The 288,358-nt window shown below is 47.9% G+C and overlaps 5 protein-coding genes and 2 non-coding genes across 20 annotated transcripts; 4 read left to right on the forward strand and 3 right to left on the reverse strand.

Annotated features, from left to right (window-relative positions):
* Positions 1-11,161: 11,161 nt before the first annotated feature.
* On the reverse strand, positions 11,162-64,044 carry LOC149341896 (heterogeneous nuclear ribonucleoprotein K-like). 3 transcript variants are annotated; one of them, XM_089544197.1, is made up of 13 exons: positions 63,828-64,044; positions 37,924-37,982; positions 33,597-33,721; positions 33,050-33,106; positions 30,517-30,560; positions 28,326-28,398; positions 28,074-28,193; positions 25,869-25,997; positions 24,117-24,268; positions 23,731-23,907; positions 17,040-17,107; positions 15,813-15,876; positions 11,162-11,579 (listed from the first exon to the last, which is right to left on the reverse strand). In XM_089544197.1, exons 2-12 carry the CDS (start codon positions 37,940-37,942, stop codon positions 15,869-15,871), a joined length of 972 nt encoding a protein of 323 aa, XP_089400323.1. In that variant the 5' UTR covers positions 37,943-37,982; positions 63,828-64,044; the 3' UTR covers positions 11,162-11,579; positions 15,813-15,868. The 3 variants fall into 3 exon arrangements, with proteins under 3 accessions (XP_089400323.1, XP_089400322.1, XP_089400324.1); XM_089544196.1 differs by having other exon boundaries at positions 23,731-23,910; positions 63,828-64,042; XM_089544198.1 differs by lacking the exon at positions 23,731-23,907.
* A 2,188-nt stretch (positions 64,045-66,232) lies between these two features.
* fry (microtubule binding protein furry) lies at positions 66,233-106,392 on the reverse strand. 2 transcript variants are annotated; one of them, XM_089544182.1, is made up of 10 exons: positions 102,125-106,392; positions 100,676-100,866; positions 99,098-99,209; positions 97,826-98,122; positions 94,434-94,604; positions 88,573-88,760; positions 84,634-87,850; positions 82,181-82,399; positions 79,118-79,371; positions 66,233-67,358 (listed from the first exon to the last, which is right to left on the reverse strand). In XM_089544182.1, exons 1-10 carry the CDS (start codon positions 106,082-106,084, stop codon positions 67,082-67,084), a joined length of 8,886 nt encoding a protein of 2,961 aa, XP_089400308.1. In that variant the 5' UTR covers positions 106,085-106,392; the 3' UTR covers positions 66,233-67,081. The 2 variants fall into 2 exon arrangements, with proteins under 2 accessions (XP_089400308.1, XP_089400307.1); XM_089544181.1 differs by having other exon boundaries at positions 88,573-88,763.
* Positions 106,329-122,641, forward strand: abo (de-etiolated protein 1 abo). Its single transcript, XM_089544183.1, has 5 exons — positions 106,329-107,871; positions 109,447-109,623; positions 110,393-110,748; positions 119,316-119,507; positions 121,218-122,641. Exons 1-5 carry the CDS (start codon positions 107,014-107,016, stop codon positions 121,408-121,410), a joined length of 1,776 nt encoding a protein of 591 aa, XP_089400309.1. The 5' UTR covers positions 106,329-107,013; the 3' UTR covers positions 121,411-122,641.
* An 8,056-nt stretch (positions 122,642-130,697) lies between these two features.
* EndoA (SH3 domain containing GRB2 like, endophilin-A) lies at positions 130,698-222,516 on the reverse strand. 11 transcript variants are annotated; one of them, XM_089544185.1, is made up of 15 exons: positions 222,380-222,495; positions 198,830-198,887; positions 180,365-180,422; positions 165,021-165,135; positions 161,411-161,479; positions 161,235-161,307; positions 160,652-160,786; positions 159,694-159,827; positions 158,641-158,707; positions 158,282-158,382; positions 157,524-157,627; positions 156,662-156,834; positions 146,939-147,061; positions 138,981-139,251; positions 130,698-134,089 (listed from the first exon to the last, which is right to left on the reverse strand). In XM_089544185.1, exons 4-14 carry the CDS (start codon positions 165,063-165,065, stop codon positions 139,022-139,024), a joined length of 1,254 nt encoding a protein of 417 aa, XP_089400311.1. In that variant the 5' UTR covers positions 165,066-165,135; positions 180,365-180,422; positions 198,830-198,887; positions 222,380-222,495; the 3' UTR covers positions 130,698-134,089; positions 138,981-139,021. The 11 variants fall into 11 exon arrangements, with proteins under 11 accessions (XP_089400311.1, XP_089400316.1, XP_089400315.1 ...); XM_089544190.1 differs by lacking the exon at positions 198,830-198,887 and having other exon boundaries at positions 156,728-156,834; positions 222,380-222,516; XM_089544189.1 differs by lacking the exon at positions 198,830-198,887 and having other exon boundaries at positions 138,981-139,218; positions 222,380-222,516.
* Positions 222,517-235,981: 13,465 nt separating this feature from the next.
* On the forward strand, positions 235,982-255,709 carry LOC149341900 (uncharacterized). The gene is made up of 7 exons (XM_089542034.1): positions 235,982-236,134; positions 239,809-239,889; positions 242,044-242,259; positions 245,037-245,379; positions 248,541-248,805; positions 251,423-251,749; positions 254,885-255,709. Exons 1-7 carry the CDS (start codon positions 235,982-235,984, stop codon positions 255,114-255,116), a joined length of 1,617 nt encoding a protein of 538 aa, XP_089398160.1. The 3' UTR covers positions 255,117-255,709.
* Positions 255,710-271,177: 15,468 nt separating this feature from the next.
* On the forward strand, positions 271,178-271,249 carry TRNAP-UGG (transfer RNA proline (anticodon UGG)). The gene has a single exon. It is a non-coding gene; the product is annotated as a tRNA-Pro (tRNA).
* Positions 271,250-280,369: 9,120 nt separating this feature from the next.
* Positions 280,370-280,441, forward strand: TRNAP-UGG (transfer RNA proline (anticodon UGG)). Its single transcript has one exon. It is a non-coding gene; the product is annotated as a tRNA-Pro (tRNA).
* The last annotated feature ends 7,917 nt before the right edge of the window (positions 280,442-288,358 follow it).

Raw genomic sequence — 288,358 nt, forward strand, 5'->3', positions numbered from 1 at the left:
TTTTCCTTCCGTGTAGGCGCCGCCATGTTGTTATATATCTGTCTATAGGGCTTGTGGACCGAAATGAACGCCGGTGCTCACAATGAATATTCGGCTAGATACAAATATTCGCGTCGGGTCGAATATTCGAAACAACACGAATACTTGGATTTCGAATCGAATTCGAATACTAAGAATATAATATTCGAATATATTCGACAATTTCGAATATTCGCACACCCCTACTTCTTAGCATCATTTCTAAGCATTGAAAAGTGGCTTTTAATTCATTGCATAGTCCCTTTAAGGCACTAACCTGCGCAGCACTGTACGCGACTGCACAGAAAGCCGCAAAGCTTCCGTTGCGAACCACTGCGAACTGCACGTGCTCCCTATGGTCTGCCTTTCGCGCGTTGGCACTCTTTATGTAAGAACAGTGAACCTAGCGATGCCTTAAAAATTAACAAGATGCGAAAATACTGCGTCCCGCAACTCCGCGCGAGTTGAGGGCTCCCGCAGCTGTGTGATGTAGGCTCCCGAAAGTGTGAGAACAGCACACACTTGTGGAAGCCATCTCCTCGCGCTTACTGCTCTCACTGTCCTGTGAAAGAATGTTATATGATCATGCTGCATTGTCCTAAAAGCAAGTTCCAAGAAGTGTACTGCATACCTTCGTAGGCAATCACATGTGCACTGACTTCTTTAAACCAAGGTTGACACAGTACGGCATTCCGGTGTTCCAGAAGTGCTTCAGGCGCTTCCCGTATCTTTCGAATTGCTTAAGTTACATACTACTTTCATCCACAAACCGAACAAAGCCACGCGTTATAATAACAGAGCTATAAAGCAGCACAACACTACGCATACCGTTGCTAGTCTTCCAGCTGCGACGCTGCCCCTCCCCGGACGCCTGCGTGCGGACCCGGAGGGGCACGGGTCTTCTTCTGGCGGAAATAAAGTTTCTTCACTCACTCACGCATCAAGTCAACCACCACGTCCCTCACGGAGCCGTACTGATGGATTGGATTGGACTGACCCCAAACTAACGTCTATGATGATGATGACGACAGCAGAATACGCGGGAGTTTTGAATTTACGAATGGTTTCAATGGCAAGTTTAGCTAACAAAACGGTGGACATATCGCACAACTCCACTAATTTGTAGAAGTTTTCTAAATATAAAACTAGTAATTGAGTTGCTGCAAAATTCTGCAAGAACTGCTTCTCCCCTTAAATTAATTTACCTCGTTGGCGGCTCTTGCACTCAAGGTAGGAGGGGAATAGCACCATTTAGAAACGTCGTCGCATCAAACCCTCCAACTGATGCAAATAATTTCTTGAAAGCAGGTTTGCGGAATAAGCCTTTCGCGGTTAAAAAAAGCAAACTGCATAGTATAGACAGTATACATGCTCGAAAGGAGCGAATTTTTTGTGGGGAAAAAACCTCTATACTCATGGCCTGGGAAAATACTCTTCCTTACATCCAAAGGATGTACTATCGCGCTCAATATGAGTTGCAACGCGCGGCCATCGACCGGGGCTCGTTTCGTGGTGTTCCTCCTCGAAACACTCGCTCGGAATTCTGGGAGAAACTGCTGTTCCAGGAAACAACAGCACCCCCGCTCAGGAAAAAATTTCTCGCAGAATTCCGAGCGACTGTTTGGAGGAGGCACACCACGGAACGAGACCCGGTCGATGACCGCGCGTTGCAACTCATATTGAGCGCGATAGTACACCTCGTCTCTCATATGGATATACAAAAGTGGACACAGTCCGTACCTTACGGACGTACGGCAAAGGATATCCAAAGCCGAATTGCGTTCGCATGTCCGACGGACGTCCGATCTCGGCGCAGGACGTTAGGATCTGGCTCGGACGTACGACGGATATCTGTGGTTGCTTGGGCTCAATGCGGTCACTATTGAGTTTCCTGGTTAGAATAGAGCTGACACCTCTCCGCAGGACAAATTCTACCGTTTGTACAGTAGACTGCAGTGAACAGCAGAGCTTGAAAGGTCTCATCAGTGAAAGCGCTTTTTCCTAATGCCTTGGAAGTCTCTTGTATGCCTTCCATATAGGAGGTGAACTCACTGGCTGGCCACAGCAGCCGAGAGTCATCTGCTTTTGTAATCGGCCTTTCTTTACCGCTTCCGGTGTATGGTTTGTCACGAATATCAAACCATTGTTTGACTGTCTCCATGAAATGGACTGTAGAGCTAGCTTTTCTGAAAATGTAAAGGGCAGGGCCACCTTCTGCGTCATCTTGGAGGTGCTCTATTGCTGCTATCACCTGCGGCGAGAATATTTGCACAGCCTGCAGCACATTCATCTTTTCTAGGTTCGTCGAGTAGACATGCTTGCTGGTTAGGTTGCGTGCCAACTTGACTGTCATTCCCTCCTGGTGCTCGTAAAGGTTTTAGGCAAACGCCCCGCAAATACCTGAACCGTCTGTCAGCTCGCGTTCAAGAAACTGGCTCCGGATGTTTATTTAGAATGTTTTTCGTGACGCGAGGTTTATGGGCCCAGGTATGATGGATGATGCTGTGCCCCAGACGCACGTAGGTTTCTGGCAGGGCGTCGCTGATGCTGTTGACTGGATCTAATGCCGCCTGTATGAATCTGCCGCGATGGCTCAGTGGTTAAAATGCTGAGCTATGAGCCAGACGACGCGGGTTCATACCGGGCCGCGGAGGACGCGTTTTGATACTAACGTCCGAATTTTGCTATAAAAGCTCATTTTATGTGTGAACTTCTTGGCTGACATGCAGATAAAGCATTTGCTTTCTGTTTCCTTTCGTTTCGGTGAATCGTACACCGAGAAGCAGCGGAAAACAGCACGAAACCAGGCGATAACCGGCCGCCGCCGCAGAAGCAGGCAAGGAGAGAGCGGTCGCGAGCATAGAGATACCAACTGTCGCGAGCGGTGCGGTCGTCGCGCCCCTGGCGGCGGCGGACGGCGTAACCTTCGGAGAAAAAAATGGCTGTGGCTTAGCTAAGGTTAAGCCCGGAGAAGCGAAAAGCTCTCGCTGCTTTTCAGCAAACTCTCAAGCTACCACTTCCGGATCGGTGTTTCTGCGCCGTCCGACTGTTGCTTCTTCTTCTCCTTCCATGGCGAGTGAGTGCGCCTGTGTGCACTGCGCACGGCTGCAGCGAAAGGTCAAACGGTGGCGAGTATGGCCGCCTCTTCTATGCCCGCCGCCGCTGCTCACGCGTTCTCGCAGCGCCTTGCGAAAGAACCTTGCGGCCACCTGCGCTCCGCGTGACGTCGCTCGGTTTCGCGCATGCGCAGCTGTGGCCAAAATTGATCACTGCGCACGCCAGACCCGGTGTTGACGAGCTTAGTGAAGCTTTTCGCTTCAAAACTCGCATTGCTTTACTAGTCACCATAACTGCTTCCGCGGCGAATGCGTAGGCCGTAGGAAACAGCGCGCGCCCTCCTCGAGACCGGCCGTGAGCGGCATAGAGTTTCTTACTATTACCTAGAGGGAAAGCTGGCAGCCCGTCTACGGGAGTTTGCATGGCGACCCCTCGAGACCACTTCAGCCACCATGGGCGCTCAAAGCATCATGGGGCGGTGAGCTACTTGTTGCGGAACTGCAACTTCTGGCCAAAAAATAATAAAAAAATAAAGCTGTTTGATAACTACAAACGTCCTAGCATTCAATATCTGGTCTAATGATTGCAACAAACGAGCAGAAAAGCATTTAAGTGCAAAGTTTGCCCAAAATAAGAGACGACTCGCTCTCCTATTGGCCGAGTATTGAACACTATAAAAACTAATATTTCGTGATTAACAGGCGCACTTTTAAAAGTAAATATGTTTTCAAAAAATTTTGTTGCTTAAACACTATAAAAGGGTTTTTAATGGCATTTCGGAAAAGTGAAACCTTTTATTGGCGTCGTGTGTCGTCGCGTTTTCACTACTATGGGTTTTGCCCACTGCGTTCGCGCGAAAGTCGTCTGCGCACACACGAACAGCGTTTTCGGAATGAAACGTCTTAGCAGTGCCACTCCATGTTCCCAAAAAATTACGACTGTGCCGCAACAAGTAGCTCACCGCCCCATGATGCTTTGGGCGTCCATGTTGGCTGAAGTGCAGCGCCGCCAGCTTTCCCTCTAGGTAATAGTAAGAAACTCTATGGTGAGCGGAGAGAAAAGTTATCGGGAGATGGCGCCAGGAGCGCGCGCAACTAAAGCCCCTCTATAATTTGAAAGTAGCGACACTCTCCTCCACTCCGGCGTTTTCCTCCTCGAATATCCTCGCCCGCCGGCTGCGCGCGCTGCACACGGCACGCTTTTTTGGCCATCGCTCGCTCGCCGTCCGGGCAGTTGGCTGGCACATGCGCGCGCTCTTAAGTTCGCGCTTTTTCCACGCTCTGTTATTGAATAAAAACACGAGAAAGACATGCGACACGCGTGTCTACCACGAGCCACATAAATTAGCGTGCCATACGCGCAATGAAAGTGCCAATACGAGCGCCTCCGGCATGGACAAAACCACTTGCTGCATACATCTCACATCCTTTTTTTTTTACTTTTCAATGCCGTCTGTCTCAACACGGCATAGTATATGAAGCATAATATTTACAATATATTTGAACATTCCTGAATATTTTCAGCATACCAATGTTTAGTTAAATGTAGATTCACTTCGAACTAATTATCGCGGAAGTACAGTTTATGAAGTTGTTCACGAGTGGAGTTTCAGAAGTGGGATGGTTGCTGGGAACAAGCTGGGGCATTTGCTTCGATGGCCGTCCTGAAATTTTTCATTAAGGTTCAGTCTGAGTTTGGCACCGCGCAGTGCACATGCAACGGCTGAATTGTTTTTGTAGTAGAATTTTCGCGGTGGCTTAAGAACGAATATGATCTTTTTTCTACTAAGCATGAAACGACTTCAGCTCCCGCTGTCGGCGACCTTGAGGTGATGTCGAGCCGAAGCCGAGAGCCAAAGAACCGCGCACCGATTTTCCATCATCCAAGGAAAGTGTCCGCACCCCAAAATTTGGCCCTCTCAACCACCGAAATTTGACCTTGTCCGAGTTTCATCAAAATTGGTGTCACGCCTAATTTTAATATGACCAATTAAATGGTGGGCTCCAAAATTAGGTGGGCTATCCCCAAAATTTGTCTCTCCGGAACCCATAAATTTGACGTAGTCCATATTTGACCAACATTGGGGTCCAACCTAATTTGACTATGGGAAATGTTGGCTTCCAAATTTAGGTAGACCACCTCCAAAGTTTGGCACACTTGGGCATTTTCCGCCCACATTCTATTCCTTTTTAAATCCGCTTAAAGAGATGTTACGTTAGGAAAGAAAAAACTGATAGCAACGACCGTGACAAAACCCAAGCGAAATTTATAGGGTCGTGCCTGACTAATATAAGTCGTGAGTATAAATACAGTCACAATATGACACACAGTTTTTCAGATGCAATGTTTATTACAGATGAGTCGTGTTGATTTACGCCAAAATATACCTAAAAACCTCGAATAAGCCAGCTGTGGACATCTGTCACCCGTTGGGTGCAGTCCTCAAAACAAAACACAGAAAACAAAAACATACTTAGGGAAATGAAACAGCTCAGATGTAGGCCTATAGTTTTTGAGCGGATGATGTATTCAACAAAAGGCTACGCGACCATGCTCAACTAAAGCAAATGATCACAAACTGTAGCAATGAATATACAAAAATGGCATGCATTGGATATTTACAATACTTGAGTATATTCAGGCAACAATCGAAAGCACTGAAGTTATTAAAAAATGAATTATTTATGTGAATGCAATATGAGGTCTTTTCCGAGAATGTGGCATTAATAATCTCACCTGGTAGAAGCGTAACGGTTCAGCAAAACAACAAATAAGCGTAGATCGTTAGACAAGTTGCATTCATTAAAAAAAAAAAACTAGGTTAGATCTCGCTCGGGACATGCGCCGCATTACTGCGATGTGCACCATTACCAGAGGTTCGAAAAATTTACCGCACCGCGGATACCACTGCACGCATACCAACGCTTTTGCTTATTATAACACGTTGAGCGGAACCATGAAGTGACAACAATAACACGCATAACGACGCAAAATGATCAGTGAACTAAGTGAGGTTGTTGGCTTTGTGATGCGCATGCATGCAGTTCCAGTATACACAGTCGCTTGGAAGAAATGTACAGTTGCTCGCAGAGGTGGGCAGCCTTCGTCGGGGTAAAGTACTTGCGGCCGATGTTGTGCAGCCGCTTTTTTCTTCTAATGCTGTCTTTCTTGCCGCTCGGAATCGCGGAAAGAACAAAGGCTTTTTCACGCCAGCTTGTGCACTGAAATGCGCAGCAACTCGGCATAGCGCTGCACTAAAAGAGCGCGAATAACGCGAAGTGCAAGCGCGCAATGCCAGAGAGCTCGGTCGTAGCAGCGGCGGCTGGCCAAAAAATGGCGCCGACGAAAAATGAAAAGGCGAACTTTCCGCGCGCTTTCCCCCGGAGACCGCCCGCGGAGCCAATCACCGTTGAGAAAAGCGCCGATGGGAGAGGTGAGAGAGGAGAATCGGCGAGGGTGCGCGGCGCGGCGGCATAGTTCACAGAAAGACGCTACTTTCAAATTATCGAGGGGCTTTACGCGCAACTAGAGCAGCGCGCTACCCCGGCTGCGGAGCTGGTTACGAAGTGCAACGGAGACGCCGCGAAATGCAGGAACGGAAAGCGATTGGAACATGGAGGAAGGAAAGAACCATGGAGGAAGGAAAACTAAGGAGAGGCCCTTCGTATTCCCAATGCATTGACAAGAATGTGGCGGAAGTGACGTCAAAATTTAGGCTTAAAAAGTCGGGCCACTAGCAACGTTGTCGTTGTTGCTAAGAAAACTCGGGCCACTAGCAACGGCGTACGGCGTCGTTAGCGTCGTTGTTGCTAGGGGCCCGAGTGTTTCTCGGTGGCGGTGGACGGGCTTTCGGCACGGTGTGTTCGGCCTTGCGTGTTAAAGTCTACATGCCTGGCGTCGTGACGTTACGCACGCATCTAGGATTGCTTTAAATAACCGCTCATTTGATATTTTGTTCGTCAAACTTGGTGTCGTTACGCGGAGCGATCGATGCATTGAAATGAATCTCGCGAAAAGGTGGCACTCCGGAACCGCGCTTCGACACGCGAAGAAGCGTTGATTGTTTTGATCAGCGAACTTTCGCACCTCACCAAACAGCACAGAAACATGAAGCCGCTCTCGGCGATGCTGAGCTGCGTTTCGAAGGCCACACGGCGGGTGTACGGTAGCCCGAGGAGGATGGTGAGCTGAGCTGTAAGCGGCGCGCAATGTCGTCTTTCTTCGCCAAAGGTTCACCGCACCTGTGCGCCGGTCTGTGTCTAGGTGCGTGTTTGCGGGGAGGGAGGTGTAGGAGTGTAGCGGCAAGCGGCGCGGTTTTTTTTTATACCTTTCTTTTACGAAGTGCTTGCGAGCCGGGCGCGAAACCCGCCCCGTAGCTCGGTGGAGAAGGAAGATAGTGAGGAAAGCCGAGCCAACTTCCGGTTGCGGGGCAGCTTCACAAAATGTGACGTCAGGGCCTCTCCTTTCTTTCCTTCCTCCATGGAAAGAACTAAGGAGAGGCCCTGACGTCACTTTTTGTGAAGCCGCCCCGCAACCGGAAGTTGGCTCGGCTTTCCTCACTATCTTCCTTCTCCACCAAGCTACGGGGCGGGTACCGCGCGCGGCTCGCAAGCGCTTCGTAAAAGAAAGGTATAAAAAAAACCGCGCCGCTCGCCGCTACACTCCTACACCTCCCTCCCCGCAAACATGCACCTAGACACAGACCGGCGCACAGGTGCGGTGAACCTTTTCCGACGCCAGGCGAAGAAGACGACATTGCGCGCCGCTTATAGCTCAGCTCACCATCCTCCTCGGGCTACCCGTACACCCGCCGTGTGGCCTTCGAAACGCAGCTCAGCATCGCCGAGAGCGGCTTCATTAGCTTCATGTTTCTGTGCTGTTTGGTGAGGTGCGAAAGTTCGCTGATCAAAACAATCAACGCTTCTTCGCGTGTCGAAGCGCGGTTCCAGAGTGCCACCTTTTCGCGAGATTCATTTCAATGCATCGATCGCTCCACGTAACGACACCAAGTTTGGCGAACAAAATATCAAATGAGCGGTTATTTGACGCATTTAAAAGCAATCCTGGATGCGTGCGTAACGTCACGACGCCAGGCATGTAGACTTTAACACGCAAGGCCGAACACACCGTGCCGAAAGCCCGTCCACCGCCACCGAGAAAAACTCGGGCCCCTAGCAACAACGACGCTAACGACGCCGTACGCCGTTGCTAGTGGCCCGAGTTTTCTTAGCAACAACGACAACGTTGCTAGTGGCCCGACTTTTTAAGCCTAAATTTTGACGTCACTTCCGCCACATTCTTGCCAATGCATTGGGAATACGAAGGGCCTCTCCTTTCCATGGATTGGAAGATTGGTGGCTCAAAAGCAGAGATGGGTCATGAGGTTAGCAGTGTACGAAACGGTACCGAAAGAAAATGGCGGATTTTAATGAAAATTTACAACACAGTTAAACAAAAAAAAAAAAGCCGAGCACGGTGGCAACTGCCACCACCCTGTTCAAAGCGGACGCTCGTATGTTCCATCCATCCATCCATCCAGCCTCCTTTCCTCCTCTCCGCAACGCGACGACGGCTCGCAGTTCTGTTATGGTCATGGAGGAAGGAAAGAACTCCATGCATCCGGTATTCATTTGCAGTAAAAGCTGACCTTATCACAGTTCATATTGCAAAGATGCAGATAACGACAATGGGCACAAATTCCTCTATTCCAGCCATTGCAAAGCAGCAAGAAATCGGTGGAGGAGCTACTTGGGAGCATTGAGAACAGCTGTGTTGACCTCAATCGAAGTCCTAAATCCAATCCGCAAACGAAGACATCTGGAAGCAGATTCTTCTGCGTGCTATGTTGTAATTACGTGGAGTGCAAAATTGTATACATTTGTCTTGAGAGCGAAATTATTCATGTCAAGCATAATCTGGATTATAATAAATACAAATGTCCACAATAAAACTGCACACAACTTTCATTACAGCTATGCCCCATAAAATTGTAGGTACAAAAATAAGGAAGGAAAATATTTCAAACATAGGTAAATTTATTGAAAGTAATGCATAAAGAGAAATGTTTGCTGAGAAAGCGAAACGCAATGATTGGTTTATGGGGTTTTAACGTCCCAAAGCGACAAAGGCTATGAGAGACGCTGTAGTGGAGGGCTCCGGAAATTTCGACCACCTGGGGTTCTTTAACGTGCACTGACATCGCACAGTACACGGGCCTCTAGAATTTCTCCTCCAAAGAAATTCAGCCGCCGCGGCCGGGATCGAACCCGCGTCTTTCTGGCCAGCAGCCGAGCACCATAACCGCTCAGCCACCGCGGCGGGGCGAAACGCAATGAGTTGCCAACCTACATATTCAAAGCTGGTTTGTAGCTACTGCCTCTAAATAAATGCCTCGTGAAGTGCCTGCTGTTTGTTCCGACGTTTTAACTGAAGAAAAAATGTGGATTGATCAATGGAAGCTTATATATCTGCTAGGTTATCCCAGCCACGATTCCTTCTACTCCTCCATAAGTGGTGGCATGGCGACTGTGGGCCTTTTCGTGATGTCCTGGGAGGAGTACTCAGGCGCAGAGAGGAGGAAAAAGGTAGCACATCTGCTGGGATGCTCAACGCCGCAGAGACAGAAGTACAGTAGGAAGCCTTCTAGACTAGACAAACATAACCAGTGTTGTGCTTACTCTAAGCAGAGCGATGCACATTGGAGTTCACTGTGTATGCCCAAGTAAAAGTGTAATATATCTCTCCACCCATGTCATGTCCCCCACAGTTCACGCTGCCCCAATCGCTGAAAGACAAAATGGCAGTTGTAGTACAATAAAACTCCCAGTTATCTCTGGAGCATGGCATGAACACGCATGTCACGATATTTCACTGCGATGGGCACTGGAGAGAGATTGTTTCGGGGACAATGTGCCGACTGCTCTTTAGCGTACACCACACTGGATCACTGGTGAGCGAACAGTGCGAATGCCCTTCAGTGATGGGAGGGGGGGGGACCACTTTTTACTCCCCCCATGGAGTAAAAAAGAAAAAAGGTAACAAAATCACAATCTGCTCTATAAATCACCTGTCCCGCAAAAACCCATTTCCTCCTCTGTACTTTCTAGAGCTTGATACACCGCTTCCAATTTCATTTCTTGCGCCTCTTCATTAACCTATGCGATGTTATCGCAGCAATGGTAGTTCAGGTATATGTGTACATACCGTATTTTCCGGTGTATAAGATGCACATGCCATATATGCAGGCTGTCATTGAAAAAGTTGGTATATAAGACGCACCCCAATTTAGCCAGTTAGGCTGGTGAGGCTTAATTAAACACGCTTGCGTGGCCATCACGAAATTCACCGCACCAGTGAGAAATTCTTAAGCAACGCTAAGTGATCGAAAAAGGCAACACTCACGCCATACCCGCCCACGTTTTAGAAAAAAAAAGAAAGAAAGAGCTCTCCTATATGTCCATAACATTTTATTTCTACTTAAAACCTTCGAAGTCTTCATCTTCGAATGTGCTATCAATTCGAATGTGCTTTTAAAAAGTTCGCCCATTTCTGGAGGCAACGCGGCTGACACATTCTCTTCTCACTACATACATGGAGCAAAGAAAGTTGCAAAGGGTGGCTAAAAAAGAACGCCGGCTTGTCTTGGCTTGACAATGGCGAGAAGAGTGTTTGTTGCCATCTTTTTGCATTTCACATTACTTTTGCTTGGGGCCTCCGAAACGGTGCGTGTTTGTGATCCAGGAAGTAGTCATCCCAGTCGTTTCATGATAAAGTTCACTTAAAAAAATGGCGCATGGCGGTCCACGAATTGAAGTATTAACCGTGCTATAACCGCGTCATTGGTAGTGATATTTTTTTCGATGAAAAAAACTTGAACAAGAGCCTGAGTAATTCCTGAACTTGCAAAAAAAGCAAAAATTAGCGTGAGACGCACCCTTGTATAGGACGCATCAGTAAGATTTTTGAAAAAAAGCCGCGTCTTAGACACCGGAAAATACGGTACTCCTTTTAGTGGCCAGCAGCCTTACAACCCAACAATAACCATATGTTGTGCTTATGGAGAAGGAAAATTCAGCAGTGTCCAAAACATATTTAAAGAGCCTTTATTCTCTTTGTCTTTTTGTACAGAGCATCAAATATAACTGCAGCACCTTTGAAACAACTAAAACATTCTGGTAAAATAAAGAAAAAATTCATTTGCACTGAAAAGGTGCCACGCTGCAACAAGTGGGCGGATGAAGTTTGAAGACGGCTTCAATTCACTCTGAATGGTGTGAAGAATCTGCTGATTAACTTGTCAATTCAAACAACTCCATTCCTCATCTTTCTGTACTTATGGGGTGTGCAATGAAGAAGACAGAAGAAGAAAAAAAAAGTCAATGATGAACCCTCCAGCTGCCAGCCAATACCCCTTATGTAAGTCAGCTCCTTTAAGTGAATGACACAGCGAAACAACGGGTCGGCGGGCAGGCATCTTGAGGTGGAAATATTCTCAGTGCCGAAACCTGCAAGAAAGAAAGAAAAACAAAAAAAAGGGACTGTAGCTCACCATTCAGGTTGCAGTGAGAAAGTAATGCACATATTAAACATATTGATCTAAACATTGTAGCACAAACTGAGGGACTTCATTTCATCCGACAACCATCATTAATGCACAGGCCTCACTCAATGACCTGTCATTCCAGCAATTTTTGAAGCTTGTCACGTCCCCTAGCTCTTAAATACTTCTTCCTTCACTGAAACTGAAGAATTTGCTCTCTCTACGAATTGAATAACTACTTAGTTTTTCAAGTTAAGTGGTCAAACATCATATGCAACACAACAGGCCTGCGAGCAGGGAACAGGGAGTGGAAAAGGACAGTAGTGCGTCTGGGGTAGTCAGCATGGCGGCCACAACAACAGTTCACCCCTTGCTGTCCAAGCTAAGCTGGTCTGTGGATCAGCTTACACAGCTGGTGAATACGCACTGATCTCGGCATGAAGGCATCCTTGGGAATGAGAAAGTTGCATTCGGGAGCCGGTCTCTTCAACCTACAATTATGCGCTCACACCCGAAATGAACTCCTCGACTATCGGACAGCCATACAGCATTACAGGCAAAGCTGCATCCTCCTCCTCCTCACAAGAATCACTCACCCATCCCAACCTCCTGGGTCACTGCCCTTTTGGCCACACGAACCAGGCTGAAGGGGAAGGTTAGGGGGCTCCTGGACCAAGGAGCACTCATGGGAAGAAGGTATCTAACTTTGCTTTCAAATGAGGTTTATTCTCCGTCTTACCCTGAACGCTGCACGGCATTTAAGTAATGTGAATTGTATGGATGGAGTGGCAGATTATCAGAATGCAAGGCAGTAAGGTGTCAAGTGAGAACATGCGCTTTAGCAAGGAAAAGCAGTAGAAAGTAGCATAGATGCTGTAGATGCAAAGGCTTCAAAGCTGCATTTCAGCACAAAAAAGTGCTTCCGATTTTCAGAAGTGAACACAGCTAGGGTTGCGATAATCCTCCCTTTAGGCTAAGTGCAGATACTGTCAGAGGAGAGAGCGTGAGAAACAAACAAAAAAACAGCCAGGATGATTATGCTTCCCATTAATGTTTTTTTACAGTGCAGCTGCTATCTGCCTCAGCAATTTATGACTTTGCAAATTTGCAATTTTGTGCTTGTGAATGTGATTTCTACTAGATGTCTTTGAAGGCTTGCTTGCTCGTGTTTACGTCATGGTGTAAGGTCTTGTGACCAGTCTTGTGAACTACGCCAATGCCGATGGATACAATGGGAATGATCATGCAGCTGTGCTGTGCAATTGTAGAATGAAATACAACGGGTACTTGCCGAGAAAACCATTTTATCTCCCAACTAAGTTGTGGTTTTGGTGAACGTACATCCTTGAAAGATGATTAGGGGCCATATTACAGTAAAAGCTCGTTAATTCGAACTTCACGGGACCGGGAAAAAAGTTCGAATTATCCGATGTTCGAATTATCGAATGGCCGCGAAAAAACTGACAAGAACCATTTGCATTACGGTATATGTAGGGTATTTACTTGCGTAACGAACCCACTCACATAATGACCCCCCCCCCCCCCCCCCCCCCCCCCGATTTTTGCCTAAGAATCTGAAAAAAAAAAAAAAGCGTCAGTCGTTAACGCTTCCCTCCGTTTGGCACCGTCACGGCCCACAACGCTTTTGGCGGCGCGCCAAGATTCTGCGCAGCGATAAGTGATGTTATCGCTGCGCAGCATCTTGGCCGCCAAGAAATGCGTTGTGGGCCGTGACGGTGCCAAACGGAGGGAAGCGTTAACGACTGACGCTTTTTTTTTTTTTTTTCAGATTCTTAGGACGGGGGGGGGGGGGGGGGGGGGGGGGGTAGCTCCAGCAAGGGGGAAGCGAACTTTGGCAAAGTGCCAGCGCTTGTTCGGTTGCGCAAGCCTAGTTCAAAAGCGGGCGTCTTGTTCGCGGCTGAGCGCGTGCTTCCGTCGCGTCCGACCGATGGGTGGAAGCATGGACGACACTCGCAAAGAAAAAAAAAGTTTTTCGCTCGTAATTTGTAGCGCCGGTCCCAAGTCATAGCCTTCATGGGCGTTGGCTAGGACCGCGCTGACAGTGCTTATCCGTATTTTCGAATTAACAGGGCTCGAATTAACGAGTATTTAGATGCGAGTTCCGGAGGTTGTGCGGAAAAGAGGGTAGGCAGCCGCCAGTGCGGTCGCCAAACCCTACCCTCCGGTGCCGCCGGCCACCGCGCCGGTGATGGTGCCATTTAAGCTTTACCCACTTTTCCAAGGTTTTATCTAGTTCCATTTTCTGTGCCCGTTTAGGACGTACGCAGCTAACTATGCGGAGGAGGTGCTTTTTTTTTTTTTGGCCACATGCTGTGTGCCAAGCCGCCCAGACGCGGTGGCGCGTAGTTCGAATTATCCGTAACGGAACCGACTCGCTTTCGAATTAACGGGCTTTTTTATACACAGATCTCTATGGAGCTTGGCCGGACCAAGTAGTGTAGTTCGAATTATCCGAAAATTCGAATTATCGAGTTTTGAATTAACGAGCTTTCACTGTATTCGGTTTTCACTTTTGAAAATTTGGCCAATTTTTTTGGTGCTTATTTCAGAAAGCTGTGTTCGGCTTTTACTATTATTGATGGATGAATAATTGTTTTTTTTTTTTTTTCCCCGGTGAAATATTAGCTGCAGTCGATTCAGCTGTGGTTCACTGCACCGTTCATGGTGAGCTCACCAAAGATCACAGCGCCCTCTGCACCGTAACTTGGGTGCAGCTGCGGTGCAAGGAACCATGGCACCAGCTGCCAAGGAGGAGGTTGTGCATGTGCAGACGGTTTTCAGAAGACAACGCAACATGCTCGTAAACAGTGAAGGTGAATTGAGTGAGCTCTTCGCTGTCGTCGATGGGTCTGATGTCACTTTGTGAGAATGGCGCTGAAATATCTACGCAACAGCAGGTACCAGTTTTTTCCTTTTTTGAGGAAACCTCAAAACGCACCGCACTTCTTATTTCAACGGTACTACTGTCCCACCGCACCCATTTTTAACTTCTAGCTAGTTATAGTGTGCATACAGTCGCTGACCAATATTTCGGACTAGGCAGGACCCAGAAAATGGTTTGAATAATCGAACAGTCCGAAAAATCCGTGAACTTCAAGAAAATCTTTCTCTTAAAACCGGGTTTAAAAGTTGCGAACTTCGATGCTCTCCATGTTACGCCTCTGAGCGATAACATTAGACTGTATCTGAGCCACATATGCTTTCACCATGTCGGCACCACGACACAACCGCAGGTCACGCAGAGAAGGACTGCATGCGCCGCGCGAAGCAAGAACAGTCAGTTTCCATGGACGATGACATTCGCAAAGACAAAGAGGCAACCCACGGAAAGATGCGAGAGGAAGTGAGTGCCTCCACATGCATGACCCCCTCCACCGCGGGTGAATGCTGCAGCTATCCAGTTTTCAACGCAATCTTTCGTAGGCCATCTCGATCGCAACCCAGTGTGTGACAGTGGCAACGATGAAGAACAAGCAGCCAAGCCAATCCAAGCTAGCACGTTCCATTGACTCCGTCTAAAACCAAGCTGCCTTTCACAATGGAAGAGAATCGGCTGGCTGTGGCAGCAATGTCCACTAGAGTCTATTCTAGGCGAAAGATCAAACTACACAGATCCCGAAATATCAGCCATGAAAATGTAAACATTCCAATAAGGTGCACGAAGTTCTTTGGCGAAGTCCGCAATACCGTGCAAGTATGGAGGATCACTGGAGCCCAAAATATCGGTCAGCTACTGCATCATGGATACTAACCTCTTTTGGCTAAAATCAAATGTCTAACGTGTACAGATAATTCATCAAAGTAGGCAGCCTTCACATGAGGTGCAAGGTCCCTTCTAAAGCAGGCAAGCAATGTTTGCATGCAGAGTGACTGCATATCACCCACAATGAACATGCCAGCTGCACAGCATTACCATCAGAGAGGCCTGTTGCTGGGGCTGCCCACCGTCCGAAGATAGTGATTTCTTGTTTCCCACATGACAGAACAACAAAATCACTAGTCTTCCAGACAGGAGGCGCCAGAGAAGAGGATGTAGCCAGAGCTGTTGCGATGACAGAAACCTGGGCATGCCTCTTTCATGCAACAGATTATGGTATGGCAAATGCCACAACATGAGCACACCACGAAAAGAGCCACGTGAATGACATATCTACGTCAGTTTGGCCGCACTTCTCACCTTAGCATACCAACAACACCAGCCCCCATTCGCCCAGTTCCTGCTACTGGCAGCCTTTATCTCCCTGCGAAAATAACACAAAATGCAGAAAAAGTTAGCATTAACAAAATTTTGAACTCCAGAAGAAAAAAAAAGAAAGTTAGCGAACGAGTGCCAAAAGCTCAGCGGCCCTGAAACACACAGCCACAGTTGGTCAATACAAGTTTCTTTGTTGTCGGAGGCAGGATAGGCTCTACAGCATCCACTTTCACAGTACCACCGAAATAAAGGTTTCTGTAAGAAGTCTTTTAATAATGCCTCTACCAAGAAGCAAGCTTGAAGAATGCTCAAAATTTAAAATGGGGGAAGGAATTAACCCCACTGCCATGTGAAGCAGACAGCTTATTTGCCAGGAGCAAAAAGATATGACCCTAAAGAAAGCTTTTTCACTAAGGTCTCAAAGTTCATAACTTAAGAGATGAATTTTTGGCTTCCTTGAGCCAATCTTCCACTGTAGTCTTGCTTATTATGGGCTACTTTGATGGTACTGCCTTTGCATCTGCCTCTGGGAGATGTGCGGCATAGGTGGGCACAAAAATGTGAAAGTAACCTCAATCAGAGTAAACGTACACTCCCCGACAGCAGAGTCAATCTGAACAGTATTCTCGGCTATGTCAACATAGGTTCAATAGTTGTGACACTGGAGTGCAGTATTTCCTCCATGACACCATTAACATGCTTTAAGACAGTGCTACAGGGACAGCTTATCTATTTGAACTTCAAGGGACCGGAAAAAATGTTAGAATTATCGAATGATCATTGCAGCAAATTTATTTTGCTGCAAGACTGGGCAATGGGTGCCTGATTTTGAGATGAGAACAGTGTGGCAATGACTTTCCACTTTTCGATCAATGCTTTATATCATGCATAGTGTCATTAGCATCAAAGCAGAACTGCTCCTCCAGAATTGTAAGGGACTCCCCGCATCCTTCACATTCAAGCTGACTGCAAATATGTTGCCCCAACCCCCTCCCCTTCTTCACAGACGTGAACAGTATGCCTTCCCATAGGCAGGCCTCCCGGCCGATAACAGTGATCAGAAGACTAGGCTGCCAACTGGTGACTGGTCATTTCAATGGAGGTCGCATAAACAATTTCCATGCGCTAAAACCTAGAGAGCACATTAATCAATCATGAGTATGAGCATATTATTTAATCATGTGCTCCCTGTTATGTTTTGCAGCTTACCGTTGTAGCTTCCCCTGCCATAGTTGCCTCGTGCCATGCCTCCTCCCCGGTACGGGCGCGGCAGGTCCCTGAAAGCATAAAAGCATACATCAAATTGTATCCTTTGGCAATGGGGCATGCAAGCATACAGCTCAATCCTTGGCACACAAAAAATTCTTCAAAGGCCCATTTTTCTATGCCTACCCAGAGAAGATCTCCAAGTTGGCAAAACAATGACAGCAACTTAAAAAAAAAAAAAAAAAACGGGGGGGGCAACAGTCGGAACAGCACAGAAGAAGACCCGCTTGCAGTAGTAGCAGTTGTGCAGACAGAGACATGCTGTGACACCACTCCCAGCAGCACATGCACAGCTCAAAGAACGCTCACTTTTGCTTTTCAGGGACACGTGCTAGCAAATGTGTGTTCAGGAGCCCCCAGCACTGTGAGTTTGCCATGTGCAATCCTGTATGCAGGTAAAGGCTGCATGCTCTCTAAGCCACACAGTGCATGCCTGCAGCTGCGCTCCACTATTCCAGCTGCCTCAATCTTTCTTTGAGAGGGCGGAAGGAAGCCGTAAGATGCAATACTGCACAAACTCTTACCAGTGCTTTTTGTAACTTGACAAAAGCAAACACGTGCAAGCTCTTTTGCCATGCAGCCCAGGAAGCGGACCTGGCGCAAGCACTGGGTTTATACAGTAAAATCCCGTTACAAGAGACATGGTTACAAGAGACACTTGGTTATAAGAGACATTTGCAAGTGGTTTGGTTGGTTTTCCTATGTTCGCCATGTTAACAACATCGCATACAAGGGACACTGTTACAAGAGACACTTGATTACTAAGGGCAACTTTACTAGGACCCCAGAAAAGAAGAGAGACAACCCAGATACGCTCACGTAATGTGGCCGACATTGTACAACCTCGTATGTGCTGCACTTTTCATTCCCTTGCCTCGATTCCGTTCCGCTCCGCAGCTGGATGTCACGCATTGCATAGTTGCAATTACTGTCTTGCTGCATCGAAATTGCTATCACAGATTGCGTGTCCTCATGGAGAGATCGTGAACTTCCTCAGTTACTTCACAGTTACAGTCACGACGATGTATTCAACGTGGACGAGGGCGGTTTGTTCCACAAAATAAGGCCAGGAAAGACACTGCCGTTCAAGCGCCATGCATGCAATGGCAGGAAGCGGTCGAAGGAGCACATCAGCATCCTTTATTGCAGCAATATGTCAGAAACTGAGAAGGAGTGTCTCCTTGTGATTGGGAAGTCGAAACGACCCCGTTGTTTCAGACACTGCAGGGGTGGAAGCAGGCTCCAGCCTTTTGGAGCAGGCACGGGAGCAGCAAACATCTTATTTTGGAGCAGCTGTGGAGCAGCAAAAGTCTTATTTCGGCGCAGCTTTGGAGCAGCAAAAGTCCCATTTTGGAGCAGGTTAGGTGCAATTTGCAGGTTATTTCGCAGCACTTTTGGAGCAGACTGGCGGCATTTAAATGTGACTGAGAGCAATTTTATTTGCAACTAATCCAAAAACTGCATACTGATCACGGATCCCACAGGCGAGAATTAATTAAAAGGACTGCAATTGTTCTAAATATATTTGCTAGAGTTCATAAAAAAATAGACATGTGGTAGCTACTACAAACATTAGTTGCAGTACATTAGCGGTTACTAATTTCAGTTCAGAAAAAAAAGAAAGCAACAACATAATGGGGACAGTTCGTCAAAACCGTCAAAAGAGTGCAGCTGAATCTCGAATATACTATGTCAGGACCGGGGAAAAAAAAAGAATCAACGCCCGCCAACCGATGGATTTTAAAGTTTGGAAAATTGCCACAGCCAAACCAACAAGGAGGGAGCTAACTTACCCTATTTACTCGCATAATTTGCACCCTCGTGTAAATGCGCACCCAGAATTTATTACCCAAGCATATATATATAAAAAAATGCACCAGCATGCACGCAAGGCATGCTGTGGAAGATCGGCGCGAATGCGTTGCTGTGTACGGCTGTGAAAGGTGCGAGTAGCGAGGGGACGCCGGCCACGCCGCTGTGAAGATTAACTGTCCAGGCCAGGCCAAAGCAATGTCAACTGGGTGCGAGGTGCGAGCACGACGGGTAGTAAGCCCGGTGCCCATTCCCTGGCAGCTCCACGTGTAACAAGTTTGTAATTTGTTTGTTAAATTAGCTCCGATAAAGAAAATTATATTCGCGCGCCGTTTGCCCGGCCCACTCGCGCTGGCAGTTGCTTTCCAGGACAAGGTGTCCGAAATCCTAAAAAACCGAACCGCTGGCGGTTCGGTTTGCCGCTAGTCAGCCGGGCCCATCCTAAGGACGCCGTTTCAGCGCCGTTTACCTCCACTGGCTCCTGACTGCTGGCTCCGCGATTGTATCGTTGCGTGTTTATTGCTTAGAGCTGAGCACGCGGTGTCACACCATCCCGCGGGGACGGGGCTCATAGAGAAACATACTTACGTATGTTTGTCTATGCGGGGCTTCCGTCGACAGCGACGGGTGCAAGTGGGGGGTCGCGGTATGTGAAACAATGAAGGAAATATATGGGCGTTGTGACCTTTATGAAGTTTTTTTAGGACGTGTTTCGCGAAACCTGCGCATCTCTTTTTGGAACCCTAAATTACTGAAAAAAATTACGCGAGTGAACCTGGTATCTCGTCCACACAATAATTACAGCTTGCTATGTGAGGTAAGTTCACAATACCGGTCGGTGCTCAAGTTATATTACCAGATAATAGTTAACAGCACTTTTACTTATGCTTGTACAAGCCTTTCGTGACAGCCGCGCCCCGACCACCACAAGCTTGGTTATTAACTCTATGCCACGAGCGAACACAACTGCCGATGCGAATGCGGTTGCGTCCGTTGGATGGATGGATGATAATGGCTGTACCCTTTGTACCTAGCTTTCGCCACCTAGCCTATACTTCCCCCACTGTTAATTTATTTTTCTTTTCCTTTCGCTCTTACAATGTCTAGTCTGGCTATCCTTTTCCCCTCCACATTCACCCCTCCCTTGATTTCCGCCACCAATCCTCCAACCTCCCCTTCGTCAATGTCACGCATTTCCCATCCACTCGCCCGTCCTCCCCAGTAAATCCCAGCGCTATCTCTATGGCTGTTGCTGCCCCCTCTGGGAGGGCTGGGCGGAGTTCTGCGAACCTCAAAACCAAGTGCCCTATGGTCTCCGTTTCCGTATTACAAGCAGAGCACAAAATATCCACTTCTTCAAAGTTGCGAGCGCCCAGTGTTGCCCAGCCGACAATAACACTGCGCTAAATTTGGCTCTGTATACTTGCAATGGGCGTAAATTGCCGTTTGAGCGCAGCTTGGCGCAGGAGATCAAATTGGCACAGCATGGCGCAATTGGCGCAGCACTTCCACCCCTGGACACTGGCATCACATTCCCGTCACGTACGAAGCAAACCAGAATGCACGGATGACATCCAGCATTTGAACTCCTGGCTGCTAAAATTTGATCAGATGATGAAAGCTCAGAATCGTGATGTGCTCCTCTTTGTGGACTATGCTTCTTGCCACACTAAAGTCCCCGTGCTCAAAGCTACTAAAGTTATTATTTGTTTTTCCTCAAACTCTACATCCCACCTTCAACCAATAGACCCGAGGGATTGTGCACTTTGTCAAGTTGCAGTACAGAACAAGGTTGGTCCAACGTCTGTTGTTCGACATGCAGCAAGACCGTGCAACAGTAATTGACATGTTAGGCATATTCAACCGTCTCGAATGGCCTGAGAAGCGAAGCTGTGCGAAACTGTTTCAGAAAAGCAGGCTTTAAATATGATGACATGATGGAAGAGGGGCTTTACATGGATCCCAAGGAAAAAGTTTGGACGGGCATCCAAGAGTGCAGAGGTACCAGAATCTTTTGAGGAGTTCGTATCTGCAGATGTGGACCTCGTGTGCTCTGAAGAGCTTACAGACCATGTAATCCTTGCGCAAGTAAATGGCATGTGTGCCATAGAGGGTGAACCAGAGGAGGAGGAGGATGATGTCGAGGACACTGCAGGGGAAAAACTGTCAGCATTTGAAGCCGACGAGCATCTAATAGCCGACAAGGTATTGCGAGCAACAGGAAGGCCTGCAAAGTGAAGTGCTTTACCTCCAGAAGTTGGGAAGGAAGCTAATACACTGCACTCACAAAAAGACAAACTACTATGAAGGACTTCTTTAAGCCAACCTGAACAATTTCCTGTTAATGTGAGTGAATGTGTTTAAACGCACGCATATGCTGATGTGCGGTAAACTTATCTAGTCCAACTCCTCAGTGTTTTTAGAATTTTGGTTACAAGAGACCTTGGTCATAAGAGACATCTTTCTTGGGTCCCTTGAGTGTCTCTTGTAACAAGGTTTTACTGTACTTCAAGCAGTGGTTCCCAATCGCAAATGTAATTTACATTTTAGTAGGGACCACTGCTTTGAATTATAAACCCAATGGTTGTTTCTGCTTCAAAGCAGTGGTTCTCAGACATACAGTCGCCGACCGATTTTTCGGACTCGGTGGGACCCGAAAAATGGTCCGAATAATCGAACAGTCCGAAAAATCTGTGAACTTAAAAAAAAAAAAACTTTTCAGCGTAAAACCGGCTTTCAAAATCGCGAAAATTGCCGCTCCCCATGTTCCGCCTACAAGCGATAATATTAGACTATATCTGAGTCATAACCGTGCTTTCTTCATGTCCGCAGCCTATCTCATCATGATACCAGATAGTGGGGCGCAAATTTCCGGAGCCCTTCACTACCACTACGGTGTCCCTCATAGCCTTAGTTGCTTTGGGACGTAAAACCCCAATAAACCAAAACCAAGATAGTGCGGCGCAAAGGGCGCGCGATCGCATTGATAACGGTACAGCGTCCGTCGCGGCTTGGACAACGCACCCCACTTAAAAAAAAAATTTTTTTTGCGTAAACCGGCTTTCAAAATCGCGAAAATCGCCGCTTCCCATGTTCCGCCTACAAGCGATAACATTACACTCTATCTGAGTCATAGCCGTGCTTTCTTCATGCCCGCATCCTATCACATCATGATACCAGATAGTGTGACGCGGCCGCGGTCATGCTGCGAATGAATGCACTCGCTGCGCGAAGCAAGAACAGTCGGTTTGCATGGGACAATAACGTTCGCAAAGACCGAGAGGTAACCCATGGGTAACCTGCGGGAAAATGCGAGCGGGAGCGAGCGCCTCCGATTGCACTCCCACCCTCGCCCCCGTCTACCGCGTTTGCTGTCCCGCTGTACCGTTTTCAATGCAATCGCGTGGCCTTTGTAGGCCATCTCGATGGCAATGGAGAGCATCTCGTATCTCGACGATAGAGAACAAATAGCCAAACCTATCCAAGCCAGTCCGACTGCGCCCGCCGAGCCGATTCCGTTTAAATCCAAGATGGCACCTTTCGCGGTGGCGGCAAACGGTTTGGTAGTGACAGCGATGCCCGTTCGCGTCTACATTAGGCCGAAATAACAAATTTTCGGTTCAAAAACGGTCACTGCAATATTGTTGGCGTCTATTTTAGTCTGAAAATTCGAACATTTAGACTCCGCAAAGTCCGAAATATCGGTTGTGAAAATGTACACGTTCCTATGAGGTGCGCGACGGTTCCTCAGCGAAGTCCGAAATATCGCGCTAGTCCGAATTATTGGAGTCCGAAATATCAGTCGACTACTGTACATGAATGGCAGTGGTGGGTTATGAAGAAAATAATTCTTAAAGAAGTGCTTCATGCACTTTGCTCATTCATACAGGGTGTTCCGTATTTATGTGTCCAGGTTGTAAAATGTTCTCCTGCGCAAACTACTGGCCTATTTGGGCTCAAGCACTGACCACAGGGCAGCCTATGATAGTGTGTTTTTTGACCAGTAATTTAACATTGGAACTTGCCCGGATTGTCCGGAATCAGCAAATAACTGCAGTCTGCATGCAGAATTTTTGTCGAGGCTAGCGGAATAACCAATCTGATAGGCTGCGCTATCTGGCTAACTGCGAGGCAACCAATGTCCCCAAGGTCCCACAGTACCCCAGATGACGCAGCCTGTCAAATCTGCTGTTCTGCGCGCAGACAACTGCAGTTATTCGCTGATTCTGGACAGTCCAGGCAAGTTCGGATGTTAAATTACTTATAAAAAAGCACAGACTATCATAAGCTACCTTGTGGTCTGCGATTAAGGCACAAGGAGAACTTTTTACAACCCGCACAGATAAATACAGAACAACACATGGTAGATGCACTGCGCCTGTACATCCCACCACCGATTCCTTTTCAACCGACTGCCCTCAAGTACACCCAGTCTCTAAAAAAGTAGGAGACCCGTGCCGAACCATGCCGCAATGCGCGCGGGTGCCGCCAGACGAAGCACTTCTGGCATCGAGACTAGCATATTACTTTTGACCACGATACTACTTGATGAGAATAAGCACACATGGCTGTATAATGCCTTGCCATTTAAGCAAGAAATGTAGGAAGCTTCTTTGAACAGGAGCATCGGGGACACCAGAACTGCAAATGGCCAAACTCATCCCCCCCCCCGTTGCTTAATGTAGGTGTGGTTTTCAAGACCAAGCATTCCACTGCCATGCATCCATCCCAGGCGTTGCAAGCAGGAGAAGGGTCGAGCCAGGGCGGCTAGTGCAGTTTGGCTGTGCCTGTCCTCTGCGAAAGGGAGGGCGTAACAGCATACCTGTGCATGCCACCAGCGCTAAGCGGCGGTGAGTGCCAGGGGCGCGGAGCCGGTTCGTCCGCAAACGGATGAGGCGGAACATGGGCCTCTCCCCAAGGTCCACGTTTGGGTGCTCGACCCCGGGTAAAGGCATCCAAAGGCTCATCTCGCCAGAAGGCCACATTGCTGCCACCACTCCTTCTGGTAGTGGCAGAGGCATTGTTGGAGAAAGGAGGGTGTGGAACAAAAGGAAAAAAATATTTTTTTTTGAAACCACCCTGCCCTGTATGGGAAGGGCCCCACTCTTCTCTGTTAAGGTAATGCCCGACAAATTTTCCGATGGTGCATTTGCAAGCCTAAACAAAGTGCAAGAACTGTCATCCCACCAAAGAAGAAAATGCTCTTACCCACGGATCTGTCCCATAGCCATCCCGGCAAGTGACCCACTGCTACCCGAACCACCACCTGCGGCACCTTCGGCAAAGCCGCCATACTCCTGGGCAAACTCTGGGTCAAAGTTGTGCGGGTCATAAGGCTTGTTCAGGCCTTTGATGGGTGCCTGCAGACAAAATTGTCATCCAACCTTGGTCAGAGGCAAAGAAATGCGCAGGATGGCCAACTTCTGCACCAAGTTTCCAAGCCACACCACCAATGGCACCCAAAGCACACCCCCTCCACAGCTGCCAGGGGAGCAGGAGCTACAAGTGTAAAGCGATGACTTTTAAAACTGTGCCACGTGCTGGCAGCCGCACAAGTCAAGTCGCTTTATTCCCCGAGGTTACTCTTTGAGTCCCAAGAAGAAGTGTACACATGCGTCAAAAGGCTTAGTTGGGCTAAGCGAAAGACTTCTTACCGTTACCCGTGCTTGACACACCATCGTCAGCAGACCCAAGCCCACTGTACGACAAGGGCTTCTCCCGGAGAGCTATCATACACGCCTTGTGCCAAAATGCAAATCTTACTTCTCAATCGATTTTGAGTTGCCCCCTAACAAGCTACCATTTCCTTGTAAATGTAAATGTTGCAACTGGTTAATACAAACTGAATAACAACATGACAAAAAAAGTGCCTTCGAATATCTGTAAAGTAGTAAAACAAATTTCTGAAAGAGAGGCAAACATTCCTGCCTCTTTTTTTCTCTGCAGACAGCTTATGGTTTCTGCGACTGAAATGAAACTGATTCCGCACAGAAATGCAAACTGCCTGATTACCGTACAAACGCGTGTAAGGGCCGCACCCGTGTATAGGCCGCACCCCGTTTTCCCTAAGGAAATGTTTATAAAAAAAATCCGTGTAAGGGCCGCACCCGAACTTTCCATGACCAAGGCGGGTATAGCCTTCTAAATGCACGTGCCATGGCTTCCGCGATCGGCTCCGGCTGCGAATAACGGCGCGCTCGATCGCGGTGCGCTTGATCGTAGAGGCCAAGCACGCGCACAAGAGCTTCCAAAAACCGTCCATGGATGGCGCGCGAGGCCGCAGCCATCATCATCATCGTCAATTTTTTTTCTCCACATCTTTTTGCTATCTACATCAGCATCAGTATCGCCAGCTCCAGCCTTTTATGGCGTGTTAGCGCGTTCTCCGTACATGTGGCTTTCGCGTGCTGCCGCCAAGTAATGTAGTTTTAGCACGATGGGCAAGCACGTTATCAGCTACATGGCTGGGAGTTAGCTCTCGAACGCGGCAAGCGTGCGGCGGACAGGGAATTCGACGTGGCCGAGAAGTGCATCCGATGATCGTGCTATCAAAAGGGTGCATTGAGAAAAACAAGCTTCAAAAAGCGCACTTTCCGAGGCGAGCCGTGCGAGTTTCCCCGAACTGTAAGAGAAGATGCTCTGCTACGTGATGGAATTTCGGAACAATGGATACACGTTGACAGCGGACATGCTGCGCGGCTTCTTTGGGATGGCGTGCACCAGAGCACAGCACCAGCTCAGAGTCGAAATACTCTGCGAGTGACGACTGAACGTAGAATAAATAATGCCGCTCATTCCCTGATTGGTGTGTTTTTGCTTAAAAAAATTTTTTTTTTCGTACGTCGCGTGTATGGGCCGCACCCCGAAAATTGGCCCCCGAATCTCGGAAAAAAAAGTGTGGCCCTTACACGCGTTTATACGGTAAACAGCATATAACTCGTGCCAAGAATGCTCACTCACCACTCCAATGATGTCACAAATCTGCTTGATGCAGTCCACCACGACAGCAGGTGAGCCAGTGACCTTGACTATGCGCTCGGTGGATCCTGGGCAGCAGCTGCCATGAACTTTGATGTTGGCACCTGTGGACTGCACCAACACAGCATTACGACACAACATAAACAATCTAGAATCACAATAATGCAGTCGTGGTGGATACGAATTGGTAAAGCTCCCTGGCCGGGGTGCACAAAATTTCAGATGATCCGTAACAATCTCCAATGGCACTAAGGGTGATATGGACACAGGAGTGATCACTGCACCCTGAAGCACCAAGCACTGCCCGTACATGGCTGACGCGTAGTCACCATCGTGTGGTATGTGCAACCGAGCAGCGAGCAGTGATACACGGCCATAAATCCACCATTAACAGAACTGAATGAATGCATTTCCAATGCCTTTGCATGTGGGTTTACTTTGTTTCGGATTATATAAATTTCGGATGATATGAACATTTTTTTGTGGCCCCGTGAATCATATTGTTAAGATTCTACTGTAAAATGTTAAGAATGCAGCAGATGGAGAAAATAAAAGGATTTGGTTCTCTGATAACCTCCGGAGAATGGTTGTCCACATCCTGATCTGTGCATGTGCCTTCACTCTTTCAAAGAAATGCCACCTTCCAATGAGTAGCCATGATTCATATATTAGCAAAAGGTGACAAGTGACAGCAGCTGTCAAGCTTGCCACCTCGCAGGCACAGTTTGCACCTCACAGAGCTGGATTGCACCTGCATCACCCATGTATGTTTGTTTTCAACCATTTTTTGAGCACTCCCCAGAGGGCACCACATCTTCTGAAAATGGCAGATTCCGCCACAAGCATCAGTGCTAACGTAACTGGCAATGTCCACACCACAGCAACATGCATAAATCTGAGGAAACAAAGCACAAATTTCCACACACTACAGATATGCTGACTGTGGCTTTGTACTCTAACCAGTTAACCAACGCAACACTTCAAGGCTGTGGGGTGCATCAACCACTAAAACATTCCGTATCATGGCTCCAGGCAAAATATAGATGCGAGAGAGCATCGCTGTCACAACCAACTGACCCCTATGCCGCCATGAAAGGCATCAACTCCGATTTAAACGGAGGCAATCAGACAGATTCAGTGTGTTCTGTTTTATGGCACATAAGTACTATGCGCCAAGCACAAGGTATATAGGAAAAGTTTTTTTGCTGAATTTTATAGAAATCTTAAAAATCATCGGGAGGTAGAGGGCCTAAAATGTTAGTACTACTACCTAATGATCACATAGAAAAGAAATTTTAGATATGGCTACTAGCAAAATCTTTAAAGAGGGTTGGGTAACCTGAGCAGCTGTCCTTGGCTAGGCAAGGACCTCAGCCTTCTTCTCACTAATGAGGTTTCGTTTGGTTTATGGGGTTTAACGTCTAAAAGCGACCAAGGCTATGAGAGACGCCGTAGTGGAGGGCTCCGGAAATTTCGACCACCTGGGGTTCTTTAACATGCACTGACATCGCACAGTACACGGGTCTCTAGAATTTCTCCTCCAAAGAAATTCAACCGCCGCGGCCGGATTCGAATCTGCGTCTTTCGGGTCAGCAGCCGAGCACCATAACCACTGAGCCACCGCGGCGGCTCTTCTCAGGAATGAGAAAGTGGCTAAGGTCTACCAAAAAAAAAAAGAAAGCCAGCGAAGCAGCTGGTCAGAATTGAGTTTCTCGAGAAATCCCGCTTCTCTTAAAAAGCTAAATATGCAAGACATGTCAACGACTGTATTATCTCCTAAAAGCAGTTTTGCAGAATACATATAAACATAGCATAAAGGTAGCTCATTACCCGATTGGTGTTTTTACTTATTCTTTTTTTTTTTTCACACATCGTGTCTATGGGCTGCACCCCAAAAATTGGTCCTCGAATCCGGGAAAAAAAGTGCGGCCCTTACACGCGTTTATACGGCAAAGCTGTTGTATCTCTTGTTCGCATTAGTAAACCAAAGGCCAATGAAAGTGCTTCACATCTACACTTTCTTGATACACAAGAACCCAGCCACCCCTTGAACTCTATTTTGCCGGATTAAACTAGGCAAACACTTAAGACGACACTGACGTCAAGTAAGCCAGGCGGTTTGATCACCCAGTCAACGCAGAACGCCCATGCCCCTCCATTTGTTCAGCCCGTTGAGAGAGTACAAACCTCGCGGAGCTCCTTGATGCGGCAGCCGGCACGTCCAATAATGCAGCCGGCATGGCTCTGGTGCATGAGCAGGCGCATTTCGCTCTCTGAGCCTCCATTCTGGCCAGTGTGCTGAGCAAACTGCAAGGAACATGAATGCAGGTTTTCGACAGAGGCTCCTCTGATACGTCTCTTCAGGTACAACATTCATCTGACAAGATCTACCGTCCCAGTATTTGGCCACCAAGGTATGGAGTAGTCAGAGGCACTCACATCGTCCAACTTGGGAATGATGTTGAGCAGGATATCTCCGAGTGTGTCCAGGTCAGCCACGATGGAGAGGATCCTGGGGTCGGGAGGGGCCGCACCCAGAGGAAGAGGGCACAAGACACACAAAGGGATGCAAGGACGAGGGCACAGAGGCAAAGAAAAAAAAACAGCACAAAGAACGCCAAGAAACGCCACCGGGCCGCTTGCTCTAGTCTTTAAAGCAATCAACAGTTCACTCCAAAGGAGAATGCCTTTTGTCAAATTTCTGCTAAGGTTTTTTTAAAAAACTTTCCATGCAATATCACAGACGAGTTTTCTGACGAGACAGTGCTGTTTCCTACTCAACCCGATCTCCTGTATCGAGGCAACAATGACACCCTATTCTAGAAACAACACTGAAGGTGCTCTAGAGAGAGTTCTCGAAAACTCCGTGCTCGGTTTTATTTTGTTTTTTGGGTTTCCATGAATAAACAGTTTAAGTTGCAGACAACTTAGCCGCAAATTAGGCCCATGGAAATAAAAACACCCGAGGACTCTTTGCTTTCACAAGACTGCTGCCGCAGGGTGATGTGCCCCACCGGTTGCTCCGGCAGAAGTGCACACTTCGGGCATTTTTAAGGCGAAAGCCTTTCATGGCTCATGAGTGGCATGGAGAGGATGTGTCACGCTTTTGCCAATCCACAATCCAATCCATAGCCATTCAACAAGCTAATCCATAATTAAAATAAGCACAAACTGCCAATGAAGAAAAATAAAATTTGGGTCAAGGCGGGGATTGAACCCTAGCTTGTGGCATGCGAGATGGGGATGATTCCACTGTGCCATGTCGGTTCGACGTTTGCAGCTGAATAAAGGTGCGTCTAGTGAATGCAGAGTTGACTTAGAAGCGCATATGAGTAACTATGAGCATATAAATTACAGACGCTGCTGCAATTTACAGATTAAAAAAATAGTATGTTTCTGGTAAATTTACTTCTTGCTTGGTGTGTCATAGCGCCATCAAGTGGCACCCACTGAAAACCCCCCCTCGCAATTCACGACGCTGGCCCACCAGATGGCGCCATAATGCAAACACAAATGCTTCTGCATTACTGAACATAAGTTGTCTTAAGTGGCTCCACGAATTTTTATTTCCGTGAGCTTACTTTGTGGCTACGTTGTCTGCGACAAACTAATCATGGAAACCCAAAAAACAAAATGAAAGCGAAAACAGTTTTCCACAATGATCTTTAGTGCACCTTTAAGCTTGCAATGTTTCCGGCTGGGAGTAAACTTCTACAGAGAACTTCTTTATACGACATTCACACTTCAGTATATAGTGTGCACAGTTGGGGCCTGCATTGTTAAGCTTATTGGCCTAGCTATTCCTACCGTAAATTACACTGCAGAACAATTTATTCTGGATCAATCAACAGCCAATGAGATAATTGGTCAAGCTATTGATGTACACATTTAAGCTTCATGACTCAGTAAAAGTTCTCCTGAAGCTTGACAATGAACGCTATCATGTTAGAACTTTCTCGCATATGCACGTGTATTGTTGCACAAAAAATACGTTTGAAAATAACAAAATGCAAAAGCACATTATTGTTGATTAATGCAACCTTATAAAGTCCCAATACGCTACAGGAGCGAGTCCCCATTCTCTGCCCTGTTTTGTTAGTAGCTCGGGGAACATGGAAAAAGGATAAAAAGGATAACAAAAACACCCAATGCAGTTTAAGTGGTTAGTCTTTATCACCCCTTCCCTAACAATTATACAAAAAATGGCAAGCACTGGTGCATAATTTCTAGCTAAAACTAAGGTAGTGAACTGCAATGAAAATGTCTGGTTTTGTAGTCAACACATATCTAGGTGCTTAAAAGGATAAGAAAAAGGCCATCCTTAATTAAAGGTGAATTCTAGTTTAATTCAAACAGGAGCCACTGCTAAACTGCTCTAGCTATTTGCATGTCCACAGGAGAGAATGCAAGTGGCCTCTTTCCCTTACACTGCACTCAACACAACTGACAACTGTGGCACTTTGGCAAAACCCAAATGCTCTGCTAACCTCAGCAGCTGACCTACAGCCTCATCCTTCTCAGAGGGGGCACTGCGCACTGTGTGTGCGTGCACGGTCACCAGCTCCCTCTCACAGACAGAGGAGCCAGCGGTGGGATAGCGACGCAAGAAGGGAAACGGATGAGTTCCTACCGTTCTGGGCCGGGGCAGTCTGGCACGGAAATGCTTGCTTTGAACTGCCCCCCGAGGGCAGGGGAGGACAGAGGACAGATCGGCACAGGGGCACGTTCGGCGTGTTTGATTTGCGGGGTCAGAGGGGCGCAACCGAGAGGGGGTGGTCCGCCATGGAGAAACGGGGAGGGAGAGAACACAACACGTTGCAGGGGAAACGGGGGACTCGGCACCTGCTCTTTGGTCTCAACGCGTGCGCTACATCTCACTCTCCTCCTCCTCACCTAAAACACGAGTGCTCAACCCTCCCTCTCTTCCCCTGGAGAGCCTTCACCACCACCACCACCACAACACACCTGGCACCAACACCACGGAGCTGTCATCTAGCCAAGCCTTAAGCTTGTGAGCGACCGGCCTAGGCTATCACAATGTACACACGGACCCAACTGGAAAGTCCAGATCCACATACAAGGAAGTGGCACACGGGTTGTTCATTTAAGGTGCTCCACAATGGGCCAAGCAACATGGCAGATGACATCTCTGTGGGAGTGCCCAGCTATACATGTGACTGAAATCCCTCGCAGTGTGTGTATACAAATCCCTGCACAAAGTATGCATGCAACTCTGGGCAAGGACTGGCAACAGCCACAACACACCACGGTTAATGGCACAAGACAAGGCTAGTCATGTTACTTGAGTGGAGTGTCCAAGCAGGGTGCTAAGACGCCAGCTGCAGACACTTGTGATGCCTTGGCTAGTATTAGGCGCGTTATTATTATATTATACCGAGCAGCCTAGTACTATGTGGAGCATGGAGGACAAGTGCAGAAAAAAAATGCATCACAACAGCCAGTGACAGGCTTGCAACATGAAGGCGTGCTGTTAGGTGCTAGGTTAATTTCCTAGCAGCTTCCAAATTCTGAGCTGCCAAAAGCCTCACAATCAAAATTTTGAAACCTGTATTCAGGTAAAGGATGAAATCTTTCTATTAAATCTCATACAAGCTTTTTAGCATGCACGTTAAACTTTTGCACAATGATGCAGCAAGAACAATTCACACAGCCAAGGACCTCAACGTTATTCGCTACAGTGACATTCAAAGCGCTTAAAATTACAACACAGTGCACTAATTTTCCTACACCACTGGCTGCTATCTAGTTGTTCTTGTAAGTAATGTTTACAGCTGTAGACTCATGAATGAAACTTGTTCATAGCACAAGTCAATCTGTGAAATTGCGCAGGCACTGCAAACTTCGAAAGTTGTTCTGCAGCCTTGTCAAGCATGCTACTGCCTATTACTGACGTCCGTCAGAAATGTCATGCACGCAACAGAAGCATACAAAAACATGCAAACCCAGAAGTGAGCACAATACACAAATGTGCCCGAGGCAAGCCCCCTTTCACTGACTTTTCCGACTTTCACGATGCGTTACTTCAAATTGAAACGATTGCTTTTGTGAAATATTAGCTTTAAGAAGCACAGCCATGGAATTAAATGTCTGCTATGTAAAGTGCTGCACTGACAGACACTAGACACTTTTAGATGGCCGTATGGAACAGGCTTACGTACGCAGGAGCGTTGTGGGTCGCGAGTGTGCAGGAGTAGAACGTTCCGTACCACTGGCCCACTTGCATACGCACGCACGCATCGTGTCGTTGTGCGCGCTATACGGGCACGTTACAGGATGCGTTGACAAGATGGCAGCGCCCTGCTTGCCCGCTTCGGAATAAATACATGTCATCGCTGGATTCTTCAACGTGATAGCCCGCTCAAATGGTAGCGGTTCACTTTTATTTAGCACACTCTCGCCCACGCGTAGAGGTATAACCGATAACTAGCACCTGTTTTTCAGATAATCTGGCGATTTTCAAGCTTTCAGGCCTAACTAAAATGCCCTGTGTTTACCTCGCAAGAACGACACCTGGCGAAGCAGTTGTCTAGCTTTTAGTCACTTGTTACATTTTCTTCTATTTGAGTAGTTTTTCTTCTTGGAACGATAAAAGGCTCCCAATCTGCCCACCTCAGTTATCAGTAATTACGGATGAAAATTTCCTCAACACAGCGTTGATGTGCTTCGGCATCTTGTCACTAGATGGCGCTACCATTTACGTGTGCCCCTGAGGGACACTACGGCACGGCCAGCTAAAAGTGTCGTGTTTACACTATTTACAGCATACGCAACGCAATAAGCGATGCATGCGCAAGCTTACTTCATACGCCTAGCTAAAAGTGTCTTTAATGCAACCACATTTAGATAGCAGAAGAATTAGTTATCCTACCCAATACATTCCCTTAGCAGCAACCAGAAAGGATGCACGAAGGCATTCAAAAAATTGATCAGCCAGTTCGTAGCAGGCACCAGAAGTTCTGCTCGTGTCTTGTGCTCACCGAGATGCCATGAGCAGTAACACAACAAACCCTCAGCTACAGACTTGAGTGAAGGTTACATATTAGTGCAGTGTCCAAAAAAGGCCATGCAACACAGGCAGCCAAGATGCAGGTCAACAGGTGAGCTACCAAAATGAACAATGGGTCACAGCAGAGGACACTCACCTCTTTCCTCAGGCTATTAATGTTGGCGCCACCTTTGCCAATGATGGCACCTGCATTCTGCAGAGAAGTCATACAGGAGAATCATCAGGGCACCTACTAGTAATGCCTGCATCACACCCATGTTCAAAAGCATTCACACTAAGAAAATAGAACACTTTACTCCAGGGATGCTAATTCAATGACCAAAACACATCCTAGCCGACTTAGCTTAGAACTGGTTTTTACAGGATGTATACAAGCAGCGATGATGAATGAGTTTAAGCAGCCTAACCAAGCTTCATAGCTCTTAACAAATCACACATAATCAGGCACAAACAATACAATACCATGCACTATCACATTCAGCATTAAGGAACAAGGCATATTCCAAAAAAGCTCACACGTGCACCCAACTACTCACCCAGGAACCACTACCGCAACTCATACTTGAGGAGTTCTAGGCTACGGCATGCACACGCGAGATTATTAAATAAAGGTCCACTCTTTGGTTAACTGACAAAGGAGGACACCTGATAGTGCAACAACAGTGGCGGTTAACGAGCATTACCCTGCTCTGGAGCAGAAAGCGGACATCAACAGCACGGCCTCCACCACTGTTCCGGGGCCGCTTGTTGGGAGCCTCATTGTCGGCCCGGCCGTCATCACTTGGCTCCCGCTTGATTCCCCCAGTTCCTGTGTTCCAACATGGAGATCAATTCCAGGTCACTCCACAGGCAAGGCACAAAGCCAAAAAGGTGCTCTGCAAAAGGTCTTTCCTTGTGGCTTTCGGAAACAGACAAAAACAGATGTGTAGCCTTTATGTCGGCATTGCTGTGCAATTAATGTGTTCAGAAGTTGGGGCCAATGGTTGTTTCCATCACAGGTAGTGCTTAAGGTCTGGCTCCATCAAAGGAGTCTTGAGTGATCCGAAGAAAGAGAGAGAGAAAGCAGCTTGTGGCCTCATTTACACATGGTTTTTACAAAGAGGAGAAATTTTTAAAGGCCGTTGTTTGCTCAATTTATGTAAGAAACCCGAATCAAACGACCTCTATGCTTTACTAGCGTGTTGATTGCTGTTTTGTAGCCTTGGAGCTGAGAAGCCAGCTAAGAACTGACTCATGGTGTGAGGGCACGGGTTCCCCCTTTTCATTCTGCCTTGTGTAGTGCTGCCACTGTATTTTTCTTAGTCTCTGGTTTTATTGTTAATGATTCTTGCTAAAAGCCACAGCAGAATTTTCAAAATGATAGAGAAGAAATGCTAAGATCACCACTAACAAGAAGCATAAAAAACGGTTTCTTGCTTCGGATTCATGCAGTCTACATTCTCTGCAGATCCCTTTTCAATATTGGTAAAAGGGCAAAGACCCTAACAGATCCCCCTAACTTGAAGCACAGATCACAGTGTGCTGTGTTTGCCTGCAGCGGCTGAGCGTAGTGGTGGTTCTTCGTGACCATCTGTGGATCTTCATAGCTCGATCGGCTGCGATTCTTTGGAGGTGCTTCTCCATAGGATATTTTCATGAACAACAACGCTAGAGCACTGGAGTCTTCCAACGCTCTCCTTATAGAAGCATAGTTTTCAACACCCGTAGACAATAAGCCCATTTCTTTCCGCACTTGCCCAAAAAATGGCACATAGTGGGCTGAAAATGCCACTTTTATATTTTTGGTATCAAGGCACCACTGTTCGTGTTTGTGGACGCGCCACTCTGAATGTCTACCGCTGAACATTGTCTATTACAATGAAAATTGGTGCACTGTTTCTAAATTAACCCACTGACAACATTCAGGAAGGTAAATTGCATCATTCACAAAGATTTGAAAAGATAGCATGCAAACATAAAAGCTATTTACTCGTCCCGCCAAAAAAACGTGACGCCCATCTTTTGTTATTTACAAACACATTTCACTGTAACTGCAAGAGATGGCATCGCATACTTAATATGGACGGTCGAAATGGAAAGAGTGTGAAATACGAAGGTTAAAATTCACCCTGTAAACGAAAATATTAGCAGGCTTGGGTCACATCCACATATGTGGACACAGCACCTGAAGTGGTTTGGTTTGGTTTTATGGGGTTTAACGTCCCAAAGTGACTAAGGCTATAAGAGACGCCGTAGTGGAGGGCTGAAGTGGATATACTGCAGATACACAAGATTTAATATAGCATAAACAGTTCTGCCCTGTGACAAAATTAGTAGTTATGGTTATGTCTTGTAAAGGGGTGCACAGACGCAAATTTTTTAGTTGTCAGTTTTTTTTGCCTTGAAAAAGGCCTGCATGTCTAGTAATCATGAAAATGAGCTCAAAACACCAGTGCGCAGCATGAATAATTAATTACGAACGATTTTGTACCAGCAGTTGTGGCCTTGATCGGCACCAGTTCTGAAGTGCACCAGACATCATGGCTGATCAGTTAACCAGGACTAAAACTTTCCTGATGACGCTGATGTCACAAGAACATGTTGATGTCACTTGATGCAAGCGGAAATGCCGAGCGGCTCTTCGGGCAGCATTCAAAATCGTATTATGTTCCGTTCAACACCTGTGACCAAAACTTGCTAGAAAGCGTCTCATTATGCTCATGAATCAAACTGTATTGTTTCTCTGAATTCGATATTTTGTGCTTGTACACCTTTCACTGATTGAAGCCAAAACAAAATTCCAAAGGATGAATGATTTCATGAAAAACTCTATACAAGCTGGCATAATGGTTCTCATAGTAACGCAGTAAGGTATGATTTCAAGTCGAAGATGGTCGAGCACAAAGTCTTGATCAGTTGGCATGGAATGACCAATTTCGAAGATGCCCAAGAGGCACGATATCTTGAAAAAAAAAAAAAAGAAATATAGTAGCAGTGGAAAAATCTCAGCAAGAAAATGATGAAAGAGTTGCCGCCAAGCTTACTGTCTTGTGAACTATTTTTTGCTGCGCTTGCTAGTTGGCATAAAAAAGCATCTTATTTGTGAAGGGAAGGGTGCTAAATTTGCCTGAAGCGGAGAAATCAGTGCTAGGTAGAGCACACTGAGAAAAAGCTACAGCTGCAATGTACACAGTTGCGTACAAAGCATCTCGACTCTTTCCTTACCGCAAAAAAAACAGGTAGTATCATTCAGGGTGGTGTGTGCAAATAATTTATTCACCGGTAAATTTAAAAGTTTTGCTTTATTGCAGCACATCATAATATAGCTAAGAGAGCCCTCTCTTTAATGACAAAGAAAACATGGTATGCATTGTTTATGAAGAAAAATCTGAAATTTTGAAGCTCACAAAAAAAGATATACTGCCAGAAAATAACAAAAAAAATCAAGAATATAAGATTTAGTTTGATTTATGGAGTTTAACGTCCCAAAGCGACTACGGCTATGAGAGACGCCGTAGTGGAGGGCTCCGGAAATTTCGACCACCTGGGGTTCTTTAATGTGCACTGACATCGCACAGTACACGGGCCTCTAGAATTTCGCCTTCAAGATGAATTTGTGTGTTACTATGTCAGAAATGAGCACTCATAGTTTCAAAACTTTTTATGGTAAACTTTCTGAGCAGTAAAAAATTCAGGGGCACTTTGGCTCTCTAACGTGCTGCAAGGCGAAAGCGTTTCCTGGCGCACTATCTGTTTTTTTTTCTTATTTTTATTTTTTATTCATTTTATCTATGAAACCTATGCATTCACTAGATGCGCCTTTATTCACGGTCAAATCCTGAGCCTTCGTGGCAGAGTGGTAGCGCCTCCACTTCAGATGCCAAAGGCCCTGGTTCGATTCACAGCCTCGACACAGTTTTTCTTTTTTCTTTAAGTAGTGACGCCGAAATGCGAACACACTAGCTAACATTCCTTGGCCACGACAGTAAGAGGCATTAAAGGCTTTTGCCTTAAAAAATATTGATTGCTTGCTCAAAGCTCTTTGGACTACTCTGCAGGCCAGTGCCCAAGTCGATCCACAGGGCTGTGTTCATGAGAACTCCACTACACTCTTAGCAACACAGAATCGCTCAGAACATGCCTGGCACCTTGAGAAAGGCTCGGGTAGCAGCGCACCTCCTTCGCAACAGCGAAAGCGAAAGTTACTGACAGGCACCTGCCAACAGCTCCGGCTGGGCGATGCAATCATCTCGGTCGAAACTTATATCAGGCGAATGGACATCACCTTTTCAACAAAGCTGTTGCTTGCATCTACGAAGTGCCAATGCTGCAGAATCGTATGAATATAGCTAATGCTGAGCAGCGCCTGCACGAGGAGAGGACGCCACGTTGAGCGTAATGCTCGTTTTGCCTGAAATTTAAAACCACTCCCTTGTACGGCTGACAAAGACTATATCTGAAACTGAAGTACAGTAGTTCTTTTGCAACATCCTGGATCGAGTTACTTGTTGTTCAGAAGTGGCCCGGATCATGCAGAATGGGTCATTTTGTGACACTGTTCTAACTGAACTATTTGAATAGGAGCGGTAAGGAATGAGTTAAAACGGTGAGCATGAGTATATCATGAAAATTCCAGGAAAGACAGCTGCCAAGCCACCAAAGCTATGTAGAACACTTAAAGCAGGCAGCAGCAATAGCTTGTGACTAATACATTTCATTACCAATGTCAGTTAATTATACTGGGTCTATTCGTGCATCAGTAACTACGACCATGATGTGCCAAACATAAGGTCGTGCACAATTAAACACCCATGTCCCAAGAGAAGAGCCAGAAAATGAATGATGTAAGGTTGAGTGAAATGGTCAGACTGCTCTTAGTGGCAGCATGCACACCACTAGGGCTTCATTGCACTAATCTCTATGGGCTTTTGAGCTGAGTGTGCAGACCAAGAAGGAAACTTGTGCTGAAAAATCAGTTCACTTCCAAGGTGTTAGAGCTCTTGTGGCGACCACGGGTGTGTCTGCACTCACCATCTCCAGTGCTCTCCATGACTCGCTACAGGCCGTTCGAAGACTCACACGACGACCTCCTGCGCACGAACACAAAAAGAACCGGCCAAGGCCCCATCAGGGTGCGACGAGCAGCACGTAAATACGGCAGCGTACAAGCACGCGCAGGGTCACATTAACGCCCGGGGCTCGGGAAGCATAGGCCCGGGACCCAAGAAACGAACGCACGAGAGGCAGCCGACTCGCGCTCCAGCGACCGACCACCTGTTGTGCAGCCGGCCGGGCGTCAAAAGGGCCGAGAGCCGTTGCCCCGGGCGATGGCGGCCAAAACAAAAAGGGCGCCCCGCGTTGCCCAGGGATGGCCGCTCAATAAGCAACAGTGCCACAATCGATGTTAGGCCCGCTGCTGCGGCCCCGGCGGCGTGGGGGGGGGGGGGGGGGGGGGACCCGCTCCTGGTACGAGCAGCGGCCTGGCAGCAGCGGCGCTGCTCATTGGTCTCCCAGGTACCAACCGCTGCCCCACGGCGTGACCAATAGAGACCAACCCAAGTGGTACCACGAGCAATCTGCGCGGCCAATGGCCAAGCACGAACAAGAGCCGGCACCATTTTACACCGTTAAAAAAACAATTCCAAGCTCTAGAAAAGGGGGCGGGCATATTTGCGCGAAGCGACGAGGAAAAACAAACGAAAAAAAAAAAGCCCCGACAAACCGCGAAGACTTGAGACTGGCACGCGCTTGGCGTCGAGACGAGGAGCCTTTCCCCAGCACGAGACAGACCACTGTCATGACAACCGGGCGCAATCCATAGCTTTGCATTCTGAAGGAAGACCTCCCGCGAAGTCACTTCGCCCTGCACGGATCGAACGGTGCAGGCGCTCCTCTGCCCGGCCCCCTCGCACCACCACTCACCGAAGGCTCCGTCGAGATCAGAAACTGGCGTGACGGCGAATCCGCCACGCGCTGTACACAGCGAACACATTTTGTGCCGCTGGGATGACGACGAGACCGCCGTACACCGAGACTGCTCAGAGAAGGGCGAGAGAATCGATCCCGAGACGCGACGGAATACGGTGTCATCGGCTAGATTACACGCGATAATTTTGGCGTCTGTACGCTCAAGGAGGCACGAAAGAGAGACGGCCTCTCAGGTCTCCTCAGAGAAACGGTTAATTCTCGCGCGCTGAGCGTACGAGGAAAGCGAAACGAAGGAAAAACGCGCGATAACGACCCGTTCGCCGCCGGCTGAGCCGCTCAAGGAGGAGGCCGCTGGACACGGCAGAACTACACAGCCCCGCGGCACGCCGCTTCTTACGCAGCGATACAACAAGTATCCGGGAAACGGTCTTCTCGTAACGCACAACACCCCGTGACTCCCCCTTAAAAGAGGGGGGGGGGGGGGGGCGCCTCTTCTCTCGGGGGAAAAAAACCGCCTCGCATCTATTTTGTTTTATTTGGCAAGAGACCCAAGAAATGCCTTGCCCGAAATAGGCGGCCCTGCAGAACCTGTACAATTATCCTTACAAAACTGCGAGGACACTTTGGCAACTAACGTGTTGAGAGGCGAAAGCCGAGGACACAATGCCGTGACGACATCCGATGGATGTGACGTCACGCACTTCCCGTGGCTATATCGCTATTTCGACACAATTTCGCCATTTTTGCCTATAATTATCTAATTACTCTACAGTCATCAAACTTGGCTTCTGGGTTCATATTTTCCTCCTATATCAGAAGCAACCATTGGTTTTCTTCTATCTTTTTTAGTTCCCGAGTTAAACGCGTGTGACATGCTTTTGTTAGCGGACGGATGGACGACAGTATGAGCCATTAAAGGCTAAATAATGATGATAGCGGACCCCTTGCAAACCGCATCCTCCAAAAGCTGCCCACCGTGACAGAAACATGCCCGCGAACATCCACGCCGATGGGAAGGACAAGAGGCACAGGCGGTCCCAATCGACGCCACGTTCGTTTTCACCGCACCCTCGACGCTGCTGGATGCAGCGGTCAGATCGGAGAAACGCTCAAGACAAGTCCATACAATTTTCGGATCTTTCCGGCAGCAAAGGACGCATTAACACCGACTGCGTGATCACCGTTTCCTTGGTAACCGATGGCGACACCTTTTCCAGCCTGGCTCTGTTTCAAGTGAAAGTGGTCGTCAGAGCCCGGCAATCATCGATACAGGCCAACTTGAGTTTGTCCTCACACGCAGGCAAGCACGCGAACGGGATGCGTGCCAGCGACCTTAGTTAACCTCGTTTGCGGCGTGTTTGCAAGGTGAGACAGAGTCGGCTATATCTCCTTTTCAGGCGCAGAAACAGCACAAGTCAAAAACGTTCTCCCCTAACACCAACGTTACCAGAACTGCTGGTTCTAGTAGTGCTGCCTAAAACTGCAGCCTGCAAGCTGAGCGTGGATCGATACATCTTGAAACCTTTCCTTGATCCCAAACTGAATTGCGCTGGAGTGACGCTACAACGGGTACCACATTAATTAAGGGCTAAGGTAATGACTAAACCCTAGCGCAGAGACGTAAGGGACGACATGTCCTGCCCTGAATGCGCTCCATGAGCATTGCCGACGCAAGGCCAAACAAAGCGACGGACGTCTATCACATGGCGCCGCAACTTACCCCCCACTGCACCCAACCACGACGTCAGCCCAGAGCACGGAGGCGGGGATAGAGCTCAAGAAGGCGCGCAAAACAATGAATCTGCTGAAACCAGCAGCACTACTGCTAGAGTGTTTTGTATTATCTGAAGGGAAAGTACGCCAACCACGTGGGTTTCTATCGTGAAAGACACGACGCTGTGTATGTCTTTTCGTCTTTACTTTCTTGCACTTCTGTTTTTTCGGCAGTTACAACGAACTAGATTCGCCAAACTAGCACATCTCCACCGACAGGATGCAATACGCAGCCAATGGTAAGGTCCGGTTTCCAGCCAGACGCCTGAAAGCCGCGGGGGGGGGGGGGGGGGGGGGGGGGGGGTGACCACTGACAAGAGGACCGAATGGACGCGAAAGGGGCAATGGCAAAAGGTCAGGCCGCTTTCTGTTGTGGTTCAAGTTCAGACAGAAAGAAGGAACTGAACTGCGGAGCTAAGCTATTTTTATTTGGCCGAGTCAAACATTTCAGATTTTGTGAACTACAATGTCACTCAACTATACTACACAATTATGGTGATTAGACAAGATTTAACATTATTTACACGATATTGTACTACAACCAGAATATACCTAGCTCAGCTCCAGATGGCAGGTTTTTGGCTACAGCCTTATGCCAATCTAAACCAAAAGATAGTCTTAACGGCCAATAAAATTTAGTTAGGCTTCAGTTATTTTCCACTATGGGAAATAATTGAGGCATACGGAAAATTATATTCCTGAAAACAAGAAAAAACACATATACACACTATATCTGTAATAATAAGAATGTTCAAGACCCGCGTCTCCCCTTAAACGATCAGACCGTCATTTCATCCGTTCCAGTCGAGAGGTACTGGACACGGAGGCCATGAAGCTGAATTTGCAATAGCTCCCACAAGAGTTTAAGCAGCAAAAACAAAAATGGCCTGGCTTAGCTTATGGTTAAGCCTAGGATGCGAAGCATACCGCCGGCGGAGGCTGCGCGTCCGCAAGCGAGCCCACGAGTTGAGCCCCAGCTTTCACAGCTGTTGTGACGTCATATCACGTGGTGCGCCGATGTAGGTCAAGTGGTAGCTACGCGGCAGCGCGCGGCGCAGCAAGGAAGAGCTCGGTTGTGCGGCTAGTATGCTTTGCATAAAATTGCTAATCCATTCTATGCATGGATTAGCTTACACTGCTTTAAGCAGAGGCGACGCATGTTCAGCGAAAGGAGGAGAGAGACGAAGGACATCACTAGTTACTCCGTTCTCTCTGCTGCGCCATGAATCACACACTTCAATGGCACGATGCCATCAAGAGTATGCAACAAGTGAAAGCAGGGCGAAAGGTTCCTGCGGAGGCTTCAAGAAAGGCTTAGCGGCAGAACGATCGGCAGCTAAGGCGCCAGTGATACACGCAACTTCCTTTGCATGCCAGCTCAGTGCAGCAATGTTAGTTAACTACTTGGGGCTAGATAATTTTTTTAAACACTGTGGCTTCCGGAAAGAAACGCCGGTTGGAAAGTCTAGATCTTGAAAAACCGGTTACGTAGCTTTATTAATGCCAAAACATTATATGGACCCCCACGTGGCCTCATGGTAGTGCCTACGTCATCAGGAAAGAAAGAAATAAAATTTCTTCCGGTTTTGAACCCAGGCCGGCGCGAACAGACCAGCTTCGCTGGCCACTTCGTTGCCGTAGCCCCCGCGCGCTCAACTGCCAGCGCTAGGCGTGGGTCGAGTCGCCTTTATCAGCTTCCACTCGGGCGGCGGATAGCTTCGTTGGTCCCTGTATTAGAGCAATACGCCATCGCCGCAGCCGAACACGCCGCGTGCATGCTTTCACATTCACAGCAGCCTCTGTATGTTTTAACCTGCCCCAAAAGAAATTCAGAATATGCCACCTCACAATGGTGCATCTTGACGCTGTCTCTGACAGGGCTTAGTGCTTGCGTTGGGAAAATATGAGTTAAGCGCATTTTTCCATCTGGGATCACCCAGTGGCACCGCTGCGAAGTGGCAGGTTTTGATTTTCGTGCGCTTCCTTTCGTTGCACGCCGGCTATTTTCCAAGATGATCGACAGCATTCAAACTGACACTTTTTTCTCGAAGCCAGCGTTTAGTCCAGGCTACCTTGAAGAAAGAAAAAAGAATACTGCAAATTAGGCCACACGACTCTCAACTTGGTTACATTTAGCCGAGACACCCGGCATATATAAACCGCGTATTTCTTATTTTTTTCAGTTGCGGCAGTAGCGTAGTGGATAGGATCCCAACCGAAGTCCTCTCACTTCAGCTGCTCCTCTTATTGGACGCGGTTTTTGTTACAGGGAGAAACAACTAACCCCTCAGCGATTACCAACCTATGCCTATCCTCTCGCCCACGTGACCGGACTCACGGGGGCTCAGTTCAGTAATGAGGCTTAGATCAATGTCTGTTTTCGCAACGACGGCGCGCGCTCAGTTTACTGCCGCGACGAAGGACGCTTGAGGGCGAGGCAGCATGACGTCGGCGGGAGAAGAGGATTCCGCGGGTGTCCGTCACGCGTCTCGTGTGGGGCGTGCCAGTAGGGCGCTTCAGCGAGCCAACGTGTGTCGAAACGAGTGAGAGAGTCCAGATGAGTCGTGAGTTGAGATGATTGGTTTGGTTTATGGGGCTTAACGTCCCAAAGCGACTAAGGCTATGAGAGACGCCGTAGTGGAGGGCTCCGGAAATTTCGACCACCTGGGGTTCTAACGTGCACTGACATCGCACAGTACACGGGCCTCTAGAATTTCTCCTCCAAAGAAATTCTAGCCGCCGCGGCCGGGATCGAACACGCGTCTTTCGGGTCAGCAGCCGAGCACCATAACCACTGAGCCACCGCGGCGGCAAATTGAGATGAGTCAGTGAGCACAAATAAGCCACAGGTTGGCCAAACTTCCGTGAGTGAGCCCTCGTGATTTTGGCGAGGAATGTTACTTGATCTCTTCAAAATCCCTTTGAAACACACTGTCGGTCTACGTGTGCGGAGACAGAAAAGGCGCCACGTAGACTGCCTGATGCATTATAAATCTATAGGGTTGGACAAATGGAGGAGGGAACAGCCCAATCTTCAGCCGCTGAAGTTCAATGGGGCACACAACCAAGGCTTAACAGACGCACGGGTAGCCACTGTGTGCAGCTGGTTTTCGCTACGTTATAACTCGCGTCTTGTTCGAGTGCGCTAAAGCTACGGCAGAGGTGAAGTCTGCGCCGCAAAGGGTTGCGCGACTAAAAGCACCCAGAGAGCGACGACCGCAGCGAGCAGAAACGGCAGCCCGGGGCTGTTGCTTCGCGATATTGACAAAACTGTCCGGAGCAAGAAGTAAATAAGGCAGGAGCCTCCGACGAAAAACAGCGGCGTTGCCCCGGGAGACGCGCCGAGCTTCAGCCGTGGCGCGCACGCTTTGAAAAGGAGGGAGGGACTCAGGACGACGGATTCACTCGACTGAACTCCTCCCGGTGCAGCGGTGCCCTGCGACGGCGGGTGCTCCCAGCGGTGGGCCTGCCCCGGTTGCTCTTCCTGAGCCATTCACCCGCCGCGGTGGCCAGTTTGCTCGCTATCCGGAGGGCAGACTGCTGTCGCTGCAAGGTCACGTGACCTAGGTGGTGGCCCACCAGCCAGAGTCACGCTCGTGATTTACTCGCTCAACAACGCAGACACCGGATTTTCGGAACAACGGGGCATTTGACATAGCTTGGCAGTTTAAAAGTGAACCAATGAGCTCGTCTTTTTACCGCGGGAACTCGATCTACACGCTCCAGGTATTCTTGGAAACTTCCAATCCTGTGCGCCCGATTTCCCTGTTAAATCGAATTAAACGCCCCGGCTCCCGCCTTTTCCTTAAACTCACCTCCGAAAGTTTTGATTTCAACCAACGCGTGGAGTTGCCTGTTCGCCAGTCAGATGGCAGCTTCGCTGGCGCTTTTATTTTGTTTTTTAGGCTTCCGTGAATAGTTTCAGTCGCAGACAACACAGTCACAAATTAGGCCAACGGAAATAAAAATACGGCGGATTTTTGCATTACGTATCACTCCGCCGATGGCAAGCCGCCACGCGACTGGCCGAAAGCCCTCCACGTGTTGGTTGACTCCTCCTGCTCGAATAAACAGGGAAATGGGCCGCACATGACAATGTTTCCAAGAATACCTGGAGCGTGTGGATCGAGTAAAAGTTTAGTTTATTGAGGTTTAACGTCCGAAAGCAACTAAGGCTATGAGGGACGCCGTAGTGAAGGCCTCCGGAAATTTCGACCACCTGGGGTTCTTTAACGTGCACTGACATCGCACAGGATCGAGTAAAAAGACGAGCTCAGAATCCTCTCTAGCGCACCTTTGTCCAGGGACGATAGCTGTCCGTTCACCAGCTGAAGCTTCGAGGGGTCGGCCAGCAGCGCCTCCCATTCCTCCTCCGGTTTTCATCAATATCTGCACGCAGAGGCTGCGTGGCAGAGACTGCTCCGCATTGCGGCCATAACCTATCGCATTCTTCAGACCAAACTGCACAGTACCGTGCTAACATTTCGCTGTAAAGAGTCGCGTAAGCAGACGCACAGTGACACGCTCTGAAGAGCAATCACGTAGCACGGTCGGTGACCGTGCTTCGGTGTCGCATATTTGGGGCGGCGGTGAGGGACTGGAAAACACGTGAGATCTTGCCGTCGGTGGAGACGGCCTCGGGCTCTTCCTGTACTTGTGCACTTGAGCAGCGAAGCGGTATTGATGGGGGATCTGCCGGACAGTCCAAATGCACTGTAGCGCAGCAAAAGACGAGGACACAAGAGAAGAACACTACGAGCGCTCGTGGTGTTCGTCTCTTGTGTCCTCGTCTTTTGCTGCGCTACAGTGCATTGGAACTATGTACTAACAAGCCCAAAAAGACACGCTACAGTACCAGAAGGTGTGGTCTACGGTGGCTTTGCCGCCGCATTTGCTGCACTCCGGCTTAAACCTACCCTGGCACACATGGCTTAGGACAGCAGGGTTAGGGAGAGTTTAGTTTGGAGTTGTCTGTTCTTTGGTTAGGTTTTTATGCGGGGGTAGCAAGATGCACCTCGACCGCGACGAAAGGTAGGAAAATGAGAGAAGAAAGAGGCGCCGCAGTGGAAGGCTCCGGAATAATTTCGACCACCTGGGAATCCTTCACGCGCACTGACAACGCACAGCACACGGGCACCTTTAGCGTTTCGCCTCCACCGAAGAGCGCCCGCCGCGGCTGGGATCGACCCCAACCCGAAAGCCAACGCGACAGCCTCAGAGAGAGAAAAAAAAAAAAAATGCTGGCGGTTTAGCATTGCTCAGGATGAAATATTGTTCTCGTGAAAGGCGCACAACTGCCTCAATTGTCCACTGACCCAGTGACACTTGCTACTCAGAAGCGCACTAAAAAAGAAGGGAAATTCTCAAAGAGGCGAGAATGCCCTCTCCACGCATTTCGCCACACAGCTGGCGACCCAACAGCTGTGCTAGCGTTTCCGCCGGACGCCCTCCTCCAGCGCTCCACATCGCCTGCTGCAACAAGCAATACTATGCACCCGTGGCGCCCAAAAGCGCCGCATTTAGCTGCCATGCACCATATTGTACGGCAGGTGAGCACGAGTACTGTACGCAGCAGGTGCCAGTTTAATGCTTGGCGCCACCTGCACATGCGCAGACTGGTTCCAGCGAAACATTTCCATTCCTGTTCACAGCGATCGCGCTCAATCCTGGCCCACCCAAAGCCACTCTCTGAAGAATGGCTGGTTTTAATGCGGAAACACTACATGGCTCATAAGCAGCGAAACCACCAAAAAGTGGCGTCCCAAAGCCTCATGACGACATGAGGGTACCAAATGACCTCAGCAGTGTAGCACAAGATAGTAATGGGTGATCATATACAGGGTGTCTCAGCTAACTTGGACCAAGATTTATAAAAAAAACTGAGCGTTCTTCAGAACTGAAATTGCGTGGATGTTGTTGAGGTTTATCTAAAGCTACAGTACCATTTTTTTCGCTCCTCCTATTTGAATAATTAGTCGAGATAAATAAATTAACTTTTTAAATATAGCTTGAAACGTCGAGGCGTCAAAAGGAAAGTTGTGGAGCTCCACAAATATCGTCCAACCCAGGCACTTCCAGCGAGATAGACCTAGCGTGGCCAATTTTATTCGGGAAAAACAAAAGCCTGCGGAGTTTAAAAAATACCACGTGACAGCGCGCTCCGTGCGCCCGGATGCGCCGTGATTACAGCGCTCTCAGCCGTGCTTCGTAAGAAACATCACCCGCTTCGGGCCTTTCCTGCTGCCCAAGACAGGGCTTCGCGATGTGCTTGGTTTCAAGATAAGCGCCAGTGGGTACGGGCGGCAATGGAAAGAAAGCGCGGCTCCTTTTTTCAGCGTAATTAACACGACGTTATCAGGCTTGTTACATGCGTCTTTATTGGTATCCTGCTCCCAAATTCGAACTCATGAGATTGTCATCGTTCCTCCGCATGCATTCTGCTAACGTGAGTGTGCAGTTATTGCCGCAGAAACGGGAGCCGCGCTTTCTTTCAACTCCCGCCCGAACCCACTGGCGCTTATCTTGGAACCAAGCACATCGCGAAGCCCTGTCTTGGGCAGCACGAAAGGCCCGAAGCGGGTGATGTTTCTTACGAAGCACGGCTGAGAGCGCTGTAATCGCGGCGCATCCGGGAGCACGGAGCGCGCTGTCACGTGGTATTTTTTTAAAACTCTGCGGGATTTTGTTTTTCCCGAATAAAAATGGCCACGCTAGGTCTATCTCGCTGGAAGTGCCTGGGTTGGACGATATTTGTGGAGCTCCACAACTTTCCTATTGACGCCTGAACGTTTCAAGCTATATTTAAAAAGTTAATTTATTTATCTCGACTAATTATTCAAATAGGAGAAGCGAAAAATGGTACTGTAACTTTAGATAAACCTCAACAACATCCACGAGATTTCAATTCTGAAGAACGCTTAGTTATTTTATAAACCTTGGTCCAAGTTAGCTGGGACACCCTGTATACTATTAAGCAGATATTAGATGAGACAGCAGTAGTTAGTGACAGCGCTGGAATCATAAGGGACGTTACATAATAATGGTTTGGTTTATTTAGTTTATTGGGGTTTAACGTCCCAAAGCGACTCGGGATATGAGGGACGCCGTAGAGCAGGGCTCCAGAAATTTCGGCCACCAAGGGTTCTTTAACTGCACTATCATCAGCGGAAGGAAAGCCCGCGCGGCAAATATACACAATAAACTTAAAGACGACGGGTCATCGCGGTATGTTGACGCTGCCGAGTACAGGCACAAAGAGGCATATGTTGTGGCTATAGCTGACCACAAAGGAGAATGCATAGCAGCTGCGACCATACCAGCGAAAAGTCCGTAAGAAGCAGAAGAAGCATCTTTAGCATACGCCATGTACATAGAAGTTTCGCAGGAAAAGACCATAATAAGCGACTCAAATACTGCGATAACTTCATAAAAGGCATGGTACATCCCCCGGCCGCAAAACTAATTAGCAAATACCGCCCAGAAACTCGAATCAAAACAACATGAACCCCCGCACACTCAGGCCTCCCAGGAAACGAAAAGGTCAACAACACAGCCCAAGAACTAACTATCCGGGCAGGACCAGACGCGTTCCCAAACCACGGGGCCAGCTCAGCGAGGGACCATCAACTCACTTTTAGTGAAATCACGACTTTCTATCAAAGGAGCAGATTGGAATATCCACCGCCCAACCCCACGCTCACGCAAGAGCAAGCAAACACTCTCAGGCAGCTCCGAACGCACACATTCCCATGCGCCGCAATACTAGCCAAAATTCATACATATACCTATATACTCTGCAGAACGCAAAAGCTGCGGAGAGTATGCCAACCTCAACCACATCATGTGGGCCTGCAGTAAGAACCCTTTCAGCGGAATAACGAGAGAGGAGCAGTGGAAGACCGCGCAGCGCAGCTCGGACCTGTGGCAACAACAGTTGCTCACATAGAGAGCTGACCAGGTCGCCGAGATCCAAGAGACCAATACCACCAAGCGACAGTAGCCCGGCTGCGCCAGAAGAGAGCCTTCCTCTTCAAATACTCTATAAATAGTTTATTCTCTTCTTCTGACATTGTACAGTACACGGGCCCACTTCTCGGTGGACACCTCAATCGCGCCGTGAGGGAGAGATGCCTCCGCATTAACTTCACTCGCCGCGGTGTCTCAGCGGCGGGTGCGAACTCGCTTCGAAGGAGGCCTCGAAAGGTGAGAGCACGTCAACCAGATGGTCGAAATTATTCCGCAGCGCTCCACGACGGCACCCCTTTCACTCCCACCTTCTTCCTTTCCCTCATGGCGTGTCCGCTTTCCTCAAAATCATTTTTTTTTTTGCCGGAATAATTTCAATCACCTGGGGACGTGCACTGACACCGCACAGCACACGGGTGCGCGATTCGCCTCCATGGAAACGCGGCTGCCGGGTACTATCGAGATTTTTGACCCCAGCCACTAAATATGAACAGAAAGGTTTGGTTTGGTTTTGTGGGGTTTAACGTCCCAAAGCGACTAAGGCTATGAGAGACGCCGTAGTGGAGGGCTCCGGAAATTTCGACCACCTGGGGTTCTTTAACGTGCACTGACATCGCACAGTACACGGGCCTCTAGAATTTTTCCTCCAAAGAAATTCCAGCCGCCGCGGCCGGGATCGAACCCGCGTCTTTTGGGTCAGCAGCCGAGCACCATAACCACTGAGCCACCGCAGCGGCTGAACAGAAAGAGGTATTCTGTAGAAGGTACTATTTCATTCAGTGCGGCTTGATTAACCACGTGACCTGCCTTCGCAGAACAGAGCAGCCACGTGCACGGACTGGTCCAACCTGATACGGCCCGACCACTGACGCGCAACGCAGCAACTATATTTGGTATGGAAGAATCCACTAGCGTTTTCCAGTGCGCACACGTCAAAACACACGTCAATTGCAACGCTGCGAACAGGCACAGGCCATTCTGCGCAGCAAAGCGCCAACCTGTGGCCGACATCGATACATGTTCATTACTCCCTCCTCCTCCTTACACGAGAGGGGTGCAGTCAACCACGCACCACGCTTTTCTCTTTTCGCGCCGCGTCCAAGCACATCACATGAATCTCAGGGGGCAAATGAGGCCGCAAGCGCAGAGTAACGAAATTCCGCACTCTGGCCCAAAACTTGCCGGGGGATAAACCGCTAAGCGCTGCTAAGATCGACGAACTGCGCTGAGGTTGAGGCGCCGCGGTCCTCTTCATGCGTAGTTTGAAACCTGTGCCACACGGACAGATTTAATGCCAATAAGTGCTTACTGCCTTAAGTTTTAATGGCATTCGTGCGGTGCCACACGCATAAATTTAATGGCATTAGCCTTACTGCCATTCGCGACCTACTGAGTTCGCCACAACTCATTCGCCCGTGCAATGCGTACTCTCGTTCCCATTCCACACGCAGAAAAGCATGCAGCTTTGTGAGTAACAACTTCCTAACAAGTAGGAAATGGTTAATTCTTAACTTTCAGTCAGATGATACATCTATACTGCATTTTCGATGCGAAGAGCGCCATTTTAACCAGCCTTATTGACAGGTACTCTCGACTTGGGTGCTGACATGCGAGTTCATGGCTACTTTTTAGACTTGTAAAGCGGGAACAGCCGTATCTTCTGAAAAATCGTTTTTATATTACATTTGAACATTTCCCATATATTGTGCTCATTAGCAATGGTTATATTCAGATGATACTTTTGACTACCTTGCAAGCGTAGTCACTTTCGTAGTCACCGTCACTTTCGATAATGGCAATAAATGTGGACGTGTAGCACCAACTCCGAAAATAATGGCATTAACAAACTTAAGGCATTAAGCATTTACTGCCATTTCTAGTGAGCGTGTGGCACGGGTATAATAGCCGTGCTACGCGGGCGTTTCAAATGCCATAGAATCGAACCTATGACATTCGACTCAACTGCCGGCCTTGTGCTGTTTTGCTGCGACAGCACTAATAGGCTCATTTCTCCAAATCGCAGAGGCGGCCGATAGCAAGGCAATGCAATATACACGGCAAGATTATACTTTCCTAGAAATCAAGAAAAATTAAATTACATTACAAATTACTTTTCAATTTTAACGCACAAAAAGATGCATTAGAAATTACATAACTTTCACAGCCTGAAAGTGGGCGTCGGAGATCCTCTTTGAAGAAAGGTGGACCCACTGAACGGCCGCTTCGCTGAGGTCAACTTAATGGCGAAACAATGCGAAATATGGTCCCATCCTCTTGGATTTCGTCGTGCATCGACTGCCTGTTCACGCCCATCGTCCCGGAAATGCAGCACGGTGAACTTCAACGGAAGCGGCCTCCCAGATAATGGTCAGCGCCAACAAACGATCCTCACTTCGGAAATAGAGACCACATGCTACGCCTCCCCTGAAGCTCTTTCAAAGCCTCCCGGTGCCTCCTCAGCACGGATGTGCCGCCCATCAGCTTCCTACTTCGCGAGGTGCTCAAAAAATCAAGCTTCGTCAGGGAAATTACACGTAAGGACAGATAACGGTGTTCATATAGCATTTCAATGTGCTCCAACGACTGGCGATACGACACCATGATTCGGACCTTTCAAATGTAGACCATTAGAAAACGCAAAGCAGCCAAACGTGGCAACCCTGCACAGCGTATCGCCGGCCATGCACCGTATCGTTCATCTAATGCGGACGCCGACGGTTTTGGGTGGCTGTGATGAGTCGAACCCCATCCGCCTGCCTTGCAAGCTCACAGAAACAACGCACGAAATTCCACAGGCCGGAAACACGTAGACTTTCGGACTTTGCTCCTTTCGAGAAATTGGCCCTCATAGGATCCGCATGCTGCTCGCAAAAGCTCTGGAACACCCGAAACGTCCGAGGACCGCCGTTCGTGGAGTCAAACCCGGCGTCTCCTGCCCATTCCTCGTTTGCTCCCCCGACGAACCCTTTTGTTAGCTTTTGGCAAAGAGTGCGCGGTTCCGTGTTCTTCAAGCGCCTGCTCGCATCGACGCATCACTCGTGGCACCACTCTAACTGAAGCGGGTCACCAACCAAGTTTCAGCTTCAGCTGCAGCACCAGGCATAACTGCGACAGCTGCTGCTTCATTTCCAGCTCTTGGGACACGAGAGTTGGAACAAACTGCCATTACACTGCAGTTTCTTCGTGCCTGGCATAATCTCGAACCCATCTGCGACGTCCCTTCTACCTATACAGGCTGCTGAAAGCGAACGTTACAATTCAATTATTACACCCATTCCCCGAGGGGATCCGTGAAGAAAGAACACAAAAAGTTCCTGGCTTCACCTATTTCTTCGAGGCTCGCTTTGGTGAACAAATATCACTCAATGGAAAGCGCCCCGCGATACGGAGCACACTGCGTTGCGACCGCGTCCAGCATGAAATTTTCGAAACGATAAGGAAGAAATGGTCCGACCACCACTGACAAGAATAGATTCATGCAGTCCCTACATTTCAGAGAGGAGGGCGGGGGCTCAGAGCCATTGCCAATACTGGCAATGGCTCTGAGCCATTCTGGCAAAAAAAAAAAAACCCTGACTTTCAAGCACTGGATAGTTGCATACGACGTCACGAGTATGACATCACGGGAAGCGTACAAAAGCTGCAATCTAACCGCTGTTTTGTCGCTTTAATTTATTCGAACTATTACGCTAAACTGCTCAAGAAGCCGGAATGGCAGAAAGTGGACAAAGGCATTATACTGTAGTTTTTGAATGCCTCACGTGATCTAGTGCTTACTTGTGACGTCGCGACCGTCTTTCACTGAAACTCCACAGAAGAATAAATTCAATTATATGCTAGGTACTCAACTGAGCATAGGAGAATTTCACGTGGTGATTCATGCTTGCCAATGTTGTTCGAGAGCAAAAATACAGTACGAAAAAATGGCTGAGGCTTAGCTTAGGTTAAGCCTAGTCAGATGCGAAGCATATTGTCGCCGAGTTGCATATCGAGCACGCCGCTTGGCTAGACGTTCTTCACGCTCTTCATCAGTCTCTGTAGCACGCCGCAACTTTTGCTTCTCATTCCAACGAGCAGCCCTGTCTCCAGGAGGCATCTCTATCCCGTGTACGCCTAGCAGAGGCAGGCGCACCCCCTTGTATAACGCCGCTCCAGCATCACGTGTTCACTACAGCGCACCTAGCGGCAGAAGCAGGAAACACATAGGTCGCGACGCCTCGCGCGACGGCGCGAGCTGGGGCCCCGTTTCTCCTATGTCGTTACGTCACGCACCACGTGGTCATCCTTGGTCACGACGCCTCGCGCGACGGCGCGAGTTGGGCCCCCGTTTTTCATCTGCTGTGACGTCACGCATCACGTGGTATGACATGGAGGTCACGAAAGGTCAATGGTAACGACACCGCCGCGCTCGAGGAGCTGGGTTGGGCTATTTTAGTATGCTTCGCATAAAAAAATTCAGGGGGCACTTTGTCTAAAGTGCGTAGAGGCGAAAGCGTTTTCCGCACTACTCTGACTGCCTCTGTGGCACTGGTGACGTTACCACCGGATGATGTCACACCAGATTACTGACCAATTACTACGTAATGACTAATTACTAATTAATGACGCTTAAGCTTCGCCTTTAGGAGTGGAACGCGCCAGCGTGTTGCAAATTTGCCAGGGAGTCCACGGGACGCCTCGCCCGTTCGGCGCGATGCCTTGCCCGTTGGAAACACCTTTGAACGATACGCATTTGAGGAAAGGAAATGGTGGACATCGGAACAGAACCCGTAGAGGAAGGGAGGATGTGGGGGTGAAAGAACAAAGAGGAAGAGGTGCCGTAATGAAGAAAATGAAAATTGTATTTGACGAAAGGAAATGGCGCAGTAACTATCTCACATATCTCGGTGGACACACCGTCACCTTTTGGCATCTGCGCTCGTCGAAGAGAGACCCCAGGCGATGGACGCAACGCCGGACGGACGGGAGAATGAGCCATTAAAGTCTTTGTTTGGCCTTAATATCAGCGTCTCCACCCCTTAACGCTACTGCGATGAATGAGGACGATAACGGACTCTCGATGGGGATCGCCTGAATGTCGTGGGTGCTGCCTGCGCATGTTGGAACAGGTGGGATAAATAAGAGATATTCCAGCCGAATCACAACACGGGTTGCTCACATTACAACCAGATTCAGCGTTGTGGGCCTCTCGGATAATTTACTCGGCTTTTTTTTTTTTCACTTTTAATACAACAAAAATTGCGCTCGCAGGTTATCTTTTCCGAAATGCTTCTTCCAGTGTTCGAAGTGCATTCACGCAGACGTGACTTGGCCCAATGGGACACCGCACTTCGGCGACAACTCTCGTACCGTGGGCACATGCGTGACACCTTGGCCACAGCGTCCCGTGATCTGTGTGAGATAACGCAACGTGATGCGCCACGCGGGCCCAACTCGCCGCTCGGACAGATTCACTGTCTAAGCAGAGAGGGACTCGCGAGGCGCATATGCATCGAGCTTCAAGGACACAAGGCGCGATTCCGGCAGGGAACAAGTATTGCCAATGGCCCTGCAACGGGCGGACGGGCTCATCTCGGCCAGACTGTCGTATTGCGCAACGAGAGATGGCGTCACGGCGCTCACTCTCCCGGAAGCTAACTTTCTTTTATTGCGGGAAACCGTATTCGGGGGTATTCATTACCAAGGCCGGGGCCATCGCGCCTTTACCTACCACGTGCTGCTGCTGCTGCGGTTCATGCGTAAGCGAGCGTCGCTGGCACCAATAAAAGAAAAGCACCGGCTCAGTACGCGATCACGTCCCGTGACAGCGAGTCAGGCGCAGCGCCAAGCCGACAAATACAAGCGCGACTGCAGCGCAATCTCATCCGTGGAGAGTGTGCTCGCTAAGACTCGTTCTACCGCACTGTCTTAACGCACACAGTTCTGGTCGAGAGGCACAGTTCACTGCCGGCGAAGCTGTATAAGGGACTCATCGCCTGGGCATTGCACAAGCATCGCCACTCCAGAGGCGTGCATTCATACACTATGCCTTAAGGTTATGACACGCACAATTGGCCACACACTGCTTTGCACTCATAGATCCCTGGGAGTACTCATACCTCTCCTGGCGCAGTGGTGTAGCGGTTAAGCGATGGATGGCAGGTGATCCCACCGGTCGGCCATGTGCGACCCAGGCTGCTCTTCCCGAGCGACAATCATTAATTCAACTGCCACGGTGGGCAGGTTGTGATGAGGCCGCAAGGTCACGTGACCTAGGCCGGACCACATTGAATGACATCCACGCGAGAGAGAAAGGGGGAGCACACGCAACACGAAACAGGACTAGGAAGCGGCAGATGGAGGCCCTCCAGCCGACGGCGATTTTCATGATACCGTGGTTGTTTCCCACTCATCTGCCTCACCCCACGCGATTTCACGCTAGGGGGGCTCCTTTGAGGGGCATTTCCCGCAGTGTATCCCACTGTAGCTGCAAACCGCTTGATCGAGAGTCTTTTGCGGTCCTGTATTACACGCCCAGCTTATTTCAATACTGCCTAGCCGGCGCTGGTAAACGCCGAAAACATACCACCAGCCCGCTCCTCTAGTTATACCGAATTCTGCCCACCTGACAGCACAAGGATGTGGAACTAATGCGGTGTCGTCGACGAATGCTTTAGAGGTCCCGCAACTTTCACCGCCAGTATCTGGATGCAGGGAGGACGCGGCGGCACAACAAGGGAGGCTTTTTATTTCAATTTTTAACTGGAACCTACCCTTTCCTGTTGGTCAACTATAGCGCACAGCAGCAAGGATTTTCCCAGATGGACGACAGTGCACCGAGAGAAGAGGCCGCATTCGCAGCTCCTGTCCAGCTGCCAACTGAGGGCCAAGACAGCTAGCTGTTCGCATCCCTCAGGCATTGCAAGCATACGAAGGATTTCGGGCCCTAAATAAAGCGCTCAGAGAAACAATCCCAAGGTGGCACCACCGGCGTGTGGTGACATGGAGCTCTTTGCTATCACATAATGCGGCGCCCAAATATTTGAATTCGTTGGTAGATTTTTAAGGGGCGCGAAGATGGAGCTTTTACATGCTAGGAAAGGAAAGCATATAAAGGTGGATAAAGTGAGAAATACGGAAGGGGGCCTTTGTCCTACAGCGGAGGCTGACGACGATGATAAAGGTAGCGTCACCACTGGTGCTATCGCAAGCTGCCTGGTTCCAAGGCGGAAGAAGCTCCAATATGAAAAGGGAACCATTTTGCACAAAAGGCCAAATTATGTGCTTATTTTTGCAGTGATGCTCAATGTAACTTTTGGATCCTATACATCAAGAGAAAACTAAGACTGCAACAGTAAGATGCTTATCCTTCCTACACAGCACCATTTGCTTGGCATACTAAGCGCCTCCACATGCTGAAAGTGTGCATGTATTCCTGTTGACCTTATCAAGTGCTCGCCTTACTCATAGGTCCCGAGAGAACCTGTCAAACTTTCAGGGGCAAACAAAAAGGATTCAGAACTACTAGACTGGGGATGTGTGTTCGACTTACTGGAGGACCAAGCGCTGTACATATGCCTACTAGGGCCACATTTTTTTATTTATTACAGAGTCCTACAGCACCCGAAGGCATTAATAGCAGGGGGGGAAATGACAAATGAAATTTGCTGGTAAGACCAGAAGGAGGACGATAAGAAATACCATGACACAAGTGGTAATGGAAAACATGCACCTAAAGAGGACAACTGCATGTCACAAATGCAACAATAAAAATTCTGAAACACACAGGAACAGGACGACTGCACAGCCTGTCACATATCTGATAACAAGTGTGGGGACGCGCTTTACTCGTCTCCTGTGGGTTCGCTTCCCCGCAATGTACCCTCCCTAGCCGTGTTAGTTACTTTAACTAACAAGGGAGGGCACCGGTATCACAGCGCCACAAGCGCCACGGATGGCGTGTTTGCTGCGCGTGAGGGAGACGGCGCTCTTTAGCGCGGGATTTTGCCGCGTTCGAACGTGTCGCCAGCGGCGCTCCGCTCTCCGCCAGCGGGGTAGGCCTCGCGATGGGGACTCTCTCCCGCCAGCTCATCCCGACTGGCCTCGGAGTTTCCCTCTTGCCCCAGCGTGAGCGAACATTCGCTCGTGACCGTCCTGGTGAGTCGGACGACCTCGATTCCTCAGCGTATTTTGTTGCTAGCTGGTGTTGTTGTTGTGACAATAAATGCCTGTTTGTGTCAGCCGGTGTGTTGTTCCTTGGTTCCCTCAGAGCAAGGCCCGCCGTGGTCGGCGTGCGCTCGATAGCGTACTGCGTCAGCCGCGGTTTAACGGGGGAAGTGTATTCACCCCCCCCCCCCCCCCCCTCCCCCCAATTAAAACCTCACACAAGGCACAGAAACGGCCATGCAGGACTCAGTGACACCAGGTCAGGCAGCAGCCTTTTCCAATCGTCAGTGGAAAAAATGTGTTTTTATACAAGCTTAAAATTTAAAATAATGGCTGCGAGATCTGAAAAGTGCCAGGTTACTGTTCCCTCCCGTGTCACAATTTTAGCAGGTACCCTCAAACCTGCACTGCTTGAAGGAGATTGGTTATGGACATCTGCAATTAATAAACAGGCCACCACCAGTCACAGCATGGGTGACAGCGATCATTCCGGGAAAGGGACGGGCACTTTACTTTGGTGGCATAACGATGCTGCGGAGGAGTGCTCATGCTATGCCAGCAACCATAGCCACCCTAACCAGGCCATACAGCACAGATGACTGCCTACACTCCAATATGGCTGTGCCTCTTGTGATGAAGCATTTTGTCACACATGCATAGCATTTGACTCAAAGAACAGTGCTGTTTTCCTCCGCTCATGGTCTCGGATTTGCAGTAATGTACGACGTGCATCACTATTTTCCATAACATTTAATTAAAGAGACACTGTGGACTGAGAAGTTGGTCAGTATCGACCTTGTTCTAATGACAAAGGCTTTCACTGAGAACCGAGTTCTTATGAGCTAGAAATTGGGCTGTCTTTACTTAAGTCACGTTTTAAGAAATTAAGCATTCTGCAAGCTTTGGATGTAATGTATTCAACTTGCTTCGTCCAAGTAAGGTTAGATGTGAAATAAATGCAGATACTTATATTCCTATACTTTTTGCAGGGGGACGTTATTTACTGAGTACGGTTTGGAATCAAGGAACGCTTTTGACTGAACAAGTCAAATTGGCTTGCGTTTAAATATATTTGACATTTCCACAACATGGTATATGCCACGGTTGTCAGCATAGAGCCCTTTGCGGGTAAGACCTAAAGGTCCCACAACAAACCCCTGGGGTACACCTGAGGAGATATTTACATAACGGAGTAGCAACAATTAAAATCAGCTGCATCGGGCCCTGAGGAAACAAATGAAGCTAGCCAATAACAATGGGGTGCACACCGAGACAACATAACTTCAGACTAACATTTAGAAATCGCCGTACGAGGTTGGAAAGCTAGGCTAAAACGCCGAACTACTTGACAAAGCAGACCACTAACCAAAACAGCCTGAAAGAAACGAATAGAGTTGCGATGGATCAACAGACAGTGAACGCGCTCAAATGACCTCACATTGTGTTACCAGGCTGGGTGCTTTGGGGGCACAGCTTCCTGCTGCCATGAGGAGCACGTCACGCCCAGTGTATGCCACCACACCCGAGTGAAGCGCTGACGCAAGTGAAGCACTTGAGCCTTCCCCAGTTCAGTGAGGCGGCTCGACCTCTTCTTGGCCGCCAACATCACCCGAGGCGTGGCGGCGGCCGGGCAACGCAGCGCGGGTGGCGAAAGGCCGATAAGGCATTCACACGAAGTGGAGAGGGAAGCACGCCCTTTCCACTATCACCCGACACGGCTCGGCGCGCGCGAAGCGCTTGTACTGCCCTTCGTGAAAAGCGCACAGCATCAGGTCCAGAGAGAAGCCCCTACGGCGACCGTTCGTGAATGGGCCAATAATTGGCCAGCGCTGCGTCGTTGACCGTCAAGTGCGAGGGCCCTTCACGCCAAGACTGTACATTTGGACGCAAACTGATAGGGAACACATGATTAGCACTCCTACACTGATTACAGCTAAGGTCTCGCACCAAATCGTGCAAGGCTAGGTTTTCTTCTGAACAGATGCAAAAATAAAAAAAAAACTGTACAAATACCTCACCAGCAGTAATGGCCCGAATAAAAATAAGGCGTTCCCCCTAAGCGAGGACCATGCTGTACGTCGAGCGGCTTTTGCGATCTCGGTCACTGCCAAGGACCGAGCTTGCAAACCTGCGTCGCCTCTCGCGAATGCTTGGCGCCAACCAATCAGGTGCCGGCGTTCCGTAGGTAGATTTCCCGACTCTGCACGCTTTTAAGGAGGCGGAGAGCACATGACGCCAGGGCCACAGCCAGGGCTCACGCGCTTCTGTTGCCCCGGACGACGACCGGACAACAAGTCGCCGCTGTCGCCACCGCAGAGGGAGGAGGGCAGCGTCATTGCATGCGTGCGAGTCGCATCGAACGACGCCAGTTCACACACGCATACGCCAGCCGCCTCCTCCTCTCAACTTTAGCGGGGCGGCACTGGCGCAACCGTGGCGTCGAAGGCAAAGCGGCTATTTCTGCCCCAACGTGAAGGGGGCGAACTGCGGATTAATTTAGGTGGCACCTAAGAGCAGGAGGTGCCGGCAGATGGGCACCCGCTTTCATATTTTCGCTCGGCACCGATGCGACCGCGGTCGTCGTGCCCAGAAAAGCCACAGGGGAGAGAAAAAGCGCAGGGGCGTTTAGTGGGAAGCGCAACTAAACTAACAGGTCAGGACGGTATATGCGCTTTAAAGGGTGTACCCAGTTCCCCAACGGCGTGGAAATTGCGTAACTAATGCCGCGAATAAGTGTAACGTAAACGGCAAGAACTCGTGGTCGTCCGGCGCTCACTTTCAACCATCTTACGTGCCTTCAAAAACCCTGGCACGGCTGCGGCGGAACTGCGTCCTGGGGCGCGATTACGAGTCGTTCAAAATCGTCTCAATCGGAAAGTGTCTCAAAAAGTGTATCATTTGCCCCGTTCCTATTGGTCGGCTGTGACCACGGTGGCTGTGACCAACGGCCATATTGATTTTTTTGCGTCACCGGCCGACGCCATGAACGCGCAGAAGTGTTGACGTTGCTTACCTAATTATGCGAGCCGATTGAGACGATTTTTTGCGACTGGAACGATTGGTTTATTGGGGCTTAACGTTCCGAAGCAACTCAGGCTATGAGGGACGCCGTAGTGAAGGGCTCCGGAAATTTCGACCACCTGGGGTTCTTTAACGTGCACTGACATCGCACAGTGCACGGGCCTCTAGAATTTCGCCTTCATCGAAATTCAGCCGCCGCGGCCGGGATCGAACCCGCGTCTTTCGGGACAGCAGCCGAGCGCCGTAACCACTGAGCCACCGCGGCGGGGCGCGACTGGAACGAGTGGTCTCAAACCGTGTGAGACAGAAATAAGATGGCGGTCGTTTACATTGCCGGTGGCCGCGCGAGCAACGGTGTAGGAGGGTGCGTGAAGACGGTTTTGACGTGCGGGACGAGTTGTTTCGACGTTTTGACACAGGAACGAGACCGCACAATGGCTGTGCGACGAACTCGCCGTTAAACTTCGAGGTATGCGGGTGATTGCGGTGTCAGTGGAGCGGCAAGTGCCTGTGCGCGCCTTCGCCGCCGGTGGGTTTCAAGGCACCGTAGGAAATGAAGTAAACGTCGGCGTAGCCCAACCGACAGTGAGCAAGTGTTTGCGGTGGGTTGCGGAGACCATTGTAAAAATTAAGTCGCAGAAGGTGCGCGCTTTCCGGCGAGACCCCAAAGACAAGGCGGCGGCGAAGGAGGGCTTCCTTCGCATAAACTTTCGCCACCGCAGTATTTCCGACGGCGTCATCCGAGCATCATCCGAACGGAACGGCAACACCAACACGAATATCAAGTGCTTAATCCGAAGCGGGCGGCATGAGTTGGTTACGAGGCGGAAGAGCGATTGTTGCCGCGGCAGTGACCGGACGTGCCGGCTCTTATTTCCCGCAGTGAGATTGCAAGCACCCAGCAGCTGCAGTGTGGTGATTCATGGTCGCCTGGTATTTAAATAGAACCACGCATCCCCTTTAGAGCACATTTGCCATCGATAGCAGGCTAGGTGAGTTCACAATGGCGAGTCGCGGAGGTCGCGCGACAGGCTTAAATCGATTTGTTAAGCTCCCTCCCCGCTTTACACGTTCTTCGGAAACCTTAACTAATTGACCGAAATCGGTCGCGCGACGTTTGCGACTCGCCAGTGTGAACTTGCCTTCGCCGGTTTTCGAGCCAAGCACTCGTTGCAAATTGATCTCGGTAGAACAGGTAAATAGATTTTTCCGCGCACTTAAGACGTCCGCACAGTACCTTGATTCCAGGTAATGTGTAAAAAAAAAAAAAGGACAGCCGTCAAATCAGCTGCTTTTTTTTCTGTACGATGGCTGAATATGTGGGTGGAGGGATAAGGCTGAATCCTTTGAATCGGGCGGCAGCTCACGCCACCTAGCCGACGCTTTTCCAGCGTCAGCGCACCCTCGCGGCAGCAAAAGTGACTGAAGAGCAAACTTGTTCATTTTATTAACGGCGTGTTTAGAGCAAAACGTTAGCATACGGTCCCTTACTGTACAACTAAATGCTTCCTGGGTGGAGCCCTGCTACTAGCCACCGCAACCTCACTGCTAATTGGTTGATTCCGCAGTCAGCGTCTCGCGGTGTCACTTTGACGTCTCAAAATTGAGACAAAAATTGAAAGCGACCCGTGATCGCACCCCTGGCCGCGTATCCAAAAAGCAAGGGGAGGGGAATGAGACGCAGTCTTCCCCATCCGCCTATCCAGCACTTCCGGGAGGGCGACTGATAGTGTTAAATGCAGGCAGTCAAGGCAGGCGGCGTGACATTAAATCCTGGCGTCGGTAACCTGTGCAGAGAACACACCCGAAAGCAAGTGTGCGACCAACACCCTCATCGGCTAGGAGGTTACTCCGTGACGTTCAGACTGCAAAATAGTGACTGACGGCAACGTCCTCTGTCGTATTATGTAAATTCTAAAGACATGCATCTGAAGGTCTAGCAAGTCTGTCGAGCCCTCTCGCCTCGAGACAATTCACTTCGAGCAACGGTGCGACCGGAAGGCAGTCGCTCAGGCTCAGAACGTGGAAGAAACGGGGCTCATGCTCTTAAGACGGCGGGGGAGGGCACACAGATCACGTGTGCACTATGAAAATAAACACATAAAAAGCAGGCAGGAGATGGCCGCCACATCATCTAATTAGCCCGCACGATGAATAAAAACTCAATTGTCGCGTGTCAACAGGCGTCGCGGCTTCCGGAGGCGGCGAGGACCCGCGGTGCTGCTACTCTTGCTCTCTCGTGAGGATGGATACTAACCAAGCACGCTGGGTTAACAAAAAAGAAAAAGCAACGGAGCTTCCGCGTGCCGCAAAGAAAGACATTAGTATCGACCGCCGACAATAAAGGAAAAAGAAATATAAGACGGAACGGGCAGCAAGCACAGCTAGTCACGGACAAGATTAAAGGCGGATACTGGCTGCACGTATCTTTCTTTTCTGTACTGCCACCGTTGGCGTGCACGGCAGCGACGAGCCACAGGCGTCGGCAGCGCGATTTTAATCAGCCCGAGCGCGCGCCCTGGCACCGCCGGGGTTTTCGCTCGTCGGTCCGAACGCACACGCGCTGCCGCCGCGACGAGCACTGCCGGCTGGTAGGTATATCTATCGACCGACGTGGCGGCGGCAGACGCGGAAAGAGAAAAAAAAAGGTGGGGGGAGACAAAAGAACGAACAGGCGAAGCGCGGGGCCAGCAGTGCGTTCGGCATAAAACTTCCCCGCTAGTTGCACCCTTTCTCACACAGCGCGAGCTCGTGTTTCCGCGCTTGGCACGCACGCCGCGAGCCGAGTGAAAATGTCAGCGCATCGATTAATTTCTTCTCTCCCATTCTTTTGCAGCAGTTTCGAGCTTATTTTTCCCTCGCTTTGTCTCCTATGCGCCCCACTTTTCGAGTATGCTTTTTTTGTTTCTATTAGGGGGAGCAGTCAGATCGCGTGCACACCGCGACTCATTGGCAGGGGCGGCTTTCCCGCACGGCGTGCTTCGCTCAAGGAGAAAGCGCAGTCTCAGATTTCGCTGGGCCACTGAAAAGCCCCCAGTTCTTTACTCGCTTCGATTTGTAGACAAAATCGGAAAAACGGTTGGCTGCCAGCGGTCTGTGCGGTCGTTGGCTCTGCGAATAAGCACGTCGCTGCACATGGGGATGGCTGGTTAACAGGCTGGCAGTGAATGGAAGCAACCCGCTTGTATATAATTTTCCACATGAACGAAAACATGAACACCCGAACAACAGCCTCGATCATGAACTCGAGGTCCCAGAAGTGGTCTCGATTCGTAAAAACGGCAGCCCACTACGAGTCGGTTGACATAGGGGCTTGGGTTTCGTTCCACTACGACACCGCCAGATGATCCCCTCCAAGAGAAATTTCGGCGACCCCCGTGGGACAACCTGTTGCAAGCGGCCCTACCCGCCCTAATGTGCTTCTCTATCATGAAATGGGAGTGCCGGGTTGCGCCCTTTCGCCGCCTCCTTTTTCCAAGTGCCGCACCTCACCCGATGCGCGAGCCACCTCGACGGAACATCATCTCCGCTAAAAGCACCCGGCGCGCTCGGCTAGGCCACGCGCAGAGCCTACACGGCAGCTGCAAAATACACGAACATATGTAATATGCAAGAGAATGCCGTGAGCGCACGCCCGCCTCGCGCCGGCAGCTAGTCGAGAGCGCTGGCGAAATTGCCCGCTCGAGGCACATCGGGCTACGAAGCCGCCTCGCGAGCAGCCGCGAAGATTGCCCCCCGAGCGCAACGCGTAGAGAACTTCCTTGTTTCTCTTCACTGACGCGTGCAGCAGCGATAGGCGCGAATCTCGATAGATCGCGGAGTGTGCGGGATGGAACGATCCCAAAAGCAGGACCAGCGGCCACACTCCGGCCGATGATCGCCGCTATGAGAAGAAATAGAAACGATGCGATCGGTGCGCGGAACTTGCACGTTATATGTCCTGCTCACTGAAAGCGTGCACTCTGCGCTCACTAAGCGCCCTGTAAATCGGCCCAGGCAGCAAACCGTTGAGGAACGCGAAGAGAAAACAAGCAGCGATGCCGACGGGCCCATCACCACCGCCGTGCTAGGCCTAACTGGTAGATCGGGGCGAAAAAACTCACCTAAAGGACGATGTTTTCGGTGCGGCTGTAGGGCTTGCGAGGAAAGTCTCGGTGGGCACTTACAGGTTGAACTCAGCGGTAGCTAACACAGCGGCGAAGAAAATATAGGCCACATAAACGGCGGCGGAAGCACGGCAGAACCAGATGCAAAATGCAGAACGTACAGTCGAGCGAGAGCAAAGCTATCCCAGCATGCACAGCGGCGGTACGCGTGGCGACATCTGTGGCCTGCGGGCGAAACACCGTTCGATGGCTGCCTGTGGCCAATATGCGCGCGTGCCGGCGCGATCGGTGGGCGTGTTATCAACGTGCGAAGCCGGCGGCTGTGCGGCGACGTGGCACTCCGTGGTTTGCCTCGCGCATTGCGCCTTCCCTCTTTGACATTTAGCGCAGCTGTCGTAGTCTCCTGGGCCGACGATACGGCGCGAACTGTGGGGCGCATAGTCACTGCATCGGACACAGTGCATGAATTTGCCGCGAAATTCTTTGTGGGTCAGTACCTAAACCACAGCTGTGGCTTTCTTGTTCATGGTTCTCGTGACATGTACGGAAAGATAAAAGATCATTGCCGTGCTGCTTAAGTTGGGGACAGAGAAAAAAAATAGGCAGGGGGTCCGCTGATAATGGAATCTCAGTGGCATCGAACCCCATTTCCCCGGCAGTCCAAAAGGATATCATTTCAACCCCTTGACAACTTCACTACTAGTAAATCTCTGAAATCGCTTAACTTTTGGCAAGAGCCCGTTAATACCAGCCAATTATCTTGTAATTTGTTTATGTACTCTCATATGCATGGGTACACAGATTACACTGAAATCTATGTTGTTTGTACCGTGAAATCGTAAGAATGTGACCTAAAGCTGGCTGTGCAACGTAGTACAGTGAGAATACAAGAAATTCGGCACTTTCTAGTGAGTCGGTTCACACTTGAGCACTGTGAAGCTCCGCGGGAATGCAAGACCGACCGCAGGGCGCACACATACGCAGCCATTTCCTCAACATTTGGAATTTCGGACGACAAGCACTATATCAACATTGATGCAATAAAACGTGCAAAAAGAAAGTTCCAACACGTTTTAATTCTTGCATTTCGGTTGACTTTTATTAAAAAACTGGCTTTTAGTGTTGCATATTCACGCGAACAATATTGAAATGCAGCAGGTGCCTGGAAATTTGCTTTCAAACATAACAAATGCTGATCATTAGTATACTTCATAATTCGTCTATTTAAAATATGCTGCTGCAGAAATCGAACTGTAAAGCAGAAATTTTATGCCTCAAATCCAGCAATGGAATGCTTGACCCTAGCCAACATCATCCAGGATAAATGCCTTTGCAATGAAAGTATTGCAGGCTGTTGCTTTGAAGATTATAGTTTTCAATCAAACTATTCAACTGCTTTATGATGTCCTTGTAATGTACACATCATTTACTGTCATTAATCTGGCACACAACACTGCCCAGTTCCAATTATTGTTTGGCATGATGTGAAGAGCTTCCATCTTTGTCAGGCAGGCATATTAGGCACGACCAAGGCATCTTTACTTTGACCAAGGTCATATAGTAAATAGAGAATGCATATGTGGTGTCATAAAATGAGCTTGGATAATCGCGATGAGGTTTAACAGTACAAGGGCCAAGCTTGGTCACGGAGCACCAGAGACGAGTGTGTTGAGAGTGGAAATAAACAATAATACCCGTGCCACACGGACAGATTTAATGCCGTTAAGTGCTTACTACCTTAAGTTTTAATGGCATTCGTGCAGTGCCACATGCATAAATTTAATGGCATTAGCCTTATTGCCATTCGCGACCCACTGAGTTCACCACAACTCATTCACCTGTGCAATGCGTACTTTCGTTCCCATTCCACACGCAGAAAAGCATGCAGCTTTGTTAGTAACAACTTCCTAACCAGTAGGAAATGGTTAATTGTTAACTTTCAGTCAGATGAGAAAGCTATACTGCATTTTTGATGCGAACAGTGCCATTTTAACCAGCCTTTTTGACGGGTACTCTCGACTTGTGTGCTGACATGCGAGTTTATGGCTACTTTTTTGACTTGTAAAGCAGGAACAGCCGTATTTTCTGGAAAATTGTTTTCACATTACATTTGAACAACATTCCCGATATATTGTGCTCATTAGCACTGTGTATAATCAGATGAAACTTTTGACTGCCTTGCAAGCGTTATCGTTCATCGTCACTTTTGACAATAACATTAAATGTGGACGTGTAGCACCAACTCCGGAAATAATGGCATTAACAAATTCGAGGCCTTAAGCATGTACTGCCATTTGTTGTGCGCGTGTGGCACGAGTATAAGAGGTCAAGCATTCCTGCACTTTCATGTTCGGTACACTAGTACTGCGTTTGTAGCATAGAAGAAAAATGCTAGGCCAAAATGTGTTTTGCACACCATACATTTTAATTCGAAAACACGATACAGACACACATGTTGCTATGCAAAAAGTTACATGTGAAAACATTTAATTTGATCACTCCCACACTCATTCTGACATACCAGTGGCATCCATTCTTAGAATGAAAGGCAAAGCATTTTCTCTCCTACTCGGGTCACAGGTAATTTCCCCAAGTATCATTTTCAGTTTTTCAGAAGATATGATAGTATGTGCACCTGTCCTTTGCCAAAATAATACGCCTCAAATTCAGGAACCAAAGTATAATGACTGACATTCAGCAAGTGCTCTGGCAGCCCAGGAAGATGGGGTAGTAAAGGTTCAAAAACTGGGATGAAATGACTACGTGCCAGTTGCACGTAAGGGCATCCTGCTATGGTTTCACAGAAAAAAAGATTGCAGTGTCAGCGCCCCAGCAGAGGCTTTTACTTTGCATATGCAACAGCCTTCAATGGTTTCCAAGTGTGTACCAGCTTTTCATAAACACTGTAGTGTGATCTACAGGTTGCTATACTTCACAACATTGTTCCATATGGACTGCAACAAAGAAGTTTTGAGAACTATGACTTGAATTACTAATTTCCATGGACACATCACCCCATAAAAGAAACTTAAAATATCATTTTTTGAACTGCATTTGCATCACGTGTGATAACAGTGTTGAAGGAATGAGCCAACACAGCAAAAACAGCAATGTTAGTTTGAGTGTAAATGCAGTCCAACATGCATGGTGGGACCTGTTACTTTTATTGTCACGGTGAACTGACATTACAGTCTTTTTTTCTGTGATCGAACTGTGGCAGCATCCCAATCAACACGCCAGGGCTCAAAAGCTCAGCAGTCCGACTTCCTGAACAGTGACGAGTCCAAGACACATGCATGGTCTGGTGATGTGACCATGCTGCCTGATGAGGGCCCAATGTCCAGGGCATGCAGTGCGGAAGACAACTGTAGACTGAGCTCCCGTAGCCTCTGACCAACCACAGCCAGGTCTGGATCGGGATGGGTCATGGCGAAGAAGGGTGGCATACCCACTCGCTGCTGGCTGAGGTGCTGGCAGTAGGCAGCCAAGACAGCCTCGAGGTCTTCATCTTCGCCAGGACTATGGTGCCTGTGCAGAGTAACAGTGTGCTCTTGACTTAGTCGCTTGGGGGACAATGCTACCATCGTCACCTCCACTGTCGTTTATTTTTCTTGAGAGAGGTGCTGTACAGTGATGGTACAGATTAACAGATTAATTAAATAAATAAATAGAGCTAATGTACCAACTAAAGACTATGATGTATAAACACACTTCAAGCTGACTCCTTAAAGGTGCACTGAAGAGGAATCTGAACTTGTCTTTTTGCTGCGGGAACTCGATGTACACGTTCCTAGCATTCTTAGAAACTGCGGCTTATTGCCCTGTGTGGCCGATTTCCCTAATTAAATCGAATTAACACCCGGCTCCCGCCTTTTTTTTAATTCTCCCTCGTACGGTGGGCAGAGTCGACCAACGCGGGAAGTGCCTTTCAGCCAGCTCCGTGGAGGCTTTGCTTTCGCTTCATTTTGTTTTTTAGGTTTCTGCGAATGAATAGTTTCATTTGCAGATAATATAACCGCAAAATAAGCCCGCAGAAATAAAAATACGCGCGGACTATTTGCTTCTACGGACTACTACGTGTTACTCCGCCGATGGCAGAACGGCAAGCCGCCACGAGACTGGGTGAAAGGCACTCCCCGCGTTGGTCGACTTCGCCCACTGTACAAGGGAGAATTAAAAAAGAAAGGCGGGAGCCGGGCGTTAATCCGATTTAATTAGGGAAATCGGCCACACAGGGTAATAAATCGAAGTTTCTAAGAATGCTCGGAACGTGTAGATTGAGTTCCCGCGGCAAAAAGACGAGTTCAGATTCCTCTTCAGTGCACCTTTAAGTGTGACAAATAATAAAAAGGTAGCACCAAAAATTCAAACATCATGCAACGTTTTGACAAGTTTTTGTTTTGCTAATAATACTCTTCTTAACCAGGCTGTCATATTCTCAAACTTCTTGGAGCTAATAACAAAAACACATAATTAATATAGAGTTCGAATATACTCTCCTGGGCGACGTAAATGTCACACAAACAAACATGCATTTCTAGATTACACTGTCATGCTGTGCTAAACATTAATTTCCTCTGCGTGGTTTATACAACAAACATCTGAATCATAGATTTTAGGCTCAAAGTGGCCATCAGAGCACAGTGCACGTGCAAGAGGAGTAGGTGACTCAAAATTTCCTATGACACTGTGCATCAATGATCGAAAGCAAGCTATCATATGTCACAGGGCACAGTAGGATTGCTCAGATGATGCCGACGACACGGGGATTGTGAGAACAAGAAGCATTACTTAAACAAGGGAATTGCGCTAAAAAAGACACAGACGAGAAGAGGACATGGACGGGCGTAACCTCACGAGTTCGCGCCCGTCCATGTCCTTTTCTCGTCTGTGTCTTTTTTAGCGCAATTCCCTTGTTTAAGTATGTACGACCGACTCGCACAACAACGTGCTCTCTCAAGAAGTATTAGTTTGAAAACATCACCAAAAATGTCTTGAGGTTCACCCTTATCAACAATACATGGATGGTGCCATACTTGCTGCTTCCAAGTGACTACAGCGTTAGCAATTGTGCAACAAGCCAGAAGACGCCAAAATCTGAGGTGTGGACATCGAGCACCAGTTCCTCCTCCAGGACTTCCTTTGACCGCATCAGTCATGATTCCTTCTAGACAAACAAGCTTGTCGAGCCGAGGCTGCACGAATCTCCTGTGGATTTCTACTTTCAGAGTATCGACCAGCTCAAAGAAATCCTTCCTCAGCACATCTATCAAGCCTAATGATGATACGGCTAGTAGATTCCAGTCTCCCTTCTTTTTTTTCAAAGGGAATCCGAGATGAAGTTTTTCTATTTTGGCTGATGCAAGAAAAAAAATCTCCGAAGACATCATCACTCCGCAGATTTCTGAGCGTCAACTCGAGCAAATCGGCTGACTTGCTTGATGCTGCAGCGGCAGAGCAACTGGAGCTCTGGATTGCATGGACAAGATCCTTGCGAGGACCGAAGTTCTTGATCAATGCGATTAAATAAAACATGTCTCAAACCGTAGCAGGCATTCCTGGAATGCAGTGCGGAGGTCGTCTGGAATAGAAGGCTTCTTTCTCTTTATTTATTATCTCCGTGAGAGTGACTTACACCAGACCATACTTATCCAAGAACCTCGACATGGATATACAGAATAGCCCAACAGCACGCAGGGACAAGAAAGAACACACATGAGCAATGCTGTGTTGTGCTGTTGCACTATTTTGTATGTCATGAGCTACCAACAGGGCAAAACCGCCACCTGATCAGATTCGACATGGAGTTCATGCGTATGGACCAAGGGCAACAGCTGCTTTGCTGGCACGTCCCTCTCGCATTCTGTTTTCGGCACGGAGCTCACAAAATGACAGAATTCAGAATTGCATTAGACACGTTTTTCACAATCGCTACTGTGGTACAAATGATTTCAGAACTGTGAGCCGCCTCCTGAAGCGCAAGGTCGAGGGAGCGATTACAGCAGTGAATGTAAGTTGATTTCGGTTGCTCATCCTTGTCGAGACGCGACTCGTCCCCTGTGGTTTGCTTCCCCGCAGTGCACCCTCAACTAGTCCCCGGTGGTTTGCTTCCCCTCAATGCACCCTCCTTAGTTGTGTTACTTTAACTAACAGGGGAGGGCACTCGTGTCGCAGCGACATGAGTGCCACGGACGGCGCGTTTGTTGCGCGTGCGCGGGGGAGAGACGGTCCTCTTCTGCTTGGGGCCGGGAAAACGCGTGGACGTGTCGTGTGCCGCTTCGCTCTTCGTCGGCGGGCGCCTCCTGGTTGGAACATGCTCCCATCAGCCTATCCCGTCCGGCCTCGGAGTTTTCCCTTGCCCTAGCGTGGGCGAACATTCGCTCGTAACCGTGCTTTTGAGTCCGACGTCCTCGATTCCTCAGCGTATTTTGTTGCTAGCTGGCATTATTGTTGTTGTAACAATAAATGCCTTGTTGGTGTCAGCCAGTGTGTCGTTCTTTTGTTCCCTCAGAGCAAGGCCTGCCGTGGTCGGCGTGCGCTCGGTAGCATAAGTGACCACGGGGTGGGGTCCGGCGGTTTTGAACTGGGTCAGCCACGGTTAAACGGGGAAAATGTATTTATATCTCCCCAATTAAACCCCACATCCCTGATTAGCTTTTGTACACCAGTAATCTATCCAAATATGCCGGCAGCACCACCAAAACAATATCCCCAGGGCGTCTTCAATCGCTGAAAATAATGTTGTTGCTTTGGTGTCAGGTGATTTGTACTACATGCCCAAGAAAGCTTCATGCACATCACGAGTGTCAGAAGAAATGCACCTTCTACCCAAGGAAGATTGCTCTTGACTTGGTGTGTAAATCGCGGAGTCTGCCATGATGGCATAGGAAGGCGACTGTGTGATTTTGTCGACAAGCATTTACTGGACACTGTGCACCATAATTTCAAGTGTTTCATTTTGCATGTCGCCGCTAAGCCATCTGTCTCGTTTGTTCAGCCAGGCTCTTAGCGCAGGGACCTTTCCTAGCGCAGGGATATACGTAATCGAACGCTTCTGAAAGATCCAGGCAGTTTACAGCTATACGAGCCCACTAGTCCAGTGAAAGCGCAAAATCATGTAAGGTTTCCATCGGCTGCATGACAGTTGACAAAGTTTCCTATGAAATCCACCGTAAAAAATATTATTGCTAATCAGGCAATCATCAGCCCGATACACAGAGCATAGCCAATACCGTCCATCTTTTCATCGATGTGCTGATGTGCGATGTAATGAGAAGTGAGCTCAACAGATGCTTCCTACGAAAGAGATTTTCCAATAACACATCTGCTGAAGATGGGGAATGTCGAAATTGCTTTCTTTCAAAGAGGGGGGCATGCAAAAAGGTGGCGAATGTCGTTTTTAGTGATCTGCACCCTATTACTGGAAGCAAATATCATGCCAGGAAACCCGAGTTTCCTGGAATAATCTCAGGCTCAAAAGAAGTTTACAGGTGCCCTGTGACTAGGGGGTGTGTGTGCTACCTCATCTGTAAATGAGGCTGAGCTGTTGCCCCCCCCCCCGTGCCCTATGTTCCGGCACTTCTGTCTCTTGTGCCCATCATGGTGGCCTAGTGGCTTTGGTATTCAGCTGTTGCGCACAAAGTCACAGATTCAACTGCCAATCTGAGGTGAAATTCAAAAGTGCTTGTTGCATTGCAGTGCACATGGAAAACATGAGGCGGCTGAAATTAATGCAGTTCTCTGCTATAGCTTGCCTCATAGCCTAATGTCAGCACAAAAAAAAAAAGAATATAAATATATGTTTATATATATATCTATTTATATTGGGTATATATGCAAATAGTGAATTTTCAGTTCAAAGCAAATACGAAGCAAACAGTTATTTTGTTCCAATATTTTCGAATCGAAGCGAATAGTTTGCGATTTGAAACGTAGTAGTAAAAAAAAAAAGTCGATTCATTACAGCTTAAAAGCATATGCCAAAAGACATGGTTCACAAAATTCACTAAGGCAACTAAAATAAAAAGAATGAAACAAAATAAAAATAAAAGCTTTCAAACTTGCATTAGGCAATGTTGAAACAGCAGCAAGCCAAAGTGCACTAAGCATCATAGCCTCAAACCCTTATCACGCGATTCTCTAAATTCAAATATAAATTTAAGTTGCTCACAGGTTTAACGGATGCTGAAATTTCATTGGATTCATTGGATCTGATGCTGCTATTTCTCACAACTCATTCACGCGGCATAAGGTCGCGTGACCACGCATTCGTACCGCTGCCAGAGGAGGCTGTGGCCTCAGTTGTCTGCATGGTTACGCTAAAGTCAAAAGAACTCAGCGAGGGCACTGTCTGCATGCCGCCGTAGACAGGACACGATACTTGTGAGTTCTGTGATGGGTCCTAATGTAGACCAACCATGCAGTGTAGCACGTAGTGCTGCTTCGGACAGAGGCACCCCATCGGCACTGACGAGCACAAAGCGCATGGAGAAGCGAGGATGCCCTGCCAGATATGCTGCTGCATAAAGGTGCAGGGTGGGCCTACCTTTGCTAAGATGGTTTAAATGAAATCTTTCTGAGGCAAGTCATCATCATCATCAGCCTGACTACACCCACTGCAGGGCAAAGGCCTCTCCCATGTCTCTCCAATTAACCCTGTCCTTTGTCAGTTGCCGCCACTGTATCCCCGCGAACTTCTTAATCTCATCCGCCCACCTAACTTTCTGCCGTCCCCTGACACGTTTGCTTTCTCTTGGAATCCACTCCGTTACCCTTATGGACCAGCGGTTATCTTGCCTTCGCATTACATGTCCTGCCCAAGCCCATTTCTTCCTCTTGATTTCAACTAAGATATCATTAACCCGCATTTGTTTCCTCACCCACTCCGCCCTCTTCCGATCTGTTAACGTTACACCTATCATTTTCCTTTCCATAGCTTGCTGCGTTGTTCTTAACTTAAGTTGAACCCTCTTTGTTAGCCTCCACGTTTCTGCCCCATAGGTGACTACCGGTAGGATACAGCTGTTGTATACTTTTCTCTTCAGGGATATTGGTAAGCTACCATGCTACCATATGCGCTCCACCCCATTCTTATTCTTCTAGTTATTTCCCTCTCATGATCCAGATCTGCTGAGGCAAGTACATTCGTCTAAACACACGAAAAGGTACTAGAGAAGTGCAGGGGTGGCGTACTCCTAATACAAGATCATGAGCTCAAGAAAATGGTGATGCTGTATGAAGCAAACATTGATCAAAGTACTTCCGGTGCCCGCCTTCCCGGTGCCCGCCTTCTCATTGCAGTATTCAAATAACTGGCAGTTCACCTCATCTAATTTCAACCGTTGAAGGGTGTGCACAATAAGGCACCACCGGCGTCGAAGTTGGCATCCTGCGACACGCAACACCGCAAATAAAAAAGCTTACGCTGACGGAGCGCTTGCCTAGGTCATGCTGTCCATTCTGCATTCTCATCTTTTCACCACCTTCGTCTTCTGGGCCTTTCGTGTGCCAGCACAATGCAGTTCCTGCCGCGGTGTGCTTACTTTCGCATCTGGGCTGCTTTTATCCCGTCCAGTGCTTAACCCTTTCACTGCCACTCCCGAGATAACTTGGGCAACCACATATGCACACCCTCTGCCTCTCCCGAATAAACTCGTTTTGGATTTTTAACTCACTCCCTGCCGCTCCCGATAATACTCGTGTAAAAAAAATAGGCTGTGGCTTAGCTAAGGTTAAGCCTGGATGAGCGAAAAGCTCTCGCTCCTTTTCAGCCAACTCCCAAGCTACCATTTATGGATCGGTGTTTCTGCGCCTGTTCTATGGGCAAGCGCGCCTTATATACCCCTCCTTTCAGATGTGCACTACGCACGGCTGCGGCGAATGGTCAAACGGTGGCGAGGATGGCCGCCTCTTCTATGGACGCCGCTGCCGCTCACGCGTTCTGTTAACGCCTTGCGGAAGAACCTTTTCCTCTTGGGACGGCGACGGCAACCGCGCGGCAGCGGCAAAGGGTAAAACGGTGACGAGGAGGAGAAGCGGCTACGTTCAGACGACGGAGTCAGTGCGCGGCGGCGACGACGGCTGCGGCAGCAGCGGGCACCTGTGCTCCGCGTGACGTCACTCGGTTTCGCGCATGCGCAGCTGTGGCTAAAACTGATCACGGCGCACGCCAGACCCGGTGTTGATGAGCCTAGTGAAGCTTTTCGCTTAAAAAAAAAAAAACAATGCAAACATGTCGTGCCATCTATGGAGAGGCCCCATAAATTCATAGAACTTGTAGGGTAAATTTTACACAACAGATGGCGTGCATATTTCCACATCCGAGCCGCTTCGTTTCGGTCTGAGCACAGCAGCCATGTGGGGCAGTGTGCCACATGTGTCTGCGCTTTGATGGACATAGAAATTTAAGAATTGCTTATGAATGTGGAGTCCAATGATAGTGACAACGTGGACGCAGCCCATCTAAGTACCTTGTCGAGTGATTACAGCGATGAAGAGCCCCTGCCACTGAAAAATCCACATTAGAGGAAATCTGACGGGCCAGATTTCTGCTGGAAGGTTTGAGTCAATACAACTAATATGTCCTGCAGAGCATTTCAGTGAGTTACTAGCAAAAAAATTCCCAGGAAACTATCACGCAAAAAAAACCTGGCAGGGTGTGTGCAGCTCTGAGTAAAAAAACATGGCAGTGAAAGGGTTAAAACGGTTAAAAGTCTGGCTCCATCAAAGAGGGGTCTCCAAGTGATTCGACCATGTGCGGAAAGGAAAATATATATAGAGAGAAAGCGGCTGGTGGCCTGTTTTACACATTGTTTTAAGTAAAGGGGAGGAATACTTTTTAATGGTCGTAGTTTGATCAGTTTATAACAAAGACCAGAAACAAGCGATCATCATGCTCTGCCAGTGAGCTCATTGTGTGTTGTTAGCCTTGGAGCTGAATGGCGAGCTCTGGATTGACTCGTGGTGTGAGGGCGGGGGTTTTAAATTTTACTTCCAGCCTTTAAGTGCTGCCGTCTTTTGATTTTCACCATCTAGGGTTTTACAAAACCAGTTAATGATCCTTACCAAAAATCTCGGTGAAATTTTCCATACGACTGAGCAGAAATGTTCAGACTACCCCTGGCAATAAGAATAAAAAATGGTTGCCTGCTTCAGATTCATTCAGTCCCTACATTATAGCGCAGGGGGGGGGGGGTCTCAGATCCCTTGTCCATACTGGCTGGGGGCGTGGGACCCCCCCCACCCAAGACTTCCCTGGACTTTAAGCACTGGTCCCGTAACGCGCGCTTATTGGCAACATGCCGAACCATGCAGCCGTTGAAGGCCGAATTTCTGGATGTGGCCACTGCATCATATGTACGATGCGTGCAGACATTCAGAGTGGTGCGACTGCACGAGAGCATCAGAATGCTGCATCCAGCAGCTTATGTTCCTCAATTCTAGAACTTTGAAAATATTCATGGTTCTCGAATACTGCTACTATTTGCTTTGAAGCCTGAATCGAATACCGCATTATTCGCTTCGATATTCAAAACGTTCGAATATTCGCACAACCCTAATATAGGTACTATATGGTTGTGTTCAGATAAGAACGATAATCAAGGTCCCACTATTTTTTTGTTTTTCATTAAATTTTTATATTTGATGGGCAAATGTGTTGACACAAGGGAACCATGCTTCATTTTGCAAGAAATGCTGTAGTTTTCTTGGGAAAAAAATCCTATATCACGCTAAGTGCAAAAGGTTTTGTGATTTCGCAAAATCGCTAGATTGAATTCCTGCATAAAGTAAAATGAAATTTTATGGAACTTCACTATTTTTTCAGCAACTATATGTACACTTTCCTGTTGTAAGGAATGCAACAATATATTTTGGCTCCTGTAATTTTGCAGCGAAGAAATCGCAAACGTTGCTGAAAGAGTCGGGCATCCTAATAAGGGCAGTTTTTAGGACAATAATGGGACAAGGAGGAGTAAGAACCTGAGGCTGATATTTTTTTCTCAGTGTTAATCCATTCCTTTTACTAACACCAGACAAAATTTGTACTTCTAGAATACGCAGATAATTTTTAATTATGTGTTGAAATCATCTAGAATTTGAATATTTCAAAAAAAGGCTAACTTTGATCGAGGTTTAAAAGAAAAACAACCTCTCCAACTTTTATTAAAATTTCTCTGCAACACCTTCAGTACCTGGTAATTATAGAACCTGAAAAAAGTGTTGCATTATATTGCTTTAAACTATAAAATTAAAGGCTTAACACAGACCATACTTCATTCAGTTACCATTACTGGATATTGCGTGTTAAAGAGAGCAACAGTCATGAATTCGACTTCAAACTGAGCATATGTGGTTGCGTTTTAGTTAGCACAATGGGAGAGTCTCAGAAAATACCCTGGTGGTGATTTTTTGCTTGTAAGTGTGTTTTAATATTTCAAAATAAGAATACGTTCGGTGCTTCCCTTGGCTCCTATGCATCTGGCTAATGGGGTTCAGAATTTTGCCCCATTTAAAAAGTTTCGCATGGTAATTTGGCTTGGAATCAGATTTATGAAATACTTACCTCATTGTGTTTAGATCAACAAGAGCTTGTTTAACTAAATTTAAACTAAAGGTGCGCAAAACAAATTAGTTGTGCTTTTGGTACTCCAAAATGAGCCAGGGAAACCCCTTTATCTCAGAAACAAGAAGATCCTGTGCATATGTCGGCAAGCTACTGCAGCCTGCGCCTTCGGTGAGGACATGCGTTGCTGAAAAAAGGTAACTTTCGCTCCATGAAAAAAATGAATTTTGTAGTGAGCACGAAAACCAAACGGCAACTTCGCAGTCAAATTAAATGTTCAAATAGCTGAGACTTCTTTATTGCTATTAAAATAACTTTTAAGGAAGGCCACCGAATTACTTCCCACTAATGCACAAAATTTATTCCAAGAGGATTTACGAATGAAGGAAGGCAGAGCTACAAGTAGGAAATACAGTTTTGTGTTTCCGCTTCGTCTAGTAATAAACAGTTGGGTTTCCAAATGCAGTCAAAGTGTACCACTGCTGACAAAAAAAAAAGGTCAGTTACTATTCTTCCTTGCATTTTGAGCCCAGAAAACTGGACACGGAGATTTGCCACTACTTCCGGCGAACTGCCTGATGAACTGACACATGCATGGTTGACTCCGTCGAAACCAAGGCACAACATGCATCAACATTGCGTGTCTATTTATATGTTACTCCCACTTGCTGTCGGAGCAAGTATTGGCAGTTTCATGAACTCTCGCACACAAGGAACGTAAAGTAACAAAGCTAATGTTTCCGGCCACAGATCACAACAGAAGTGTGTGTAACAGTGATGGTGGGCTAGTTAACAAACGCTACACACCTTGATCTCGATTGGAAATAAAAGTTCAGAGAGAGCCAGAGGCTTCGTAGGTGCACTGAGAGAAAGGCTAAATGATATCAGCATTCAGGATGTTCGGCATGATCAGCTACTGAGCTTTAGGACAGGAGGGAAGGGAAGCACACGATAACCACTTGTACAGAATGTAATAATGTTCAGTCGAATTTGGTCAATACTTGGGTGGTCTTCATCACTGTTTCGGAGTGTAATCAGTTCTGTACTAACTGACCGTCCAGTGTTGGGCCAGTCCTTGTGGAGGTAGCGACATGAACAGTTGCCCTTTACTTGGTAATGCAGTTTACGGAAACGGAGTCATGCGCCTGAAAAAGTTGTTTATTTGGAGAAGTTCGCACGTCGTCTAAGATGCTCAAATTGAAGGAACTGAGTGCACAATACGTTTGTCAACAGACTTTGGTGTGTAGGACCATCATAACCCTGAAGCGCTGCGTACACAAGAGACAAGAGCGTTGTTGGGCTAATGCACGCTGTCAGTGTCCAGTGTAATGAAAGTCTATGGAGTAATTGAACCCGCTCCAGCTTGTACCTCACCGGTCAGTTAAGAGATCCTTTTCAGATGAAGGTACTTTTTTTAAACCTCCATCAAAGTTAGCCTTTTTTTGAAATATTCGAATTCTAGATGATTTCAGCATCTAATTAAAAATTATCTGCCAGCTCTAGAATAAAAGTACAAATTTTGTCCAGCAATAGTAAAAGACACTGGGAACAGTTTTCAGCCTCAGAGTCTAACTTCTCCTTGTCCCATTACTGTCCGAAAAGCTGCACTCACTTGAATGCCTTGCTTTCTCATCAATGTTTGCGATTTTTTTTCTGCAAAATTGCAGGAGCCAAAAAATATTTTTGCATTCCTTACAACAGGAAAGTTTGCATATAACTACCGAAGAAATAGTGAGGCTCCACAAATTTTTTTTTACTTTCTGCAGGAATCCAAACTAGCGATACTGCAAAATCACAAAATCAACCTTTTCCACCTAGCGTGATATAGGATTTTTTTCCAAGAAAACTACAGCGTTTCTTGCAAAACTAAGCACGATTCCCTCGTGTCGACATGTTTGCCCATCGCATATGAAATTGAAAACAAAAAATGTTCATGGCACCTCGAATCACCGTTCTTATCTGAACACACCCATATGCATATATATTTCATCCATTCTGCTTATCAGACTCTCTTAAAAGGACACCAAGACGGAATATTAACAAACATAAGGAGCCACATCAGCTGTCACATTACTCTTTGGGAACACTAGCAGTGATTTTTTCTGTGCGAAACAGCAACTGCATTACTGACAAAATTTCCAATTACTGACAAGGTTTCCAATTCCCTGCCCCATTTATACCCCCAAGTAGCATGGGCAGTGTTTTATCACCTTTATGACGTATCGCCTTGTGAACTTTAGATGATTAAGAGAAAACAAACAAAAACAAAACTGTTTGGCCTGTTGATCACATGGTCCTGTTTTGCAATGTTCACAATTCAAGTCAAGCAGCCGTTACATACAAGCACAGACTGCATGCCAAATCCAATCTTCTCGATTCTGCATAAACACCGGGCTTCACAAGAGTGGCTCAAGATCATGTTGGTATCAGCGCGAAGATGGGATGACAGTGCTTGTGTTGTGTTTTTCTGTTGTCCTGTCTTTGCGCTCTTACAAACACGACCTGGCCTCATATGCACAACGTTCACTTTTGGCACCAAGTCTGAGTAGAAGGCGCAAAGTGCCAAGTGGACGTGCCATGTGGAGGAAAAGAAGACTCAGACAGAGTGGCGAGGCCAGAAAGTTTGGTGAGCCAGGGTGGCCACAGCCAGTGCAAGGTGTAGGTGCAACTGTGAGTGCCCTCGGTTGGGCTTCACCTGACGGCAATGGTAGCAAGCTGTCCCCACCTGTGCAGGTGCCTGGCCACCTCGGCCCACCGGCGCTCATTGAGAAGCGCCGACAGGGTGTCCTCGGGGTCGGCTGATTCGGCACCCTGGGGAGGGGGCGGCGAGAGCCGCTCACTCTCGGTGTCCTCGATCGAGCGCAGCACCTCAGAGCGCACGGCCGTCAGCTCCTGGGAGAGGTCCGCCAGCTGCCACTGGGGTGCCGCCCAGCCCAGTTGCTCCAGCAGGCGCCGATAGCCTTCCAGCAGCAGCAGAACCTGTGCCAATGGGTATTCACAAATCATGCACAGCTTTTCCACTAGTAATCATTTTACTAAGACAAGAACATGCAAGCAAGCTAAACATTATTTCCTGAACACTTGAAAATTGCTGCAGTGCATATGCAGAGATATACAGTCGAAAATCGTCATAGCGAACAGGGATATAACAAATTACTGGCTATATCAAACTGTTGCTAAATATTTTAATAAACAGGTGCATTCAACTCAACTGCTGAAGCTGCCCTACTACACGAGGTTTTTCAGCAGTATTCGGTTGAGCTGGTCGACAGAGCTCTGCGGAGACATTAAACATCCAGGAATGCCTTCGAGGTGCAAGCGCATGTACTCTCAAGCGCAGCATCTTCGTGCCATAGGTTAGAGCACAAGTATTTAAGAGCAAATACATTCGTTAAATGATAAAATTTTAAATATTTTTTACATATAATGCACGGATCTTTGCTGAAAGTTTTGTTAGCAAGCAAACTGACCACATACTACGGAACCCCCTGTAGACATGAAAGGCAGCCATATTGGTCAATTCACTTTGTGGTGTTGCATTTGCTTTTTGTGTTGTACATTTTGTACTTGTGTGCACCTGTCTGTCTGTGCTTGCATGTGCATTTAGTGAGCCCTTTTTTTTTGTTCAACAGTGAAATTTATTGCACTTTTTTGTTTTTATTTTTCATTTTTGCAGTGAAGATGATGCCGTTCAAGAAATGTAGACGTTCTTCAATTACACCGGCCTTGGCTTTTGCTGCTTCTATTTCAGAGTCCAGCTGTGTGATACCAGCCATCCCTAACGCTACCTGAAGGCCTTCATTGTCACTCATGTCCACAAAGTTCCAAAGGTGATAAACACACAACGAAACAGCGACCCGCATACAACAGCAGCACAGCAGCTTAAGACCAATGTAGCCAACAGACCACACACACACACACATACAAAAAAAGCAGGCGTGTGGGCCTGGGCCTTAGTTCAAACACAAAGGCATTTAGTAATGTATAAATACTATGCTCCGTCTCACAAGATGTTTGCAGCACTACGAAAGGTAGAGCTCTCTCATCCAATCAGAATGGCGCGCGCTACGTTAGTGTGTTCCTACGCGCCCGTCGCCCCTCCTAATAGTGACAGGTGGCTCCATCCATGTGAAAGGCATACTATTAGTTAGCTTATTTCTACCTCTAGCAGGTGGCGCTTGATGTCTTTTTATTCTTTCATCTGTTCGTTTTTGGACCAGCGGACGCTGTCCCAAAGGGACTGGCCCCATTTTTTTTTTTGTTGCCACCTGTTCGCATCAGTTCCTCTGTTGTCACATCCCAGTTATTTTCAATGTTCCTGTCATGTGTATATAAATTTATTTATTGCAGGTGGTCACTACTCTATTAAGCTGGGTCGAATGCAGGCCGGGGCAGCCGAATATCAATGCTGGCGAAATGCAAAACAACCCCATTCGCTGCGCGAAAGTCAACGCACAAGCGGTCAAAATTAATCCGGAGCTCTCCACTACAGCATCGTTCTCATTTTCGTTACTCTCACTGCGACAGTAATGAATGGTCTCGACTTTTGCGCGCACGTTAATGAGGCTTATCTCATCGTCCTCATCACAACTCATGCCGCGCCACGAATCACACTTTGATTCACAACTGCCAACAGTGACACAGAAGATACAGCAGCAAGAACAGTTGGCAGCAAGGCGGTCGGCACCCGTCTGCGCCTCTCACACCAGTCAATAGTACCCCAGGACCAACAACATAGTTGGTGGTTGCAGCCTTCCAGTAGCCATCCTCTGCTCACATTGACTGCCAGGGAGCGGAGGTGGTGAAAACGGTGATAGCTTTCATCCTGGCATCCAATTTTTTTACCCGAAACCACTGTAATGCCAGCAAGCCACCTTAGCTAGGTGTCTAACCTAAGCCACTACATTCTGCGCTGCTGTGCGGGGAAGCCAACCTAACTGGCGCTTGGCACAAGGTTTTTTTTTTTTTGCGGCCTCCGCAATCATTGCGAGTGGCTTCGAAACGGTGCTAAAACTGTGGCAAAGGTCTCTCCCAGTTGCCATTCTTTTGTTAACTTAAATTTCACTACTCCTGTGTGAGTGTCTGGCGAAATTTTATATTACAAATTTCGGGTATATCACTCTTTTACATTTTTTTTTCCCTACCAGCTATAACAAGGTTTCACTGTAACACACTACTTAAATGCTGCACATACCATAGCAATATACAACAGCACTGTGATAACTGTCGACTTTTGGATATGAACTTTTCTTGCGTGCTCCGATAGTGACACTGTTGCCTCTCATTACTAGTGAAACGTCATCCAATGCAAGTGATGCCTTTGAGGAAGATGCAGGCAGCCCAGGCCCAAATGTTGCTTAGGCGCTAGACAAGCTTCGCCCGTTGGCCCACAATATAGAGCCTGATAGAGCAGTTGGGATCCAGTTTAAGTGCCTGCGAGGATGCACTAGTAGCTGCCACCTATCTGAATAAAAGCTTCCACATGTGCATGGAATGCCTCAGGCATCATCCTTTGCCTAGTCAGTGGATATATTTAAACTGTTATCAGTTAGGGCATACTGCAACTTCGTGCACAGTTTTTCCACGATCCCGTGAAGTATCCCTTAATTAACAAGGTTTCACTGTATACACCTTTGCTCTTGAGGTTAAAGGAATAAGCCAACAAAACAAGAACAAGAAAACGTGAGGAGAAAATGAGCCAAATGTGGGAGACAGTATTTCACACCTGAGCGAAAGCAACACAGAGAATATAGTCTGTTATGAGAAGAGTGCAAGTGTGTTTGGATACCTGGAAGTGTAGCCGGTACAGAGCGCGGCAGAGATCGAGGCGCTGCTCTAGGAGCAGCTCCTGTGAGAGCGCCTCCCCGAGGGCCTCCAGTTTGGCACCTGACCGCACAGCATCTGCAGCCTCGGCCAGGTGCTCTCGCTTCTCGAGAAACGTTTCCCAGTGCTCCTGCTCCTCCAGCACCAGGCAGCGCAGCCGTTCAGTCACTGCACCTCCGCGACACTGGAAGTAACGGCAGACAACAAATCAAAATTTTTAATGTGAGAACGTTAATACCCCATGTCGGGAAAAACTGTCCGGCGTCGGTGACCGGTTGAAGCCTCGCAGCTGGAGCGGCCGAAGAAGCAACGTAGGTGGGCCACCTAGGTCACGTGACCCTGTGGCGTCATCACAACCTGCCCATTGGATTGTGAGCAACTGTGGCAGTTAAATTTACTATTGGTAACTACGATAGGTTGCTTGGGAAGAGTAACCTGGGTCGCACAAGCGCCACCCGTGGCAGCAACTGCTACTGGCACATTGTTTAACCACTGCAGTACTGTGACAGGAGTGGTTTGAGGACTTCCAGGGATCTATGCATGTAAAGCCGAGAAAGGCCAACTCCACATATATGGGCATTAACCCAGTAATGCTATCGCGCCATATCCTAGGGGCGAAACTTAGGAATGTCACTGCATAAAGGAATGTCATTGCATAAAGGATTTATCAAGGAACACAATGCAACAAACCGCAAAAAAATTCATGAATCCATTGTCACGCTATCCACTGCAAAGCAGGCAGTCAAATCAAAAATACTTGTGAGAAAACTGGCATCTTCATGGAGATCCCGTTGTTTCTTGCTACCTACAGTCACAAAAAAAAAACAATTTTAAAGTCACTTCTACGCTGTTTTAAAAAAAAAAACCTTTCCGGATATAACAAGAAAGATCCTGTCTAAACGAGAAGGACCCTGTAGACACAAAATTTGGTGTTTTCTTCATGCAAGATCCTTGCGATTCTGCCGATTCTGTGGCAGGCTGCTCACCTGCCCATCGGGTAACGCAGTGCTTCCAGAAGTGTAACATTGGGGTAGGCAACACTGCATGCAGAACCAAAAGCCAGTTTGGGAATGACATTTTAGAGTCATCAGCAGACTAAACTCAGCTTCATCACAACCGAAATAAACAGAAGGAAATGCAGCGCTGCATATGTGAGAAGGCTGAGCAAAAGAGATACCTAAGTACACACATGCGTATACATGTATTTCAGTGAACCTTTTCTCAAGTTGAACAGCAAAAATAACAAGACTCATGCTAAACTACTTTTTTGCAGACTGATGGGTCCTACATTCTGATTCGTGATGAATGATTGTATACAGTATTCTAAATAAAAAAGGTAATAAAAAAATTGGTGGGCACACACGAGCTCCGCCTTAAGGGTATGACACGGTAGCGTAGTGAGTTAATGCCCATATATACAAAACTGGTCATTCCCTACATAACATTCATAGATCCCTGGGAGACCTCACACCACTCCCTGCACAGTACTGCAATGGTTAAACGATGCGCCACTGCCCTGGGGACGGCATGTGCTGCCACCGGTGGGCTTTGTGCGACCCAGGTTGCTCTTCCCAAGCCGACCAATCATTAATTTAACAGACACCTGCCATGGTGGCCAGTTTGCTCACTATCCGGTGGCAGGTTGTGATGACGCCGCAAGGTGACATGACCTACGTAGTTCACCTGCCTCCTAGGTTGCTTCTCACCTTCAGAGGTCACTTCTGACCAGAAATCGATTCTGTGGCTCTTTCTGGCTATGCCGACATTTGTTTGGAAGCGAAATACCTATTTATTGCCCAGAAAATTGGATTAAAAAAATTTTTGCGCCCCTTCATTCAAAATTGTGATGTCCATACTGGAAAGGCTTCCGTGGTCACTGTTGGACTGTGAATGGTGGAGCAGTAGCCTCAAGGATCCCCGCTAAAAAATTTTCAGTCCTGACCCACGGCTGAGGGAGGCAACACTTGTATTTCATCTTTTGAACTCTTCTAGCTTACAAAAGCTCCACTTTCAGAGAAGGTCATTTGAACACAGTAAGCTGCTGATAAAGGCCAACTTCAATTTGTACCCAGAGCCCCTTTAATTTTTCACTTTTCAAAGTTAACAACCTGACTGTGAGCTGCACTGCAGTATGGTTTCTAAGATTAACTTCTACACTGAAGTCTCCTTCAATGTCCAGCAAATTCACAGCATCTTACAGTCATTGCATTTACGCTGAAATTTGGCCACGACAGTCGAAAGCCAGACCAGCCCACTTGACCTCAGCATCACAGTGCTATAGCTGCTAATCCAGTGCAGTACGTAAAAAATCTCGAGTACTACATAGTCATCTGATCATTTACTATTTGATCTGCATTCAAAATATAAATATCAGCACCCTTCTGTTCTTACACATAGGTTATGCTTGGAGCCACTCACAATAGATGTCACTTGTGGGTCCACGTAGACAAAAGGCAGCTCTGCTTGAGTGGCCAGCACGTCAAGCACGTTGAGGAACAGCGCGGTCACCCGGCGGAGGCAGTCAGTGCCAGAGAGCAGCTGGCAAGACTCCCGTGTCATGCGGGAGACCTTGCGAAAAGATTCCCGCAGAAGGCGCCCTAGCGTGTGGTAGATAGAGCTAGTGTCTTCTGGAGTAGCGGCCATGAGGCGGTGTAAGCTGGCTCTCCAGGCATCTTCCGCATCGTCCAGCGGCGGTACAGTTGCTGTCAGGGGTGAGAAGCTCGGTGAAGTGTTGCTAAGGGTGAGGTCGCCATCACTGACAAAGCTCTGCGAAGACCCTGACACAGGGCTCCCAGGTCTGCGGAAGCTTCCTTTAAGAGGCAGTGAAATGGCAGGGAACACTAAGCTGCTGGTGCAGCTGGGCAGCTCCGAGTGGTCATAAAGCGGAGACACACTGCCCGCATCATCATCCGACGATTCTTCCCGCCGTGGTGTGGTGATGCTGCAGCGCACGGTGATGCTGGAGTCTGATCCGGAAGGCTGAACCACACTAGCGCCTTGGGCCTCGAAGTTGGGGGGCGACCTGCGCCGTACTCCCCAGTTGAAGTTGTCCATGCTCTCGCCTTCCTGACTTTCCAGCTCGTATTCGAGGAAATCAAAGTCCTTGAAGATGCCAAACTGCTGGTCACTGTGTGTGCCATCGTCCAGCTTGCTGTCAGCCGAGACGTCATTGTTGGTGGCCGACACCTCCTCTGTACTGCTGCACATGGAGGATTGCCGCTCGGCAACATCGCTGGTCTGGCTGAAGATGACTGAGGGGCTCTTGGGCAGCCCGACGCGTTGTCCGCAGGCTGTCAACAAACTGATGAGGTGCTCACGCGTACGGCCTTGTGAAAGCCACGGGCGCCTCCAGCCACCCAGGGAGCCATTTTCACTGAAAGAGTGGTTGTGCGACAAGCTACGTCTTGGTGAGCTCTTCTCCTCCTTGGTTTCATTTGTGTCTTCTTTGGCATCTGGGTTTAGACCCACGACAGGGGTTACGGAGAGATCAAATGTAAATTCGATCGTGCGACCTGGGAGCTCTCGCTTCGCAGAAAACTCCGATTCAGCAAAAGAAGTGCTGGAGGCAATGCTGATGCAGTCAGCAGTGGTCACACCCGAAAGGGATGCAGGTACTGATGAAGGTGGTGCAGCCAAGCTGGATGACCGAGCCACAACATGCTTCAAGATTTTCAACACGTCTTTCCAATGTGAGCCTTCCACATGGCGAGCAATGGCTCGCAGAAGGTCAGCATTGATCGTCTGTGCCGCACTCTGGATGTCCATGTAGAGAAGGATACAATAAAGGACATTAAGCATGTGCTGCATCAGAGACGGGGGCCCTTTTTCCACCATCTCAACAAGGAAGGAGACAATGCTGATGAATACGTGAGAGTAGGCATCATAGAGATACTTGACCACACACTTGGTCCACTGCAGGTTCTCTTTGCTGAAAGAGTGCTGGCTGTAGAGCGTCATCACTGTGGCGAGATTCTCCAGCTTCTGTGATCGCTCCATGCACACCTGCGCAATGGCCTTAGCAGCACGCACGCACATTGGTGCGGGGTCATCAAAGTTCAAGAGCAGGTATGGCAGCAAAGCCATTACGTGAAACGGGAAAGCCAGTGACTCGGTAGGGTCCACAACTGGCACGTCTAGATGGTGGGTCAGCTGGCAGAGAATGCCAATGGTCTGATCAAACGCAGCAGGGCTGGTGCAGCCCTTGAGCAGCAGAGCATGGAGGCCGGGAAAGCCTGGCCACTTCATCTGGTGCTGGATCTTGTCCACTTTTTCCAAGAAGTCCACATTCTCTAGTGGCTGCTTGCTGAGCACTTTTTCCAACAAGCGTAAAGCAAGCAGGAACTCATGCTCGTAATCTGAGTCAAGGAGCGACACAGCAATCCAAAAGAACTGTGCCAACAGGGTTGTTTTGTCCTCCTGGGTGTACTGCTCGTCAGCCATCTTGAGTGAAAGGGCACTGCGCGACCGTCCCAGGCTGTTGCCTCGTAACCTTGCCTCATCATCAGTGTAAGCACGCGATCTTGGTTCACGACACTCGGATGTCGGACTCTCTGGTAGCTTTTTGCCAGAGTAGGAGACTGAGTATGAAGTGCTGCGCATGTGAGACACAAAGGGCGTGCCGACTGGCGAGTCGAGAGGTGGAGGAGCGCTCCTCCGGTTATCTTTTCCAACAATGTTAGGAGCTGACTGAAAGATCTCCCGCATCAGGTCATCAATCTTGAGGTTTGAGTCTAAGGAATCGACTCCTTCCTCCAGTGTGAGCATCAACTCCGTCACGTAGCCCTGCATGTCCTCTCCCTGTTCAGCGACTGTTTCAACAAGGCGTGACAAAATGTCAACCAGCATGCGTGTTGTGATCGGTACACGCAGTGCGCGGAAGATCTGGAGCGAGCGTCCCGCGTAGTGACGTGACGAGCACGAGAGTGCCAGCTGGAGGGCCACCTGCGCCCAGCGCTGCTCGATGTGAGCCTGTGGAAGCGAGTCCTTGAACACTGTCACCACGTGGTGGACAAACATGCTCAGCTGCTCAGCGCTCTTCACTGACCACACTTTGGCAGTAATGTCCTCGTAAGCCCACAGGGGCGAGTCTTTCTTGGAAGCGAGAAAGTCAACGAGGGCCTTGATTGTCGCTTCAATGGGCCTTGAAGAAATGTCTGGCTCTACGTCGTTGCCGCCCAGCTTGATGCGCACTGTCGTTTCTGTGTTTGGCTGGTTACTGCTGGTGTTGGCCTGGCTTCCTGTGGTTGTTGTCGTCGCTGCTGACGAGGCAGCCGTGTTGCAGTGGCCCGGTGGCTGCTCCTGTGCTGTGACTGCTGGCACGGGTGGAGCATCATTTTGCGCCATCGGCTCTGTGAAGTTGATGGTGGGCGTGATGCGTGGCTGGGTATTAAGGCCATAGCCGAGCTGCTGGACGCGGTTGTCGAGGAGGATGCGTGCGATACCCAGGTGGTCTCGGTGCTGCGCCACCACAACGAGCAGGTTGAGCAGCAGACGAGTGCAGTGTTCATGCACGAGTGGCCGGGCGTGGTCGAGCCCCAGGAACAGCACGTGCAGCAGCATGGGCAGGTGAGGACCCCAATCTATGGGCACGCCACTGACAACCACATCCGTGAGCAGCATAACCGCCAGGTTACACCTAGGTTATGGAAAAGGCACACACATTTATTAGTGATTAGAGGCTCTGCATGCACTACAATCCAGTCACTCAGTTACAAGGCCGTGACAATGTGATGTGTAATTTTAAATAAAAGACTGGTGCACAGCGTTTCTTCACAAAATTTAAGGTCAATAACAAGACAAGTGAAATGGCCTGACATTTAAGGCCTGAAAAACCCTAAGTTTAGGAGTTCCACGTACCTATGACGTGCTGGTTTTCCAAATATTGGAGTGTTACAGGGGTTCTCAAACTCAGCAGAACCCGTGGATTCCTCAGACAGCTTTCTGAGTTCCCTGAACACCTAAATCCATGCACAGCTCAAACCCCATGCTTCAATATCTGCCCAATTTACTATTGGAACTAATCATATTGCAATTGGTTAACTGTTTATTGTACAAAAAGTTATTACCAATTAAATTTGGTCATTTTTCTGAGGAGTTGTGTATCTGTGTGCTCTCCTTTTTACATGACCATAGGCAGAAAGGGACGAAGTCAGGACATCAGGATTCCTCAGTACCTTCCAAACGCAGCTGGAGTTCTCTTAGGCTGAAAAGATTGAGAACCCCTACGGTAATGATAAGCTGGTGTGCCAAATGAGAACAGTTGCTGTATTATAATATGACAACACTGTCAGGTCTTGGTAGTCTCTAGCTTCCTTGTATATTCGGCTGATCCAAAACAGACCAGAGGCAGCCACATACCTGTGAAAGCCAACCACGGGCAGTGAGCTTTCAGGCAGGAACTCAGACAGCGGTGCATAGTAACCGCCATACTCTGGCATCGGCAACGGGTGTGGCTGAGGCGTCTCCGGCTTGGCCTCTGATTCGGCTGCTCGTCGCAGTAAGGCAAAGTTGTCCAGGCCTTCTGGCTCTTCATCGTGCTGAGACTCCTGCTGATTTCCATGAAGAAACAAAACAGGCAAAAGTCATTTTTTTTTTACCTCACATCCAAAGCGGCACAGTACATCCCCACAAGAAAAACCTCTGTTCGTGTTTTTTTGCAAATAAAAAATAAAAGCAAGGCATGACGTCCTCCAACTTCAGGAATAACATAAAAGATGTAAAAATGCTTACTACAGCTCTTTTAGAAGCCCACTCATCACAAAGCTCTTTAATAAGAAATTTCTAGACAATTTACACGAGCTTGTCCTTTTGTACTTAAGGCGCCGAGCTTGTCCGGCATAATACTTAAGGCGCCTAGTTTTCTGTGATTTGGTGATTCCCAAAAAAAGCACAGATTTTAGCATTTTTTGCAAAATTATGTTAGCAGCCATATACTCTTTTTGGATGCTACTGCTGTTACAAATGTACGAACGATAGTATGATGGAAAAAATGACTAATTTATCTTACTGGCACAAATATAATGCTGGGGGGAGTTCGATAAGTCATGACAATTCTAAAAGAAATAATATTACAATTATAGTAGCAAAGCAATCTCAAACTGTCCACGCCAACTAAAGCAGAGAGCTAAAAGATGCTATTGGCACAGTACTAAAATATGGAAGTAGCACATATGCTGATGTTATTTAGGAGGCAATGCTTGAGATGTACAATGTCCCACAATCAAGCGAAGCCAAGTGTTCGGCAATGCACACAGCCTCCCACTCAGCAGCAGCTGCCATCACCACCGTTTCGAGCTGCCCACCCCTGTTGCCTGTTTGTGTTTCTTTCTTTTCCCGATTCCACTCAACTCTTTCTCGCCTTCTTTCGAGATTCGTAGCCACCTGCTCCTTTGCCCTTGCACGCCACACGCTTTGCCCTCGAGGTCATTAAAATGCTGGCTTCTTCAAGCGGCACTCAAGCCTGATAGCGAAGGTAGCTTTAGCTACCTGAAGAGCTCTTGAAAAAAAAAATTATAATTTGCAGTATATTCAGATGCTGGTTTCAAATATAATGCAAGTGCATTCTCAAGCAAAATTAGATCCATCTCACGCAATTTCCTGGATTCTTTGTTCTTTCAAAATTTTCCGCCACAGAAAGTTAGTGACCTCACTTATGTCTGTGTCAAAGCTATCACGAACTGATGCATTTCTAGCACGAAGCTACCATATAAACGCATGTAAGGGCCACACTTTTTTTTCCAGATTCAAGGGCCAATTTCCAGGGTGCGGCCCATACACGTGATGTGCGAAATTTATTTTTTTAAGTAAAAACACACCAATCAGGGAATGAGTGGCATTTATTCTGCGTTCAATCGTCACTCGCGGAGTATTTCGACTCTGAGCTGGTGCTGTGCTCTGGTGCACGCTCATCCCAAAAGAAGCCGCTCAGCATGTCCGCTGTCAACACGAAGCCGTTGTTCCGCACTTCCATCACATAGCAGAGCAGCTCTTCTTCCAGTTCGGGGAACTTTCATGGCTTGCCTCGGAAAGCGCGCTTTTTGCAGCTTGTGTTTCTCAATGCATCCTTTTGGTTGCACCATCATCGGATGCACTCCTCGGCCATGTCATATTTCCTGCTCACCGCACACTTGCCGTGTTCGAGAGCTAACTCTCACCCGTGTAGCTATTAAGGTGCTTGCCCATCGTGCTAAAACTGCAACGCTCGGCAGCAGCACGCGAAAGCCAGAACCACGACAACTACGGCGACTACAGCCAGCGTTGCCAGGTCCTAAATACGGTAAAAAGCCAAAAAATTACAAAAGTAGCCAAAAAATTAGGTGTGGTTTAGCTCTGGCTAAGCCTGGTCAGTTGCGTTAGCTGCGACGCTTTTCGAGTAGTGCAGGCCGTTCTTCTGCTGTCTCTCGAGCGCTTTGTCTCTGTCTAGCTCGGTCCTGTCACCGTTGCTTCTTTAGCGCTCTCCATAACGACAAGATTCCACCGAGGCAAAGCGTGCATATACCCCCGCGAAGCACCACCTCCTCACCCTCTACCTCAGCGGAGAGCACGCATCTGGCAGGAGCGAGCAACTACGTGCGCGGCAGCGACGCAACAGCGACACCACCTGGCAGAGCTCAGCTGAAACGGTTGCTAGGCAACGTCTGTTCAAGGCCATTCGTGCCTACCAGCCACCGGCTACGTGACGAGGTGAAAACCTGGCGTAGTGTTGCCAACGCAACAAAAGTAGCCAACGTGCTGTCGAAGCGTCAAAAGTAGCCAAAAATACCGCCAAGGTTGCAGAAAAGCGTCACCAAAAGCATAAAAGTCGCAAGAAAATTATAATTCCTGGTAGGACGCAGAGTAACAGTGGATGTGAAAAACATTGAAGTATAAAAGCACCGCTGATAAAAGAAAATACATGAACATCATAAGACAGAAGCATGGAAGCGGGCGACGAATTTCTGAAGTGAGAGAAGGTGTGGGAAAAGTAACCAGAACAGTTTTTGTTCTTTTCAGAGGAGAAATAATTGGTGTTCCTAAGCGACAGCCATGAAAATTTTAATATATATAGTATATATATACAGGGTGTCTCAGCTAACTTGGATCAAGATTTATAAAAAAATCTAAGCGTTCTTCAGAACTGAAATCGTGTGGATATTGTTAGGGTTTATCTATAGTTGCAGTGCTATTTTTCGGTCCTCCTATTTGAATAATTAGTCAAGATAAAAAAAATTAACATTTTAAATATAGCTTGAAACTTTCAGGCGTTAGTACGAAACTTGTGGAGCTCCACAAATATTGTCCAACCCAGGCACTTCCAATGAGATAGACTTAGCGTGGCCGTTTTTATTTGGAAAAAACAAAAGCCCGCGGATTTAAAAAATATCACGTGACAGCGCGCTTCGTGCGCCCGAATGCGCCACGGTTACAGCGCTCTCATCTGTGCTTTGTAAAAAACACCACTCGCTTCGCGCCTTTCCTGCTGCCAAAGACAGGGCTTCACGTTGCGCTTGGTTCCAAGATAAGCGTCAGTGGGTTTAGGCGGCAATTGAAAGAAAGCATGGCTCCTGTTCTTCAGCGTAATTCACACGACGTTAACAGGCTTGTTAATGCGTCTTTGCTTGTTGGGATCTTGCTCCCTAATTCAAACTCATGAGATTGTCATCGTTTCTCCGCATGCATTCTGCTAACGTGAGAGCGCAATTATCACCGCAGAAACGGGAGCCGCGCTGTCTTTCAACTGCCGCCCGTACGCAGTGACGCTTATCTTGGAACCAAGCGCAACGCGAAGCCCTGTCTTGGGCAGCACGAACGGTGCGAAGCGAGTGATGGTTTTTACAAAGCACAGATGAGAGCGCTGTAATCGCGACACATTCGGGCGCATGGAGCGCGCTGTCACGTGGTATTTTTTAAACTCCGCGGGCTTTCGTTTTTCCCGAATAAAAACAGCCACGCTAAGTCTATCTCATTGGAAGTGCCTGGGTTGGACAATATTTGTGGAGCTCCACAACTTTCCTATTGATGCCTGAACGTTTCAAGCTATATTTAAAAAGTTCATTTTTTTTTATCTCGACTAATTATTCAAATAGGAGGAGAGAAAAAATGGTACTGTAACTTTAGATACACCCTAACAACATCCACGCAATTTCAGTTCAGAAGAACGCTTAGTTTTTTTTTTAAATCTTGGTCCAAGTTAGCTGGGACATCCTGTATATATGACATGCATGGCACTGTTTTTTGCATGAAATTTCTTCACAGCTCTATAAACAAGGATATGATTTGATGCGCCTACTTCTTTTTCCGTTTCTCTGCTGTGATCTTTTTTCAGCTTCATATTGCAAAAATAGACTGATCGCCTCATGCAGTTCATATGTACTGAGGGCATAGGAATCATAGCCTTGGCAAAATTTTTTCAGGTCACATGGGTTGCTTTTCAGCCGTATACTGGAGGATATCGCTGTACAATACGAAAAGCCTTCGTCATCGCGTTTCAAAACCTTTAGCTCATCCCCATTCCCCATTAATTGGCTAAAAGGAAACCATATTTGCCATGAAAAATATAAACTACGACTCTAATTCTCAGCATCATACAACTGGATGTCGGGCTGGCATGTGCAGCTGATCAACGCTCTTTGAACCTGTAATCAACTGAGGAAACATACTATATCAGCTAAGTAGCAATTCACATCCCTATTTAGCTGAGGCGCATTGAGTGAATGGAGATGGGAAATTTTACATATCAGCAATGCATAGCGGAGGCAGAGTTTCGGAGACTTGCCTGAGTGAATAAGTCCGGTGAGCATTACGTGAACTCAGGAGATGGAAGAAGTTTATGTCTAGGACATGATTACAGGTAAAATTTCAACAAAAGGGCTGGCACCGCAGAATAATGGTGTTCACGTATGGCATTCTGACGCACTCAACCAAAGATGCATGGACCATTGGTGGAAAAAGAGGTCCATTATACAGTCCTAACTCTTCGATTTCAAAAGTAGCCAAGTAGCCAAGTTCAAATTTTTGTTGCTAAGCGGTTCTAAAAGTAGCCGATTTGGCGCAAAGTAGCCAAACCTGGCAGCCCTGACTATGGCGAGCATGCTAACAGGCCACAAAAACAACAAACGGCTGGAGCTAGCGATATTGATGCCGATGTGGATAGCGGGAGGTCGTGGCGGAGGAAAAAGTAGACAATGATAATGACTGCGACCTCGGGCGCCATCCATGGACGGCACTTGGAAGCTCCTGTGTGCGTGCATGGCCTCCGCGATCAAGTGCGCCGTTACTCGCAGCCGGAGCTGATCGCGAAGGCCACGGCGCGTGTATTTAGAAGGCTATTACCACTTGGGTCGTCGAAAGTTCGGGTGCGGCCCTTACACGGATTTATTTGTTTTTAAACATTTCCTTTGGGAAAGCGGGGTGCGGCCCATACACGGGTGCGGCCCTTACACGTGATTATACGGTACTTCGACCAAGGAAAATAAAGAGCGCAATGTGCTAAACAAATGACATAGGTTTGAGCTGTATGTATAAGCCTCAATATCCTCAACAATGTATCATGCATAAGCCTCATAAGTAAAAAGCTATCCAGTTAAAAGTCCTCATTCATTTTATTGCAGTACAGGGCAACCAGACAAAAAATTACTACACTCATGTCATCAAGGGTTCGATAGAATCCTGTCTGGTGAGGGGGAAGCATAGTGGTAAAATAAAATACACTTGCCAAAGATGGTTTTTAAAACATGATGTTTCGGGACCCCAACGGGTTTCTTGTTCCCAATGAAAGATGGATGGAATGGGCAGCTCCTTATATGCACACTTTACAGCGCAGTGAGTGGACGTAGTTATCCGGAAGATTACCCTTCGTCCTGTCAAGTGCACATATAATAAGCGGCCCATTCCGTCCATCTTTCACTGTGAACAAGGGACCCGTAATGTCATGTTTTAAAAACCATCTTTGGTGAAAGTATGTTTTATTTTACTGCTACACTCATGTCGCAGCACCAGACAGTGTGCTGTTAATTATTTGATTGTGTATAGTGGTAGCACAACAGCAACACTTGACTGAAGCTAGAACAGCAAGTCTCTAGGAGGCATTCACTTTCAGGAGGACGAAAGCACACATCAGCTGTGATGATGTTGGGTCTTTCTATATTCTGCGGTGGGAGAGGAAGACAACAGTAGCTATAATAGACTGGCAGCCGGGAGAAAACTAGGATGGTGATACAAGACAACAAAAATCAACTCACAGAGAGGTGCCTTGCCCTTGGCTCATCTGCGGACAGCAGCACTGATCGGTCTGGACGTGATCGCTCACTGGAGTTGCTCCTCAGAGAACCACCTCGGCACTCGTTCGAGCCATCCTCTGTGCTACGTCGCTTGGTGTGTAGTGTACCTCGTTCTTGGGCCACATCCGGAGCCTGGATATAGATGGAACATCAAAAACGCACTTTTAAATTGTCTTTCAGCCTTAGCACTTGTGCTATGAGGGACAACTTGCTTCTTAGACAAGACCTTCACTACATTTTATGTAAATCTTGGTTCAACATTGTCGGATGCAACTAAAGCTTGCTGTCACACCTCTGCAAGCACTGCGGCACAGCCCTATGCATTACATCACAGCCTAATACGTGCCCTCACTTGACCTGAAAAATTACAGACTAATCAGATTACTGCCCATTGCTTACAAGGTAGTATTTACTAAGGTAATTCCTAGTAGAGTCAGGATAAACTTAGACTTCAATCAACCAAATTATCAGGCAGGCATCATAAAGGATACTTGACAAGAGACCATATTCACACTATCAATCAGCTGATAGAGAAATGCACAGAATATAACCAATGCCTATATATAGCCTTCATTGATTGCAAGAGAGCATTTGACTCAGTCGAAACCTCAGCAGTCATGCAGGCATTGTGGAATCAGGGTGTGGAAGAGTCTTACGTGCAAATGCTGGAAGATATCTATAACGACAGCACAGCTACCATATTACTTCATAAAGTCAGCAATAAAATTCCAATAAGGAAGGGTGTCAGGCAGGGAGACACGATCTCACCAATGCAAGTATATTCTATATACAAGTATATTCTGCTGAATAGGCGTTTTTAGATTCTTTTTTTTTTTTAATAACTTGTTGCTAGACTGCTGTGCCTTTTCTGCCCTCTCTATGCACAAGCTCGCCATTTCCATATGCCTTGTACGACAGCATGAATAAACATTTGGTAGTAGTGCTCGTGAATGTCTCATGTGTCCTCCCTTCAATCCTTCGTCTGTTTTTTGCGCTAACTTCTTCACAACTCACTTCAGCCGTCCTGTCAGAGTTTTTCCGTGGTTTCCTGCAGCCCTCCTTTCGGTGTAGCACTACTGAAATTCTGTCTTGAATGGCCTGTTAACGCAAACATCGAGTGGCTGCATCACGCTTGTCAGGCCACCAGGAATTATGGCCAAGTCTGTTCGGCAGTCTCCCAGCCAAGTCTTCATTCAGTCTGTTAGGTGCCCTCTAAAGCTGCCAAGCACAAGAAGGGCTTTGCGGCATAGTAGGCCTCTTGGTTGGTTCTGCCACACTGTTTTCAGCCAGCCTATGACCAATTTGTGGGACATCCAACCTTTTTCTTGCACCCGGACTACGATTCGCTGGGGGAACTTCTTTCTTGGAGGAGTCTTTCTCTTAAAGACAACGTAGAGTGGAAGCTTCCTTCCATCAGCGGTGATGCAGAGCATCACTGTACACCTTTGACGTTCAGTGCGCACGGAGACACTTTTTGCCCCTTCGGCTTCCACCGTGCAATTTTCAGGGGCATCGAACCAGACAGGGGTTTGACCAGCATTGCCTATCTATGAGAGGTCGTACTCATGCTCCCTCTGAAGTGTGTTGACAAAAAGATGAAACCGCACTATTTGGGTCTTGTATTTGGCTGGCAGCTTCTGGCACAACGTCGTTTGACGGCAGACGGAGGGTTGGTGCCGTTTAATAAAACGTTGAAGCCATCCTCGACTGACTTTGAAGTCCTCAGGTCGAATGTTCCTGTGTTGAGCAACAGCGATTGCTTTCATGCGGATCATTTCCATAGACACCGCGAAGCCGTTGCTCCTAGTAGTGCGAACGTACTCGACAAGGTCCTCTAACACTGTTTCCAACGGAAAGCCTTCTGGGTTCGGATAGTCTCGGCGATAGCAGCGAACACGCTTTTCTTCGACGTCAAACTTGTGCCCAGCCTCCCGTTTACCGTGTTCCTCAGAGTATTTTGCCATTCGAAGTTTGAAGCCTGCAGTGTAGGACTGTCTGTGCTTGGCCATTGTTTGCTGTTCACGTTCAAAAGCACGCAGCCTGCCACAATACGGCGCACACAACACAACAGATTCCGTAAGCAATCCACACACTTCCGAACAAAGCACCTGATAACAAAGACCAAACGGTGCGGGCAAGGCACCGTGAAAACCGGAAACAGGAAGCCGTGGAAACATTGTGTTGCGTAACGATGATGATAATGAATATGGTGTGGGAAAACTAACTAGCGCCACCTTGTAGCAATTTGTGGGACTAGGCGTGTTTGTGGCACACTTTAGTATTTTTTTTAATTTTTTCTGGCCGAAAGTGGGGGGGGGGGGGGGGGTACGGGCTATACACGAGGGCGGCTTATACACAAGTATATACGGTATGTAAGCACATTACAATATGTGATACTACTGCTTTGAAAGGTGAAAAATTCAAACAAGGCCTGCCCTGTACGGTACGGCAACCTGACACTTTATTGTTCACCGCATTGCAGATGAGGATGGCACGGCATGAAAACGATTAATGTGTAAGCAAGGATCACATTAAGCAAAGGGCACCGTGCTGGCTCAGTGGTTATGGCACTCGGCTGCTGAGCCGAAAGACGTGTTCGATCCTGGCTGCGGCGGTTGCATTTCAATGGAGGCGAAATCCTAGAGGCCCGTGTACTGTGCGATGTCAGTGCACGTTAAAGAATCCCAGGTGGTCAAAATTTCCGGAGCCCTTCACTACGGAGTCTCTCATAGCCTCAGTCACTTTGGGACGTTAAACCCCCATAAACCCATAAAACATTTAGCAAAGACTCGTGAGCAAGTATATGAAGTATACATAAAACTCAATCAGATACGCACATATGAAACAACAAAATAAAAGAGAAGCTGGGAATGAAAGCCAGTCAGTCATCTGTCTCCTTTACCTTTCTTTCTAAATTAATCTCTCGAACATACAACTTACAAACACCTCTTATTTGAAAGCTTGTTGAGGGAAAAATTGAACTTCTTGAGAGAAATTTACACCGTTGTTTCAGAAAAGAGACCAAGAGGCAGAAGATAGAGCTGCAAGCACCAGTCAGCTCAGCCTAAAGTCACTTCTCTGAAAAACATGAAAGAGAGGGATGCAACAAACAGGCAAACCATGAAGGAAAAAAAGGGGGGGTCAAGCACCTCAGCGGTGTTTGTTTTGGACACTTACGATGCTCCAAGTTATTTTACATAAAAAACGAGGCGAGATTGATTTTAACACAAAAGGACACGATTAAAACAAAAAGCTGAAGAATGCTTAGTTTGGTTGGCTGCTTCGTGACATCAAGTCCATGAATAGCACAATTGTCTTTGCATTGTAAGAGAAGCAAAGCAGTGCAGAGGCACCTGATTGCCGTCATCGGAGTGGCTGCTGCTGCCCTTGCGGGCACTGGTGAGGCGGAAGAAGGGCGGTGTCTCAGTGCGCTCCACCGAGAAGCCCAATGTCTCGGCCAGTTGCATCTCTGCCAGGAGGGCGTCCAGCAGCCGGTCGGGACAGGCGCGGCCCATGTGCAGGGCCACCCGCTTGGCCGATGGCAGCAGCTCCCCAGGGGCCAGCCCTGCCACGATGAGCAGGTAGCGCACCACCACCCGCAGGTTGGAGGCCCCACAGCAACACAGCAGGGCCCAGAGCTCCTCCATCTCCTGTGAGGGCACAAGACACAAATGCTCTCTTGTCTGAGCATATAACGACGTGTTACGACCAATTAACATCATCATCATCAGCCTGACTACGCCCACTGCAGGGCAAAGGCCTCTCCCACGTCTCTCCCATGTCTGTCCTTCGCCAGTTGTAGCCATGGTATTCCCGCAAATTTCTTAATCTCATCCGCCTATCTAGCTTTCTGCCGCCCCCTGCTACGCTTGCCCTGTCTTGGAATCCACTCCGTTACCCTTAAGGACCAGCCTTATCTTGCCTTCGCATTACATGCCCTGCCCAAGCCCACTTCTTCCTCTTGATTTCAACTAGGATATCATTAACGCACGTTTGTTCTCTCACCCACTCCGCCTGCTTCCGATCTCTTAACGTTACACCTATCATTTTTCTTTCCATAGCTCGCTGCGTTGTTCTTAACTTAAGCTGAACCCTCTTTGTTAGCCTCCATGTTTCTGCCCCATAGGTGAGTACCGGTAAGATACACCTGTTGCATACTTTTCTCTTGAGGGATATTGGTAAACTGCCATTCATAAGTTAATACATAATTGCATAAGTTAATGTAATTGAGGATGCAAAAAAAGTTCGATAAGTCAATTACAGTTCAATATGTGGGCACAATACGATGATTACTTCTGAAATTGGGCTCTTTCCTGGTGAAGCGGACCATCCTTAAAGCTAGCATCATATACAATGTTCTGTTTATAGAACTCTTTCCTTTCTTGGATGCTATTTACTGCCATTTCTTGGCATGTCTGCACAAGACAATTTTTCAACTTTTTCGGTCGATATGGAGGCCAGCGTGGTTCTCCTTCGCCGGAATTTACCTGTGGGTGCGGCTCAAGCGCCCACCTGCCACACCTTCCCTTTCTTCATAATGTTTCCCCCGCCCCATTATGCAAAGAAGCTTTTTTTACTCACTGCAATACCTCGCCTATCCACATGTCTGCAAGTGTGTGGCTTACCTTGGGGTGCTGGTCACCAAACTTTGCTGTCAGGTAGAAGAGATTGTTCAGCACCATCTCTGTGGCCTCAGCTGATCCCCAGCCCTCTCGACGTTCGCCTGGCGCTGGAACCCTGCATCAAGATGTGGCACTGAACACGCTGCTTGGCTATTGTTTAGTGAGTGTGTGCGCGCTACACGGCAGTAATGTAAATTGTAGTGGAGGGCTCCGGATTAATTTGGGCCACTTGGAGTTCTTTACTGTGTGATGACATTGCAGCCCACACGGGCGTTTTTGTATTTCGTCTCCACTGAAATATAGATCGAACCCACAACCTTGGGATGCCAAAACCACAGTGACATTGATGTGTAAATAAACTGCAACCATGAAACACACTTTCAGGTTCTTTCAAGAACGCTGTCCACATACCATACTGATTCAAACAATCTCATGCTACAAGTGTCGACCAGTACTAATCATGTACAAATAAGGCTGGCCCATAACTCATGCTAGGGCCCTAAGGGACTGCAGTAAATTGAAAATAAATAACCAAAATCAAGGAGACAAGGGAAGGGAAAAGAGGGGTTCGTCATGACATACATATCGGAAGCCAACAGTCAACGAAACGAAGGAGCATAGGGACAGTTTTTCCTTTTAAATATGTGGTGTTCATTAATGGGAGGTTAATAGCGTAAATATTTGAAGACAATTGATTAGAAAAGCAGAAGAAAAAACAACCACATACCGCTGGCGGAATCCGAGCCTCCGACCTCCTAATTTCATCCAGTGCTCTACCAACTGAGCTACTCTGACGGCTGTCCAATCTTCTGCTTTTGAGGGTATTTATGTGTAGTGAAACCGAACCTTGAGAGTGTTCACCAGCATCTCTCGTCCATAGCAGCGGATGCAATGCGTCCTGCATTACCACGGGTGCCACTCGAAACGGGATCGAACGGTGAGGTGGAAGAAGAAGAAGACTTTATTTCCGCCATGTACAGTGCACACTGTACAGCAGTGCGAGAACCCTCTTACGGTACCTATGGCATAAAGACTGCCGGTTTCTGCTTTTCTTATCAATTATCTTTAAATGTTTACACCATTAATCTCCCATTAATGAGCACCACATATTAAAAAAAAACAGATAACTTCCCCTAAGCTCCTTGGTTTCGTTGACTGTTGTAAAAATCAAGGAAGGTTCATCTGCAGTAGTGACTAAACGCAAACCAGCAGACCAAATGCCCTCACTGAACAGTTTCGGCTTTGAACAGTTCTGGTTTAATCAAAGTGAGCTGCTACGCCTATGTTAATTGCCCACTTTCAGGTTTGTGTGTAAACAAAGTGTAGCTCTCTTGTGCCAACGACCTGGTGATGAGTTTTCATATTCAAATGAAGGTGCTGCCTTTGAGCCTCAACTCTGATTTTCACCTTATACAGGCCTTAAAATAAAAAAAAGTTTGCCAACATCTTGTGTAAACTTATAATCGCATAGATTTCTTGGTCCTGTGAGATTACCTAACAGGCCTCCACTGGTGGCTGACCTCAACTGGAACAAATGCAGTCACGTTATCATCATAGCAGTCACGTGAAGGTGCCACTGACTCGTGCTCCTGTGGGTGACCAGGGGTCAGGTGCGGATCAACAAGGTGCATGTTCCCCAGCCAGGGCAGCAGGCACCGCAGCAGGTTCTGACGCACTTCTGGGCGTGCTGTTTGAAATCGTCCTGTCACCTCCGAGAAGAGCCGCATTGTCAGCTCGGGATGCACCTGGGCCATCTGACGGCACAGCTCTTCCTGTAAATACAGTGCACCACCTCGATTAGACTTGTCTTGTTTCAAGTCAACAACCTCAAAGGCCGCCAGTTCCCATGGCACCACCATATGCATTACATTTGCTCAGTTCCATTCCAGGTTAACACACAGTTTGGTGTGACATATATGAACCATTAAGTTTCAAGCATTCTTTCAAAGCCTTCCTTAGGCAATAAAATTTTTCAGATGAGTTTTGTAAATGATGGCTGATGACTATTTCCTCTTAGCTTACTTTCTTTGGTTCTTAGGAGTCTGTTCATGACTAAGTGTTACATAAGCTTCCTATAAACTACTCAGAGTAAGTATAAGGCTGACCGGGCCGAGTTCTGTACCAGAAAGCATGGGGCAACCGAAAAATAAGAAAATACTATCTCATGAAACAGCAGAACTCATCTCCAGTTGTGGTGTCCAAAAAACAACAATGAAAACTGAGGGTTTATTCTGAAAATGTGACACAACGCAAGGAGCAACACATGGTGTTTAGTAGACATAAATTTACAGAATAAATTTAGTTTGTTGGTCAAATGTTTAGGGGAATCCCCCAAAGTGGAGTAGATTTGGCTGTGCTCGGGTGGATTTCAATGAGTAATTACTCCCTTATTACAAATTTAGTTGGTGCTGTACAAATTAATGCATTCCTTTTATGAAACACTCTTCCTTCTATAAAATCAGGAGAAAATATCCAAAAAACCCGTGAATGTTGGAGTTTATGTTACTGAAATCAGCAGCCTAACAAAGATAATGTCACACTGTGACAGCAAATATGATTTCACAAACTTTCACTTTTATCAAGTGAGTAGCTAGACAAGAATACATTTAACCTCAGGTCAATGCTTTATAGATAAGGGTTTTGGCTAGGCCTCAAGCACGTTTTGACAGGAAAATGAAACCATTGTTTTTGTCTTTGCCCAACACAACGGTATCAGTCAGAGGGCTGACACTGGTTGACACCAGCTTTGTTTTCGTTGGCTTTTTTTTTTTTTTTACGTCAGGAGCCTCCCTATAAGTGCTCGACATGCCATCACAGTGAACACACTGGATCAATTTGTTTTACGAGACTATGGCACTCTCAATACCATAAGAGAGAGAGAAAAAACAACCTCCTGAAATTTCTCCAGCTCTGTTTTTAAGAAGCCTCTCTTGTGGCACGCAACTGGTACAAGCCTTATGCTAGGGCAGTTCGCTGCTTCTGTGCTCCCCCCTCGGATGGAGTGTGGGACACATCAGTGTCTGTACACACCTGGGAGCAAGGGTAGCCAGCAATGATGAGGCCGTCGCCAGCAAGGGAGCTGTGGCGCAGTTGAATGCTGTCCTGCTGATCCTCTTCTATGGTGAGGGCCGACTTTGAGTGAAAAAAGCGGTGGTCCAGGATATGCAGCAGCTGCAAGGCCATTTCCTGAATGTGCGCTCTCGGACAGCCGGCATTCAGCAGCGTCACACAGATGATCGACATGTAATGGTCGCACGGGTATTCACGCACACTGAACACTGTTGCGAGTGCTGTGAAGCAGCCATCTGCAAGCTGAGGTGTCCCGGTGTAGCAGCGGTCCACAAGCCAGTCCAACAGCATCCCTGCATCCTGGTTGAAGTCGAGAAGGAGGACAACGGTCTCTTGTGCCAAGTGGTACAGCCTCTCGTCCTTGGAGCTGAGTAGGCTGTCCAGCCAGTGGTAAATGACGCTTTCTTCATTCAGACCAGGTGGGTCCATACAGGGCCCACAACAAAGAACTGAAGACATTGCCTGCAATGCTGAAAATTCCAGTTCCGTCAGGGTCTCATCGGCCGAGTTTCGCTTCTCGACACCGCCAAAAGGCACACCAAGGTTTCCGCTCCATGTAGCGAAAAGATAAAAGAGGTTGCGCCTTAGGTCATGGCCCAAGAGGTGAGTGTGATTTTCAAGCGAGAAGCTCTTGATGAGCTTGTGAACAAAGTTGCAGAAATGAAGCTTTATCTCTTGCACTATCTCGGGCACGTCCTTGTCATTCTCACTTTCAAGAAAGAGCCGTGCCCCGTCGATGTACTCCACAAATGATGTGTTGAGTGTGCCAGCATCACGGTCCAAAATGCAGGAACTTACTCCAAAAGTGCCATGCTCTGCTACTGACTCCATCAATCGTGTAAGCTGGAGACGAAGTATGTCACGTCGTCTTCTGCGCCTTACATTTTCTTGCTTTCTGTCAATGGCTTCTCTAATGTAGCCAACAAGTTCTTCCATCAGGTCTTTAAGTGCGAGGCTGTTGACATGAGACAATCCAAGGACAACAGCACCCCTTAGGTCCATCTGCTCACTTCTCAAGAGGGGCACAATTTGTTTGAACAATGTTGAAGCACTGATTCCACTGTTGCTGATGCCTGTGAACCTGTGTTCGGCCTTGTCGGAAGACACATTCTCTGGGGAGGAGCTGAAACTCAAATCCGGCGAGAGGTAGCGAACCGTGATGTTGCTGTTCGAAGGTGCAACACGGCAAGCATAGAGAAGATAGTTCCTCCACAAGCTGAGATACATGTCTCTTTCTGTAGGTGCCTTCTTGACAGTTGCTGTACGAAGAAGCGAAGCTCGGTTGTCGTTCACTGGGTTGAGCTCAATGTTGGTGAAGAGGCAAGTGATTCGTGATGTCACAATAGGCCACGATTGAGTCACAGCTGTAGGACAATGCTTTAGAACGTAGTCTTGATGGATGAAACTCATAAGACAGGCACACCAGGCGTCCATCTGTGACAAGTCCAAAACATCAAGTGGACTTCTGTTGGAGCCCTCTGCACTGCCTTCAGGGCTGCCAGTGGTCCATGCTGAGCTGGACCGCTCAGCAAGCCACTGCAGGTCCACAACTGGAGCCGACAACAGAGCTGACTTCTCTGAAGCTGGTAGGTAGGGGAGACATTTTTCAATGGCAGCTGGGCAAGCTCGGTCAATGACGTCCACAACAGGTTCCTCCATACGTGGCGGCAGCTGCAGCTTCATTACCACCTTGGTCTCCTTGAGGATGTGAGCCGCCAGACGCCTTGTAGACAACCGGCAGTTGCACAGCATTACCAAGGCCACACCCTCAACAAGATGCAAGGCACTAGTCATCTGCTCAATACGTATCTCGGGTACCTCTTTCTTAACACCAGTTCCATTCAGAGCATTCTTCCATGTGGTCAAAAACTGCAGCAGCACACGCAGTGCATTGTCCAGCAGCTGTGGAAATGTATCATTTACTTCTTGGAGTATAAACTGAATGAACCCTTGGATGACATCTTCTCTCCAATCAGGGAAGTCCAGCACCATGTTCTGAAGGGCTTGAAATGCCAAGCCACGCAGTTCCTCATCCATATGAACAGTCAACCTTGATAGCATCTCTACCAACTCTTGCCTTCTCATTCCATCGGGGATCAGTCGTGGCACCGCAGCCACACAAGTGCGGAAAAGATCGATCTTGGGCTTTCGTTCACCAGTGATCATATCATCGGGTTCCTTGTTGGCATTTTGCATTGTGGTCATCATTAAAGGTCGACCAAACTGAACATCAAGTGCCTTGAGGATATCATCAAAGGCCTTTCGAACATAGTAGTAATACTGAGACATACCAATACTCTTGGCAGTGTCTTCAGTGAGCACCTTGTTAATGAAAGTTTTTTTCACTCTGAGAGTGTTCCCAGATGGAAGGACGCCGACAGTTCGAGGCATTGGCGGACACCCCTCTTTCTGCTGCAGACTGTCAGCTACAACCAGGAAAGCTCGCAAGCCAATGCTCATTCTTTCTGGAGTGAGAATGATCTTGATGGGCCTGCCAACAGAAATAAGATCAAAGACAATTTCCTTCATGGCAAAGTCAAGTCGCTCCTGAGCAATAAACTGAATGATTTTAACAAAGATGTTCAGTGGAGTGTCCCGTGGCACAACGGCTTTGGAACCCTTGGGAAAAAGCGAGTTTACAATGCTCTGAAGCCTTGTCTGTGTTGCTGTGTTGCTCTCGCACTTTACACGAATCATATACACCCAAAGCAGTCGGTAGAGAGACTCAAGTGCCACGCGGCACATTTTTGGATCACGATGCTTGAGATGGGAAAGACACATTGCTAGAAAGCAGTGCCAGTTTTGAAGGAAAAACAGTTTCTGACTCACACAAAGAAGGCAAGTTACAAGTGGAAACAGCGCCAGGCTGTGTTTTTTCTTGGTGCACAGGTCAAGTGTTTGTGAGTACAGCATTTCGACAAAGTTTTTCAGACATGGTACATTCACTTCCGTCTTGACTGTTGCTGCAACGGGCACAAGAATCTCAACAAAAAGTCCAGCCAGGGCATGCTTGACATCCTTGTCCTTAGCCTCGAGAAAATAAGTGGCGCATTCTTGCATGAACTGGAAAGAAGCCTCAAACTCTTCTATGGGCGCCATTTTGACGCGGAAGAACTTCATGCCCATAAGCAGGCTGATGATGCTCTGTGTGGTGTGAGGACTCGGCTCCTTGGCCCGAAGCTCTTTCAACTCGGCCATGAAACGCTTGCGCACTGACTGGAATCGTGACTGCGCCAGCACAGCCACCACCTCCGCGTACAAGTCAGCTACAATGTTGAAGTTCTGGGCGTTGGGGCCAGTCTGCGAACTTTCGCGATAGCGAAAGTGCTTGAAGGCCAGTGACTCGATGTGGCCGACCAAGTCTTCGTGTCCCGGGTGCAGGGGCAGCTGCTTGAGCACCTCGATGAGCACCAGGCAGAAGATGAACTCAATCGCCAGATCTCGACGTTCGTGCAGGTAGTCACGGTCGCTGCGGGGTTCGGACTCGCTCTTGGCTCGCGAGTCTGCGCGCGATCGCTGCATGTCGACAGTCTCCACCGTTTGCCGGTCGTACCACGCAAACAAGGTGCGCAGCAGCGATGGCAGGCAATGCTCAGCCACCGAACCGAACGCGCACAACAGCTGATCGAACACGGCATCTTCGCCCCGCTGCAACGACTTAGAAACGGGTCTCTCCAGCGGCTCAGCGAGCACTGCCCGAATTTTTTTCTCAGCCTGCAGTGTAAACTCCGCAAAGAGCACGCGCAACACAAATTCGCCGGGTTTGACATCTGTGTCGAAGTGTATTCCCGGAGGAAATGGCTGTCGCTCCTTGCGGGCGCCCCACGGGAGAACTAATGCAGACTGACTCAGATAGTTGCTGGTGCCGCCACCAGCAGGGTTCGTCCAAGTCTTGCCTTCAGAATTGTTCTGCGATGCCATGACTGCAGCACGCTTCGGGAGGCTACATCACTGACAGGGCTGAGCAGTCCGTACGCACTGCGGCACCATATCAACGCAAACAGGGGCCCCGTCCGGACGATCAGACCACGGTTCCGGCATTATCGCGCGATGTCGAACGCAGCTGCAGCCATTTAGAAGGCGCCCGAAATATTTCAATAAGTCAAAGGAGGCATCAGCAAAACCAGCCACAAAGTACAGCGAAATCAGCCACAAACGAGCTACAAACCAAAACTCCCAAAACGCCAAAACCGAAGATACAAACCACACAAAACATTTGACTATAAAGGAAGTAGTACATAGAGGGCGAGTCGGTCACTGCATTGACTTCATTAGCATCATTAGCGTGAGAAAAGTGTTTATTATTAGGACAAAAATGTTTTGTGCGTACATTGCTATAAGCCCTTGAATGTTATCTACGAATGACAAATCGGCGTTGAAAGATGGGTACACCAACTGCTTGACGTCCTATGGCAATCGACATGGCCTTTTGTTTACACTTGTTGTTGTTCCTGTTCTCCCGCCATGTGTTTACGTGCTTACGTTTGTAACGCGCAGCTGCGCCGGGCGTTGATTTTGTGATATCGCAAAAAATGAACAAGAACGTGTTCGGTTCTAGAATTTGTGTACTCAAGTATCTTCTCCCGCTACATTCATTGGAATTATGACGGGATGGTGAGCAGGTTCGACTTGAGAAAATGAGCTGATGCGTAAATTTTGAAGAATGTCCCTTGCCTTGGACGTCTGCTGACAGGGCAGCGGAAAAAAAAGATGCGTCACGCTCTCTTAATAAAAGCATCTTGTATTAACGCTACTGCGTTGATAGAAAATGTGGTCACTGCCGCACATAACAGCAGGCTTTATCTGCGATTCTTGATGAGTACGTCTAAGCGGTGACACAGGAGACAACTATGTCGAATCACGAGAAGCTCGTCGTGCGGCACAGAAGCTCTCAAGACGGGCAGTCATGTGGATGTGGGAGACCAACATTTCCCATCAATGCGGCGGCTCAGGTGTCGTTGAACTGTAACGCCTGCAAGGCCGGAGATGATGAGGACTCGCCAAAACTTCCCAAGATTCCTATACAAAACATAGTCCTGAGACTACAGTATCGAGAAATCTACGCCGCAAAGCAGAACGTGTCGCCGTTACATGTCTCGCGACGTCTGCACCAAAACGTTTGCCCGAACTTCACGGTGGTGAACGTAGAAAAGCCGCCGTGCTTCCTGCGAAAGTTTTCGCCTGATGGCAAGCACCTCGTCGCGTTTTCGTCGGACCAGACCTCGATCGAGATCTACCGGTACCGGGGTCCTTGTGCAGCTGCACATCTTTTGAGAGGATATAGCGGTGACCACCTGGGATCAGGAGCAGAGTCCGCTCAAGTGCGGAGCACCATCTTCAGCGAGTTCTTCCGGCTGCGTCATATTGTGAACGTTTCGGGCAACGGTGGCGAGCAGCTGAACCGAGAGTGCAGCTTGTTTACTGATGACTGCCGTCATGTCATCGTCGGGTCTGCTATGTATGTGCCTGAGGAACCGCACCCATTTTTCTGGGACATGCACCGCAACAATGAGTCAGTGTCTCCAAACCCCCGCTCCCCCCTTGAAGACTACTCGTTGCACCTTGTGGATATGATCACAGGAACCTTGAAAGACAAACGCACATTCAAGACAGACAAGATCTTTCTGTCTCACAACCAGGGGCTCTACCTTTACCGAGACACTTTAGCAGTCCTCTCAGTGCAGCATCAGACAGTTCACATTTTTAAGGTCAGTTATGTTGGTGTTCGATGTGAAAAAAGTAACGCGATATCTGTGCCACTGACATTCGTTAGTAGCATGGTGTTGCACATCCTGACTGTGCCTCAGAAGGTAAAAATTGGTTGTGTGCTTCAAGACAAGGGCTTTGTTTTATGTGATAATTTTATAGCTTACATACTGACACTTGGATACATTGTGGCACTAATTTTTTGGCACTTGCCTCTGTTTCTGTGACCAAGATATTTTGGGGTTACTTGAATATGACTTTCTTTACCTTCAGGCATGCAACTGACCCAAAAGTGCAATTATTTTGCATGGCCTCATTTATTACTAGCAAAATTCTACTTAGTAACTAAAAGCTTTACCATTGTTGCTGCCCTAAAATTCATTAAAATTGTGGTAATGATACAATAGTCAAGTATGCTTAAATTAAGTGCAGATTTTAGAAAGCACCACTCTGTGAAATGAGCATTGCTGCCATTTGGATATCCTGTGAGACGCACATTTCGGAATGCACATAACCAAGACTGCTGGAAGCTTTGCATCATTGCATTTCATTTAGGGCAGTGAAGAAGTTCTTTGCTAGTGTATAAGCCAATACAAGTTACAAAACTGTTTTGTGCTTGCGAGTCATTTTAATTCCACAAGTTGGAAAGAGAACTTTTTGACATAAGGCAGAACATCATTCAAAAGCTATATAGCCTGTGCTTGTTAGTTGCAACTAAATATGATGCATGAGGGGTGTTAAAATGGCACTGACATGATGAATAGGCACTGAACTGATGTCTGCTGTGCAGCTGCTAAAAAAAACAAAGCTTCTACAGTTTATGTTACACCATAGACTGCCGCCAGAGCGTGCTGGTATTAATGTTGACGAGGCAAAATTTGTTTTGGCCCATGCAGCTTAAGTCATTACTTTCCCAGGTGGTCCAGGGCTGAAACCACCTTAAGAGTTTTGGTTTACGTGACTTCCTGGTTTGTTTACAGTAGCCAGTTGTATGATGTAATGCGCAGCAAAGGCCCAATAATACACGTATATTGCGAGTCACTAATTTTGTGCACTTGAGGTACCATGCAACTGGTGTGAAGGTGGTGATTTGTGGCAGATGAGATCTTGTCTTTCATTTACCTTTCAGTGTTGCCACTTCTTGCATCTCATTGCTTTAACAGCTAGATCATGGTGCATGAATGAGCTTCATTATTTGTTTTTGTGTACTTTATTTTTTTCAGTTAAGTTTTATTCCTTAAAGGCCCCATTCAAGGTCGTATTGCATAAAGGGGCACATTATAACCTTGATGGTGACTGCGGCATGAAACCTCAAATTACCGCAACTATTTTTGGACGTTTCAAGTGATAGGCGCTCGTTGAGGACCAAGACAAGCCATCTGACTGGAGTGGTAGATGAGACAAGTGGCAGTGTGCTGCTGAAAGCAACACCCAGAAGTGTTGGCCTGTTGAAATGCAGTACACATTGGAAAGCAGCAGTCATACAAAATTTCACAGTAACGTAAAAAACATCACTTTGTTTTGGAGTTGCAACCCAACTAAGTTGTAATGCACGTTTTGTTTCTCATGCCACACAGGTCACAAAAGATGGTCAATTTGTTGATGTCCGCACTGTGGGGCGCTTCTGTTATGAGGATGACGAGCTGCTGGTGTCATCAACATTCCTAGCTGGTGGGCGAAGTGACAACCGGCCCTACTGTGAGCCCACACTCAACTCATTGAAGCATCGCCTGCTGGTTCACCTGTATCGTCAGGTAATGAACTTCCACTCATGCCACGGCTCTGACAAAATGGCACTTTTGCTGTGGGCCTAGGAGGTTTTTAGTATGTTTACTCTTCTGGAAGCCAGCTTATTCTGAACGTCAAGAAACGCATACACTGCTTCTTGCATGCACTGCTTTTCATGTAATGGTTAGACAAGCTCAGCAGTTTAATGACTAAGGTAAATGACAGAACCAGCTATTGCAACCTCACACAAATTATCAGCACAAGGCTGACTTTATGGATTCATTACGTTTTTGCACGCTGTGATCTGAACCCTGCGTCTCACATTCTTGTTACCAAGCACAAGCAGCAAATGTACTTCTCAGCTTACTGTGAAATAGCTCAGTTTAAGAGTCTGCAAGGCTACTTTGCATTTCATGTGCTCCTGCATTTGCCTTCCTCTAAACCTGTTTCCCTTCAAAGCAAGTGTCAGTGTACCATTCAGGAATGGCACACTTGATTTTTTGATATCCTCATAACCAACTACTTATGAATTCATTTCTTATAGATTGGTCACAGTGAACTTCTTATTTTTTGGTAGCTATATCACGCGATTGTTTAGCAATGAGCAAGAGAAAGTCAAACAGGAGTGACAGATTTGGTCGCCCAAGTATTATACCATGCCCATTACGGCACCTCAAAAATAAGTGAGCTTGGCATATGTTGTGCTGACTCTTGGTGCGTAATCAAGTTGGAACACAAGTGGCTAAACATGTGCCTTCCTGCTGCTTTATTGCCATTTTCTTGTTTCCCTGCCAGGCTGAGGCTGAAAGGAACCCGACAGCCCTGCGCCAGTTCTTCCAGCACTTTGACCAGCTCTGTGACCTTCGCCTATGGAAGATGCAGCTGCTGGATGAAAGACACCTGCTGCTCAAGTATGCCAGCGAAGATGTGGTCTCGTTCCGCCTCTCAGACCCAAATTCCCAGCCTTCATTTTTCGTGGTCTACAACCTGGTCACCACTGAGGTGCTGGCCGTCTATGAGAACACCTCGGAGGAGCTGCTGGAGCTTCTTGAAAACTTCAGCGACCTGCTCCGCAACGCTGCACTTCACGCTGACGCCCAGCTCACATGCTCACCCTCTAACAACATTCATGCTAGGCTGGTCCAGCAGAGGTGAGGCTTTCACACAGCGTGCAGTGGGTGCATATTGTCATGTAGTGGTGACTGCAGTGCGGCGGACAGGAAAACAACGAAAGTGTCTTCGGAACAAAACTCTTTATTTGGGCTGACTTGCGCCCGCAAAGAACTTAATCATTTGGTGGCGGCGTAGCTCGGCGGTGGTCGAACAGAATGCCCATTGCTGTTGGCCGTGTTCTTTTTAAAGCTGATAGCGAACTTTCGAGATGAAGCTTGGAAAGTTACTAGAACACTTTAGAACAACGTATGGTCGGCTCCGCCTAGATGCGATCGATCGAGATAAATCTAGGCGCGTCTTGCATCACAAACAAAGCGATAAAGCCGCGTGCCGGCAGCTTTGAAGAATGAACAAACAAACACTACAAACATTCGCGGCATTACTCCCCTTTCAAAGAAGCATCGACCCGATGCTTTAGTACATAATGCGGCCACAAACAACTAAAAACGGATTGTGTAAAAATAAACACCGAGGGTGTAAACACAACGTGCTTTAACGTGTATAATAGGGCTTTAGACTGATGATATGGACAACTTCTGGTCGTACGCGGCGTCGCTGGGATGCAGTCATTTGGTCAGGGACGACTTCATAGTCCAGTTCACTTAGCCGACGAAGAACCTTGTACGGCCCGAAATAGCGGCGCAAAAGTTTTTCACTCAATCCGCGACGGCGAATGGGTGTCCGAACCCAGACTCGGTCTCCTGGCTTGTATTTCGCATTGCATCTTCGTAGGTTGTAGCCTCTGTCGTCGGTCCACTGCTGGTCTTTGATCTGTAATCTGGCAAGTCTTCGGGCTTCTTCTGCGCGTTGAAGGTAGGCAGCGACATCAACGTTATCTTCTTCGGTAACATTAGGCAGCATGGCATCTAGCGTGGTCGAGGCCTCCCTGCTATGGATGAGCCTAACAGGCATCGTCTGGGTGGTTTCCTGCACTGCGGTGTTGTATGTGAAGACGATGTAAGGCAAGGTAACGTCCCATGTCTTGTGTTCGGCATCGACATACATGGCAAGCCTATCAGCGATGGTTTTGTTCAGGCGCTCGGTCAGTCCGTTGGTCTGCGGATGGTATGCAGTTGTCCTCCGGTGGCTGGTTTGGCTGTAACGCAGGATGGCTTGTGTCAGTTTTGCCGTGGATGCTGTTGCTCTGTCCGTGATGAGCACATTGGGGGCGCCGTGTCGAAGAATACACTCCACGAAAAATTTGGCGACTTCTGCTGCTGTTCCGTTCGGTAGGGCTTTTGCCTTGGCGTAGCGGGTCAGGTAGTCAGTTGCTATAATGATCCACTTATTGCCAGATGGTAACTTTGGGAAAGGGCCAAGCAAGTCCATGCCAATCTACTGAAAGGGTCTTGAGGGGGGTTCAACGGGATTCAGAAATCCCGCTGGTCGGGTTGGAGGGGTCTTTCGTTGCTGACAGTCTCGGCAGGTTTTCACATAACGTGCGACATCGGCAGACACTTGTGGCCAGTAATACTTGTCTTGAATGTGGCGGAGGGTGCGAGAAAACCCGAGATGTCCAGCTGTCAGCTCGTCGTGTGAAGCCTGAAGAGCTTCTCCGCGCAGACTTGCAGGTACAAAAAGGAGGTAGGCTGTTTTGTTCGCTGCAAAGTTCTTCACGAGGACATCATTCTCTAAACAGAACGAAGACAATCCTCTCTTGAACGAGGCGAGGGTGAAGAAACCTTGCCTTCCAGGTACTCGATGAGGCATTTTAGGTCGGGGTCCGAGCGTTGCTGTTGTGCAAAAGAGCTGGAGCTGATGGGTCCCAGCAAGGTGTCCTCATCGTCGTCCTGCGGTGGTGCATCTGCAGGGGCTCATGACAGGCAGTCAGCGTCAGAGTGCTTGCGTCCGGTGTAAACGACGGTGACGTCAAACTCCTGGAGGCGCAGGCTCCATCGAGCTAGGCGGCCGGAGGGGTCCTTCAAACTGGCAAGCCTGCAGAGCGTGTGGTGATCGCTGACCACCTTGAATGGTCTCCCGTACAGGTAGGGGCGGAATTTCGACGTAGCCCAGACGATGGCAAGGCACTCCTTCTCGGTTGTCGAATAATTAGCCTCGGCTTTGGACAGGGAACAGCTAGCGTATGCGATGACTTTCATCACTTCGTCAGTTTTCTGAACGAGGACAGCGCCTAGGCCCACAGTACTTGCGTCAGTGTGAATTTCAGTCTCGGCGTTTTCATCAAAGTGCGTGAGGATCGGTGGGGACTGTAAACGATGCTGAAGTTCCTTGAAGGCTTCCACTTGCGGCGCTTCCCATTTAAATGGCACATCTGCCTTTGTCAGGTGGGTCAGTGGCTCGGCGATGCGCGAAAAGTTCTTGACAAATCGTCGGTAATACGTGCACAGTCCGAGGAATCTGCGCACAGCTTTCTTATCGGCCGGTGGCGGAAACATTGCGATAGCAGCTGTTTTCTGCAGGTCTGGGCATACTCCCTCCTTGCTAACGATGTGGCCTAGAAAGAGCAGGTCTTCATAGGCAAAATGGCACTTCTCTGCTTTCAAGGTTAGGCCGGACAATTTGATTGCGTGTAGTACTGTTCGAAGCCTTTTTAGGTGCTGCTCAAAGTTTGAGGCGAAGACAACGACGTCATCTAAATATACCAGACAAATCTGCCACTTCAGGCCTGCCAGCACTGTATTCATTACTCGCTGAAATGTCGCTGGTGCGGAACAGAGACCAAACGGCATCACCTTGAACTCGAAGAGGCCATCTGGAGTGATGAATGCGGTCTTCTCGCACTCTCTTTCATCGAGCTCAATTTGCCAGTAGCCGCTCTTGAGGTCCATCGATGAGAAATACTTAGCATTGCAGAGCCGGTCCAGTGTGTCGTCGATGCAGCGGAGGGGGTAGACGTCCTTCTTTGTGATGTTGTTCAAGCGGCGGTAATCAACGCAGAATCGAAGTGTGCCGTCTTTCTTTCTCACTAGAACAACCGTTGTGGCCCAGGGGCTCTTTGAAGCTTAGATGACGTTGTCGCAAAGCATTTCTTCCACTTGGTCCCGGATGGCTTGTCGTTCTCGCGGCGACACTCGGTAGGGGCTTTGGTGGAGAGGTCGGGCGTGCTGGTCGGTTATAATGCGATGTTTGGCAATCGGTGTTTGTCGGACCTTCGGCGATGACGAAAAGCACTCGCTGTAGCTTCGAAGGAGATTGCGGATCTGGTCTTGTCTGTTCCGAGGCAGGGCTGAGTTTATGTCGAAAGTGGGCGAGTTCTCTTGGTCAGGCGAATCTTCTGCGGATGGGTCGGAGAGGGCGAAGAAGTCTCGTACGTCGGATATTTCGTCGAGGAAAGCAGTCGTCGTTCCTCTGTTAATGTGTCGGTATTCTTCGCTGAAGTTAGTCGGCAGTGCTTCGGCTTGTCCTTTGCGGAAATGTGCGATGCCTCTTGCGATGCCTGCCGCCGCGGTGGCTCAGCGGCTATGGTGCTCGGCTGCTGACCCAAAAGATGCGGGTTCGATCCCGGCCGCGGCGGCTAGAATTTCTTTGGAGGAGAAATTCTAGAGGCCCGTGTACTGTGCGATGTCAGTGCACGTTAAAGAACCCCAGGTGGTCGAAATTTCCGGAGCCCTCCACTACGGCGTCTCTCATAGCCTTAGTCGCTTTGGGACGTTAAACCCCATAAACATAAACCAAACCATCTTGCGATGCCGATTCTTCAGTCGAGAAGCAACTGCATGTTCCCCTCGATAATGGCTTCAGTGATATTCGCTTCCGTGGCGCCTACGGTGACAATGACACTTGAGCGGGGTGGGACACTCACTTGTTCCTCCAGGACACTAAGTGCAATGTGATGTTCCGGATTCCTCATCGACGGGATGGCCACCTCCATGGAAAGTGTGATCAGCTTGGATCGCAGGTCGATGATCGCCTGATGCTCATCAAGGAAATCAATGCCCAAGATCACTTCGCGGGAACATTGCCGTAGCACTACGAATGTCGCTGGATAGGTATGTCCCTTGAGAGTCACTCGCGCTATGCATCGTCCTGATGGCGTAATGAGGTGGCCCCCTGTGGTGCGAATTTGTGGGCCGTCCCAAGCGGTCGTTAGTTTCTTCAGCTGCGCAGCAAATGGTCCATTCATCAATCATCGAATAGTCGGCTCCTGTGTCAACTAGAGCGGTAACTTTCCGGCCATTGATAACGACTCCTAGGTCGGATGTCCTGACTCTGGCATTGCACGTCGTCCTCAGCGTCGGGTCACGGCTTCGTCGGGTATGTGAATCATGGGTGGGGTTTGTGGTCGAAGCTTTTCTTGATGGCGGCGCAGTTTTGAAGGCGGCGCGCGTCATGGTTGAGGTTGTTGTATGTGTCGTCAGCGTCTTCATACGGCGTGGTCGCTGGAGGATCTTCGTTGTTTCCTCAGCAAGCAACCTGACCTCCGCAGGTTGCTTTGTTTAGTTTCCCCTACGGGGGCTAGGGGGCCTTCCTCGGACAGCCGCGGCATAGCTGTGGCCCGGTGATGCAAAATGTGCGGTAATAAGGCAGTAATTACTGATTGACATCCACCCAAGCGCAGCCATACGGCTACAAAGGAAAGCTATACAGCTTTCTCAGAAACTTCGCAGTTAAAGAAAAATTCGTCCTGGTCCGGGGTTCGAACCCGGGACCACCGCTACACCGGAGCAGTCGCTCTACCAATTGAGCTAACCGGGACGGCAAGCTTATGGTAGGGCGAGAGCGAATTGATCAATAACTCGAAGTGGGAACAGTGTTGGTCAAATGTTTAGGGGAATCCCCCAAGGTGGAGTAGATTTGTAATAAGGCAGTAATTACTGATTGACATCCACCCAAGCGCAGCCATACGGCTACAAAGGAAAGCTATACAGCTTTCTCAGAAACTTCGCAGTTAAAGAAAAATTCGTCCTGGTCCGGGGTTCGAACCCGGGACCACCGCTACACCGGAGCAGTCGCTCTACCAATTGAGCTAACCGGGACGGCAAGCTTATGGTAGGGCGAGAGCGAATTGATCAATAACTCGAAGTGGGAACAGTGTTGGTCAAATGTTTAGGGGAATCCCCCAAGGTGGAGTAGATTTGTAATAAGGCAGTAATTACTGATTGACATCCACCCAAGCGCAGCCATACGGCTACAAAGGAAAGCTATACAGCTTTCTCAGAAACTTCGCAGTTAAAGAAAAATTCGTCCTGGTCCGGGGTTCGAACCCGGGACCACCGCTACACCGGAGCAGTCGCTCTACCAATTGAGCTAACCGGGACGGCAAGCTTATGGTAGGGCGAGAGCGAATTGATCAATAACTCGAAGTGGGAACAGTGTTGGTCAAATGTTTAGGGGAATCCCCCAAGGTGGAGTAGATTTGTAATAAGGCAGTAATTACTGATTGACATCCACCCAAGCGCAGCCATACGGCTACAAAGGAAAGCTATACAGCTTTCTCAGAAACTTCGCAGTTAAAGAAAAATTCGTCCTGGTCCGGGGTTCGAACCCGGGACCACCGCTACACCGGAGCAGTCGCTCGTATGGCTGCGCTTGGGTGGATGTCAATCAGTAATTACTGCCTTATTACAAATCTACTCCACCTTGGGGGATTCCCCTAAACATTTGACCAAAATGTGCGGTGGACGGCGACGGCAAGCGGGAAAGACGGCTTGGCGACACGTACTTCCCTCTGTGCAGGTAGTCGTCGATTTCTCGTGGTTGCTGGCCGGGGAGCAGTCGTAGGGCGTCGATGGTGAAACCTCGCAGGCCGGAGTGCCTGTATGGGCAGTGGCGAAGCATATGACTGGCTTCGCCGCAATGGAAGCACAGCGGGCGGTTGTCGGAAGTCCTCCAGGCGTCGCACTTCCTGGGGCTTGGGCGTCGTTCATAGGCTAGGCGGGTGGGGGCAGGGAGGCGGACTTCGGCTCTCTCGTTTGGGCTGAGGTCTGCATGCTGCAGCAGCACAGGTTAAGGCTAAAGCTTGAGCTGGAGGCGAAGGTGACGGGGTGCCAAGCGCATGTTGCACTTCTTCGTGTACGATTTCTTCAAGGGTTGCAACTTGAGGCTGGTTTGAAGGTGGTAATAGGCGACGCAACTCTTCCCTTACAATTTTGCGGATGACATCCCACAGGTTGCCTCCGAATGCTGCGCCATCCGAGAAGGCTGTTGAGGTCACTTGGAGTTGTCGAGGAAAATGGCGGGCTCGTGCTTCCAAAGTTTTCTCAATGGTGGCTGCTTCGGTGGTGAATTCAGCAACGGTCTCGTGTGGATTGTGGGTCAAACCAACGAAAAGTGCCTCTTTAGCTCAACGCATCAGAAGCTCCACCTACTTATCTTCTGTCATGTCAGGATCGACTTGTCGAAAAAGGCGCTTTATGTCTTCTACGTAAGTGGTCACTAACTCGTTCGGGTGTTGGATGTGTGACTGTAGAAGCATCTGAGCTCTTTCTTTCCTGATGATGCTCGTGAAGGCTTTCAGGAACTCCCACTTGAATAATTGCCGCGTCGCTAGAGAAGCTTCGTGGTTTTCGAACCAAATTCTCGCTGGTCCTTCCAAGGCGAAGAAAACATGGCTCACTTTAGTCTGGTCGTTCCAACTGTTGAACACAGCGACACGCTCAAACTGTTCCAGCCATTCTTCAGGATCTTCGCCCGGTGAAGCGTTGAACGTGGGCGGCAGTCGAGGCTGGTGTAAAATAATGGGAGCTGGTGTCGTAGCCATGGCTGAAGTCGAAATTGAGGAGTCTTTCTTTGCTCGCGTGCGGTCCGGTAGCAGTCCGAATTCTGGTGTACACCTCTGGGGACGACGGCTACTTCGCCCTTTGCCTTCGGATGGGACGGCTTCTGCGGCTTTCTTGTGATCTTCTTTGAGAGGCTCGGGCTGCTCTGACGGCTCCCAGGGGATGAGGGCGACAGGGACATCCTTTAGCACCTCCACCAGATGTCACGTAGTGGTGACTGCAGTCCGGCAAACAGGAAAACAGCGAGAGTGTCTTCGAAACGAAACTCTTTATATGGGCTGACTTGCGGCCGCAAAGAACTGAATCACTTGGCGGCGGCATAGCAACAAGCGTGCTCGCCGGTCGTCGAACAGAATGCCCGCCGCTCTCGGCCGTGCTCTTTTTAAAGCTGACAGCGAACTTTCGAGATAAAGCTTGGAAAGTTACTAGAACACTCTGGAACAAAGTAGAGTCGGATCCGCCTGGATGCGATCGATCGAGATAAATCTAGGCGCGTCTTGCGTCACAAATGAAGCGATAAAGCGGCGCGTCGGCAGCCTTGAAGAATCAACAAACAAACACTACAAACATTCGCGGCAATATTTATTTTGACACACCTAGATTCATGTGGTGTGGATGATGGTCTGTTACTGCTCTCGAAAATGTAATATGCTTATTGTGTAACAACAGCACCCTGAATGTTGCGTAAAGGTTGTTGTTTAAATAAAAAGGGTTTTAATGGGAAGGAATTGTCGGGCATTTAAATAGAAGGAATATGTGCTGTGAGAGAAAAAAAAGGAAATTGTGCCCTCAACGCTTGGTGCTCGCATACTGCACTCACATTACTGCACACTGCGGGGTGGAATATTCTTGACTGGTGCAAGGCTAGTAACAAACTTGTGGTTGCATGGCATGCTGCAGTGTAAGCACTTCTCTTCTTTAGTGTGGATAATTCTGTTTGCACTTTGTAGCATGCCTTTCTTAACAAAACTTAACTGCACTGGAGTCAAGTATAGCAAGAGAGTTTTTTTTGCCAAATCCGGGTTGTATTATAACCTTCATCTTTTAAAGAAAAAGTTCAGTGGTGTCGGGGAGATGCTGCACATAGGCCCATTAATCCTTGGCCTAGGTTCTTGGACATTTTGAAGTGAGTTTAGCTTTTTGTTCTTGTAATTTGTGCATTGTTTTTCATGCAGCATATGTGCGAGAAACGTTGCTTTGTGATTCATTTGCAGAAGTTGGACTTTTCGGTTTAAACCGGAAAACACTGATAAATGTATGCCAAATTCAGTTTTAACTGAGAAAGGTTAGTTCCCTTGACATGAGCAACACAGCTTGCTGGTCGTCGAGTAGGAGTTACACTCTGTTCAAGGAGAAAATAACAAGATACAAAAGCCAGGGGTAGTGCAACTGAGCATTTTTAGGCATTGCTCTGCTACCTTACGTGCCTGTGCAGGCCAGTAGGCTCCACTCCTAACTAGACGTCGTCTTCTAGCATAGTGCTGTTCAGTCATCAGCATCACTAAAAAGTGTCATGTTCTGTTACTGCAGCATTTCAGCGGTAGTTATATTACTGCAGTCAGCACACAGGCCATGTGACCCCTTGCTCAACATAGTGCAACAACTTATAAATGTAAGATGACAACCAAGGTTTTCGAAGTGAACTTCAGTTGGTGTTTTTGTCCGGCGGTTTCGTCATTCAGCTTCTGCTGCCTTTTAAATCCTTCTCCAACTGCAGCTGTCTTACAGTAGAATCTCGATGATACGGCCCCGGTTGATACGAATCCGTAAAATGTTCTGGCCAGAGTGTGCAGTGGTCAGAAATTGGGATGTGGCTCGAGAAAGCTGCCGCCCGGGTGTCGCAGCATTTCCTCTCGCCGGTGCAGGTTTAAACAGACCATCATCAATGCGCGCTACGGTGGTCAGACAGAGGCAGTGAAGCGCCTCCTGGCCCAGCTGCCGATCAGCTCTCAGTCGTACAGCAACAGCCCCTACCTGGACCTGGCCCTCTTCAGCTACGATGACAAGTGGGTCTCTGTTCTGGAGAGGCCCAAGGCCTGTGGGGACTATCCCATTCGGTGAGTGCCGTCCTCACTTACGGAGTGTCCAAGACAGCTGAAGTCCACTAAATGCCATGTTTCTGCCTACAAAATAAAGTTTGGCTAATTGTCAGCTGTAAGGCATAAACACCTGTGGGTTTGCCACTACAAGTATTGATAAATGATAAAAAAACAGTGAGACTGTGCACCTGAGCTTGAAAGAAAAAAAAAAAAAACAGCCAGAGCAAGACTTCTGAACGTTGCTATAGGAATGTAAGTTGCTCAGTTGTGCAGAGAGTAAGTGACTGCTGCTTAACTTTTTTTCACTAAGCTTATGGTAAGGCACTTTGTTCAAAGCAACCAGGGATGGCGCAATCAAACTGTAACACTTAACACATCATGTGGAGGTAACGTAAACTGCACGATGGGATCACTCAGGTGCAGGTTGCAGTGGCATGAGCATAAGCATAATGTCGGTGTGCAGCTGCACTACCTGCAAGACTAAGAAGCGTAAAATGAATATAGTTTTCGAATTGTGATTACAGGCCTTTCTAGCAGCAAGCCTGATTAAATTTTGCATGGTTGTAGATTTATCTAGCACCCAGACATGTGCTAGATAAATCTACAACCATGTTCATTTTAGTAGGTGCATAGAACAGGAGTCGTGTTTTTTCTTTTTGCAACTGTACATCTCAAGTGTGAAAATGATGACTTCGTCAACCCCACGACCTGTGTGGAGGTAAGAGGCGATACTAAGTACACTACACTGCAAGGCAGATTGGTGGCATATGGTACATGGTCCTTCCCAACTGGTGACAGGTGGCGTTCCTGCATGTTCCTGCACCCATACATGGGATTGGCTGCACTGTGTGTGCCTCTCACACATGCGCGTCTAGTATTCGTGCATTTTGTGGACACTCCAACAAACGGCGTTTCTTACTTTCTTACAGTTATGCAGTGTGTATTTTATATAGTAAAGCTGAGATCTGAGCGAGTTGGTATGCATTCATACTGGTGTACAGCGCAAAAAGGTGGGACGACGACAAGACAAGCGCTGTTATCAACTGGGTTTATTGAAGGACGGAAGGGTATATATACGAAAATATAACACAAAGAAGTAAGAAGAAAGAGTAAAAGGGTCGTGAAAATCAAAAACTATGTCACATGGGAAGTGATGTATGCTAATTCCTTGTTGTCTTGTCGTCGTGCCGCCTTTTTGCGCTGTTCACCAGTATGAGTGTATTTTATACTTTACTGCTGGTGCATGTTTTAGCACCTGTGTTCCTGATTACACCACTATCGGGATCACATACGCGGTATCCATTGGTGTCACTTTGCAGGATGCATGCTCTCTGTGGCTTTCTCTGAATGTTCTTTTTTTTTTTGTCACTTTGGACCCAAGATGGACTGGGTGCAACTTACGGTGGCGCACTGCAGGATTAGAAAATTTATTTCTCCTCTTCTGCATTTTCTCCACCAGTTAGAGCTGCCGTGATGGGTCAGTGGTTATGGTGCTCAGCTGCCAACTTGGACACAGGTTGGATCTCGGCAGCGGTGGTCTCATTTCAATGGAGGCGAAAAGCTAGAGGCCCGTGTACAGTGTGATTTCAGTGGTCGAAATTATCTGGAGCCCTTCACTATGGCATCCCTCATAGCCCCGAGTCACTTTGGGATGTTAATCCTCTTAAACCAAATCATCTACCAGTTCAGTTTCAGCAAACTTGCCTGATGCGTAGAAATTGCCTGCAGGTTTTATGCACGTGACTCTGGACTGCTGAAGTTCAAGATTTATGCTGGACTGCAGGGGCGTAATGCTCCTCCTGCAGCACGACGGCTTGTTGCCTTCACGTTCCACCCATACGATCCATTTGCCATCAGCGTCCAGCGGACCAACGCTGAATACGTGGTTAATTTTCACATCCACAATTCAGGTGCATCCTAAGGCTTGTTTCTAATCAGTCTGCTCTTAGGAATGCTTTGTGACGCAAAAGCACACTGTACTTCCTGTGTGTTCAATTCAGCACATGAAACAGTAATGCATATTCAGGCACGTTGTTTTAAAATCTATCCAGAAGGGTGCTTTCTACAAGTGCCATCTGGCATTTTCGATGTGGATGTGGATTTGTTTGTATATATTCAGTGGTGACTGAAAATATTGCTTAAATAAGACAATGATGGTTTCTTAAAAGAAAACAAATTTTAAAAGAAATGATTACTATGTACATGTGGCAAAAGCTGACCCACAATACCATTGTGTTATCAAAATATTTTGTTCAAAGGTGACGGCCACATCTGATAAATTTATCAATGTGGCACAGTGATGGCGGTCACTCAAGCTTGCAGATTTCACCGTTTTTAGTGTTGGCTGCTGACGATCATCATGATGTTCATTTAGGGCCTGATTGTCGGCCACTGTCAGTGATATCATAATGCAATAAAAATAAATCGAGACTATCTCAAGTTATGCGCGAGATCAGTGTGTGCATATCAAATTACTTTTTTTAATTTCTTGCCTTGTCAGAGGAGACAGCACATTGAGCGAGGTTTTGAAAACCATTGCACATTGAAGGTTTGCATTGGTGGCTCATTAATTGAGTTACACTTGCACCAGCCGGCAGTTCTATAACTGTGCAGCACATCCACCATGCACACATTACTGACCACCTATTCTGTTCACAAAATAAGGTTTCTGCTTGGTGTTGTAAATGCAGCAAATGCATAGAATTTTGTTGCATGTGTTTAATCGTGGGAATCTTATTGCTGTGATCAAATTGAGCATAAGAATTGATGGCATGTACATCTTACTGTAAATTTTTTTTTTATTTTTCTGTGTCTGGGTATAAAGAAGGACATTGTTGAGGAATTAGCATCATGTAACGCCATTGCAGCCTAGAAGGCCACAATGTTATGTTGCTTTCTGTGACTAGGAGCCCTTTGATAATGCAATACCCATCGTCATATATAATTTACTCAAGTGCTTGCCAAGAGTGCATTTTTACCATAGTGGATGTTGAAATGCTCACAAATGCTTCGTGTCGTCATAAGTGGTTCATTTTTACAGTTTCTGTTAGCAGCATCAGTGCTTTGTTTTTGTTGTGATCTAGTTGCCAACACTGCTTTTTCCAGTGCTAGTTTCAGTGCTTGTAGAATAAAACATTGCAGTTGTGCTCTGAGCAGGTGTATTGTACAATTGTCTTACACAGTGCATTTTGTACTTATCTTTTCACTGCAAGCTGTTCCACAAATGGGCTGCACACTCTCTTTTCCTCTCCTTCTGTGCTTGCTTGCTTCTGTTTATTGAAACACTGACTTTCAGGGTATAACTTATGTAATGATTTCTCTGCTTTTATATTCATATCATATGACTTGTGTAAACAATCAAGCATGTAGGGATCAAAAGAGCACTTCATTCCAAAGCTGCTAGAGTTCGATAAGGACTTCCATAGCTTACACTGTAATAACTGTGTCTTTCCGAACCGTCAAAGCCACTGTTCTGGAAATTGCGTATGTATGTATGTATGGATGGATGTATGGATGGATAAATAGACGGGCGGGCAGGCGGGCAGGCGGAGCTGAATTCTTTAAATCAGGCAGCAACTGGCACCAGCTAGCAATGGCTCATAATATATTGCTACAAGTACAAGCCTTCACGATGGTCGGTGTTGAGTCGGAGGACCTGTCAGCTGCAAGTTGCTTGAGAGCCCAGCGTGCAAGAGAGCCGGGATCACCGTTCTCTTTCGTACACACATAGCGCTTCAACATCTTCATGGCAGTTACACTTTGTTCCTGTGTAGCCGAAGGCCACAGGGTGAGTTATAGTCCCACAAGAGCACCAGGGCTTCAACTATGCTGCATGTGAAAGTTCGGTTTTTGTTGAACAGTGACCAGTAGTGGTGAGGTGTGCAATCTTGTAGGTCACGTCACTAAGCCAGGTAATAATGACATAAGGCCCATCGTAGTGCGCCAACAGTTTCTGGTGAAGGCCGTGCCGCCTGAGCAGTTGCCAAAGCCAGACCATGTTGCCCGGAGCGTAGCGATGTGCCGACGGCACTCATCGTAGCCTGTCAGGGAGCGCTCTTGCGAACCTATTGTCGTCCGCAGCATATTGTCCGCAGGCGGACGGTATGCCAAGCTTTTTCGGCGACACAGAGGGTCTCGGCGATGCAGGGGTTGTCATTGGCGGAAGAGGGCAAGATGGTGTCCAGGGAGTAGCGTGGTGCCCGAGCATACAGGAGAAGGAAACGGCTACACCCTGTCATCTCATGGGCGCAGTGTTAAAAGCGTAGCGATAAAAGGCAGTACGGTGTCTCAGTTCTTGTGATCCGAGGCCACATACAATGAAAGCATGTTGGTTAATGTTCTTTCGATACACTCAGTCAACCCGTTTGGTTGTGGGCGATAAGGCGTGGTGTGGCAGAAGGTTGTGCACAGACACGGGAGCACCTGCACGACATCCGCAGTGGACTGACTGCTTTGGTCACTTAATATAACTTGTGGGGATCCATTTTGTAAGATGACAGTGCAGAGCAGAAACAGTGACATTTGGTATGCAGTAGCCGATGGGAGGGCAGCCGGTTCACAGTAACGGCTCAAATAGTCGGGACAGACGACGATCCAGTGATTGTCATCAGAAGACTTCGGGAATAGACCCAGCAGATCTGTGCCTCAAACGGAGTGCTGGGAGATGTCACAGGGTGTAGCAGACCAGCTGGAGCAGTCGTAGGGCGTTTGTCGCGCTAACATTGTGTGCAACTAGCCTCGTACCGTTAAGTCGTGGATCATATTTTCGCCCAGAAAAACTGTTTTAGAGCGTTAGCTCTAATACTCGCATTACTCAAGGCCGCGTTAGTATAAAACACAAGGTCAGACTGCAGTGGTGGCCTAGTGGTTGAGCATCCGCCTCACATACGGGAGGTGTGGGGTTTGATCCTCTGTGCCACCTTGAGCAAACAAAAATACCTTGTGCCATGGTGCTCTTTGGCTGCAGATGTCTTTGCGGCATAAAAATTCACTATCATCATCGAAACACAAGGTCATTCAAGTGGGACCAGTGGGTAGTACCATTGGTACACAGATTGTGGACCGCCTAATTGGCGTAGAATGTCCGGAGTGGTATCAAACGATTCAGCGCATTACGGAGCATAAGATTACCAGTCGAATCTAAGCATAGCATATGATAGGGATTCGTGCCGATGACCTTTGTTTCCTGAAACCGTTACTTCTTGAAACTTCAAACGTCCATTACAGCCAAACTTAATTGGCGTAGGACACTCGAAGTGGTGTCAAACAATTTGTTTCTTGCGCTGTATACGTTGGCATCAAAAAGGTAGATATCTGGATAAAACAAAAAATTTCTGCCAGATACAGTGAAGATGGCTAATGAGGCAATATTCGTTCGATATTGCTAACGCTCAATACTCATACACTGCCTCAGTGGTTTTCTCTCTTTTCCGTAGGAGACCATTGCATGCACAAAAATGGCTAGTAGCCCTATAACGTTGCGTGATGGGGAAAGGGGGCTTGAGGTCTAGATACTTTTGTTGCTTGGCTTGAAAGAGATGAATGTCTGGAAATTCTGGCAGCACTAGGGCTAAAATGTAATTGTCGAAATTGTCAGTGCCATAATCAGCGGTAGCAAGCGGAAGCGACAATCGACAGTCTGCGTCAGCGTTTCATCAACCACTCTAATAGACAACATCGAAGTTATTCTGTTTTAGGCGAAGGGCCCAGTACACGAGACAACCACAGATCTTGAAGGTTGACCAGCCAGCAGAGAGAGTGATGGTCAGTGATTATTGGTGAATGGGCATCCATTCGAGTATGAGCAAAGCCGCTGAACAGCAAAGGTCACTGCAAGACATTTTTGTTCAGAGAATGTAATTCCGCTCTAGCTTGCTTAGAGATTGGCTTTCATATGCAATGACATGCTCTGGCTTGTCGCAATTTCAAGTGATTTCAGAGGCGGTTGTCTCACAATAGGCAATAAGCAGTGTTAGGCAATAACGATAGGCAATAACCAGCGCTCTTCCACTTTGTCCTTCAGTGTAGACAGGGTGAATAATTAATTTCTAAAAAATTACAGGCAATTAATCTGATTGGTACGCCAGGGCCTGCGCTAGTGGTGCCTCCCCTCTTCACTTTCCTCTCTTTCCTTGCTCACTTTAGTTTCCCCCTCTCTACTTTTCCTTCTCTTATATTCATTCTCTGTCTTACCCTGCTCTCCACGCTGTTTGGGCCTCCACGAGAGCGGCAAGAACAATGTGGGGTTTTCCGGAATTACACTGCTATTGCTACCGCTGTGAACCAAAGCGCTCATTGGACACTAAGTGACGTGTCATAAAGTAAACAACCCAGTGCTGTTATGATTGAGAAGGATCGACAAAACACTGTAATAAGAGAGTGCTTCTCGGTGGCAGTGACATGACAGGGCGTGTTTTGCATTTCACTGTATGAAAACACAACCGCCGCCATCCAGATTTTGTCGAGCATCCTCACCCTCAGCATCTGAACTCCTTAGAAGATGCTGCCACTGCGGTAGCAAGGTGGGAACGCTAGGACCACCATGGCCCAAATTTTATCCCGCCATTCTTGTGCTGGTTAGATAAACAAAATTATCTTCTATGTCATTCGTTGTGCACTTCATTTGGCCTTTGAACTAAGCTGCTTTGAACACATATTCTATTACGTATGTGGGGCGATTGCAAAGCGCCTGTTGGTGCCTGAGCGCGGCGAACTGCCGGTCTTGCGACGTCACATCCGATTTGGTCACATTATTTACAATCTGGTGGCGCCACTTTCGGTTTAGCTGACGTCACTTACGGTCTGGTGACCACTTCTGGTCTATGTCATGAGTCATTACTTGTCATATGACACGCAGACACACAGTTGCTACACACAGTGTTCGCCATTTCCGGCCTGGAAAGATCACTTGCGCTTGATGCCAAGAGTCATGACTGGTCTATCGCATAACAAGCAGTATGAACAACTGCAGCGCTCTAACCATACCTCGGCAAAGTCACGAGTGCTCACTCACAAAACTTTGGTCAACCTACAGGCTCACTCAGACACGCACTCACAGAGGCCTGGGCTCATTCGAATTCAAACTCGCTTCGGATTACAACTCACTTGAGCTCACTCAAACTCACTAGCCACTAGCCATTACGACTCAGACTCGCGACTCATCTGGGCTTGCTCACTCATTTCAACTCGCGATTCATTTGGTCTCACTCACTCATTTCGACTCAAGACTCATCTGGGCTCATTTAAGTGCAATAAGTATTGAGAGTGCACAGGAAACTCGACCAGACTGACCACGATTCATCATAATCTGAATGTGAGCGCGGAATCACCACGACTCGAATCATGATTTGAATGCGAGCCCGGACTCACCATGACTCACATCATGATCTGAATGTGAGCCCGGACTCTCCATGACTCAGACCATGATCTGAATGAGTCCGAACTCATCACAGCTCGCATCTTGATCTGAGTGTGAGCCCAGACTCACCACGACTCAGATCGTGATCTGAATGTGAGCCCGGACTCACCTCGACTCAGATCATGATCTGAACGTGAGTCCGGACTCACTCAGGACTCAGATTATGATCTGAAATGCGTGTGAGTGAGCCCGGGCGAGTCCACTCATGAGTGAGTTCGCCGACCTATGCTCTATCTGGTGTTTTGAAAACACCTTCAGTATTGCCGAGTGTTTAAATTTAGCGGCAAAATTCAGTTATCATAGGCTATAAAGTGTATATTGTGGTAATAAAATAATATTATGCCTCTATCTGCATTACAGATCGAATACGATTCTGATAAGTACTCATCTTCAAGCGCATAGCATGGGTCGGTAGGTTCCTAAGCGAATAAGCTGACCGATAATCTGCCGACTTAAACACATGCTTAAGTCCATCTTCGGACAAATGACTTTCACTTAGGGAACGCTTAAGCTTGCCCCTCAGCTTAAATTCCCTGGTCTAATTCCTGTGTCTGCATTGGTGCGCTGGCTGCTGTAAGAAGATAAAAAATAAGCTGATGACTAATTACGCTTTTCAGCGAACCACTTATGTCAGGAGCACGAAATAAGGCGAAGTCGTTTCCTTATTGCTGAGCTTAAAGCGTTCGTGCAAACGGGCCCAGTAGGACCCTGCAGTTGTAAACTCGCATACAGTAAAAATCCAGGTATAGTAAAGTGAAACTGCAGTCGCGTATCGCCTTCCACAGATGACTGTACATTTTTTTTTTTTCGTTTACGGTAAAGAGCGTTCGGCCATGGTGAAGTGTTTCCTGCAGAATGATGACACCACGACACATGCGCAGTCTAGGACATCTGAGTGACAGAAACATAACAGCGTAAACAAACAACACAAAGGGGACACAGCGATTTCCCCTGTGCTGTGTCCCCTCTGTGTCGTTGTTTGTTAGCGCCTGGATTTTTCATAATGAATGTTTACCAACTAGTTCAACTTTCCGCCCTGTTATAACAGCGTAATCAGAAGACCAATAGTCTGAGGCAAATGGATATCAAAGACAATGAAATGGCACTCATTAAGATGGCCTAATCAACAGGCTCGTGAGCTGCAAGAAGACGTTAGCTTTTTGAAGGCTTTGGGAGCCATGAGGCAAAGTGCATGGTGCGCACGAAAAGAAAAAAATGACGAATCATTTACTAAGTTAAACTAAATGTGATGAATGAAGGCCACTAGCACAACTGCACCTTCGTTGGCACACTGCACTGGCTACATTCCACACATAATGTGGTTTTCCACTGTCTGCTGCAGTTTGAACATGCAACTAGAAATGGCGTGACACAAATGTTCTCCTTTCTTCTCGGGGTGATGCAAGTTCCCTCCTTTTCACTGAGCTATAGTTGGGAGCAATTGTTGCGACATGATTTCCTTCTTTCCACTTTGATGCAGTTGTTGCGAATCCAGTTTTCCCCCTTCTTACTTGCCCACCTGCCATCCCCAGCGACAGACAGGACTGCTTTTCCATTAGCGAGGCTGGTTGTGAGCATGGAAGGAAGGCACCACTGAGCAAGCGAAGGCAGTGAAAGAGTGGTGAGGAGCAGGGAAGGAAGAAAATGGGTGAATGGTCACAGAAATGGGCGACAACAAATGGAAGAGCGGCAGCACTGCGTGGGGGGTTCTGCCGCACTCTAATGTGTTGCGCGCATTTCTTATAGGGGTCGTGACACCAGGTGAAAGGGGAAGTCACGTCAGGGAGACAAAGGTGACAAAGGCCTGTGTCCTTCGCTTTTCTGTCTGTAATAGCTTCTGCCCATCTTGGAGACTTGACCACAATGTGCCACGGCCGGACTCGAGTAGGTGTGCTCTGCTCCACACTGACCGTGCATGTGGAAGTTTTGCAGCAGACAACGGCCTGTCAGTTTATGATATCACTCGGGCTGCTTCAATATGACTATTGTTGGCAGGGGGAAGGACGTAGAGCTATTAACTTTATAAACTGCAATTTCTAGCTCAAATGTGCGTTAGAGCCCTACTTCTTTTTTCCATTTGTGACACGACTAATTTCAAGATCACTGTTCAAAGTGCCTTATAGTTTCATTTCTGTTTTGTTCTGTACAGCAAACTGTTATAATTTTAACACTCCTTTCTGTTATGCCTACGGACCTTGAAAGTATGTAAAATAAATAAATAAGTGCGCATAACAGCACATAACAGATAGTACCTGCAATGTAAAACCATGATTTGTTGGTAGACCATGTCGTGACCCCTTTAACTACTGCCTCTTAAATGACTATGAGGCCGTGGAAGATGACGCTATGTTCATGCACCGCTTTCACTCTTGTATGGCCTCAAACTCCTCGCATTATATTCATGGCCGCCTTACATTCGTGCAAATACGGTACTCCCGTAAGACTTAGCGAAATCAAAAACGTAGTAACATGAAGTGTTATAACTGAAAATAAATCATTAGCACACAAACAAAATCAGTTGATATGGCAGGACGGAAGGGATTTCTGTTTCTTTTGAAACCAACACTATGTGATTAGCAAGTAGCCAAATCACCAGACAGTATCCATCCTTGGAGCCACACCATCGCCAACAACTGATACAGTAAAGACACTGTTACACTGATATAGTAAACACTTTAGCGGTCCAAGCAACTCTACTATAGAGGGGTCTGCTAGGACCTTAAGACTACAAGAGTTGCTTCATCCAATTTAAACCCATTCCTATGCAGACAAATCTGAAACAGGTGGAGTATTGGTCAAATATCGAGTTATAGATCAATTCGCTCTCGCCCTGCCATAAGCTTGTCATTCCGGTTAGCTCAATTGGTAGAGCGACTGCTCTGGTGAAACGGTGGTCCAGAGTTCGAACCCCGGACCAGGACGAATTTTTCTTTAACTACGAAGTTTCTGAGAAAGCTGTATAGATGGCTGCGCTCGAGTGGATGTCAATGAGTAATTTTCACTTATTAGGTGGAGTATTAGAATGCACTCAGTACCCTCTTTTAACCTTGCAGCGTGCTTCAGTGAGTATAGTGGAAGTGGTGAAGAGAGGCTTCTTTAGGAAAGAGAAGGTCTAATATTGGGTGGAAGTTTTGAAGTGACAGCTTTAGGGGCCTAGTTATGTAGAAAATCCAGTGTAGTCGGCCATGCATTGACCATGCACTGGCTGTGAGAGAAACATCCCGGATTGGTCGGCTGGCGTGGCAGCTTGGCACAACTGATTGGTGTAATGGTGCCGGCGGCCGCCAAAACTTGTCGCAGAGCACTGGTGCACTGAGATGGTGCATCGGATGTGGCCTGTGCTGCTAAGTGCTTGTGTCTCGTAAGATATGTAGAGGACTCCAGGCCGCTGACGGGGGCCAATAAAGCTATTATCGCATCATACCCTTAAGGCAGAGTCTCACCTGAACTGCAGCAAACGCCAATTGCTGTAAAGCAATAGCAGCATCAAAATATTGACTATCTACTGTTCTTTTCGCTGGCTTGCAATCATGTAATGGGATCTTCATTTGCAGCAGTGAAATGCAGAAATATTCACTGCCTGGCATGCTGGGTTGCGTGTAAAATCGACATGAAATGCAAGTGACTGAAAATGCCGAACTGGCACCACTACATTTCAGCCCTTGGAAACTACTGACATGCTTAGCTTGTTGATGCAATATTTAAAATTTTACTTGACTGAAACTGATGTCGCGTTCAAGGAAACCAGAAGCACAAAATCATGGTCTGGTCGAACATCTGATGCGTGCATGCCGCATGTTCAAGATTATTTTTATTTATTTTATGAATAACATTTGCTTTATCTATAGCCCACCTATTGAGCGCATGAGCGCAACTAATTGCGCCACAATACAGGGTTTTCCGCAGTCACACTTGCTTCCAAGTTTGTCTCTTCTGCTTCTGTGCGGACACTATGTCCAGTAATACTGCAAAAGTGCGCTCATGTTCTTGAGAAAACAATGATTCAGGTTTCTGGAACAACAAAAACAGCCTTTATTTGGGATAAATGTCTCTTGTTCGCATGACATTTAACAAGATTTTACAACAGCGAAAAAAGAACCACGGCTGGAGAGAGTTCCCATGGTGATTAGCGGGGGACTGACAGAGAGAGAGAAAAAGGTACAGGCCTACAGAGGACAACACCAAGATCACAGCGGTTACGGTCACTACGAGTTATGCTGGTGGCTAGCCAGACTAGGACTCGGCACATGGCAATGTGGTACAACAGCATTTGGGGCTAAAGAAATCTGAGGTTCGACTTCTAAAACTACGGTGGGCTAGTACTACTACTACGGAGGAGGAGGCCTTTTGAGGTTGGAATGTAAGATTCCATTTCTTGAATTTGCTGGAGGTGCCGTATTGCCATCAGACAGGGACGGTGTGAGGGTTCTCTCCGAAACCAAATAGGCGAGACTATTGCCCTTGAGACTCAGCGGGTAGTCTCGTGCATGATGGGATGCTGGCACATTCCATGGATTGAATGAAAAGCAAGCTCGAATGCAGGAGGTCGGGGCGAAGGGCCTTGTATTGCTGACTAGGGCATATTGCTGGAAGGGACACACTGGCCTAGCTGGTTGAAACACACAGGGTTAAAGAGGGTGCGAATGCACTCGGCGCGACACCTGTTTTATATGCAGTGAACAACGTTCACTGTACCACGATGCTAAAATATCCTTCGTACACACTGGCATCTAATGGCACATTGTCCATGTCTAGCTAGTGTGGCTGCAATGCTTGAAAATGAAATCGAGGCACCAAGAAAGACGCAGATGAACCCCCAGGACAGGACCCTTCGCTGGACTAGATGTGCAGTCTCCTCCAGCAGCAAACGCACCGACCACAGCCGAACAAGACATGCAGAGGCGAGCACACGCCGTTTCACTGGATATGTCAGAACACAAGCACTGCACACCATCTGAGAAACACACACACTAAAGTGCTAGCGACGGGCGTTCCTCCAGCAGGAGGGCCGCATCATTCCGCAAGAGCCACCATGAGCATGCACTTCATTATCGCTTAAGAAAAAAAAAAAAAAGTGCCAACAAACCAAGCGCACGGAAGGGAATAACCTGAAGACATGCACAGTATGATTAAAATGAATGGTGCCCCAGCCTCTCAAGCCCAAAAGCCTAGGGACCAGGAAATTCAATTCAAGGTAGAGATCTGCATATGTGAACCCTTCAGGAGGCTTTCTTTCCAAGCAGTCAGTAATGTGTCCCCTACACATCAAAGGGGGGCACAAACATTTATTACACAAGCAAACCACTATTTGCAACTCCAAAATGCAAGAGCTTGATTTTACAATTCCTTGCTATCTACACTGAGCTGCCTCTTGCCTACTATTGTGCGTGCATTGCTCTCAAAGAAAGGGGCCCTTGACATCAATGATACTGCGCCGCAGCGATGAGAACTGGCATAAATTACGCCTAGGAGAGCAGTACATCTGTTGAAATGATGTGGTCAGCAGTTCTACTTGTACAAACCTGTAAAGGTCACCATTAAAAATGTGTGTTCAAAGCAGGCATGAGAACCGCTGCATTGCAGCCTGACAAGTGGTAATCACTGTCATTTCCTCTGAATTAAATACTGAAAATTAACTTAGCTTCTATGCTAACAGAGTAAAAATAGTTGCTCTAGTGCTTGCTTAAAACCCTTGCAGGCTTCGATGTATTTGTAGTTACATTTTTTTCTCGCAATTTTACTGCACACATCCGTAAAGCACACTGCTTTAGCATGCCTCAACCATTGCTCAAGTAGACACAGTGGAAGGCTTTGATAGGCTTGGATCGTAGGTTTGTGCCCACAACCAAAATAATGTGAACACTCTACATTGTCGGTACAATGGGAACATTGGTGCTGGGGCATGAATGCAGGCAAGGAACGGATGGGAAACAGCAGGCGTTGCCTTGTCTTCTGCCCATTTCCACTGCTACTCTTTTACATTTCTATTTATATGAAAAAATAAAATCAACTGACCAGTAACTGAAAGTGGATGTGTTCCAGACCGCCATATTGTCCCTCAAGACCAAGCTTGAACAGAAACAGCCTCCTCAGCCACTGCCCTTCACGAAAGGCTCTCTTTAGTTGTCTCTTCATTCTTTAAGAAGCTGGCGAGCAGTCATGCGGCACCAGGACGAGTGCCAGAGTGCGCAAAAAGGTGCCCGCAAGCCACACACCCTTCTTTCTTTTTCTCTACAGTACAGGCACGGATAGCACCAGCTGGACATCGGAGGGAAGCGTTTCACAACCGTGCTCTCGCAAACAACAGATTTGAGGGGAACGTCAGCCATTAAAGCAGTGCACATTTGCTACGGGCACACTGCTGCTCTAGTAAACGCAGGCAACAGGCAGGAGAGGGGACACTAAGCCTCTGGATAAGTAGAATCTTCACTGTTGTGAGCTTATAACAACTTCCACATTGTAACTGTAGTAGCAGCTTTGAGACGAGACACAGTCATAAAATCACGATCAATAAAGCTTACTACAGACATTTCGAGAGATGGTACATGATTGAAGCCATGAAAGACATAGTCCAAGGCAGAAACTTCTCAAGAGAAAATAGAAATAAAAGGTAAGAGCAGATATGATAAAAAAAAAGAAACAAGACATGCTTTTCTTTAAGTGGTTAGTAAGACCTTGCGTCTTACTCTGGTCTTGACAACAGAAAGTCGTCGGTGAGTACTGCTTAGCAATACACACTTTGGTTCAGTACAAGACAAGAAAGGAAATACTTAAAAACAGTACCTGTAACCAACACAGCCTTCTGATTTGTGCCTAGAGAGAGAGCACTTCGGCTTTCTTCGTTCAACCATCATTCTTTGTTATCCCACGTGAACATAACTCATCAAGAGCAGGGGCACAGAGTCCAACATAAATAAACAACGGCCTAAGAAATGTCCGTGGCACTAAACAATAAATATTTACATTTTAACACTCAACACTGGGTGACAGCCATTGTGATTGAAAGCATGGCTTTAAGGAAAAAAAAAGCTTATAAACAAACCCAACATGACTAAGTTCACATGTGAACCACTTGCAGATTAGCACAAAATCAACAGACGGGACTTGTTGAATTCAGAGCTAACACAGGCAGGAGGCTGGTAGCCCTTGTTTCCACAGCAGGCAATTGCACAGCCAGTTGCAACTGGAAAGAAAAAAAAAAAAGATTTGACAGCATGGTTATTACTGGTTCCACGAGATTCAGTGACAGCTGTTAGGGTACTTGTACTTCATGATATGTTGTGGTAGAGAATATGAGAGCAGCCTCATATCTGTATAGTTCTAGGGCACTCTAGTTTTCTACACAGTCGTTTTTTTGTCAACGTCTGCTCTCCAGTCTGCCATTCTAGAAGCGCAGTGCCGGTGATGATCCTCTCCTCAGGTGGCACGTTTCACAGCAGCTATCGCAGATAGACCGTCCCACATTCCTCCGCTCTCGCCATACCCTTCCTCCTCCTTCCGTGGTAACCACGTTCCGGATGGTTACCGTGGTATGCCTTCCTAGACTCTCGCCATAACCTCCGCCTCTTGCTCCACCCTCCTTCCACGGCAACCCTCGTTCTCCTTCTGGGGTAACTACCCTCTGTTTGGTTTGCATGGCAGCCACGCAACAGGTGCGCCTTCTCTTGCTCTCGCCATACCTTCCTCCTTCCACGGTAACCACCTTTCGGATGGTTAAGGTTGTAACCATCCTCTGGTTACGCCTTCCTACGCTCTTGCCATAATGCCTCCTTTCATGGTAACTCTCCTTGTCCTTTCAGGTTAACTACCTTCTGGGTGGTTTCCGTGGCAACTGCTGACATGTTGTGCCTCCTTATGCTCCTGCCATAACCTGCTCCTTCCAGGGTAACCATCCTCCGGATGGGGGTTTCTGCACTCCCCCGATACCCTCCTCCTTCTACGGTAACCACCCACTGGTTATGCGTTTCTCTGCTCATGTCACACCTTCCTCACTGCACGGTAACCACCCTCAGCGTAGTTCGCATGGCAACGCACCCGCCGGTTTCGCTGACTACAAGAGGCAATGACAGACTACTATGACACTGTAAAAGAAACTGATGCAATTAAGCCTTATAGACCTCCTTCACGCCGCGACGCCATGAAGATGGGGTGGCACGGATGTCAGTAGCGACTTTCGCATGGTAGGCAAAACAGGTTCCGCCCGCCCGTGCCTACCGTAGCTGCCGCAGCTACCAGGAGAATCGGCGCGCCTGCATCGTGTTCGCGCATTGCAGAAGCAGCATGTTTTGACCAGCTACGTCACTGTGGGGTCCGTGTAGTAGCATTATAGAAACGAAAATTAAATCAGCCTCGTTAGGTTTCTCGCAGATTACTATCGCAATAGGCCGCAGTATAACGCCCAGTGTAGATCTCGATCAATGCTGCCAGTCGGTATATACGGCAAAGGTTACGCTTATACGTTAGCACAGTACACTTAAAAAAGGAAAAACCAACACAGATTTAGTTGCGCATGTAATTGTCATCTGGGGCCGAATCATCGAGATGGTTCGCACTGGAACAGGTTCACTTTCCAACCGGCTGCTGAAATTGGCCGTGTGTCGTCACCGCCGGCGTGACGACATCTCGCAGAGGAGGGACAGCAGTTTTTGTACACGTCACATGAGCTGTCAAGCGAGAACAAGTGAACTGGTGAGCCGGCCGCCCGTGGAACCGAGACTTTGGCGTTCGCTTCGTGTTTGTGTTTGTCAATCTACTCCACCTTGGGGGAATCCCCTAAACATTTGACAAATACAGTTCCCACTTGTTATTGATCAATTCACTCTCACCTTACCATAAGCTTGCCGTCCAGGTTAGCTCAATTGGTAGAGCGACTGCTCCAGTGAAGCGGTGGTCCCGGGTTCGAACTCCGGACCAGGACGAATTTTTCTTTAACTACGAAGTTTCTGAGAAAGCTGTACAGCTTTCCTTTGTAGCCGTTTGGCTGCACTCGGGTGGATGTCAATGAGTAATTACTCCCTTATTACAAATCTACTCCACCTTGGGGGATTCCCCTAAACATTTGACAAACACAGTTCACACTTCGAGTTATTGATCAATTCGCTCTCACCCTACCATAAGCTTGCCGTCCTGGTTAGCTCAATTGGTAGAGCGACTGCTCCGGTGAAGCGGTGGTCCCGTGTTCGAACCCCGGACCAGGACGAATTTTTCTTTAACTACGAAGTTTCTGAGAAAGCTGTACAGCTTTCCTTTGTAGCCGTTTGGCTGCACTCGGGTGGATGTCAATGAGTAATTACTCCCTTATTACAAATCTACTCCACCTTGGGGGATTCCCCTAAACTTCTGACAAACACAGTTCCCACTTCGAGTTATTGATCAATTCACTCTCGCCCTACCATAAGCTTGCCGTCCCGGTTAGCTCAATTGGTAGAGCGACTGCTCCGGTGAAGCGGTGGTCCCGGGTTCGAACCCCGGACCAGGACGAATTTTTCTTTAACTACGAAGTTTCTGAGAAAGCTGTACAGCTTTCCTTTGTAGTCGTATGGCTGCGCTCGGGTGGATGTCAATGAGTAATTACTCCCTTATCAGCTCTTTTCATTGCATGATGTGTCATAAGCTGGCTAATGAGGTTTTGCGTGATCGTAAACCATGTGATCGTAAACCAAGAAAACAGCCACGGGTGGGAATAGCCCAAGTTGCGGAGTTCTTTGGTCTTTGTTTTTGTCATCACGTGGCAATGGCGGGCAAAGGATACCATAAATATGTGGTAACAACTGCAAGCATGCCTAGCTGCGTTCAGTACACGTAACTTGCAGGCAAGTGGTATTTTGCGACTTGAGCTGCTGCATCTTTCAAACACCTGAGTTGTTCAGCAACCGATTTGTGAATGGTGCAAACTGACAGAAACGAAACTGTCTGGTGAAACACAGTGACAAGATACTGGGGTTTAAGCTGTTAAGTGCAGAACTAGTTGGTAATGCACTGCACAGTAGGTGTGCCAACGGACTGCGAGCGCTTGTCTGCTTGGCCGATACAATGCCAGTGCTTCTTCTCACTACTGTCTCGAAGTAAGATCGTGCTGGCTAGTACAGTGTGTAAAAGACTGGCGACTTTATTAAGTGTCTACAGTAGAATTCAATGACAGCAATTCTTTCTGTTTACCATCAACCATGTGCACAATGCTCAGTGCCCAACTACTATTTCGCGGAACACGCCGTACATGCTCAATGCGAGCTAATGTACTTGGGGCGAAATTGCTAAGTTCAATGCATGAACCACTCTTGTGAGTTGAAGCAACTGAAAACGTGCCTACAAGCCTTGAAAATCCGTGCTCAAGGCCTCCCCATGACTCCCTGGCTTCTTATCCTACCGTGAGCCTGCTAGTGACTGCAGCGCCACCTCGTTTGTTCGCAAACATGCAGGAGGTCTATACCTTCACCACTAAACTGTTCACATGTCTTGTAACATGCAGAATATACTGTAGAAATGGAAGAAGCTTTGGCACTAATGTATAGTAGAGCCTTTAACAAAGATAATGCACTGCAATGTCTGTTTGGTTTATTGGTTTATTGGGGTTTAACATCCCAAAGCAACTCAGGCTATGAGAGACGCCGTAGTGAAGGGCTCCGGAAATTTCGACCACCTGGGGTTCTTTAACGTGCACTGACATCGCACAGCACACGGGCCTCTAGAATTTTGCCTTCATCGAAATTCGGCCACCGTGGCCGAATTTCGATGAAGGCGAAGTTCTAGAGGCCCGCAGTCGGGATCCAAGCCGCGTCTTTTTCGGGTCAGCAGCCGAGCGCCGTAACCACTGAGCCACTGCGGCGGGGTTGCAATGTCTGTGTCCTTTAGCAATATAGTGCAAATATGATAACTGTGGTTAATACATGCAGCACTGTTGAAAATGCTTTAGTATACCACCTTACATTAATGCCAAGCAGATGGACTGCTTGGGTTTGCAACACATGGCCACATAATTTTGAAAAACCTTGCCACAACAACACAGCCTCCAAGAAGTGTAGGAATAAACTCTTAATTGTTATGGCCAGCAGAATTATTATTCCAATGGCCCTCTTTGTGACAGGGCATGATGCAGAGGCCTTTGTGACTCTGGGCCCGTCTGCAGATTTTGAGCTTGTCCATGTTCAAATGTGCTGTCAATGACTGCTTCTAAAAGGTGCAGCAAGTATAGTTAGCACCCAATGAAACTGTGCCAACGGCTACAAAATATAGTTAACACGGGAGTGTACAAATCACCTGACAACAGAGGATGAATTAAATATGATTAACAACAAGAACTAGGAATCCCAAGCTTTCTGAACCTTGATGCACACTGCGGCACCAGAATCATTCAGAAAGGAATACATAAGTATTGTAAAAATGGTGTAGTGAGTGTTTTCAAGACAAGAAAAATATTGGTGGTAGAAAGCGGCTGTAATTGTGTGCACGAAGAGGAAGGGGTGGAGAGGCATGAAGGATGTGGCCGCTCCTAGTCTGCTTAGAGGAAGTGCGAAGGCAAAAAATAAAGACGATCAACGTGATTAATGCAGTGGTGTATATGTTAGCATTAGAGTATGCCAGCCATTTGCATCTCCTGTACAAAGCTCCAGCTGCTAGACGATCCATTTGTGTCTCTTTTATCATGGGCTTATAGGATCGGGAGCCTTCTGGAGGTTGGACGAGGTTGGTATGTGGGCGGCAGGTGAATGGTCATAGGTGGGAGATGCACCTTCAGGGCCTCTTGTGATATTGGGCATTCTAATGATGACGTATCAAAAGAGTGAATGTACACTGCTCGAGCCACAATGACAAGCATTTGCACATGCCTGCAGTCAAGCTAGCCCCAGACAAAGAGGGATGGAAATTAAGGGTGAATTTGATAATCTCTCCTATAACTGCACAAAAAAAGCTGCCTCTTACTTGACAACTAAGAACTCCCCTCACTTCAGGATGAAGATTTCCCACACATTGCCAGGTGCTCACGAATGCCATACAGCGCAACAGATCACTGGCTCAGGAGCACTGAACAAGAACCTGCTTCCCACACTTGTTCCAAAACTGCAGCACCAACTTACACGGCATCAGCCAGCAGCGCCTGCTCGACCATGCCAGGAGCTCAGGGCAGGGGCACCACCACTTCGACGTAATTGACGGGGAACATGCCCGTGCGGCCGTCGAAGCTCCCCTCGTACCAGTTGTCGTCGACGCGACGCACCAGCGAGATGATGTCCCCCTCGTGGAAGCCCAGCTCGCCTTCATTCTCTGGCTCGAAGTCGTACAGCGCTCGGCAGGACGGGGCACGCGGGGCTCGGGCTGGCGACCGCACCGGCGATGGAAGTGGAGATGCTGAGCCGCATCCGCCCCCCACCCGCTATCAGTGGGCATGCACTCATATGCACCAAACCCGCCAACTCCCCTGCAACACAGACTCTAGCAGCATCAAAGGGACAGACGCCTGACAACAGACAATGTTAATACCGGGGCAATCAGAACCAAAAGAAATACAGGAACGAAATGCACAAGTTTTCCAGGTGCTGTTATTCCTGTTCACAATGTGACACTGACGCACACATAGCTGCTTGACATGCATTAGGCAGGCCTTCACGCCAATACATAAATCATGCCATATGCTCACATGGGTGAATATACTGCGGCAAAAGAGTATGCATCTTTCGTGGTCCAAGCCAACTGTATTCCATTCTGGCTAGTGTGAAGCTTACTTCAGCTTGTTTATCTCGACAAGGAGGCAGGCTCCCTGTCTATTAATGTAGTAGTAGTAAATTGTAGGCTAAGAGTGTCCATATAGATAAAAAAAATTCCAGCCTTTCACCATTGGAGTGCATGCCCAGTGGCTACAATTCATTACGCATACATTGCAAACATGATTAGCGCCTGCAGGGTGATGCACCAAAGCTAATGCGAGCCACTATAGTTTTGTAAATAAGCACTAACAAACATGATTCGGAGGCTAAGGTCATATCAATCTGCGATGAAAAACTGGGTGTTAAAATTGATCCCGCTGCAATTGAGAGAGCGCATAGAATAGGCAGGTATGCTGAAAACAAGAAGAGACCAATCATTGTTAAATTTAACTTGTTTAAGGACAAACAGCCTGTTCTTTCTGTTGCATCTAAATTTAAGGATACCGGTTACTCAGTGAGTGAAGACTACTCGCCCAGTGTGCGTCAGTCAAGGAGCAGGTTAAGTGCGTATGCCTGAGGTCTAAACGCTAAGTATGCGTTAAAGTACGATAAACTAATAACTGATGGGAAAGCATACATTTTTGACAGCGCTACTGATTCTGTTCGTGAATTTGTGCAATAGCAATCATGTACCCCTCCCCGTCATAATAAGCACTCTATGAGCCAGCTATCCTTTCTTATCGTGAATTGTCGGAGCGTTAGGAACAAGACTGCTGATTTTGCCAGTTTAGTAGGGATTAAGAACGAAAACCACGCAAAGGACGATACACAGGGAAGAAGCTCGTCCTGTCTACTTCTTCCCTGTGTATCGTCCTTTGCGTGGTTTTCGTTCTTAGTTCATGGATTACCAACTAGCCCCCCATCGTACACTCCTTTAGTAGGGATGACACAGGCTCATGTTGTTATTGGAACTGAGTCTTGGCTTGACCATAATATAACAAGCTCTGAAGTTTTTCCCTCATGTTATATAGCACATCGAAAGGATCGAGACACGCATGGCGGTGGAGTGTTTATTCTTGTATGCGACGACATCCAAAGTGTACCAATCAGCTGTGTTCATGATGGTGCAGAATCTGTGTGGTGCAAAATAATTTTGTCAAATGGGGAGAGCCTTGCCGTAGGATCATTCTACAGGCCACCTAGTTCAAACAACCTGGAAATATTTCACAGTGTATTGAGATCGCTGTCAAGCTTATCATCAGATATGATTATTCTGGGAGGCGATTTTAACATGCCTGATGTCGTATGGAACAACCGGCTTCCTGTAGATCAGCGCTACACTCAGTCTTTTATGAGATGATCCGGAACTATGGGCTCTTTCAATTTGTGGATTTTCCGACTCGCTTATGCACAACTGGTGCAAATGTCAGACTTGCTTTTTAGCAACCAAAATGGTACTGTTGAATCTGTTACAGTGGCACCAGGAATAAGCGACCATGAAGCTGTTGCCGCCACTGTTTTTTGCAAGAAACCCGAATTTCAAAAAGGGCGTTCAAGAAAAATATTTCTCTACGAGAGAGGGAACTATGATGCTGTAAAGAATGCTTTAGTAAATTACTTCCCATTGTTTCTCAGCTATAGCGAAACGTGTAACGTGGATGGCTTGTGGATCGCATTTAAGGACAAGCTTCTCTACTTGATTACAGCGTACGTTCCTTCTAAGACTGTATCAGGGAAACTACGCGCTGACAAACCTTGGATTTCAAGGGAATTACGTAGATCCATTAGAAGGAAGGCCACACTGTATAAGAAATGTCGTAAAACTAAGAGCCCCTCCTTATTCACAAAACTGAAGTTATTGACGTGTTCGCTTAAGACAGAACTGAAAAGTGCTAAGCGTCTTTACCTATCGTCTTTATCGGAAAAGATAAGAGTTAATCCAAAACAAGTGTGGAAGCATATTAAAAATACTAAAAAAGATAACGTTGGAATTCCGTCTTTGGTGCACAATAACAGCATTGTAGCAGACGACTTGAGTAAAGCTGAAATTTTTAATGCGTATTTTCACTCAGTATTTGTCAGTGATCAAGCAGACCTCAATCTAGTCACGCAAAATTTCACACACTTGCCGGAAATGGAAGATGTAATGATAACCGAGACGGGTGTGATGGCGCTGCTGTCTAATCTAAATTCCCATTCTGCCCACGGCCCAGACGATATATCTAATCATATTTTGAAGCTATGTGCAATAGAAACAGCTCCATTTTTGGTCACAATATTCAATAAATCCCTGGATTATAAAAAACTCCCAAATGACTGGAAACTTGCGAATGTAACGCCAATACATAAAGATTGTGATCGCGCAAATATATGTAATTACAGACCGGTGTCCCTCACCTCTGTTTCTTGTAAAACACTGGAGCATATAATATATTCTGGTCTTATGAAGCACCTTAATCGTAATGATTTCTTCACTACCGCTCAACATGATTTCCATTCGGGCCTATCGTGTACAACTCAGCTCACTTAGTTCATCCATGATGTAGCAGAAGGTATAGGGGTGTTCAAATAGACGCAGTTTTTCTTGATTTCCACAAGGCTTTTGACGTGGTTTCGCATTCTCTGCTCTTAACAAAGTTATCATATTTAGGTATACCTTCTAGACTTCTTGGATGGATTCAAGATTATTTGTATTGCCGGCAACAACGGGTACTTATAAACGGTGTCACTTCGCAGTCTGTTCAGGTTTTATCAGGTGTGCCGCAATGCTCGGTACTTGGGCCTTTGTTGTTTCTTGTTTTTGTAAATGATTTGCCGAGTGAACTGTGCTCCCGTGTTAGGCTGTACGCCGATGACTGTGTTGTCTACCGTTCTGTCACGGGCGCAAATGATGCCATTCTGTTGCAGTCTGACCTTGACAAGGTATGTGCGTGGTGTGACAAATGGAAGATGACTCTCAACACCAGTAAATGTTACCTCATGCAGTTCACAAACAAAAAAAAGAAGATATGGGGCAACTATAATCTAAATCAATCTGTTGTACAGACAAAGGACAGAGTAAAGTATATCGGTATCACATTTACAGCGAAGTTGGATTGGACCGCACACGTCGACGCGATAACTGCCAAAGCTTCCCGCGTTCTCAACCTTTTTAAAAGAAACTTTAAACATACAACTCCACGCCTAAAAGAAACATTGTACGTTACGAATGTCAGGCCAATTCTCGAATATGGATGCGTATGTTGGGACCCGTTCACAAATATTTTAAAAGACAAGCTAGAACGAGTTCAGAAGCGGGCAGCAAGGTTCGTAACTGGGAATTTTAAGGTTAGAAGTTCTGAACTTCGGGAAGCTCTTGGTTGGAAGCTATTATCCCAGCTACTTTCGCCACTGCAAGTGATGTGTTGCGAAGTTCCTTCCGCACTAAGGATGATGCAAATGCGAAATGAATTCTGCGATCATTAGAAAAGGAGCTGTTCAGGCCTTGTGCCAAGAAAAGCTAATCAACATTTTTACGAAGTAAAGTTGACAACAAATGCTTTTGTACCTCATTCAGTAGTTACATTTTTCAATATTAGGCGCTATGGATCATACGTTTTCCCTTACGAAGTAAAACTGACAATAAATGCCTTTGTACCTCATTCAGTAGTTACATTTTTCAAAATTAGGCGCTATGGATCATACGTTTTCCCGACTAATACAATTATTTTCAGAGGAAAAAAAAATTGCATCAATAAGGTTCCACTGTACATGCATGATGTTCTATCTAACATAAACAGATGCTAAAAACACAGATTTATTCAGCGTAATACCCCAGAAAAATTTTTGAAGGTCCCTTGTACACCCAGCAGTATTTCTTATTTAGGATTATGGTGGTGTTGTGCTGAACATTTTTTTCCACCCGCCTATGAAACACCACAGGGGCAGACAGCTGTGGCTGCTTGCATGTGCTGACAGCAGCGGTGGCTAGGCATTATTGTATGCTGTGTGGCAGGAACCAGTAAAGTACATGTCATCAGGTGTGGAATTTTCCAAGTATGTCCTCATGCACCGCAGACAGGTCATCAAGCATATTGCCTTGAAATTTCGTTTCACGCTGAGCCAGAACTGCCATTGAAAGAATGATATATCAATGGGGGGGAGGGGGGGGGGGGTTCTTGCACATGAAAGAAGTCAACAGTCATTGAAACCAAGGAAAGCATGGGGAACTTTTTTTGTCCTAGCATGATTAGAGGGGGAAACTGTTCACTCATTTAGACAGGAGATAATTATACTGAAAGTACACAGAAAGAAAAAGACGACCCTAATAGAAACTCCACATTTCTTAATAGGTACAAATATTAATAAGTAGCCTTAACAATTACCTGCTTGTTCTGTGTGTGTGGCACACTAGGTACATTTTCTAAGTGTGTCAGGTTGTAACCTACAGTGTTGCTTCAGTTGTATTTAGGAAAAACTTCTCTCTCCTCTATAAAACTTAAGTACAAGTAACCTGTATAATAATATTCTGTTACAAAACGAAGCATAGTAAATTCTTCCTTAATTCTTTCAAACATACAATTTGAGATTCAATTAATGAAAGCCCAGCATGTGCCTCACTGGGAGATAAAATGCTTGCCAGGTGCTTGAAAGGAACCCTACGAAGTTGTCATTAGAAGTGAGAGTTCCCCGGAGCCAGGTTTGATAGCCTCAGCATAATAAAATGAGAAGAGTCACTTTTCCAATTCTGCGGTGCTCCAGATAGCCATGAAAGCTATGAGTTTTACAAAACAACCTTACATCGGTTCCTGCTCTTTACTTTCAGCAAAGGCTGCATGTGCTACAACTTCCTTCTTGGAGTCATTTGTGGTCACAGGGCATCCAAACTGCACTTGCATTTGTAATCACAATCTCAAAATTTAGTGGGCATCTATAAACATACCTACTATCAAAATATAGCAGCCTATGATATTGGCTTTGCTTTTCAAACTAAAGGGACAATGTCGCACTTATAATCAAATCACAGAAAGAATGCGGCACACAAGACGGAGCAAACGATGAAGACATCTCCATCTTTTGTTTCATCCCATCCTGTGTGCTGCATCTGTTCTGCAATGGAGCCGTACTATTCAGCCCAGCTGGGTATTTTCTTTGTATTGCAGCAAAACAGAGGCCATAAAAACAAAAAAATACTAGTTGACCAGAATAAACCAGCAAAGGAACGGATCAGACTTGTTGGCAAAAGGAGCAGGAAAAAAGTGCCATTTTCTTTTTGCCACTGGGAGACCGGTACTTATGGCACCCTTGCTTCAGAGCAGAGACAGTGAACACAGCGACGTTCTAGTGAAGTATTATACTCAGCATCTAAGAAGTGAAGAACTCCACACACACTCTAGATTGTTGCTACAGTCATAGTATACTGCTAGTCAAACAAAATGCCAGTCTCAGTAATGCAACGTAAGCTCGCAAGTCACATTCAAATGAACTAGGCATATGTTTGATGATGCAGTCAATGCTGTTCAATGTTCCAAGTTCACTGCTCAGAGCTCCATGTTCACAACTGCAGCTCGAAACCAACATTCTTGTGCCTTGTATGCCCAAGGCAAAATAAAGAAAGTCATGGCACCTTCAACCGAAGCCTTTCTCTGCTCCTTCGTTTACGGAGGAAGACGTCGATTGCCGCTGCGCCGAGAATTCGCACGGGTACAGCTCACCTAACTATGCTTGCACAGTGCAGCCGTTGCACCGTGTTTGACACTTGGCACTTTAGAATTAGCTAAATGCAATGAGAATTAAAGAGTGCTTCATATTCAGCAGCCCACAGAAAAATTATGCAAGTACAACCACAACAACAAAGGATTTAAATGGGACACACGAAGGTAGCAGACAACACCCATCCTCCTTTGGTGTCAGCGCATACCAACAGCAGCACCCAGAAAGGTGTCAGATGCACACAATGATAGAGGCATAGAAGAGCAGCTACAAAGCACGTCAGTGAGACATTGGAAACTCCGGCTTGTGAACCACTTACACACAAAGGCCACACCGTTAGTATGGAAAACACATAATAGACAAGGAATTACATACACACACACACTCAGCACCACTGCAGTTAATGAAGCTTAGAAGGTCACACCACACTGACAGAAACCGTGACAGTGAGAAAAAGAAGAGAGGAAAAAGGGGAAAAGTTAGCAGGCAAAGAGAAGAAAGAGCGCCACCATGTCAACTGCCACACAGCATGCAGCACCAGGCCATCTTATGCTAGCATCGGCTGGAACAAACAAACAAAACAAATGCTTGCCGCAAACAACAGAACCGAAAAGAATAGACAGAGGCGCCTAAAATATGTGGTAGAATACCTGCAACAAGGAATAAAACTTTGAAAATAAACTTGGCAAAGTCTCACCTCCATGAAGTATACAGCATTTCCTGCCATATCTCGGGCAACAAATTTTTAAAATTTCATAGCGATGGTTGAAATTTTAATTCATAAAAGAGCTCTCGACTTGTCTTTTAAAACATTGCTGGCACGTGGCAAAGTATGCATCCGAGCATGCCTCGTCACAACCAACCAATAATGGGCAGCACAGATGAACTGGTTAACTGACCATGTGATTTACATGACTGCCAGTGAAATGTAACACTACCAGTAAGAAACAAATCTAAAAACTGCTTCAGCTGGTAACTGGCACACAAAGGAACTCCGCAGAAACGGACCACCACAGGCATGTGCTACTTGACTTTTTGCAAAAGATAGCCCTATTTTGTAAGGACCACATTCTCAACAATGTGTGGTGCACTTTGTGCAAAGAAGGCTCATGAGAAATTCTCTGGGGCAAGTTTGAACAGCGCGAGAGCACAGGAAAAAGTGGAATCAAGAGCACCAAATGCACTTCAATGACTTTCTCTCAGCAAAATTTTGGATGTGTATGTCACAACAACTAGGTACAAACCGAAAGTACATTAGTTTATTGGACTGCACGTAAAAGCAATAACAAATGTAACTGCTATATGGTCATGCTTTGTTCTTGCAAAGAACTGCCACAACGAGTGCAGGCCAAAGACAATAAAGAAGGAAAAACAGCGCAGAAACACAGGACTAAGTACCAACTTGCCCAAGCGTCCGCCTTAACAAAGAAAGACAATATACCAGCAATTTTCTGGAGCCTCACCACACAATGTGTTCTGTACCTCTCTATTCACCCAGCTCAGTTTCAGTGGCAACGAACTGGGAGTTGCTGCTCTAGTGCCACTATGCTTCACAGAGGCTGCAGAGCTACACACTCAAGAGGAAAGCAACCTTTTGAGGCACTGGTGGAGGGGTGAGATGAGAAAAGAAGGCCGGGGAAGAAACAAAGAAGGGATTGGTGGCAGCAGGGTGGCGCCCTTGGAAAGAGGAACACGAGTACCATTGGGAGACCTGGAGCCAGGCGAGGCCCCCGTGCCATGCGGATTGGGGAAGCTGCCCAGGAAGAGGTTATTGGCAGGCCGTGGGTTCACAGGCGAGCTCAGGGGAGAGCGGGCAGGAGACGCTGCAAAGGGGACAACCCCGCCAGGCCTATGTCACTGCTGGCACCCACGCAAGTGAGCGGGGCTTGCCTGCATCCCTCTTTCTCTAACAAAACACACGCACCCACCATTTCAGGATACATTCAACTGCCACAATTTTTGCCCAGTGCAGCAACCAGTTTGAATCAATGGCATCACAAGTTTTCCTCTCTTACAACCAGTCAATGCTTCTCTTGGGAAAACCTCAACAATAAGGCAGCTAGGCGATCCAAGTGAGCCATAAAAAGGAATGCTCAAAAGTGGGGTCACTCGGCATATCTTGGTGAGCTGTATTTAACGAGCCGACAGCAAGAAAGAAACAAACACTGCAGCCACATGTCTCTGTTACACATCCCATCCTGAAGTCACTGCAGATACTATTTAACAAGGCAATGCAAGCCTCTCCAGTAAATAGACAGGACTAGAAGTTTTCAAATATGGCACTGCAACTGGGTGGGACCACATGGAAGCTGTTGTGTCTCTGTGAAGTTCTGGTTGGTTCCAATTACATTTCAGTCACTTCAAATGGTCCTTATTCAATGTGTTGGGTTTTTGACTAACTCTCATGCCATGAAAGTTATATATGGATGTGGCATACTATGCCAGAAAACTAACAATTAACAGCAGGAACGCGGCACAAGAAAAAAATTAGCTGTGGCTTAACTACTGTTGAACCTAGTTACAGAGCGAAAGCTGTGGTGTATCGGACAACTAACTAGACGTGGCTAGGAGTCTGTAAAGTTGAGTGCGTTTTGGGCAACTACTCGCTTAACTGGAACCTCTGTAATTTAACGCTCATAATTAAATTATTCATGAACACCTCAGTACATAACTCAAAGATACGTTTCTAAAACATCTGTGCATTCACTAGATGTGCGCCGTCTGCTGAACCATCGCCATACACTGAGTGTTGGGGTTGCAGTGGGTGCCACATGATGGCGCTACAACTGCATTCCATACACGAAGGAAAAGCACTTCGCTACTCGCTCAATTGGGATATCTGTAATTTACATGCTCATAATTAAACTATTCATGCATGCCTCAGTACATATCTCGAAGATACGTTTCCTGGACATCTGTGCATTCATTAGACCCCCCTTCATTCACTTCCAAGAGCCAAACAATTGTGGCGGAGTGGAAGCGCCTCCGTCTCGCATCCTGGAGGCCCGGGTTCGATTTCCACCTACACCACAATTTCCTTCTGTTTTTTTAATAACTGAGGCCGCTTCAAGGCCATGTCTGCGCTGTAACATGACTGTCAAGGTTTGTATGCGAGAAGTGGAACTTTCGCTCCAAAAAATGTTTTAGCCAACTCAAACCTTTCTATTTGTTCGTGCTATAGCCACCGCCAGAAAAAAAAAGCATGGGGGTTCAGAATTTTTGTATATGAACAAATTGCATTGTACTATTCTCATTCATTATAGCTATAAAACACTAATTTCACAGATGTGCTTATATCTCATTACAACTTATACTGTCGCTAAATAATTTGTTATTTCAGCATTCAAATTTATTCTGTGCAGAACTGAATATGATCCACACGCACAAATAAATAAAGTCTTAAATCTGCCATAACATATTATTGCGGCATGTTTTAAATCACATATTACTCTACAGGCCTTTCTTTCTCAATGGTCATAATTGGAGGAACATTTTTCCAGAACAAACTTGCTTTCTGAGCAGAAGTTGGGTCAGCAGTGGAACTAGATGCAGCATGCTTTTCCTCTGAAGGTAACTAGCTATGGTTCCATGCCTTGTAATTTTGGAATCAAAACTAAATAGACCTAAATGAGCAATTGCACATTTCAAAGTGCCTCAAAATGGAAATAAACAGTGCTTGGATCAATTCAAGATTATAAGAATTACCAACAAGTGTCTCCATGCATGCAGGAATGTTTTTGTATCTTCTCCTGTATAATAAAAGTGAATAATTTGGCCAAAATATATGATGCCTTGAAAAAAATGATTTGACAAAAACATTTGTTTCCCAAAAGATGCAAAAAAAAAAAAGAACGCTTGACGTTTCGATGCCCATACGGGTGCCTTGATCGTAATGAAGTGAAGGACATGACGGTGCATTATATAAGGCGATTTTTCTGAAATAACGAACGTTTATTTCTGGGAGATTTTGTCGTGTCCTATTAATTGTATGCGGTGTTGACTGCATGTAGAGGGGTACCATGAGCAAGCGTTTTGTTTTGGTAGAGGTTTTTCCTTGCCAATCACACGACTTGCGCTCCAAGCGATGGCATGGTCGGTGGCCTTTTGGTGTTCTGCAAAAGCATGTGAGTGAGCACTGCCCTGGATGATGTCATGGTGTTGCTTGACTCTTCTGTTGAATGTTCCTGTTTCACCTATGTAGGCAACGTCACAATCATCACTGGGTATCTTGGTATACAGCAGACAAGGGAAGGAAAAAGAGGGGCTTGTTATGATATGCATGATGGAAGCCAACATTCGCAGAAACCAAGAAGCATAGGGGATTTCTTTAAATTTAAATTTGTGATGTTCATGAATGGGAAAATTAAGAGAGCAATTATTTAAAAATAATAGATTAGAAAACAGAAGAAAAAACAACCACATGTCGCCGATGGGATCCGAAACCACAACCTCCGAATTTCGCATCCAGTGCTGAGTAGCTAATGAAGGCCTCGATTCTGGGAATCTCGATGCCATGGGTACCACAAGGCCATCGCACAGCTTCCATGCTCACCGGTAGATCACATTTCATGTGGCACTCGCATTAATACAGGACGTACTACGTCTGCTGCTATGGAGCTGGTGAACACTCTCAAGGTCAGGTTACACTACAGATAAATACCCCTGAAAGCAGAAGACTGGGGCAGTTGTCACTGCAGCTCAGTTGGTAGAGCACCGGACGCGAAATATGGAGGTTGTGGGTTTGGATCCCACCAGTGGCATGTGGTTATTTCTTTTTTCTGTTTTCTGATCCATTATGTTTAAATAAATAATCTCCCATTCATGAACACCACAAATTTAAATAAATAAATAAAAAAATCCCCTAAGCTCCTTAGTTTCTGTGACTGTTGGCTTCCGTCATCCTGGGTATACAGCTTGCTGAATTGGATCCTTGGCAATTAAAAGATGCTGCCGTCTTTTACGTTTCTTTTTTTGGTTGCTAGGGTCCTTGGCACATCACGGACCCCACTGAGAGAGAGCTATCTACCCAGGAGTCATCAATAACATACCCTGTCATGATTGTGACGCTGCCTGCGTAGATGATCAAAACGAATCGTTGGGCTAGTTGGTATCTGATGCTTCTAATTCCACAGCGCAAAAATGGACAAGGACGACAGAGGAACACCACCAGTGCCAGCGCTTTGTGGTGTTCCTCTGTCGTCCTTGTCCATTTTTGCGCTGTGAAATTAGAAGCTGCACAGATGAAACAGGAAAATTAATGAGACGAATCAAGCAACACCAAAATGATGTCGTCCAAAGCAATGCTCACTCAAACACTTTAGCGGAACACCATAAAGACATCAGCAATGTCACTGATTGGGACGCGGCTTGTCCGATTGCCAAGGAAAGATCACTATCAAGATGCTTGCTCATAGTACCCCTGCACATTCATTTAACACCACATACAATTAACAGGACACAAGGCAATCTCCCGGAGATAATCATCCACTCCTTTAGAAAACTTGCCCCAGTATAATGTCCTGTCCTTCACTTCATTACGATCAAGGCACCTGGACCGGTGCCGAAACGTCAATCTTTTTTCTTTCTCTTGTACTTTTTGGAAAGTTTACATTTCTGCCAAATGCTATGAATTTCCCTCGCCAGACGTGATTCCACTGAACCTAGGAAAAATAATGCCATTTTAGCGCTCCAGCTGCTGCACAGAAAAGCCCATATATTAGTATTTAAATCCTTTGAAGAAGAATAAATCAGACTGGGTGCTTAGGTTTTATCACATCTTAGGTGCATCTGAAATGGATGTATTAAGGAGTCTACAAAAAATCAAGGAAAATAACTTTCAGGCCCATCCACAAGGCACGTACTGCCACACCAAACATCAAGGTCTGTAAAAGGCACTGAGCTGACAGTGCCAAAGGTTACTACTGCCTTCCCAGTAAAGTGGACGAAAGACAAAGTCAGTGGCTCATCTGGTATCACACAACATGAATACGACAGCGCAGATGGTGGATGACAGAAAATGTTGATGAAATGTGCAAGCACACAGGTGTTAGGGGACATTAACCACACAAGCACATACAAGACAGTGGACAAAAAGAAATAACAGTGAGCAGAGAAAAGAGCTTTCTACCAACACACATACACACTGAAGCATAATGAATGCCACCATATCTTAAAATGTAAAAGGTACCATTTGCAACTTGGCAAAGCAATGGTCCAAGCTACCAGCCACACAATATGATTAAGGCCCCTCATTTTCAAGCCTTATATATCTTTATGAAATTGAGGCAAAGAGGGGAGTAAGAAAAAGCGTGTTTTTTTAAAAATTCGCCATCAAATTTTTCTTGAAACTGTTCCAAAATTTGGCTTCTTTTGGATATTTTTTTACAGTGAAAAGAATTAATCACAGACATTTGTTTTGCAACAGGCCATGAAATACTTTATTTTTATGAACACATTATAAAAGCTACAGACGGAAATATTCCCAACCTCATGTGCTTGCTTCTTCTCTCCTCCCCCAGTAACTGTTCTAAACTTTCGTTACCGTCTGCATTTGTACCATTCCTGTGTCTATTCTAGACTGGCTGGTCCTTTGTACATGCGTACCCTCTGAATAAAATCTGCCAGTGTCATTGATGCTGTGTAGCAAGAAACAACAGCTTTAGAACAGCAGTTGATGAAATTTTACCGAGAGGTAAAATTTGATAAGGAAATGTCAGCCTATGTTCTAGAGTGTAACTTTCAATCAATGTTAGCTGACCTCATCCAGAAGTGATGTCTTCAGCGACAGGAGCTAACGGAGTCAACACAGGAGCCAACCAGCTGAGGAGTCGGCCTTTCTCAAATAAGCACAGGGGTAGGTGCCAGTTTCAGTCAGTTCAGCTGCTTCCAGTGTCAAAATACATTTCGAAAATGCAGTTTCTGGGTAGGAAGTGGACTTGACCCAATGGGTAGAAAATTATCTCGGGGTGCAGAAATCAGGAAAGATCAAGTTTTTACCCACAAACTAATGAACCATGCTATGATGGAGCACACTTGATCAGCCTTTTGCTAGTGCTTTACAAGTCAAGATCGTAATTACTGCCAGTGATGGCTAGCGTCACATTCCATCGCACTGCATAGTAATTTGTTGCTGTGTAGTCCAAGGACTTGTAGCTCATACTCAGGAATGGTGGTCTCTCCTAACACAGCAACTGTGGGCGCAGGTATTTTAACAGCACTAAGGCACACACACTACGACACAGGCAAGCCCCAAGTTCACCCATGCCACCTGCATGAGCAAAGAGAAAAGGCATGCAGGAATGTTCTTTACACACACACACACACAGTGGAAAGGAAGAGGAAAGTAAGGCTGGTGGTGGTGGAGATGACTGCCCCATTACCTGTGCTGCTGCATTAGCAGTTATCCTTCTGACATGGCTGATGCGCGGTACGCTCCCATTTGTTCCTCATCAGCTGTTCCCCATCACAATTGCAAAGTGCACACAGAAACAGTGAATATTATGTGACAAACTGACCATCATAACAGCAACTGCAGCAAGAAATTACCTGCCTCTAAACAGAAACACTTTGCAAACAGCTACAAACTGTTGGAAACTGATGCTGACCAGATATGAAGGAAGTTTTCTTTATAACTGACTGTGCCCAGGGTTACAAAGTACACCAAGCTTGTGCAGAGCACTCTGATGCAAACATATCAACACCTGACTGTAACTACTGAGTTTAAGAACAAATGGTTGTGTGTAACTGCAGTCGCGCATGCAAGCTGCAGAGCGAAGAGGATCACATCTTGTGCCCAGCAGCCTCTGTGCGGTTTCACCTTGTTTGTTCTGCACCATAGCATTTGCATACTTTGGACAAGCCTAACATATACTGTACATTGGCAGTATGACAATGCATTAATATACTTCCTCCAGGAACATAATGTTTAGCATTTGTGATTTATACAGTATTGTGCATCTTTATTGTGACGGTTTTTCAAAATTGTCTTGTCTCAACTGCTGGCTCATTTATGCTGAAACTGCGCACAGAACTTGAGTATTGCGGTAACTTTTGTCTCGTAGTAAGCTTGTCAACAGTACTTTCCTGGTTCAGCCACGCATGATGCAAACCCGTAATCGTCTGCCTTGAAATCAACGAACCGAAATCCACCAACTGTGGGTTTTTGCCAAAGGCGTTCGTGGCGCCATCTGTTGTTTGCATAGGAAAGTGTCACGATGCGAAGAGCACCGAGGTCAGCATTATAAGCTGCACAGGTCCTTTGATGGCGCCACTGCCACCCTTCACGGCATTCCGGCGCTGGCGGCTTTCAGTTTGTCGATCTCGGCGCAGACGATTACAGAGATATCATTTACGGCTGACTCAAGTATCATTGTAAAACTTGCTACGAGACAAAAGTTAACACAATACGGAAGGTCTGTGCTCAGTTTTACCACGAACGAGCCACCGGTTGAGGCGGCGAAATTTTTTGAAGTCTTCACAATAAAAATGCACAATACTATACAAAGCTGCTGGTGTATTATGAACATACTAATTCCAGTAACAAGGAAGCAACTTTACATTAATAAATAAAAAAACAGCAAGGAAAAGAGTTATATCGAAACATCTTTCAAATGTTTTCAGCTGATGTGTATGACCTCTGTAATAAAAAGAGAACCAAAATACTAATTCGTAACATAGCTGGATAACGCGAATGAAGCTCTGAACACAGATAAGGGGGATGGCACAGAATATGTATGGTATGGTATGAGGAGCCTAACGTCCCCAAGCTGCAGATGGAAGAGAACAGTTCGAGTTGTACATGCAAATCAGAACATTCTGCCCAAATAAGAGCCAGAAACAAGAATGAAATGAAGGAAAATAAAGAAGAAAGTAACAAAACAAAAGCACTTGCACACATTTGTAAAAACTTGCATCTAACCTTCCTTCAAAGAGTTTAGCGCAGGAAATGTGTGCTACAACTAGCAAAGAAGAAATGATGAATAACCTAAGACTTGTGCAGTCACTATAGATATCACCAAATCACTCCTGGTAACTGCTGTGCTGCGCATGTCTTCAGTGTGTGCCCCTGTTATTTATTCTGTAAGCAGTCCATAGCATTTGGGAGTCATGCCATGAAAGAAGCTCTTAGTTGCTCTGACAGAACATAATGCCCTGCCCATGGCAACGCACCCAATGAAATGCCGAAAACTTTGCACAGCGAGTCGAAGATCCAGACTAAAAATTCTCAGGTTTTGAGACGACTGTAATAATAAACAAACACAACATACATTCCTTTCTTTATATCTGCAGGACACACATATGTGGGTCTCCTTCCAGACGTTTATAGCCAACATTTACTAAGCCATAACATGTGAACCTTTAGGCTAGCACAATAAACCGACCTTCAAGACCACAGGCACAGCAGCGTGTCCACGTAATGAGGTGCAAAAAAATAAATGCCGCTCTTCCAACTCACAAAAAAGGAAAAACACAAATATAAAACTCAAAGCAATGTACAATACACACTGATGCTCCTACAGAACCTGCGTGCATAGATACAGCCTTTCAGAAGACTGGATACGTACCATAACACTTACGCGGTTCCTCAAACAAAGGTGATAAGAGCCTATCTGTTTCAAGACAAACAGGAAGGAATAAAGGGTATGTACGAATAAAACGCAAAGGAATAACTTCAAAATTAAGGTTTCAGATGTTCACGCCAGCGTGCCTATGCATGCTTAAATAGTAACAAAACTAAAGAACCTGCTGCCTGCCTATCAAAGACTGTTAGTCTGCAGGTTAACATGTGATGAATGAAGCAGTGACAGAAAAAATAGAAAGGCAACAAGTTGAATCATTAACTGAAAGCAATGTGACTTTAAAGCACACACAGGAAATGGCACTTTTGTACAGCCTAAACGTAAAGCTGCATAATATCCGACTTCGAACCATGGGATGTCACCACATTCAACTGCTGCATCTACGATGCACTTATCTATAGCATGATACACATTCGCCCATTCGCAGCTTGTTTAAAAGCCACTGCAAATGACGCACACATCTGACTGCAGGAGACATCCAGTGTGCAGTGTGAGCACAAAATGTTAACGCTGCTAACAGTGCGAAATTATATGGGTATGAAAGTCAACTCAGATGCAAGACTGGCCACATCAACAGTTTTTCTGTGCCATGCAATGCTGGCTAAGACCAGGAATAGCAAGTAGTGCGTCTGTAGTATGGGCTCCTTACCAGAAGATTCTTTCAACCGAAATAGAAAAGGTTCAAAGACGTGCGGCGAGATTGATTTGTCCAAAATAAAGAAAAACAGATTCGGTAAAGGAGATGTTAAACTCATGCAGTCTAGAAACATTAGAAAGAAGACTTAAAAAGCAGAGATTAAAAATACTGTACCAAATCATTCACAGTGAAATTAACATTAATAAAGAAAGATATCTGCAGCCTCCAGGGAGGTTGAGCTCCTGCCTTAATCACTACAAAGCGATTCGCCCATACCTGACCCGAGCTAACATCTTTCGCTAATCATTCTTTCCAGATGATACTGAGCCCTGGAATAAACTGTCCGCTCATGTTGCTGAGTCTGCATATGTAATGGCATTCGTGAATTCACTTGGTGACTGTCTAGGCATGGGATTCCTGTAGATGTGCATGTAACTGACTGTCAAATATTTCTTATTGTACAGCAGGTGGCTGTACGGTGGTGTGAATTGTGTTTTTATGTTCTCTTGCAGTACTGCATGCTCGAAGAGGCTTGTTCATTCTTGTGTACTATGCATTTTTTTCTTCTTCATTTTCCTTCCCTGTAATGACCCTCAAATCAGGGTTGACAATATTCATAACTAAAATAAACAAAATAGTGCACCTGAAAAGCTCTCAAGCTACCCTGCAAGAGATGAGAACAGTTGCTGCACTGTGCAGCAAGGCCCCTGTAGCCTTCCAGGTAGTGTACGCATATTTGAAAAAGATATCATACTCACTGTCCTAGAGCTATATTGGACTTGGTCAATTTTAAGTAACGCGAATTGCTTTGAAGAGTGTTCTATGAGACCAAACAACGAGAACACATAGGAACTGCAAATTTCCAGCTGGCTAGGCACCCTACACAATGAGAAAGGCAATTTTTGCCACTGCCTAAAGTTTTCCAAGTCCTGATGCCTCAATGCACAACTCAGCAGCAATTGCAGTCGTGTGCTAAGTGATCCGAGAACCTGTACATCAGAAATGCATGATCGCAGTCAGAACAAGGAGTCTACAATGCCGTTCACGGAGCAAGTGAGGAGGTAAAATGCGGCTACCCTATAGAGTACACACTTCCTCCAGTGATCCCAGCAGCAAAAAGGCAGGAAGAGAAGAAGGGCAGCAGAGCAGGTGGCAAGCTGCCCCTCTGAGTGCTGCTGAGTGCCTACAGCTGCCACCACCAGTCTTACCAGTTGGGGCCGAGGAGGAGAAGAAGAGGGAGTTTTGATGGGGCTCGCCATTGAAGATGCCCCCACCTGACTCGACCATGGGCGAGACATCGTCGTGGATCGTCGTCAGGTTGAGGTCAGACAACTTCTTTGGCTCGTACGGTTCGTGCTCGTGCGCTGCCGCCTCTGCTTTTCTGCACAGAAGGGCAACAAAAGAAAGATAAAAGCTAGGTGGCCTGTACTGCATGAGGCCAAGGTGTTTGCATCGAAATATGTAGTCATTTTATGCTTAGCCTATTCAGAAAAAATGCTTTAATGCACTACACTCTGCAAGAAACTTGAAAGAATAACACGCTAGCCACTTCTTTCCTCTTTCCTGCAATGCCAATTACACTTGCCATTTAAAAGTTGTATACCTTGCCAATTAAGTGTTTTATATCACAACAACACATTCAAGGAAATTGAGCTTAGAGACCTGCAGTTTCAGGGCAAAAGTTCAAACACGAAAAAATAAACCTTTTTGTTTAAGCTTGGAACCAAAATGGAAAATTATGAGACAAGGTGCTTAGCACCTTAAGCAGAGCCAATATGCGCAGTTGAGCGCAAGTTTTACAACCACCACAAGTATAAACATAATGAAAGCGTTGTTTAGAACAATGTAACTGACATTACAAAGTAGAGCAAGAAATTCTTGTAGCAACTGTGTATCTGATACTGTCCACAGTTCAACACCACCTGTTCGAATAAAAAAGGCTTGCACTCTTCGCATTATAGGCTTCAGGCTGTACAGAGTGACAAAAAGAGAAATACTACCAGTGGCTTTGTAATTGGCAGCAGATCAGATGATGAATGGGAAAGCTAGGCTCCTGCACACGAAACTCACTGTTCGAGCAACCGTTCTGTCAGCCCCTGGAGGACCTCTGCACACTGCTGGTGGTATTCACAGAAGGCTTCAGCCAAGGCATGCAGCTGGGAAATCTGCTCTACCTGTGTAGCAAAAAGAACAAAAAATTTAGGGGCAATCAACTGGACTGATGCGGGGGAAATGTGAGAGCATCTTTCTTTCCCTCACCAATCTATTATAGTTCAGCTTCTATTCTAATTGCGATTCTAATCCAATTTTGATTCTGTTGTGATTCTACTCTTATGCCATTTATATTCGTAGCTGCTTCTTTCATTAATTTTTGCTAAGTCATTCTTATTAAGGGGACGGCTGGCAGGTGGCCAGTGGGGAAAGAGAAATCCCCCTGAACATCACCTGCCAAAGCTGGTAGGCTTTACACAGATAGTTATCACCTTAATGGCACCCCTAACACTTTTGCATCAAAACAAAAAAATATTACCACAGTTTTATCTGCCATACTTAGTATTCCATTCGTTTGGCACTCCTCACAAAATGAGCGACTATACTATTTATACTATAGCATAGTTCTACTCTACTGATCTTTCAGTTTTGTGCATGTGAAAGTGAGTGCACTTCAGCATTCAAATAGTTGATGCAGGATCTCAAAACAATAACATCTGTACGTGATGTCCTTAATCAATTGATAAAAGCTGCCCACCTATCATGCAAGCCTTTGATAAGTGAGCTTTGCCCACAACATTTTATAGTCAGAGAAGAGGTAGTGACACCATGCTTACATCATTTTGTAAAAGGTTGAACATGCCCATGGAAGCCAAGTTGAAAGACTCTTCAAATTTGTCTTCGGCAAGCTTAATCTCTTCCTCGGTCAAGTGACCACCTAAAAAAAAAATAGACTAATCATGTAAAAGTGCACGAAGCATGATAGTTTTCAAGAAGGAAGCTTGTTTTAAAACCCCCCTGTCTAGAATACCTACACACATTCATGTAAAAGCAGTGAGATCCACAAGCGTAAGAAGAGATGCTAAGCACATAAAGCAATCAACACAAAACAACAAAGGCTTTATGTTTTACAAGATCATCAGCGTGCTGATGCAACATTCTCCATTTTGAACACAAGAAAGCAAAATGAAATCACCTTTGAGCTGTTTCCGTTTCTTGCAGTCATAGTCCAGACGTCGGCCCTGCAATTTCTTGCGATGATGCTGGAAAATTAAACATGGCCGTGAAGAACCCCTGCTATTTTGTTGTATTTCACACCTCAGTTACGCCAGCAGACAAAACAAAATGCTATGCAGCAAGAGTGCACTGAACGCAGTGTTGCGCTTTTCAAGTAATATTTCAGACGCTTTTGGGGGATGGCCACAAGTACACACATGAAAAAATGCCTTGCAGCTTTTCTGTGTAGCCGTGCCCCCCTTAAAAAAAAAAAGATATATATGTGCACACAGGACAAACTACTGGTGTTCTGAAACATAAATTATACTGGCTTCAACATAAGTAGACAAAGATAAGGAGATGAAGAATTGTTAAAATATTTAAATGACTTTCTCTCTCTCTTTGTGCGTACGTGCATGCATGTGTATGCTCATTTTGTACACCCGGCGCCAGAAGTTTACAGGGCACGTGGGTCTCGGAAAAATACTATTCCCATGTATCCTGTGTGCACAGCTTGAAAATGACAAACACTTGACAATATTCCTGCACTAATGCACAAGCTGTAGGCTTTGGTTTTAAGTTACATGCAATAGCTTGGATAAAATTCACCTTATTCTCAGCCGGCCCCTCCATAAACTTTTGATGCTGGGTGTACTTACTGCTACGCTTCTTTGCCTGGTCTCCATGCAGTTTTGCAAAAACCTGAGCTGGCTTCAATACCCCGCACCACTAACACACCATAAGACTGGTAGCTGGTTTCAGCAATACTGGTGTCAACATGTATAGCACCATCCAAACGGAGCCATGGTGGCACTCAAATGGGAGTTAATTTCCTTACTAGAAAATCACCCCACACTGAAGGATTTCTCAACCCATACTGGAGCAATCTAGGGCTATGGAAAACCAGAAAGGGTGTCTGCCTGCACCAGCACAACCTAGCATTCAAGCTTGAGTATACACAAGTAACCCAGTGCAGGGTATCTACAGAGAATACCTGAAGCTATGTGTACTGACATAACATGGCAGGACGCACCAAAACATCCTTAAGATCCTTGTTCTGAAGTTGGGTCAGGGGCTCAAGAAAGTTCTGTTTCACGTTATCCTCCAGGGCATACTTGATGTCTGCCAGCTGCTTCAGCGCCTCTCCAGCCTCCACCAGGCTCTGCCCTGGATGGGAGACAGTGAATGGCCATGTGAGCAGTGGAAAAAAGTACAGGGCAGAATAATGCCCGTCCAGTGTGTTTTCACGTCCCAGCAGGCGCCACTGCAGTGTCAGAGTTCTGTCAATGTCAGTGCCATCATAACAGGATAGCACGCCTTGGCCGCCCCAGTAGTTCCCCTCACTAGGACCTGGCAGTGCGTTCACCAACTGCAGCAGCCTCAAAGTGACAATGCAGACTCACACGATTCTCAGGGACTGACCTAAAGGAGAATGACACCGCGGTTTTTCAAGAGTTTAGACATATTTTAAACTGTGTGACTAATTTCAAGAGAAAAACAACAGAAAACTTTTGCCTCACTGCTTTCTGCACCTTGTTGTGAGCTCATAAGCATATTAGTATTTGACCTAAAAGGTAAAACACCCTCCGGGCATTGCTGGCTTTGCAGGATGCATTTGGCAGACGGGCGATCTGGAACGTGGTGGCAAAGGCCAGAGTGCATGTTGAACATTACAGCATCACAGTGCACAATAGTACCTTCCTTGTGATTTCACCTAAACATGCCGAGTGTTCTCAGCAACAAATAACATGTGCAACAGTATTTGTCACTGTTGTTAAATGATATTGCCATTATTAACAAACCTTTAAAAACCAGTACAGACTGCTTACACCCAAGTGCAACTGTCTCACCTCCTGTATAAATAATGTGACAAGTTCTGGGCACTGATACCACATGCGCAATGTTAAAGCAACAAAATTTGTTGAGAAGCAAGGAACTAGGCTGCATAATGTGCACACCACCAAAGCTGTAGGCAACAAGTTTATACTGACCAAAAGGGCTTTCCTCGCCCAAGTCTGTGCCGAACTTGACCATGGATTCGCCAAGGACGCCCTCCGGCTGAGGATATGCATGAGTCTTTCCCGTGCCTCGGAGTTTCGTGCTTACCATCAGCTTTGCTCGGGACGCTGCGTAGGCAAACGTCAGTGCTGATGATGGCATTACTGCTCTTCTCCCCCTTGCAGTGGGAGGACCACAGAATTAGCTACATCCGTGCATTAGTTTTAACTGTGACCAGTACAATGGAACATCACCCTAGACTGGCTGTTCTCACAGTATCTCAAATTTATTTTTTTAAGGTTCATTCACTGCCAGTCTTGGCTGAGTGCTAAATAGGACAGCCTAGCAAACTACTTTGTTAACAGCAAGTTCTTTAACCATACATTTTGCGTTAATGCACGAATGCCAGCAGTCCATGTTTGCAGTGACTCAACTGCTTGGATTCCCGTCACGTCCAGATATTTGAAGCAGCTGCTGTCAATTAAAAATTTAATAGCTTGCTAATCGGTATGCATAAAAAATAAGCAGTGGTCATCTGCCTACATTCAGCAGCAAAATTTAAATCCTTGTACAGACCTGGGTTTGGCTGGAGGTATTCTTTCGTCTTTACAATCAGCTCTTCTACTAACTCGCTGGTCAGGTCTATTTTCTGCAGAAAAAAAAAAAGAAAGCACAAGCCCATAGCAATGTTGTCAACAACCATTCCAACAAGCCTTTGTAGAAAGCATGTGGAACGAAGAGAAGACACTCACCCTCTCCATTTCCATGTATTCCTCCGTGAATTTGGTGCCTTCCGCTCCTCCAATCTTTTCGCTGACATACTAGATTGTAAAGCAGAAGTGGTTTACAGTACAGTACACTGTCATCTTTCGGCAAAATGAGAAAGGCAGAAAGGAATATCAGCACAAAGCTTGCAGTCGTAAATAAAGTTGCCACATACTGATTTGAATTTACCAATGATTTGCATCCAAGTTGTTTAAAGTATAAGCTACCTGAAAGTTGAGCTTAACAGTTCAGCATCACAAAATAAGCAGGTGCACCTAAAAACATCACTTTATATATTCGTTCTTACTTTTGTACATAAGGCTGGCTGTTAGTAGCAATAAATATTTAGTGCAAGCACTGTGATATATATGTAGGGTTGTTCGTTTTCGGGTAAAACCCGATTTTGTCTGATTTTTGCACCCCGAACGTGTTCCTAAAACATCGGGTAAAACCCGATTTTTCCCGATTTCTGAAACAATTGTGCCCACGGAATTGCTGTGCCTCCAGCTGGCGCGCAGGCTAGAGGCGACCAAGGCGGCCGACAAGGCGCCTAGCAAATGCAGCGTTGTCATTGTTGTCCTTAGCTAATGGCAGCTGTGACGTTGAGCGAACGTTCTCTCAGCTAAGGTACCTGCAGAGACCAGACAGGTCTCGGATGGAAACCGAGATGTTGCGCATGCAGATGATTATGTATGTTAGTAAGGAAGTGTAGAACGTCGATGACCAGTCCTCGTGAATAAAATGTTTATTTTCTCAAAACTGACCTATGCCTCTCACTGCGAGTAATAATTAATTACCAAATAAACCCCAAATTTTGCAATATTTTCTTGGAAGCAGACCAAATATAGCCCTAATTGTTACGCACCGGTTACAGCAAATTCAATAAATTATTAGTTTGCAAATTTAACCCGATAAAACCCGAACTTCGGAGTTTTTCCATGAAAAACCCCCTTTCTCCCCTTTATCAAGCCGAAAAATAATGCCCGATTTTTACCCCCCGAATTTGAAAAAATATAAAACCCGAAAACGAATAACCCTATATATATGTAGTAGTCATTCTATGATTTACACATGCTGCCATGTTGTTAAAAGAAGACTCTCAGGCATTTTTGACCTCCACACATTTTATTGAAAATTTGAAAGTAGGTTTTCCAAATTTTTTTAACCCTTTGTGTCAAATTTCGCTCCCCATCGGCAGTTCGTTTTAGCGTAAATTAATATATTTTCCCGTTTCGTGGCCTAGATCAGGATGATTTCTCGACATGTGACATCATGGGTTGCATTTGCTCTTAGAAGAACGAAAAAAATTAAAGCTTGCTCTTGGTCATTTCAGAGAAATAATGATCAAAACTGTCACTAAGAGTAGCCAATTAAGTTAGCTAACCAACACTGACACGAGAAATGTTGGGATAGTATCCGTGACATCATACTTTGGTGAAAACCCCGTTTTGGTTTTGTTGTTTTTGCTGCTTTATAATACTTCAACTTGTTACCTTGAAAAACTATCAATCAGAACTAAGAAGAGAGGTCCCAGAAGTATAATGCTATAGTCAACTCAAAATGTTGGAAAATCCCTTGTAGTTGCCCTTTGAAAAGTATCTATTGCTGACTACTTGAAGAAGACATGGAACTATAAAGCAAAAATGGTAATAGCTACAGCAAGACGTACACAAGAAAGACTGACACAGGACACATGATTAGCGCATGTCCTGGTTTGGTTTTTATGGGGTTTAACGTCCCAAAGCGACTGAGGCTATGAGAGACGCCGTAGTGAAGGGCTCCGGAAATTTCGACCACCTGGGGTTCTTTAACGTGCACTGACATCGCACAGTACACGGGCCTCTAGAATTTCTCCTCCAAAGAAATTCCAGCCGCCGCGGCCGGGATCGAACCCGCGTCTTTTGGGACAGCAACCGAGCACCATAGCCACTGAGCCACCGCGGCGGCCGCATGTCCTGTGTCAGTCTTTCTTGTGGCCGTCGTTCTGTAGCGCTATTACCATTTCTGTCTCAAATAATGCACCATCTAGCCCAAATTGACGTTCTTCTAAACTATAAAGCAGAAGCCAGTTTGGTGCTTTCGCCACAAATGTATGCACAAGAAAGAGGCAGCAGACAGGAAGGAGACTCTGACTGTGTGGTAAAATGTAGCAGCTATAGCCGACAAGACCACCAAGCAACAACTGCTTTGTTTTGATGAATGAAGCATCACCAACTGCCGTTTCCTGGATTTATGCATTTTTATTATGCCACAGTGCCGGGGTGACTTTATCCACTGCTTCAGGAATATTTTTTTTTCCGCTCCAAGCATTACTCTCAAAATTCCAAATCGATTGATAACACCAGCCACACTGAGCAATATTGAAATGCATGGAAAAAAGCAGGTCAACGAAAGTTTTGAAAATGTTTGATGAAGCTAAAGGTGAATTATCTAAGTCTTAATTATTCTGAACCACCAGTGTATACAGGTGAGATGTGGAACTAAATTACATAGATTGTGCGACAAAACTTCCGGACATAAAAATTTGCTGTAACATGTAGTCAGCCTATACATGGCTAAAACAAGCAAGTATAGTTATCCATGTTAAACTTCATCCTGTATTATTATGTTCCTCACATTACTGAAAAATTCAATCTGCAATGCACCTGAGAAAGGCTACGTAACTAATCTGAAGCCAGTAGGAACCAAGAGGCAAAAGTCAACATTATCAATAAGCACATTTCTCAGTCACGCTTTGGTACACGAGCCTGTCGAAAAAAATACTGGCAATTTTCACAACCTAGATGGGGTGCCTCAATTAATCCAGTATGGCAGCATTATGGAGGACTGCTGCTAGGATGAACCTATGTGGAATCGTACTTGTTTTAAAATCTCACGATGAACTTACACTTGTTTGTTGATGGAAGCAACCTCGTGTGATCCGAACACTCCCTTTTCACGAGGGTGCAAAGGAATAGACGTGAAACAACCAAGGAATCTCAGTGTGGTGTTTTCAAACAGTTGGTGCGAAGGTGGAATCGAACGGTAGATAGTCAACGCGCACTTAGGAGAGATTTTAAATTAATGACAGCGATAATGAAGCCTTTTGCACAGCCCGTGAATGTTAAAACCAGAATTTCACGAAAGCAAGACTAAGCGATGGTAAATATGCCATGCTGCTTCGCACAAAACAAGCCAGAAAAGTTTGGCAGGCACCATCGCTTGGGTTTTAACTAGAAGTTGTGCTCTTTTGCATTTTATAATGGTCGTAAATTTTATCAAACACATGCAACATTAAATGAGTATGGATTTCTATTTGTATGTACAGGTTCAAAGGTATATAGAAATTAAAAAATTATTGCCAGTCATTAAAAATTTAATGATACAGTCGGGTAACCCCAGACGCAGTCCCTGCATGATCAAGGACCACAACGCCCCTGACAGCTAAAATAAACAAGTTAGTCACCTCCCCAGAAATAAGACTACAGTGAGAAATCCTACATGGAAAGCCTATGTCTAAAAAATTTTTATACTATCAGCAGGAAACATAAGGTCATGACAGTACATGTGTTCATGGCACAAGCGGTGATATAATGGAGACACAAACTAGAGACTCACCTGATTGGCCTTGTTAATCTGTTTTTTGAGCCCTGCGAATGCCATGGCTTAAACGTTGCCACTATATGGCTGTCACCACGACCACTGCCCTGGTTCACTGAATTCCCGCCACTTTCTGCAGCAGAAAAAGAGAACATCAAAAATGAGTCAACTTCATTTGTAGCTACTTCAGGGCCAAAGACACTTAGAGTAAGAACATTATACAGAAAAATGGGACAAGTTCATTTGTAGCTACTTTAGGGCCAAAGACAGCTAGAGTAAGAACACTACACCAAAAAATGGGACAACTTCATTTGCAGCTACTTCAGGACAAAGGACAGCTAGAGTAAGAACACTACACCAAAAAATGGGACAACTTCATTTGTAGCTACTTCAGGGCCAAAGACAGCTAGAATAAGAACAGTACATCAAAAAATGGGACAACTTCATTTGTAGCTACTACAGGACCAAAGACAGCTAGAGTAAGAACACTACACCGAAAAATGGGACAACTTCATTTGTAGCTACTTCAGGGCCAAAGACAGAGTAAGAAAACTAGACCAAAAAATTAAACAACTTCATTTGCAGCTACTTCAGGACCAAGGACAGCTAGAGTAAGAACAGTACATCGAAAAATGGGGCAACTTCATTTGTAGCTACTTCAGGGCCAAAGACACTTAGAGTAAGAACATTATACAGAAAAATGGGACAAGTTCATTTGTAGCTACTTTAGGGCCAAAGACAGCTAGAGTAAGAACACTACACCAAAAAATGGGACAACTTCATTTGCAGCTACTTCAGGACAAAGGACAGCTAGAGTAAGAACACTACACCAAAAAATGGGACAACTTCATTTGTAGCTACTTCAGGGCCAAAGACAGCTAGAATAAGAACAGTACATCAAAAAATGGGACAACTTCATTTGTAGCTACTACAGGACCAAAGACAGCTAGAGTAAGAACACTACACCGAAAAATGGGACAACTTCATTTGTAGCTACTTCAGGGCCAAAGACAGAGTAAGAAAACTAGACCAAAAAATTAAACAACTTCATTTGCAGCTACTTCAGGACCAAGGACAGCTAGAGTAAGAACAGTACATCGAAAAATGGGACAAGTTCATTTGTAGCTACTACAGGACCAATGACAGCTAGAGTAAGAACAGTACATCGAAAAATGGGACAAGTTCATTTGTAGCTACTACAGGACCAAGGACAGCTACAGTAAGAACAGTACATTGAAAAATGGGACAAGTTCATTTGTAGCTACTACAGGACCAAAAACAGCTACAGTAAGAACAGTACATCGAAAAATGGGGCAACTTCATTTGTAGCTACTACAGGACCAATGACAGCTAGAGTAAGAACAGTACATCGAAAAATGGGACAACTTCATTTGTAGCTACTACATGACCAAGGACAGCAACATTAAGAACAGTACATCGAAAAATGGGACAAGTTCATTTGTAGCTACTACAGGACCAAGGACAGCTAGAGTAAGAACAGTACATCGAAAAATGGGACAAGTTCATTTGTAGCTACTACACGACCAAGGACAGCTAGAGTAACAACACTACACCGAAAAATGGGACAAGTTCATTTGTAGCTACTACAGGACCAAGGACAGCTAGAGTAACAACACTACACCGAAAAATGGGACAACTTCATTTGTAGCTACTTCAGGGCCAAAGACAGATAGAGTAAGAACACTGCACCAAAAATCAATGTTCTGTATGACCACAGTGAAAACTGCTGCACTGAGGGGGCAAGGGAAGAGGTTTAATGTGGCCATATAGAACTTGCGTTTACTCTATCTGAAGGTCAAATGAAGGTGAAATTTCCAGACACAGTGACCTAGCATAGTGAGGCTTTCGCTTTAAAAAACACTTCCCAATTTCTCTTAAAACTCCCAAAGCAAGATTGCGGCAAAAAGAATATGAAAGAACATGTTGCATTTTTTGTTTCCAACAATGTTATCCAAGCTCAGACGCGTAGCTTCTTGAGCATTGGGAACGCCCAAATGAGGGGGTGGAAGCTGAAAACATGCCCTCCACTGCTGAAAATTTTCCCCATATCCCAAGACAGACCTTTTCCACCAAGAGAAAGCATACCTAATTACTTTTTGTGCATAAACACCAATCTATGACGTAAGCCTCTATGTCGAATGTAAACAAAAGCTCTCAATGTAATTTTCTGACTGTAGAGTGCACCTATGAGGTTGTCTTTGACTGAAAAAAGCAGACATCGTGAAGTAATTTCAAATCCAATGTTTTTTTTTTAAACATCACAATATGTGCTTGCCAGAGCCGTTTTACAAATCCATAATTTTGTACTATAGGCTCTTATCCTCTTTTATTAATAAAGAATGACCTCATTTCCTAACTTTGGAGTCTCCTCGAAAGAAAATTGCACATACGTTGAGAGAATGCCTACTACTGCTTAGCTGTAACCAATCCAGCATATAACCAGCATAACCAATAAAAGAAACATTAGAGGGCACTGTGGAAACCGCATTGGAGTAATGCGAAAGCTTTACCCGCCACGGTGGCTCAGTGGTAAGGCGCTCGTCTACCGAGCCGGAGTACCCGGGTTCGAACCCGACCGCGGCGGCCGCGTTTCGATGGAGGGGAGACGCAAGAGAAGACCATGTGCTTTGCGATGTCAGTGCACGTTAAAGATCCCCAGGTGGTCAAAATTACTCCTGAGACCTCCACTATGGCACTTCTTTTTCTCTTTCTTCTTTCACTCCCAACTTCCTCCCTTCCATAACGGCGTGGTTCAGGTGTCCGCCGAGATATGCCAGACAGACACTGCGCCATTTTCTTTCCTAAAAAAAAACCAATTTACCGAGCACTGACGCCACCTCGCCGCCTCTAATTGCTCCTCTTAGCCTCTATGTCGATTGTGACGTCGCGTCTGACAATCGAATCACATAATTCACCTTAAACCACAGTTAATGCACTTTACTATATAATTAATTCAGATTTAATTCACACTTAATTCACTTAATTAACAATTTTGACAATTATTAATTTTATATCCTACATAATTCAATTTGAAAAAAAAATTATTGATTTGATTCACACTTAACTCGAAATTGATTACTCTAATTCACCTTAAATTCATTCCAATATATTATTAAGTCACATTATAACCACATTAATCTACCTTAATTTATAAGTAACTCACCTTAATTCACTCTAATGCACCTTAATTCATCTTCATTTACTACTGGCGTTTCTATAATTTGTTATTATTGGTTATATTTCGATTAACTCCAAAGCCCCCATCGTTTCACCTCGGTATTCATTTCAGACATTCAAATTTCGCGCCGCGCGGTGGCTCCGCTCACCTTTCCGATCACGTCGGCCAATTACGTGGTAGCGACACGTGAATGAACGTTGTACGACGCTTCCGGCGATTCAAATTTCGCGCCTCTCGCGCCTCGACCACGCCTACTTTTGGTCGCTTTTTTGGCTCCAGTTAATTAACTAATGATCCGACTGGCACCAAATTTATTGCCCGGCATCCTCACATCACCCCCCTTCGATTATAACCACTTTTTAGACGGTGTCTCTTTACAGTTTCCCGCAACTGCTGCCAACACGCTTTGCGGACACGAAATCGTTGACATAGCCAGGAAAGGCTTTTCGCCTTAATTAATTCATAAATGAAGAGCGGCTAAAACAAACATCAAAATGCAATTTTAAACCAAACGCGAATTATAAAAGGAAAAAAATTGGCTGTGGCTTAGTTAAGGTTAAGCCTGGATATCTCGAAGCGAAAACCTGCGGCGATGCCCGTGGTTTAGCTTATGGTTATACTTAGTTACACTCAGGGTATAGCTCTCTGGCTTTTCCGAAACGTATTTTCTTAGCTATACAAAGTTTGTACGTAGGCGGAGGAGGAGGCGCGCGTGTAGTGAATACGGTGCTGTCTTAGAAGGTTGCTTTAGAGACATGTACTGTGGTGTGCATTCCTTTCGGGTGTCACCAAGATATGAGAGACAGGCATTTGCTTTCCTTAAAAGCAATTTTCATTTCATTTCATTTTCCTTAAGGCCCTTACGGAGCGGTTCGGGTATCCATCGAGATATGAGAGAGACAGGAAGTCGTTCCCTTTCCTTAAAACCAATTTTCATTTTTGTTCCCCTTACGGCGCGGTTCGGGTGTCCACCGAGATGCGAGTTTTTCCTGGCGCACTGTTCTCTGCCGGGTTTTGTAAGTGCGAGCCTATTCAGCCCGAGCTCTTAGGAGGTATTCACTGAGGCCGCGCTACCAGACGGCGCGAGCGTCGCCGCGGCAAACGCGCCATGCTTGCGGTCGTTTCACGCCAGCTCGCGCAGTGAACACGGCACGCCGTGAGGTACCCGGCCTGAACTGTTAGCGATCAGTAACATATTTGCACGTTGTTAAATGCATCAGCGACCGCGTACGCTTATTGTGCATGAAGTTTGCAGCAGAATTCCTCTGTGCCGTGATAAAACAGAGCTGCCTCAACTCGGCAGCAAAACTGGCTGGCTGCACTGCACGCAAAAATGTACACGACTTACAGCTTTTAATATCAGTTGATAACTGTCAGCTAGTCATGCAGGGCACATCGTGGATAAACAGCACGATTAACTACCGAAATTCCAAAACTGGCGCCGCAGACACTGATAATTCCAGCGGCATGCTCGCAGCACGAACGTCAGACCCAGCGAGAATATTTTGCAGTTTTGATTGTATCTACGTAGCGCTGCTTCAAGCCGTAGCAACACGTCACAACGGGGGGTCGACCTTTTCAGAAAGTAGAACCTTCTGAGCGTGCCCCCTCTTTTCTGCTTCGCACAGTTCACGGAATATTCACTCAGTCACGCGGCGGCACGGGTCGGACAGAAATTATCTGCAGTGAGACGCGAAATACACTCACATTTCACCCATCACCAGCTACTTAAGGCGGACGCGCGCGCGACCACCAACATGGCGAATGCCGCGCCAGCAGCTAGCGCCCCTTGCGGATGACGTCGTGTGAATACCTCCTATACCAGGTGTCTCCCCCTGATGACCATGAAGGGTGCCGCGACCTAATAGGTTTAGCAGTGTATGCTGACAATCTTGCGCCATACAGAACAGCCAGAAAGGAGTACCCAACACCACACAAATCCCTCAACAAGTTAGAAGAGAACACCCTTAGGAGACTACAATCCAACACATACCCAACACCAGCAAATTACACCAGTGGTACCCTACAGTATACTCTCCGCAGTGTCCACATTGTGGAACGGTAGCGAACCTCTACCATATGGTGTGGGCATGCCAATATAATCCCTTAGTTGACCCCATTCCCAACCCCTCGGAGGAGCAGTGGGAGGCTATTCTGCTCAGCGATGATCCTGACCGTCAGCACTGGCTGGTGGGGAGGGCCAGCGCAGCAGCAGCAGCCAGTGGACTACCGGACTAGGCGGCCCACCCATATGTTCTGAGAATATTGAAGAAATAAAGATGTTTGTAATCAATCAATCAAGGGCGCACTGTTTGTCTTTATTTTTTTATTTGTGATATTTTGTTCCTGTCTTTTTTATTTTTGTTTGTGTCAGCGGCGGCGGCTACCTGCGCCGTGTGTGACGTCGCTCGGTTTCGCGCATGCGCAGAATTGGCAAATCTGGGCTCCGGCTCACGCACAGCGCGGAGTTGACTAGCCTAGTGAAGCTTTTCGCTTCAAAATTATCCACGTTACGCCTGGAGTGGAACGACAAAGAGAGAGCCTGGGGACACGCACGGCTTCTTAGATGCACTCCCAGTTGTTACCCGCACTCTGCGATAGCGGCGCCAACGAATCCTGCTTACGTCACAGATCGGTGTTTGTCCACAAAAAATTAGCTGCAGTTTAACTATACTGAACCTGGTTAGAGAGCGAAAGCTATGGCGTATCGGGCAACTATACGCGGCTTGGCGTCTGTAAAGCTGTGCGTTCACTGGATAGGCAGCACGCCCACACAGCCACCCTCGCAGGTGGCAGTTAATAGTTGATCGCTAGAGTTTTCTCACCCAGTGAACGCTGCGGTATACTGCAGTGGTGCCGCGTGTCTGCCACAACGTTGTCAGCGCTGACGCATGCAACTCAGATCGCTCTTCTCACCACTCCACGTTACGCAAAGCGCGATTCAGACGTCCTCTGACCCAGGGAGCCAGTTATGCGCACCTCCTTTCCTTAAAATGACCGGAGTGTAAAACTTAATTGTCAACGCCAATGAACACAATGAACGCCGACGGCCTATGGCTTCAGTAGCCGCATTTGTTTTTCAGTCCCGGACTGTCCGGGACTACTTGCGATCTCGAGTCCGGTATTTGTTTTTCTCGGGCAGCCCGAAAGCTCCGCCCACCTTCCGGGGTCGCCATAGCAACGCGTTCGTTTTTCGCCTATGGCAGTCCGCGGGCTACTTTGGGCTGCGGGGAAGGCAGCAGACGACAGCTGCGCGCCGCGCTGGCAGCCATATTGAGTTAGACTCCGTGTGCATTTTGCGTACTTTTCGTGTTTCTGGAGGACATTCGTTAAACCTTCACATGAGCTCCGTAGCTGTTCTCTGAGCCATTGTAAGACTTTTTGTTCTTGTATCTTCGTTTATTTTCTTGAAATCCACCGCACACGAACGCGCGTTCGGAGCTGCGAGCGCGTATTGTTTGCTCGTGGCGTCAAGCGGTTCTTGTTCGCTTGTTTCGCGACATGCTGTCTGCGCGCTTACCTGAAAGCATCGCAGGTGAACCACTCGTATACTGGAGCAGCTATAGCACTTGTTGTCAACACAACATTTTGCGAAGGCGTTCGTCTATCTGCCTATCCGCAACGAGTTTGGCTACTTTGTGCGAACTTCGCCGCAAGCTGTAGCAGCGAGCATACCTCCGAAGCTGAGTTCTGTTATCCACCTAAGCTAAGCTGACAGTACTGTCTTCAAATCGACTCAGTATCAAGATCGGGCGCACGGCGTTGCCCGGCGTTGCTTCCGCGTCGTGGTGGCCGTGGCTTGCGCCGTCTGCTAGCAGATGACAGCTTCCTGGTACGGTTACCGAGGGGGAGCCCGGCTCTGACGTCGATTTCGCAAGCAGCCTATGGCAAGTAAGTCATGTGACCATGACGCTTTTTCCTGTCAGAGTGGAAGCCGAGATCTGTCAGCAAGTAGTCCGGGACTGGAAAAACAAATGCGGCCAGTGCCGCATTTCTTCCACAACGTTGTCAATGCCAACGCATGCAGTGCACATCTGTCACTACTGCCACGTCCACTGTCCCAGGGGGCCAGTGATGCGCCTTTCCTTTGCTTTCGAAGCTCCCGCTCTTCATCAGTTTCTAACTTTAGCAAAGTGGAGTTTTGGGCCAGTTGGTGATTCATGAATTGCAGGTTGGCTGGCGTAGCGCGAGGCAAACGAGGACAAGGGAGGGACACAGGACGAGCGCTAACTTGCAACTGAAAGAAGCGGAAGCAAAACTACGAGCTCGAGGAACTGAATTCGCATGCCCAGCTAACCAGCTGATTAGGACGAAGGGGCAGGATAAAGACAATCTGAACCAAGATAAGCTAAACGACGAGATAAAATTGCACGGAAAGTGACACAGAAGCGCCTCTTCTTCCTTCAAACAGCAAAACCCAAAACAATAAGCACAATTTAGAAACATAGATTCCTTTCGCAACAGAACAATAGACGCTTCACTCACGCACTTACCGCTTCCTAACCTATGAATAAATGACGCCTCAAGAAGCTCCCTTGCAAGTTGTCCTTCAGAACGGCCAAGAACTTTTGTTTTCCCAAAAAGTGGTCGACACTTGCAGCTCAAACAGTGCTTAGGCAGGTTATGAGATTGAGACGATTTAAAAGAGGCAGCGTGTTTCCTTCAAGCGTTCATTGAGGCAGCGGCCGGTCTGCCCTATGTGGACGCGGTCACAGCTCAGAGGGACAAACATTTTACTCTTTACCCCATGCTCAGCTTGTGATGTATGTGAAGGATTGCATCATCGATTACGAGGTTGTGTTTGTGGTGAAATGTGGTATTTCAGTAGAAAGTTTCCTACAGCTATCGTTTTACCTCGACTCGACCTTCGTCGGGTGGGGCGAAAAAGTGTACGTCCAGAGGTCTGGCGGCTGCATTGGATCCCGTGTCGCACCTGTTTTGAGCGACATATTCCAAAGCAGAATGGACGTAAAACTAGCTGAAGATCTTGCTGATCTTGCAGAAAGAGTCTTCCGATACGTTGATGATATTTTGTTTCTTCTAAAAGATAGCTCCCCCGGGGTTATCCCGGACGTCGTCAAGATATTCAAGGAAAGGGGCGACGGTCTGAAGTTCACATTTGAATTACCACAGTCAGGCTCCATCCAATTCCTAGACCTGAGGATTGGTTGCCATGCGAGTGGAGTGTGCTGGGAGCATCGCCCAGGGACGGAAAAGCCAGTTCTGGTCATTCAAAATTGGTAAAGGCCGGCATTGCTACTTCTTGCCCAAAAAGCCTCCTTCTCCAAATCCTGCTGCCACAAAGTGGAAACAAGCTTCATGGAACAAATACGCAGGCTTAAGGAAGCAGGTTTGCCTGATCAGACCCTGGCTAGAGTCACTGAAAGGATCTTGGCCAGGACAGGTAGGCCCGCGGTCATCGTGAAAGAGAATGCCGCGCAAAAACGAATGGTAGGAATTCACTACGTCCACGGCATTTCAGATCGCCGAAAGAAAGTGGGGGCGAGGTACGGGGAGAACGTTGTTTTCACTGCGAAGAATAAGTTGGCTGGTGTGTGCAGTGCTGTTCGCAGTGGTGTGTGCAGTGCTGCGTGGCACTGTGTAAGGCAGTGTTCTGTGTCTGCATATGTGTGTGGACAGTTTGGGCACTGAGGTGTGGAAGTGTACCGGTATAGATAAGGTTTGGCTGGCGTATGTAGTGCGTTTGTAAGCCCTGACCGCCTGCTCCATCGGTGGGCTCGTCCATGGGATCCCCGGCGCCCGGTGTATAGTTTCGCCGGCAAGCTGGTGAGCCAGCTCATTGCTGGGAATGCCCATGTGTCCAGGGATCCACCGAAGGGTCACCGGTCGTGGGCTTAATGCTATGAGGGCGGCATCTAAGGCCGATCGGGTAGGGAAGGGGAGGGCTCTTTCGTGGAAGGCACGCAGAGCTGCCTGCGAGTTAGTATAGACAACGTGTGTGTGTGGGGGGGGGGGGGGCAAAGTGTATGATGGCATCGGCGATCCCGTGTATTTCTAGGGCGAGCGTGGAGGGTGGGGAGGTGTATGGACCGGTTGTGTGAGTGCTGGTTGTAGAGAGGCAAGGGTGGAGGAAGAAGGCTGCTGTGGAGCCCGCGGTTTCCGTGAGACAGGCGTCTGTGTAGGCCACCGCCGCAGCGTCCAAAGGTGGCTTGTGGTTGTATGTGTATGCTTGGCGGCGGCCTGCGTGTGTGTGTGTGCGGACATGTTGCGTGGAATGGGTGCGAGGGGAGGTAAGGAGGGGTAGAGGGGAGGTAAGGAGGGGTAGATCGGAGACTGCGGTGGGTCTGGGAAATAGATAGGTGCGTAGGGAGTCTGGAATAGTATCCACCGCCCAGCTGGTGAGCTGGACAGGCGGATGATTTGTCTCTCCCGGTACAGGTTAAGGAGGGCTTGAAGGGGGTGGAAAAGGCCTGTTCTGTACAGGGTGTCTGTAGAAGCCTGAGGGGGGAGTCCTCGTGTTGCCTTGTGTAGTGTATTGAAGGCCCGGATTAGTTAGTCTTGTTGTGTGCCTATAAGGGGGCAGCAAGGAATGTAGTACAGGAATTTGTTAGGGCTAGCGCTTGAGCAAGGCGGCCTATAACACATGCCACTCCGAGTGGAGACTGCGGTACTTATTTCCTGGGATGCAAAAATGAGCGCACTCAGCAAGTTGGGTGGTAGTGCTCGGAAGCGACGCACACCTAGGTGCGACACCCGCTGCAGAATAGCACTGCGCATGCGCAGCTGGTCCAGTGTCGCACCAAAGCCAACACTCTGCAGAGAAGGGCCGTCCAGAACGCCAAAAATCTGGAGCCTGTATTTCTGCATGCCGCTGCTGCCCACACGCTACAGAGACAAAATGCGTGCTGTTTCCGTCTCGCTATCGCGCTCCTGGACACTGGGCGTGGATAGGGCAAGCTCCGCAACTCGCTTCCTGCCAACAGCCCACCGAAAGTTGCGCTTCCGGCGACAGTTTCTTGCTTTGCCGCAATCGCGGTAATCAATGAGAAAAACGTGTTCCTGTCCTCCCCCACGGTCATCCGATAGACTTCTGCCGACTTGCGGAGCGATGTGCATGCAGCTTGAAAATGAGCTCCGCCGTTTAACACGGCCTGGTTTTTCCAAATGGGGCGCTCAAGGCGACTGCGTCACGGACAGTCCTGCATCGACATGCGCTCTATCAAGCCATACATAAAAGAAGGACTCGTAAAAGGAGAAGGCGCACGAATGGCGTTCAAACGGGCATTAAAGAAACTACCGCTCGCGACTACGCATGTTATGCCGCAAGCTTCACACAGGTCGACCTCTCATTCAAATCGAGAATATGTACTCAATCATAAAACGTACAAGACATTCGGCGACGCCGGCAACCCAAGCTCGGATGAACTACTGTCGTGACGCGATTGATATTTCGCCCGCGACTGGCTGACATCCTGGTGCGTTTTACTCGTTGCGCTGGGCATCTGTGTGGCAGTTTTTAGCGAATGTATCTTTTTTAAACGACAAACATGGTTTCTAGACTTAGGAACGGCAGAGGATAAAAAGAAAGTACAGAAAACAACGACGACTACGCGTGCAGAGAATGCACACACAAAAGCATGGCCCCGTGCCGTCACTTGCCTCGTACACGCGAGACGGTAGGGAAATGAGCGGCGGAAAGCGAGAGGGCAGTGACTCGAGACCAAAAATACCCCGACCTGCCACGCCCTAAACAGAATTCGCATCTCTGGTTACGACACGGCCGTGCGGGGGAAAAAAGGGCACCGGCAGCGATAGTTCGGGCATATGCAGCACCGCTTTCCTTTCCACGCTATACTTGAGCCATTCTCGCCAGCACCACAACAGTGCTAAGACACGAGAGCCAAGCAGTAGGCGGACTCCAGAATAAGACAGTGAAAAGAGAGCATCTTCGCAGGAAGCAGCCCGACGGCGCGGCAGGGAGGCCCGGAACCAGCGCACGCCCGCGGCAAGGTCGCATGCCTCGAAATACCCACGCTCTCGACGTAAAGCTCAGCTCGGCGCGGTCACAAATATATATATATATATATATACACACGCACGGTACGCACACTCGGGCGAGGCAGAAGCAGCAGCAGACGACGACGACGACGAGAGGTACACAGGCGGCTGGAGCAGACGACCAAGGCACAGCGAAAAGAAAGCGAACACGAACGACGCACTGCACACATTCTGAACGACGATGCGAGGCGGTTGTTGTGTATGCGTGCGACACACTCCGTGCTTCTTGTCTGCTGCCAGCAGCGGTGCCGTTTTCTGCTCTCTGGGGAAGGGAGAGGCAGAGAAATGCTGTACAGCCGCACCCACACGGCCGGCGCATAAAAACCAGAGAGCGAGATGTGAGAAACAGGTGAAGAGCCTGAGTAAGTGACCTAATCCAGTCAATGGCAAGGACGATGCATCAGCTAAGGCATGTCGATCGGTGTGCGCTGCTAAAAAAAGCCTGTTACCTCCTATACTCCAATGCCAACCAGATGGGTCGCTAAGGGGGCATATGACAATGTGAATCAGGAAAAACTTTGGGACCAATTGAAGAGATATGGTGCCGATAGAAATTTGGTTGAATATCTACAACGTGTATATTCAGACAATGAGGTGGTAGTAACCTGGGAGGGAGAAACTACAAAACCAGCTAAAATTAAGAGAGGGCTAAGACAGGGCTGCCCACTATCACCCCTACTTTTCATGGTACACGTGAGCCAAATGGAAAAGAGGTTGGAAGAGAGTAGGGTAGGAGTTGACGTGAGTTATACGCAGGATGGTCAGAAGGTAAACCAAGTATTGGCTGGACTAATGTATGCGGATGACATTGTTCTACTAGCAGACAAGCGAGATAGGCTGCAGGAACTATAGCTAAAATCTGTGGTGAGGAGGGCAACAAGCTAGGACTCCAGTTCAGTCAAGAGAAGTTAGGGATAATGGTATATAATGATGAGAAGGGAGACCCACTAGAAATACAGGACACTATGATAGACCATGTGAGAACCTATAAGTATCTAGGTGTATGGCTAAGTGAAGGGAAAAAATATCTGGAAGAGCATCAGAGGATTGTGAAGGATAAAGGAAAAAAGGAATTCAGACATTATGAAGCATAGAGCACTATGGAACTATAATAGTTATGAGGTGGTTAGAGGGGTATGGAAGGGAATCATGGTACCGGGCCTCACATTTGGAAATTCCAGTCCTGTGCATGAAAGCAGAAGTACAGTCAAGTCAAGAGGTCAGACAAAGAAGTGTAGGAAGGCTATAGCCTTGGGAGCCCATGGGAACACTCCGAATGAGGGAGTCCAGGGAGATATGGGTTGGGCGTCGTTCGAGGTTCGGGAGGCAATCAGCAAACTGAAATATGATCAGATACTAACCCAAATGGAGGAAACAAGGTGCGCAAAAAAGGTGTACAAGTATCTGTACATGAAAAGTATTAACACAAAATGGACAAATAGAACCCGAAAGCTAAGAACGAAGTAACTACGGGTGAGGGATGGGACGCAACAAAATACTAACGTGAAAGCGGAAGTAAAGGAGACGGAAAGAAAGATGTGGAAAGAAAGAATGCAGGAAAAATCGGCGCTAGGCATATATCGGACACGAAAACAGGACATCAAAAAAGGGCGATTATTCGATAATTCGCGGGGCAGTTCACTGCTTTTTGAGGCTAGGACAGCGACTCTGAGAACAAAAACGTATAGGTCCAAATTTGAAGAAGTGGGCATTTTGTGCTCAAGCTTGTAAAACGCAAACGGAAACCATAGAGCACTTGGTTCTGAGGTGCGCAGAACTCCGCCCAGCCCTCCCAGAGGGGGCAGCAACAGCCATAGAGATAGCGCTGGGATTTACTGGGGAGGACGGGGGAGTGGATGGGAAATGCGTGACATTGACGAAGGGGAGGTCCTCCAATGGAGGATTGGTGGCGGAAATCAAGGGAGGGGTGAATTTGGAGGGGAAAAGGATAGCCAGACTAGACATTGTAAGAGCGAAAGTGAAAAAAGGGGGAGAAGAAAAATAAATTAACAATGGGGGAAGTATAGGCTAGGTGGCGAAAGCTACCGCCCCGTACAAAGGGTAAAGCCATTATCATCCATCCATCCATCCTGTTTGTTCCCTCCTCGCGATGCGGCGCCACTTACCGGGATCGACGCGTGCTGCTGGTACGGCTGGCTCCTCTACAAAGCGCCGCCTCGCGAAGAAAAAGGAATGAAAATTTGTTGGCCCATTTCCGCTCGCAACTGAAATCAAAGGAGGCCACACAAATACACGCGCTATGACGGCACGGTAACGCAGAATCGAATGGGCTCGTAACGAACAACGCCTGCACAACAAGCGGCGTCGTACGCAGGAAATTCCACCCAACCTGGCGCTCCTGCGGCGTGCTCTCCCACGGGGTGATCAAGATGCCACCGAACGACTAGTGCTGGCGCACCCCGCACGAGACTACGCGTCTGGCAAACGTCAGAGGGCGGTGGCAAGTGACAGCGGAGTACTGCACCACGGGGAAGCGAAAAAAAAAAAGTTGCTAGGGTTTAGCTTTGGTTAAACCTGGTAGGTTGCGTAAGCATCCATAGCGTTACATTCCGGATCATCACCGGTTGTAGACGATTCGGTTTCGATAGAGGCGCGGTGCGCCCGTCTAGCAGCGTCTTGAGCGCGCCGCTTAGCAAGGCGCTGTTCGCGTTCTTCATCTGTCTCCGAAGCCCGTTGTCGTTTCCTGGCTTCGGCAAGCCGACGTAGCCTCCCTTTCTGTTTTTCAGGCGGCATAACGATGGAGCCGGCAAGCGAGCGAACGCATCTTATACCCCCCCCCCCCTTCTCCAGCCTCCTCTCCACACTCCGCAGCTGGCGAGAGCGCGGCGAGGGCAGCGCCTCGCGCCGCCCTTCAAGGTCAAAGGTGCCTCGCGGCCGCCCCGAACCAACAACATGTGTACTACGTGGACGTTGCCGGCCCACACCACGGGGTGTGGTACACGGCCGCAGTCGTACACAACACAAACACAGTTAACGGGCTCACTTCTACAGCGCAACACACGCGGAGGAGATTGCCATTGCTCTGGCTCTCACTACTCCCAAGTCGAAACACATCATCACCGACTCGCGAGGGGCCTGTCGGAACTATGAGTTGGGCTGGGCTCCCCCGCTTGCCTGGCGCATATTGGAATATAGCTGCCGATGCGAAGATCCAACTCCACGCAACCTGATTTGGGCCCCCGGTCACCAGGGCCTACAGGGAAATGAACAGGTCGATCAGGCCGCCCGCGCACTCTCTCCCCGGGCTATCTCCCTGTCCTTGGAAGCCTACTCCCAATCAGACAATCTGGCCCTTACATTCAAACACATCACCGATTACTACAAGGAGGAGCACCGGCGCTACCCGGCCCCTTGTAAAGGACTGGATCGCGCTGACGAGCGTCCTCATCAAAATTCTTACTAACACTGTACTGTGCCCGGCGATACTTAAACATTTCAACGCATCCTTTGATGGCACGTGGCAGTTCTGTGGGGAGGTGGCTGACACCTTCCACATGGTTTGGGCGTGTCAATCCAACCCATCTATCCCCCCCCAACCCCAACCCCACCAGAGAGGACTGGGAGGCGGCCCTGCTCGGCTGTCAGGACCTAAAGACCCAAAAGGCCTTGCTTCACCGGACGCGGGCGGCGTTGCTTGCCAATGGGGCCCCGGAATAGGGGCTCCACCTAGTATTGTTAGGGGAAAGGGCCAATAGGGCCTACCCCAATCACCTCTCTGTAAAAAATTTATTGCACTATAAATGTTTTTCACCACCACCACCACCCCGACGCGAAGGGCTGAAACCGGTCGTAATATTGCTTTCGCAATAAAACTCTCATCACCACGGGATACGCGTGCAGCTGGCGCGATAGAGCTCCGTAAACACTGTGAGGAGCGCGGTAGCGCGGTGAGCCTTAGCGCGGTACTTGCAAGCGCGTCCGTCGATTGGGCGGGCATTATGCGACGGTTCCGACTTGGTACCCTAGGTGCACGCCCACTGGCTGCACAGAATCAGACCATAGACAGGGAAGCACGTGCGTTTCACCTTTCCCCGTATCTGTCGGACAGGTGGGCGTACACAGCACGCCCCTTCTGCAGCCCTTCTCGCGACAAGAGATAGGGTGAGACGGGGGGCCTCCTCACCTTCGCAGCTGGTCTCCGTGCTTCACGTCCGCACTGGGCTGCCCATGCCTGGCCTTCCCTGCGCAGGATAGAGAGAGACTTGTCAACCTCACGCTTCGATGGGGTGCCCGTAGGCGTAAGGGTTGGATGGGCTTACACTGATATTGTTTTGCACCGCATGAAACCACTGTCATTACCTGATAGGCCGACTACGAAACAAAGACAATATAATTCACACATGAAAGACACAGGAGCCGTGTCCCCTTTATTGCAAAACTCTCAAGAAGTACAAAAAAAAGGAAAAATGTGAGGGGAAGCACGTACCAAATCAGAGGTTATGGCGGGCGAAACCAACTGAAAAAAAAAACAATTCTGACGGCTTAACTCTTCTAAAGGCGGTGATACAAAGTGAAAGCGGTCGATATCCGCAGGGTGGTCAGATGTCGCTTGCTGGCGACGTTGCCAGGTCCTCTGCGTAGCTGTCCGAGATGGCCCAGCTTCGCTCGGACCCATGGCGCACGGCCTAGGCGAGCGGGACAGCGCGTACGCGGTGGCTCCAGCTGCGGCGGAACCACCGCGGAGGGTGACGTCACATGGTCGAGCCAGCGCAGCTCCGGAGCGGCTGAAGGACAAAGCGACGCAGTCGGTGTGCAGAATGCGAGCGTACCCCCCCTGTAGCCACAAGTAGCAGTGGTTGGCGAAACTCGCGGCGTAGTAAAGCTTTCGCTTTGAAAAAGAAAATGGGCGCACGCAGGGCGAGCAAATAGCGAGGCCCCTATGCCCGCGAGGCAGGGGCAGGGCCACGGCCCACCGCCCCCGACCACATGAGCCATGCGGGAAGCTCAAGAATGGCAGGTAGGCCTACGAGCTATCTGGGTTGGAGTGAACACGATAGACGGGTGAAAGGAAAGAAGAAACGGCAATGCGGATAAGCAACGCACGAGACCGAGGGGAGGATACGAGAAGTCGTGACGGGAATGAAAGTGCGGATGTCCGAGGAACTGCGCTGCTATGTCTGCGGTGAGAAGAGAGGCGCGCACGTAACGGAGAGCGTCCCCCACAGCTGCACCGCATGGGCAGGAAGGCGAAGGAAGGAGTGCGAAGCGAGGGAAGTACGAGGGAAAACGGCCGTGGCCAGTTAGGAGAGGGACATGAGATCGTGGTGGAGGGAGCGGGAGCATGGAGGGGACGAAAACAGCAAAGAGGGTGTCAGAATGTTCCGCGGCCTAACGTTTGAAACGATTAAAACACCACATTCTCACGAACGCTGTTCAACGGCCGAAACGTCAATATACAGGGTGTCCCAGCTAACTTGAACCATCATACAGAAAAAAACCCAAGCGTTCTTCAGAACTGAAATCGCGTGAATGTTGTTACGATTTATCTAAAGTTACAGTACCATTTCTGGTCGTCCTACTTGAATAATTAGTCGAGGTAAATAAATTAACTTTTTAAATATAGCTTGAAACGTTCAGGCATCAACAGGAAAGTTGTGGAGCTCCATAAGTGTTACGCAACCCAGGCACTTCCAACGAGATAGATTTAGCGTAGCCGTTTTTATTCGGGAAAAACGAAAGCCCGCGGAGTTTAAAAGATACCGCGTGACAGCGCGCTCCGTGCGCCTGAATGCGCCGCGATTACAGCGCTCTCATCCATGCTTTGTAAAAAAACATCACTCGCTTCGCGCCTTTCGCAAGAAGGCTGGGCCCAAAAACGGTTTAGCGCGACTGCAGCAGAGCCAGGTTCGGGGGGGGGGGGGGGGGGGGGGGGCAAAACACTCATATAAAGAAATATAAAAGTACAAATTCAAATGTTATACAACAACAAAGGAAATGAATATTTAATGCCACGTATAGGTAAATTATTTTAGCAAGACATTATGCCGAATTTTGTAATTTTTTGCAACGCGCTTGTTACGTCGCCTGTTTATGAGTGCGTGGTGCATTTGACTTTGCATCCTTGTTTGGGCTTGCGGCCAGCGGCGGAGCTTACGAAGCGATTGTCTGCTACGGCGCGTCTGGGAAAGCGTGCAAGTTAAGCTCGCCGGTATCGAAATGGCCCCTTTTAGAAGCTTTTGAAGCGAAAAGCTTCACTATGCTCGTCAACACCAGGTCTGGCGCGCACCGTGATCAACTTTAGCCACATCTGCGCATGCGCGAGTTCGCCGCGTGACGTCACTGGAGAGGCGCAGGTGGTCGGCGGCGGTCGACCTTCGCCGTCGTTCGCGCGCTCTGCGCGTGTTTACCGAGTGTGCATCGGCGCGCGCTCGGCTTCCTCGTATGACGCTCACCGAAGCTTTTCGCTGATATCCAGGCTTAAACTAAGCTAGCGATAGCCCATTTTTGTCGTCCTTGCTCGTCGCTTCTCTGTCACCGTTTGGCAAGATTTGCACCCTGCTGCACCGCTGCAGCAGTTTTCGGTTCTATCGTTTCCATCGGTGTACGGCCGGTGCGAAACCTTTTCCCGTCGTTGTGTCACGCTTCGCACTGTTCGTTTGAAGCGCTTAGTTCTTCATTTCAAGATGAGCTTGCGGCGTGTGAAGAAACTTTGCGCCGTGGCACACTGCGACAGCGTGGACTGTACCGTCGGTGTCTTATACTACACCGTTTCCCGCTGGATTTTCACAGACCAGCTCTTGCCATTGTCGTCTGCTCTATGCTTTTGTCGGGCTTTTCGCGTCTGTTTCGTACCTGTAACCGTTTCATGCGTACTTGGCTTCATGTTATCGGGGATATTTAAGTAAACTAGAGGGCACGCACGTGCAGTCCTAATGAGCGCGAAAGAGGTCCACCATTTGTCTTATAGTTAGTTTCGTGCAGCCGACTGTCACCAACGTTTACTTGATACCGGGCTCTCAGGAGCAACCTTCTGCTTACCGTGGGGCCTATTTAAAACTAACTGTGCTGCCTAACAGCTCTGAGAATGACATTAATGGGCTTTACAACCCCGTGAAGCCAATCTGGGGATCCCCTCACAACTGACAGTATCGAAACTCAACCACGTGTATGTGCGCCGCATTGACTGTGCCTTAACTGAATCCGTTCAGCAGCAGTTATAACCGCGTGGTATCAGGCGCTCTAGGCTTGGCGCGAGCAAATTTACTGCCAGAGTTAAAATATAATGTACTGCATTTAGGTGAAAGGAATCATGGCATACTGACGTTCGGAGTGTATGGTATTAATTTCGCTATAGCGTGCATGCTGCATATCATGTTCAGGTGCAAAACGTGAGTGCAGTTCTGCCGCAACCTGGAGAAGACGCCGTGCCAGCTGCGAGGTTCTTCCAAGCACTTCGAACCGCCTGCGTATCTGCGGCCGCTGCGTCACGATGCTGTGCCTACTCTGCATTGAATGTCTTTGCACTTCACTGTAAACTGCACTTCATGTATGCTTTAGATTGATTAGAATTGCTTCAAATTACTCCGGTTAGCGACAAGTTCTCGAGGTTGTGCGCAGGCCCTGTGTATGGTGTAATGCTCAAGCGTAGAGCAGGTTTGACGATGCTAAAACTTATTTTTAATACTGCCATGCAGGTGTAAACATAGCTGCTTTATTCTTTCAGTTGAAGAAATGAAATGTCAAAAGTAGTGCCAGTGGTCTATGCTCCATGTGTATCTTGGTGCACCTATTTGATGTCATTTTTACCTGAACTGAAGTTGTCATAGCATGTTTTCTGTACATTTAAATCTTCCAACTGGCAACGTTTGTAACACTTCAGGGCTTTTTCCTGTCTGGCTTATTCCTGTCTCCACTACGACCATTGACTAGATTAGCGAGCTTAAACAGTTTGTTTTGCCTGTGACATGCGTTTTTGTTGGTGCGCTTATCACTGTATTTGTTTGGTTGATGTAATAAACCATCAACATGAAAACGATAATTGCCCTGCACTCTGTTGTGAACTGTGCTCACGAGCCAGTGCTTTCTGGATCATATCTTGCTATACTCGGAGACCAAGTACTTCTAAGGGTACTTGCACCGGTATGCCAGTATTTGTGTTGCGAATTATGCATGCTTAGCCTGTGTCTGTAAGGGTTGCTGCCTTTATACGCTGACTTCTTTGCCAGCCACTTTCATTGGGTTTCCAATTGCTCATAAATAAGGGCATGACTAGCAGGAACTCGAGCACATTTGACTGGCAACAACCTCCAAGGGACGCGGGCTCGAAAATGCGGATTCTACAAATACTGATTGATAATTCGCGCCAAAAGCTCATGTAGGCGTGACGTCAATCAAGGTCACGCACTCGTAAGTGTGCCCCCCAAAATCCAGGGGCGCTGGGGTGCCCATGAGCCGGCATTTTATGCGCCAATGGGCGTCTATGGAGCATAGTATATCTACCTTGCCTTTCGTGCTGCCCAAGACAGATCTTCGCGCGGTGCTTGGTTCCAAGATAAGCACTAGTAGGTTCGGGCGGCAATTGAAAGAAAGCGCGGCTCCCTGTTTTCAGAGTAATTCACGCGACGTTATCAAGCTTGTTATAATGCGTCTTTGCTCTTTGGGGTCTTGCTCCAAAATTCGAGCTCACGAGATTGTCATTGTTCCCCCGCATGCGTTCTGCTAAGTGAGAGCGCAATTATCGCCGCAGAAATGGGAAGCGCGCTTTCTTTCAACTGCCGCCCGAACCCACTGGCACTGGTTATCTTGGAACCAAGCATGCTTTGTCTTGGGCAGCACGAAAGGCGCAAATCGAGTGATGTTTTTTACAAAGCGCGGATGAGAGCGCTGTAATCGCGGCTCATCCGGGCGCACGGAGCGCGCCGTCAAGTGGTATTTTTTAAACTCCGCGGGCTTTAGTTTTTCCCGAATAAAAACGGCAACGTAAGTCTAGCTCGCTGGAAGTGCCAGGGCTGCATAACATTTATGGGGCTCCACAACTTTTCTATTGATGCCTCAACATTTCAAGCTATATTGAATAAGTTTATTTATCTTGACTAATTATTGAAGTAGGACGAGCAAAAAAAATGGTAATGTAACTACAGGTAAGCCCTAACAGCATCCACGCAATTTCAGTTCTGTAGAACGCATAGTTCTTTTTTTTTTTAAATCTTGGTCCAAGTTAGCTAAGACACCCCGCATATACAGGGTGTTTCATGTAACATGAACCAAGTATTTAAAAGAAGTGGCTCACCGGAGTTGGGCGAAACCACCGACATATTGTTTCCCATCGTGTGGCGCTCCTCAGAGTATTTTTAAAATTTCGCTTCCTTAATTACCCAAGATTAATTACGCAATTTCTTCATTATTCACTTTAGGGTCACGTGCGTTTCTCTAAGTTGTAGAGGGGATTAATAAAGAACCAATCCAGTTTTTTCTAGCAACGTACCTCCTACGTGACCCTCTCTTCTGGGATTTAAAGAAAGCCCGCGAAATATGAAGAAAACACGTGACTGCGCTCATGCGCTACCATATTCCGGCGCTCCCAACCGTACTTTGACTGAACGAAACGTGCGCACTGAGTGCCCAAGTGTGCGGACCCCACTCAGTTAGACGGGCTGCAAAACGATAAAAATAATAATAAAAAAATTGCTGCGGCTTAGCTTGGTTAAGCCCGGTAATTGCGAAAGCAATATCCGTACCTACGCCATGGTACGTACAGCTGGTAGTGTAGCTGGTGGTGGTGCTTGTGGTGATGCATCGGTTAACAATCCAATCCCATCCAATCCGTTCCAATGCAATCCAATCCAATCCAATCCACTCCAATCCATTCCAATCCACTCATATCCAATCCAATCTACTCTAATCTAATGTAATCTAATCAAATCTAATGTAATCCAATCCAATCCAATCTAATCCAATCAAGGTCAAATTAAGGTCAATGGTGGTCACCGCCGCGGCACGATGGTGGTCACCGCCGCGGCACGGCAAAGGCGTGAAAGTGCAAGTAGTATTGCTTTCGCAATAAAAAACGGAGGCTACCTTGAAATACGCGTTACTAAGCTTCCTTTTCTGTTTTGTTTATGCGATGGCTCAATAGAAGCTCCGTCTGAATTGGCTTTCGATGGCCTACCACCACATATCGCATATCACGGCGCTTTCCATGTTCAGGGAGAATGTGGTGACGCACTTTCAAGTCTGCTGAGAGCGGCGGCGTCGGCCGCTCACTTCCGGGAGGGGAGCGCAATTGGTTGGTAACAACTTTATTCATAGTCCTGCAGAGCTTTCGCCGACGGGGCCTTAGGTCTATCCCGTGATTTTTTATTCTTCATATTTCGCGGGCATTCTTTAAACGCTGGAAAAAAGGACCACGCAGAATATACGTTGATACAAAAAACTGGATCGGTTGTTTCGTAACCCCCTTTACAACTAAACTAAATGCACGTGACCCTAAAGTTAATATTAAAATTATTGCATAATTGATTTAATCCATTTAATTAAGCGGAATTCCAAAAATAGCGCCACATTTTTTTAATCCTTGATTCAAGTTACGAGAAACACCCTGTGTGTGTGTGTGTGTGTGTCTGTGTGTGCGTGCGTGCGTGTGTGTGTGCGTGCGTGCGTGCGTGTGTGTGTGTGCGCGTGCGTGCGTGCGTGCGTGTGTGTCTGCGTGCGTGCGTGTGTGTGTTAGAGAGAGAGCGGGTAGAATCATTTTAGGAGAGGTTATCGGCGTCCCTCTAGCTTGACATGACCATTGCCACATCAGCGTCAAAAATCCTTTGCGTCTCCGACTGTCCACTTTAAATTTTTGAAGGCGGGCTCCCTCCTGCTGCTTCCTGATATAAACTGCACGCATGCTTTTGATGATTATTTCCTTCTGTGTTCTCATGGTGTTCAAACGCCGTGATTACGGGGGTAACGAAAGCAGTACGAGCATTGCGCTAACACACACACGGACGGCGAAAGTTGAAACAATTTTTTTTTTCTTCTGAATGGAGTGGGACTTGTCACTGTTATTTCTTTAGAGTTGCGAGGGCTGTTAACGGGAGACGCGGTTCCTAACTTCGTCCCGAATGCTTTCAACAGGTCAGTAAGAGGCTGACAGTCCAAACTGTCGTGAAGGATACCTCTCTCCACCCTGCGTGGCATCCCGTGTAGCTGCATTTCTTTTGCCGCGCACCAGCGGTCATCCTGCCGCTTATCAGCTCCATGCCACCCTCGCCAGCAGCCAAGCCGTTTCGGAAGATATAAATACCACTCGCTGTGTACTACTACAGTGCCTAGAATATACTGGCCAGTATATTCTAGGCACTATACTAGAATTCGCTTGGTGGCACAGTAGCAATGGCGACGCCCTCTTCGGTTCTCTCTGATAGGGCGCGCAGCAAATCAGTGTCTGATCCGTGCTGCGGCGCTTGTTGCTCCTTCTATGCTGTAGCGTTACTGAATAGCCTCCACAGGCTATTTTCTGTCTCTCGGTTGCGTCCGAGGAAGACCCTATTATATGTGGCCGCGCTGCGCCAGGACGCCGCCCCACGAAACGAGCAGGTTACGTGGGCGCCCCTTCTTTGCGTGGAAAGGGCGTTTGCTCTTTTACTTGCCTTCCTTTTTCTGTCTCTCTCTCCTTTTGCTTCCTGCGGCAGCTAAACATCGGCTTGCGTTTTTCCTTTCTTCCTTACTGGCAACTTGTGTAGGGTGACCTGTCCCGTGCCCAAGCGTTTGCTTCTTTGCTTTGTTTCCAGTGAAGTGTATGCGTCATTGTGCTTGCACACACACACGCACGCACACACGCACACACGCAGACAGACGGACAGAGAGAACATTCAAGAGTGGTGGGGAGAGGGAAGTGGTAACCGATAAGCGCATACCTTGGGTTCGGTCGCCCCTGGCTTCCCTCTTTCGTTCCTTCTTGCTACAAAGACTCTAGCGCTCTTTTTAAGGCGAAAGCCTTTAATGGCTCATACGGTCGTGACCAAGACGTGTTAGCAAATTTGTCCGCGTTTCAGACTGGTCGCAATGGTCGTGACGTCACTCCGCGCGAATTTTGACAGGTGTCCACCGAAATATGTGAGACGGTTACTGCGCAATTTCCTCTCCTCTAATACAATTTTCGACTGGTGTCCACCGAGATATGCGAGACAGTTACTTCGTAATTTCCTTTCCTCAAATACAATTTTCACTTTCTCCATTACGGCCCCTCTTTCTCTCTCTTCTTTCGCTCCACTTCCTCTCTTCCTGTACGGTGCGGTTCAGGTGTCCACCGAGATGACAGAGAATTACAGAGCCATTTACTTTCCTCAAAAAGCGTTTCGTTCAAAGGGCAACGCAACGCGCCGAACGGGTGGTGGCGTTCCGTGGACTCCCTGGCAGCGCTACAACACGCTCTCGCGTTCCACTCCTAAAGGCAAAGGTTAAACGTCATTAATTGGCAGTTAATTAATGCACCAACAGAATGTGAAGTGAACAATCGCGTAGCAGAATGCAGCATTCAGGCTTTCGCCTTTCACCACTTCAGCCGCTAAATTTCCCCGTAATCTTTTCTTTTATTTTGTGTGCCTGATCACGCTCATGCTCAACTTTTCACGCATGAATGAATCCTCACGTGATTTGCAGAAGTTGTGCGCGGTTCGCAGCCTCGTGCCATGCGCTGGAATGTCTTCCAAGGCTACACTTACTCTCCCCTCGGGACCGATCCGGGAGGCCAAGGAGATCCGCGTCCTTGGCCTCTTCATACACCACCAACGCAGAGTCGACACCACCCTAGCCAAACTTCGCACGGTGGGAGACCAGGTGGGCCGAATGGTCCGCCGGGTCTCCAACAAGCGGGGCGGATTACGAAGCAAGGATGCACTGCGGCTTGCCCATGCTTTCGTAACGAGTAGAATCCTCTACTCAACTCCCTACTTGCACCTGCGCAAACACGATGATGACCAACTGGAGGTCATCCTGCGGAAAGTCATCAAGCGGGCTCTCGATCTCCCGGTCACCACGTCCAACCAGAGGCTTCTGGCCTTGGGCGTGGTGAACACATTTCGGGAGCTTCGAGAAGCCCACTTAGTCAACCAATACACGCGTCTTGCACAGACCACGTCCGGTCGCCGCCTCTTGGACCGGCTACACATCAAACATGACTACCACATTGAGGAAAGGGAAAGAGTGCTAGAACCCTGGAGACGCGCCCTCCGGGTCCGACCGCTTCCCCGCAACATGTCCAGAGAAGACCATAGCGGTCGTCGCCAGGCGCGCGCGGAAGCGTTGGCGCGATACTATGGTAACCAAGAACACGTGTATTACGTGGACGTTGCCGGCCCACACCACGGGGGGTGGTACACGGCCGCAGTCGTACACAACACAAACACAGTTAACGGGCTCATTTTCAAAGCCTACAACGCAACACACGCGGAGGAGATTGCCATTGCTCTGGCTCTCACGAATCCCAAGTCAAAACACATCATCACCGACCCGCGAGGGGCCTGTCGGAACTACGAGTTGGGCTGGGCTCCCCCGCTTGCCTGGCGCATACTGGAATATAGCTGTCGATGCGAAGATCCAACTCCACGCAACCTGATTTGGGCCCCCGGTCACCAGGGACTCCAGGGAAACGAACAGGCCGATCAGGCCGCCCGCGCACTCTCTCCCCGGGCTATCTCCCAGTCCTTGGAAGGGTACTCCCAATCCGACAATCTGGCCCTTACATTCAAACAAATCACCGATTACTACAAGGAGGAGCACCGGCGCTACCCGGCCCCTTGTAAGGGTCTGGATCGCGCTGACGAGCGCCTCCTCATCAAAATTCTTACTAACACTGTGCTGTGCCCGGCGGTGCTTAAACATTTCAATACATCATTTGATGGCGCGTGCCAGTTCTGTGGGGAGGTGGCTGACACCTTCCACATGGTTTGGGCGTGTCAGTCAAACCCATCTATCCCCCCCAACCCCACCAGAGAGGACTGGGAGGCGGCCCTGCTCGGCTGTCAAGACCTAAAGAGCCAAAAGGCTTTGGTTCAACGGACGCGGGCGGCGTTGCTTGCCAATGGGGCACCGGAGTAGGAGCTCCACCCAGTATTGTAAGGGGAAAGGGCCAATAGGGTCCTACCCCAATCACCTTTCTGTAAAAAACTTAATTTCCCATAAATGTTTTTCACCACCACCCAAGAACTTCCGCGTCTTGAAGTTTCACCACGCACTGCTCCTCGCAACGAGCGCTCTGACACCTCCAACAGAAACGAATAGAGCAGGGCGGCACACACTCCGTCAAATAGCAGCCAATGCACAGGGCACAAAATGTGTAAAAATTACTCTGGGGGAGGGAGGGGATATAATGCATCTTTGCCCCTTACTGCTCGTCTCATTTTTGTCTGGTTTGGTTTGGTTTATGGGGTTTAACGTCCCAAAGCGACTAAGGCTATGAGAGACGCCGTAGTGGAGGGCTCCGGAAATTTCGACCACCTGGTGTTCTTTAACGTGCACTGACATCGCACAGTACACGGGCCTCTAGAATTTCTCCTCCAAAGAAATTCTAGCCGCCGCGGCCGGGATCGAACCCGCGTCTTTCGGGTCAGCAGCCGAGCACATTTTTGTCTACTTCTACTTATATACTCGGTAACTGCCTCTGGCGTTTGGCTGCCGTAACCGGAGCATTTCGTTACCGAGGAGAAAAAAAAGCTTGTCTGTAACAGACACGAGAAGCGATGCGCTGGCACAGCGAAAAAACGATGAGTAGCACGTAAAAATGAAACGGCTAGCATCGCAGGGGAAAACACAACTGCCCATGAGAAATGGAACGGTGGGGGGGGGGGGGCAGAGGCAAAACAGAGAACGGCACGCAGATGATAGAAGAAAGAAAGAAAGAGAAAGAGTGAAAGAAGCGAGAAAGAAAACATGAAGTAAGACACAAATGGCACACGAAACAAACAAAAAAATAGAAGGAAGAAAAGAGCGTTCACTCTAGCGGGCCCGGATGTCAGGGCCGAGGGTAGAAACTGGGTCATCGCGGCGACGCAGACGATCGATGCGCCGGAAGTGACGCACCAGCGGCGGCACCCGAGCACAAAGCCCCTTCTCCCCCGCACAACTTCTCCCTTCCGACGCGCTTCCCCCTCCGTCTCTAACCGTCCACCCACGCGTGTAGCCCCGGCATCACATCCGTGACCCAGTGCCCCGCAAGGCAGGCCCCGGGCCGAGAATCAACGCCATCGCCTCCGCGACCATGCCGCCACGAAAACGCACACGTCCGTGCTCAAGCAAAAAAGCCGGGCTACCTCGCCCGCGAGACTGGCTATGAGATCATGCAACCCTCTCGAAAAGAAGCCGCGCTTGGCAGAACGCTGCGGAATTAAAGCGTGAGGCATACTCGCCTGCCATTTAAGAGCTAGCTGTCACTCCTAGCCAACCTTGGAGCCAACGGCCATAAGCTCAATGGTGCGCTGCTGTATCGATGGCAGGTTATGGTTAGATGGACGAGTTAGATCTCGTACACCCGCAGTCAAAAGCTTACAGAACGCAATAAACGCAAAAAAAGCGAAAAATGGAAAAAAATACGCAAACACATGTTAATTTCATCACCGTCTTTGCACGCAGCCTAGGATAAATATACGAATCTTAATTTTGAGTGTTTGAATTACAACGCGAGCGATTAAATCTAAAACAATGCGCCCTCGGTGCAAAAAAGTACAACTTCTGGCCACGTTCCGAAAACTCGTGATGGCGGGTGGAATTACCGGAGCTTAGAAATTGACTTTGCATATCGCAACCGATTGCACATGTTCACGTCAATAAGCTCACCACGCTTCAAAGCGATCCAAGAGCTGCGCTGACGCTGGCTCTACTGAAACCGGCAAGCCATGAACGGTCGAGTTGCGATGCCTGCTTCTACGGAGAACGTCTGGAGCGAGAGCTTAAGAACGGCAGTTTTGGAGGGCTCACTTCAATCGGAAACAGATCTCGCACCCACACCACAGACTCGACGTCATTGCGCAAGACCCAAATGTCACAAAGGCTCAACTGAATGTCGCCCGTCCAAAGCTAAGCCCGAGTAGGCTAACTGGCACCCCCGCGCTGGGGGAATTTAGACAGCAGGGAAACAACGAGCGCTCCGCAGTGAACACTAGAGCACTGGTTGCGCAAAGCCCTGGCGGGGGATCAGCTCAGTTCACATAAATCAGGAACAAACACGCAACATACAGCAGCGTCTTTGTGCGACTCTGCAAAGCTGCAAGTGCACATTACGCAACTACTAATTACGGGCGACTATCGTGTCCATGAAGGCGGTCTTTCGACGCTTCGCGGCACTCCTGCAAAGACCGCGAACGCAGCACCGCGGCGACGTTTACCGGCGAGCGCTGGAAATAGCAACGCTGCTACAGCGCATGCGCCACACCGCACGGTGGACGAGTGAAGCGTTCTTCGTGGCCCACAGGAAGCAAACATACGACCAGCAGGCAGCGGTAATGACCGACAACGCGGCTATGGGGCACACCATTCACCCGTTCCACCAGACTCATCCCCTCAATCTCTCGCTCAATCACTCGCAATATATTCATAAATTACTGTCTCCCAATCACTCGCTTTCCCATATTCACTCAACTGTTCTAGCTCTCTATCCCTCTCTCTCTATCACACACGCACACGCACGCACGCGCGCGCACATGCACACACGCCCTTCTGCGCACCGCTCTGCTCCTTCTCCCCAGCACAGCCAGACAGCGCGGCGAAGCTCGCTATACGGCATCGGCGCAGCGCGAGTCCGCGAAGCACCACCCGCTCCTCCATCCTCTACGTCGCCACCGCACCGACGCAGCAGCGGCGGCTGCAGACAGCGAAGCGAGCCTTTTTCGGCGGCGGCGCCGACGCGCGCTACGCGCCACCGTCTGGCCCCCATTGAAAGGCTGGAACGAATGAATCGACTGCCCCGCCATCTCGGCCCTCCCCCGCGTCTCTCTCTCTCCCTCGCTGCCTTGTTTCTCGTCCTCAATGGGGGGGGGGGAAAGAAAAATTGGCGCGCCGTCGGCGCCATTTTTTCTTTTTTTTTCTGTCTCCTCGCCAGAGCAGAGATGTCAAAGCGGTAACGAGACACTCGAAAAAGATGCGGACGTACAAAAGGACGCTGTCTCACCGCGTCGACCGACAGATGAGTGCAATGGCTGAATTCGGAGGGACTCGCCACCAGTACGCACGCCGCTATGCGCCGTTAGGGGGAATAACACCAGTCCGGCATCACCGATGCCGACAGCCATTCGATTCGAGGGATACTAAACAAAGCGTCATTCGCTCAGGAGGTGAAGGCTGGATGCGAGGCTACGCTGGAACGGAGCCAACGTTTCGGACATGACGTTGTGGCTTCAGAACTCGGCGGGATAACGCGCACGCGCGTAGTCAATTGAGGACATCAGAGTTAAATCGTAGATACCATTACACTTATACCACTGGCAGATAAAAGATGGGTTAGGGGGCAAACCGTAACATTTTGCTACAAGAGCAGAAGTTTCGCCCTTGCAAAGCATTACACCGCAATCGCAGAAAGGTGGCTTCGCCTTAGCTTTCTGTGCTCGCCAGCAAAGACAGCTTCGCAGGTCACGCAAAAAGCACTTTGAAACCCTTTCTATGGCGACGAACAGGAAAGTATAACACATCATCTCCACACTACGTATTACGCAAACGCCTAGCTTAGAAAGCTTGAGGCGACGTACCGCAAGCACCAATCGAAAGTGGCAACGACAAAAGCGTTCAGATATCTGGCAACTTGGTTTATGCTGTAATTTCGGGGCGGCTGCTTCAACATATGCAAACCACGGACAAGCGGGGATGAAGAAGCGCGACGAGGCCCAACGGCGCCCGGCACGAATGCAGCAAACCGAACTCACCGGGTGGACAAGGAAAAAGGGACATAGAGCCGGCCTATATAATTGTCTAGGACATTTGACTCACTGTTAGGCATTCGCTCAAGGAGGTAAACCAGCGCTTACTGCTCCGTTCCCGAGTATAACAGGGGGTGGCTTCAATGCGTTGTTTGTTGCAACACAAAGGACAACTTTAACTGTGTGGGGGTACATATTGTCATGCGATATCGCGCCGTTCTGGAGGTTTGCTAGGGGAGGGCACACACACAGCCTCTCACAGAGGTTTTCCCTTGCTCTCCACGGCCCGGGTTTCTCCCAAGGCCTTTTTGCGCGCACGGATCACACGTCTGCCGAGTAGCCGTCACCGCGGGGCGTGAGCCACACGAGGTGAGCGAACGTTCCTCTCCACTTCTGAGCGAGCGGAACGCGCCATTGGTTGTTTGTCGCTGCTTGCAGTCTACTCGGAAGCTATGCACGCTCTTTCATGTTTGTCCCCTCTGGTCCGATCCCGCCGTGGCTATCGCACTCAAGGTCACAGCTCTGGCTGCTAGGGCTGGCACGCTGGTGCTAAAAGGTGACTACCGCATCTCGCCCTTTGAGCAGTATGAACCCCCGCAAACAAAAACGTGTAAAAAAAAAGTTTTCTCAGCTTGCGGTGCTTAATGTTCGCTGAGGCACGGATGGCTGTGGGGAAAGGAAGCCTGTCGCCCTGTCCGGTGCGACGGCTCCTTTCACAGTTAAATGAACCACTTGTTCAGAGATGCACTGAGAAGAGTCTTTCCATGCTCGAGACAAAAACATTCCAAACACCAGCTGCTGACAGCAACAAATACCTCATCAATTTTCCAATCTTTTTGAGGTGTTTGAAGCACGCTTCATTTGCTCTTTTACCCCGGAGTTGAAACTTCGCTCCCTTGAGACAGCTTTCAGTTCGACCACCCCGACTTCGAGATCGCGTGGTGCATAGAGTTTCTTACTATTACCTAGAGGGAAAGCTGGCGGCGCTGCACTTCAGCCACCATGGACGCCCAAAGCATCATGGGGCGGTGAGCTACTTGTTGCGGAATAGTCGTACTTTTTCGGGAACACGGAGTGGCACTACTAAGAAGTTTCATTCCGAAAACGTTGTTCGTGTGTGCGCAGACGACTTTCGCGCGAACGCAGTGTGCAAAATTCATAGTAGTGAAAACTCTTAGACACACGACGCCAATAAAAGGTTTCACTTTTCCGAAATGCCATTAAAAAACCTCTTAAAGTATCTAAGCAACAACATTTTTTTTGAAAACATATTTACTTTTAAAAGTGCGCCTGTTAACTACGAAATATTAGTTTTTTTAGTGTTCATCACTTGGCCAATAGGAAAGCTAGTCATCTCTTATTTTAGGCAAACTTTGCACTTAAATACTTTTCTGCTCGTTTGTTGCAATCATTAGACAAGATATTGAATGTTAAGACGTTTGTAGTTATCAAACAGCTTTATTTTTTATTATTTATTGGCCAAAAGTTGCAGTTCCGCAACAAGTAGCTCACCGCCCCATGATGCTTTGAGCGCCCATGGTGGCTGAGGTGGTCACGTGGGGTCTCCATGCAAACTCCCATAGACGGCTTGCCAGCTTTCCCTCTAGGTAATAGTAAGAAACTCTATGGCGTGGTGGGCCGCAACCCCAAATTTCGAAGCACTGTTAGCCCAGGACAATGCGAGCCACAAGAAGCGAAAAGGCAAAGCACGGTGCATACACCCACAATCGCTTATTACGAGAACTGCTCTCTGCACCATCTTCGCCTCTCGATCAAATCTCCCAAAGGACCCCACGACGACACAGCGGGGGCCGTACGCTACGTTACGCGCTAGTAACCGACGGCGCACAGAACGATGCTAGCGCCGTTTCAGTTCCTGTGCTGTTCGTCGCGCTGCCTTCTTGCATTTTGACATCAAGTTACACAACACGGCCCTGTACATCGCACCAAAGAGAGAACAGCCTGCTTCTACGCCTCCTGTCAACAACGAACGGGGGAGCAAGTTGTCAGCCGGGTGCAGTGTTCTTCTAGAACACTGTAGCCGGGTGGGTCGCATCGTCCACGAAACGCCATCCTGCGGCGCATATCTAAGCGTCACGAAGACAGCGGCGCCCTGTATTACTCCACTGGCCAATCACAACAGTAAACGAAACCGGCTTCTTAATGTCTGACTATACCAAACAATCCACGTCTAGAGCTCATATCTTTTTTTCTTGTGATAAGCTTCTTGTTTACGTAACAAGAAACGTTTAAGCAGCTGACTACTTTTTCTTCTAGGAGGAATTCTGTGCGCGGAGGCTGAACGTGGGCGGAGCTTCTCCGCAGACTTAAGTTGTATCCGACTTTAGGCATAGAGTGTATGCGTCGTCTGGCGTCAGAAAGAGCGGGAGGTTCACACAGGTCCAGAAAGCGGTGATAAATAATTTGTAGTCGTTTGACATTATCTTTTATTTATGCAGTAATTTCCACAATCCACAAAAAAGGAAAGGTCATTTAAAGCGTTCCTAGTATGTTTCGGCCAATAATGCGGCTTTAGTGCTGCCAAAAGTAGCCAGGAAACAAAAACGTTTTCATGTGTTTATTATTAGTTCTTTTCTCGACAGTACCAAGACTGCCGCCGCTGCGTTACAGGGCGCAGTGGGTTACACAGCTTCTTTTCTCTAATATAGACTACCGTGAGCGGGGACTGTTCCTATCGTTCACTGCGTACGGAAAACAGAAGCGGCGGTGCTGTCATCGCCCGCACTTGACTTCCTATAATACGAGCTGACTCCAACAAGCATACCTTGGCATCGACTTAAGTAAGGACTTAATCTGGTCCCATCACATTCATCATGTTACTAATTCAGCAAATCAAGTTCTAGGGTATTTACAGCGTAGCCTTTCATTAGTCCCCTGTTCCATAAAACCTCATAACTTCTTTTGTTATCACCACGCTCGAATCTGTCCGGAACCGTGCTCCCAGATTCATTTGTCGCCACTACTCTTATCGCACCATTAGCCTGGCACCATTTTACGCTCTTCTTCTGGCTCTCCTCACTGAACCCTGGCCTACCCCGTCGTGGGTATGTCACCGTATGTGCCATGTCACTAAGGCAACAACAGCAAAGATGACAGTGGGGCAGGAATTACGGGATATCCGATGAGCGCGTGTGATACGGGGGGCATCGTGGTTAAAGGTGGGATAAAATCTATGATGCATGCATTTCTGCACTAAAATCGCCCGTCTTCCCTTGTATCATAGATTTTATCCCACCTTTAACCACGATGCCCCCCGTATCACACGCGCTCATCGGATACCCCGTGATTCCCGTCCCAATGCACATTGTTGTTGTTGTTGCCTTAGTGACATGGCACATACCCACGACGGAGGGTTCAGTGAGGAGAGCCAGAAGAAGAGGGTAAAATGGTGCCAGGAAAATGGTTGTGCTTTGGGTAACAAATCGTTATGATTAAAGAGAAAAGAGAAGAAAAAAACGGGAGAGACGATCAAAGAATTCAATACATGAAAATTACTGAAATATCTTTTAAATGCGGAAAGTTTGGATACAGTTAGCAATGGAATCTGCCAGTAGCTACTATGTAATTGTGGAGGTAAAATCAAACCTGATGCAATGCAAAACCTCTGGCGCTCGCACCGAAGGAGAGAAGAAGCGGGACCGACAAAGTGAGTCCCAACTTTGCAATGAGAACTTCTAGCTGTGTCATTCTCTGATGAGCAAACCTCTGGCAAGAGACGGCAGGAAATGCTCCAATGTTTCGACTTCTCCACAAGCTGCGCAATGGTTTGTGGGACTGAACCCCCATCTACATAACTAAAGATTTAATCAGGGGATCCTGCACCGCATGAGAGTCACCGCTACCTCGCACTGCCGGGATTTGCACGCACGAGCCTTCCGTGGGTGCATGGGATGTTGGTAGTCAGCGGTAGAGAGCAAGGGATCGTTGCACGCGGAGGTTATATAGTGGTAACGCTGAAAAGTGCATTGAGAGCTGATTTTGTCAAGAAGTCTGCTGCACCATTTTGAAAAACACAGCAGTGACCTGGAATCCAAACGAAGCGCACCTCTTTCCCCCATCCAGGAAAAAAAAAAAAAAACTTTAGTGAGCGGCTCAAAAGAGCCCGTTTACCCCGAGCAGCCTCGCACTGTAACGTATCAGCAGTATTTTTTTTTTCCCCCAAAACGACTGGAATGGCCTTCCACCCGAAGGCCATTCGTCAATCCTGTTCACTCGGAATGTGCCGTCGAAGATCGCCTATATCCGAAATAATACCACTCTGTCAGCCCACCTCTCATGTAATGTCCCTTGTGGAAGAATAATAAATGAAAACGAGGTAGCCCGCTCTTCGGTTCTTCCCACTGCTTCTCGAATGGCCCTTGTCCTGGTTCTTTGTTGCCGACGTATGCCGAGCGCCTTTTGTACCGCTGGGCTGGACAAGAACAGGCAAAGCTCTGCGCTCTCCTTTCAAGACCCCAAACGCGAGCTTGTTCGGCAGATAAAGTTTCATACATTCGGCTGGTCCTACGCTCCGGCTGTGCTGCACAAACCACGCTACTCAAACGGACAATCATGTTACACATGTTGCGGTACTTAAGAGAATCGAAGCCTTCACCGCAGACTCACACTGCATCTAGGCTGTTGACGCCGCATGCATTCCTGGGCTGCGTTTTTTACGCCAAACACGGCCACGTTGAGACTCAAGCACTGAAAGGTGTCCAACCTAAAAAAAAATTATACGAAACGGAACTACGAACCAAGTACGGATGCATGCCCATGATACAACGCAAGACGCTAGAGTGTCTTCTGAATGTACTGAAAGGAGAAAAAAAAAAGAAAAAACGCCACATTAGCATCATAAATCGACGTAAATGTCGCAACGAATTCCGACGCGCAAAAAGCACAAGGAATAAAAAGGAGCCTCCAAGAGCAATAAAGCTTCGTACAATCATGTGAAAGGATTTTAGCACCTTGTACTATCCATTCGGCATGCGGGACGATACAGGGCTAAAAGGGATGATTGGGGGCTACGAAGTGAGGATATAGCAATCTGCCCGTCTGTATTTTTGTTCTGCAGCGCGAGGGCATGTTACGAATCATCCCGGAATGTGGCATCAAAATTTTATTGTTTCTCTCGGCGTAAGCTGCTGCCTCAGTTGCATAGCGCAACAATCCTTCTTGAAGGCGATGGAAAGTAAGGACATAGGTGAAGAAAGGTTGTTGTATGGAACTGCATCGTCAGACTGATGAGGTTTTAAGAATACCAAAGCGCAAGGAGTGAGTCTTGCGATCAAAAAATCCAGTCTCGCGGTCCGCAAAATTCGTGGGCTGACAGTCACGTGGGGAGCGCCAGTGCCGCCACCTCTTGGCTTCTACTAAAGTTACATTCCAGCGGCCAGGGCCGGAGTTGGGCGCAGAAGCAGGGACCTCGATCGGTTTGGGCCTCGCGCAGCGGGGCTATCCTGCATGCTGCTTGGCGGCCGTCCCTATCGCGGCACGCGTTGTGACGCCATAGGCGGCGCGGGTAGGGCAATTTTTACTTTATTATTTTTATATATTTTTTATCTCTTCGGCCCACCACCTATCGAAAGTGTATTCCTACCTCAACCTTAAATTTCGCACATATTTACTGTACAGCTGTTCCAATGGGGCTGCTCCAGAAAGGGACATTATCAAAATACATACACGTACGATGCATACGTGCAGTCTGCGGCAAAAGTTCACAGGATGCCAGTGTGCGAAAAAAACACCCCTACGATTATGCTTTATCATAAATGCGTTTCACCACCGGAGCTGTTTCTGCTGGCTCCACCTGTGCGGAGCTCCTGGCTGCCGCTCACGTGCCGTCACGGTCATGCGAGCAACGCTAGTCACGTGATGTGCTACGCTAAGGATAGACGCCGTGAGCCACTAACAGCTTGACTGCAAAATAATTATTTCGGCATCCAACTCAATCGCTTGACATGCCAGCAAGTACACGCATGCTTCACCCGCTGGTCGATTCAACAGCAGGCAGGCCGCGAGGCAGCGCTATAATATATTTGTTCCCCAGAACACGCATCCCGCAGACTTCCGCTGCCGACCATGCAAGCATAAAATAGCAAACCAGAGTGAAGCACAAATGAGACACGGATAGAACAACGGCGACTAATGGCCCATTGAAAAAGTGTCACATGGGCCAAGCATGTATAAGGGATTCCAATTTTTCACCGTGCTGCATTTGACCCCTTACACCTGAACTATACGCTGATTGGAAGAGCTCGGACAACGGCGCAGTGTATTCCGTCATGCCCTGATTGACAGCCAGGAAGACCTTGGCTCTACGCTTCCTCGCCAAGCGTGCATCCTTCGTTCCTCAGGGGCTGAAGTACAGCCAGCTCGGCTCAAGACGACGGCCACGGACGAATTTCCCTCGAAAGAGGGGGCGTCTAACGGCGGGAAACGTGCAGAGTCAGGCGACCATGTTGAGCGCGGTTTAGACGGACACTGACACGTAATAAAGCTTGTGCGGCGAGAAGCGAAACGGTACGCAAAGCTACGGTAGCTGATGACGTAGTCAGGACGTCCGGGCAGATTCGTGGCTCTCCGTAGTTTACACACCGGCAGAAGCTTCGACGTACGCCGCCGCGTTGGCTCAGTGGTTATGGTGCTCGGCTGCTGACCCGAAAGACGCGGGTTCGATCCCGGCCGCGGCGGTTGAATTTCTTTGGAGGAGAAATTCTAGAGGCTCGTGTACTGTGCGATGTCAGTGCACGTTAAAGAACCCCAGGTGGTCGAAATTTCCGGAGCCCTCCACTACGGCGTCTCTCATAGCCTCAGTCGCTTTGGGACGTTAAACCCCATAAACCAAACCTAACCAAACTACTTTTCAAAACAGCCTTTCATCCAACGCAGCATCCTTGGACATTGCCTCATTCCGGACCAGCAGAACGAACGCGCACCGTATCCTATGCTAATTCCGAATTATTTCTCGTGTCGGGTGAAAGCAGCAAGTGCAAAATTCCGCGCAATGGGCAATAACAAACGCCCGCGGAACATGGAACGCGACCACGTGTCACGAAAATAAATAATGAGAAAAGAGACAGGTACACCTTAAGTGCTGGCACATAAACAGTTTTCTTTTTTCCCTTTTGTCCTGTGATTTGAAACGCAGTTCATCAAATATTTTGTTATTTGTACTTTGTCCGGTTGGACGCGACCCTAATCCTTCACTAAATAGGTTTATTGGGGTTTAACGACCAGAAGTAACTCAGGCTATGAGGGACGCCGTAGTGAAGGACTTCGGAAATTTTGACCACCTGGGGTTCTTTAACGTGCGCTGAAAAAAAAAATAGCGTTAATGGTTATATGTGTTGTGTTTAATGGCACATAGGCAACTAAGGCCATCATGCGCCAAGATCAAGGCATAGGAAAAGTTTTCTGCCGAATTTTATAGAAATGTGAAATATAATCCGGGATGTAGAGGGCCTAAAAGGTTAGTTTGTACACCCTAGTGATGACAAAGAAACGTTCAAAATGGCTACTGGCAAAACTTTAAAAGTCGGGTAGCCTCAGTGACCATCCTTGGCTGGGCAAGGATCTCGAGGCTCCCAACCAATCTAATGAAGACCTCAGCTCTCTTCTCGGGAACGAGAATGCGGCTGAGGTGTATCAATATATGTAGCAAGGCACAGAGTCAGAATTCAGAGCTTTCCAAGCTTCCCTCAAAAAGCTAAAAACAAGTGGCATATCATCAAGCGCACCATCACCTAAAATCAATGCTGGATGAAAAGGAATGTGTTCTTTGTAAAATGTAGAAAAATATTTTTTCCTCAGTGATGCAAGTTTTGTGCATATGTGGTTTACTGTAAGTCCATCTCCGCATTTTTCACAAACAGGTCTGTCTTCTTTTCACAGGAAGCTACGCGTAAGGTGAGTGTGTCCAATACGGAGACGACACAAAATAACTTCAGTGAAACGTTCTTGGTGTGTGCACGCCTTCTATTCTCCAATGATGGGTTTTGCAAGGTGTAACTTATTATTTACTTCATTTTTCCAATTAGCCTGCCATTGATCTCTGAGCTTACACTGTACGAACTTGATGCAATATTTGTAGGGTGTGTGTATTTTCTTCATTTCCTTTCGAGCTCGTGCAGTACACAGGTCGGCTCTCTCGTTTCCATCTATACCGACATGGCTCGGGACCCAGCAGAATATTTACGTGCGTCCTTGAGTTGTGGCTTTTTTGATGTTGCGAATGATGCTTCCAATTAAAGGTTCAGCTGCTTTTCTAAGATGCAATGCTGTAAGTAAGCTAAGGTTTGGTTTGGTTTATGCGGTTTGACGTCCCAAAGCAACTCAGGCTATGAGAGACGCCGTAGTGAAGGGCTCCGAAAATTTCGATCACCTGGGTTCTTTAACGTGCACTGAGATCGCATAGTACACGGACCCCTGGAATTTCGCCTCCATCGAAATTCGACCGCCGCGGCCGGGATCAAACCCGCGTCTTTCGGGAGTAAGCTAAGGGAATCAGTACAGATTATGCTGTTTTTGATATCCTGACATTATTTAGTCGACAGCCAAGCAGGCAGCAGGACATTCAGTGGCAAATATAGATGTACAGCTTGGTAGCGTTACTATTATTTCACAGTCACCTTGTACAACATCACTTCCGACATAACTTTGTTTTTGAGCCATCTGCATAAAATTCTGTGCAGTTCGTAATTTTTCTTTTAGAACTAAGTATTCTTGTAGCATGTTTTCGTGCGGTGTTTGCGTTTCACGGATGTGTGTTAACGTGTACTCACATACGGAAGAGAGGCTATACAAGGGTGGTAATGGATCATACCTTGGGGCGGCATGAGGTAGGGTAGCTAGCATGGCTAATTCTTGGTACACGTTATAGAAGCGAAGCAGTAAAGGCCTGATAGATTGGGGTTTATTGCTAAGCAGTGTTTTGAAGTGCACTTTGCAACAGAGGTGTTTCGATAAGGACCTTATTTTCAGCATGTATGCACACGTGAGCATTCTTCTGTCTGCGAGGGGCGGTTCATCTGTGAAGACTATCTACTGGTGATGCCCTGCACGCGGCAGTTGAGAGACGCAGCCCTGGGTTTTGCACTGACTGGATCCAATCGTTTGAGCCACGATGGTCTCGCTGACCCGTACACTATACATCCGTATTCAAATAGAGCATCAACAGAGCGACATATTTGTAATAGGCATGTCCTACCGGACGTCCAGAGTTTTCCTGAGAGTACTTTGAGTATGTTCAGGGGTTTAGAGGCTTTCGTTTTGAAAGCGTTTACGTGAGGTAGGTTTTTTGTCAAACGTAATGCCTAGAAATGTATGTTCATTTTTTTTACAGGTAATCCGGTTTTGCTTAGGTGTAAGGTGGGGTAAGTTTGTAAGCCTCATTTGAGCGAGAGCAGAACAGCCACTGTTTTTTGGGTGGAAAACTGGAATCCATCCCTAGCTGCCCACGTCACTAGTTTGTTTATTGCCAGCTATACTTGTCTCTCGTATGCTGATACGCTTGAAGATGGGTAGGCTAGACTGAATACACAATAGATGTGGGAATAATTTAGCAAATTGAATTCATTTACACAACAAAAAGTACTGTGCTTAAAACACACTCCTCAGGTACCCCATTCTCCTGAACGAAGTTTATCGACAGGGTTGAGCCTATGCGTACATGAAATAATCGGTTGGACAGATAATCATTCAAACAGTTCAAAATCCCGCCGCGGATGCCTAGGTCCACTAGGTCGCGGAGGGATCCCGAACCTACAGGTTGCATCCTATGCTTTCGCCATATCGAAACAGACGGCAAGACAGTGCTGTATACATGTGTATGAATGCTTCCCAGACAGTATTTTCAAACCAAACAAGATGGTCAGTTGTTGAGAACGTTCTTTTTTTTTTTTAATCCGCACTGATAAATGTTGAGAAGTTTACGGGATTCTAGGACAAAGGTTTGTCTGATATTCACAACACTTTCAAAAGATTTGGCGACCAGCTTGTAAGGGCTATTGGCCTATAACTATAAGGGGAGGTTGGTGGCTTTCCAGGCTTCAGGAATAGTACTACAATGGCGGTTTTCCACTCCACGGGTATTTCTCCCTCTATGAATATTTTGTTGAAGAGATCCAAAAGTTCCCCTACGGTAGGCTGGAAAAGATGGGCCAGCATTTTATAGTGTATTTGGTCGGGTCCTGGAGCAGTTTTTTGCCGGCAGACAGTACTCTATTGATTTCCTGCAGGGTAATTAATCTATTGTATTGTTCGTTAGCAGCTCAACTTGTTGGGAATATTTGTTTTTCGGCTATGTTTTTGCATTTCAGAAATGGCTAGGTATAATGTGGCGAACTAGAAACTGCAGAGAAGTGCTCCCCTAACACGTTTGCCCGTTCCCTTGTGCTTGTTTGTGTAGCAGGTGTTGTCAAAAGCGAAACTGCGAATGGTGAGAAGCTGCCACAGTAATTTTCTTACCTGCTCGCATATTTTTTTTTTTTTTTTGATGTGATCTGACTGTTTATGGATGAGACGTAACTCTGCCATGAAGCTTTTTCGGCACCACGACACACGTACCGAAATTTAACTCTTGCCTTTTTAAAATTTACGAAGTTCTCATGTGCGGGGTACCAGCGAAAAGTACCCGAATCTTTATTTTGCCGTACTTTTTTGCATCCTTGCAATCTTGTGTCCACCACGCTTTGTGGTTTTGCAGCCCCATTCCAGAACACTTAGGAATAGCTAAGTGTGCGGCAGCTTTGATACAATTTGTGAACTTTCCACTTATCTCATTGATATCAAGATTTTCAAAAACTTTTTTCTAAATTGGTTTCTGCTTTAAAGAGTTGCCAGTCTACTAAAGGAAGCTTCCAACGTTGCGGTTTTTTTTTTTGATGACTTACAGTGGAGACGTTAAACTGATTATTACGGGGAAGTGATCGCTGCCATATGGGTTGTCAATTACATCTCATTTAAAATCACTAAAAACAGACGGCGAACTTAAAGACAAATCTAAACAACTCCTATACCCTGAGGTTGGGGAGCAGCACGTGGTTTTACCCGAGTTCAACAAAGAAATATTACTGCTCAGAATAGTCCTCTACAATTTGCCCTCTGGCGTCAGTTTCTTTCACTCCCCCAGAAAGAGGAATGTGCATTAAAATCGCCAACTACCAGATAGGATTCTGGTAGCTGCTCTAAAATATCGTCTAATTCATGTATTGTTATTGTGAAGTGAGGCTCAAGATACAGTATTGTGCATCTTTATCGTGAAGACTGAAAAATTGTATCGTCTCAACCGCTGGCTCGTTAACGCCGAACCTGCGCACAGAACTTGGGTATTGCGGTAACTTTTGTCTCGTAGCAAGTTTGTCAACAGTACTTACCTGGCTCAGCCACGCATGATGCAAACCCGTAATCGTCTGCCCTGTAACCGACGAACCGAAAGCTGCCAATTGATGATGATGATGATGTCGTGGTCACACCCTTTACAAACGGAGGTTTTCGCTAGCGCCATCTGTTGTTTGCATAGGAAAGCGCCACGACGCGAAGGGCGCCGAGGTCAGCTTTACAAGCTGCGCAGGTCCTTTGATGGCGCCACTGCCGCCCTTCGCGGCGATCCGGCGCTGGCGGCTTTCAGTTGGTCCATCTCGGCGCAGACGACTACAGGGTTACGTGATTTGCAGCTGCATCGAGTAAGTATCGTTGTAAAACTTGCTACGAGACAAAAGTTACCACAATACGCAAGGTCTTGGCTCATTTTTACCGCAAACGAGCCAGCGGTTGATACGGGAAATTTTTTTTTTTTTGAAGTGTTCACGACAAAGATGCACAATATTGTACACAAAAAACACAGTTATTGTTTTGTGTACGCAGAGTGGCTGCTACGGCTTCAAATTTAGTCTTTAGAATAAGCTGACGAGCTGGGACGTCATATTTTACAATGATGGCAACGCCACCAGAGAGCCGGCTTGTTTTCTCTCGGTCGCGGCGAAGGATTGTTTCTTGAGCCCATTTGTGCGTTGGGGACCTGAGTTTGTTTCCTGTACATATAAGGCCAAAGGTGAGAATGCGGCTAAGATGTTTTTAATGTCGTTTATATTATTAAATAATCCCCTACAATTCCAGTGTATTAGGAAAGCCATTATGATTTTTTTTTTATGTATTTCGACAACTTAGGTCCCTGTTTCTTTGGGATCGGTTACTGCAGGATTTTTCCCTTTTTTCGTTCAAGAGAGCTCCGCCGCCGGTGCAGCAGAGGTGTTACGTCCAGCGCCTCACTAGAGGCTCTGAAGCCCCGCGGAGAATTCACGGGTGTACTGCTTGTGGCCATTCCCGACTGGCGGGCGGCCGACCCAAAGGACCCTTTTCGAGGGTGGCAGGGCAGCCTTTGCTGCGTATGCCCGGGGCTCGGATGGCCCTTCCTCACGCTCACTGTGTGTGGCCTGGGCAGGTGCCGAAGCCTGGTGTGGTGCCCCGCCCCGTCGCACCACATCGGCGAAATTTGCTTTTGCCGTGAACAAGAAAGTTCCCTGGGTTTGCGCAAATCGTTTCCGTGCTTCCTGGAATGTTATGTTTTCCTAAGTTTGAATAGTCATTATTTCCTTCTCTTTCTTCCATGATGAGCACAACCTAGAATGCGTGGGGTGGTCCCCTTCACAGTTAGCGCACTTTGGCGCTGGGTAGCAGACACCGCGGATTCGTGTTCGTTAGGTGCACATTTGGCACACAACTCTGGGATCCATGGCCAAACTTCTGGCACCTGTAACACCGGCGAGGATTGGGGATGGATGGTCGGACTGCTATTTTCACATAACCTACTTCTATCGTATCAGGAAGTTGGCTGGAGGCGAACGTCAGAACTAAGCGCTTTGTTGGTGTTTCCTTTTAATCTTTTCTGATTTTTATGCGTTGGACATCAGTGACATTCTGGTCTTTGAGACCATCCAGAAATTCTGCTTCAACCAGGGTGAGAAAGTCTTGTTCAGAAATTGCGCCCTTGACAGTGTTGAGGGATCGATGGGCACTAATGGAAACAGGTACATCGCCAAAGGTTATTATGTTTGAGAGCTTAGAATACTGTGATATGCCTCTGATTTGGAGGAGTAGGTCGCCGTTGGCCAGTTTCGTCACCATCAGTGAGAGATTTAGAAGCTATGAGGGATGATTCTTGCTTGCTTTTATGCTACTTCACTATGTACGACGTGGTATGTGGGAAAGTTTTTTTTTTTTTTTTTGCGGGAACTGCGCACTGGCATCGGTCCACCTTTGTTTGTGAAGGCGATCATTTGTTGAAGGAATCCATAAAAAAATGCTATTCGGCTGCAGTGGGAGCTGCCCACGACGGAGCCCATCAAGGGACAGGAAGTTGCAAGTCCTGCCCAGGCGAGCTGCATAACGCAACTATAACCAAATATGGCGTAACTCAGAGTGGTGGCGTAACTCAGAGTAACTCAAATATGGCGTAACTCAGAGCGCAGATAGCGAGAGTGCCTGCACATTCCACTTTCCAAAGTGGGGTGGCCGACAGACAGAAGCCCATCCGAAAGCAGGCACTGCCACACGTTACTTTTGACAGTGCATCCCCAGCACATTTTTAAAGGAAAACGGTGATAAAGATAACGTTGCTCGCCACACTAGCACAAAAAAATAAATAAAACTAGATTATGTGCTTAGCCACCTTAGCACATGGTTTGGCCGATAAGACATCTACAGGCGTTCGTTGCTGTTCCGATGGGCGAATGTCTAGGTGGGCTGCTTTCTGCTGGCCACCCCCGCTGTAGGAAATGGGATGTTCCTGGCACTCTCGCTATCGGCGTACTCGGCAACAATAGCGCCGCGTGTCGCGATTTCTTCGCTCCGGTCATGATTCACTTGTGCCATTCTTTCTCCGTTGCAGGAGTGGGCTACCCGCGATCCATGAATCTAACGCAGAGGATGACTAATTCTGCACGTCCCCTCCAGTTCTACTGCGCTAAGGCCCCCCGATCTTTGTCCCAAGCCTGCTTGACCTTGAAAACCGAGCCTCGACCCGAAACCCAAGAGAAAATCCTAGTTATAGCGCGCCTAATTCGCAACCAGGCTAAATCGTCAGTCATTTTTTTTTTACTACAGCTCAGACTAAAAAAACGAGAATACAGGTTGAGCAGATCGTAGCTCATGCTATTGAGACCCAAACTGCAAGCTGCGCTGCTTCGACAGATTCTCGGAGGGTAGAACAAAAAAAAAAAAATAACCCAGTTTCGAACAACGCTTCACTGAGAGGGGACAAGCGAGAATGTCGCAAGGTCATGGCGCGGGCGCTGACGAGCGCCGCAACCGATCTGCGTATTGCGGATACGCTGTCAGAGCAGGTGTTTCGACCAGCACCGAACTATGCACGCCGCGCGATGAAAGAACGCAGTGCAGTCGTTAGTGCCAAGGAAAAGCAAAAGCTACGCATATCTACACGCAGCTTCAGGAGCGCGAAAGAAACTGCACAAGGCATAAGAATAACGCTGATTTGACAAATTGAATTGTTATCGCCGCTTTTTATTACTATTTTCTTTTTATTTGGCTAGGCAGGCGGGTGCAGAGGCACGGTGCCACACAAACAAATACGCAACCTGCGTACGGCTGGGGATCGGACGTAAGCGGCGCATAGGAGGGACGCTTTATCTCCTCTGCTACACTCCACCTCTACTTTATACAGACATGAAACTCTCCTCCCTACCTTCTTCCTTAAATTAAATCACTCCAAAAATATTCCTGCCGTGCATCCATTACGTGCCCCGTAGCAACACTACGTGACAAGGAATGCGACAAGACGCGGGATACAACACAGCCATTTCCTAGAAAAGCGTGCTGAAGCAGCCCTTCGCTCATCTTCGCCTGTCTTTAATCCCCGTCTCCCCTGCAACCTGGCGCGGCTTAGCTCGGTGACCAGTTAGCTGCGCCAGTTGATTTTCCCCTCTCCTTACCAAACCACGTTCTCTCTATAGACAGCTCTGTGTACGCAAAATGCCGCGTTTGGAGGCAGCCGAGGATTCTCTGCGCCGCACTATAACCAATCGACCAACAGCACGTCGCAATACTCGAGCGACCCAAACAAAACTCGCTTCTTGTTCGCAAAGGGGGAAAAATAGTTCCAAAGTTACAGCGCAGGTATCCGCCAAGCGCCACGCAATTTACGACTGTCGTATTACAAAAAAAAAAAGACTCCCTTTTATTTCTCTCTCTCCTCTTCACCCTTTCGCTTGTGCATTCACAGCCGGCGCAGACGACATTTTGTTTGGCCCACTGCGGGCACCGCAACAGCGCCGGCAGGCCGACTCGCACGGGCTTCCGCGTGGCACACAGTGTGGCCAGACAGCGCGAGTGTGCAACAGACACACTGCATGGGAACGTGGCTCCTCCGAGTGAGTGCAGAAAAGAGGGGAAGGGGTTAGCAGGAGAGTGCTCGTCCACGGCCCGCACGAAATGGCGCGCGCGCTGTTTGCTCGTTCATGCGGAAAGAAATGCGAGTCTCTCCATTTCTTCGGTAACGGGGAGAGAGGGGGGGGGGGGGGGGGGGGGGGCTACCGCACCACACCTCTGGCGGTCGCCCACGCCACGCACGAAGAGAGGAGGAGGTGAAGCAAGTGGTCCCCGCCGAGCCGGCTGCGCTTGCGTCCATCCCCGCCGCCGTTATACCGCAGCCATGAGATGCTGGCAATCGGCGGCGTAGAAACACGCTTCAGTGCCGAGAGCTGGCCTAGATGGATTGCTGGAGTTCACGGTAAAAAGACGCACTATACACACATAAGAGACACGGACTTACTCTGCTCGTGTCTTCTGCTGGGCTAAATTTTTAACCATGAAAGGCTATTTCAAGCTCACGCGGCCCCTGCCCTCTTGCGCGAACTGCACATCTCAAGACCCGCAAAGCTTCAGCCCTGGCCCGTACAGCAGGCCGGGTGTCCGCGTTAGCACGTTTGGTGGGTGGCCAGAGCGTGTGGGCGGACGGAGGGACGATGTCGAGGCGAAGGTCCCAAGTGCTTTCAACTGAAAATTCGCAAAACGACGCCGAATGCGCAATCGGTTCCCGAGGCATTTTATGCCAACAAACAAGCGCTGCTGTCATACCTGACCACTGCGAGGGCCAGCACAAATTCCGACGCCATATCTGCAGACAACTCGTCGGTCTTCTTCGTATATCGGTCACCGCTTTGCACGAGGAGAGATCGCCAGCGCGCATGGCTTAAGAGTGCGTCCAGCGAGTCCAGCCTACCGGGTTCGCCGCTGCTGCAGCGGAAATGGGAACATCGGTGCAGACCTGTGCGACGGGCACGCGCTCTCGCAGCCACATACGGGCAGACTGTGAGAGAGGAGGCTCGATGCGCGCCTCCGGGCTTACCCACCGCGCGCGGTAGGCCAGGCACAGCGCACATGAGGATCGATACATACGCATTTCTGTTTCTCTTCTGCTGATTTGAAGGCTCGCACACTTTTAACTTCAGGCTACCCCGAGACAGGTGCCGGAAGACAATCACAAAGCGAGAAGGGCGATACGTTGTCGTGACAACGGCATCGATCATGGCGAGCTGCTGGCACACACAGCGGCAATGTATTTGGTGTCACCTGATACAGTCAGTGCACAAAAGGTGGAGCCAGCCTATAACCACAAAGAATAAAATCAACCCGTAAAGAACGTATCCGCTACAAGGACATGGCTAGGAGTAGTTTATTTAGGGGATAGGAGACAAACGAAGGCAAGAAAACAAGGATCAAGGTGTCTCAATGACGATATAAACCAGTTTGGAGACGGTGCCCATATTATTCTGCTTGATGACATGAATGGCCACATCGAGAATCTGAATGGATACACAGATTGCAGCGGGAAGTTGATGCTACACGTCATGTGGGAATTACGTAATAGGCAGACGACCACCGACTACTGTCTAATGTCGCAGGGGGTCTATAGCAAGCTCGCAATAATGGAAATATGCAAAGAGGGGAAGTATAGCCCGGGAAGTGATCATAAGCGTATTAGTCTACAGTTGGGAGCCCAGATCAAAAGAGAAATGCAGAGAAGTCAAAATGAGAACGCAAAATTACACCACGAACAAATAACGCTGATAGCAGCCGACATTGCGGAAGCAACAGAGAAACGCCCCATGGAAAAGTGGGACTATAATAAGTTAGAACTACTTATCTGTACAAAAATGAAACAAGCAAAAGGAATAAATCACTGGATAAGAAGGAGGAAGCCACGAAGCTGGTGGAATATGGAAATTAAGGAGGCCATCGAACAACGATGGGCTATCTGAAGAGGAAAAAGACCAAAAATGGGAATCTTATCGATAAAAGAAATAGCAAGTGCAGGTTCTCATCCAGGCCAAACTAAAGCACTCCTCTGATCGCTGGCTGGCTGAAGTTCGCGATGCAACTAAAGGGGGCCCAAGAAAATTCTGCAGCCATATAAGCTGGCTAAATAAAACTAATAAAAAAAACGCAGGAACAGATTCAAGATGCTGAGGGAAAATGTTTAGAGGGAGACGACGCTGTGAACTACATTACATCAGTTACAGCTGAGTAATTTAAGAACGACGATACGGTAATCTCCCCATATGAGAGCAACACAAGACACCAGAATAGAGAACAGCTTAGAACTGACCAGTCTTAACAGGAAAAAGGCGCAAGGAAATACTTTTAAATGCACATCTGCAGGGACACACGAAATTCCAATCAAGGTGATTAATGAGCTTGGTCCAAGAATCAAGGCAAGGCTGTTAAAAGCAGTTGAAACAGTCATGACAAATAAGCAAATTCCAAACAGCGGGCGACAGAGTAAAATGAATTTGATTCACAAAGGGAAAGGAGATAGGCTGCACATAAAATCCTTCAGACCGATTACGATAACGTCTGTTATGTACAGGCTGGCAATCCAGGCGGTGAAATCAAAATTGCAGTCATGGGTAGAAAGTAATAGGATACTCGAAGAACTTCACATCGGGTTCAGAAGGGGTAGGCGCTTAGCTGATAGCATAATTTCGTGCTTACCCAGTGCATAGAAATAGCTAAGGCGGAAAACATACATCTGTATTTAACCTTCCTCGACATAAGCGGTGCCTATGATAACGTGAACAAGGAACTCCTGTGGAACATATTAAAAGATGTAAATATCTGTCATGAGGTCATTGATTTTTTAGAGCGCAGCTCTTTGGCGTCCGTTCCTGGGTTTCGCGTCGGCGTCGGCCTCGTAACCAGCTCCGCCCCCACTGTCACGCTTTTCAATTGGTCGAAATGCTCGTGACGTCACAGTGCGCGAATTTCAAATGGGGCCAATTGTACTTTGGCTAGTAACCATGCAACCAATCAAAGGGATCGTATAGTGATGCTGCAACTAAGTTGGACTGAGTTTAGTTAATTGCTTAATTAATCAATTAGCCTAATTCATATAGAGGAGAATGAAGATGTCAGAAGAAAAGAAAAGAAAGACGCGCGCCGCAGCGACAACAGCGTCCGCGGAAGGAGACGCTGCTGGAAAATAACAGATAAGTACGAGGCCGCGTTCCCTCCACCACCACGCACTTCCCCACTCAGTAAGACGTTGCTCGTTTCATATACGTTGTGTCGAACATCCTAGACAGTTCCAACAATTGACAGGTTAATGACAGAACACGATGGATAGAAATACAATAATATCAATATGAAATAGCCTAATTAACCTTTCTAGTTAGACCGCATAAATCAATAAAACCGAGAACGAAATTGGTCGAGTTGGGGAATCGAACCAGGGTCTCCGGAGTGCGATACGAGCACGCTAGCCACTCCGTAATGCCAGCTGAATGGTTTGGAATGAACAAAGGCGCGTCTAGCTAATACGGCGTCTTCGTTCACTCCCATCTTCCCCCTTTCCCTTACGGCGAGGTGCAGGTGTCCACCCAGATATGCGAGAGAGATATATTTCCTTTCCTCAAAAAATAAATTTACCGTCCAGCAAGGCGTACAGCCGAATTGGCGATGGCGTTCTGTGGACTCCCTGGCAGCGTTGCAAGACGCTGTCGCGTTCCACTCTTACAGGCGAAGCTTAACATGTTAACCACACATCAGTAACACACGCAGACAGCCAATGGACGCGTCATTCGCTGGCAGCACTTGATTCATCATTCACAACCACATTCTTAACGTACGCTCCCTTGCCGCACATGCCAAGGACGTACACCACGATCACATTCTGCGCCATTCCTCTGTACTTTGCTTTGCTGAAACCTGGATGGATCCCGAAGGGCCTCTCGAAATCATAGATTTCCTATACTGCTGTGGTGCTCGCAGAGACCACAACAGAGCGGCGGGAGTCGCTATCTACTTGCGCACAGGTCTCTCTGCAATACCAGTCGAAATGTTTGGCACGTCACATGAAGTTGGCGAACTGTGCGCCGCAAAGTTGCCCAACGGCTTGCTGGTAGTAGCTGCCTACTTCGCCCCTACCGCACTCACGAAAGACGTCGTGCACTTCCTGCAACTCGCATTAACCGTCCATCGATCCACACCGATGTTAGTAGTGGGGGACTTTAATGTTGACATAAAGACAAACAGCAATTTCCTAACACTTATGCGGGAGAACATCCCGTTCCTCTCGCTCGTAACGCGTCCCACGGCTGTGACAACCTCGCGAGGCACTTGTATAGATCTCGTCTTTGAGAATCAAGCATTGGTGTACCAAGTCGAACATATATCAGTCTATTTCTCCGACCACAAAGCTTCCTTCATGACTGTCAAGAACTGTTAGTGGAATCTTTGTTAAAGGAATACGTGTGAAAAATAAAAAAAAAACTCTGTGATAGCGCATACATGTGTTGCTCGATTTCTTTGCCTCAATCTATCGAAAAGGTGAAACAGCTTATTTGCTGCGCTCAAATTTCGCATTAGGAAGTAACGTAATCGTCGGTAATTTTTTTATAGCAATTATACCGAGATAATAAAGTTGAAATTACATGGGAAGGGATAAAAAGTACAACTGTCGAGGTACACAAAGGATTAAGGCAAGGTTGCTCACTATCCCCGCTGCTGTTCATGCCTTATATGGTAAATATGAAAAGAAGGCTACAAGGAAGCAATCTAGGTTATAACCTGTCGTACAGATTAGGCGGAAATGTCGTTGAGCAACGACTCCCGGGTTTAATGTATGCGGACGATATTGTACTGTTAGCAGATAGCCAGGAATATTTACAAACTCTGGTTCATTGTTGTGGAGACGAAGGAGACGCTCTAAGTTTCAGTTTTGGCGCAACTAAGTCAGGTGTGATGATTTTCAACGATACAACTGATCAGGTGCTTACAATACAAGCAGATGAAATACCCAGAATGGCCGAATACAAACATCTCGGGGTAAACGAAGGGCAGATATACACAGAAAACACGAACGTCCTCTTAGGGCAAAAGGGCGGAGAGATGCCGGGATAATGAAACATATAGAGCATTATGAGGGTACAACAAATATGAAGTACTGAGAGGTATTTGGAAAGGAATAATGGTGTCTGGGCTTACTTTCGGGAATGCGGTTCTGTGCTTAAGGGCAGTAGTTCAGTCGAAATTAGAAGTAAATAAGAGAGCTGTTGGAAGATTAGCACTAGGTGCCCACGGCAAAACCACAAATGAGGCAGTACAAGGGGCATCATTCCTGGGCTGGGCATCATTCCAAGCACGGGAAGCTCAGAGCAAAATACTATATGAAGAACGCCTGAGGAAATTGGACGATAGCAGGTGGGCATCTATGGTATTTAAATAGTCATACATAAACAGCGTTGACTCACAATGGCGGAAAAGAAATAGGAAGCTAACCAGTAAGTATTCCGGACACGAGGACGGAGAAAGAAAGAGCATTAACCAACAGGTTAAAAACGCGGAAAGTATAAATTAGATTAATTCAATGGAAAACAAGCACAGTGTAGAACTATATCGATACAGGAAAAGACAGATCAGGAAGGAATCGTTCTATGATAACTCAAGAGGCAGTGCCCTACTCTTTGCAACTATATAGGTCAGGGTGTCTTAAACGCGCAGGTTCAAAAATAAATTTAACGAAGAAGATGGCATGTGTGCTGTGTGTGGTATACCTGTAGAAACAATTGAACGCCTCATATCAAAATGTGATGGTATCCATCCGGATGTCGATGGAGGCACAGTCACTCTTCCTGAGGCCCTAGGGTTAGAGATAACAATGATGATAACTAAATCTGCGGTGGAAGTTAGCAAAAAACGATTGGAGGATTGGTGGCTCAAAAGCAGAGAGGTAACATAAGGTTAGCAGTGTAGGACACCGTACCGTATTGAAAGCAAATGGCGGATTTTAATAAAAATTTACAACACAGTTAAAAAAAAAGAAAACAAAAGCCGAGCACGGTGGCAAATGCCACAACCGCGTTTTAAAGGGGACGCTTCTATGTTCCGTCCGTCAGTCCGAACGGGGCTCCTGGACCCAAACAATGGCATGACGCTGCGTGGACTACGCAGTGCCTTTGTGTATACGCGTTTGACGCGCTACATTTGTGCCGCGACAGACTATGCATGACCGCTAAGTTCTAATACCTCGGGATGCGACACATGCTTTCCCGTTGGCCACAATTACTTCGCAACTGTACACACGTCGACGTTTGAGGGAATTCGTGAGCGAGGTTCAAGTGCGAGTCGAATAGCTTCACTTGTGAAAGGAAGCGGATTCTGCTTGTCCACGTTATGGGTTTCTTGCTACGCCATCAGCTGTGAGAAACACGCCAGCTGCCGCTGCTGCCTTTGAACGAACAGGTTAAATTCATAATCTCTCTGTCAGGTGCGACAGATGGTGGCGGAAACGTTTAACTGAGGGACTAATATGGCCGGCCATCTCTGCTGCCACCGGGGTTCGAGCTGGACAGAACCGCCTCCCACCACGCAGTCGCTGGCTGAGCTATTAGAACGATTTCCGCATTTTCTTGGCAGGCCCACACCACGTCCGCCTGCTCTTCACTGATAGATGCCGGGTGTGTGATCTGGACGGGTGGTTAAAGGACCCCTGAGGTGAACTTCCTGCCTTTTGCTGAGGCCGTCAGCTGGACGTCTGTGCTGTTGCATATGCATTGGGCATGCCTGACTACTCCATAGCTCATTCCTTCGATGACCAGGTGATTTGTGCCATGCCGCCTTCGAGGATACGCGCTGCCAGCGGGGTAATCCTGCCGCTTGCGAATCTGATTACGTGTTGTGACGTTGTGTGGGTCGCCGCTAAGGCGATAGCAACATCGCGGGGGTACCGCATCCGACCGTCGTTCAGTATGTACAGGTCAGGTGCCGTCAGAAGTAAATGGCAGGCAATATCAAAGAAAAAATTTAACCGTTGCCCCCGGTTCATGCATCCTTGAATACACATGTGCAGCCTAATTGTGATTGTGAGAATTGCATTGTGCACCAACAAGCATAAACGATTATGCTTTAGATTTAAAGAAATTAAATTTTTTTTCACCAAGTCGCCTTTCATTTAATTTCGAAAGCGAGTGTACAGTATACTGCTACTGCGACAAGTCCGCTCATTGCACTCAAACAACTGAGGGAGTGCTCTTTCGACTGTGTCCCCACATTCCACTCCCTTTTCCACAATCACTGAATCCAGAATCACAAATTCGCTGAAAACGGTGTTGCTTTACCAATAACACGCAATTTTATCACAAGTGTTCGCCGATTGTTAAAAAGAAAGCGCTTGTGATTTGTGGCATTCACAACAGATGACGCCACCCATCCACCACATGGCGAGTACTTTGTTCGTAACGCATTGAGCCTTGGTGCAGCAGATGCACTACTAGCAAGCTCTGTCATTCAGTACAACCGTAATCTGTAACCGTATTCTGCCTTGAATAAAGAAAGTTTCGCCGCCCGAATTAAGCCGGTTGAGCCTGCACTCGCTCTAACCACTGCACGAAGTCCGCGTCCTGCATGCAGAAGACGCGGCTTTCCCTCACACTTTGGATGCTTGGAAGAGCAATATGGCGCATCTGTGCGCAACTTTAGGTACTATATACATGGGGGTTGGACACGTCGGTTTAAAACGAAATACACCAGTAAAAGTGCGCCGATTTCAGTTCTGGAAATTCGGTTTCAATTCAGATAGCTGGCTCATGAATGCGAGTCAAAGTAGGAAGCTCGGGGCATGACGCGACTACGATGTTGTTGGATAAGCAGCGCAGTTGTGCGATCTGAGGCATTGCTCTGCTGAGCTAATTACGCGCCTCTCCGAAGACCGGGAAGCACCAACTCCTCGCCTCCTGCTTGGAGCAAGCAGGCAGTGTGCGCCAATCAACTGCTTGCAGGACGAAGCCGTGCATGGGCGTCACGGAAAGGTGTGCTATATCACGACAATTGGGTGCCAGCTCCATCGCTGCAGCCGTCAACACCGCGGTGCTCGGCCGCCCTAGCGCTCAACCCAACGTCAACCTAGATATTAGTAAGCTTCGTTTTTGTCCGCCGGCTATCTTGAACTTTAACTTCGGTTACCCTTTTAATGACGATGGAAATTTCTTGTGCAAGCACAGCTGCTTTGTTCAAGGAGAGCTGTTTAGTTCAGGGGCGGGCCTAGTTTGCGTGGGATGCGGGTGACCACATAGCTCAGCATTACTAAAGCGAGGAAAATAAACATCCCCCTAGCCGTAGAGAGGGTGCAATTGCATTTCTACTCCTCGCCGAAGCAGGCAATGTGGGTGGAGTAAGCTGCTGCTATAGAGGTGGCCGGTATACTCCATCTTAGGCAGTTCTTTGAGTGCGCACCTGCAGCACCCATGTACCCCCCCCCCCCCCCCCCCCCCCCCCCCGTCAAAAGTATACAGCCCAAGGATTTATTGTGAATTTGTGAGGCTTACAGCATGGCTCGTTATGCATCCTCAGCAACGGTGATCTCTCGAAAGAGAAAAGGCATTGCGTACTCAACCGTCTTAATGTTTGGACTGCTTGATGCGCCAGGGAGCCACGCTAAACAGCTTCGAAGCGAACCCCTTGGGCTGTATACTTTTGACGGGGTGTGTACGTGTGCGGCTTCCTGACGGGCACAGGCTTTTCGAATGGCCGCGACTACGATATTTCGACCTACGTCGTGATATTCCGGGTGCACAATTCTCAGTTGCGACAAAGCGCACGCAAATGCCGGGTAAACAAAAACGCAACTCCAGACAAACTCGATACAACGCCGTAATGGATAAATTTCAATCTCGGCGTTTCGCTTCCACAAGCTCGTCCCCTTCCTTCGTTCATTCCCGCACAGCCACTGCGCCTTTTTCCTGGCCCGACAAACAGTTTTCATTATTAACGTGGACCTGCATTGGTGCCCTTTAAGAAATTTCCACGTAATAAAGGAAGAAAACGGATGTGCTGCCCGTTATCACGTCGAAGAAAGCGCAACAACGCGAGACCGCGTTAAAAACTCAATGGTGCTCGCTTGGGCGACACGACGGAAATGCGTGAGCGGTCGCCGTTACGCTCATTGACGCACACCGATTTCTTTTTCGTTCTTGGGTAACGCCTCGACATTGGTCATTCTCTACTTTACATTCGCAAATCGCTGGGAGTCCTCATACCGCGCCTGGCGCAGTGGTGCAGAGGTTAAGCGATTACAGGTGCTGCTCCCGGTGGGGCTGGTGAGGTTGCTCTTCCCGAACAACCTCTCACAACCAATCATTAATTAACCGCCACGGTGGGCAGTTTGCTCACAATGCGGAGGGCTTCACTCTGTTTACTCATCCGCCACTTTCTTCGCGATATGTCCCCTCTAGTGCTCGCGCATTAATAACAAACTAGCCCAATTTGAAACGCTACTTAACTATTATTAACTCAAGAGGAGTGTGAGTGGTGAGTAAAGGTGATCGCGCTCAACTGCTAGCATTACTTCTGAAAACTGCAATCGAATACGACACAGCGCATTTATTTTACTACTTGTGCAAGAAGTGTTTGGTTACGCCTACTACTCCTACTCGTGAGCGTCTCTTTCCTCGAATGGAAGGAGAGAGGGGGGTAAGGGGGGTCGGCCCGCTGCTCTGCACTGGGGAAGGGCGGTAGAAAGAGGGGTACGCATGACACACGCACAATCACACAACCACAATGTGTCGGACAAAGCCAGCTACGAGTGCCCATTAAAGAAGCGTGGCAGTGCCAGACGCCTCCGGCCAGGTGTCAGGGCATACAAATGTCAAAACAAGCCACGGAACAGCGCCTTTCGCACGCTCACAAAGGACGATTATGTGGCACGCGCAGTGCCAGGGATGTGACAGCAAGCACAGCGTCCAGTTAGAAGCGAACACCCCAGAGTGAAAGACATCGAATCATCTAAGCTTACGCGGAAGGCTATAGTGCTTCCGCAGCATGCTACACGAAATTTAAAAAAATAAAAGGCCATGTTGGGATCCAGCGTTTGCCGTGTCAAATGCCTGCTCGATCCCAGTGTTTGGAAACAGGGCACGTGGAACCAGTGCTCCTACGCAGCACCTCTCAATCCGCAGACCGCGATGTTCCAGCGCATCAGCCTCGGATGGAAGAAGACATGGCGGCATTTTTCTTGCGCATGCGTTCTGCGCATGCGCGCTGGTGAACCGTAAGAGCTCTACGTACGTGAAACTGTCCATTATCGGTTAATCCACAGACTCGCTGGTCTATCGGCCGCTTTTGGAACCGATGTGCACGTCTTAGGCTCGATTCCTCCTTTCCATTCTGTTTTATAGTCAGGCTGACTGATCATGGCCAAAAATTTCGACGAGAATCTGTGAACGCTCGGGCAAGCAATGGATGGCGGTGCTGCGTGCTTTTGATTACGCTTGAAAGTGTCTGCCGAGTACGCATACACAAAACGGTGGCTTCAAATTGCACTGCTCCCCACCTGCAGTTGCTGCGGAATCCGCTCATCGCGTGAATATGGCACAACGCAGTATGAAGAAGGGCTTCCCGATAGAGGCCTATATCGAAAGAGACCTCATTTAAGGCTACACAACGTTTCTATACTACGCATTCCAAACCGCCTATGGCACACAAAACACCTACAAAAAATCCCCTCCCTTCCCCGCCAGCCATAGAGCAACACGCAGTTCCGTCATATACGGGATTATACGTATACAGCCTATTCAGCTAAAGCATAAAGTGCGACCCGCTTAAAACAACCGCTCGAGTTATTGTCCGGGCATGTGTGTACACGCCCACGCAGCCGTTATGACCCCGTTATCAGCATTTTTCCAGCGGTCACCTCGCCAGCGCCACAGACAAGCTCGGCGTCTTTTATCAGCCACGGACGACTGTCTGGCGCGGGCCAACAGACAGTGGACGAGAAACCCGGCGAGAAAGAACGAAACAAATACGCGCTGCGTTAGGGGGCGACAATTGGCTCCATTCCTCCATTCTGAAAGGCGCACTTTTCAGCAAACAATGCGAGCATTCAAGTGGTTCGGGTCGAATCCCAGCGTCACTGCAGCACGTTCATTGTTCCACGCAGTGCTGTCCCATTTACCCCATCCTCTCATCAACGTCGATAAAGGCGCACGCTTTATCGCTATGTGAAAAAAAAAAAAAAAAGAAGCTCAGCTAGGCAATATGGAAACAATAAGACAGACGCCTAAGTTCACGTTTGGACAAGGCGGTCACAAAGCTTGAGTCAAAGGTCGAGCACACGGTTACCGTGCAGAGCTATCCTTGCGCGCTCCCCCGCAAGACCGGTAACAGTGAGCGAAAGCGTTCTACTAAATGCGCATGCGCGGTACAGGTGCCAATATGGCGCGTGGCGGTAGCAGCAGCAACACACGGTAACGGTTTAGTGCTCTACAGTAACGGCACGCTGAAACGTTCTGCAGGTTCTGTAGCTGAAATCTCCGTTCGCACACACAAAAATACAGAGTGAATGGTCAAGAGAATGGATTATATCCCCTGTGTAATCGCCAACGCACATACCTATGAATAAATGCGGATGGAATTCGACAAACAAAACCTTTTCACTCGGTGATCCTCGGTTAATGAAAAAAAGTTAGCCAACAAAAGTGGTGTCGAATGACAACCCGCGCGCACAAGCCAACATAATGCAGCTCTTGGTCCGGCACAATATTTACGAAACTCGAAGTGGCCTTTACCTGTCAAGCCTACCGAGGCACAAGCTGAACAACTGCTGTCAGCTATTTTGAAATGACAGATCAGTACACTGCACTGGCGGCGAACACCTGGTCACGGCTGCTCGGCATGCGTCTTCCTCTCCTTTCTACGGCTTTGCTTTCCTGCTTTTGACACGTTGACTGACTCATTCTTCCGTGAGCACACGTTATTTGGGCGCTCTGCTGTCGCGTCTTCTACTGCGATGCAGTCGCCAGACAATTCACAGCTTGAAATCTGTTCTGAGCAATGATCGCAGCCTTCACAGATGTAAAACTCGATCGCAGCCTTCACACATGTAAAACCCGACCTTATCAAAGTCGCACCACACACCAGCACTATGTTCTTTCTTTTCTCTAGGAATAAAAGCTGCACTGTAGGGCATGAACGTGGCCACCTGTCGCCGAACAATTGCGCAGCGCGCGAACGAAGTCGAGGCGCTGTCTGTCGAGACCGGTGACACGCATCAGGTGCTTCCGAGTGCTGACCTGTTAGTTGCACGCATAGGGCAGCGCCAGCGATAGGCAAACCAGAGCGCTTACACGGTCAATGCAGCATGCGACAAAGTAAAATGCACAGGACGCAAGCGACGTCGCGTAATGTGCGGTCAGCATAACGCTTCCAACTTGGCTGCGTTTTGATACCAGCGAAGGAACAGATCAGCACCACTTGACCGAGAAGTGCAGTATCCAAAGGTCAAGGTGTCGGATGACAGCCAACTGACCGTCAATCCCTGCGCTCGGTCTCGCGGAAACAAAAGCTGCCTGGAGTAAGACGTGTTCCTTTGACGATTACTGGCGCAGGTTAAATATTCAGGGACCGCTTCGGCGCACTCAGAACGGCCCAGCGACAGCGATCAGAGCTTGGTAGACACTGCAGCACTTCCCGATCGGTGCTGCCGAGAGAAGCGGTCTATTCAGACGGTAGGAAAACGCCTCACACGCTGCGTGCGGCCCGGGAGTCGGCGTTATAAATGGCAATGAGTTTGCTGCTAGGCCCTTTCATTCGCGCCGAGGGCCCGGCGGAAGACCCATTTGGAGATGTGCCACCACGTTGCTCCCCCACAACCTCTCCCTGGGCTAGACGGACTCAAAAACCGAGCTGCGCTGCTCTCCGCTGGGCCGTCCTGCACCGCCCGAACACACTCCAGAGCCGCTGACGGCGCCGGAAACGGCGGAAAAATGACGAGGAGAGGGGGGTTGGCGAGCACTTGCCTGTATAAAGCAGAAGTTGCAGCTCGTAATCCCACGGAGATGGCACAATGGTCCAAACACCGGTTCAAGGCGGGCACCGATCACCGACAACCGATATGCATGCACACACACACAGGAAGTTGAGATATCCCGTCGGCCACCGCAAGTGCCGCAGTTTCCCAGAGACATCTGGCGGCCCCGCGGAGAGACCGGGAGGTGCTAGCAGACGACGGCGGCAAAAACGAGCGAGTTTCGATTTGGGAGAATTCTCCGCGGCGTGCCATGGCGCATTGGTTGGATTGATATATGCATGGTTCCTTTCGACGCCCACTGGGTGCGATGAAGAAGAAAAATATTTTTCCCGGCTTTGCAGCTACGCAGAAGAGAACCAAAGAGGCGCGTGAATCATTGACTGCAAATGGTGGCTAAGGCCTTACCTCATTGTTCGCCTGATCCATTGTCTTGTCTCAAGGACAGTGCTCTGAAATACCAAATACGTGTTATCACGCACTACAGGTGGCGGTTCTACATGTCTCTTAGCGAGCAGGGGGCCATTGTACATGTAGACAAGATGATTCGCTCGCAATGGGACTTTGTAGATGTACCCGAAGCACTGCGTTTGAGCAAACTAGAAATGTATTCTTTGTAGCAAGCACGAGCGGAAGAGTGCACGGAGCCAAGCTGTGTTGAAAAAAATGCTGCTGCATGCTATTCCTTTATCTCCTATCCCTCATTAATAAAGAAATTCGTCTTGTTTTTAGACTATGAGGAAAGAAAGAAAAGTTCGGTGCAATGACGTAGATGTTTCCGGCACCGTTTTAACTTTTCTCTCTTTATGTAGGTTGGCGTCTTTGTGTGTGTGTGCGTGTGTGCGTGCGTGTGCGTGCGTGTGCGTGCGTGCGTGTGCGTGTGCGTGCGTGCGTGCGTGCGTGTGCGCGTGCGCGTGTGCGTGTGTGTGTGTGCGCGCTTGCTGCGTTGTCACATGAGGAATTCTGCATAATCACTGCAGAAGCTCGTGCGCAAGGCGGCCTCCTTCGCGATCAAAGAAGGCCGTGGATTCGACTTCGTTAACTGATGCCCCGTTTTCGTAATTGAACAGTGAGCGAGAGAGAAATAATTCAACACAGCATCGAATCAGTGCGAAAGCACGTATTTGTGCTACGTAGAAGACGACGATGAGCGGGCAGTGCTGTGGGACGGAGCAGATGGAAGTTGATGATGACGACGCTCTGCAATCCACAGCGTTAATGGGCTTCAAGGCAGTGTTGTCAGCCTATACCCTATTACTACTCCTTTTCCTCTAAAACTGCGAATCTTTCCATCAGTTCACCGCCTGTGTCTTGGCCACTCCCCCGTAGTGGGTATTTGCCATTTTGCTTGAGGCCAACCAACTAACCAAGGCAGTGTGAGGTTTCCATGATGCTATTGCAGTGCATCTTAGTCTTTATTTATGCCGTTCTAGGTTCACTCCGATGAATCTTTGTGCGTCACGCGGGGACGTGAATCCTTGGATCATTTTATCCTTTCCTACCGACGGTTTCCACGGCAGAGAATTGAGTATTTGCTAATCCCGCTCGCTCTATCAGGGCTGCCGCTTACCATTCCCGTCGTCCTCTCCTTCGGTGCAGCCGTCAAAGGGCATGCCCTTAAGCTGATATGTGAGCTTCTTCACAGTTATAGCCGCCGCGGTGGCTCAATGGTTATGGTGCTCGGCTGCTGACCCGAAAGACGCGGGTTCGATCCTGGCCGCGGCGGCTAGAATTTCTTTGGAGGAGAAATTCTAGAGGCCCGTGTACTGTGCGATGTCAGTGCACGTTAAAGAACCCCAGGTGGCCGAAATTTCCGGAGCCCTTCACTACAGCGTCTGTCATAGCCTGAGTCGCTTTGGGACGTTAAACCCCATAAACCAAACCATCTTCACAGCTACTTTGATTTGAGCTAGTTGGTTGTAGCATGACATGTTTACGCAAAAGGCGTACTGGCGCTAAAAAACGAAGACAACACACACAACAGGACAGGACTGGCGCCAACTTCCAACTGAGTTTATTCACAGAAAAACCACTTAAGAACCACACTGCATGCAAAAAGATACAGACAAACCAGATACAAGGGGTGATTTAACAAAGATACACGTGCCAAACGGACCAAAGCAATGATTATAACGCTGACAGAGACCCACTCAGAAACCTAATCTCTTGTTCTGACAATGACACAGATGGCTTGCTTATGCAGATATCGCCTCTCTGCTTGATGTAACAGGCTTCTATTATTTCACGCTCTAATCTCTCTTTTGACCTTGCAATGAATTTGGTGTTCTCAAAACCAGGACGGCATTTGCATCTTTTGCAGTGAGTGGCCATGTGGCTGCCATAGCCATTTTTTACAGCAATCTTGTGCTGCCTCACTCTTTCATTGTAGCACTGACCTGTCTGGCCGATATATTCCTTGCCGCAGCTTAGAGGAACAACATACACATCAGTCGTGCATTCAGTGGCGCGAATTTGGTGTTTCTTTTTGCACTGCTTAACCTTTCTTACTCTGTTGAAAGTGCAAACGCGCGACAGCTTGCAGTTGGCGCCAGTCCTGTCCTGTTGTGTGTGTTGTCTTCGTTTTTTAGCGCCCGTACGCCTTTTGCGTAAACATGTCATCTTCACAGGTATGTTGTCGAGACCGGGACTTCTTTTTCTTTCAAAATTTATTTATTTTTATTGCCTTTTAATTTGTTTTAACCCTCATATCTATGTTCGCTCGATTATCATTCAAATCTCCTCCAATTCTCTCAAAATTCTTTATCTCAAGATATCTCAAGTGCGAGAAGGCGAAAGCCGTTTGCGACTCGCTGCACTGATTTGAATTTGCCGCGCTTAAATTAATTTCACGACAGGGGAGAAGAGCGTGACGAGAGGAAGCGGTGACGTCACGTTGCGCATGCGCAGCGCGTCGGCAGTTGTTGCTTGGCGGCGGATCACACTGCTTCTATGTCCTTTCGTCTGACGTGACGTCATCATCCACTTTTACTCGTTTTTGAGCAATTTTTGCCCTAATTATAGATCTTTCGGTGATCTTAAGTACTAGTTACTCTTAATTACACATTTTGAATCTAATTTGACACAAATCCGGCGTTTTTCCGCCCATTCAGAAATAATTTTCACTATGCTGTGACGACTTCTGGTGTATGTGACGTCACACCGTTCTTGTCGCTATATCGACGTCCGCGCTATATTGACGAATTTTGTTGTTTTATTTGTTTTTTCGCTATAATTGGCTATAATTAATTAACTAATGACTCTACAGTCATCAAACTTGGCGTCGGAGTTTCATTTTCTCCCCTCTATCTGATTCTACCATTCGTTTTCGCCTATCTTGATTAGTTGCCGCGTTATTCGTGGAAGACAGCGTTACACCGGAGGTGACCTTGGCCGCGAGTATGGGCCATAAAAGACTTCCGCCTTAAAAGAAAAAGACAGCCCAGTGGTCTCGCCCAGCGGCCTTTGAAGCTTATCTGTTCGCGCCTCTGCGGATTCTAGTCCTGGACATTGATGTGATTTCTTTTTGCTAGGCTCTGAGATTAGTGATTTCCCACTAATAACTTTTATTGGGAATCTTCGTCGTGGCTGAGTCCCAGCGGACACCGTAGGCCCTTGATGCAGCCTAGGCCTCGTCCACTATCCTTGTCTGGACGGGGAGGTACGAGCAGATCAACACTGCCTCCCACTGCTCGACTGTAGTTGTAGACGGTGAATTGTCTTGACACAGCCAAGTCATGCGATATAAGTTAGCTTTCTCCTCACATGTGCGGCAAGTGGCTGCGTGTAGTGCCGAGTACGGGTTTTTTTTTTTATTTGTACAGCGTGCCCTGTGGCATGAATTATTATTTACATTTTAGATACACGCCAAAATCATAGTTGCTAGTGTCGATGGACTGTTGTCTTATAATTTTGTATGCGGGCAGCAAAATTCTACCCCTGACGTTTTTTCAAGCCGCATTGTTGGAATCCGTAACAACCACCTGAGATTGGGTATAGAAGCCAGAGCCAAAGCATGGACACTTCCTCCGCTTGCCCTGTACTCCGAGTACAGAGGGAAGCAGCAGATAGAATTTTGATTGTGTTCTCTACGACAAACGCAGTCATGTGCTGCCTGTCCTCATATTCGGCAGCATCAACAAAGATCACCCTGGATGGTCGGGTGAATTTTGTCTTCTTTCATGTTTCTTGGTACAGGGCTGACTGTTACTTGTTCTCTGAAAGTTTGCGGCAGACCATGTATCTCAACTCACTCAGGAGTGTGTGGGAGTCCGTTTTCCCTCGGCCGCCGCGGTGGCTCAGCGGCTATGGTGCTCGGCTGCTGACCCAAAAGACGCGGGTTCGATCCCGGCCGCGGCGGCTAGAATTTCTTTGGAGGAGAAATTCTAGAGGCCCGTGTACTGTGCGATGTCAGTGCACGTTAAAGAACCCCAGGTGGTCGAAATTTCCGGAGCCCTTCACTACGGCGTCTCTCATAGCCTTAGTCGCTTTGGGACGTTAAACCCCATAAACCAAACCAAACCAAACCGTTTTCCCTCGCCCGCCGGAGGCTGCTCTCTCGTTCACCATCGCGACAGACCCCCCCCCCCCCCCCCTCCAGGCTTCCCTCCGAGCGGTAGCCTGTATGATTAAGCAGAGCATACGAATCGCCTATACTATTTGTGCCTCTTGTACATCAACATTAATTTTAATCCCGATCTGAGTCGATCTCGCTCGCTGTCTTGACTACTTGCGCAGCAACAGGAGTTCTGAATTTTGTGAGGCGCGTGCGTCTTAATCCGCACGATTATGCATACCCTTCTGCCACCTTCGCTGCACGTTGTAAGCTGTCTTGAATCACCGCGTCTGTACCCGTGTTAACCCACACCCTGATGTCGTCGGCGTAAATAGCGTGCTTAACACCAGGGATGCGGTCCAACTCGCTTGGAAGTTCGGGCATGGCGATGTTAAAAACTAATGGAGAGTACAGTACTGCACGAGCTCGGGCTTACTCGAACCACACGGGCCGGGACGGGTACAGCAGTTTTTTTGCCTTCCGATTGTGGGCCCGAGCTGGACTCGGGCCTATGAGCTGACGGGCCTGGGCTGGGCTCAGGCTTGAGTACTGAACAAGTTCATTACAACATTTATTAGAAAAAAAAAAATGCATTAGTGAAGTGCTTTTAGCTATTTATTTGGGAAGGGCCGGGTAGGTCAGAGTTCACTCGGGCTCGGGCCGGACCAGGGCCTGCAGCAGCCGGGCCGGGCTCGGGCGCTAATCAGAAGAAGCTTCCGGGGCTGGCCCGGGCCAGTAGTTCCGCCCGGGCAGTGCTATAGTGAAGAAAGCACTGTTCCTTGCGGCGCCCCTCTGCCGCCCATTCTAACTTTCTTTACTGAACTGATCCGATGCTGAGAGTGGTCGCTGAGGAAGTCTCTAATTCTACGTTCGCAGGCGACAAAATAAGCTTTTTTCAGGTTTTGGAGAATGAAGGCGCGCTGAGCGTTCTGAGATGATCCTTTCAGACCAGTCGTGAAAAAAAAAAAACGATTATTGAAGCAGACAACGCGGATTCGTTCAGTATTCCATATCTGCTTTGTACCTACACCCTTTTGAGCCACTGAAAGCTAGAGAACTTGAAAAAAAAAAAAAGAACCTCGATTTTTTTTTTCGCAGAAGTAGCAGCATAGGGCTTCCTTCCGGATGTGAGTGCTATTGAAAATGTTGCCCAAGCAGTAACATGGCCCTGGCGGAATCGTCCTATGTCGGCTACCGAGTGGGCGTCCTTATGAAGAGTAAAGGGAAGGCAGAGGGGTACAGCCTTTGTCAAAAGTTGTCAGAAGCCCAGGGGGTTTGGATTTCTAGCGCTCCAAATTTCCTGGACGTGAGAAGATTTCTGGTACTGTCTCCTGCAATAGGCATGACTTCCATGAATGCTCCTGGAGTCCCAACATAAAGCCTGGAAGTGAACCCCCTGGGCTCTAAGCTTTTTACAAAGACTGTACATCCTATAGGAGTCGTAATAAGGGTGAAATTACTCATTGACATCCACCCGAGCGCAGCCATACGGCTACAAAGGAAAGCTGTACAGCTTTCTCAGAAACTTCGTAGTTAAAGAAAAATTCGTCCTGGTCCGGGGTTCGACCCCGGGACCACCGCTTCACCGGAGCCGTCGCTCTACCAATTGAGCTAACCGGGACGGCAAGCTTATGGTAGGGCGAGAGCGAATTGATCAATAACTCGAAGTGGGAACTGTGTTGGTCAAATTGTGTTGGTCCCCTAAACATTTGACCAATCCTATAGGAGTCCCTGCCTCTGTCACTTTTTGTTGTTACTTGCCCCCTATAGAAATGGCCCTTGACGAGGTATCGGCCTGGGTTCGTTGCAGTCCCAAAAAGAAATAGACTTCTTACCGACAGACAAGTCAGTAGTGCGATCCCAGGGGAGATTGCTGAAGAATCCGCAAAAGCTTGCAATAAATATCGAAAGCAGGTGGAAAGTATAACGAATTGGAATTGAGAGAGACGTGCCACAATTTCAAACTGAATTTTAAGTTAAAAAAGGAATCTTCAGCTTTAATAATAAAAGGTGCTGAAATGCTCGCTAACCACCGCCAATTTATTTATTTATTTACTAGCTTACTTATAATTTATTCATTTACTTATTCATTTATTTTTTTTGCACCAAGAGAATGTTGCGTCCAGGAGAATGACAAGTCTGGGAGATGTTTTTCTTTGTTGTTTTCTGCTTTGCGTCACGAAAGTCTCAACACACGAACTGAGTGGAGTAGTACGGGATGTCTCGAGACACTTGCGCATGCTCTAATCGAGAATAAGCAGTACTTCCAGCTACAGGGATATATTAGATAAAATTCTAGATTAAAGGGAACAAAGTTGGCGTGTAATAATAGCCATCTCACGTATTTTTATCTGGAGGTCCTTGATCCTTAGTTTAGATCTGATTCTCAGAAAAAAGTAACTTTTTTGAAGTTTGGAATTTACTTTCTATAAAGTACTCTATTTAATAACTTTAATTAATTTTTAGCATAAGCTACAGAAACAAACAAAAACATAAAAAATGATTCTGGCTGAACCGTTAACGATGATTATGCAAGAAGTTTATTAAAATGCCACATTTCTTGCTTTTTACCAAATCAAGAAAACGCGAAAAACTCTTGCATGGCTTCATTAATGAAGTCAGATGAAAGACCAAAGCAAGTGAAATATTCTAAAATAACTTTTGTCATTCTAACCTCTTTCGCATTTGATCTTAAAGAAAAACTGTTACTCCAACCAACTTTTACTTCTTCGCGGAAACATCAAACAGCTCTCACGCGAGCAAAAGTCTTTTTGGAGAAAATTACTTCACTGAAACTCAATTCATGCCATCGCCAACTAGCCAAACTTTTTCCAGAAAAATCGGCGGTGATCGCTTTTGCGGTATGGGACATTTCGCGTGGATGATCCTTTAGTGTGATCACCGTGACGCACGTCTTCTGCAACGTGACGAAGGGCCTGTCCCGTCTACATCTTTATTTTATGATTTATTAATACTGCAAGCCTTCACAGGCTCATACAGGAGTGGGTATAAAATCACAACTGTACAGACAATTTGCAATACATCCTAGAGAAAACAAAAACAGAATAACAAGGAACACTGAGCATCATGCAGCTATTTCGGAAAAGACCTACGAGTACATGTACATGAAACAAACTCCACGAATTGGCGCTTTGCAGTCACACAATCATAAATGCGGCTGCTCAGAGTCTGCTGGCCAAAAAATATGTCCACCTTTGCAGCAAATTCCTCTGCCCATATCGAAGTTACATTATCACGTGGCAGTCTATTGCACAATTTTATGATGGACGGAATTCTATGACGATAGTTTTACGGCGGATGATAAGTGACCTGATTGCCTTGTCCTGGTTTGTTCTGGCTGAGTGCTTGTGTGGTGATCTTATGTATTCGTATTTGTTGATATTAATGCGGTCATATAGAGAAGGTAAATGAATATTAAAGAAGTAACGTGTCTTCAAAGTTTGGATGCCTGCTCTGTTGCGTAGTGTGGTTGTGCAGACGTGCCGCGAATACTGTGAAAAAACGAACTGAAGGGCTTTGTTTTGAAATTGATTGGTAAGGTAAGCTGGGCGTTGATTACCGATAATTGTACAAGGGACTTATAAATTCCTAGCTTTAATTTAGCTGTCTCCCATGCAAATTTTCTTTAGAGAAATCCAAGCTTTCTGTATGCTTTGGTGCACGTTTCATAGATGTGAACATCCCATATCAATGTACTTGTGATGGTAATCCCTAAATATTTAACTGCGTCGTCTTCTGCTACCTGTACTCCCTTTAGATAATAAGCAAACTATAGGGGCACCAGTTTTCTAGTTATGGTCACAGATGTTTTTTTACATCTTTATTTCCATTCCCCTTTCCTGGCACCACCTGGAAATGTCAGTCAAGGAACAATTGAGACGTAGTACCTGGCCGATAATTGTGCGCACTGTGGTGTAGATGACGCAGTCATCTGCAAACAGCCTTACCATTATATTAGGTTCAACATGAGAGGGAATTTCATTCACAAATATTAAGAACAGAATAGGGCCCCGCACAGACCGCGGCGGAACACCGGAGTACACATCTACACCTTCAGATTCACATTCACTTATTTTAACGCATTGCCTGCGGTTTGAAAGACACGCGGCTACCCAGTCTATTACGCTAGTGTCGATACCAATAGGCTTCAGCCTGTTAATTAATTTCGGATGGGACACCCTGTCAAAGGCTTTGGAGAAGTCTATGAACATTGCGTCAGCTTGAAGTCTGAAGCCAATTAGTGCTGCAAAATCATGCGTTGTTTCCAGAAGTTGAGTATACCGTAGTTACCTTTGCGAAATCCTTGTTGTTTGGAGTAAAGACGATTGTCATCTTCTAAGTAGGCGGTAACTGCCTTGCAGATTATATGCTCCATCATTTTACAAATGCAACCAGTAAGCGAAATTTGCCTGTAATTGCTTGCGAGTAATTGGTTACCTCCTTTGTGAATAGCAAGAACCTTTGCACGGTCCTTCTGTGTCGTCTGTGACTTTTTCGCGCTACATTTTCACAAGACGAGGGTTTTTTGTATAAAAAAATAGCTTATGAGCGTTTTTCCGCGAGGTGGTTCCCTTGAAAAGGTTACAATAGGCCACGCGGGGAGTAAAAATAGCATTGTAAACTAGCCATATGGTTTTTGTTGGGAGTACACCTGTCTAAATGTGCAAGTATCCCACAAGCGTAGGCCAGACATTTTATGACATATCTATATGCATGTCCGATATCAAATTTTCGTTAAAGATGACACCCAGCGTTTTCACTTCTTTTGTAATTTGTATCCTCTAAGATCCCAAGTACAGGTTAAGAAAGCGTTTAGTAGAATTTTTTGGTGGTGCAAACGCGGCTGCGTTTTATTTCTTATGGTTTACATTAAAGAATCACTCGTGCTCCATTCCGACACCTTGTTTAGAGTAATATTTCCTAAATTCCATATCGTTAATGTTACATCATTAATGTTGAAGAGTGCCAGCCCAAGGACACTACACGTGGCGCACCTCATGTTGTGCGTCGTAACGTGGACCACTGTTCACTGATGGAAACGCATTGTCTTCTGTGCTCTAAAAATGATCCTAAAAGTGTAAGGAAAATGCCGAAAAAAACTGTAGTGCTCCAATTTTGTTTCACTTCACTTCATTACCTTAAAGACCCCACTTTGGGGGTAGTACATGTGGGTTTAACGCCCCAAAGCGACTCAGGCTATGAGGGACATCGTAGAGAAGGCCTCCGGAAATTTCGACCACCTGGGGTTCTTTAACGTGCATTGACATCGCACAGTACAAGTGCCTCTAGAAGTTCGCCTCCATCGAAATGCGACCAGCGCGGCCAGGTTCGAACCCGCGTCTTTCGGTTTCAGCAGCCGAGCGCCATTACCACTACCGCGGCGACATAGTGCTCTAATTTGGCGAACAGACTGTTTTTATTAATTCTGTCTAAAAGCTTTTGAAGATACAGTATATACACCTGACGCTAATTTTGTCTTAGAATTCGTTGATGATGAACTCTTCTTGGGTTAGAACAGCGAACTCTGCGTACATGCCTTGACGAAAGTCTTACTGATGTTCTTACAATGCATCGTTTATTGTAAAATGACGTATTTCACATATTATTTTTCGATTTCTTTGTAACATATTTTGAAATAGCTGGTAACACTGATACGGGGGGGGGGGGGGGGGGGGGTGCAATTTTGAACACAGTTTTTGCTCCCCAGTTTATTTACAAACAGGGGCAAAGCTCTAACAATGGTTTTCTTTAAATCAGTACGAAATACGTTTCTATGGAAGCCTTTGCATGCTTCCTCCACTTCCTCCAATGCTTTTGCTTGTGTGCAGAGGCTGACACCTTTATTGGTTCTGTATTATTCCACTGTCAAACACGTAGGGTACTAAACGGCAAATTCTGAAATTAAATCAGAATTTCGTTACACATACTAACGATGTCTTTTAGCACAGTAACATTAAACTTTTTATTCATTTGAGCTTTGATCAGTTCATGACCAACCCCTAGGAACACTGCTTCTTGTTGCGCGTTTTTCTTTGTATTAATTTCATGCGTTTTCGCCTGATATACAACCGCTACGCCTTCTTATTTAGCTTGATGATAATTATATGCATTACTTATCCGACTATGTAACCGTTCAGTTGTATTTGTTCATGTTGTCAACTGCCATCAAAAAGCGGAGGAGCCGGTTTTTAATGTTCTTCTCGACGCCTGGGGAGTCAGGACATTCATAGATTATATGACTTTACATTTATCATCAGGCCTGTCTTCTATTCGCGTGATGAACAACCAGACTGGATTTGGGAAATTCCCAGCTTGCTGTATTCATACCTTCCGTGACGTCACACTGAACTTCCCTGCGCTCCTCCGTTGCTTTGAGGAAAAGCACAAAATTCAATCACCGATCACGTCACTATTTTAAATAAGAGTGCAAAACACTTGGCGTGCTCTACCTACAACGTATACAGATTTAAATCGTTGAATATCGCGAAGTTCTCAAAAAGCGGTGCAGTTGCCCTTTAAGCATCTTTTTCACAGCTGCTCCTTTCCTTGTAATAAAAGAGAAACACACTCATTATGCTTATATTATCAAGATTTCAAATAGCCACTTTAGCCCACGTAATTTACATGCTAGAATTCATATAGTCAGGGATATAAATAAGTGAATTTACATGTTTATGTATTCCAAGGTATCGACGCATCATCACTGCGTGCAATACCCTGCCTCTGCGACCACGTTAAGGACTGGAAGGTGAAGAAGAGGAAGAGGCAGTGCTCCGCTCGCCGTCCCTCCTCAGTGCAGCGCTGGCCCACGTCTCGGCTTCTCGGCTGGCGGGCCGGAACAGTTGCCCCTGCGCAGGCAGCTCTGCAGTGGCCGCACCACAGCGGCAGACCAGAGGCCGAGCCCAGGACGACTGCGCACCCGCGAAGTAAGTGCCGGTTCACTTAAGCGTGTACGCCTCCTTGAAGCCAATGTCATCCTACACCACGGAGCACTGCCACAGTGGCAGACATTTTGTTGTCTGGGGAGCACTGGGAAAAGCCGTCGGCGTGTCTAAAGTGTCTAAAGTAGCCGCCACCTGCTGCGGCCTGCACAGATGAAGCTATGCGCTGGACAAGAAGTGGCACCACGAGCGTGCTCTATTGAAACCGGGTGGTTGCGGGTACCAGTGACAGCCGTTGAACGCCCATTTTTTGGGTTTTGCGTCATCGTCGTCGCAGTAGTAGTAGTAGTAGTAGTATTGGTAGTGGAAGTAGTAGTAGTAGTAGTTAGTAGTAGTGGTTGCCATGGGAACCACCCTTAGGGTAGTTATCGTGGAAGGAGGAGGAGGGTATGGATGAGACTGTAGGAAAGGTTAACCAAAAGGTATTTATCGTGGAAGGAGGAGGAGGGTACGGCGTAAGGTGCAGGTGGCAGGTGGTTGCCATCCGGAGAGTAGTTACCCCGAAAGAGAGGATGATTACCGCGGAAGGAGAAGGGTGAGACGAGAGCGTAGCAATGCGTAACCGGAGGATGGTGACCGTGGAAGGAGGAGGAAGAGCATGGCGAGAAGGGAGGAATGTAGCACGGCCCATCTGCAGCAGCTACGGCGAAACGCGCCGCCCGAGGAGAGCTAGTCGACAACCGAGTACGGGCGGAAAACTACACAAAGCTTAAAAACTATGCAGACATCAAGTCGCTCTCGTATTATCTGTCTCAACACATCGTAAAATATAAATACCTTCGCAGCTTTCGCTCACCCTCACGTTACACAGTGGTAACCGTCCAGTCAGTTTTTGAAGCGAGAGCTTCACTACGCCATGTAAAGCCAAGGTCGCGGACAGCAGGACTATTACCTGGAAAAAAGAAAAAGAAGTAAAACCTCTCAGGGAGGCGTGCTCCGTTGAGCAAGAATGGAAGACAACAGAAAATGTATAAGGTAAGCGAGGAGGAGGGGGTAGTCACAATTGGCACGCATGGTTTCCTTACACATGGTTTCCTTACTTACAATTGTTGACGTCCGAACTCACGTGTCAGTCTCAGTTCCGTCACGGGGGATTTGTCGACACGTCATCGGCTACGTGGTCATGTGAATCGATGCACAATCACTCCATCCTCTCGCTTCCTTTTCTTTGACATTGGTGCCATGTGATAGGACACCATGCGTGTCAAATGTGACTCCCCCCTTGTCCTCGCTCACCTTATACATTCTGTGTTGTCTTCCATCCTTGCTTCACGGGGCACGCCTCCCTGAGACGTTTTACTTCTTTTTCTTTTTTTTAGAAGGTCATAGTCCTGCTGTTCGTGACCTTGGCTTTACATGGCGTAGTGAAGCTTCCCCTTAAAAAAAAAAAAAAAAAGACATCACACCTTTAACGGTACCTGTCGTCCTCCTCCTGCTGGGTTTTGGCGCTGTTTTAGACGACACAGTGCATTTCGCGACGACACAGAGAGTTTCTAAAGCGTATCTCGTTGGAGAAAAAACGTCGCCACGTGAAACGGTCGCTGCGCACGTACACCCCACTTCTCTACTAACGCTTGAGAAAAACTTGTCGGGTTGCTGCGCGCAAAAGTTTGAAGTTTGAAAGTCTGCGCTTGTGCCTGTAGTAAGTGTTCCAACTATCCGACCTCGTCCCTTTCGTGCAGCAGACATTTACCAATACGTAGCTTTAAAATCGACAGTCTTTGTAATTCCTTTTCCTTAGGCTACATAGAAAGACCTGTTTGCTCTGTTATCACGCGATATGAGCGCTGCTTTCCATTCTTTTCCTCTTCGCATCGTTTTCAACTCGCTGCCAGCAGCTCAGCAGCGCACAGTTTCTGCAGAGGACAGCGCGGAGGCGCCAGCGGCGCTGTTAAACGCCCTGTATTCTCGTTTCCTTCGCGCTATCGTACGACTTTGCAAACATCCGCGCCTTCTTTTCACCGGCCGTTGTGTAGCCACTGGGACTGGGACGAAGTCGCGTGCAGCTCTTAAATGAGCCCTGTCGTCGTATCCATGCAGTTTGGCCAGCGTTGTCCCCGGCAGAACTGCGCACCCGAGCATGGGCATGACGAAGAGCAGCCCATGGCCTACGCTCGCAGGGTGCTGCTGCGTACTCCTGCTGATGGCGCTGCTCGCCTCGCCCGCGGAGTCGGCAGGCAGCGGGCGACGGCCGTACCTGCTCGTGCAGCATCAGGTCTACGAGGAGCACCAGGTGGCGTGCCCCGAGCTGCGCATGCGAAGCACTGAAACTAGCTCGCGTGAGACATTTGGGCACGCAGTTACTCATTTCCTCCACGGTGTGCACACACAGCCTCAAACGCGATAACCTCTTAGTGCGAGAGGAAACTGCGAGTCCCTTTGAAGTTAGTCGCCGAAGGAGTGACTGTTGCTCGTTGATGGTCTAATGGTTATGACAGCGCAACTTGATCACATTGTACTAGTCAATGTAGCGCTTTTAGTGATTTATGCATTAGAGTGCAGTCTAATCTAAGTGGGTAAACTTGGACTACCTGCGCTGCTTAGGCCCCGCGACGAATGGTTGGTGCGAGGGAGAACTAACTGATACCGACTTCCCTTTGCAGTTAGTCTCTAAGGGATAATCGTGCGTTTTTATGATTGTAGGGGGTGACAAATGGTTGTTACAAAGTCTCCAAAGAAATAACTACAGTAACAATTTTAATTAATTTCAGCTTGCCGCCGTGTACTCACTGGTGATAGAATGGGTACAAGCTTTCCCCTTCCTGGTGCTCTTTAGGGCGAAATGCTTGGGAAATGGGTCTTCGACCCCACCTTGAGTAGAAGAAACAACCGAGTGCCATGGTGCTCTTTGGCCACAGATGCCCTTGTGCCATAAGCATTCATCATCATCAGAGTGTCCATTGCTCTGCGCCTCATATTCAGGCATGCGGTCGCCGTGCTAGTGAAACGCAGCCGCAGTGGCACGCATGATCCGCTTACCTCAACCGGCAGAAGCGAAGTGAGGCACAGGACGTCCGGGACACCAAGCGTAAACCACCCGTGGCTTTTGGGAGAATCGAGTCAATCTCCAAACAAAGCAGACTTCTTCCGTCGATTGTTTCCTCGATTCAGTTCTGGATTAGGTGAGGAGCACTCGGCAGCTACGCGGGTCCCTCGATGAAAGCCGACTGTTTCGCACGCTTTTCCGGCGCTCTCGTTATTTGAGAGCAGCAGAAGGCAGCAGAAACTGCCGCAAGGGACGGCACCCATACTTATGGGCGCCGAATGTTCACAGAACCTTCATTTGCTGCCGCCGCCCACAGCAAACACAAGCTCTAGCAGCATAGCGATGGTTCATACAAAAGATGACACACTGTTAGTGCAGCTGTGAATAGTCTGCATACAGCGTGAAGAGTCCAAGATCAAGGTTTTCTGACCACAGCGTTTATGTCCTGCCCTCTTCTGGGCATGAGATATACCGCTGCCGTGGACGCGCTACGAACCTGGATCAGCTTTATGCATGGGCATGTTACTGAATGACGCAACGTAGGGCTTCTCACACGGATAGGCAAAAGCCTCGTTCTTTACACGAGGTTTCCAAGGTAACATGCGTAACATGTGCAGTCAGGTAGAAATGAAACGCGAGCACGCATATGCCGTACTTCTGTACTTTGCGGCGAGACATTGGTTTAAAACCGGTTTATCAATGTGTACTTCGGTAGAATCTTTGCCAAACATGAAGCCGGATAGTTGCATATGGCAACGGAAACTGCACAAGTAAATTATTTTATTTTGCTTACAGGTGCTGTTCGCGTTTCATTCCGGCCTGACTGTACATTCTGAGTTAACCTTCTTTAGAGTGCTCGACCGGCGCGTCGTCCTGAAAACTGACGCCGCGCCACAGCTGCTCGACTCTATAGGCAACGCTAGCGGAAGGAAAGACGCACAAGCTTAGAATCCAAGTGGGCACTTTACCCTCAAAACCATGCGCTGCCGGCTCATATGAGCTTTTACCATCTGGTGCGCACGGCTCGAGCGCTCTACACAAGGGTGGCGCAGTCTGTATGCAAGTGGGTTGGCAGCTGCAGCTTCTTCTGTAGCACTGCGTGATCGGTGGTTGCAGAAACTTGTTTGACAAGTCTCCACACATCGTCGACAGAAGGCGCCAGGAAGGAATCAGCGCTTAGTTTGATTCAATACCCAGTAGCGCTAAAGAGCGCGGATCTCTCTTTACAAGTTCAAAGGCACGTGTGGAACGTTCGACGTTTCGTGGGTGTGCTTGTCGCGTGCCGGTCAGAGACGATTTAACGCAGTTAGCCGGCCAACTTGCGAAACGATCGAAGCCCCTAACTTTTTTGAGGCCGAAATATTAAATTTCACAGATTGAGAATAAAGAACCCACGAAATTCCGCGGGAGACATCAAATAATGTTTCATGATGCATCTCGCATTATATTCAGAACCATGTAAAGAATATTATATGAATTATTTTTTAAACCCGTAGCTTTTCAATGTCGTTAAAGCGAACTTCTCCACTAGGCTGAAAAGCTGCAAGAAAAAGTCAGCTTTTTTTTTTCGTGGCCTCGGGGCAAAGCGCGCGGCGTGCAAGTGCAGAGGAGGAGGTGACTACACATATGGAAAAAAAAAAAAAAAAGGCGGCGCGGCTAGTTGAGAAGTAGCTGCAACGCACGGGAGGCTTGTGCGCCGATTTCTCTCCGCGGACTCTCCGCTATGGAGGACGAATCAACAGGCGGCCTGCTTCCTTTAGGAGAGCGCGGTGGGGAGCGCGGCGTTAACTCCTGGGAGAAGCGCCTTGATTTGATTGGGACTGCCGAGGTGCGGCGGACGCGGTGGCACGTATTGCGGCGCAGGTGGCGCACCAAAAAGTTCACGAAGCATAGTCTGCCCTGCGCCCACTGCGGGGCTGCGGCAGTTGCACAAGGCGGGGAATAAGAAAGCCACACTCAGGAGCCGCGCAGTGTGGTGCAGTGAGAGCGGCCAGGTGCCAGTTTCAGCGTAGATGGCGCTGACTTGTGCATCATGCCGTCCTTGGAAGACGCGAGAGCTTCGAACATATGCAAGCATAGTTTGGGGGAACTGGTCCTTTGTGTGGAGGCCCCTCCCTGCAGCGTGCAGTTGCGTTCATTTGCTTGCGCAGATTTGTTGCCACGAAAGTCGGTCGTCTATCTCGGCGCCAAGACACTTAACTGACTCGCGCCACGGAAGCCGCGCGACGTATTTGCGTAACACGGGACGGAAGGCATTGCAAGAGTTGATCAGAAGCAAAGAAGGGCAGCTGGAGACACCGGGTGGTGACAGCGGCTGCTGCTGAGTGCATTGAGGCTGTGTGCATTCAAGTATCGGAGGCTTGGCTGCGCTCCACTGTGCCGCGCGCAGCTGATGTGTTGCAGCTTAAAAACGTCGCCGTATCGTGCTGTAGTGTGCCGTCTAAGTTGCTCTGGCTGGCTCTCGTCGATGGCTTTCCTGAACAGTTGGAGATATATTGCACCGTGAACGTACTAGTATTTATTTTAAAATTCCCCCGAGTTCTGTTATTCACCCCTAGAGTTATGTTCATGCAGATAAGGCAAAACTGCAAACAAAGTCATTTTCTCATCGTACGGTCGTTCCCAGTGACGCCCATAACAAGAATAGCGCCAAAAAGAGAATGCGACTGCTAGCACGCAATTCCGCGAAAAATGCGTGTATCAGCGATTTTTCATGCAATCGCGGGTAACCACGGGCCTTCGCAACGATTCCCGCGAAGATTGCTTGCGTTGATGGTGCTATAAATGTGCAGGCCTTAAAGTGGCCTGTTGGCAATTGCTCCGCCTGAGTCACTGACTGGAGTGATTGCGACTGTGGAGAGAGGCCGACAGTAAAACGTTAGCAGCGTGTCCGCAGTGCGTGCTCTCTCTCTCTTTCCCAGGAGGTGCTCGCCAAGGACCCTTCGAAGCACATCGCGAGCGAGGAGCGCAAGGACGACGACGAGCTCTTCGACTTCGTCAAGGTGCAGGGACAAAAAAGGGGAATAATAACGCCAGTACCAAATGGGGAGTAAGCCGTCCTCTAGAGCACTCTTTTTTCGGGGCTGCCCAAGATCTATGAAAGTACGGAATACTTGCGGTTGGCAACATGCGATGTTCTAGCAAGATTTTAACCGAGGTTTCAACCTCAGCTCAAAACCCTGGGTTCCGCGTTTAAAAGCCTCCTACTGCTAGCTGCATAAAGTTACTGCACTTTGCGGTGGGAATATACCTCCGTTGCCAAGCGTAAGCATTCCGCTTGTTTAGTGATTGAGATCTACTCCGGAACTTGAGCAGCATACCCAGAACAGAGTGCGCTAGAGGACATGCCTTTTTCACTCCCACTTAGGCGTATCCGTGCCACAAGTGCAGTATAACGCCCACGCTCGTTGTTTCGCACTACGCCGAAGTTACCCACGGAAGCTATAGGAGTCACTCGGGCGACAAGGATGTCGACTCCGCCTAGCTTCAAACGGGAAAAGGTGCATTTAGCGGGACATGTGAGAGCACAGATTATTTATTTCCATCCCTCGCCAATGCGTCTCTGCTCACTTAGCGTCTTGAACAAAGCCCTTCGTTCGCTACGCCAGCCACCCATGAAAAGACACCGCCAGCGCCGCAGCACACTGAAAAGATGCACATATTTTTTGCATATAATCCAGTTCTCACATAGCGCTGTATTCACTTTAAGAAACATGTGCCCCATTTGAAAGCACTTTCTTTAGAAGGTCTCTTCGCTGAAGACCATATTTCTTATCATTTTTTTTTTCACATATCACGGAGTCATTCAGTACTGGAGACTACAATGTGAGGGACAAAGAGAGACGAGGTCGAAAGAAGACTACAAAAGAGACGCATTAAAAGAATGGCGAAGGCATAATATACCCACGGGATCAGAGGAAATTCTTTGTCAATGGACACTGAGAAGACAACAGAACGATGAAATACTTGCGCATTTGTTTTTAGTTAGTCCTGGCCTACTTTGTTGTAGTAAAAAACAAAAAAAAACAGATAGTGGCTTTTGTTTTGGCATAAACCTATTACTGGTTTCGAACAGAGATTACAAGATTTCCTGTTGAACCTTTCGAGACATGCTCTTCCCCTTCGATCCCTCCCTAACTGCCGAGAACAAAGAAGGAAAAAAAAAACACGTTCTGCACGCTTTTGCTAAAAAAAAAAAAAAACAGAACAGCGTTCATATGGCCGTCAATTTCATTTCAATTGCAATTTATCGCTACTTCGCAGTGGTTGCCCTGAAAGTTCAAGCCACATATGGAGGCGGCCCACTTACAGAAGGATCGCCGCGGACACTGCCGAAGCGATAATGGCTTCGTTAATTAATTGTCATCATTGTTTTCTTGGGCAACACCCGGTGAAGTTTGCACGTCAGCTCGTGATTCAAGGTAGTATTAGAAGGCCGAGATACAGTGACGCTCGCGATACAAGTAGCGACGACTTCTCGTGATCGAATCGAGCCTGCTGAGCTGGGGACCGCGCTGCTGCTGCTGCTGCTGGTCCATCTCGACCCCAAGCTTACCCTTTCAGGTTGTTTCTTTTCACTTGGTGAAAGAGACGTAAGACGTCCGCACATAACTTCAAAGGTTTCAATTTTTCTCACATCTCTTGAGCAGTGGTGGCAAATTCATTCCTTTGCGCAAAGCTAATCGTACGACTGAGCAGTCAGCTGAAAAACAAATGCACTAAGCGCCATAACGTGGCCGTGGCAGCCCATGACCGCCTTCCATGTGTTGCCCCGTTGCAAGCTGGGGTCATGGCGATAAACCACGAATGAATGAATGAATGAATGAATGAATGAATGAATGAATGAATGAATCAATCAATCAATCAATCAATCAATCAATCAATCAATCAATCAATCAATCAATCAATCAATCAATCAATCAATCGGTCGATCTGTAAGTCGGTCGGTCGGTCAGTCAGTCTATCGATTTACATTGCAATGCAATGGCCGCAATTCTTGTCAGAATTTACCACATGGAATGTGTTGCCACTGCATTCATGAAATTAAACGAAAAAAAAAGAAGAATGAATGTGTGGTCAGCAGCTTCCTCCCCTTTTGTTGCCGACCCACAGAGACAGTTGAGAGGACGGCATAGCGGGAATAATCGCTTTCGCAGGACTACCTCTTCAAGCGCGGCGGCGCGGCCAAGCTGCGCAGCCGCAGCAGCGACGGCAGGGCGCAGTTCATGGGCGTCAACACGGGCCCCAGGGGCAGCGGGGACGACAGCCACTCCGGCGGCCAGCGCTACAAGATGCACATCGTCAAGTTTCGCCTGGTCAACGGCACTCACCCTGCCGTCGCGGCGGCCCGCGGAACCAATGGCACTGGAGTGGTATGCTTTTGTCCAATGTTCATGCAGTGCCCCAAGCGTAGCCATACGGCTCCGTTGGTAGAGCAGGTTTGATCCCTGGACCAGGACGAATTTTTATTGCGAAAGTAATACTGCTCAATGTTTCCGCTCTTGGCCGTCGTCCCGGAGAATCCACCATTGACCTTTAGCGTGACCTATGTGTGACGTCATACCAGCTGTGGAAAAGCGGCGCCCAAACTCAGCTCGTCGCGATCGTCCCGGCGAATCCTCCACGCGCCGCTGCCGTGGGGGAGGCGCTCGCTCTACGTGACCAGCCAAAGCAGGCGCAGCCAGGGCCATTGCTTTCGCAACTTACCGGGCTTAACCAAACTAAGCCTCTGCGAATTTTTTCTCGACTACGAAATTTCTGAAAAGGCTGTCCTCTGTGGTTGTGTGGCTGCGCTTCGGTGGGTGTTAATGAGTTATTACAGCCTTGTTAGGGTCTCGCTTTTCCTTTTGATCCCCTTTGTCGAGGCAAACTTCGCGAGCCAACAACGTGACTCATGCGAGTGACGGAAGTATTAGCTCAAGAAAGGAGACAGGACGAGCACTCATCCTGTCCTTTTTCTTTTTACAATGCATCAGAGTATATTTTACAGAAAGAAATCCCGAAGCGGAATGCTGTAGCGGGACCTCTCGTGAGAAAGTAGGTGCGCTTAGTAAACAGTTGCTGTGCAGAGAATAAACATCAGTTACAGCGAAAGAACATACCATAACCGCCATAACAATTACTAAACGTCAATACAACAGCAACAAAAACATTTAAAAACGCAGCAATAATAACCCAGTAAGAAAATAACACATAACGATGTTCTTTGTTGGAGAAAAGAAAGAGATCTAGATCCAAAGGAAAGAACGTAACGACCGTTTGAATGAAGTAAGAGACTGTGAGCGTTTAACGGTGAAGGGTAACCTGTTCCAATGGTTGATTGCTGCAAATCAAACTGTCTGTTTACCGTTGTTAGTACGTAGTTTTGGAAGCATAAAGTTGGTGTGTAGAGAAAATCGCGTGATAGTGGAATAATTTAGCCTAGTTTTACCGATAATATAAAGCAAATGACTATTAAAGATGAACGGAAACGTAGTGATTCCCAAGTTAAATTTGATTATAAAATTAATCGGAATAGTATGCAGCTGATTGAAAAGTGGACTGGCATTAACATTATAATGACTATTCGTAATGAATCAAACTGCTTAATTTTGCAAGTGTTCTAGAGGAGATTGGTGAGCCTGATACGTAAGACCCCAGGAACTAATGCAGTAATTGAGATGACTGTGGATGAAGGCATAATGAAGAAAAATATTGTGAGCTCTACCCCGTGGAATGCACAAAGATCACTGGATTGAATTTTTTGAGAGTTAATGAAAACTGGAGTTACGTTATTTCGATCCTTGTTTTGCGAACTAAAACCATGTACTTACTTTTGAAAGGATTAATTATCAGTTTATTGTTTTGGCACAATACTTTAGAATTAACGAAGTCTTGGTTCAGTTGACCGGTTAATGCTTTGATCCTATTATAAGAGGTAAACAGAGTCGTGTCATCCGCGTACAAAAGACACTGTGGTGACTGTGAAAGACATGATGGCAAATCATTAATGTACATTAAAAATTAAAGAGGTCCGAGTATGGACACTACTCACTGGTGACATGGACGCTACTTGCTCTGGTTCATTAAATACACTCTTAACAAAAAGAAGTAAAAAGGGAGTAAGGTTGGCATCTAGCGAGAAATCCCTTTTGTGCGATAATAAATCAAATTTGTTTAAGTAGTTAGAGAAACGCTGTACAACTAGTTTTTCTACCACTTAATTGAATAAATGGATGATGGATATGGGCCTGTAGTTAGTTTTAAGGGTTTGTCTCCTTTCTTTAAATAGGGGGATGATTTTATTGTTTTAATTCCTGGGCAAACACGCCACTCATGAAAGTTACACTTACAATGTGAGCAGATATGGGTGATGACTGCAGTAACTTCAGTGATATGATGCATATGGACGTTTTCTAAGCCGCAAGTTGTAGGCTTTAGATTCAGAATAGTTGCGCGCGCTTCATACGATGAGGTGGGCGAAATGAAAAACGAATGTGGAACGTGACGACAGCTATGAAAATGTGTCGACGCAGTTACCTCAGATGGATCGAAAAAAAAAATTTACTGAATGCATGAGGAATACTATCAGGGTCAGTAAATGTTCTACCGGAATTGCATATTTCAGTGAGTGTTTTTGGATGCTTTATTGAGAAATGAATATAAAACATGCCACTGTTTTGTTGTTCATCGGCACGCCTCAAGTTAACCGGGCCAGAAGCACATGTTACGAGTATATGCATCCGGCACGAATGAATCGGTCGTCTCGACTACCCTCTGCCGTGCGAACACTACTGTCGGGAGTTATTCATTCCCTAAGACAGGCATCAACTGCGGAGCCCAGCCGGAGCTCGGTAGGCTCCGAATGACTAAGCGCACGACGCGACGAAAGGCAGCGGAGCTTTGGCCTCAGCATCTGAGAATGCCACGCTGGATGGGGTACGAAATGCACCGGGCGTAGTTTTTTCAGTGCCGCAAGAAAGATACGCACTAAGGCCTACTTTGTTTGGCGATTACCAAAAGTTGTGCATCGACAATTCGAAGGCGTTCCTTTGGGCAGCGCCGCGGTAGTCGACGCTCTTGAAAGAATTGAACGGCAGCCTGTAGTTTCCCGCCCGGCACTTGAGAGTTCCTCTCGGACTCCCCCTGCGCATTCCCCCGACCTACGCAGGCAAAGTACGCGTACAAGCAGGGCGACTACATGCCTCAGGAGGCGCAGCACAAGGAAAAGCACCACGGCGCTGACACTGACGACAAATCGACGCCACTCACGCGGCTCGGGGGCAGCAGCGGCAGCAGGTCGAGCGCCGTCTACAGGACGGCGCACCCTACGCACGTGAAGGCCACCAGTCGTGACCCACCGGCCAAGGCTCCGGGGGACATTTGTGAGCTGCCCGTGGTGACGACGACCAAGAGGACCACCACCACCACGAGGAAGACGACGACCACGACTCGCAAGCCGACGTCGACAACGACGCGGAGGACGACAACTTGCGCGCCGACCACGGTTAAAGGTGAGAACAATGTGCATTGTGCATGCCATCCTGCAGCGCCTATCGCTTGGAGGCACTGGCAGCTCTCAGTACACAGTTCGATGAGGAAACGGAAGAGCGAATGCCTTTGCAGATTAATCTGTAGTTGGTATGGGGCGTTAATTGACGAGTGACTACTTCAAGCGTTTGCCTATTCAATTAGAGTGAGCTGGGTGCATTAGGTCAGTACAGTTGAGGCTGCTGCCAGCTGCAGAACAGTGAAAACGTTTATATAGCATCTGCCTACTCGCTATGTTTGGTAAGCGTGCCATCAGTATACACTCACCAGAGGGGTGCCGACCGGATGCAGCACTGAGGGGGATGTAGCTGCAGCGCGGCTTCGGGAAAAAGGGGTGACTGAGGTGGCGACGCTGCGCTCTCTGCTCGGACCTTCCGCGCTTCGAATGGCGCAGGTGGCAATGAAACTGCGCTTGACTTTCACTTTCTCTCCATTACCGAAGAGAATATTTCTAAGCATATCGATACGTGCGTTTTTACACGCACAGACAATTTCCGTATTTCCTGTCAATTAATTCGCCATGTTATCCCAACAGGGTCATATGAAAACGTCATTGCTTATGCCAGCCTCACCGACGCTGTTCGCCTCTGAAGGACATCGCTGAACTCGAGTGTTTGGCGCATGTGTGCGCGTTGACTAATTCTGCCGTTAGCTGTTCGCTCAAAATTTATCAGTCATGGCCGACCACCATGATCTTTGCTAGCTTCCTTCGCTAAAAGAATCCAGCGGATGACTTGGCCATTGGGTTCGGCGCCTGCAAGACAATTCCTTCAGCGTCACGCACAAGTCCAGGCGTCTTCGCCACGACAGGAGTTTGTGACGTCACCCTGTGGTGCCGCCTGGCTTGATTGATACCGAGTTTGTGCCATTTTTTTTCTCGCGATTTCAGGTCTTCTCAACATCACCGACGAACAGCCCCACTGCCACTCATTTCAATGGTCATGAAGGCCCACAGACCCGAATGCCTCCCTTAGGAGCTTTGTATTGCCCCCACTCTGGAAGGCCTAAGTTGCTGCTTGAGGTGCTAAAGTGTCTCCGTTCCGCGGCCTCGAAGGAACTACATGGCCTGTCGACCACTGTCATGTCACGCACAAACGACTGGGTGCGCCTATGTTTCTCTGGGCCCCGTTTGTACCACACCACTCGATTCCCTACATAATGTGATCTGCGTCGGCGCAAGAAAAATACCTTTAGATCCTTTTGGGTAGTAGCAATATGAAGGGGAACACGGGAGCACGTGGGCGCCACACTTAGCGAAGCGCTGCCGCTTAGAGACGGTAAGAATTGGTTTGGTTCATGGAGGCTTAACGTCCCAAAGCGACTCAGGCTATGAGGGACGCCGTAGTGAAGGGCTCCGGAAATTTCGACCACCTGGGGTTCTTTAACGTGCACTGACATCGCACAGTACACGGGCCTCTAGAATTTCGCCTCCATCGAAATTCGACCGCCACGGCCAGGATCGAACCCGCGTCTTTCGGGCCAGCAGCCGAGCACCATAACCACTGAGCCACCGCGGCGGCGTTCGGTGAGGATCGGTAGCTAAGGATGGTATGCTGCTGTATCCACGCATGCGCCTGCCACACCCATTTCCGTCGGCAGTGCTTCAAGAAGCGCAGAGGCCACGCGCTCTCCCGTGTTTCCTTTCATATTGCTTCTAGCTGTACAGCTTAATGATTAAGTGGACTGTCCTGAGGCGACAAGGTACGATCCGGTACAATCATGCTATATCGAGTCCGTTACGCTCAAGTTGCTGCGCCGATGTTACATATTTTCATCTGCTAGACGGTACTGTTCACTATGCTGCTCCGCGACAATTACCGAACGGGACCGCTACTTTCTTTCAAATGTCGTCGATGATGTCCTCCTACCGGCACAATCTGTCCACAGCGCCTCATCCCCAGAGCAATGGCCTTACTGAACACCTTAACCGAACACTGATTGGTATCACAGTGACTTGGACATTGCTGTACCTTATGTTATTCTACAGTTATTCTTAACATTACACCGCCAGATTTTCGCCGTTTTATGTTCACTTTGGCAGGTTTTGCCTTTAGGCCTTTGCACATAGCTGCCGCCTCAACCATACAGTACGCGCGAATTGTGATCGCGTAGCCGATTTGGTCAGCCAGCTTTCCAATGGACGCCTCTCCGCGTCACAAACCTATCAGAAGTCAGCTTACGACCACCGGCGTCGGGAAGTTTTTCCGTGTTCGCCCTTCCTGTGTTTCCACCTCGCATGTTCGGTCCCTTGTGCACGCCCTTACCGCGTGCTCCGTCTGCAGGCAGCCTACACGACCTGACACACACCTCGCGACTGATGTTGCTCGTTGTTCTCAGAATGTTCCGCGCAGCTGAGCCGCTTCCAACTTTGCACCGGGGCGGTGTTTTTGCATCCGGAGTGTTGTGTCTCAGCAGACAGAGGAAGACGATGAGCGGTTGTCGTGCTCGGCGCCGCATTCCCCTAGCTGTCTTGACCTGCAGATGTTTACTTTTTTCTGGATACATCTTCAGTACTTTCACTAAATAGGTTTCTCATGTGATGTTTCACTGAAGTGTCTCTCGTAGAGTACATAGCGAGCTCCACAGCGAATCAGATTCCCGGGATGTGGGGCCGTCCACTCAATGATGGCACTGAGACGTCATTACGCCGCTAGCAGAGTTGAACAGCTCTAGCAACATATGAGCCTAATGTGCGAAGATGATATTTCGTAGCACTGCTTATCAGGAATTCTTTTTTTTCCTTCACAGAGTTTCTTGCGTGGAGCCGGCCACGTATTTCGTCCAGATGGGAGAGGAGGCTAGCCACCCCTGAATACGCTTCTCACGTCCTTTAGCTTGGCACTCGTCTTTAGTAGGAAGGCCGTGACGGAAATATTTAGTATACAAGGTCACCTGCAGTGCGCTCATTCGAATATAGCCAAGTACGGAATCTGGGCCAGACTTGCGGTGTTGCAAGATGGACTCGGTGAAAGAACAATGGATGTTTTGGGGACGCGTGATGCGCAAGTTTGCTTCATGTCACCGTGTTCTGGTAATGTCAATGAGAAACCGGCTGAGCGCTTGTGTGTACTATTCCCATCATTGTTTATCACATTTACTAAATGCGCTCTGCGACTTAATGCAGTCATTGGCTGTGAACAAGCACTACCACCGTCGACGACAAGCTCTACTACGACGACGAAAAGAACGACTACGTCGACGACTCCCAAGCCGTACCTGCATGGCCACCCGTACGTGGTCATCAAGCTGCACGAGGTGCCGGGGACTCGCCGAGTGCCTGTCGAGCTCATCAATCTTGGCTCGCCACTACTGTCTCCTCTGAGAAAGCAACTCCTCAGCAACGGCACGGAGCGCGAGCGTAACGCCTCGCGCCACGTTTCGGATTATCGGTAAGGGGTCTGTGGAGCAAACTATGCGACAAACCAACAGAGATGGGTTAAGCTCAAGAAATTAGCAAAGTTTATTGCAATCAGACTAAAGCAGGTTTAGGGGTTATGCTTGCACTCCACATAAAGTTTAGTTTAGTAAAGAGTCGGACTGAAGGCCTGTTACTATGTGCATAACTGCTAATATTTTTGCTGTGCGACTACGAGAAAAATAAGTGTTTTCGTATTCTTTCAAACGGTATTTTTGACTCCAGGTAGCCCTTGTTATTCCGTTAAGCCAAAAGAGGGCCATAATGATAAGGAAGTTGACAGAAAGAGGAAGTTTTGCGGCAAGCAGGTGATCTAAATATCGGCGAAAACAGATACGGCTCTCATTGAAAAAAGTCTGGCATCGCTGTTGGACAAGTCGAGAAGACTACTCCCAGGAGAGCCAGGAGGGGGGCAGAGTGGGACCTCGGAGTGTAATCCCAAAAGCCCGAGCTATCATTACGCGGCTGAGTCCTTGCCGTGGGTCAGGCGAGTGACAATATATTCTGACACAGCGGCGCTTTGAACGAAGCCGATGTTGGCTGGCCGCAGAAGCGCGTTGGCGAAATCGGCGATTCCGGCCTTCGCAAAACATGGCGCATCGCACGGCCCGTTCCCATGGCAATACACTGCGTGCATATCCACAGCTTGCAGGGACGTCACGCCAGCGAGGTTGCTGCTACGGCGTCCATGTTTACAAACAGTTCGGCTGCCGCGCGCGCTTCGAGACAGGGGTAAACATAGGTGTTACGTGCTGGCGCCCGATCCTTTACGTTCTTTACGCCCGATGCCTTCTGTTCTGAATGTACACTCCTTTCGCAAGGGCTACAAATCTCAGCTGATCGTATTAGTGCACCTTCCGTGCGAGGAAGAGGTTCGGCAGTGAGAGAACTGAAGACAGAGAAGAGGTAGCATTACGAGTCCATTTATTTATTTTTGGTCTCAAGGGTCCCCAGGCAGGACATTACATGAGGGACCCACAGCTATTTGCGGCCCTCGATTGACAGCGCACAAGTCGCTATAATCGCTCATTTCCTTGGCTGGTTAGTACGTGAGAGCAATGCAGCTCGAGGAAGACAAAGCTCTACTTCTAAGCGCTTTTTGAGCGGGGTGAACTTATCTCGAAGCGTTAATAGAGTAAACGGTAGTTCTTTTTGTTTATGCTGAAACGCAGTTCCTAGAAACGTTGATTTCTGCCGTCGGCTGCGGCGGCGCTCAGTCGGGCTACCTCGAAACGGTACATCCTACGCACGGCTCGATCGGTGTCGCGTGGGCATGTTGCCTCAGCTGGCCACTTTTCGCAGTCTCATCGTGGTGCAAAATCTTGGTGCTGTACCCAAGGAGAAGCGACAGTCGGGATTTGCCTCCACGAGCTACTTGCGATTCTTGTTTCGCCATTATTACATAGTTGACATATATTACGAAGAAAAATAATATTGACAGTCGAAATTTCCGATTGGCCTGTTATGAAGTGCGCACCTCGACGGCTCTCGCTGTCCAAGTTTGCCCATTTAATGCGCGCCGCACGAAATCTGCGCATGCGCCTGGTGACGCCGATTCTCACCGGCTCTTGGCGGCAGCGCTTCGCGAAGCGCGACGGCCATGCGTTGCTGTGTTTCTCTAAGCATGGCAATATTGTACGTATTCGCAGCGTGCAGCGCAGTAATTTCTTTCCTTGCTTTTAAACAAACAAACAAACAAAATCTACGAGAGGTCGATGCACTGCAAGCTTCCCTTCAGTGTGTTGAGGGCGCGGCATTCAGACTAGGGCCAAGAATTCGCGACTACGCTCTGTAGCGTAATCGCTGACATTTTCTCTTTCTCTCTGGGCACGCGCTCATGGTTTTAAACTGAAATGAAGAAAATTCTTTAGACAGATTGCTTCCGGAGCTTTTGACAGAAAATTATTCAGTTGACGCCTAGCTAAAGAGTATGTTGCTTCTCCTTTTCGAGTGCATTTAGTAGTAGTAGTTTATTAATGAAAATAAAAAATAACGAAAAGATACTGTCTGCCGCGGCAGTTGCTAATATCTTCAGCGCGCGAGCTGCAGCCAGCGGAAATAAAGGGAGAGGATAGCAAAAAGAAGTAGAGAGAAGAGCGATAGCAAGAAAGGAACGGGAATGGGCTATACACTATTTACAAACATATAAAAAAATACCAGTCTTCTCTGCCTAGCCTCTTTCTCTACCAATCCTTTAATGTAATTTTGCGTACTCATAGTCTGAAAATTGACACTACTCTGGCTCCGTTTCAACCCCATGGCGTCTCGGATGTCTGTGGTGGCCTTGCTTACTGGAGGACATCTGCAAGGATACTGCAAGAACGAACACCGTTTGTGGCATCAAATTCTTGCCGCTATCGTTTCGTCCTCAACCTTATGGCGGGCGTATTCGGCATTCTTAGAGCTTTAGCGTCGAATCTCAAGAAATCGAGCCCGAAGCGTATTAAAAATTTGTTCGAATGATGCGGATCGTTCGAACTAAGGGCCCCCCCTTTATGCGCATGACGTCGACGGGATCACACCGAAGCGTCAGTTAAGGGATTTGGAATGAAAACGTGGTTCCGCCACACCCCTCACTTCCTCTTTTCCAGCTCGTGGCTGCGCGGGTCGTCGTCGGAAGCGGGCGACGGACAGCAGCGCAAGGTTGGCGAGAAGCAGCCCCGGTCTCGGCGCATCCCCGCGTACGAGGCCGAGACGGCTGCGCTGAAGCGGGAGGTCGCCGGAAACCTAATGCGTGTGCTGCGCACCATCCGGGAGCTGGACTCCGTGGCCAAGGGGCCGCAGGAGGAGGAAGAGAAGGAGGGACAGGAAGTGGTGCAAGAGCTGGAAGAGCGGGACCCCGTCAGCCTTGTCGTGCCTAACCCGGCACTGGATATCGACCGGCTACTCAGGGGTCGAGGAAATGCGAGAGGCTCCAAGTGAGTATTTCCTTAAGTTTTCATACAGCTTCAGTGTCAAGTTTTTGCTCAACTGTTGCTCATATGGCTTCGTGCGCGGTAACACAGTGGCTGGCATCTCACGATAAACTCAAGTCACGTGGTGGCAACTTGCGGAGGAGGTCTGGCCAGAAGAGCACCGTTCGGCAAGCGAAAACGCGTAGGGTTGAGTTGTATCAGACCGAAAAAAGTGAGCAGTGAAATAGATGCGTTACTAATCCTCATAATCCATGGAAAAACAAACAAAATGCTTCGCGGTAATCTCTGACTTTTTGGAACGCTATTTCACGTTCTGGACTTACCGTGATGGGCGGCGACAGCTGGTACGCGCTTTGGCAGCTTCGCGGAAACAGTGTGTGCAGGCTCCCTTGACGAGGCTCTCGCGGCGCCCGTCACGATCGGGAGCCGCTCTTCGTCTTCCTCTTCGTTGGCACCTACGCCACCTTCCCCGTGCTGAGCTGGAAGCGGGTCAGCTGCGTGGTACGCCCTGAGCCGATCAACGTCAGTCGCTTAGCAGGTGTCGGAAAACTGAGCGGGGCACATCGGTCCCCTGGCGGAGTACGCGCGAATGCACGGACTCGCCACATGTAGGAGGACGAGGTGTACCCCGGAGAGATGCCGGCAGTCGCAAACCGGCTTCTCTTGTGACGAGGATAGGCCGGCTCCCCTTGAAAGCATACTGCGTTGTTGAGGAGCCAACAGGCAGTATCGAGGTGCACAAAGGATAAAACGACCAAAAGACGAGAAGGGAAGGACTGTATTCGAACGTAACATGACGTATAGCAATTACCAAATCGCTATGGTTGGCTGAGCCTTTGTCAAAAGCTCAGAGGGTTTGCCTTTGAGCCCATGCTGTAAAGTAAAGCGCCCAAGCATGGGCGCTTTACTTTTGACAAAGATCGTACCTAGGAGAGCATACCGATCAAAGTTCGGTAGAGGCGAGGAATGATAGGCTGTGGTCAGTTTGTGTCGGTTGGAACACTAGCGGGGGATATCAGTGACGGCTTTTCGCAAAAACTATACGGCCTCGATCGGTAAATAATTGTCGAAGCGCAAGTTGTGGCTAATGGACCCGCTCTAGCGCACCTGGTACTAGAGGCAACAGTAATCCAATTATCACCTCAACGGGGCGTCTGAAAGGTAATCGAGGCCGCTGCGACATAACGGTTTGGGTGAATGTCAGTAGGCTCTAGGCCACCAGCAGGGGATGCGCACGGATTTCTCTACTTTCACACATCAGAGGCAACGCAGCCTCGTGCGGCGTGGCTCAAACCAGGCCTAAAGAAGCGGCTGCACGCCCAGTAGTACGTACGCGACACGCCAAGGTGGTCCTTCCAGACGGCCGAACGAAACCGCTGGAGCGGACACAGCGGCGATAGGGAGTGCTCTTACGCAAAGTACCTAAATGTTCTCATTTGCTGAGTTGAGGCCTTCAGCCAGCGGTTGCAATGACTCAGTGATGCACAGTAGTACTTAATGTCGCTGAGCCGCTCGTATAAAGTGATTACCTGTTCATATAGTTCCTGCAGTGGACGTATAGTCAGGCTGATGATGACGAGTCCTGCTGTTTTTTGGCTAGGACAATGTGCGCAGACGTGGGTGAGAACGTGAGTTTGGGACAATGCGTCGAAATGGTTGGGGGCAAGATGAGAAGCGTGATGACTTTGATGAGCAACAAAAGACTCCCGCTTGGGCGGGGCTTGAGTAAACGGAACATCTTTCTGAATACTCTTAGTGGACGGACTGTATATGACGACGAATGAATTAACTAAAATGCGAGAATGCAAAGAAAGGCCAACAAAGCTTTGGATATTCTTTGTTGACTGGGAAACAGCGAAGTCCGTGCCTGTGGGGATTTCACTGGGGCCCGGTTTACTTCTGAGGCGTCGCACAGATGAGCAATAATGGCGATCAGATTGGCACTCCGTGAAATTTAGCCGGAGACGCGCGTGATGGCAAGCGGCAAGAAGAGTCGTGAGAGGTGTGGAGGAAGCGGAGGCTCGAAGGCCACCTTGTCGCCGGGGCATCATCCGCATAAGAGTGTAAGGAGCATTGCAAAGCACCAACAGCGTCGGTTCAAACTGTTAGGGACGATAAGGTGTAACGAATGCTGTCATTTAACGGTCCATGCAACCTACAGCGATCTACCAGTAGCAGGAATGGAGATCGACAGGTAAAATCGCACCTGTTGTCGAGAATGTATCAAAATTTTTATTCATTTAATGTAATTGGAAAAAGAAACGCCGGTCAGCTCATTTAAACTAGATTTTCAGATCACATCGCAGGGGTTTTGTTAAGTTTGAAGAAAGCCCCCTTGATAGGATATAAGACTCCGTTTCTTTTTCTTTTTTTTTTTACTCACTAGGTCGGCGTGCCTGCAGTGCCCTCAGTGCTGCACCCGGTGTAGTCCGCCTCCCCCCCCCCCCCCCCTCCCCCAGTGACGTCACTTTATCCTCACTGCGTGACGTGACATTCATAATCTCCATCAGCCTATCTACGTCCCCTGCAGAGCAAAGCCCTTTCCTGTGCCACATGCGGCCATCTTATCCCAGCAAACTTCCCGGTCTCCTCCTCTGCCACACTTGCCTTCTCTTGGATTGGGTGTTGGCGTTAATCCAAACAGATCGAGACACGTGCGCCGAGACATCACTCAGTGCACATTTCTGCGTTTTACGGGCAGCATAGCATCGCATGTACACGAGCGATTAGCCCCAGCGGTCGCGCCATGAGCGAGCGGCCTGGATCATGTGTTTTAATCATGTTGCGTTCATTAAAGCAGCAGTCACTCAGACCACCTTGCACCAAATACAGGCTAAACTCAGCCATTTTTCCGCGCAGTACAACACGCTCAGTCTTTTAGTTTGCTTAAAATGCTCGCATATTTTTTAAATCTACACTCTAAACAGAAGAGAGCATAAAGAAGTAAGCCGTCCTCTAGAACACTCCCTTGATGAATGCGCTAGAGAACAGCTTACTCCCATGTAGGTGTATTCGTGTTTAGAGTGCGAAGCCCGTTCTATAAAGGACAGCAGGCAGGCATGCTGTTGTGTTCGTTCGCTGCCTGTGCACACTTCAGTATTTGGCCACGAAGCTCATCCCAACGTGGTCCGCACACAGGTCCGCGAAGGGAAGGACCACGCAGTACCCGGACGAGTTGCGAGAGAACCAAGCCGAGGAAGGCGACCTGCACCAGTTCAGCATCTTGCTTAAGAAGGCGCTCGACGAGCTCAACGTTCCTCCCGATGCTGCCACCAGCAGGATCGCTACCAGGACCACCCTCAGAACTACCTCCGAGAAGAAGAAGAAGACAACGACCAAGCCGCGCAAAGAATTCTTGGGCAGAAGATAATGCATCCGGCCGTGGGGACGCGCGTGCGGCGATCACAACTGCAGACAGAAATGGCGGAGCTTAGCGCGAGAACTGCGTGTACACCTTGCTCAGCGCGAACTTGGTGGAGGACGGCTCCACGTGTGCCAGTGACGTGTCTTCTAAGTGTTTCGCGACCAGTTATTTTACTCCAGCTGAATAGCGCAGCTCTCTCCCACTCACATTCCACGAAGAGCCGAGCTCATGTTAGCGCTGACCACTGTGCGAACAGAGTGTGTTGTTCAACTAGAGCTACTCGCACACACGCTCTGCGTTTTAGCCGTGCCCGCTGAGATACCCAGTTTCGAAGGCTGCTTTAATTGGCGAGTGCTACTAAGCTGACTTCAAGGGTTGACTCCTAAGTGTGATGTGTCTTTAAAACGTCAACTGCTGCGCCGTCTTCTGCAAAGAAAGAAAAATGGGAAGATGAGAAAAAGAAGATACGCTGAATGGAAAACTTGGGCTTCTAACAGATGGTGGTTATCTGATATTAGAAGTCATTCATACAAGCTGACGCCCCAAGCGGTCCCATTCCTATTGCTAGCGGGTCACGGCCTTGCGAGCTCATCCTAATCCTTCGCGTTCGTCGCTATGTGCTCTTCTTCGTTAGTGCAAGGAAGCTGGAACACAGTGTGTCCTGTAACGCTGCAGTGCAACAGTGTATGAGTGTGTGTGTATTTATCGCGCCTGTTGAAGTTGGTTAACGAGCTACTTGCTTCCTTAACGCAATTAAAAAAAAAACGCTTGGGAAGCGCCACGGAATAAATGTGTTCTGCGCGGTCATGCACGTAGGCGCCCACCTTAGCAATCACTTGGGCGCAGTCGTGTGGTTACAGAGCTACCCCACCCTGAGGCGGAGGAGGCGTCCCTTTAAAGCATTTCTAAAATGGCAGAATAGAAGCTACAGTTTACGCAATTTGCAGTTTATCTGACCAAGCCTACATAAACTTCCTCGTGTTTTATGTGGATTGATTGATCTCACCAGCAAGGCGTACATTATGTGCGCGATAGAGCTCAATAATTATGGGATTAATTAGCCGCAACAACCATCATTTTTATTTTTGACTTTAGACGGCAAGATTATAGAGCGAAAAGGAAGGCCATCAATATCGAAAGTGAGCCCAGTTTTTAAATTTTATTAACAACGTCGTTTAGAATATAGGACGTCAAAAGCATGCATTTGATGGCTCGTTGTGTTGGCTTTCTAGCGTTGCACTTTAAGTGTGATGGTGCGAGTATTATCGCCGCCAAATTCACGTTAAAGGTGCACTGAAGAGGAATCTGAACTCGTCTTTTTGCCGCGGGAACTCAATCTACACGTTCCGAGCATTCTTAGAAACTTCGATTTATTGCCCTGTGTGGCCGATTTCCCTAATTAAATCGAATTAACGCCCGGCTCCCGCCTTTTTTTTTTTTTTTGAATTCTCCCTCGTACGGTGGGCGAAGCCGACCAACGCGGGGAGTGCCTTTCACCCAGTCCCGTGGCGGCTTGCCGCTCTGCCTTCGGCGGAGTAATACGTAGTAGTCCGTAGAAGCAAATAGTCCGTGCGTATTTTTATTTCTGCGAGCTTATTTTGCGGTTATATTATCTGCAAATGAAACTATTTATTCGCGGAAACCTAAAAAACAAAATGAAGCGAAAGCAAAGCCTCTACGGAGCTGGCTGAAAGGCACTCCCCGCGTTGGTCGACTCCGCCCACCGTACGAGGAAGAATTCAAAAAAAAAAAAGGCGGGAGCCGGGCGTCAGTTCGATTTAATTAGGGAAATCGGCCACACAGGGCAATAAGTCGCAGTTTCTAAGAATGCTAGGAACGTTTATTGTTTGTTGTTTGTTTGTTTATGGAGTTTAACGTCCCAAAGCGACTAAGGCTATGAGAGACGCCGTAGTGGAGGGCTCCGGAAATTTCGACCACCTGGGGTTCTTTAACGTGCACTGACATCGCACAGTACACGGGCCTCTAGAATTTCTAGGAACGTGTAGATCGAGTTCCCGCGGCAAAAAGACGAGTTCAGATTCCTCTTCAGTGCACCTTTAAGTGCTTACAATACACGAACGGCGTCCGTATTTTCTGCTTTAAAAACGCGAACGTCATCATTTGTGAAAATTGCAGCTCGGTAAAGTCAACTCAACTAGCTTTAAAAGGAGGTACTTGACGTCCGATGACTCTAACCAGATCGTCCACTAAGAAAATTAAAAAAAAAGACTGGACCCACCTTCGATGTCCACGGCCTTCAATTTCGAGATAAAACATTGGCCCCTAAAATCGGAAATACAAGGTTCAACCAATTTGATTAATGCCGATGAAATGCGATCGCATGCTTCTTTCACTCGGCAGTCAATTCCAGTTCTGATCATATTGCAATTATGAATTCAATGTCTTTCATTCCCTAATATATTCAAATTCTCATTCTGAGTGAGAGTGAGAACAACGTTTGATGCACAGAAACAATCGCGGTTACTTGGTTGGGCCCTCATTCCAGGAGCCCATTGGCTTTTACGGCCGCTCTTGCCTGGTTCATTCTTTTCGAATTTCGACTACGCAACTAGACAAAATGTCAATTCCATGCGTGCATGGTGTTAGCCATCGGCTAAAAAAGATAGTGGGTCGTGACGGAGTGCGTCTGTTCTCAGCTTCCAACAAACTGAGCACGTTGTGCAAAAAAGTAAACGGTCATCAGTAAAAAGGGTCGAATGCAACATAAAACACGTGACTCGTTATGTGGATTGCAAAAGCAAAGTGATTTATGAAATCCCTCTCTCGTGCGGTGCCACTTACGTAGGGCAGACCGGTCATTGCATTAACGATAGTTTAAGAGAGCATGCAAATGACTTGAGGAATAGCAAAGCTGTTGCTATTCCCAAACACGTGACAACATGCGGTTGCATTCCTCATTTCGGGCAGTTCAAAGTGCTGCGCACGTATAGCAGCCAGATACAGAGGGTGATCTACGAAGCCTTTATCATCCACCGCAGAGGAGGTGGATGCTTGAGGGAACCGTCTCTTCACTTATCAGTGAAAGAAGCAGCTTTCTTAGATTCTAGCAAATGATTTCAGTGGTGTGTTGTTTCCTTTTTTCTTGTGCTTGCTTTCTGTATTTAATGTTTTCTCGCAAGAAATACACCCATAAGTCAGCGCTGTGTCTGTGTTCTTCCTTTCTGGAGTCCCGTGTTTTCGCGCTGTTTCGTTCCAGTATCATGAACCAACTAGCCCAACAATCGTCCCTTTTGTAGACAAAACGTCTTACGTTCATAAATCACGGCGAGTCCTCACCGATATCAGCGCAGAGCAGCAGTGGTTTAGCGACGCAGTGGAATGTGGCTGTTTCAAACACAGCCACCGCTTGGGCACAGGTTGCTCTTCCTGAACAACTCTCGAAGGAGTAACCCCGACCATTTTTGCAGTCTGTATATTTCGCCTCGCGTAAGCCTGCTGTTGTCCGTGTCATTTTTGCTGAGCCATTCTTTCTGCGGCGCCTCCTCCTTCTTCCCTGCAGGTGGAAAGGGGGTCAGAGGGACAAGTGGAGAAAGGCCCTAAACGCCACCCAGTGAGTGGAGGCCTCACACAGACGTCGATGCCGCCGGCATTAAAAACTGATTAGTTAATTTTGGTGAACCGTCTAACAATTCAGCTCTGTCATGCTCATAATGTCCGCCTTGATGTACACTCCATTTGCACAGACGGCACCGACATATGCCTCACAGTATTAATTTAAAATCAAAATTTGTAAGCGCAAAAAAAAAATACCCCGTACATTGTCTTCAGAATAGACCGATTTCAGCAGGTGCTTTACTCTGACACGGCAGCTGCAAAACATGCCTGTAGATGTACAAAAATGTTCAGCAAAAGAGCTGGTGAAGAAAAATTAACCCTCGATTTACCTCGTTAAGCTAAACGCTACAGCAAATGATGCATTTTACCACGTTTCGCGCGTGTGATTTCGCATGGGATTTCTGTTTCTATCTGTCCCCCGTGCTGAACAGGCGATGCTGGTGACAAATAAATAAATAAACAAAAAGGTGCACTACCACGTTTTCCATAGTTTAGGTTCTTTTTAACTTTGTATGCTTTTTTTAAGCTTGATAACTCGGGGTTGCACCCAGCTGTTCTTACAGTCGTTCCTCGACTTTCCATTTGCGATAAGCCGCCTAGGCTTGATGTCCTCAGGCTTAATGGCACATAATGCCTCTCTACTGCACGTTTCTCCGGCGCCTCTTCTCTCTCGCCCTTCCTTCGCCGCTCTGCTTGGGCTCGCTGCATCCACTGAATCGGTCCACTCACGTTGGCGCTCCCTTCATTTCATTGCTCGCTGTGCACGTCGTTCGACTGCGGAGTCTTCTTCCACAATTTACCGCTTGCTGCACTGCACGTCCCTTCGGCGACTTCACCCTGCGCCCAGTCGGCTGCAGCTGGCGCGACGCTCCTCCGAGCTCACCCGCGTTGCTCCGAGCTTCACCTGGACACGAGGGCTTTTTCGCCACTGACCCATCTGGTGCTAGCGCCCTGAAGGAAAAGGCGCCTAAACAAGTGCAGTCTTTCCCAAAAGTAACCGATCGACGGGTTTCGCTTCTCAGCCGTATAGCAGGGCACTTATGACTGCACTTAAGCACTAAATCTGCGTAAGGTAAGGAGAACCCTTGTCCTCATCTGTCGAGACCTTTTGGTTCGTACCATGCACGGTCTAGAAGGTCAGCGGGTGGGCCCATTTCAGTCGTGCCTTGGGCCTAATTAATCACGTACGCAACTATGTGTCGAGACGCAGATTTGCGAGTTCGACTTGTTTCGCAACAAAGGTGGTCATTAATGCATTTCCTATGCAGGATGCAGTTTAAGATATCAGTTAAAGGAATGTCGGTTTATTTTGAACTGTCAATTAATACATTTCTGATGCAATTTAAGATTTCAGCTATAGGAATGATGCTTGGATCCATGTTTTTTAAGCTTTATATATTTTTCATCCATCTCTTTTGGCGCTTTTACCACTGGCAGCGGCTGCGTGTGACGTCAGGGCTGGTAGCCGGCAAGCAGCGCCGCTTTCCGGCTTTGTTCGTGAAGCCGGACCTGGCCAATGAGAGAGAGGGTAAAGAAAAGAAGAAAACTTGTAAAATACAGCCCATGGTGTATTTTTTTGTAATGTTTACTGCTGCAAAGCACATCCATAGCTATAGTTTTCATTTCTGGTCATTATGGATTCACAGCTCACTGTTAATCCTCATGACAGTCCCGGCGCAGTGGTTATGGCGCTGGGCTGCTGGCCCGAAAGACGCGGGTTCGAGCGGGCCGAGGAGGCAGCAAGAACCAATGGGATTCAGGCCGCGGCGGTCGAATTTCGATGGAGGCGAAATTCTAGGGGCCCGTTTACTGTGCGTTGTCAGAGCTCGTTAAAAAACCCCAGGTAGCCGAAATCTCCGGACCCCTTCACTACGGCGTCCCTCATAGCCATCCACCCGCTTACACTCACTCACTCACTCACTCACTCACTCACTCACTCACTCACTCACTCACTCACTCACTCACTCACTCACTCACTCACTCACTCACTCACTCACTCACTCACTCACTCACTCACTCACTCACTCACTCACTCAAATTTCAAATCGTGGGGTTGAATGTCCCGAAGCGACACATGGGCTGCAGGGTCTGGACGGGTGGCGCCGCATCTCGGCGCTTCCCGCGTCCCCGGACTGGGCCGCGGCGGCAGACGGCGCGTTGGAGAGTCTGTCGCTGGTTTCTGTGGAGTGGGCTTCGGTGCTCTTAATTTAGGTGCTGTTGTGCGTGAATATGTCCGGTGAAACGAGGTCTAGGCAGACGTGTTGCGTTGTTGGCGGCACTGACAGCTACGCAAACTCGTCGGACGCTTCTAAGCCGACTCATTTTCCCCCCATTTCGGCACCGCATTTTGCATACACACTTAAACTCAATATATCAATTTTTTTTTTGCGAAACGCTGACTGATTAAAAGGCAAGATGCGCATTTTTTTCCTGCAATAAAAATCTCATGTTCTCGAGGAAGTCATAACAGGAGCAGCGAAAATCTCAAAACTTTCAACAGAAATCGCGTTCGCACCATTCAGGTGGGAAACAGGGAAACTTTTCGGAAGCTAGCAAAGGATCTCCACGCAATATTAATGCGAAAGCATTTACTGTCTAACGAGTGGCGTGTGCAGGACCTGTCATCAGAGAATGTGTCAGCAGTGTGTGCCGTCAGAGCGCGTCCGCATGAACTGTCAATCATCCATTCTAGGATTAATGAATAAAATAGTTGATTAACTAAATATTTAATTATCATGCGTAAATAATTAGGTCACTAACATTAATAATTAAAAGGGTAAATGATTAATTTGGCTAGACAATTATTTAGGTGAATTAATCAATTACTAAAAATTAAGCAAAATTTAGTCATACCTATAAACTTGTTAATTACTTATTTAATTCAATGAACAAGTAATTGCATTACTTTCAGTAGTCCCCAAGCGGTTAATTAACAGATCAATTAAATTATTGATCCAATTAGTCAGTCCAATTAATGAATTACTTCTTACATTCATCACTATTTAATCGACGTACTGATTTAATTAATGAATTAGTTGATTAGCCATCTAAATTATCGTATTAATTAGTACTTTCGGTGTGCTTACTAGACGCTCTAGCAACGGGACACACGTCTTCGGATGTGGTAGAGCCGAAGTTAGAGCGAAAACACGACTTAGAAACGGCAAAGGCATAAAATAAGGAACACGCAGCAACATAATCGGCAGCAGTAAGAGAAATGCTTTCGCATTACTACATCTAAGCAGACTTGAGTACATCCTTGGAATTTTTGTTAACGAACACCAAGAGAAGTTTGGCACCACGCTTCTCTCCTCTAATTCAGCCATAAAGTACTGCATTTCCGCATGAAGCAATTGTTTACTGTCAAGCGGTGTTTGTTGTAGAAAAGCATTCCGGTGGCTGTTGTGAACACTCTCTTAATTACCGGGAAACTCGCCTCGATTCTGCCGTGAGTAATGAGGTTACGTACCATCGTCCCATGGGCACATGTTTTTTCCTTTCAGGTAAATATTCTTATAAAGCGCACCCCAACTTCGACTGGCTCTCGTGCACGACGTCGTTTCGTTAGCAAGGGCGAATGCGAGCGCCGCAGCATGCTTGCATCGGCCGTCCACGCCGCCTTTGCAGGAAGATTTTGCTGCAATTATGTGCCCTGATGCGTCCAACTGCATGCAGGCAGTAATACGGCATGTAAAATCCGTTTTGTGCATTACAGCGGTTGCCCGAAAGAATGAAGTTTCATTTACTTCCAGGTCCATATCCAAGCTTGGCGCATTCAGCTTTGTCTGTGGTATGCACCGAAGCGCGAGGCCACACCTTGACACTCGCGCACGTCGTACTCATGGCTAGCTTCGTAAAGACTGTCTGATCGAAAAAACTTGCTTGCGATTCTCGAAGCTTTGAAAGCCGCGCCACAGAACGACGGGTAGAGCCGTTCTCGCTGAGCGCAACTGGCTACGCCGCTTCCTCCTCATTCTTCTGACGAGCGTTTTGCCACAGGCGGCGCTGTTCCGCTGAGGCGACGGTGGCGCCGTACAACGGCCGCCCGGTCTCTATAAGGGACGCTGTAGTGAAGGGCTCCAGATTTATTTAGACCGCCAGGAATTCTTTAACATGCGCTGACATCTCACCGCACATGGGCGTTTTAATGCGATAGCCTTATATTAGCCTCTTAACCTGGAAAATGGCGGATGTGAGAGGCTTTGAATGGCGGATGTGAGAGGATTTGAATGGCGGATGTGAGAGGCTTTGAATGGCGGATGTGAGAGGCTTTAAATGGCGGATGTGAGAGGCTTTGAATGAGGGTGACCTTTTCCAAATTGGAAAATAAAACAAATATTGCCGAGACTGGGTTTTGATTTGATCCTGCGGCGGCGCGAACAGATCGGCTTAGCTGGCCACTGCACGAGAGCACTCTGCTATCGCCGCAGCCGGTCATGCTTCGTGTTAAACTGCAACACACACTAGCCCTGTGCATTGCACGACGTCGTCTTCACCAACTTCCAGCTGTGCTCAAGCCACGAAAGGAAACGAAACACGCTTTCAATCACGCCTTAAAGTACGTGGCGTTGGTGTCCACCTGCAAAAATCTGTTTTCGCAGAATATTTCGTGTCAGCAATGCTGAACAGCCAGCAACTTTTTTGTCTGCCACCTCCATCGAAATACGACCATCTAGGTAGAGATCGAACCCGTGACTTTGGGGTCAGTAGCCGAACGCCAAAGTCATTGAGCCTCATTCATTCATTCATTCATTCATTCATTCTTTCATTGAAAACAGTTTCTGCTTGATACAATTGCAGCTTTGTCACAAGGCAAGTAGTTATTGAGGCAGAGCACGCTTCTCAGGTAAACGGTTTGCTCAAGTCAGTGGCGCCACCTCGTTCAATCTGTGAACCCTGCGCGGACGCTGCACTGAAAACTTTATTACAACAAAGCGTCGAGAATATCCTGCTGCAGGGTGATTACAGCCAACTGTCCGTCAGCTGGTCCGAGATGATGGCCGTCACTTTAGGAGTAGGTGCTGGGGGGGGGGGGGGGGGGGGGGGATTGAATTGCGAAGGGGTAGGAGTACAGAGAATTCTCCAGATTAGCACAAGGTTCGGTGCACGCAAAGGAGGGTTGGAGACAGTAGAATGGGCAAGGGTGAGGAGTGCATTCAAATGGATACGCCGGAAAATGGGTAGTTGGAGGATAGAGACAGATTTGTCACGAACAGGAAGATGAAATCAATCTTCACTAGATACACATGCAGGAGTTACTTGTCATGACGCTCTTGTCATTGTCTGCAGATGAGAGCAATAAGAGAAAAGACTGCTGATGCAAGCGCTTATTGGCTTAATGACTTGCGTTTTGTGTTGCTAACATGTTACTGAACTTCTGAAACGACGAATGCAAGTCCATCGTTGTCACAAAGTTCGTTCATGCCTTGCGTTTCTTTTTCCTTTGCGGCCGAGGTGGCAAGTGCGCCGGTTGTTCGATGATTTTGCCCCCCGCGTGGACAGTTGACCACTCTCGACGCTGGAGGGTCAAGGCTACTCTGCCCCCTCCTAGGATTATCGCCGGGTAGCGAGCGCTTGCACGTTGTGGGAACGGGGAAGTGTCGGTTGAACGCCCCGGCACCGTTCCTGACCTTCACAAGTTAGCATCGCTCCTCATTGGGACCGAGGTTTCTCTCGGTTTCGTTCGCTGTTACTTCGTGTCCCCCCCCCCCCTTCTTTTCATCATCTGTAAATCGTTGGTGCACTGTGCTTTGAGCTTTTTTAGGTTTCTGTTTGGTTGTTTGCCCCGAGAACGCGGCGGCGGGAAAACCGCGAGCCAGGGAGTTGGCTTGGAGATTTCGGTGTGCGCGGACGTGTGTGAGGTCAGCCAGGGAAGTGGTCGGCAAGTGAGCCTAGGCGTGTGTCTGACGCTTAGAGCGCGGCGACGGCGGCCTCGAAGACGCGTGGCCCAAGTTCGCCCGTATCCGCAACATTCCATCAGCCCCGCGCGCATCCCAAGCCCGACGCTCCCTGCGACCGGACCTTGCCACCCCGCAGCTAAGCCACCGTTTCTTCCCACTCACTTGAACTCTTTCCTTTTTCCTGTCGCTCTTTCTTGTCCTATTCTTATGTGCAGTATTGCTTTAATCGTGTAACGATTGCTTTCTCATTCTGTGTTTGTTATTCGCGTCGCGTTTATGTATTGACGCTACATTGTTGAGCTTTGTTCTGTACATTTCGTGTTGTCCTTTGCCCAAGTAAACGAGTTTCTAAGGAACCTTGTCTACGCCTCATGCCTCCGGTCAACGGCTAATCAGGCGTGGCCCCTATCACCGGTCAGCAGTCGAACCTCGTCTTTTGCACGCTGGGTGGAGAAGTTTGTCGCTCCTCCCCCTCCGAACTTACGGAGAGTGCAGCGGTGGGCAGGTTGGCCCGAATAATTATAATTTCGGCGCCAACCATACATCAAGCCGCCCACAATACGCGTGCTGTGGCTCCAACACCACAAAAAAAAAAAAAAATGTGGGGAAGAGGGGAAGAGGGGACTCCGCGTGCACTATTCCTCGGCAGCCAGAATTTCTCGCAACTTGGATGTATGTACTCACTTCTGGGACGCGATTTTCGTGACAGATGCTTTGTACGACTGTTAACTGTCGCGTGCCTCTATTTTCGCCTTCAGCGCGTCTTCTACTGTATATGCAGGATGACATCGTTTGTGTAAGGGCTCGCGGGTGCTCAGTGAGCGAAAATTCATACGCTGTCTCGTTTTCGAACCGGGCGAAACCTCTAAATTTTGGAATGCAAAGCAAGCAACCCCCGGTGCGCACGCAGTCGACAAGAATTTTTGCTGGATATCTCAGCGCAGGATCTCACAAAAAAAATGGATCGCTCGTATTCTCGAAGCATCGAAATGCCGCACATCTGTAAAACACGCTTCTTTCACTCACAATTCCCTGGGCGCAAACAGACTGTCAGTGTATCATCTGGTTCACCCAAGAATGCTGTTTTGGCCACCGGTTTTTTGGCGGCGTTAATGCGTCTACACTCGTAGCTAGTAGGACTGGGCACGATACATTTTATTTTTTTTTGTTCACAGCGGCCACTTATTTCAGTTGTTTGGTGTTCGAGATGCCCTTAGGCAAAAAAAAAGTATCTCCGATACCGGTACCCTCAAAAATTGTATTTGCAATGCCGATAAGAGATTGGTTTTCGATACAGATACTCGATACCATATCGTCGATAGTTCGACACACGCTGAAATCTGGTAATATGATTAGCTAAGTTAAAAAAAAAATTTCTCCGTGATTTCAGCGATATTTACTGTATTTTTATTTATTTATTTATTTATTTATTTATTTATTTATTTATTTATTTATTTATTTATTTATTTTTATATTTCAAAGTGTATACAAAAAGCATTCGCAAAAATCTGCTGGGCCAACAGCCGAAGCTAGTAGAGGCCCATTTTACACGTTGTTATTTAAGCAACAAAATGCACACAAAGTTTCGGTTGTACATGATCAGCGACAGTAATGGACACTCAAGCGCACACGTATAAATGATCACCAAACATACTCCTCAACCTTCGAAAAGTAGAAACGTTTAATGAAGAAGAGAAAGTTCCTAGCCTTTTTAATTTCTAGTGGCAGGGTATTCGATACTTTCGTCACATTATACTCAATTAGGCGCTGTCCGTAGGTGTTTCGGGTTACAGGGTAGTTAAAATTTATACTGCTTGCATGCCTGGTATTCCTATGAGCCAACACAAAAATGTTGTTTTAAACAGGTTAATTATTTCGTATAATGTTATTTACAACAATCGCGATTTTCATTTCATTCAACAAAGGAAACTGAAAAATCTGCAATCTATTGAACAAGGAGGCACTGGACTGATAGCTGTTGGAGTATGTTATTATAAGCAGTGCAATTTCTTGCAAAAAAAAAATTGATCAAAATAGCACCTGCATGTGGTAGCCCAAGATTCGCAGCAGTATGTTAAATGACGATTAAAAAGATATAGCGATTGTTTTCAAAATGGTTTTAGACTAAACTGGCCGCCACACGGATTTCTTTAAGATCCACTGATGGCACAGCCGATTTCTTTAGAACCAACATCATTGGATTGAAGCTACGTTCGGTCCAAACTCGCTCGCATAATAAAGTTTTCCATCCATGAAGCTACGTTGAAACGAGCACTTGCACAAGCTGCCTAGCGAGAAAGCTGACGTTCTTCAAACCTGTCCGTGTGCACGCGGGTGCATACGAAAAAAATTGATAGATTTTCTGATGCGTTTCATTTGTTACTGCAGAATTTACCGAGTTGCATCTGCCTTTGCCCTGTGCTAAAAGGTGCAAGCTCCGTACGCTTGGGAAAGTCGAATGGTTTTTTTACCCAACGCTTTGATTAACAGAATTTTGAAGTCGAATATTCTGCGAGAAAAGTTAGAACAAAAACAGCAAAAATGCAATGGTTTAAATTGTTATATTAGGCAGGTCGTATCTCTCTAATAGTTGTTGGGTTATTTTAGTTAACGGTATTAATTGTTACGGCATTTGCCCACATTACCGGTCCGAAAGAACCCCGCGATGCGTCCGTGGTTTAAGCGAAGCGAATACAGAAAGCTTTGTTGCATTTTAGCGCTGCAGCGTTAAGTCAGAAAATCCGGTGTCTGGGTTGTGAGTGAAAAAGCAGGTGGCAGTTTAGTGAAAGATTGGTCAACAAGCTGTGTTTAGAACCACCACCTGTCGGGGCAGCGGCACCTCGCTTGACCACTGCGCCACTGAGCTTGGAGTGGTGTCCCCGCGGTCTATGAACGCCAATCACAGTATGACCGTGCCTGTGAAATCACACGCAAAGGCGACCAGGACGCTGAAGGGACCAATTGACGCTATTGCATCATACACTTGGGGCGCGGCTTCAGGGCCCCCTCAAGTATTTATGAAGGTGCCTTTTATCAACGGAGAAGAGGGAAGCGCATAGCCACATAGAATCGAGGATCCTGGCGGTATTGTTAAGATACTCAGTTTTGACGAACGCCTCTTGAGAACTACGACTTGTAGCGCTTGCTTCTCCAAACGAAAGGGATGCGCGAGATGATGCATTTGACGATGTCGGCGCTTATGAGCTCATTGACCCGCGTATGGAAGAGTGCGTGACCTTTATCGGGCTGACGAAGTAAACAAGAAATGTGTGAGCATCTGAGCATAACGGCGAAAGTCGTCCATTTCTGTTGGCAACCACCGCAACTTTAAATATTGGCGAAGGGTGTTGTTTCTACCACTATACGGCGAGCCTGTCTCCTCATTCCTTTTGTAGTTGAATGTGCACAAGCGCAAGGCATGCGTCTTCTATTTGCCGAACAATTTACGTAGGAAGAACGAAGACTGACGGCGCCAACAGCACTGACATCGTCTCTTTCTGTAGTTGTGCTCCATGCTCCTTTTTTTTTTTTTCAGTGCGCTACCAACCTCAGCGAGCGCCGCCGGCTCAAAGTACAACTCACAGCAGCCTCAGAATGTGCGGCACACATTTTTTTTTAAGTGCTAGGTCACTTATACGCTCACCAACACCGATCAACAATCTTGTCACCGTACGTGCCGTCTTCGCCAAAAGTATAGCCGAGCAGCCGTGCCGGAGCGGGCTTGCTACGGCGCTGGCCGCTGCCGCGAGTGGAAACTGGCTGACGTAAGCCTGCACCCTCGCTCAGTACGAAAGCGCTCCAAAGGCGCGAAATTGCTCGCCGCACACACTACCTGCTTACTTCTTGCCATCCAAGGAAGGAGGGCGGCGGAGCAGGCTTGCGTTACACTCGCAACCGGGGAGCAGCGGCCAGAGCAGGAGACCGCAGCGCTGTAGCAAGCCCGCTCCCGCTGCCGTCGCGGCTGCTCGGTTACATTTGGCAAAGACGATACTTCCGTGCACGTACAATCTTGTGCCGTTTCCCAGCAACCCCAGTTACTAACCGAGCTTACCCGAGTTACTCGGGTATACCCGCCGCGGTGGCTCAATGGTTCGGCGCTCGCCGGAGTTCCTGGCTTCGAACCCAGCCGTGACGGATGCGGTTCGATGCAGGCGAAACGCAAGAGAGAGAGAGAGAGAGAGAACAACTTTATTTCCCACTTGAGGGTTGGGAGTTAGAGCAGGTGGGCTGAGTGTGGCCCACCTGAACGTCTTGAGCCCACGAGACGAGTGCGAGTTGTGTCTTCTTGTCTGGTCTTGAAAGAAGTTGGATCCAACCCTCCGAGGGTAATCCGCCCCCACAAACATTACTGCCAGCGAAACGCTAAGGCGCCCGTGTTGTAAACTGTAAATTGGTTTTTGAGGAAAGGTAATGGCGCAGTATCTGCCTCACATATCTCCGCGGACACCAGAACAGCGCCGTAAGGGAAGGGAGAAAGGTAGCCGTGAAAGAAGAAAGAGAGAAAGAGGTGCCGTAGTGGAGGTCTCCGGAATAATTTCGACCACCTGGGGATCTTTAAGGTGCACTGATATCGCACAGCACACGGGCGCCTCTTGCGTTTCGCCTGCATAGAAACGCGGTCGCCGCGGTCGGGTTCGAACCCGGGTGTCCTGTGCGATGTCAGTGCACGTAAAAGATCCCCAGGTGGTCGAAATTATTCAGGAGACCTCCCCTACGGCGCCTCTTTCTTCTTTCACTCCTACCTTCCTCTCTTCCCTTGCGGCGCGGTTCACGTGTCCACCGAGGTATGTGAGCCAGATATTGTGCCATTTCCTTTACTCAAAAAACAATTTTGCCCATCAGTCAGCCAGTCAATCAATGAATGAATGAATCAATCAATCAATCAATAATCTATAACTTGCACAGCTGCACAGTTGCAAAATAACCAAAAATAAAATTGTGAGGGCTATAAAATATTTTTGCGTCCCCTGCGAACTTTCATTAGATTCGGTTTCATCAGAGCACTCTCACGGGCCTCTAGAATTTCGCCTTCATCGAAATTCAGATCCCGACCGCGGCGGCTGAATTTCGATGAAGGCGAAATTCTAGAGGCCCGTGTACTGTGCGATGTCACTGCATGTTAAAGAACCCCAGGTGGTCGAAATTTCCGGAGCCCTTCACTACGGCGTCTCTCCTAGCCTGAGTAGCTTTGGGACGTTAAACCCCAATAAACCAACCAACCGACTCTCAAGCAGTGGCTCAGTGGTTATGGCACTCAGCGTGGGTTCAATCCCGGCTGCGGCGGTCGAATTTCCATGGAGGCGAAATTCTAGAGGCCCGTGTACCGTGTGATGTCAGTGCAGCTAGGTTAAAGAACCCCAGGTGGTCGAAATTTCCGGAGCCCTTCACTACGGCGTCCCTCATAGCCTGAGACGCTTTGGGACGTTAAACATCCATAAACCAAACCGTCTTTCTGGCTACGTTTGTCCAACACCAAAATGCGCATTTATGGCGGGGAAAATAGAATTTTAAAATTAGATTTTTTTCCACCGCCACTCGATTCAAACTCACGACCAAGAGGGCCTCCGTAGTCACAGAAGAGATGCGAATGAAGGTGCATCCAAGCCCCAGGGATCCACGAGAAAAAAAAATGTTTCGGCGTCCCTGCAATCTGATCGCGGAAACGGATAGTACTGTTGTGGGGATTCGGGGTATCCGAAGGGCGTTGTTCCACTTTCGACTCTCGCGAAAACCCCGCCCGTTTAGTGAGGCGCGGTACATGTGCTTATATCAGATATCATGCAAAGGGGTCAAATTATGGGGCCACCTAGTATTTTCTCGACAGTTCCTCGTGAATGACAATAACGAATATGGAATTAGTTTTCTGTAGAAAAAAAATTATCTTAAGTTCAAAAAAAGTTTAGATCATAATTCCGCGCTTCCGCACGCTGCTATTTCTCCAAAATTTGGTCATGAACGAGCAGAGACGTGTCGCGAGGAGGCACCTCAGAATGCATGGATGTCGCAGAGTGCGCCAAACAACAAACAAGAGTGGATGACAGTGCTTGCCCTCTGTGGCATTCAGCGTTGAAAAATGTAGCGGCTCAGTCGTCGTAGCAGTGACATTCCACTTGTACGCGTTATGCATACTGAGGTCTTCTCGGAGGTAACTCCAAGCATAATGCGAATGATGCCCTCATTGGTTATTGCGCCAAATCAGTATCCAGATTACCGGCTCACGTTAAAACCTAGACACAAATTCTCTTTGATGAGGCATTCTATCTTTCTACAGATATGAACCTATTCCTTCCATAATAAATGGTGGTCAAAGCGAACTTCTATAGCTACTTGAGCGGTATACTTGCCTATTCTTTCTTACAATATAGGAAAACAAAGATAAAACAGCTAAAACAGGAAATAGAGTACCTAACCGACACAGCGTACGGTAAAGGGCGCAGAGCCTCCGGAATTCCAATAAGCAGCACTGAAGGGCTTCGTGAATACCAAGACGAATCTCGGCTCAACAAGAAGAAGAAATCTCAAAACTAGATTTCAAAGCGCTCTTACACCAGGCCACTTTTATGTGCGCATTCGTTAGCAGTGGAAACGGGCGGCCCGTTGGTCTAGAGGTATGATTCTCGCTTTGGGTGCGAGAGGTCCCGGGTTCGAATCCCGGACGGGCCCGATATAATTTTTTTCTTTCTTCCACCCCTTATTTAATGCAAGGAAATAAAAGTGAAATGAAATGAAACTAGCGCTCAGTAGCCTGGGTCACTCGTCTTGTGGCATAGTTCATAGGTGGGTCTGTAACGCGTCGGAGGGAAGGTGGAGAAGATGGAGGGCAGCTAGATGCAATGCTTGTTCTCAGTAAAACTTATTCTGTAGCTATTTTCTGGCTGTGCTTGCTTGTCCGACCTTAAAAGCCGCATTATTTCTAGCAAAACTGTATATGAAAATGGCCACCCCCCCCCTCCCCCCCTTCCCCCTGCTACTCAGTACGAACGCATGAGATTAAGAGCAAAAAAAATTACCGAAGACGCTTTGGAAATTCTAATTGGATTGGATTGGAGCAAACTTTATTTGTGCCTGCAGTTGGGCGCTCGCGCGCCCCGACGAGGGCCTACGTCGTCTACGAGGCTGCCGTTACTCGGCGCGGGTCTCCGCTCGCCGTTGCCGGCTCGCTGGGTCCCTGCCTTTCGAGCGCCCCGAGGACCTGCTGGACGGCCCATAGCTGTTGGTCATGGTCGTTGCTCTTCGCGGCTGCCTCCAGCCGCGGCGGGATTGTTCCTGATCTTGCTTCCTTTGGATTTCTGATGCAGTCCCACAAGATGTGCGTGTGAACAGCCGGCTCCCTCCGGCAGACTCTACACGCATCGGTCGGGTAGGTCTCGGGGTACATGCGATGCATGAGTCCCGGGCTCGGTAGCGATCCGGTCTGGAGCTGTCTCAGTAGTACCTCCTCCGCTCGACTCAGCCTCGGGTGCGGAAGTGGGTGGTGGTGGTGAAAAACATTTATAATGCAATAAATATTTACAGAGAGGTGATTGGGGTAGGCCCTATTGGCCCTTTCCCCTAACAATACTAGGTGGAGCCCCTATTCCGGGGCCCCATTGGCAAGCAACGCCGCCCGCGTCCGGTGAACCAAGGCCTTTTGGGTCTTTAGGAGAGTCCTGCGAGCCAGGCGGTAGGCCTTCGTGATTTCGCTGTAGTCGGTCATGCGGTCCTTGGCTTCGAACCACGTCGGACGGTGTGTTGCCGGGGCGCGGTTGGTTAGCGCTCGCGCCGCTGCGTGTGCCGTCTCATTGTGCTTGACGAAGCCTTGTGGTCAACCTACCTTCCTTGAACCGCTTGGCGCGTGGCGGGCTTCCCGCATGTGCGGTTTGTATTAAGGCGAAAGCCTTTAATGCCTCATACTGTTGTTAGCAGACGCTGTCGGCAGCCGTGTCGACAGATTTGTCCGCCTTTCGGCGTCACTGCTTAAAAGGAAACTGCGCCGAGGGTGGGAATCGAACCAGAGCCTTTCGCATTTGATGCGGAGACACTACCACTCCGCCACGAAGGCTCAAGGTTCGAGCATGAATAAAGGCGCATCTATTGAATGCATGGGTTTCATAAATAAAATAAAAGGAATAAAGTGAAGGAAAGGAAAAATAAAAATAAAAAAATAAACAAAAATTAAAACAAAATAATAGAAGAAATGAAAATAAGAAAAAGAGCAAAAACTTAAAAATTATGAAAAATCAAAAATAAATAAAAACAAACAGTGCGCCAGGAAACGCTATCGCCTTGCAACACTTTAGAGAGCCAAAGTGCCCCCTGAATTTTTGTCTTTGGTTGTTGTTGGGACTGAGAGAAGGAAGAAAAGGAAATTGCACGGGCCTGCCTACTGGCTCGAGCCAAGCCACCACCGCTGCCACGTGCAGATAGAGGAGAGTTAAAAGATCAGAGGAAAGAGGAAAAGGAAAGAAAAGACGCGCGTCGCAGCAACAACTACGTCCGCCGGAGCGTACGCTGCTGAAAAAAGAGGTAAGCGGCTGAAGCCGCGCTCGCCATATGCGGTCGCTTTTTTGACAGTAGTGTTGTGGAGCGCAGCTCTGTGGTGCCCGCTTCGCCGCGTCGCTGTTGTCCGTTCGGCGTTCATTGTATTCACTGGCGTTGGCGTTGACGTTTTACACTCCGATCATTTTAAGGAACGCAAGCGCTCATAACTGCCTCCCTGGGTCCGTGGACGCCTGGATCGCGTTTTTGTGTTGTTGTTGCGGCTGCGAGAGCCGTTGCCTAGCAACCGTCACGGTGGACACACGAACCGCACCGTGCAGGAAGGAAGGAAGTGGGAGTGAAAGAAGACAAAAAGGGGCCGTAGTGAAGAAAATGAAAATTGTATCTGAGGAAAGGAAATTAGGCAGTAACTGTCTCGCATATCTCGGTGGACACCCGTCGTCCGCTTGTAGAGGAAGGGAGGAAGTGGGAGTGAAAGAAAGAACACAAAGGGGGCCCGTATAGTGAAGAAAATGATTTAGAGGAAAGGAAATTGCGCAGGAGGTTGCGCCGCTGCGCGCAGGAGAGGCCACAGTTGGCACGATTCCAGTGCAAGGACGGACACCCCGAGCATGAACGGACGCCGCGAGCACGGACGGACACCGCGAGCATGAGCCATTAAAGGCTTTCGCCTTAAAAGGCTCCGCGATCACTGTGTGGAAGTCAAAGGAGGCGCAGGCTTTTCTCGGAGATCCGTTCTAAAGAACTGCCTTGGCAGCACCGCAGTTTGCTTGCGCGAACATTCGTTCACGCAACACTGTTCACGCGCTGGCGGTGCACCAAGCTGCACATGGCTCAGGTGTGCTCCTCCGAGCCGCAGGGCGTGGTCACGGTGGGTTGCGGGCAGTGAACTTCTCTTTTTAAGGCGAAAGCCTTTAATGGCTCATGCTCGCTGTGTCCGTCCTTGCTCGCGGTGTCCGTCCGCGCGCTGGAATCGTGCCGACTGTGGCCTCTCCTCCGCGCAGCGGCTCAAGCTCCTCCGTAATTTAATTTCCTCAAATTCATTTTCTTCATTATGGCCCATCTTTCTCTTTCTTCTTTCACTCCCACTTCCTCCCTTCGTCTACAAACGGATTGACGGGTGTCCACCGAGATATGCGAGACAGTTACTGCGTAATTTCGTTTCCTCAAATACAATTTTCATTTTCTTCATTACGGCCCCTCTTTCTCTTTCTTCTTTCACTCCCACTTCCTCTCTTCCTGTACGATGCGGTTCGGGTGTCCACCGCGGCGGTTGCTAGGCAACGGCTCAAGGTCGGTGCGACCACGGCTTAGGTGCGACCACGGCGAAAGTGCGACCATGCTGAAGAGGCGAAGCGGTTGGCGGTAGTGAAGCTATCGCTGCAAAATTAGCTGTGGTTCAACTACTAGTTTAGTTTAGTTTAGTTTAGTTTATGGGGTTTAACGTCCCAAAGCGACTAAGGCTATGAGAGACGCCGTAGTGGAGGGCTCCGGAAATTTCGACCACCTGGGGTTCTTTAACGTGCACTGACATCGCACAGTACACGGGCCTCTAGAATTTCTCCTCCAAAGAAATTCAACCGCCGCGGCCGGGATCGAACCCGCGTCTTTCGGGTCAGCAGCCGAGCACCATAACCACTGAGCCACCGCGGCGGGGGTTCAACTACTGGTTCAGAGCCTGGTGGTCAGTCGCGTGGGTTACGCCCTCCCGTACTTCAACCTCAACAAAGGAGAAGTGGATAGTGCAGATACCATACTCCGCAAAGCTTACAAGACAGCCCTGCATCTACCAATGAACACCTCCAACGAAAAACTGCTGGCTCTTGGAATTCACAACACCTTCGAAGAGATCAAAGAAGCCCAACTGGTCACGCAGTTAGCTAGGCTCCAGCAGACTCCTACGGGGCGCTCGCTCCTTAGGCGACTGGGGCTAGGCCGAACTGCGGAATTCGAGAATCGTACTGCGAGCATACCGGACGCAATTCGCCAGACGCTAAAGGTTCGCTCCCTTCCCCGGAACATGGACCCCAACTTGCATGCGGCCCGTAGGGCAGCCCGGGCGAGGTATGTACAACAAAATCTAGCTACAAAATCCACAACTGTGTACACGGACGCGGCTCCGTATACAGGAAGCTCACATAACAGCACAGTGGCGGTAGTTATTGATTCGAACTTAAATGAATTAGCTAGCGCCTCAGTGAGGGATTGCACGGTAACCGAAGGGGAGGAGCTGGCCGTAGCTCTAGCGGCGGTAGCCGGTTATCGAAGCAACATGTCCCTTACCATCCTTACAGATTCGAGAGAAGCGTGCCGTAACTACATGAACGGCCGCATAGGTCACGCCGCGCTCCGGCTCCTCCAGAGCGCGACCCCACCAAAAGTCACACATAGCATTTACTGGGTGCCAGGACACACCGACATAGCCGGGAACGAACGCGCCGACGAGGTAGCTCGAGGGTATACGAGCCGAGCTTCCTCCCAATCGGACGATCTACCCGACCGAGTCAGCCCTACGTACTCAGACATTCTCAACTACTATAAGGGGGTACGGATCCGCTATCCGCCGCCTCATCCTGATCTAAATCAACTAGAGGCAGTGTATTGGCGAAGATTGCAGACAGGAACATTCCCAAACCTGCATATCCTTAGCAAGACTTACCCGACGCAATATCGGGACACTTGCCCGTGGTGTGGTAGCAAACCATCGTTGTACCACATCACGTGGGAGTGCAGTAAAAACGACAACTTTCGCAAAGACCCGAGTGCAGCACAGTGGGAGAGCCGGCTCTCCAGCGGCGATCTGGGTTGCCAACAAGGTCTGATCCAGCACGCCCAACGAGTAGCGAAGCTCAGCGGAGCCCTGGAATAGGGGCACCGACCCTGTGAGAAGAAGGAAGATGGACCTCTTCTTTCTCGTCTGCTACTAGCACCTTTCTAGAGCAATAAAAGTCTTTCCTACCTACCTACTGTTTAACCTAGTTAAAGAGCGAAAGTTTTGGCGTATGCCGGGCAACTAGACGCGGCTGCTTATCCTGTACCATATAGTACAACGCAGGAGGGGGGCGGGGGGGGGGGGGGGGTGTTGGTGGGGTGAAAACATTTATTTAGAAGGGACAGGAGGTATGTTTGGATCAGCCCCTAAGGGACCGATCCTTACAAGCACTAGCACTAATTAGAGTTCCCTAGTATGGGACCCCAGTGGCGGTGGCCGCCGCCCGGGCGCGCCCGACTAAGGCTTGTTGGGCCTGTAAGTCGTGGCAGCCGAGCAGGGTCGCCTCCCAGTCCTCCCGGGTTGGGTTGGGGATAGGGGGAATGGCCGGGTTGGAGGGCCAGGCCCACACCATGTGATAGGTGTCAGAAGACACCGCACTACAGTGTGGGCAGCTGCCGTTAAAGGAGGGGTCAAAGTTTTTTAGTGCTGCCCGGCACAGCAATGTATTGGTGAGAAGGCGGAGAAGGGGCCGCTCATCCGCCTTCTTCAGGCCTTTACGTGGGGTAGGGTAAAGGCGATGACTATCTTGATAATAGGTTGCTCGGACGAAACAAGTCAAAAAGAACTCATCGAAAGAGCCTGGACAGCAGCCTACGCCAATGGGGTTCCGGACTGAGAGCTCCCACTGCCGCTACAACCTCCTAAAAAATTTCATTAAAATATTCTCACCGCTATGGCGTCTGTAACGTCGAGTGCGTTCCCGACACTGGATAGGCAGCGCGCCCACCCTGCTACCCTGGTGCAGTTAATTGTTGATCGCGAGAGTTTGCTCACGATGCGGCCTATTGCTGCAGTGCCGCGTGTCTGCGGCAGTGTTGTGAGCGCTAACGCAAGCAGGCCATACCTCTCTTTCTCGCCACCCCACGTGTACCTCAAAGCGCGATTCAGGCATCCACTGACCCAGCGAGCCAGTTATGCGCACTACTTTAATTCATCGAGGTATAAAACGCCTACGCTAATGAATTTTTTTTTTTTTTTGACGGGTTTTACAGCCTTCGGGTTGCGGCCGTGTATCTGTTTTTTCAGCCAGCGTCCGTTCCGGCAGACGCGGTTGTTGCGCCGCGCGTCTTTACTCTCTCTTTTAGTCTGTCCTCTTATCTTTCAACTCTCCTCTATCTTCACGTGGCAGCGGTGGTGGCTCGGCTTGAGCCAGTTGGCAGGCCCGTGCACTTTTCCTTTTCATCCTTCTCTCAGTCGCAACCAACGCAGTGAACGCCGACGGCCTATGGCTTCAGTGCCGTGTTTCTGCCACAACGTTGTCAGTGCCAGCGCATGCAGCACGCATCTGTCACTACCGCCACGTAGCTTAAAGCACGACTTGGGTGTCCGCTGTTCCAAGAGGGCAGGCAGTTATGTGCCTTTACTTTGCTTTCCTAGCTCCCGCTCTTCATGATTAATGGGGGTTTAACGCCCCAAAGCGACTCAGACTATGAGACGCCATAGTGAAGGGCTCCGGAAATTTAGACTACCTGGGGTTCTTTCACGTGCAATGACATCGAACAGTACACCACGGGCCTCTAGAACTTCGCCTCCATCGAAATTCAACCGCCGCGGCCGGGATCAAACCCGCGTCTTTCGGGTCAGCAGCCGAGCATCATAACCACCGAGCCATCAAAGCTTCATCGGTTTCGTAGCTTAAAGCGCGACTAAGGTGTCCACTGTCTCAGGGGGTCAGGTATGCATCTTTCCTCTGCTTTATCTGAAGGTCAAATGACGGTGAAATCTCCAGACACGGTGACCTTGGCGTTACCTAGCGCAGTGAAGCTTTCGCTCCAAAAATAGGAGTGGTTGATAGAGCGTGCCCGCATTCACTAACTTCACGCGTGACAGCAAAGTCGCCGATAGCAGCGACTACTCATTTGTAAGCGCTACGCGTACTCAGGTGGTCTTGGGGGAAACTGACTGCAGAGAAAAACAATTTCTTTAATGAAAGAGAGAGAATTTGGCCGCCGTTAAAACACCGCCGACATAAAACACCGCGTTGGGGAAGGGCTTTAGGAGCGAAAGGCGTAAAGAAAAGGGCGCCGAAAATAGTAAAATCAAGGAATTAAAGCAAAGAATAAAAAAATATTTGAGCTTTGACAAGGCGTGAATATACATGAGACAGTAATGCAGGAAAGTAAGTTAGCGCAAAGGTGGCGCAAAGTCAATGTCCAGCAATAGGTGGACAAACACACACAGGGGACACATCTCAAGGCAAGCATGCGGTGTAGTTGGTGCGGATGAAACATAGAGAAACCAGTAAGAAAAGCGGGAAAAGGCTGTCCTGCGCACTTCCTTTTGTTGTTTTTCTGTTTTTGCTGCTGATTTCTTTAAGCTTCACATCTCAAGGGTTGTGCAAGAAGGGTTTAAAGTTTGTCGTTTACTCTAATGTAATCCAGAATGCTAACTGAAAGTTTAGTGGCCGCCGCGGTGGCTCAGTGGCTATGGTGCTCGGCTGCTGGCCCGAAAGACGCGGGTTCGATCCCGGTCGCGGCGGCTGAATTTCTTTGGAGGAGAAATTCGAGGCCCGTGTACTGTGCGATGTCAGTGCACGTTAAAGAACCCCAGGTGGTCGAAATTTCCGGAGCCCTCCACTACGGCGTCTCTCATAGCCTTAGTCGCTTTGGGACGTTAAACCCCATAAACCAAACCAAACCAAAGTTTAGTGCACGACGCTGCTACGCTGAGCGGGCTGAGGGGCCTAAAGTACAACTCACTGCTAATGTCATTTGTGTGAGAGACTTCACTGCGTGTTTGTGACATGCTCCCTCGTCTGCGTAATCTGAGCATTTCAGCAGAATTTTCTGCATTGTTTCAACTAAGCCCCACTTGTCATATTGTGAACTATGCGCTTGGCCTAATAAGCGGTATCGAAAGTTGTTTGTAAACGCCGCGTTCGATCAAAGTCGATGGTAGACATATTACAGATGGCGAGTCAGTTTATGTTTTATGCATAATATTAAGAAGTCAAGCTCCAAAGCCGATCCCTTTCTTCATAAGCGTATTTTTTCACCAATTAGGGCGCGTCGGATAAAAAAGAAAGCCACCTGAAGTTCCGGTGTCGGAAATCATTGTGGAAATCTCTTCGTCAGCCCTTTCGTCGCCAAAAATGCCCCACTTTGCTGGAGTTACTTGGAATCTTACACGGTGGCGTGCGGCGTTGGACAAGTGATGTAGATATTCAATCTGAGATGTGACTGGCAGATGAGTAGCTTCTCTAAACATGCTTCAGTGGTTTTGTTCAGCTTCTCTAAATCAGTGTTTCCTGTTAAAACTCAAAAACAAATCGTCTTTAATCAAGTAGTCTGCCTTTCTACAGCCATGTGCACCTCTTCTTTCCCGATCAAATGGCAGTCAAAGAAAACCCTATTAAGTACTGGAAATGTCTTCTGTTTGTGTTCTCTCTCATAATTGAGAGAGAAAAAAAGAAAGGGCTGTATAAAAAAATGAAGTAAGTTTAAAAACTTCTAGGTATAGCACACGGGAGCGGACTTAAAAGTGTACGTAGTTGGGCAAGTCGGTCTTACATCGCCGAAGGGAACTCCGGGTGTTTTTTCAGCATCTTGAATTGGTAATCATACCACATTCCTTAGAATCCCCGTTCTCTGGAAGGAAAAAAACCGTTTATCAAAATATGCAGTCAAGTGTTTTTAAATAGCGAAAACAAGGAAACCGAGACTAGGTTTCAACAAACGAATGACTTAACAGACCACCCTATGACGTCACGGATACTCACAAATCCATTGTGCGGGCGTCGATTGGCCAAACTGGCAACTGTGCGTGAAAGTTTGGTTCATTATTTATCTGAATGACCAAAGAAAAGCTCGAAATTTTGTAATTCAGCAAACGCAGAGCGAATATCGCAAGCCGTACGACCCGTGACGTCAAGCTGTAGAAATCTCTCCGGTTGAGGTGACGAAGTGGGAAATTTTAGAATTCATTTACGATGGAACAAAATGCCGCTTTGCTGCGAAGTTTAGCGCAAAGGCCCAGAAAACTGCGGGGAACGTACCGTGAAAGTTGCAGTAATATCCGAGAAGGTACAAGAAACACCGGAGTTGCTTTTTCAGCTAGGCACTGCGCAACCCAAACACGTATGTGAAGTTCCCAAGTACCTGCGCCTGTGCTCTTCACGTCCATGTTTGTGTTGCGCAGTACCTTACTTAAGAGACCCAACGTCGGCAGAATTTCAAGCAGCTCCATAGAGCTTCCTGAAAACGAGGACGACTCTCGGCTCAATGCAAGAAAAAAAAGAAATAGCAAAACCGGTTTTCAGGGCGTCTTGCGCCTCGTTGCGTTTCTACGAGCGGTCGCTACCTGTGTGCACGTGTGGCCCGTTGGTCTAGGGGTATGATTCTCGCTTTGGGTGCGAGAGGTCCCGGGTTCAAATCCCGGACGGGCCCATCGTTTTTTTATGTGCACTCCACCTCTGGTTAGCTGGTTTAGTTCACAAGTGTGATTATTGTCGGAGCCTGTGCGACGGGATAGCGGCCGCCGTTTAAGCGGGGGTCGGCTTCGGGTCGCTCCTCTGCACCACCGCCACCATAGACTTCAGCTGTGTCTCGGCTTTTTGCGACTCTTTTGGAGTTTTGAGTGTGGAGATAATTCACCTAGACTTTGCGCCACTACCGTGCGTTATACTCGTGTGCAGACCTACGCCACGCATGCACATTATTAGATGCGCCTCATTTTTTCCGACTTTTTCTTTCATTCTCTCATTCTGTTTGAGGGGTAGACTTTACTCTCCAGTGCCGTCTTCATACGGGAACGTATGCAGAGCTTGGTCTAGGTCGACTGACGTGGCAATTTCTAGACGCCTTTCACTATCGTTATCAAAATTTCCACCCCTCTATTTCCATTGCACTTGCCATTGCAATGAATGTGGCTGTTATCCTTTGTTCACCAATGTCACGATTCGTGGTAGAGTTAAGGGAAAACAGGAGCGGGAAACCTTGGAAGCATATCATATCGGTTTGTCAGGCCATGATCGTATTAGCACAACCTCGGTGCGCTTACTCGAAAAAGAATTTGCCTGTTTAGGTCGATCACGATAGATGAGATTTCTTGTCTCTTGTCTCTTATGCTCAGTGATTAGTGATGATGCTGTTGCGCATGCTCTGCTGGCCTTGCTGGGACCATGTACTTTCTAATAAACTTCAGTTGATAGTCCAGTCGTTGTGGAGTGCACACTCCTCTTGTTCCTCGTCTTGTGTGACTGGTTTTTTTCGTTTTACAATGTACCAACTGGCCCGCATTTCAACCCTTCTGCTCTATTTCAGTGCAGCAATGGGAATCCTTTGGTGCCTCTGTTCGTTTACTCGCCGCTTATAAGGCAAGCTGCAGCGCAGTGCGAGCTGCTCACGTGGCTGGCGAATGGCCCTCTATGACGAGAAAAAGAAAACACAAGTTTATTCGCCTGTTTCCTGTGTTGTGTCAAGGGGAGCTGAGAAAGGGTTCGAGCGCGAAGCAGGCACGACAGCTAGCGAATGGGAAAGAGTGGGGAGAGGTTGTAAAAGAGGGCTTCAGCAGGCTGATATGGCTGGCGCTAAAATGGAGGGGTAGCTGGCTGTCAAAATTTACGCTGTCGATGCAAACGCGCCGGATATTCTGGGTCAAGCGATGTGGGCGCATCGTCAGCACACTGATCATTAGTAAGTGGTACGCTTACTACGTGTGCCGTCGCCGGAACTCAGTTGGTAGAGCTTACTATGCATAGCGGGCTCGAAATTAGTTTTAGCATAGCACCAAGCCACTGCTGCGGCACTGTAGAATAACTGGCCCGAAGTGCGCATGTTCACGGCGTTCAGCATCGTACGCGGTATCGTTATTTCAGAACATTGGCACCAGCCCCAACTGCACTATTTACCAGCCAACAGGAACACGGTTAAGGAAAAAAATTAACAAGGACTAACTGCTTTTCGTCAGGAAGAAATAAGCCTTGGCTCTTTGTCTACAGAGCGTTGTGCTCGTAGCTGGGTATGGAATGTTTTATTGTCTTCGAAAGAACCTCTGATGCAACATCCTGGGGCTGTCTTCGTTGCGTTAAGAAATGAAAGGCCTCCAGGCAATGACGTCAGTGTCAGACAGTTGATTAGTAATTGCACGAGGGGGCTGGGAAGTCGAAAATAGGGAAGAAATGAGGGTGCTTCACAACGAGGGAACGGAAGGAACAAGTTCATAAACGGTGCGAGTTTCATTATGTTTTTTGTTTTCGCGCGCGTGTGCCTGTGTGCGGCAACTTAGGGAGCTGAAGGCGATCGCAGCCGTGCGTGAGTTGGACGAGCTGAGCTTAAGCATAGCCCGAGAAGAAAAGCGGTGATCTCCACGTGGTCACAAAGTCGATCATGGGCGGCCACAATGGGCGGCGGGAAACTTTTGTCCATATTCCGATGTTGGCGGTGATTGGTCACTCTTTTGTCTGGGAGCTCGTCGCACGTGTTGCAGCAGTGGCGAACGGCGAAAGCGCCGTAGTGGAAATAAACAGCGGACGGTCGCCGTAAGGAAACTAGACAATGGTATGGAATCCCAAAAAACAAGAGGAATTGGCTGTTTTATTCATTTACGTTTTACTCGTGGAAACGAAAGTGAAGAGGAGTTCCGGCTCTTTTGGCGACGATGAAATAGATAAAGAAAGCAAGGAAGGAAGACAGAGAGAGAACAAGAAAGAAAGAAGAAAAGAGAGGTAGAAAGAAAGAAAGCGAGAAAGAAGGAAAGAAAGAAAGAAAGAAGGAAAGAGAGAAAGAAAGAAAGAAAGAAAGAAAAAGGAAGGAAGGAAGGAAGGAAGGAAGGAAGGAAGGAAGGAAGGAAGGAAGGAAGGAAGGAAGGAAGGAAGGAAGGAAGGAAGGAAGGAAGGAAGGAAGGAAGGAAGGAAGGAAGGAAGGAAGGAAGGAAGGAAGGAAGGAAGGAAGGAAGGAAGGAAGGAAGGAAGGAAGGAAGGAAGGAAGGAAGGAAGGAAGGAAGGAAGGAAGGAAGGAAGGAAGGAAGGAAGGAAGGAAGGAAGGAAGGAAGGAAGGAAGGAAGGAAGGAAGGAAGGAAGGAAGGAAGGAAGGAAGGAAGGAAGGAAGGAAGGAAGGAAGGAAGGAAGGAAGGAAGGAAGGAAGGAAGGAAGGAAGGAAGGAAGGAAGGAAGGAAGGAAGGAAGGAAGGAAGGAAGGAAGGAAGGAAGGAAGGAAGGAAGGAAGGAAGGAAGGAAGGAAGGAAGGAAGGAAGGAAGGAAGGAAGGAAGGAAGGAAGGAAGGAAGGAAGGAAGGAAGGAAGGAAGGAAGGAAGGAAGGAAGGAAGGAAGGAAGGAAGGAAGGAAGGAAGGAAGGAAGGAAGGAAGGAAGGAAGGAAGGAAGGAAGGAAGGAAGGAAGGAAGGAAGGAAGGAAGGAAGGCCTCTGGTGTGCAGTGAGGCATCATCTCAGAACGTCTTTCACTGTGTAGCGAAGAACTTATGTAGTTGGCCACAGACCTGTCTGGAGCGCTCGAACTCCGTGCCGTGTGCGCTCCGCAACGCGCAGAGCGAGGTCTTGCGGCAGCGCCGGGTTGGAGATAGCGCATGTCTGATGCTCAGACCATACTCAGAGATGCGCTATCCCGAACCAGGTCACTATACAGGTCTGTGGATGACTGTACTTGTCCCACAAAAAAGTCAGCTTTGCTGCACAGTATGTGAACCCATGACGTGTGAGCTTCCTGTACCTCGTTTTCATTGCATTTATGCTGGCGAAAATGACGGAATGAAATTAGGATGCGGGTGGGAGCAATGGCGACAGGCAGAGGAATTCCCAGTCGTTCTATCGCTGAGACAGCTGTGTTGGGCACTGCGCAACCCACGTTGCCCAGAATTTCAACGTTTATTCGAAAGACGAAGAAGAACAGACGAGGAGGCTTCCAAGTGCTGACGAGGCAGCACGGTCTTGAACAAGCACTGCTTCCTGACGTTAGCGTCTCGGGCCTGCAGAGCAGAAACCGTGATGCGCACGAGGAGTCATCTCGCTTTTCAAACGCCTGTCCGTTCTCGTCTCCCAATTCATCCTTTATACTCTGCCACGTGCCAGTTTTTTATGCTGCTGGGAACGCGGTCACGGGTTCATTTCTGAAAAGCAGCAACAGCATTTAAATGTAGAATGGTACGGCAAAACAGCGCTGACGGACGGGACGGAAGAAGATGAGACAAACACATGCGCTGACAAAATCACAAAACACAAAATCAGCGCATGTGTTTGTACGGCAAAACAGCGCTGACGGACGGGACGGAAGAATATGAGACAAACACATGCGCTGACAAAATCACAAAATCGCAAAAACACAAAATCAGCGCATGTGTTTGTCGCATCTTCTTCCGTCCCGTCCGTCAGCGCTGTTTTGCCGTACCATTCAACATGAACCAACCAGTCCGACTCAGCCCTCTCCTTGAAGCATTTCAATGCATTATATCTGAAAGAGCGCAAGCATAAAAATGAAATGACACGCACGCTTTAACGCGACAGTGCCAAAGCTCCCGTTGTTCAGAAAACCCGGCATCGTCGGCATGGGGAGCGAAAAATCCCCGGATAATAAGCTACCAGTTGGCTCCCTAGGTCACGTGTCATTGTGGCGTCATCACAACCTGTCTTTCGGATTGTGAGCAAACTGACCGCAGGGGCAATTAAATTAATGGTTGGTCACTGGGGAAGAGCAACTCGGTTCGCACAAGCGCCAGCACCTGCCATCGCAGAGCAGTGACGCATCGCTCACTGCGCCAGGAGTGAGCGATGACGACTCCCAGGGGTCTATTAATGTGAAATCGAGAATGACCAATCCCGCATATATGGGCATTCATTGCACTATCGCGTCATACCCTTAAGGCGGAGTTTAACTGTCCCCTACATTTTTTTTCCTGCAGAGGCTGGCAAAGCGTTCTGTGAATCCGTTCATGCTAGTATCGACAAATGCTTCATGCTTAGCGCGTCGTCACTGAAAACCCCCGCCCTAGCCCATATAGCTCTTTGATCTATATACCATTTGTGACGTCCTTTGTTTTAGTGGAATTGGCTACTAATGACTTTGTGAGACGCCAGATATCGGGTGCACCTAACTCTTCAATAGCGTGACTGATCAAATCGACAGTATTTGAGGATGTAAAAATGAACAGTTGATCAGCTTAAATAACAATCCCCGGCAGATCAGATGAACATCAATAGGCGTCTTCAGTCGTTAAACTCGTGGTGCCTGAAATGGGGTATGGAAATAAACTACCAAAAATCTAATTACATGCAAGTAACAAGGAAGCAGAATATTATGATGTTTCGATACAATATCGGTGAAAATTCCTTAGATCAAGTAAAGTGTCTCAAGTACTTGGGAGTGACATTTGTTAACAAATAATCTTGACTGGCGCGCCCATATTGAAAATGTCTATTTAAAAGCCTACCAGAAGGTCTATTTCCTGAGGAGGAAGTTGCCGAATGCGACTAGAGAAATTAAATTGATTGCGTACAAGACGTTCGTGCGGCCAATCATAGAGTACGCAAGTGCAGTGTGGAGTCCTCATCAAAAGGGTTTAAAACGGAAACTTGAAAGATTGCAAAGGATGTCAGCACGTTTTATATTGCCACGTATCATTGTAGCGTCCGTTCGTTCGCGCAAGGCCGCAGAAAAGGGGTGTTATCATTTTTGTTCGTGACGCGAGAAGCGACCGGACTTATCTCGATTGTTCACAGCCACTGAACAGCTGCATCTACGTGTTTCTAGATTACTCTAGATGATCTCGACCTGTTATCTCGAAGTTTCCTTGTCGGCTTTAAATTGAACGATGCCGCGAGCAGCGGACATTTCGTAGTTCGACGACTGACGAGCACGTTTGTTGCTTACGCCGCCGCCGAGTGACTCAGTTCTTTTTTGGGCGCAAGTCAGCCCAAATAAAGAGCTTCGTTTCTAAGACTGGTTGGTGTCTTCCTGACCGCTGCACTGCCGTCACTACAACGTGACATATATGCTCTAAATACCGCCGCACTGATTCAGTCACAGCAATGCTAAAAGAGTGTCAGTTAGAACCACTAGAAGTAAGAAGAACAAAGCAGAAATTGAAACTTTTTTTTCTGATAATGAATGATAAAGTCAAAGTTAATAAACATCACTATGTTACACCTCCCCTGAAGCGTTGCCCTCGGAAAAATCACAGTAAGGTATTACAACCTATTATTACACGTATACTGATGTCTATCGCTACTCCTTTTTTCCCGATGCTGTAGAAATTTGGAATCAACTACCAAGCGACGTTCTGGATCAAACAGATGTAGACAAATTTGTGATAGGTGTGAACGCGTTCCTGGAAGATTGCTGTGCAAATCTGTAATTCTGTGCATTTGAGTGTTTTTTTTTAGGGAAGAGAATTGCACTTGTGTCTGTATATGTTTCCCTCCCTGTAATGACCCTCATGCAGAGGGTTAACAGTATGAATAAATAAAAAATAAAAAAATAACAAACCTGGCCACGTTATTAATATCTACTGCATTATTTTGTGAATGTATTGGCTAACAGGGGCCCAAGAGTATATACCGTGAGGCGCGCCGCATTTTATTTGTTTAATAGGCGAAGCACGGTTATTCACTGTAACTCTTTGCTTCCGATGCTGGAGGTGTTGCAGTTAAGTCTAAAAACGCGCCCCTAGCTCGTAAATGATATTTTTTTTTTGCAATACATATCATGGTTCATGCGATCGGACGCCTCTGAGAAGCTGACAGATACGCTAAGAGTTCATAACCTACGTTCGAACGCATCTAGGTTAGCAACGTTGATTCAGTAGATTGGCCTTATCTGGAACCAAACTGACAGTCTGTTATAATGCTGTGTTTTAAAAAAAAAACACAGGCCCATTTCAAGGCCGAGTGAGTATATGGTCAGCCTGTTTTGTTTAGCACTCTGCACTGTACGGTCACGTACGGTTCTGGAAACAAACTTGACAGCATTGTTTGGTCGTCCTTTGTCGGGATCCGGTGAACCACGTCAATACCTTCCGGACGAAGCTCTTCTTTCATGCATGCGGCAGTTTTGAGCACCACGTCGGGTAAAGACTCTTCCGAACATGCAGACACGTTTTTGATTTCCAAGTTTTTTTTTTTATTTATTGAAAGTACCTACAGCGCCCATGAGGCATTATTGTAGGGAGGATATTTTTATATACAATAACACATGCAAAGCAGATATTTGAAAACATGTCAGCTCTTCCGGCGGCTGTAGTGCTTTAGCTCTATCATTTCCTGCCTCATGTTTTTTACCTGCCCTTCTGACTCTATCACCTCTCGAGTATTTTTTTACTGTTGCTTCTTTACCTCAGCCAGTTCACTGCACACGCCCTGCACGTCCGTTCTAAGTTGCTCAAGTGTGGCGTTCATGCGCGTCATAGAATCTTTAATACCAATGGAAGACTTCTTGTTATGATAGGCTATACCTTTAATCTCTGCTCTGATGATGGTAGTGATCGCTTCAAGGCGCAAAGTAACATCAACCAAAGCCTGAGCGAGTTCTTTCACAGTAGTAGGTGGTTTGTCAGAAAGCGCCGGTCCAAGGCTTTTTAAAGGATTTGCACCCATTTTGAACAACAACCAACAGAAGCAGAGAGATCCAGGAACCTAAGAGTAATATCAAGCATAGAAAGTCGCCTTGTAACGCGCCTCCAAAAGCAGTAGCAAACGCTTAGATCATGGTCTTTGGTTGCACACCCGAAAAACAACGTGGAACTTTAGGAATTCCCGCACAGCGCATACTCACGGAATTCCGGCCTTATCCTTAATGCCCCAATTATTCATTTTTTTAATCATCGGAAGCAGCTTCTGCGAAAAAAAAAAATCAGCTACAGTGTCCTTTAGTAAAACATTTCACCGAGTGAGAGAAGAAAAAAGTTACAACACCAGACAACACTTCCTAGATGCACCGTAGAACTTCGCGTTGTCTATCTTTATTTATGGTTTTACAAAGGCCATCCTTTTTTGCAAGGCACGAAATGGCCCCTCCATTCCCTCCAGAAGGGTTTTTCAGCTGTTGCCGACATCCCTGAATTTGTGAAGACAGCTTTAGACGGTGCGCAAAAGTTTTGAAAATTCGCGTGCACAATCGCAGACGCCGTGCCGCAAAGGGCAACAATTGGGCCATTCGTAGTCCAGAACGCGGCTTTTCTCTTTTTGTCAATAGCTCGTCTTAAAGTCGAGGCAAAAGTCGTCATTCATGAAGACAAGACAGCGGCCGGGGGCGCGCACACATTTCTTGAGAGCCTTTTAAAGCACTGAATTGGGCTTTGCAAGCGATCGGAACTGGACCACGCTTTTCGGATAGTATTCATCTTGTCTGCCAATCTCGCG

The sequence above is a fragment of the Amblyomma mixtum genome, chromosome 5, assembly GCF_055824585.1.
Source record: "Amblyomma mixtum isolate Tamu chromosome 5, ASM5582458v1, whole genome shotgun sequence".
Classification (NCBI taxonomy): Eukaryota; Metazoa; Arthropoda; class Arachnida; order Ixodida; family Ixodidae; genus Amblyomma; species Amblyomma mixtum.

Excerpts from the sequence above, each read along its gene's own strand:
- LOC149341896 (XM_089544196.1), bottom strand. Across the intron at positions 30,561-33,049 it reads TTAATAGCCTGAGGAAAGAG|TTCAAAGCAAGCATTTCCGT; the intron begins GTGAGTGTCCTC and ends CTCGGGGGGCAG. Across the intron at positions 17,108-23,730 it reads AGCGCTGGTGGCATGCACAG|GGACCTGCCGCGCCCGTACC; the intron begins GTATGCTGTTAC and ends TTATGCTTTCAG.
- fry (XM_089544181.1), bottom strand. The coding sequence starts at position 106,084 with ATGGCATCGCAGAACAATTCTGAAGGCAAGACTTGGACGAACCCTGCT. Across the intron at positions 100,867-102,124 it reads CTGGCTACCCTTGCTCCCAG|GAAGAGCTGTGCCGTCAGAT; the intron begins GTGTGTACAGAC and ends CTGTATTTACAG. Across the intron at positions 98,123-99,097 it reads TTGGTGACCAGCACCCCAAG|GAGATGGAGGAGCTCTGGGC; the intron begins GTAAGCCACACA and ends GTGCCCTCACAG.
- abo (XM_089544183.1), top strand. The coding sequence starts at position 107,014 with ATGTCGAATCACGAGAAGCTCGTCGTGCGGCACAGAAGCTCTCAAGAC. Across the intron at positions 107,872-109,446 it reads AGACAGTTCACATTTTTAAG|GTCACAAAAGATGGTCAATT; the intron begins GTCAGTTATGTT and ends CATGCCACACAG. Across the intron at positions 109,624-110,392 it reads TGGTTCACCTGTATCGTCAG|GCTGAGGCTGAAAGGAACCC; the intron begins GTAATGAACTTC and ends TTTCCCTGCCAG.
- EndoA (XM_089544184.1), bottom strand. The coding sequence starts at position 165,065 with ATGGCATTCGCAGGGCTCAAAAAACAGATTAACAAGGCCAATCAG. Across the intron at positions 160,787-161,234 it reads ATACCTCCAGCCAAACCCAG|CGTCCCGAGCAAAGCTGATG; the intron begins GTCTGTACAAGG and ends TTGCCTACGCAG. Across the intron at positions 156,835-157,523 it reads ACAGAACGGTTGCTCGAACA|AAAAGCAGAGGCGGCAGCGC; the intron begins GTGAGTTTCGTG and ends CCTTCTGTGCAG.
- LOC149341900 (XM_089542034.1), top strand. The coding sequence starts at position 235,982 with ATGGGCATGACGAAGAGCAGCCCATGGCCTACGCTCGCAGGGTGCTGC. Across the intron at positions 248,806-251,422 it reads CGCCACGTTTCGGATTATCG|CTCGTGGCTGCGCGGGTCGT; the intron begins GTAAGGGGTCTG and ends CCTCTTTTCCAG. Across the intron at positions 251,750-254,884 it reads GGAAATGCGAGAGGCTCCAA|GTCCGCGAAGGGAAGGACCA; the intron begins GTGAGTATTTCC and ends GTCCGCACACAG.